This window comes from Perca fluviatilis, chromosome 2 (assembly GCF_010015445.1).
Source record: "Perca fluviatilis chromosome 2, GENO_Pfluv_1.0, whole genome shotgun sequence".
NCBI lineage: Eukaryota > Metazoa > Chordata > Actinopteri > Perciformes > Percidae > Perca > Perca fluviatilis.
In genome coordinates, this window is record NC_053113.1 from 22,569,746 (window position 1) to 22,858,103 (window position 288,358).

The 288,358-nt window shown below is 40.2% G+C and overlaps 2 protein-coding genes and 2 long non-coding RNA genes across 17 annotated transcripts; 1 reads left to right on the forward strand and 3 right to left on the reverse strand.

Moving 5' to 3' along the window:
• Positions 1-9,570: 9,570 nt before the first annotated feature.
• Positions 9,571-186,763, forward strand: kirrel3b (kirre like nephrin family adhesion molecule 3b). Of its 14 annotated transcripts, none has more exons than XM_039784975.1 (16): positions 9,571-10,078; positions 111,882-112,031; positions 117,681-117,830; positions 133,423-133,592; positions 142,162-142,312; positions 154,356-154,461; positions 161,027-161,175; positions 161,346-161,473; positions 161,978-162,104; positions 170,914-171,014; positions 175,306-175,516; positions 177,200-177,307; positions 177,775-177,858; positions 178,165-178,280; positions 179,037-179,123; positions 181,958-186,763. In XM_039784975.1, exons 1-16 carry the CDS (start codon positions 10,036-10,038, stop codon positions 182,417-182,419), a joined length of 2,343 nt encoding a protein of 780 aa, XP_039640909.1. In that variant the 5' UTR covers positions 9,571-10,035; the 3' UTR covers positions 182,420-186,763. The 14 variants fall into 14 exon arrangements, with proteins under 14 accessions (XP_039640909.1, XP_039640918.1, XP_039640930.1 ...); XM_039784984.1 differs by having other exon boundaries at positions 178,165-178,274; XM_039784996.1 differs by having other exon boundaries at positions 175,306-175,504.
• Positions 65,832-66,665, reverse strand: LOC120548681. The gene is made up of 3 exons (XR_005637251.1): positions 66,534-66,665; positions 66,031-66,127; positions 65,832-65,947 (listed from the first exon to the last, which is right to left on the reverse strand). It is a non-coding gene; the product is annotated as an uncharacterized LOC120548681 (long non-coding RNA).
• Positions 186,764-219,298: 32,535 nt separating the features above from the next.
• LOC120551448 lies at positions 219,299-229,267 on the reverse strand. Its single transcript, XM_039788880.1, has 9 exons — positions 228,769-229,267; positions 227,001-227,075; positions 224,351-224,440; positions 223,474-223,548; positions 223,176-223,256; positions 220,370-220,475; positions 219,975-220,121; positions 219,833-219,886; positions 219,299-219,399 (listed from the first exon to the last, which is right to left on the reverse strand). Exons 2-9 carry the CDS (start codon positions 227,058-227,060, stop codon positions 219,299-219,301), a joined length of 714 nt encoding a protein of 237 aa, XP_039644814.1. The 5' UTR covers positions 227,061-227,075; positions 228,769-229,267.
• LOC120572359 lies at positions 224,681-225,894 on the reverse strand. The gene is made up of 3 exons (XR_005641431.1): positions 225,833-225,894; positions 225,542-225,622; positions 224,681-224,730 (listed from the first exon to the last, which is right to left on the reverse strand). It is a non-coding gene; the product is annotated as an uncharacterized LOC120572359 (long non-coding RNA).
• Positions 229,268-288,358: the final 59,091 nt, after the last annotated feature.

Below are 288,358 nucleotides of genomic sequence, written 5' to 3' on the forward strand. Positions count from 1 at the left end.
AATGGTTCATATGTCAGATGTAAAACAACATGTACCCATTTCCCTCTCAAAAAAGGAATCCAGCTTGACTTATGCAAAGCCCTCTGACCCCTGTCAAGCTTTCTTAAGGTGCATACTGCTGACCAATGCTTTTTACCTATCTCCAGATGAGCATGGCAAACAAATATATGCTGCTATTTTACATACCATGTAAAAACCTCAATTCCGCAGTGCAATTAAGATGAAATTCAAATGGGGAAGAGTCAAATTACCAGGCCACCCTGTAGCAGTGTGAACTTGACCGAGTCAGAGAAGGCTTAAGAAGGCTGTATACTCGCACTGGAAAAAAAAATTTACACAATTTAAATGAACAAAAGGACTACTATGCTACATTGACTTGATGTGAACGGGCTTGCCATATGTGACCTAGGGGGATTTTTAGCACACTCCCAGTTTGTGATCAACATGAAGTCAACATGTAGTCTGGTGGGATAGCATCTACATTTCATTAGTTGGACATTATGTAGATTTTTAATCATGCCAATACTGTTATTATTTGCTGTAATAATCAACAAACAATACAAACCTGCAACAAGCTGAATATAACAGAACCTTATTGCCACACACATTACTCATGGAATAAAGGCATAAAAGGAAGAGTAAAAAATGTTTTAGTGCATGGCAGTATTTAGGAATTAGGAGGCTGATGAATAGATCTGAAATGGCAATTTGTATACACATTTTTTTTATTCAGCAGCCACATTAATTTGATGAACGGTTAGGGAAGTATGTAGCCGAAACTTCTTTAGTTGTGTTCACACTCTTCTTTTTTAACCCTGCACTATTCCTTGTGTAGGTCTTGCTGTGCCACTTGCAATGGTATAAATGAAAGTAGCGCATATATTGTGATAGAGCTTCTTTTTTTTTCAGTGGGAGCATTGGCAGCAGTCAAGCAGTCATTACTACAATACAAGTCAGGATCAGATCTGATGAAGGAAGAAGTGTTAAATGGAATATGTGAATATATTAAAAAGAATAATTATCTAATAAAGGTTACAAAATAACAACAAACACATTCACGTTGTTTTTCATTGAATACCTAATGAAATCTAAATGAACAGTATGCCACCAGAATACGGTTTCTCCCAACGAAGATCCTTGTCCCAAAATGTGTTCTGGATGAAAATGAGATGCCTCCTTCACACCTTGCCATACTGTTTAATTCCATTCATTTAGATCCTCTGCTCTGCCACTTCGCAGACTTGATTAGAATGAGAATCTGAGGCATCAGGGCTAGAGATGTAGCATCTCTGGGGAATCATCTGACTGACAAAGATTGAGTGGATGTCCTTCCTTGAAAGACAACTGGCTGATTTGCTAATTTCAAAATACAAATCGATGGCAACACACAGTTAACATACATTTGCACACTGGGACACACACACATCCACGGATAGCAGTGTTTCAGACCTTTCGTGTCTCTACAGCGAATATGCAGGCCCAGGAGAAATAAACAAATATGTCACTTTCTATTTACCTCAAAAACAGAGTGCCTGTCCATCATCTTAATGTGTCACTTTTTGAGTACGAGACTGCATTTCATCTAGGGAAGGAATGGGGAGGAGAGAAAAAAAAATGTCATGGAACAACAGATGCAAAGCAGTACAGGTTTGGCACTTCAACACTTTTTCTTTGGCAGCCATATTGTTACGAAAGTTACAATATAATTTAAGTAAATATTGTAGTTTATCTTTCTCCATACCAAGCATTATATGTTCCATAAACAATTTACCTTCCAGTGCTATCAAGCATTATTTATGTCCTCCACAGGCATGGTATGCCTCAGTGTGATCGCTAAATGTGCCCGGGTCTAGTTCTTACCTTACAGATGAACAGGAATTGTAGTCGGCGAGTCCCGCAATGTAACAACGTAAGCCTGCTCTGGCCCTGATTATTTTTATTGAAGAGTGAGTGCAGGCTGGGAGGGGGGGCACGTTTCATAGCAACTGGGCCAAGTGTGAGTACGCCCTTAGTTTTTTATTGATTCTCAATCTGTTCTTGGTCATTTTTAAGCCTTTAAGTTTCAAAGGTCATTTTGTAACCGAACCAAATTAATTAAATTAGTTAGGAGGCGCTGTTTTGCTGTGCGGTGCAAGATGTGCTTCTTGAGCTTTGGCATGTAGGCTTGAGGACATACTAAATGAAAAAGATTTACGGCCATTTCTCACTTGAAGAGAAACTGCTGGCTACCTTGCATTATCCTGTGTTTTGAAAGTTAGACTAACAAGAAAATTGGAGATTGCTCTTTTCCCCATGTTACAACATTCTGGCATACAGTATTGAAATAGACATGTATTTCTTTGTTGCACAGTTGCATAAAATGATAAGGCCTGGCTTGAGGGCATCCAATGCATGTTAATATAATTATGGTTTAGTGCCATGTTAAACCCTATAGAAAACTGAAGTTATACAAGATGGGTGTCTGCATAGGACTTTCTAGTATCTGTGCAAAGCAATCAACGGTGAGGCAGTCCCACACATTTTGATTCCCATTCAATGTATTGCTTTTCATTTGTTCCATTGGTTTTTAGTTGTAAGTTCAGAGGTTGTCAAAGGGGTGAAGGTCCAGTTGATGGAAGCTCCAAGTTAAGCAATATCCATTTCAGAAATACTGACATGGAATATATTAATCACACAGTTATTGATATGATAATAGCAGCTGAAACCTAAACATACCAAAGTCTGTTTACAGGTTTTGGGGATTACTGGCTAATGCATTTGTGCAAAAAGTTCTATAAAGCTTGTTGTGGCTCAAAAAGGAAGCTGCACATAATCTGAAAAATTGCCTCAAGTGACGTTTCTTGAGTCAGTGTCAGATGCGGTTGAAAAAAAAAAAAAATCTGGTGGTGTGGAGTTAGAAAGAAGTGAGCTTACCAGACCTCTGTAGCCCACTCATCTCTGCCGCAGGCTTGCGGCCTCCGGCTATTTTAGCCGCACTAGCATAACACACCTGAATCTCCCTTCAAACTGTCTGTGTTCAAGTTGCATTGTGGGTAATGTAAGCTCCAGATTTTGATAAGGAAGAATATGATATATCTGCTTCTGCTGCAATTTTGATACTTCAAAACACTGTCCATCCTAACTTAGACAATGTTATATGATTGCTATGAATGCTAATGCACTCTTTTTAATGGCAACTATTTTTTACATTGGGTCTAATGTCTTTTTGATTGTTTGATTTAAGGTTAAATGTGTCTGTTAGAGGAGCATTCCTCAAATCCATTCAAGATGCATTCAGGCAGTTTGCCATTAAATGTCAGCTGTGGAATACGTTTTGCCATTAAAGCCAAGGGGAAAGTGTATGTGGAAAGGAAGATATATTTTTTTTGTATCAAACCAACCTTGATGATCACAGTGGACTACCCAAGCCGACAACATTTGAATTTACTTCACTAGTTTTTAACACAAGTGGGGATTGAATTCCAGTTGATAGAAGCTCCAAGTTAAGCAATACCCATTACTAAAAGTCATGGAATATTTGTCATGGAATATATTAATGACACAGTTTCAATGTGATAATAGCAGCTTTTATCATGAATACATATTAAGCACACAAAGGTTGTGTTAAATTAATGATCAGTTCAGCACAGAATTACCTTGAACATCTTATAGAGATGACCTGTAGTTATGGGTGATTTACAGGCAGCACTGACCGAATAATGTTATATCTTCCTCTTGTTTGAGATCACTTTTACTTTCTTCTGAGCATGTCCTTTTGACTGTGGATTATGATCATAGCTGGTTTAAAGAGGCTCTTAAACTCTTAGAAGAATTCCCAAGTCTCCCGAGTCATTTAAGAGTATGCCGCCTGTGGGTGCACTGTGGGTCTAATAGTATATGAGCCCTTTTCTAGACTTCACATTGCCTAATTTTTCCCCTCTGTCTGTGTAAAGACATTGTCTCTTGTGTTAAGTTTCTCAGACTGGCAGAGGAATTTGGCACTTACACTTCAGGCTGTAACCATAGTACAAACTGTAAAACAATGGTGCTGCTATTTGTGAATGGCATTTGAATGAGCAGCAGGCTTTAGCTGACAAAAAGGGGACTGTTTGAGACCTTTTCTATATTACACCTCAAAATTAGTCCGTATCACATATAACCTAAGATTTAATATTGATGACGAGAGAAAACAAGATGACTTTTAATTAGTTCAGCTCATCTTCCTTGACTGTGTCCAGATATTAAAGAAATAATGTAATCCAGGCTAAGAGTTTATTGTACCAAGTTGAGGATTGTGGGTTGTGGACATACAATTTTGTTTGCCTGTTTACCTCGTTCACCCTCATTGCTCAGCCTTCAAGCACATAAGCTCCATTGTTATTCTTTGCCCCTGCTCATCATGTTCTTAGCAGAATGCAAATCTGTTATCCTCTGGTTCGGCCGCAGTGGGGTTGTTTTTTTTGTGTAGCTGTTAGTTGCACTGATGAAAAGACCACCTGTCATCCTCTGGCCCTTTGATTAGATTAGGAAGTCAAAGGGATGGATTAAATTGATATGACGTAGACTAGGCCCTCGTGCACAGCTTACTGTGTCATTATCAGAGCTCTGATCTAGAGGTTCTGGGCATTACTGTACATCTTATATTAATAGAGGGTGTAAATGTCAATCATTATTTATAAGAAAGAATTATATACATTTTCCTAGACTCTGGATATGTTAGTGAAGTCATCAAGCCCCAGGAAGTCTGGAAGGAGGGGAAAGTCAAAGGGGGAACTGCGCTGTTTTCTCTTTAGTTTCAAGGTTCTGTATCAGTCATGTGCACAATAGTAACAGAAGTAGTCACTGGAAATGAAAATCTTAGGCCTCAGGAACCTCTAACAAGGGTCATTAAATAACTAAAAAGAAAAGCACTTAAGTAAAACCAAAATCAGAATTTGAGACAAAAAAATAGTGCAAGTTGAGATACAGTGCTGAAATATAAACAAATAAAATATAAATGAAGTAATATAATTATATAGTATAATTTGTGCAACTGAATGTAAAAGGTAATGTTGTAATGTATATATGCATGAGAACTGATCAAAAGTTTTAAAACACCCCAATTCTTCCAGTTTTTTATTGAAATTTTAGCAGTTCAAGTCCAATGAATAGCTTGAAATGGTACAAAGGTAGTGCTGAACTGCCAGAGGTTTAAAAAAAGTAAGGTTACCCAAAACTGAAAAATAATGTATATTTCAGAATTTTACAAAAAGGCCTTTTTCAGGGAACAAGAAATGGTTTAACAACGTAAAGCTGTTCTGCAGCAATGGAGGTTGATCAAGCTTTGAAAGTTGGTGCTACCAATTCCCACAGGTGTTCCAACTTGTCTGGATTACTTACAACCCCCTCTGTTTGTATAAAAGTATTGTTGGAACACACTGTGGTACCATACCCTCCTGAGCATTATTTGAACACTATTGTACTGCAGAAAGTAGTGTGTTGCTATAAAAATGGCGGGAAAAAGGCAATTAACAATGGAAGAGAGACAGACCATCATAACACTTAAGAATGTTGGTCTTTCCTACAGAGAAATTGCCAAGAAAGTCAAGGTGTCAGTGAGTACAGTATTCTTCACCATCAAAAGGCACTTAGAAACTGGGGGAAACTCTGAAAGGAAGAGGTCTGGCAGACCCAAAGCCACAACAGAATAAGAAGACAAGTTTCTGAGAGTCAACAGTTTGCGTGATAGGCGGCTCACAGGACAACAGCTTCAAGCTCAGCTTAATAGTGGTCGTAATAAGCAAGTCTCAGTTTCAACTGTAAAGAAAAGACTTTGAGCTGCAGGTTTGATAGTTCGAGTTGCAGCAAGAAAGCCATTGCTGAGACGTCAGAATAAGAAAAAGAGGCTTGCCTGGGCCAAGAAACACTGCCAATGGACTACAGAAGACTGGAAGAAGGTGCTATGGACTGATGAATCAAAATTTGAAATCTTCGGTTCATCACGCAGGATTTTTGTACGCCGTCGAGTAGGCGAAAGGATGGTTCCTCAGTGTGTGACATCAACTGTCAAACATGGAGGAGGAAGCGTGATGGTCTGGGGCTGTTTTTCTGGATCCAGGGTCGGTGATTTGTACAGAGTGAAAGGGACCCTGAACCAAAACTAACCTAATTGGTCAGGGGTTCATCCTACAGCAAGAAAAGCATAAGTCCAAGCTATGCCAGAACTACCTTAAAGGGGTGATAGAATGATTATATAGGGTATTTCACACTGTTCCTTATGGTCTCCTAATGGGGTATGTAACATTGGTTGGGCTGAAAATGGCCTGGTTGATATTTTATGGGCCCTTATGCATCCCTGTGTTTTGGCCCTATTTGTAACAAGAGCTTTTCTTCCAAATATGGTATGGTCATGAATATTTAGATGAGCTGCGCGGTGATTGGTTGAGCGACTTGCCATACGCAGACATTAGAGACGCGCGTTGATTGGTTGAGCGAATCCCCAATACACATACATTAGAGAAGCGACAGAATCTCATATTCCAGACACTGCAATGTTTCATTACCAAATTCACTTCTGAGACTTTTTTAAGCGAGAAATCAACTATATAAAGCTCAAATATGGGCCGTTTTACAAAAATTGATGGCTAATTGCAAATTTGGTAAGACGTGTCGGACTTTAGGAGCTCCACACAGTCTGACGAGAAAGCGGCAGCCTGCTGGGCTCCATACCCAGGGCAAAGTCACCCTTTGTGGATACTGCACTACGGGGCTGCCGGCATAACTATATCTATAAATAATACATTTACGGTTTTGAATGTCCCAATGTCTTATAAAGCTAACCGTTGTGTCCGATTTGATTTTAAGGCATTTTTATGAACGCGAGGCGTCTTTGTAGGACAAGCAGCTGCTTGCTATATGTCCCATTCATTACAATGGGGAAATACCGCAGCTAGCTTGCTACACTTTCGCCATAACTAAATTATATTTATGTTTGAATTTCGTCACGCCACTTATACAACACATTCCCCAATGTCTTATAAAGCTAACCGTTGTGTCCGATTTGATTTTAAGGCATTTTTATGAACGCGGTGTGCGCTTTGTAGGACGAGCAGCTGCTTGCTATATGTCCCATTCATTACAATGGGGAAATACCGCAGCTAGCTAGCTACATTGTCGGCATAACTAAATTATATTTACAGTTTGAATTTCGTCACGCCACTTATACAACATCATTCCCCAATGTCTTATAAAGCTAACCGTTGTGTCCGGATTTGATTTTAAGGCATTTTTATGAACGCATAAGCTTCTTTGTAGGACGAACAGCTGCTTGCTATATGTCCCATTCATTACAATGGGGAAATACCGCAGCTAGCTAGCTACATTGTCGCCATAACAAAATTATATTTACAGTTTGAATTTCGTCACGCCACTTATACAACATCATTCCCCAATGTCTTATAAAGCTAACCGTTGTGTCCGATTTGATTTTAAGGCATTTTTATGAACGCAAGGCGTCTTTGTAGGACGAACAGCTGCTTGCTATATGTCCCATTCATTACAATGGGGAAATACCGCAGCTTGCTCACTTTCGCATAACTAAAGTATATTTACAGTTTGAATTTCGCACCGGGCATGAATATTACAGGTTCCTCAAGGTCTTACAAAGCTTAGCTAACACTTGTCCGATTTCGGATTTCAATTGAATGTATTTTTGTGAATGTCAGAGTTAGGAGGAGGCTAGCTAGCTCTCATTGATGGACTCCATCTCACCGCGGATCTATCAATGAGACTCGCGGACAAGAGGCGTTTATTTCCCCGATTGTTTGTTTAAATAACTCAACACACATACCCATTATAAGATTAACTGGAACCTGCGGGCTGCGGGTAAAAGACTCGTGGCGAATAAAGCCTCGCTGACACTGCGGTCGGGCGGGCCATGTAGCAACCCAGGCAGCACCAACACCGGCACTAAACTCCGACACACAGTCGGAGAAAATTTGCAATTAGCCATCCATTTTCGTAAAGCGGCCCATATTCGAGCTTTATATGGTTGATTTCTCGCATAAAAAAGTTTCAGAAGTGAATTTTGTAATGGAATAGCAGAGATCTGCGTGTACTAGCTAGATTCAGAAGACTACCTGATCTCAGGTCAGTTGTGTAACCTATGTAAATATTGGGGCGTGACTGTTCTCTTAAGGTTCCGGATTTTGAGACGCTTACGTAAGCAACTCAGCTTTGTTGGGATTCGCCCGTTTTCAGAGGCAGTTTCAAAATATGAGATTTTCATAGTAAAGGGGTGTCAGTGGGATTTTGAGCTTCTATGTATGTCCTATTTACCCACCAAACTGTCGTTATTCAACTATGACAGGGTAAAATCGGTTTTGCATTCTATCACCCCTTTAAGAAAAAAGAACAAGATGGTAAGCTTAAAACCATGGAGTAGCCAGCACAGTCACCAGACTTAAACCCCATTGAGCTGGTTTGGGATGAACTGGACAGAAAAGTGAAAGCAAAGCAACCTACAAGTGCCACACATTTATGGGAACTTCTGCAACAGAGTTGGGAAGAACTTTCTGAAGAATATTTGATTTCCATTGTAGAAAGAATGCCACGAGTGTGTTCAGCTGTTATATCTGCCAAAGGGGGCTACTTTGATGAGTCTAAAGTCTAAAGTATATTTTGGTTTATAAATTCCATGATTTAATTTTTAACTTGAATTATTTATTTGTTCTATTCTTAGATTTCAGAGTACAATAAAACATTGAACTGCATGAATTTCAATAAAAACCTGGAAAAATTGGGGTGTTCTAAAACTTGTGACCAGTAGTGTATACATGAATACACATTATATATATATATATATATCCAAAAAAAATTATATATATATATATATATATAAAAAAAAATTGTGCTTAGAGTATTGTACATTTAATAGTAACTGTATACCCTGGAAACCAGCTGGACTCTTTAGTTTCCTTAATATATTCATTAGAGCATGGCATTTTTATAGTGCAAGACATGTAGTGTGCTCTTTTATACATGGACTGACCTGAAACAAAGCAATACCACTTTTTAAATATTTAGCAGTCATAACCAGGATAACTTGCCAGTAAGCATGCAGTGCACTTGGGCATTTATGATGTCTTGCATCATGGCTCCTTGAGTGAGTGACTGAATTTAATTCCCCCTTGATAAAACAATTGGATACTAATGAATACTACAGGTTTGGGCTTGAATGCTAATGTGGTCTTCATCTATTCTCAGGGAAGGCGGCTCACATTCTCCAAAAATGCGATGCCATCCATAGAATCCAAAAAGGCAGGGGGTCTTAACTGGGGGAGAGTGGGGGGTGTCTGTGTTATTTGTAGCTATAGAGGCCAAGTCGCTCCTATTCTTATTCTAATTGGAACTGCACCCTCTCTGTTTCTCCCATGGCAGCTCTCGTTCCCAGAGTGAGGACCCTAGTCTCACAGCCTTAGAGAGAGAGAGAGAGAGAGAGAGAGAGAGAGAGAGAGAGAGAGAGAAATAGAGAGGGAGGGAGGGAGGAGTCTAGTTGTGGAGCTCTATCCCCTGACTGTGTCTGCTATGTGAGTGGTGAAGCAAGAGAGAGAGAGCATGAGAGAGAAAGAGAAGGAGGGGGGGCCAAGTGAGGGCTGAAGAGACTGAGAATGGATGGGCACAGAGAAACCGTGCGAGCGAGAGAGAGAGTGTGTGTGTGTATGCTCAGAGTCAGGAGCGAAGACACAGAAAGTCTACAAGCTCACATCAACAAGAGAGCGTGCGAGGCAGAGCTGACCACGGGCAACTCTGAAGAGTGACACAGACGGGAAAGAGACACACAGAGAGACAGAGAAGAGGAGAAAAGAATCGGCAGAAGAAGAGAAGGACTGAAGACAGACTACCAGCCTTCCGCTGGTTAAAGGAGACACCACAGAGGGACTCTAGCATCCGACCCCCCCCCAGCAACAGCAGCACAGAGGAGCACTGTCTCATCTCGTGCATCCGTGGTGCCTGCCAACTTCAATTCCACACTTGCCCACTGTTTTTCATAGGTTTTGCCCCCTCCACTCCTCAGTCATGATCCTTTGGGTCCTTCTGCTCCTGTGGATCTCAGGACATGGTAAGTTTTCCAGATTAAGTTGTTTATTCATCACATCTTGCGTGCTTGTGACTGCTGTGTGACTTGCTGGCTGGGAACGCTGTCTCTGAATACATCTTGCTGTGATGTCTGAGCTTGTCCTACTATTTGTGTGTTTAACTGCTGATAATATTTCTGTCAGTTGCAAAAAGAGAAAGGAGGAAAAAGTCTTTGTGGCTGTCCTGGGGTTAAGAAACTGCACTTTTCTCCATTTGTCGTAGCCTTCAGACCAGACAAGTTAAATACTTCCTATGTGGGCTTTATATTCCTGTCACACACATAGAAACACAAAAACAAAGCCCTCAAACCCCAGTTCAGTCAAGCGTTCACTCCTGAGTCACATTGTTTTGAACTGACAGCTTTTCCCATCGAGTCCTACGATCCTTCTGGTCAAAAGAAAAAAAAGAAGAAAAAAAGTTAACGATGAAGTGCTTTAGAAGGCAGACTCATGAGTATAGCTTGGCAGCTCCAGCCCTTTGGACAGTATCTGCTGTTATTTTTATTCCTAGACAGTCTGTTTGTGGACAGAATGGGGATGGATTAGTTGTTTCCCCAGCTTGCCACCAGGTGGTTGTCTTTGGAAAACAAAAGAGGTGAGTAAAGTACAGCAGAACTCTACCTTTGTGGTGTCTGTGTGATATACGGAGGCAAGCAGGGCTGAATCAGACAGTGGATGTTTGTCAGCTCCTATTGTCATGCCCGGCCCACAACAAGCGCCCTGGTTTACGCTCCGCAGGGTCAGGGTCAATGAGCCGCCCACAACAGCCACAACCTCTTTTCAAAGTATGACCCCCGTCACGTTGGACTACATTCTGAGGAGGGCATTTTGTGAATGTGTGTGTCTGTCTGTGTGTGTGTGTGTTAGTGTGTGTTAGTGTGCGTTTGTATAGTTGTTTCCCAGAGGGACTTGTAACCTTTTGCACAGAAAAGGAAAAATCTCCAATTGGCACGTTGTGTTAAAATTGACCGCTCAAAGTCGGTAACGCAACAGCACTGAATTCAGCTGTTCCACGTGCTAATTTAAAGCCTATAACACACACAAAAAGAAGCAAAAAAAAACACTGCTCATCCAATACAACAATTTGCTGTGATCAACTTTCTGCTGGCTCATTTTTCATATAGAATATATAGAAATGGGGAGAAAATAATAATATCAAGACAGACCAATTTGAAACTGACTGGAGTGATGAAGCTTCTAATTCCCTCTCTGCCTCTCCTACGCTTTAACGGGTGTAGATCCCTTCTAGAGAGGGTGTCAGCTCTGCTGTCTGTTTTCTTTATGACTGTGTGTGACCTGGTGCAGTGACATGAGCTGTGTTAGTCGACCCAAAGATTGGACAGAGTCAAGGCAATGGAAGCTTTCTTTCTAGGTTGTGGCCTTCGTTACGGGGCAGTTATAGTACATCAGACTTGGCACTGTAGCTGTAACTGTTCCCGGTGCTTGCTTTGCTGTATTCTCTCCCCGTGATTTCATTGTCAAGTCTGTCTGTACCATCTGTGCTAAACTGTGACGCATCAGTCATTAGTCTCTTCTCCTTGACTCCGTTAAGCATCTGCTAAGTTTTGTATCCACAACTGATTTTTCCTCTTTTTTAAGAAATTTTTTTGGGGGCTTTTATTGCCTTCATTTATAAAACAGATTAAGGGGGAAATGACATAAAGCAAAGGGCCGCAGGTCGGAACCCGCAGCAGCTTGCACGTTTGTAACATGAATAGCGTCCAAGTTATATTAGATGTTAAACTGTTGAGGGGATTTGATTTATTGTCATGCAGCTCGCTTTATTTTTGGACTTTTATTCACATACCATCACAGGCTTAGTCCCAATTCTAGGAACAACTAACACCATATCTGAGATTGTACCAGTTGGAATGGGATGGGGTTGCTGTGCATTTCAGCACAGTTGGTTATTACAATAATATAGACTACTTCTTTCCCCGCCAGGTAAACAAGGGATAACAACATACCTTCTCTATGCATGCCTCTGGGGAAAAAAAAAGTGCTTCCCTATATCTTACTGTTGTTGTACAAATTACAGCTCTGTTTATGTGCCGAGCCGGTGTCAGCAGAATGCTGCGGAAAACAATCTTGTTTTTATAAACCGAAGGACAGAGGGGAGCTGTGGCTATTACAGTAACAGTCATATACTTAGACGTAGCTATCATGCGAGAGAGCAAGAAAGAAAGAGAGCATTAAAAGAGAGAATGAGCAGGAGAAAAGAATCAGTCTGTATGCAGAGGCACTGAGCACCTTTTTTTCTCATCTCAACTTTGAGCAATAAACGGTCCGGAGCAAAACAGAAAGGGACGTTAAGGAGAAGGAAAGCTGCTACGAGATGCTCCTGACTGTGCTGTTACCGCATCTAGGGCTCCTTTTTTCGCTGTCACCTGTCTTGCCAGTGACAGATGACACAACACAAGTCAGGAGGATCTGAGAGACAGTCTCCAGGAACACATTCACCTCAGGCCGAACTTGTCCAGGACCTCGTTCATCTCCTCACACCGGCTCCTCCCCAGTCCTCCTCCCATCCAATCCATACAGTGTCAATCGTCTCTCACATTCTTCACTTGACTCTTGATTTCACTTTTCACCTCACAGCGGCACATTTTTCCACCCATCTCTCTCTCTCTCTCTCTCTCTCTCTCAGTAACCATCCCTCTCTCCGTCTGTTTTTTTATGAGATGCAGTGTGATTGAGAACCATAGCCTCTGTCGGGGAAAGGGTGAGATATGTAAGAGCTTGATGTCCCGGTAGAGGAGGGGCAGTTTAAGAATAGTCTTGTACTGGATGTGCCAGGCTCTGAAGAAAATGTGCTAGCGATAAATCACACATTGTTAATGTTAAATGTATGCTCAGTCCCTCTGCTTCTCTTCCTCTGTGTCTCTCTTTTCTCTGTTTTTCTTTCTCTGAATGACACCTTGTGAAATTTATATGCAAGCCACTTTTTTTTTTTTTTTTTTGGACCACTTTCTCAGGGAAATTAAATCTTGATGGGCTATTTTTGACTCAAGGTTTGCCCAATAGGGGCAGTGCTGCTGCACAGGAATGAAATCCCAATCTTCTTCAAAATCTCCTGCCCCGTCCCTCCCCCCAATCGCCTTCATTATTTCCCACCCCCTTAGATATTGTGTCAGAACCCCCCGATTTCACCACCCAGCCAGCCTAAGCAGTTTCTTCGTCCTGGAAAGCATGTCTTAGCACCCCCGGCAACCCCTATTTCATTTACTGCTGTCTATTAACTACTGACTGATGACTAAATCCGCTTTTCATGGGCGGCAGACTTTTACATATTTTTCAACCAAAGTATAATTAAATGTCTTTCCAATGTCATGTCTGGATGTGTGGATTTTTTTATAGACGGAGAAATCATTCTCGCTTCTCCAAAGGGAAAGAAAAAAGAGAAAGAAATATAGCCCATTACGTTGCACAACACCACTCAAACATAAATACCAATTTTCAGCCTCATTATTATGAATAGTCATTTGTAAGTGAGACAGACTGCTGTCTTATGCACAGATTATGACACAATGAGGTAATTATTTGATTTATCCCCATTCGGAATGCTAAAACAAATTTTTCTTGGATGTTGTCATAAGCCTAAACGTTCCAGCAGTCATTTTCAACAAAAATAACATGACTAACAGCCACAGAATACAAACTAAAATTGTCTGTATTCTAATGGGAATCTGGTACCGGACAATTAATATGCCTGCTGGTAAGAAACACACAAAGGTGTCCTTGTCCTCTTTGTATGACTTACCCTCACCATACATGACAGTTGGTTTGAGTAATGCTAACGTTGTCTGGATTATGCCATGCAAACGCAGTGAATGACAGATGACGGCATCAGTTCATGATGGGCCCCAGTGGCATGCAGTTTGTTTTCTTGTTTGTGCTGCATGTCCCATCAAGTCTAGCCAGCTAAGTCACCTCAGCCGCTGTGACCCCTGCTCATTTCTGTGCCACGATAGATTAAGCCCCCTGTAATCCCTCTGAGCCGAGTGCCCTGTTGGATATTTATGGTAATAAGTAAACATATGAATAAATAATCTAAGAGGCTGCCGTTGGACAGCTGGAACTTGTAAGTCCCAATGTTTGGCAGTGGTTGTGGCATTAACAAGATATGCTATTTCCAAGAAAAATGTGTTTTGGCTAAGACTTATTTGGTTGATAAAACAGAACAGATAAATTATCTAACAAAAATAGATAAATAGATATATCAATAAATCAGTAAACACAGAGATAAAGATGAACGTGTTCGTGTAAGAACACAACCTTCCAATGGTTTCAGTTGAAGGGAGTACTAAGATAAAAATGCAGAATTTAAGTAAGTATAGTATATCCAGTGACTGCCGTTTGGGTGAAAGCCTCATTTCAAGACTTTCAGGATTCAGGTCAACCAGGGAAGGGAATATGATTAGTTTGAAGTGTTCTTGGAAAACCAGGCAACGATTTGCTTCCTCTCATGCAGTCAGTCAGCCAGTCAACAAAATCAAGCTGTTTACTGTTGGGCTTCATTATCCATCTAGAAGACTCTCTTCCTAGCCCCAACAGTTTTCTTTAGTACCAACCAATCAACCCTCAAGCCCCTCATCTCCTCTCTCTCTGAGACTTTGCTGCTGGATCTCATTCCTCGGGGATGAATTTATCCAGATTGGAGCACTCAGCAAAAGGGCATTATCCCGGATTACATGTCTGTTGGGCCGCAGTGTTAAGTAATTCAACCAGATGCTGTTGTGAACACTGGGTCACCTGTGAAGGCAGGGTTAGCAGCTGCACATCTTCATTCGTTATTGTCGTATCTCCATACATCTGATACTTTATACTTGGACAACAGGAAGAGAGATAGTTGGAAAATGTTTTCAAATAACTGTATGTAATAATGTTGTTAATATAGGGATGTCTGCGGAAGCCTTCTCTAACCCTAGTCAGGATTTTATTTGGTCACAGATTATGGAATGGATTAATGGCTTCTAAATTGCAGTTCAATGCACATGAAACAACAAACTAAGCAACTGAAGGCAGCTCCGCAGGGCTGTGTGTGTGTTCAGTTGTGGGGGTGCTATGAGTAGAGCAGCAATGGATCATACTGTGTTATTTTTCCTTGGAGAGGACCAAGCATCGACACAGCGGGGCTAAAAGAAAAATGTTATTGTTTTTTAGCTTGACTGTGTGTTTGTTCTGCTAATCCTGTCGCTACCTCGCCAAAGTTTTGATAGATATACATTTTTAACTCGCTACTAGGATCTGTGATTGCTTGTAGAATGCAAGTGCTCTACAAGTTGGGTTCAAACAGTGCTACAATACAAGTTGGTTCCTTTCTTGTCAAAACCCTGCTTTACAAATCAGAGGTATTAATAGAACTTCAAGAAATTCACACTAAGAAAATGTTCAACTTAAAGGCTCATTTTGTTTTTTTACCCATTCCAGGGGTTATGCTGTATAGAAGCATTGAGCTTGGAAAAATATATTTGAAACACAAAAATAGCAACATAAGCACAGAGTTTTGCTATTGTTAGATGTGTTTTTAGAAATACAGTGCACATTGTTTACTGTGTATGGGTGATGCCGCTGTGCTTGAGTCAACATCTGTCATGGAAACAGGTGAGCAAAACAAGAACACAAGGTTATGCGGGTGGAAATGTAAAAATGTGTGAACAAAAGGGGAAAAAACTAAAAGGTAAAATAAAAGGATCTGTTGTGTTTTGCAAGTCACATGTTATCTTTTCGTTATGTTCTCTTCATTTTAAAAATATTTATGTTGATCATAAATAACAGTCAACTGAGTACAACTATGTTTAGTTTAGGCTAAAATCTAAGATAAAGCTAAGCGTTGTAATGTTTAAAGTGCATATATATATAATATATTTCAGCTTGTTAATTTCAACTGGGCAGGTTAGGGTTATATACATACATCGCCATTCACATCACTAGTTGGTCAATGGCCTTTTCACTACATAGCAACAACAATGAGGTGCAATTAAATACTCCGTCATCTCTGCTGCAATTTGTATGTGCAGATTGCAACTAAGATTAAGATTAAGTGGATGCAAAATAAGGTTTAGCTAATAATTACAATATTTGAATTATCCAGCATGTTAGTCACACAGAATTGATTGAAAATATGATTCATGCTTAAACTTGACACCAGGGTCAGTGCAGCTTTGAGTTTGAAGGTCAAGGTTTATTACCTGTGCATGATTAGCATTGTCGCTTGAGCTGAGTAGTATGCTGAATATATGTACACCCTACCTCATTTTGAGATACGGCCACTTAGGCATGTTACATCTCTTAAGAGGCTGATGCATGTTCAGTAATGTACATATAACATACCAGAGAGCTTTTGTGACCTACAGAAACCTGTGTGCCATGCCAGCACACTAATTTGTATGTGAAAAACGTTCATGTATAAACTGACCGTACTGGCCTGAAACTTCCTGTCACATTTTTATTTTTTGTATGGTGTTATCTGTGCAGTAAATCACATGCAAGCATCGTTGCAGCACAGTTCTGCAACCTGTGACATGGTATGTGTCCCACAATAGCTCAAAACATTTGTGAGTAAACCAGCTAGCCAATGCATCGACATGATTGTGAAATGCTGTTAGGAAGGCGCCCAGAAGATGTATGTGGTGCTTCAGCACCGGAGGCACTTGAGGAATTGGGTTGCTGATCTGATAACAACTTCCTAGTGTTTGGTGGGAAGTTTCTGGGACAGCTCAATATTACACCACGATGAACTCACCCATCTCTTCTCTATGCCGTTTTCTCCCCACCTCTTTCTCTGCTTCTCACTGTCCCAATGTCCCCATGTCAAAGATTCATAACAATGGACTCTTGGAAAAACGTTTTTCATTCTGCACATTTCATGTGCATTTTCTTTGTTTGTTCTGTGACGTGTGTGTGTGTGGTGTCTGTGCATTTGCTACTGTGCCACGGCAATTACAACTGCAAGCCTTGAATGGCAATATAAATGCAAATCAGCCTTTTAACTTGTACAAGCAGAATCTGGGGAGGGAGAAGCTTCTCACCTGTGGATGAATGAGGACCATAATGCCTACCATTACAACTGCTGTGCATGTTTTGAAAACGTCAATGGCATTAGATATCATACACAGTACTTCATTTTGTCTGTTAGCAAACCTTGAGGCTGTTGAATGTGTCTGGACTTCAATATAATAAAGTACACTTTTGGGAACAGTTGTTAAACAACATGGTGTTGGACAGACAAACGTACTGATGTGTCCCTGCCATTACCTCCCAACTTGTGTGCTTCCATTTCAGCGCATACTTTTAAATTGTGCTCAGCAGTGCTCAATGGAAGGGCTCAATGGCTTCTATTTAATAAACCGATAGGAAAACAGTTCTCTCTATGGTATCAGACACCAATGGTGAGAAGCATGGTTTTTTGAGAGGCTATTTGATCTGGTACTGATACCAAACAATGTTTTATTCAGGAAACATCAGACACAATAACAGCAGAAACTTGCTCTTGATCCAAGGCAAAACTTTAGAAATCTGCGAAAAGGGAATGTGTAGCTTTGAGAATGAAACATGTCTAATGCTGCCACCCTCCCCCAACACTCCCATATACTATGTAGATGGGCATGCTTTTTTTTTTTTTCTTTCATCAGATGCCAAATGAGGTTTTGAGCCACCTGCCTGTCCCACTAAGACAATTAAGCAATTGGGAAGAAAGGGCCATTCACTAGTGAGAATTGCAATGTTCGCATAGGAGCCAGAAACTGCCCTGCATACCACCCATCCCCCACAAAACACTTTTTCACTACAACTAATGTTGGCACTGTGCCAAATCCGTTACCATTTGTGTATTTGTTGAGGGAACGCAGGAGCATTTGACACCAGTCTTAGAAAATCTGTGACACAGGGTGCTTGGTTTGCATGTTGATAGAAAAGCCTTCTATTGGTCTCTAGACAAATTCAGCGTGAGGCCTGTGGCTCTGTGTCATTATAGTTGTTTACGAGGCAAAGCTTCATCTGGAACAGCCTTCACACAGAAAGTCATGCATTGAAAGAAACACACACACACACATGCACACACATACATTCCATACCCTCAGTCACTTGCATTACCAAAGGGCAATCTGCCAGAGCACAATAATGGATGAGAAACACAGGAGGATCTGAGCACTGAGGGCTGAACAGTAGAGGTAGGTTATATACATGCTATAAATTAAGGTTTTTATTGATCCTCAAACATTAATATATATTATATAACAAAATAGCTGTATTGATTGTAGGCTGGCATATGTTTCTTTAATATGGGACTGCTAGGATTCACTCTGCCTACTTTAATACGAAGCCTATTTTTATACGCAATAATAATGTGGTGTCACAAGCAGGATCAGCAAAAGGCAATCCCTAGATATATTTCACTACTCTGGGTCTTTGCCACACTGCACCTTTCAGTGCATTCTATCTTAAGCCCTTTCTTTATCAGCTGGGCTCCTCAAATGGATGCCACAAACCTGGTAAACAAAGTTAATTACGGTATAATTATTTTTTTAGAGGCCACTCCAATATTCACTTTGCTGATTTGGAGGTTGAAGAGCTCTTGTCGCACTCTCTGATTTTTATTTTATTTTATCAAGTGCAATTTAATATTGTGCAGGCTGGCCTAGGCTCTGAAAAAAATGCTAATACACATTGGGGAGTTTAAATGATTTGCTATCCTTTCAAATCTGTTGGCAGGGCTTTCAATCTGGCTGGCGTCCTGGGGGAATTCACAGGGGTCATTGCTCAATCCCTGGGGGACATTAGTGCAAATCACAAAGGAGCACAGAAGTCATTTTAGTTTTCCACTTTCCTTTGGCCACTGCCCAATGCTAAATGGCAAAGGACTGGCTCGCAATACTGGGCAGAGCAACCCCCTTGCCTTCTTCTGTCTCTAACCTTTTAAACCGGATTTAATCAAATCAAAATACCAAAGTCCAGAGCCATTTGAGACAACCTGAAGACAAACAGTTGAGGAACCAGAATGCCTTGGGGTGAACCAAGGGCGAGCCCATCCATTACTTCCTGTGCAACCAAGAGCAAAGGGACACGGGAAAATGCCTGCGGTACACGATGATGAACTGACTCCACATCAGAGATTGGATTAGAGTGGCAAGAGAGAGAGCCCTAAAAGCCATGCACAGTTTATTGAAGCCTTATCTAAAGCGATAATGTTACTAGAGAAAGGCCTGTGTAATGACGGATGAGTGGACAGCGCATCAGGCGAGATGGTGTATAGGCAGGTCCACCATGGTCAACTCATCTTCTTTTAAAAGCAGGAAGTAGGACCAGTGGATGGTTACGATAGAATGGACTATCAATTGCTAGCACCCTGGTTACCCGGCAGTGTCATCATCACAGGTGCATCAAGTTTAGAGTGGCTCAGTGCTCAGGTTCACTGCAATTTAGGTCCCATTTCATCACTGATACCCATAAGGCATTTTGGGAGAAATGGTAGCAGTGTTACTGCTGGGATTTGTAGTCTCCCTGAAAGCACTGATCTCTGCAGTGGTTGGGTTTGTGATATTTGAAATATATGTCTGACCATGCACTGTTTATATATATAACATAATTTTTCTTAGGGGAATGTGGAGTGTGATGGTCACTACTGATGCACAGAAAATAGAGTGAGAAATAAGATGAAAATAGAAATTACATCTAAAGTTTTTTTTTGGAGTGGTTAGAGGGAAAGCAAAGTAGCATTTAAGTAAAAGTCTTGTTCTCATTTTTTCAGGATGACTAGAGGATTTTTTTTCCCCGCTGAAAGGCAATGTTGTCTTATAGTAGACGGATGATGGTAATGACAACACAATCCCTTCCATGCTAAACAAATATTTCTAGCGCTTGGGAACGAAAGTGAGAGGAGAAGAAAGTACAACAAAGAAAGAAGAAAAATAAATTTTAAAAGGAAGAGCATTCTTGTCACAAATTAAAACATATCTGCCTTTTGCAGCCCTAATCCTTAATGCCAATGTATTTGTTGTCTGAGTAGAGTATTTGTGCAAACAAGCACAAATGTGATTATTCCTCGCTTCGTGTATGCTAATTTTATTACTTCACATTGTTTGCGTATCTTACTCTAAACAGCTTTGGTTCACTTCTCAATGCTTTTTCAAAGGACGCCATGCTATTTGTTGTCGGCAAAATAGTCAAGTAACAAGAGATTTATATTATTATTTATTTTTATACCCCCGTGTGATTTTTAGCTTATGTTTGCCAATGTCAATGCCAATGTTCCAATGCTGTGTGACACGGGCACAGCAGGACATTAAAAATGCAGAAGGGCATCTAAAGATGATCGTGGCAGCACACAGTGGGATGTTCAGGGGTTTTACCAATCCCCCCCCCACATCACCTCCAGCGCATGGCCCATAAATTTCCCCCAGGTTATTAGCGTGAATAATTAACAAGGCTTTCATTAAAAAATGTAATTTGCTCAGACCCAGAAACTCTAACACAGCCTCATTTAAAACATGGAGAAACTATCTCATACATTTATGTTGGATCTCCTGCAGCCCAAAGAGTCTCCTGCAGATGGATGCCCTCCGCATTGAGTGAAGAGTTAATGTATTGTAGTCTACTGTCAGTCTTCATCTACAGGCTCTCTGTAATGCTTTGATATTCCTCCTCGTTTTCTTTTGCCTTGAGATTTGTAGAATCAGTTTAATGGATTAATTAGACAATATATGATACATTACATTAGCAAAACTGCACAACCACACTAATTTCTAACATAGTAAACAAAGACAGTTATTAGTAATATGTGTTGAAACCCTTTAGATTCATCATATACAAAGACATTTTTCAAATACTAAATTTAGTCATATGTCTGCTCTCTGGCATTAGCTTAAAGGACTATCCTTAAAAGTGAGCCTTGTGTGGGTCTAGGGATTGGTATTGTTGCTGTTTACTCCAAAGCAGACCTCTTTTAGCTTCTTCTTCAGCTCTGATCCTTTTGATCATCACCTCCATATTGGATATAAAATGAGAATGAACAGCACTGCAATACAAGTGACTTTCAGAGTTCTGTGACTCTTTGAAGGCTGCCAAACAAGTGTCTTTCATCTTAAAAAACAGCAGTCGCTTTGTACAAAAGGAGAACAGGACAAAATGAGAGAGAAAGGCAGTATCCAGGGCTTGGAAATGAAATAGTGAAGATTGTGGGGTCTCTTTGTGATCGCATTTCCTCCAAGGCCTCCTGTGAGGGAAATGACATGTACTTCATTCACCATTGATAGGCGGGAATCTGTCAAACATCCTAAACCTGAAGAAGGTTGAGAACAAAATTCATTAATCATCATTAATGAGGTGACAAACCAAAAAATGTGTTGCATGCATGAATGGGCCTCAACAGGAATGACTCTCAGAGACATACTGATGGTATTGAAATCTGTCTGTAATTTTACTCATCCTCCTTGTTTTGCCATGAACCGAAATGGCCTTCTTCTGTGTCAATATACAAGTGGTTATTACACTAATCCATCACATGCATCAGGTTGGTTTGAACAACCAAGATACTGACCAGCAGAATAGGGAGTGAATTAAAAAGAAACAATTTGCGACAGTGAAAAAAGAGGCTTATACTCCCAGAATCTGTTATCCTTGAAATAATGATGGAACAGGAGCAGTAGTGTTCCCCCACTGAGACATGAACCAGATTTCAACCCACAGATCCCTGGAGGTGAGGGCCGGCATCTCTCTTACAGGACATCTGTTCCCTGAACATGGCCACCAGGGGGTCCATGTCGCCACCTTAATTGTCATGTCTCCCTCTTCCCCCCTGTAAAAAAAACTAGGCCAGTTTTCCATAAAAGGGGAAGGGGGAGAGCCACTATTTGCTGGGCTGTGTCGGCATGCCACATAATTTAAGCTGACAGCTCTAATAAATTACAGCAACAGATCGCTGTGAACAAACAAAGCTTAATGGAAATAAAGTGAGAATTATCAGCCAAGAAATAAAAGGAAAAAAAAAATTAGATTAGTGCAAAGAGGTTGGATGAAACAATGTCAGGCCTGCATAACACAAGCATTAAATGGCAAATTGCCACTTTGAGAGATAGGAAATGTTCCGTTCTCATCATTGCTTCTGATGAAAATGGAGAATAATGAAAGAATCATTGAGCAGACCTAACACATGTCCCTTATCTAAGTCCTCAAAATACCCTCCCTCCATTGCTTTTCCTCTCTCTCTCTCTCTCTCTCTCTCTCTCTCTCTCTCTCTCTCCTTGTTTTGCCTTCCAGAAAAAAAATGCTCTTTCTGCTCTGTAGGACCCTTGCTCCATCAATTCAGCCAGGCTAGAGAAAGCCTGGAAGCCTATGTATGTCCTTAACATGCTTAGGCATGGGGAAAAGGACAACAAGAGATGGGAGTAGGGTGAAATGGTATGTCAGGGGAAGCATTTGTCAGGTGCTATCACTATGAAAGCTGTCCATCTAGAGACCTCTGAAAGAAAGGCAGGTCAGAGACCACTCCAACTTTGTGACTTTGTGGTAGAAAACAAAACAAGCCAAATGCAGAAAAAAATACAACTAGCCAAAATATAAAATGCAAAAGCGCCCCAAAACGTGCAACAACCCCATCAGAACTGTCAGGTGCACACTAAGTGTTGTTGGACTTAATTTGAATGAATGAAAGCTCACAGCTTGGCAAAGTGAACGCATGGCCTCTGGAGACAGGAATCAGAGTCTGAGTCATATCCATTTGATAGAATTTAGGCAAAGCTTATTGAAGTGCTCTATGGCGAGTTTCATAACTTGGTACCATGAGTAGTAAAGATCAGTCACGGAGGTTTTACTTTTGCCTTTTAGACTTTCTTTTTCCATCTGCCACTTACTGTATGTCATTCATTCCCTGATGTTTAAATTAGTTAAAACATTTTATAAGCCCTCCTTCAATGATATCTGGCTTTTTTAGAAAAAAAACGTTCTGTCCATGTTTAATCAGATAGTGTGATTGCCTTTTGGGCTTTTCCAGAAAATTAAAAAAAAATGCTTTTAGTTCTCAGATTAAGTGGAGTGGTTGAAGATGCCACAGGGGTGCTGTTGTGTTGCTGAATCCAATAGTGAAGCATCTGAGCCCTGCGGGGAGGTCCTTTACCACAGGCTGAAGTTTTCTCAAGCCCACTTTGTTAGCCAGAATGTATTGGACCTGAGCCAAAGTTAGCCGGCACCACGGACACAGAATCCCATTGCTTTTATAATGAGCTCTGAAAAAGAACTCAAGAGGTCAGGCACCACGAGACTCCAATAAAAACTAATTGCGAATGTCACTCAATAACAATAAACCAATAAGCAGAACTGCTTCCCCTTTATACATGGGGGCTGTTTGTGTGAGCAGTTATAGTGGAACGAGAAGGGTATCTAAGGGAGAGGGGTGTAAGGCATAATACGAGTGCTTTGGGGATACTTTATGACCTGCTTTATAGCCACATTTTGTGTATTTATGTCTTCGCATATTTCGTGTTTGTGTGTGCCCCTGCCTGTACATGTGCGCGTCTATGCATGATTTGTGTATGACATGTACTCAATGGCGTTTGTGCACTTAGTCTGTGTGTGCATGCATGTTTGTGAGTGTAAAGAGGGCCGTCCAACAGAGAGCACTGCATTTCGAAAGGTGCCACAATGAGTTTGTCACAGAGAGCGTAAACTTGAGGAGAAAGGGACTGTGGAGAGAGAGAGACTTTCCCCAGGCACCCAGAGTCTGTCAGACTGATTAAGTCACACGGCTGGAGTGTGAGTTAGGAAACTGAACCAGAGCATGCTAGGGGAGCATGGTAGGACAGCAAAGAAATAAAGAAATAAATAGCAACATGTAAGTATTAACATGACTGCATGTCACATGTGCACTTTCTTATACCTGACCCTAGAGACTCATGCTGTGACACTGCACACCAGCCTTCATCCCATCATCCCACCCCACAGCTTCTTCACCCTCCGGCGACATAAAGCAGGTCAGGGGCATCTTGAAGTTCACGAAATGCAACATGACAGGACAACTCTAACATATGCCTGTGTGACTGTGAAGCAAATAGATGACTGATGGCAGAGCACTGTGTTTTAAAGGGAAGGGAGAACATGCAGTATAACTCAGACTGACTGAATCTCTCTCTCCCACACTTACTTACTTCTGCTTTTAGTTTCTTCTCAGACAAAAAAAAAATGGGTCAGACGATGCAAGTTTTGACTTAAGAACGTATGGATCCAGACTCTTTTCTGAACTATAAACACATACAAAACACCAGACCACTCACAGGCCTGTCTCTGCTCCTGTATGTCATAAATGCAATGGACCTTGGAGCCCTCTAGAAAGAATGGCAGACTATCATGCAATGTGGCCTTATCATCCAATAGACTTAAAGATGAACTCCTGTTCTTTGTTCAGGGGACCCTGGCTGCTCTGAGATGCCCTACTTGGTCTCTATCTCTCTATCCGTCTCTCTGCGCCACACTAAGGAGCACTGCAGACTTGCTGGTATATAGCAGAAGGACAGCATCATTAACAATACTGAAGGCTACCCACATAGAAATCTTTTGGCATAAAGTGCAAATGAGAGAAGAGATGGATAATCCCTTCCGGTAATGCCCTCAGTAAAGCCAGGTACATTGTTGATATTGCTCACTAGCTTGGAAATGTAAAAAAAGCCTGACATTTCTACTTTGTCCTCCTACTACTGGCCACCCCCATACTGAAATTAACATCACTCGTCCTCTCCTCCACAGTCTCTACAGTCCCACTACTGTGCCAAAGCACAGTCTATAGCACCTCTAGCATCAAATGCTAATTGCTCGGTATTCAAATAGAGAAAAGGACTCCCTGAATTAAGAGTCATTTAGCGAGACACACTGAGTTCAGTGCAGCACTACAATGCCTACGAGCTAATATCTCTGCTGTCTTGCATAGAGCTCTGAAAGTGTAGTGTTGAGTGAAAACATGCTCTCTCCAAATTAAAATGCAAATTCAAACCTGTGCTTTTCTTCCTGAGTAGTTGCTTGATTGCAGAACAAAACACACATTTAATAGGTTCAGAGTATTCTGGCAAACAAGATACAAGAAAACTACCTTTGTGAGAAAATTTTGTCTGTGTTCAGGTCCCAAAATCAATGTGTAGTAAACTGTGCTTTGGTCTTTGCAAAGATTTTAATTTGTCAGAAAAGAACTTGATTCAACTGTGTTCTCAGTATTGAGAAGAACTGCAGGAGGTGACCCCCCACCCCCGTACTGGTGCAAACAATGGGGGGCAGTGTGCGCCTTTGATCAAGGGCATGTCTATGTTGATGACAATGACACATCTTCAAACTGTCCCAAGAGTGTTGTAACCCTACCTTCAAAGTGCACTTGTTTTTCCTTCCCAACATCCTCTTTCTTTGCTGCTTCCTTTACTGTGTTGACTGAATCTTTTATTTGTCGAAATCAGTAAGCAACAACAACAAACCATTGCAGAGCTGAAACCGCTGATTATAAGTTTTGACAACATTTTGGCCCAACATGCAGTTCGAAATATGAACAAATGAAGGAATTATGTATTAAACATTAATACACGTTTCTTAAAAAGTTCATTGTTTATCCCTAAAGTAATACTATAACTCCATTACTGTGATATTGTCACTGAGTCTACATAGTGATATTTTGAATATTTCACAGTATATGTGTGGGTGTGTTTTTAAAAGAAATGTAGGATCAGTGTGAGAGGCCATTTCCTCTTTTTGCTCTATCCCCAATTTTTTTAAGGCCAGCTGCTGACACTTTGTTGTGACCTCTGTCTGCACTGTATAAGCAAGACGGGCATAAAGAGCAATCCTCTATGACTGGGACCGACCCCAGTGCTGAGGCTGGGTCATGGTCTGGGCCACCGACATCAGCTGGGTCCCTCTTCCACTTGCAGTACATACTTGGATAGCATTATACAACTGCAGGCAGCATGTAGGGGTCATAGTGACAGACACATGCAGACACGGGGACCAGACAGGGTGCCCAGTGGTCCGCTGACCATTTTTTAATTCACAATGAAAATGAATTGATTCACACAGGATTATTGTTTGTATGTTAAATGTAAATAAGGTGCCAGAGTGCATAAAAAAAACATCAAAACAGAGCTTGTTTATAAAACAAAAAAAGTGCCAGGGGAGAATCAGAGATCTGGACTATGCCCAGAATGTCCTCAAATCCTAGAAACGCTCCTGCGTACACCTGAACTCAGATAACTGGAAAATAAAGAATTTCAATGAAAAATTAGTTATGGGCCTTTTGATGTTTATTCATCTCATCTGATGCATTTTATTTATGTATGTATATTAACTGGCCCTTGGCCTCCTGTCATTTTGCAAAAGTGGCCCCCGGACAAAGCAAGTTGAGTATCCCTGCTGTAGAGCAGCAATAGTCACTACATCGCAAAATACGATGGCATTGGGTGAATCCAATGACAATCTGATGACTGATCAACTGATGGTGGTTTTCCCCTTCTTTTTTTAACATGAATGTGCTTAACATATAGGATTTGATGGAAATTTGCCTGTTGGATTTTGCAGTCCATTATCTTGCAGTGTTGCAATCTTGGCCTAAGGTTGAAGAAAAGTCTAGTGGGACACTGTATCATGCCAGTAGTTAAGGTACAGTGTGTTGCTTTGGAACAGACAGAACAACTGAACAAAAAAACAACAGAGGAAAAACGTTCCTATTCTTTGGCTGGCGCAGAAATGGTAGGTGTCAGCATCGGCATACCAAATATACAATGTCGTCTGATCCCTGTGCCAGGTTGTAGTAGACTTATTAGGATCAGAAGTTTGAATTCACCGATGACCATTACATACATGATGTATTTTTTAGATACAAATATATTACTCAACAATTAAATGTAGCATGTTAAAATATGTTTTTTGAAAACCTTTGACAGGCGCTGTACTGTATATTTACATGTTAAGTCCCACTGTCAGCTGGTCAAAACACAGCAGTATAATGAAAAGAATATGCCCACTGAGCCAGACACGGAGCCAGCTAGACTCCTTAATCCAGGCACCCCTTTTCTTTTGCTTCTTCTTGCAGAGTGCTCTGAACCTGCTGCAAAATTGAATTTTCCACCTCTGTGTGTTCGTGAACCAGCCAAGCACTGCATTGTCAGAGTACTCAATTAGCCCCCAAGGCGGAAGCCAAAATGTTTTCCAACAGCAAATGTATTCTTCACAGGGCAAGCTCTCATTAGCATAATGCTTCTATTCCTATAGCACAGAGTGCCTTCCCAAGGTTGAAAACAAAACCGGCAAAACAGCCTAAAGTTTTAATATCAGTGTCCCTCCATGCCATATCATATTATACTTAGGGGTAGTGTAGCCTCCAGTGAAGAGAAATGTTAACCTCTGCATAAAATATCTCATTAGCATTAGTAAATACCCTTCCTGGTGTGTGTAGCACCTTGCAGAGACATTCTGTAAGCGCCTGCATCCCTTCCTTTTCTTCACATCTTAATTCACATGATACAGAGAGCACTCCTCAGAGTCTTGTATAACTCATGAAAACAGATGTTGAAATGTACTTGTCCTATTTTCTCATTGGAAAAGCTAAGCATACAGAATAGAGGTCCTGTGATAAATCTAGAGAGCAAAAGTGATTCCAGCCTTTAAGACCTTATAATGCTTACTGAAAGTTGTTTGAACAAAATGAATCATGTTGTTTACTGAATGTGCTGACAATGAAACAGTTGGCTGAAGCATTAGAAACAATCAGCACTGACAAGTAGCTAAACATTTCTCTAGCAAAGTGACATTGAAGTCAAACAACTATATAAAAAAACAAAACAAAAAAAAACGAGACAATAGAAAAGAAAAATGTAAAGACAAAAGCAAGTCTTAACAACTGGAGACACTTTGTAGCAATGACAACTAGTCTTATTTGGAACCCAAGCTCTCACTTTTGTTTGACTAAGGTTGCACTGTGGCAGCAAAACAGTGGATGTAGCAAAGGTGGCCATATAGTCAGGGGATGAAATCTTGGCTGCCAGTGCTCTATAGTGCCTGCTCACTCTCATTATTAAGGTGCCAGTGACTCCAAATTTAGAGCTCCTGTGTTTGTCACCTGCCCTGGGCCTTGTATATTAGCCCCAACACACACACACACACACACACACACACACACACACACACACACACACACACACATGATAGCTCCCATCAAACTGGGCATGGATATAAAATGGGATGTGGGTTTTTTGTTAATGGTTTGTGGTGGTGGGAGTCTCACTCACACCACACACTGGTGTAAATTTTGCCGACAGCCTTTCCTGCAGAGGTTCCTGTCACAAAGATCGGGAAGAGATCAAAAGTAAGACAAAGTGTCACTCTGCAAAAGCAGCTTAATGTAAGTGCGACTTTGTGATCTTGTCCTCCTAATTTTCCTTTTTTAAATTGAACCTTATCTTTCACTGACAATTTCCCCATAATTATTATTTCTTTAATTTATTTCAAGAAAATCTAATAATGAACCTTGATAATGACCCTCCCGTGGTTATAAAATGAAGCATCTTTTTTTTTCATGCACATGTGATGGCTAATGGAATAATCTGATGTGTTTACCATGAAAAAAAACACTTAATTGTTTTTAATGAGTTAAATTGATTCACTTCATAGTCCTGCAGCTATTCAATTTGAAGCTGAAGTCATTAGAGGGAAGAAAGGGTAAAAAAGAATGGACCTGGCTGCCTTTTTCCTCAGTGGAAAGCAGAGTTGCAAGAACATACCTTAACTCTGAGATGTTAATCATCAAGAATGAAAATGGAAAAATATTCCCATTGTCCAATCCATGTATGTATCCCTGAAGGCTAAAGTGTTGATTGGCTATGTTGTGTGTGTGTGGTGTGTGTGTGTGTGTGTGTGTGTGTGTGTGTGTGTGTGTGTGTGTGTGCGGGCGTGCGTGTGTTTTTCATAGTGGGCATTTGTTTTCGCTGTAAAGCTTCTGAGTTAACCTTCCTCAGGATTTTAATGGAGCACTCAGATTACTGTGCCCTCTATAAGGGAAAGACAGCACCAGGATTAACCTTGTTTTAAATGTGCCGTTTGAGAAAGATTGGTTGACCTTACTGTGACCAAGGCTTTGGACAAACCATCGCACTTGATAGAAACTGGCTGTTAATGGACTTCACAGTGCCAAGAAACACCCTGATGACATATGCTCATGTTTGAGATTAATATCGTTTGCCTTCCAACATTCACTACTTGCTATAGCTTCAAATTAATTTCCTTCTTTGGCAAGTCGTTTTGGCCCCTGTCCCTTGGCAGACCTTCTTTGAAGCCGATTTTTTTTTTTCTCAGAATGACTATGATCTAATTTTGTGATTTGCTCTGATCTCACCTGCCTTAGCCAGGAACAGTCTAAATCTCTATAGCCGGGAGTCAACACGTTCTACACCACTTGTATCAAGGCTCTATTCTATTTTGAAATTTTATGGGTAGAGGTATACAGACCCAACAAGGCAAGTAAACTTAATCAAGAGGCTTGCTTGTCAAATGTTTCATTATTTTGGCAGAAAGTATTACGTTTAGACCAAAGACAGTCCTCCTCAGGTCAGGAGAGAAACAGAGGCACTGCAGAAATAGGGGAAGAGGTACCTTTAATCATCCCCATTAGCAGAGTCCATTGCCTGGGATTGGGGCAGTTGGATTCTGTCTGAGATGAGCTGCACTTCCTGAGAAAATGAAACAGGATGATGGAGATCAGTGACAATACCGGCTGGATAATCATACCCAAATCACAGCAATCTGCTCTCAATCTCCACCCCGATAAACACGCACTATCGTCAATCCCTCCCCACCAAATCCCTAAATCCTGACAATCTGTAGCACTCAGCTTAGGACCTCTGTTAATCCACCTAGCAAGCTCACATTACTGGACAGGAAGGTACAAGATCCCCTGGACCCTTCGTCCCTCTTGAAACCAAATTTGGCCTTTTATGTACTATTTTTATACTCTGCATAACCGATCCATTGCCATTTGATGGCCTCATCCTGAAAGCAAGCAGGTGTGAGGACATTTTTATGTGGTCATATCTACACTTTTACATGATGTGCAGGAAGAAAGAAAAAAAATGCAGAGTTAGTTTTAGTCTTGAGCATCTATTCATTGAACGACAACTGGAATATCAATTTAAATACCAGCATAGGGTGGAAATGCAAAACAAGAGGATTTACTGATTACGACGAGATGCATTGACAGCATGCCTAATGTGGGTGGAATATGTTAGGTTTATGAAAATATGTGTTTTTGGATGGCATGATTCAAATACATATTGCCCCCAGAGTGAAGAGAATGTGCTTTATTGCTAAAACATAATCTTGTTTTTTTTAACCAGTAACAGACAAAGTGCAACCAACAATGTAGCACCAAAGAGTGAATTTGTTGCTTGTGTGCTACTGGAATAAAGGGTCCCAGCCTTGTGGCTAAAGGGCAATTCCAGGGACCTGAAATACCAATTGGCTCACTGCTGAGTTTAATAGGATGAGAAATTTTGATAAACGAAATGTACCTTGACTCTTCCTGATGAATCCACTTGGCTGTGAACCTCAACTCTAGCACCAATTATTGCATAGAATCCCACTGTTTGTGATTGGTGTGACCGCCAGAGAGGTCAGAAACCAATAACTTTCTCTTGAGCATCGATACAGAAAGTGTTAAAAAGCAAACAATAACAGTCAGAAACGGGTGTATTGCCAACGTAAGTTTTCACTTGCAAGGAATTTGCCTTGGTTTATTTGGTGCATACAATAAACATATTAAAAGGGAATAAACAATAAAGCAAGAACTGCTAAAGTCAAGAACACAATTTACTCAAAACCCCTAAAACTATTGTAGAAGAATGAAGCAGTTTCTCCTTGACACCTGGTTCATATTCTCATGTATTAACAAGAAAAATGCTTTTCATTAATGCTTCTGCTGCTATCTCTTTTATTTGTACATTTGTACAGCATTTCTTCCCCTATCTCAATAGATCTTCCATCAAAGGAACATTGAGGAACATGGAGAAGGAGTTCTTAATACTGTACTTTAAGAATGGGAGGGATAATATTTTTGCTATGCCATAAACACCAAAAGTCAATCTTTTTGTGTACGGGTCCTAGACAATCTGTTTTGCTTCCTGATGTGTAGTGCTTGTTGTATTGTCCAGATTTGGAAAGTTGTTTTGAAAAGTTACAGGTTTTCTTATGACTATATGTGAATTTGTCAACAATTTTGACTCCAAATGAGGGTCTTTATCTTGCTACAGCTTTTAAATTTATCACAGTTAATTTAAATAGTATCTGATTTCAAATGCCTCCGTTTTCCCTTAAAAAAATAGTTCATTTCAATCCATTATACAGTCCTTCCAGAAAAAGTTTTTTTGTGATTGTTGCAGGCAAAAATTCTTGATTATGCGGCACGCTTTCTTAAAAAATGCAATGGAATATGCGGGATATTTATGCAATTTTATGGGATAAAATTGCGGGAATTTGCAAAAATTGCGGGAACTTGCAAAAACTGCGGTTTGATGAAAAAGAGAAAAAAAACTGATTCCACCAACACCCTGCTTTTCGATGATGTTCACGTCGCGTAATTATGTCACTTCATAACGTTCCCATGGCAACAGGGGAAAATGGCTGCTCTTGTGTGAAGTAAACGCAACATTTTTCAACTTTCTGCTAAGATATATGTGACGTTTTTGCAACAAAAATGCGGGGATTATGAACTCATGAAAGCCCCGCATATTTTGTGCGGAAATCGGCAATTTATGCGGCGAAAGTGCGGTGTATTTGAAAGAAATGTGGCCCCTGCATAAATATGCGGACTTTGGCTGATTATGCATTGAATTATGCGATCGCATAATCACATTTTTCTGGAGGGACTGATTATAGATTTAACATAGATACATTACACATGTTTTAGTTTTATCATAATGTAATGACCATCCACCATAAAATAATTGGTGACCTCTAAAAATCACTCCCAGTTTTAAACTGTGAAGTTAATTTACTGAGTGTTTGATCTGCATCCACAACTTCATTATCTCTCCTTGGGGTTCTATATTTCATTTACACAGATACACAGTTGTGCACAGCTTCATTTGATTTATTGCCTTGTTTCTTCATCTTAACTTCAAATACGCACTGCTAAGCTCAAGCGCTGACTGTAAACCTAACGGAGATAGACGGGTTAACGTCCTTGCTGAAAGAAGGGACTGACCGTCTTGTTGAGGGGAGCTTATATTCTTCACATCTTCTTTTGAGGCAGTGGAGTCTCAAAGAAACTGGCGAACACCTCTGGTTTCATTTCCAACAAAAGTACCCTAAGAGCATTGAACTTAAGTAGGATTAGACTGAAGAATACAGTCACATTTGTTTATGCAAGTCCTGGAGAAAGTGTGCCTGAGTAACTGACTAGAGCTGTCCTTGCTAAAGAAATTCTAAGTTGGCTAATCGTCACAGGAATGCTTCTTTTAACAGAGTATTTGATGTATTATAATGTGTACCTCTAGAATCAATCCCGCAACACAGGAACGTAGTCATCAAGAGTGCTAGAGAGAGAAATATAGAGTTTTTTTTAGAAAGGAGAAATACCTTATCTAGTATCACATTAAAACTTCGCAAAAAACAGTCTTGAGTTTTTGTCATTGACCAAGGGCCCTGATCAACAAAGACTGGGCAACCCTAGAAGTGACATTTCAAGATACTCTGTACTCAGCATCAGTAGTGGCAGGGATGAGTGAGTAATAACTCAGGCAGAATCCCCTTTAATGTGAGACTGCCCTAAGACAAGGCTTTTTCACAATATGTATAAACTTGTCTGTCTTGTCAAGTTGCAGTCTGTTACTTATTTGAAAATCTTTAACGCTGCCATTTAAGAAAAAACATCCCCATCATCCTTTTGGATTCCCCAACTCTATCTCGTTTCCTTCACAGCTATGAGTTTGGCAGTGCTAACCTGAGATAACAACCCAAGTTACTTGGTATCTTTTGTCAGTTTGTCCCAGCATGTTAGATTTGCTTTTGATCCTTCAATGTGCATTTTTCAGTAAAAAGTCTGTCTTAAAGTGTACCCCAAAACACTGCAGCATCTGCTTCATATTTAAACAAACATCAGTTGGCAACAGCTGTGGCGGATTAGCTCTTGAAACACCCTAAATGCTGCACGACATAGCGCAGATTTTTTAAATCTATAACTATTTGAGAAAATGACCGCACGTCATATTTCATCTAATTAATGAATAGAGAGGATATGAACAAGCAGATATTTCAACAGTAAGTTATAAGGGATTTACTAGTTATTGCAAGCTTTAGTTATATATGTTTATGCAGCTTGAGGATTGACTTGAGTATGCTTATAGAGAAGATATGGAACCAAAAAGCCTGGACTTAACTGTGTGGACACCAAATCTTCACTGTGAGCTAAGAGTACTTAGTATAAGTTGCTATGGCAATAGGCGAAGCAGGCATGTTCGGGGAATTCAATGCAGGGCGCAATATGGATGACTAATATGTGCTGTGCTCAACTACCTTTATAGATGCAGAGATCAAATCTTTAAGCAAGATTGAGCCGCCTTCCATTTAGCACAAGCTGTATTAGACGGGTGTATATACACAGCCCTTTGATGGTACTCGGGGAATGTTGCATGGAACACACTTGAAACACACTTTTGACAGCAGAACTATCTTATTCTGTTGTTTAAAGTTTGAGCTCATTGTTTTAATTCAATGCCATTGGAATTTTCTGTGAAAAGAATGTGTTTTTTTTAAAGGAGCAGATTATTTTAAACTAATTTTGTGCTGCAGGTTTAATATTTAAGTTAATTGATTTAATATTGTTCACTTAGATGTGGACTATTGTGGACCTTATACAAAATTAATACTGATTAATTCCACCATTTTTTTGTAAATAAAAACAAAAATGATCACCCTTTTTTTATAGTCAATAGACATACAGATAATTCTTGCTTAAAACTGGAGCGAAGGCTAAAGCTGCATTTGATCGCATTTTCATCTAAATGAAAAACAGAAACATTTAATTTTCTTGTCATGTTCTTCAGCAGACAAGCCAGCAAATTTATAATATATGTTCCAAGATGCAGAGTACAAAAAGCATGTGTTTAATAAATTGACTTTCATATTTACTGTGCTAAGCAACATGCATTACAGGATAGTTACTAAGACAAGGTGAACATTTGAAGAAGCGGAACACTAACGACTGTTCTTCTGTGGAGATTATCTACAGCCAGCCCAAGAGCCATTTATTGAAGTGACTTTATCATTACCAGGCACAGATTATGGATCTACAGAGCGAAATGGAATAGCTTGGAAACTAATGGCACTTGACAGATACTGGCGTGAGATAGCATGCTTATCTTTGTATTATGTGAAAAGAAGGCATTTTCCCTGATCACAGTGTGTGTGGTGGGTGAGGGAAGTTGAAGTGGGTGGTTGTGTGGGGGTGGTAAGGAGAAAGATATACCATAATGGAACAACCCACTTTGTCACTTTCCAACCAGTAATTTGTAATGGTTGGTTAAATGTTACCTGCTATCTGTTGCCATGCGAGGGCACATGAAACGTAACAAAAAAGTGCGTTTTTGCTTCAGAAAATTGCAACAAATCGACTATGTTACATTTCTCTTTCTTTTTTGCCACATCTTCACTTGAAAGCAATCATAGCACCACTATGGCACTCCCCAGAGCAATAGATGTGTCTTTGTAATACTGTGGTGTGAACATGCCACACTACCTTTAAAAAATGGAAAAAAAACATTTAAGAGTAGATTCCAGTTTCAGGGAACAGCAGCACTGTCTTACAAATCACATTTCTACTATCACACATTGCAGTGTATTTAATGTGGGATGAGTCTTTGTTCCTAAAGCAATAAGTTACGGTATGCCTTATTAATTCCACTACATGCGCGAGACGATTGATTCATACACGTCTGAGGCTGGTCCTCTCGATTGACAAGCAGTAAAAGTGACAGCAGGGTTGTGAGTCTCCCCGCCGGTAGACATACTGCTCTCTACAAGGTGGGTGGTTCCACCCTCTGATTGCTAATTAAAATTAGTTACAATTCAATTACACAAGGTCAGTGACTAAATCAATCTTTGACATGCACAGTTCTGTGTCAGGCAATTGAGTGAAGGGTACCACTCAACATGCACAGAGCTATAATTTTAATATTTCCTCAGCATGTGACTCACCATATGAAAAAAATGCATACGACTGTCATAAAAAGAAGTAGGAAGAAGTCTGTAATCCTTACAATGTCACCACGTGTGGTAGCTACTTTGTCATGGGTGACGGACTGGGGGAATGGGGGCGTGCCATTCTCTCTCTATCTTTTTTTCAATCTAAGACTTGAGTAAGCAGCACCGGAGATTGCGTTACCTCCCCATTGGCTGTTTACAAAGCCTAAGTGATAAGAGAAATGACTTGGTAAATAACTAAGACGTCCCTGTAAGCTCTCTTCCTCTGTGTGTGTGTGTGTGTGTGTGTGTGTGTGTGTGTGTGTGTGTGTGTGTGTGTGTGTGTGTGTGTGTGTGTGTGTGTGTGTGTGTGTGTGTGTGTGTGTTTGTTTGATACACTCATCTACTAAACTGCTCTCAATTAACTGGGTGATTGTTTTCACCAGATAGTGTGTTTGTGTGTGTGCGTTTTTAACAGTTTGAAGACTGCTCTGATCAAGGTTACGCTAGAGGAGAGTCTGATTAGACTTGTATAAGTTGATATGTAACATATTAGTATCTCTCCCACTGATGCTGTCAGTGTTGCCTACTGAACAATGTCATTAAGGGGAAATCTGCTTGTTTTGATTCAATAAACTGTTTACTGAGGCATGCTGATCTGCTGATATTGCTGATTATACACTGAAAAAGCTCATTAATCTTACATTGGTCTATGAGATGAGGTCATTTAAATGCATAGTGGGACCTACTGCCAACCATCCCTATAGAAAATGATTTTTTAGGCTCTCAATGTGTGCAATGCGTAATGCAATTTTCACAACTACTGCAACCACATCTTAATAGCTCTCTAATTTAAAGCCACCAAGACTGGCCATGGGTTTCCAGCACGCATTTTACAAAGTTAACCTGATAGAATGCTTTCCTTTCCTCTACAGTATTTGGCATCCATTATGGGTCTACTGCTATCATTGCAATGGTTTACAATATCATAACTTATATAGCCATATGGTTGGACTTTTGTTTATTCCTGAATGGGATAGAGAAGTCACACTCATCATTTTCCAGTTCCACAACCTCTGTGTCTTTTGTATTTAACAAGCAGTGCGGTAACACAGCCCAAAATCAAAGCTCACCCACTTCTTGCTGCGCAGAATAATCTGAGGCGCTCAGCATGAAATTAAGAATTGATTATTGTAAGACGATTCTGCCTGGTTAACTCGATTCAGTGGCATACGCTCATATTTACTGACACGCCATCCTGTCCCTCGGGCCTTGGCATTATTCTCTTAAATCTGTGCAGGTGACCTCACTGTTTAAAGATTTACACTAGTTAGTGTTTGCTCTTATTGACCTTGTCAGTGAGAGCCTCGGAACTCCCGTGTAGCACAGCTCGTTGTTGCCGTAACATATGAAGAATAGAGGAATCAGCCATGCATTATCTCATGTATGCTGTAATGCACTGCAGTGTTGTGGCAGTCAGTGACAGGTAGGACTGCAATATTCTCACAAGTAAAATTTTCAGGACAAAGCTGTTGTATCTTTGATGAGTTGCGGTTCCTCCCTCACTCTTGTGGCTTGTGCTAAGAATTTCTCAATAAAGCAGATGCCTCTGCAGTGATGAATGACTGCAATCAATGCAACATTTTCCCCCAGAAGTACAGCCAAACTTTGCCTAGCTAAAGTACATCCAGTGTGTGTCAGTGTGTGTCTGCATTGAAACATCTCTGACACTGCAGCCTAAACAAATCCTGACAGAAATGCATAAAAAATATCTATACATGGATAAGCCACTCAGCTATGACTGTGTATGTGTGAGACTGGGTGTCTGTCTGCCTGGCTGTCTTCCTCACCTCATATGTCTATTGGAAACAGATCATCCTCACACCTTGGTCGTAATCCGACACAACGTGTGGTCCAGACAGGGGCTACAATCTTGAGATAAGTCTTTGAGTTTTACAGACACACACAGAGATCCATCTGGGGAGCCTAACTAGTATTCCTCTCCTGCCTCTGTCCCTATTTCCTTATCCAACATAGCTTTACCTTAAATAGCTGTCTTTGAACTAATCTGAAGAAAATCTGTCCTGGAGATGATGATAATCATGTCTTACTCTTTAATACGGCAAAGCAGATAAACACTGTCATGTTGATAAGTATTATGAGAGCCAAGAGGGGAGAGGGTACACAGGAACAAAAATTTAGACTGACAGCTAACTGTGTTTGTTTTTTTCGTAATTGTGCTTCATTTCAGTTTCATCTTTCCTGGTTTATGTCTATGTTGTTATATAACATTCTGATTGAATTCCATGTGTGAAACAAAGACAATTATAGCAAGGAGTCTTATCTAATGAGGGATAAAGTATCACTCAAAGCATTTAAAGTTTGCTGCAGGTACCCTAACTTTGCACACATTCCACACCTATGCTGTCAAACAATATCCAGCAGAAATAAAAGAACTGAAGGCTTTCTTTTCTTACATAAGGGATTGGTTGCGCGGTCTAAGAAGAATTCAACCCACGTTTTGTCTTTTGTTCCTTGTTTTTTTGTCAGGTGAATAGTGGGTGTGGGTGGGGGGTGTCTCCCAGAGGATTCACAGATAATCAATAGCAGCTACAAGTGGTTAGCTCATTGATGCTTTGTCTGCTCTTTGCTGTCTCCTGCACCACATGATAGAAATCTCTACTAATACTCTTCTTTTATGTCAATGTTGTCTGATTTTTGCTCTGTCCATCCTTGTGTCTGTATCATCTGTAGCCCCCCTCACTCCCACCCTATCTCTCTCGATCTACTGTTCTCTACCTCCTCAGCTCAGTGCTGGCTCCCCTCACTCAGGTGTTGGTTCGCCTGTGGCCAAATGACCACCCGCTCACTATGCTCCCTGATGCAATAATTCCACCCCATGCGCTGGCCTGATATTTGTCAGCTTGAGGGTTATGAGAGGGCTCTGTCTGTCATTTAGCAAGGCAGCAGTGCATACTTATTTGCCATTCTATTCTGAGGCTTGATTGACGGGCCGGCAGCCTTGACATTTTTGCAGGCGATGTAGAGCCTGTTATTATGCATACATTAACATTCTGATAAACACACGGTCGGCCATTGAGGTAATAATTACATGCCATCACTCTGTCTGGAAAGAGTGTCCTTTGTTTTTGTGTGTGTGTGTGTGTGTGTGTGTGTGTGCGCCATACACACACATTTATGATCTGCATTTTTCATCCCATAAATATGATCCCTGTCCCTCTTGTTTCTCCCCGTCCATTAATGAGTTCAACAGCAGCGCCTCTCATCTGGAAAGCAGAACCCACGCAGAAACTCTAATACTTTTTTTGCATGTCAAACATACATCCCAGCCATGTTTGAGATTTTCACAACACAAATCACTCACTCCCTTCTTTATGATGCCCTTTGTATGTTGAACAGAGCTGTGGATGAACAGCATGCAAGCTTGTTTGAGACATTTTACGTCTCTAGCAGTTTACTTAAAAAGAAAAGAATGTGCATTGAAGAAAGATTTAATAATAGATTGCTTCTGGAGTAACTATGCCATAACAGTTTCTGAATTTAGTCCTTATGATAAGTTATGCCAATGATGGGTGTTTTAATGGCTTAGATAATACAGTGTTTTCAAAAGAAAACCATTGTAACAACCAAAATGACTTTAACAGTGCTGCCACCAGAGAAGCGCAGTATGTTATGTATTTTATCATGTCGTAAGGTAGAATATTTTCTTGTCTGTAACATATATAATACGCCATGACACCATTGTCAAACCATCACTTTTCAAAACTGACATTCATATTAAAGTTGACAATTGACTCACAATGTTACCTTGCCCCAGCACAAAGGACCCACTGGGCTAATTATAGTTTGGCAAGCAACATATTGACTAACTTCCCAGACGCTCTCAGTCACCGCCTAAATCGAATTCTGTTCACAGCACAATGACACATAGTATCAATCAAGCAGCCAGTATCTCCTGACACTTCAGATCTGATTGATCGGTCATGGCAGTGAATGATCATCAGAGTGTCAGTGGGTTTTCTTGCCTAATCTGCAGAACTCTGACATTAACTTCTGAATGGGAGTACATAAACATCTCATTTCATATAAACAAGAGAAGCTCTGCAGTGTTTTGCAGTGCATGAGTCTTAAAACTAATATTATGTATGTGTGTGTGTGTGTGTGTGTGTGTGTGTGTGTGTGTGTGTGTGTGTGTGTGTGTGTGTGTGTGTGTCCGACACTTTGTGAAATATACAGGTGTCAGCAAAAGCAGTATCTGCACCTCCCGGAGCACTCCTAAAATACCTTTATAAAACCATGAAGCAAACAATAAAAAAAAGGCTAAGAGTTGCAAGTCTGGCAGAAGGTGTCAGATTATGCTATAGTCAGCCAAGCTAATTTAGCCGTAACTCCTGATATTTTTTGCTATGCACTTGCACCTGGTTCCAAGCATATGTGTATTTGTGAGTGTTTACAACGATATGTCCGTGTGTGTAGTTAGTGGGTTTGAGAGCTTAGTATTTGGCTACAGCTTAGGGTCAGTTGACCCTTTGGTCCAGCATTTCTATTCCTGTGAAACCTGCAACACTCATGGATTCTTACTCCAGCATGCTTCTGTCTAATAGGAGGGCCCTCTGGAAGATCCAAAGGGAGGAAAACCCCTTGGTAAAAGTGCAAATGGCAACATGAAGTATGTCAAGCTGACAAGCAGGACCCGTAGGTCCTGAGGGAACCTTGTTGGGTTAACTGCTGTCTACTAAGCCCAGTATTTGGTGCAGTTTGACTCCTGAGTGCCTTTTATCATATGGGGCCCCCATCGCTAAATCAAAGACTGCAAACACTATCTCCCCTTTGTACCTTGAATGGAGCTCAGACACTCATGGGAGAAACATAGCTTACGTGAAAGAATACCTAATGCCTGTGTGCCAACTGGGGCTGCCCGGCACTAGAGCGGAAACCGACTGGAAAAGTGAAAGCAATGTGATGTGATCGTCAAGCTCTTCTAACACGTAGTCCTAGCGAGAATGGGGCTTTCAATTATTCAACCTTTTTTCTTTGCCCTTGAAGTGTACATTAGTCTTGTTTTATACTCTGTGTGTTAACAAGCAATGTCTGGCCTGCTCCGGCAAGGATGTGGCTGTCACTGCCATTTCACTTCATTGCTTTTTTTGGGAAGGGGTAGATAAAAGGCCAGAGTAGAGCGTTGTCGTCAGACATCAGCTAAAAGGAGCTTGGTGACAAATAAATGGAACTGCTGTTTTTTTTATAACATAGCCTTTCAAACCATAATAACAGACACCCGAGACAATGTGTCGTGATAATGGATTTACAGTACCAAAGTGTGTGTGCAGATAATCTCTGCTAATGCACACACGCACACACACACACACACACACACACACACACACACACACACACACACATGGCAACTGAGGTTTTGTAGACATTTGGATTTTTAATGTGAGTGAACAGTACTGCTTAATGTCTAAGAAAGCATTCCATATTCCACATAAGGTGATGCCATCACTAAGAAAAACAGATACAGCTGCAAAAGTTAATTGATTTAGCCATAAGATACTGTATTGTCAAATGAATTTCTAAAGTAAAATCAGTACTGTCATAATATCTATTATCACACTTCAATCAGTCAGTCATTACTATACAATACGACAGATCCAAAGGACTATAAAGGTACAATGCAAATTACAGGGAGTTAGTCTCATCATTTGACTCTGTGTAGAAACACATTTTTACTATATAATCCCACGCTTCAATGTAAATACAATTCACTTACAACTGAGGATATAGTGACCATCAAATTGAGGAATTAAAAAGGCTAGAGTAGATCTAGCTGGCAAGGGAGTACACGTAAAATTCTACATGTAGCCAAAAACACTGCAATTTCTTTTTCATGATTTAATTAAAAAGAGGGAAAAAAACCATCCTGGCCACCTTGAAAAGTACTTCTGTGCAACTTGCCAGGTAAGAATTTACATCCACGTTTATTTCGCATTTTTTTCTAAGGACATATCAAATACCTTACAGCAGTAGCATACAGTGTTAACTACTGTTTTGCAGTTTATAGCTTACAGCAAAGCTATCTCCCCCTGACCTGAATTTTAATTGTCTCAAGACTGGGTCTTCAACATGTGCCAGCCAGCACAGCTTGAGTGCTTATATTTAGACAAGACTGCGGTCTGCCCCAAAATTACTCATGCTGTGGCTCCCCCGGGTTTCCTGTTAGCTCATCCACTGCTCCTTTCTTCAAAAAGGCAAAGGGGCTTTGACCTTTCCTAGCTGCCTGTGGTGTTTGTCCTTTGCATGGTGCCATACCTTGACCTTTTCAGTCCTTTTAGATTCCAGCAGGTAATCAATTAGTTGCTTCTTAGATTATCACAGCCAAAGGTGAGTGAGACTGCGGTGGTATGAATTGTATGAAATATTGTTTTTAATGACTTCTCAGCTTCCCTAGTCCTTTGGGTATGTGAGGTGAATTGAGGTATGAAGTGTTAGTCTTTAACTTTTTTGGCTGTGTGCAGGGAGCAGGGATAGTGTTTTGATGGGATTTGTCCTTGAAGACAATGGACGGACACAGAAAAATGCCTAGGGTGATTCTTTTAAGACAAACTTGGTTCTGCTTATCTTTGCTAAGGGTTGAGTAAATGCAAGAAACAGGCAAAAGTCTCTAGGAATGGAAAATGATAAACATTTCTCAATCTGTGCTATGTTAATTAACTAACTATGCTATCAAAGTTTGATTACTCGGTGTGTCAAGCCTTATCTATTGAGCCCAATTTTGTGTAGAAAGACTCTAGATTTGAACTTTTTTTAAACACTTGATTGTTTTTTTTTTTTTTTTCCCCTCTGACAATCTCTCTCTTAATGAGTCTGTGGTGCGTCTCTAAAAAGATTTTAGGGTAAAGAACTTCAGCTTCTCTGCAGGATTAAAGTATGTCCTCTGACTGAGGAAGTGGGCCTCCCTGGTGACCACAAAGCCTGTTTGGTGGATCATCGACCTTCAACCTGTAAGGGAACCCAGTATTCTGTTGGGACGATGAAGCAGATGCTCATGGCTGCCTCCTCTTGAGTGGGTGGGCTGGGTTAAGGATTTGCCAGTGTTTATAGTCAAGTATGAAAGTTAGTTGGCATGAATAATAGCGCATGTACGCTCGATACGAAGCTTGAAGGAGGAGGAAGCTCTGCGTGAGTCATAAAGATTCAGGTTTGGCAGGAAGTAAAACAAAAGCGCTGCTAGAGTTGATCGGAGATGACAGGTAGGTGGAGACTTTAAGAGGGAACCAGCCTGTTGCTGTCTCAAATCATACAGATAAAATGGGGATCCTGTTCAGCTGGAGCCTGTTGAGAGGTGTAACAACAGCGGGGGTGACGGGTAATGGCCTGCACCATTCTGTCTGGTTTTCCACAAATTGACCTGGTGGCCAATGATAAGCTTTGGTTTAAACCTTGAAATGTGCAGCTTAACTATGGCCGTTAAGTCTAAATTTGGTAAATTTGTTTGTATTTTTTATGTTTTTAGCCATGCTACTAGCTGGGATGATAATGTCTGTGGATATCCATGACATTTTGTACAGACACCCATTCCCAGAGAATGAATGACTTTAATAATCCCCCTACTTTTGATCTAGCACTACCAGCAGGCTAAGGTTTCCACATATCCAGTGAAATATTTCAACAACTTCTACATGAACTGGCAAAGAATGTGAATTAATTTGTGATTTTGAATGAAATGCCCCGACGATTATTGTGTCCCCCTTGGGATGATTTTGATGATTCCCCTGACTCCCCTGGTTTATGACCAAATATCTGCAAAATGAATTACATTTCCTTCGAACTCAGATGTACCTTAGTGCTAATTAGCACGTTGTTAGCATGCTCACACCCTATACTGAGCAAATGAGCATAATACTGCTTGACATGAGTCTGTTAGCATTGTCTTTGTGAGCATGCTGATGTTAGCATTTAGCTGAAAGCACCACTGAGCCTATGTGCAGCCTCTCAGAGCCGCTAGCATGGCTGTACGCTCATTGGACATTATGTGGTAGCTGTTTGTTTTTCTCTCCAAAACATTACTGATAATTGAAGAGAAAAAAAGTATTTTTCAATAGCATTACTTATACAATCAATGTGCTGACAAGAAGCAAAGGCTGAGTTTACACTTAAAGTGATGGTTCGGAGTAATTTCACCCTAGGGTCCTTTGCACCATGACCTCGAGCCAAACACCCCCCCAGAAGCTTTTTTCACCTGGGTCTAACATTGGGAGAGTTAGCGGAGAGTAGCGTTAGCCGCTGAATAGATTTGCGCAGAGGCTAATGGATCCGAAGTGTCTCTTAACATTACCCCACTAATAATGCCCGAAATGATACCAAAGGTCTACACTAGTATATATAGGTTATGCACTCATAAAACGATGGATTGGAAAGTTTGTAAGTACACCAGAAGTTTATGTAAATAACACTTGCCTGCTGGCTTCTGCTCTCTGCTGTTGTTGTTGCTGCTGTAAGACGAAGTGCTTAGGGACGTCTACAAATTACAACACCGAAAGGAATGCAACAAAAATATTTTTAATTTAACTTATTTTTTAAAGTAAGTGCTGTAGTATAACTAGCAGGAGACAAGTAATAATTGGGGTAAGTTTGGAGACATTACCTTATTTAATCATTAAATTAATAAATATTTTTGTTTGCATCTCTTGTCGGTTGTTGTAATTTGTAGATGTCCCTAAGCACTCTTACTGCCCGGTAGTAACAGCAGCAGCAGCCGAGAGCAAAAGCCAGCAGGCAAGTGTTATTTACATAAACTTCTGGTGTACTTACAAATTTTACAATCCATCGTTTTATGAGTGCATAACCTATTTGTACTACGTAGACGTTTGGTATCATTTCGGGCATTATTAGTGGGGTAATGTTAAGAGACACTTTGGATCCATTAGCCTCTGCGCTAAGCTATTCAGCTGATAACGCACTACGCTAACGCTCCCAATGTTCGACCCAGGTGAAAAAAGCTTCTGGGGGGGTGTTTGGCTCGAGGTCATGGTGCAAAGGACCCTAGGGTGAAATTACTCCGAACCATCACTTTAAGTTCTCCCTATGAACACAAGCTTTGAGTTTCAAGGTACAACACAAACAATGTCACACATTGCCTTACATGCACACACAGACACAAACATTCACCACTTTTATGCGTGCTTCTCTCTTCGTCCCATTTAAAAAAAAATTGTCTCTCCCTATCCTTCTTTCTCTGCTTCTCTGACTCTCTTCTCTCACTCCCAAGGCTTCCTTTAAGGAGTACACACACCACTTTATCACACTGATGAATCTGGCGGGCTTCTCAAGGAGAGGCCGTCCGCCCGTAATGCAAAGACAAATGCCCCCTGTCCCCCGTCTGCCGCTTCTTATGTTTAAGGTGATGCAGAGGGACAGGTTGATTAAAAGAAGGTTAAGAGATTTGCTGGGGCCGTCACTCAGCCATGATGACGTATTGGTGACAAGCGGGTCAAGGGTGTTGCAGCGCAGGGGATGGTGGTAGAAGAATGAAAATGGCTCCCTGAGAACATCCCTTCAGCTACGTACACACAAACCTCCCTCTCCTTCTTTCCCCTCGCTCTTACTGTGCCACCGCAGTTCCACTGGATTTACGATCACACAGGTGTTCACAGGGAAACGTCTCAGCCATGTTTTAATTAAGCCAGACATTTACTCTGAAACAGTGGCAAAGTCACATAGAGGAGAGTGGGACCTGAAGTGATTAGGATGTTGACCTTTTCTCAGTTTGTCTTACTGAATGATTTAAATTCTCTGTGCTCTATAATTCATGCTAAATCATGTAGTATTTTGCACAGCCTTGTCCTGTGGGTCGAGGATTACTTTATGTGCATCAGAGACAAATATTTTAGCCTACCAAAGATGCTTTTGTTTATACAAGGATGGGGATTAAGTATACAGATAACAAGGTTACAATATTTTGCTAAATTACAGAATAAATATTAACGGTTAATAAGCATGGGCCAGATACCGGTTTCAAGGTATACCGCGGTTTGAAAATGTCAAGGTTTCAAAACCACTCAAATACGTCATACCGTTCTTAACGTATAAGCTGTTTGAGTGGTCAAGGACAGAAAGTGCAGTTTAGTAATGTCTCCCTGCCAGTGTGCAGTGTGTGTACAAATTAAATACATTGTGTTCAATGGAAAAACGTTTTTTTTATTTTTTTCAACTCAAATCAAATACCACAATACCGTAAAAACTTGATATTTTTGCTGAAGGTTATCATACCGTCAGAATCGAATACCGGTCCATGCCTACTGGTAAATAGATGCTTTGGTATTTTGCCGGAATCAATGACTGTTGTCTCAGGTAGTTAGTTTGACCTTGTATTATACCATAGATGTGAAAAAATAGCCTTGGTAGGAGAGAAAGGGAGAGTTCCCCCTGCAGCCATTCGACCATAGAGACCAGAGATCCACGCTGTCACTGCAGAATAAACTTTGGCATACTGTATACTGTCTGAGCATTCACATTCATACACATAACAGGTCAGCTGCAAAGACAAGTAAGAGCAGGATGATTGTCTGCTGAAGTGCCATATCTCAAATAGGCATATTTTGAAAGTTTGAGGAAATAAATTGGTTTGTGATTATTTTAGGGCAAGTGATTAAATATCAGGTTAATTTATGCTCAACTTGAGTAAAACCAGACAAAGTGAAGAAACAGCTTAAATTTTTTTTGTCAGACAACTTGATAAGCTCTTTGAATATTAAACCGTTTAAATTAATTAAAGAACATTTGATAACTGGAGTGCTGGACATTCTCAGCGGTCAATGTGTCATCCTGGCTTTACCTTACTATGGAATCAGACAGTGTGTATATTTTATTTAATTGATTTACTTTTTCAAGTTCATCTTGAAAGGGTAACTACACCCATTGATGGAAATCCTGTCCATGCCCCCTGCAGGTGGACGGCGATACTGCAGTCTGATGTCGGTTGAGTGAGCCGCACTGCGCTTTAATGTCTGTTTAGAGAGGCAGCAGAGTTTTTATTTAGGGTGAGGCTATTTGCACCCCTGGTACAATTAGCAGTGTATGCTATTTGCACCCCTGGTACAATTAGCAGTATGCTATTTGTACCCTGGTGCAATTAGAAGCGTATGCTATTTGCACCTCTGGTACAATTAGAAGTGTATGCTATTTGCACCCCTGGTACAATTAGCAGTGTATGCTATTTGCACCCCTGGTGCAAATATCAATGTATGCTATTTGCACCCTGTTAACAGTTTACGTCCTTGGCATATATTTACACACAGTTATCCATACTACTCATGTATTACACCTTTTTGGAATATTATCGCCCTGACATTCTTACCCTAACTATAACCATCCCACTCCTCTTGACTAAACCTAACCAACCCAACCAGAGCAGGCATATTCATGAGTCTTCCCCTACCACCCTGCAAAAAAAAAAAAAAAAAAATACGCGTTCGCGGGTCCTGACTTGCGCAATTGCATGCAAATTATCCAATCCAAATTTAAAAATATAAGATCACCACATAGAGGAATCGAACTCCAAACTCCCATACCAAAGGCAAGCGCACTAACCACTCACCTAGCAGTTCTTTCAGGAAGTTGAACAACTTTTTACCCCTTGGTTTCTTCAAGCCTCGGTTCTAGGTAACCATACTGTATACAAAAAAATAGGTACTAACTAACAAACTAACGGTTGTATGCTTTCACTGAAGACAGAAAGCGCAACTGTAGTATCCATTTTCCGCTAGAAATTTAATTGTTATAAACTTTAGAGACAAAACTTCCCTAATATGCCAGTTTCTGCGGTCATGGAAGATGAACGTCCGCCATGATTTCGGTGCACGCGAGCAACGTTTTTTTGTTGTTACGTCACAGGGTGTAAATAGCTCAGCTGTGTGGCCGAGGCTATTCGTACCGGGGGTGCAAATAGACACTCCGTTTTATTTATTCCTTTTCTTCATTCTGTCTGGTTTGTGCGTTTGTGAGGAAAACGCGTATTGTACATGTGGAGTTTGTTGTGTGACACCCTGCAGGACAAATATATCTGTATAGTTTAACTATTTAGATCGAAATTATGGCAGGAGTTGTCATGGGAGCAGGGCTGGACTGGGACAAAAAATCGGCCCTGGCATTTTTGGGCCAGGCGGCCCACACCCACCGTGTTTGGTCAGACAAATTCCCTGCAGACAGTCCTCTTAAAATATGCGTGCGTTCCATTAAATGAGTTGCCTAGTGTTCAGCGTTCATTTTGGATCCTTCAAGAGGGGACTCAAGACTTATCTGTTGATCTTACACTTAAATAATTCATTCATTCTTAGAGTTATGATTTTTATATTTATGGTATTTTTTATAATTTTTTATTATTGATATTTGATATTGTATTGTCATTATTTGTATTATTACTATTTTGCTTAATATTGGCTTAGCAACTTTAAAAACAGTTTACTGTTAATTTTAACTATTGTAAGATTCATATTTTGTCGCTTTGGACACAAGTGTCTGCTAAATACAATAACCATAACTATAACCCTTCCTAAAAGCTATAAATCTGAGAGTAGTATATGCCCTGGAAAAGAGCACCAATACAAGAGAAGCTAATTAAGATATTCAAGGAACACTGATGCTTATATCATCATTGATTTTATAGATCCACAGACTTTTCAGCTAGCCAAAAGGCTAACCGCTAGCATTTTCAATGTAAGCTTAAGCTGTTAGGTTACCTGACAGCCACTAACTTTAATGTTACAGCCAAACTGCTTGTTGTCGTTATGACGTGACACACTCGCGCGCGAGCGCGCACGAACACACACACACACACACACACACACACACACACACACACACACACACACAGCCTCCCTCCCTTCCTGAGAGTCTGTGTTAAACATCGTCATCTACTCTCTCTTTCATCTTTTCCTCACTCGCCTCCTCCTCGCCTTCTTCCCTGACATCGTTGTTTCTGCTTCTATAGCCAGCCACCTCTCCTCCTCTACTTCAGGTAGGCTAATGCTGATGTTGAAGCAGCTACTACAGACCCAAACATGTCCGAAATTTTTGAGGAATCCGCCTGTAGATTCTTAATCTTTTTCTCCTCTAATTTCCCTTGCACTTGGTGGTCGTTTGTCCATTATAACGTGCATGCTAAACTTCCAGCATAACTATTACAGCTCACGTCTCAGGGCCGGGAGGCGTGGCCATAGTGGGATTCGTAAATTTGCGGCCCGGAGTGGGGAAGGGGGTTCCTGGATTTCATTGGGTCAGGCCAGTGCCAATAAAGAAAATTAACCAATGGGCCGCTGTGAGTTCTTTATGGGCCGGCCCGGCCAAAAATTTTAAAAAGGCCTATTTATATCGGCGATTCGGCCCAAAAGTCCGTCGGCCCACCGGGAAAATGCCCGGTATGCCAGATGGCCAGTCCAGCCCTGCATGGGAGCCTTTTTTTCCTTACTCCACGGCACACTCGTTAGAGTCTACTTAGCTAATCATCGGCGTTAATATGCAGAGCTGTATAGTAACAAAGTAGAACTACTTCACTACTCTACTTAAGTACTAAAAGGCTGTATCTGTACTCTACTGAAGTATTATTTTTTTCTCCTACTTCCACTTTTACTTGAGTACATATTTTCAATGAATGAAATACTTTTACTCCGATAGATTTTTTATGTGCTGCATCGTTACTCGTTACTGTTGTGAATTCCTCACGCTACGGAGACTGTGTAGGTTAGTGTGCGTACGTTAGTTACGTACGCTAATTACGTAAGAAATCCCCGAGATCGCGTCGTATTTCTTTTCATTATGGTTGCCCATTCAGAAGTCAGAGATGATGTAAGTTTGTACTCTTTCTATTAAGCTATTGTTGCAGCAGAGTAATCTGTTCCTGAGTTCAGTGAGTACTGAATGTTAACCGTTTGACCCTGTGATGTGAAGCTGCTAGTTTATCTGGATGTTGCTAGCTTGCTAACTTTCCTGTAGCTACATCACACATGTTACTAGCTAGTGTGTGATACCTTTTGGGGGGCTTTAGTCATTACTGTGCTGGAGAGGATGTTTATTTTACTTGCACAGTATGATAATTGTACATTTTATTTCAGTATTGGTTAATATTTGTTATTTTTGGTTAATTCCTTTGGCTACAGCCTTGGCTAAACATTTGACATAATATAAACAATATGATATTCAAACATTTAACTGCTTTCTTGAATAACTAAATAACACAATACTTGTACTTTTACTTTCAGTACTTGAGTAGTACATTCTAGTAGTATATTTAACAAGTGTTAATATGTTAAATTTAACTTTTATAATATAGTGTAGGAGGTTATTGTGAAGTGAATCTCAGTTTCTGTGCTCTGCAGGCTATGTGCATTTAATCACCAGATTTATTCAACGCTCCATGTCTGTAGCCTATTGGTAACATTGGTAACAGCTAATATTATTGTGCACTGTAAGTTTATAGCTGTTGCTTTTGGTTCAGTTAGTAACTCTACCACTGTTGAGTCCTATAACATTCACAATTATTAGTATAGCTCCTTTATCATTGGCATTATTATACTGCAGCTTAAATTGATATTATTATTGTATTTATCTTTGTTTATTGTAGATCACAAACAACAACTGCAACTCAAAATAAAGCTCTGTTAACCAGACATACTTCCCATGGAGCCTGATTCTTTGACCAGAGTCAAGTCTATATCTGCCGCCTCAACCAGTTAAATTGTGGGAGGTCAAATCCCTCCGTTTCACCCATTTTCAAAATTCATACATGTTATTCCTATGGCCTAAGACAGTCCAAAAGTATTAGTGAACATGAACAACTATCCAAAATCCAAAAACTGAATGCTAAAATTCAAATTTGTGATGTCTTCAAGAATAAATCCTGGAACTGCTTCATAGACAATTCATTGGGAATGATGTTATGGATGACACTGAGAGCATGCATGTTCTGAGTATATGGGTAGCTTGACAAATACTAATTGAACTTTCATGGAAATAACATATTGGAAGTCTTTATTAAGGTGATGTTCCCTTCGAATTGTATAGGAATGTCCATTGCCTGCTAATTAATAAATATATGTTCACAATGTTCAATAAAGAGACAGTGTGTATGGCATACTACTGTCTCACACATCTGAGATGCAATAGGCTGATGCTGGTGGGCTGCGAGCTTAAAAAAATATATATTCTAAAAACACCTCCAGTATGCAAAGTCAAATTTTAAACCAAGGCTTCTGTCACTGTTGTTTTTCTTACCAAAGCTAATGTTGTTATTGTTGCTGATGTTCTGCAACCGTTTCCTTCCTGTCTTCATAATGCATGAGCCAGAGTGTGTGCCTGTTATTATTTTGGAAGTGTTGGCCTTGCAGCATCAAACAAAACAACTTAAGGGAGGAAGTAGGCAGCACACCCAACTAGTATAATCTCAGCAGCCTGTCTGTAACACGGCATTAGGAGGGAAGAATCAAACCAGACAAAGATGGGTTGTTACTTTTCTGGATTCCAGTTTCAGATCTGTGAGAGTACGCCCACTCACATCCTTGTTTAGCGCCTGAGAATTACACAGCAAAGTCACCTTGTTGACTGACGAGAGTTTATCTAAAATCGCTTTTTTTCCCACTCTAATTATATTTGCTCGTTAGATTTGCTTAGAGATAATGCCTGAAGTTTAATTCAGAGGGAAGAGTTGAGAGAGAAACCTTTTTTCCAGTAGAGAAAAGTTGTGTGTGGGATTAAGTAGGGACCAGTCTCGCTCTCTCCGCCCTGTCTCAAATGACCGCAACATCATGCGTTTCATGAGTCTGGCACTAACGCAGGTAACGTGGAACAGATTGTCAGTGGATTTCCATGTATTACTCTGGGAGAAATTTTCTCTTCATTTCATTCTGAAATAGAAAAAGATGAGGAGAAGATTCATCTTTCTATTTTTTTCCCCCACCTTTCCCAGTGGCATCTTGAGGTATGCTTATCGGAAGCAGCAGATGCACAGAGCTCATGGGACCTCATCAGAAAGGCTCTGTGATGGCATTCCTGCTGCTGTTGAACCGTTACCTCCATTCCTTCTCCATCCTTTTGAGCCCCCTAACCCCTAACGTCTGGGCTGAGGGGCAGGCACACCAATTACTTAAACCAGGGAAGAAGCTAATGCCATATGTAGTGGAGTGACATCTTACCTTGCATGGGAAAAGGTCCCATCTAGCCTCAATAACTTTGTCCTCAAGAGCAAATGCATAGCAAGTGGTGCCTCGAGAAAACAGCCACAGAATACTAGGTAGGGATGAGCAATGGAGACGGAATGGTTCTGTGGTGCACTGCTTCAGGAAGTGATTGCTCAGATACCACCCACTTCTATACAACCCAAAGCTACAAATTAGGAGGAGTCTATTTCGGGGGGTTCGAGCCTGGTAATTACTTTGTCCTTTGAGGGGAGTAATCGTATGTATTTTTGTCTCACAATACAAATCACTTGGATCAGAATCTGTGTGAGGGGGAGACACCTGTGTTCACATTTGGTCCTGAGCCAAAGTACTCATTTAACTTGTGCAGTGCTGTGTATTAAAAGTGTATCCTAATCAGACATTTAGAAGTAGAATTTGTAATGCATTAAGAAGCACCATTTTTTTTTTAAACACACACTTTTCCATCATGTCATATTAGGCTTAAACTAAACCCCAAAAATGGGTTAAATGGTCTGGTAGGCATGTTGCTACATGCTGTTAAATTCTACTGCCAGTAAGGTCATGGCTAAATTAGAGCACCAATCTGCTCAGAAACACAGCTATTACGGCATAATCAGACTTTGGAGGATTCACCAACTACAACATATACTGTAAACTATAGGGACAAGCTTAATTATTTGCACGTTATTTGCATGGCCTTGGAATGCCATTCACAGTGTGCCATGTTTATAATAGTGAATAACAGTATGATTAATGAATGCATTAGTTGGTAATGTGTGTGCATTAATTCTTTATGTTTGGGCACTGCTATAGAGAAGGGACAGATCACGTGTGTAAATTGTGTGTTGTATTACCACTGACCGTGGAGAGGACCGGGCGACTCTCAAGGTAAACTTTGGCCTACATGGGTCATGAACCATTCATTCAAAAAGCTACAAAAAGTTAAACACTGTCATTCATAAGCATTCCACGTTTTTTGTTGTTGTTGTATTTACTACATTGACGGCCGCTGTGCGGCTGGCCGCGTAGGGAGGAGGTCGGGTTGGATTGGTGGGCGTTAACATACAAGACTTTCAAGCCAGAGAGCGGAGTTCCCTTCCCGGGGAAAACTAAAGTCTTTCACCCAGGAAATGCGTGTTCCTCAGGAGTGTTTTAATCCAACCCATTTTAATCTGGCAGCTTGCAGTGTTTTGTACCCGGCTTAAAGTAACCAATTTTCGGGTAACTGAACCACCAGCTACCGCTGATACAACAGAGGTCTGTAGCCGGCGTCACAAATTTCTGTAGCGGCTTAACTATCAACTGCCGCTCGGCGTCATGGAGCTCGTAGCTAGCCGGCGTTACGTGACCAGCCAGCGGTCTCCTAATTTCGTAGGATATCTTACGTTTTGGTGTGCGTACATTTTCCTATGATATCATACAGAGCCATTCATGAGAATGCGTTGCATGGGTACAGGCATCACACACATCAGCCCTATAGGATTCTGCAGAGTGCACAAATAAACAATGTTGTTCAATATCTTTGTATTTTCATGTTTGTACTCTGCCATTTTGTGTGTGTGTGTGTGTGTGTGTGTGAGTGAGAGAGCTTGTTTTTGTGTGTGACAGTGTCCAGAGCATGTGTATGTTTCTGTTAGAATAACTCTCCAAAGGCTCTCCACAAAATTGTGTATATGTGAAGATTTCCTTTCAGTTCACCTGCCTCTGCCTTTCAACAGCCTCCTGTTCTTCTTTTTGGGGGATTTACATTTATTATTATCAAATCAAACACGATTTCAAGATTATGATGCTGCTGATATCATCCCACCAGCTTCTGTTGTGATGGGGAAACAGTAGCTTTTCCTCTTTACTACCATTATCACTCTGGGGCCGTTGTGTTTGGTAGATTTCTGAAATCTCTCTTCCCTTTATCAGGAAACTGCAGGTATACAGTTCATACTGTATGTCAGCACAGGCTAGACAGTCTCTGAATGCCCAGGGGTGTAAACAATGTGTTTTCTGCAATTATCCACTGTTCCTGCAGGACATGCCTGCTCTCAGCCCACAGCTACTGTCGGCACAGCGTGATAGTGATTGTTTAAAGGCAACTAACCTTCCCATTGCCTTGAACAAAAGTGTCTTATAAAAAAATCTGCCACATGTGAACATAGATAATGGATCTGAAAAGCAGACATTAAAGAATAAGCTGCAGGGAAATAACATTTTCATGATCATGTCACAGAAAATAACCTTTGTCAATTCATTTATCACTGGATATAAACGTTTTCCAATACTTAAATTACTGGAGCAAAAACCAGATTCCAAGTATTATTATTTTATTTTGGAGCCGAAGAAGCCTTTTTTACCTGCTGAGAAATCAGATTTGCCAGGTCTACTGTAGGTCAGCGAGTAGCTCTACTAGAGCAGTTCGGGGTTAAGTGTCTTGCTCCTACTTTTCACTGTAACTTAGAGTCGATGGAAAAAAAAAAAAAATCAGTTTTTAGTGTCACTGGTTTACTTTTCCTGCCCAGGTTTCCCTTTTTCATCCCGCTTATAAGATCTGAAGCTGTGACCTTTAAAATAAAAAGCCACTCCTCGAACCTCGCTGGACCAAAATGAAGGTTCTCATGCACATGCATTGTGTGTGTGTGTTTGCGTGTGTATGCAACAACACAGCAGTCTTATTGGGACCAGAAGATGAAGTGAAAACAAGGGAATGCCAAGGTTGATCTCCGATCTTTAGACACTTGATTAGAATTGATCCCAGCAAGGTCTACTGTTGAAACATCTGCACTAGTAATTGTTTCCCTCTTTTCTCTATGTGTTTGTGTTTGTATAACGGCTCCCTAAAGAGCCCTTTCCACTTAGTAACAGCAAGAGTCTTAATTGCTGAAAATGTTGTGCTGCACTGCACAGGACTTGTTTAGACATTCTGCTTCTCTGGCAGGTGCTAATTGATCACCCTTTGAAAGATTTTGACTTGATAAAAAACGTGTTACTGTTGGAAGTACGAACTTCTTTTAATTAAAATGTAACTTTTCCGGAGCTCGGCTTTCATTAAAAACAAATGGTACTAAATTACAATTGCTCAATAATGCCATCCAATGCATTTGTTCAGCTTTTTTTTTTCTAACTCTGAAACAGGCTATTTCACTTTCATAAATGGAACCCTTTGGGAGTTAAGGCAAATGGACATAGAGGGCTATAGAAATGCCCAGACTCACTTCTTATCACAATTTCACGCAACTTTCAACACCAAACTCTTTTGTTTCAAGTGTTGTAACTCAATCAGATTAATTGATTGTCATATACGTCACAGTCATTATTGGTTCCCTGCCACTTTTGGTAATTTACATGTATTGTTTTATGCAATGTAGCAAAATTCCATTTGTATTGTATTTTACCTTAATGTAATGAAAGAAAAGCTTACAGTACAAATACAATTTGTCTATTGGCTGCCCAGCCCAGCTTTTCTGTGATTTGCCAAACCTTACAGGTCAAAGGATTCAACAACCTTTTTTGGCCAAACTTGTAACTCTCTGACTGTCACTGCCACCGTGTAATCCAGCATGGACTACATCTTTTTGGGAAACAACCAGGGTTATAACAAATCCAGTGCTTGCAAAGCCCTTGGAAGGTGGACAGCGGTGGAGCTGGTATCTGCAGAAGGTGAAGCTTAATGCAAGCAGGGGAAGGGGAAGTGGGAAAGCTGTACTTGAGATAGGGCCAAGGAGGAGTTGTCAGCTTTGATTTATTAAGTGCAGCTCCTGCTCTGACTGCTGGTAACTTGTCAGTCCCCACATAATGGATGGGGCTCACAGCCCACTGCTCCGTGATTGGCTTTTTTTTTTTTTTTCTGGACCCTGTCTGTCGGGCCTCTCATCCATCGCTATCTTGCTCCCATTTCTAATTAATTTGTTATTCACAACCTCCACTACTTTTCCCTTTTGCCCAAGTACAGAGGACCCAGCAGGCCGCTCTTTTTCTCCATTCTCTCTCCCCTAAACATCCCTCATTCAGTATTCTCACTTGTGTTTGACAATGCTTCCCTGTGGTGTCAAAGTTGGCAAATGACTACTTCCCTCCCAATCCCATTCTTCTAACACGGTGTCGGTCCACAGCAATACAACCTCGCTCATCGTTCACTCACCGGAGATGCTTGGAAGCTTTTGTCTCTATCATTTACCAGGGAGTCAGTGATATCATAGGCTTAGAACCACAGAGAGCCCTCTGACCAAGTTTTTCCTGCGTAGCTTTGACAAAAAAAATGTGACAAGCTTCTTTAGCTTTTTTCTGTGCTAAATGTGCTTGAAGTGAATTGAATCCTTTGCCATTATCCCACGAGCTCTCTATTTTTGCAAACATGGACCTGAGTAATGAAAAAAACATAGTGACGCTGAGGTACAAGAGAAGCATGGTGGCGGAAAAAGGCAGAGGAAAAAGACATGATTGCACTAAAATAGTTTGGGTCTTTTTCCAATTTCAAAGCTCCTGCAATTCAGATGAGGCTCATTGGAGGCTTACATACAAAATACAGAATGGGATGAACTAGTCATTGGCATGCTTACACTCACAAGTCTTGTAAACATAACAGATGTTTGTAAACAAATATAAGTTGTATGAAAAGATGAGACGATGTTGGCCACTTTATTTGAAATAACTTTAAACTAAAGTGATAGCAGCAACTGTCGAGGATGACTAATGTTGTTTGTCTTATAAACTGTCAGCCACAGAAAATGGGCGAAAGTATCTTTTATGTTTGTCAAAGCAATTACATTTTAGGGTTGTCTTAGCTTTAAAGGCAAAGCTTGCAAACGCCATTGCATCCTTCCACGTACACAACAACAACAAAGCCACAAGCACAAGATGCAGAGTTTGAGGTAAGCCCCTTTGATGTTTGTGCTATGACCTCCGCACTGAGCTCACCATCGAAGCCGCACGCACACACATTTACACACACAAACATCACACCCAGCATGAGCCTAGCTGCCCTGCGGTGGACCCATCCACAGCAATCTCTTACATCGCCGTCCTCTGCGATTAGCTTTGTCTTTGGCCAGATGCAGTGCAGCAGGCCTGGAGGATCTAACACAGTGTGTAGAGCTATTACTCAAAAACAATCAGTCACAACCCACTCTGATTTCATGTTTCGTTTTCTCTAGTCTTTGTCCTTCACAAGATCTGAGCACAGCAGGATGGCTTCCTTTGGACTTATACGTGTTTTTTTCCCAACATAAAGACACAATTTGTTATTCTGAATGTCATGCTTTGGCCCATTTATCAACTCCTCTTGACATTGTGACACAATTCATTTAAGTAAATGAGGCTTTTGCAATGGTAAGCATCTTGGCCTCTGGTGCATTCAGCTGTTTCTTGGGTATTTTGCATTGAGATGACCTGATTAACAATGTCATGACTTGTCACAAATGACAAATTAAGCTTACAATTGAAGTGCTCATCCTAATGCAGTTTGTATTATCAGCTTTACCTTATGCTGCAGTATAACCTAAATTTGAAATATTTCAGTTAAAATAAATTAGGGCTAAAAACGAACAATTATTTTAAAAAATTGAAAAATGGGGTACCATCTGTCCAAAACTCAAAGATAATAATGTAAAAAGCAGAAAAAATGCTCATGTCTGAGACAGAGAATGTTTGGCATTTTTGCTAAGTAAATTATTTGAATGCTTGATTGAATGGTTTTAATTGTTGTTTCAACTAGAATAATTGCTTCAGCACAAATGTCAAATTTGCGAAAAAACAATGATTAACGTGAATAAGGATAGAATAAAAGAAATGGTTTCAGCATTTGGTGCTGCTTTTAAAGGCCAAACAGCAGCCTCAAGGATCACACACTTACAGTCACTTACTGTCTAGCACATCATACACAATGCAGGCAAGGGATCATAGCAGATATATGGAAGAGGGAGAAAAGTTTGATGAAACAAATAGAGGCGTCATTAGCTGACAGCTCTGGACCTCAAAGGAAGGAGGTAGATTATTTTTACGAGACAAAGTTATTGATTTGAATAACTCTACCCTACACCTAATGGGGTGCGTCATTTGCCGCTACCCCTGCGGCATCCACAATCCATTTCTTATCTGTCAGTTGTGGCATAGGGGTGCACACCATTATTTATGTGATTTATGAAGAATTTCATTGAATGAGCAGTTTGTCATTCACAGGCGTCCAGGATTTGGTACGTCAAAAGACCCGCTGTAGCTTAAGTGGGAGAGGATGGGAGACGACAGAGAGAATGGAAGTGATGGGATTTAGTAGAGAGAAAGTTCTGGATTGCCAACAAGGAAGCGGAAAATCAGTATTTTTTAATGCTGTCAGAGATGAAGGGCGAGTTAAAATGTAATGGTTTTAAGTTACTCCAGCAATGATCTAAGCCACATCACTATTTTATCACTCAGACCTCATATCCTCTTTTCCTCATTTAAATGGCAAAAACATTTTTATTTCTTTTGCTTGCTCTCTGATCACACTGTTTTTGTAAGTATATGTGCAATAGGTAATGACAGCTGCAACCTAAGAAAAATAAACAATAGCACACCATAAATTCTTTTTCTCTCACAAACACACACACACACACACACACACACACACACACACACACACACACACACACAGTATGAGTGGGGGAATGTTATTCTCTCTGATGTAGCCCTATTTGACATGTGAAGGTCAATCCACGAATTCCAAATCACATTCTGGTTAGCAGCTTTTGAGGGCTGACAGTAACTTTTTTTGTTTGGTTTCTTTTATCCTCTGCAAAAACTTCCTGTGAGCGCACACACAGAAAGATTGTTGTGTGTGTGTGTGTGTGTGTGTGTGTGTGTGTGTGTAGGCGTCAGAAGGATGCTGGTTAAACCAACATTTGATCCTCTCTCACACCATTTATACCATTCACCTTGACTGAATCACAGTCACTGGGGGTATGTTTGCTTTTGACTCCAATAAGCCTGCTGGCATATGTTCAATTAGCACGAAAACACCTGTCGGCGAACCTTCGGCAGACTTTTGTTGAATTTTATATTTCTGCTTCTTGCCTCATTAAATGCATAGCTGTAACGGATGGTTCATCCCTTTCCAATGAATTCCACAAGAGGAGGCATACAGTCAGTTTGCATTTGGCATTCCCTGCAGTCTAATACTAAACCCTCCAGTGGAGATAATGTACAGTATGCATGTTGCATATGCTGGATACGGCAATCGTTACACCCTTAACAATTAAGCATGTCAGATTGCATTCTACAGTATATTACAGCCATTACTATTTGCACATTATTTTACTTGACTACCTGTCAGAGAGAAAGGCAGCAGCCGTTGCACCCCATGTAGTCTGAACATCCAGTATTTTGGTGTGTATAATGGTAAATGGGAAATGTTGCAAGGACATTTTTAGCAAAGGAAGTCAAAGGTAAAACGGCTCTTTAATTCAATGGGAGTGTAAGTATGACACGTGGGATGACAGGCCATGTGTTTCCGAAAACCCTTGAGGTTGATCAGTCTCTGCTATGTTAGGATTTTTCTTCCAAAGCAAAAAAACTCAATATGGCATAAGTGTGGACATTCCTGACAAACATCACATACATATATGATTTACAAAATACATAAAATCTTGTCTGGGCTTTAGCAAAATAGGAATATAATAATAGTTTATCTTCCCTTTTGCTGTATACTTGCATTAGGCTGTGGAGAGCCATAATACAAATCAGATGTTTTATGTCACAGTTAATTTATCATCAACTAGATGTCTAGGTGAAATTGATGCGCCAGAGTTTTGCATTGCATGACTCATTGTACGTTTTATTAGGATACTGCCAGTGAGGGATATACAGTTGGCTAATTGATGATGCACCGTGCCTTAATGCATTTTTGAGGGAAAGTTCCAAAAACCTAAGTAACAATTTATTCAAAACATTCAGTGCTTGGCCATCGATCTTATTGAGTTATTTTGCAAGTGATGACTAGCCTGTATTATAGGATGAAAATGAAAAAAAAAAAGTAAAGTGTGATAAAAATAAAAAAAATAATCAGATCATCAGCAGTACCTGCTAATCACTGGGCAAAAACTCAGCATGTCAGACATGTAAGTAATTGCTTTTGGTCCTGTAGGCACACAGGTGTCAAGTTTCGCAATGCAACATGATGCCATTTAAATCTAAATGAATGCTTATTTTCCTGGTGTTATTAAGTTCTTCTGCCTTCAACTGCCTCCTCCTTTGCTCAAGGGCCCTGCAATTTGATTAACACGTGCCACCCAAATATTTCATAGCATATATCTATTCTTTAGTGGCTGCAAAGCAAGTCTTCTGAGGGACGATTATGACTGGCTAAGTATGTTCTCAGTTCTGTTACACTCCCTCTTGCATAGATTCCCAAATCTGGTTTTATTACTGTAAATGCACAATTCATGGATTCACATTAGTAATTCCATGAGGATGGGTCCTTTTTATATTGATTTTGACGTTATGAGGACCCTGATTTTTTTTTTTACCTCATGTCAGCCAGTCTGGTCATTATTGCTTCTCTTGCAATATGCCGTAGATGCAATGTTTGCAGCAGAATGAAAGATGAAAAACAGCAAACAATGTCTTTGATGGCCAAGAGGTTAATCTCTGAACACTCCAACGGCTCTCTACAGGCCAGATTCCTGCAACCCTGGTGAAAGTCCCATTAACATAGAGGTTGCTGATGACAGTGTATCCAGTGTGCAGCGCAGAGGACCTGGAATTAATCAGAGGGGATAAAAGATTGTCCCATGTGTTATCGCTCACTGCTTGTCCTTGACTAGACTTTCTGTTCTCTGTGATTGCCTAGTGTTTTCATCTGACCATCTTTTTTTTATCACAGTAATTCAGTCACATTTTTCCCTGTACGGTCAGCAACTATCAGCACCTTAGTGGTGCACAGCAAATTATGCCCAAGTCCTCTATAGTTTGGTTTTTGCTATGTTTTGCTTTTATCTCAATATTGTTAACTCAGTCATGGGAATTTGTGTGAAAATGCAAGGACAGGCACATTCAATTGTGTGCTTCTTAAACAATCTCAAATAGTACTGAATGTGTGGGAATATGTATAATTTTCTTGTATTTCTTTTACGAATCTTTACAATGTTAAGAGAAATCCTCAGCTTCATACCAAACAAAACTGAATGTTTTGAGTAGTTAAGGTCACACACCATTGATGCAGATGTGGGAGTAAATTGAATCCATTTGACCACAAGCAACACACAGTTGGCTATAGCAAGTAAAATAGCTACCATATAAGCTTTTGTAGTCATGACCAGGGACATAGCTTTTGGTTAACTGTGAGAATCTGCGACAGTAACACTTACATTTCTGAAGCATTTTCTTATATCTCTCTAAATGCTTCCTTATTCTCATCTCTCTTTTTTTTTTGCTCACTTATTTGCCAGCCCTCGTTTATCTCAACAATCCAATAATTTATACTTAGAAGCGACTGGGCCAAGAGAAGCAGCGGCGTGTGAGCCAAAAGAGCTAGCGATAGAGGCTAATTAGCTACAGCTGCTGATGGGACTGCTCCTCGCCGGCTGCCAGAGGAGCCTTGACAAAATTGTTATCAAATGAAATCAGAAACGACGAGCCATTTTTCACGGCATTAGGATCCCGGGTAAATTGGAGATAGTGGGTGGGAGAGGGATAGGATGACAAAAGAGTGTTCTGTGAGAACAAATGTGTACATGTGAGTGAGTGTGTGCTAAGGAAACAGGCTCATGAGATGAAGCATGGAGACAGAGGGAGACACATGGGACCTATCTGTGTGTAAGCATGTATATATGTTACTTGTTTCACTGAACAGGTGAGCCATTTCTCACTAAATGAGGCTACAGAGTAGGGCAGCAACAAACACCCAGGAGAACACTTTTCATCTTAGCATCCTCGCGCTATGGCTGCTTTTACATTCACCAGTGTTCCCATCCATGCTTGCATCATGTCTCAGTGATACTACAGCATATGGAGAATCAGTCTATCTACAACATATGTGTGGGTGCTATAAGTGCTGTGTACAGTATGTCTGTAATTTAAAGGTCCCATGACATGCTGCTTTTTGGATGCTTTTATATAGACCTTAGTGGTCCCCTAATACTGTAGCTGAAGTCTCTTTCCCGAAATTCAGCCTTTGTGCAGAATTACAGCCACTAGAGCCAGTCTCACAATGAGCTTTCCTTAGTATGTGCCATTTCTGTGTCTGTGTTGAGGAGGAGAGGGGGGGGGCAAGGTGGAGGGTGGGGGTGTGGCCTTGACCAACTGCCACTTTGCTCGTTTGAAAGTCATGATGTCTCTCTCTCTCTCATGGGTGGGACAAATCCTCTGGGCGGGCAAAGCAGAGAAAGGGGAGGTAACCTTGCTCCTTATGACCTTATGACCTATTTTCTCAAAGGCAGAGCAGGATGCCCAGGGCTGGGTTTACACCTATCACCATTTCTAGCCACTGGGGGACCATAGGCAGGCTGGGGACCTCATATTAATGTTAAAAAACCTCTTAAAGTGAAATTTTCATGCCATGGGACCTTTAATATTTTTACTAAGTATATGTATGTATATGATGCTGCAGTCTAGGTATCCAATATTTAAGGTAATCAAAAGTAAGGAACTTGTTGCTTAGCTAAGAGTACAGCCATCACTGTATCTAGTAATAAAAGGAAAATAATATGTATATAATGTCTGCATGAGGGAGACATCATGGGCTCATTCCATTTTGTTCTCCGAGTTGATGATAATGAGGCCTTGAGGAAGAGGACCACTTACCTGTCGGCTGCAATGACATCAAGGCGTCTTCCTCCTCTACCTGGCTATAAATACATTCTTAGCGTACAGAGACAGTCACACACACACATCGCATTATCATGGGTAGTGGCACAAACAGCATGTTGCTACAGGATGTTGTGCTCTGAGGTATAACGAGGTAACACCGCATGTGACAAAATGTATCGAGTAATTTACGCGATCACAGACAGAAGGCGTATCACCACTCATTTGTGGCTTTTGTGATTTCAATTTATGTTAACTGTGGTCAAATGGATTCAGTTCGCTTCTGCCTTCGCATCAAATGCCTACAACCTCAGTTATTCCAAAATAAAAAACTCAAGCTTTTTGGTATAGCAGAGAGCATACTCGTATATTTTCAGGAATATGTACTGTATATTTGCTTGTGTGGGTTTGTGGTGTGTATACACATGCATATGCATAAAAGACGTGTGAGTCTGTGGTGTCCTTCCCAGGTGTTAACCCTGGCGGTAGGTCTTGGTCTAGGGAGGCCTGCGAAGGCCAGCCTGCTGGCAGCAGCTGGAGAGTGTCAGCAGATGTGAATTGTCAAGAGTTCTGTTTGGTTCATTAGCTGCTCTTCCACTTGCACCAAACGCAGCTGTTGCCTGGCCCACAGAGCAAAGGGGAATATGTCTATGTGTTTGTGTCTGTGTGAGTGTAAGAGAGAGAGAGTGTGCATGACGGTTTGGTTCATATTCATGTGTGTTGTTGTACATGCACATGTGCATTCCGAGGCTGTCTAACAATGTAGATACATAGATGAACCAGTTCAGGGCAATGCCATGTCATTCATTTTTCTTTTTCTCCTCTCAATCACCTCTGTATGGTGTTGGATCCTGTATTTCCTTCTTTATATTGCTTTAACATTTCCCTGCCAACTTGGCGGTTCTGTCAGCTAACCAATCAAATTATAGATTATGATATAGAGTATTGTTTAATCATCTGTCAAAGAAAACTTCTCCAACAGTGTGTTTGCAGTGTGATTCCTTATCTTCGCTGTGTGATTTGCATGGGCAAAGAACATCGAGGACCAATGCAATACTTTGTATGTATTTTTTCACAACACGTTATTTGCAAATAATTATCCAAAGAAATAACAGCCATCAAATAGCCCTTTACATGGAGTATGTCTCCTCTCCATGTTTGTTGCATTTAATGTGAGAGTGAAACTAAGCTGGCCTGGATGAGTGTACGTCTTTCCTGCTTCCAGAGGTGTTTGTGCTGTGTTAAACTGACTCACCCAGCCGTTGATTCAATTCGCGCTCTGGAGCTGGGCCTGTTGGCGTCAGTCTCTCCTGCTGTCCGGAGGCTCTCCAGCGCCCTCTCCTTCATCGGCCTTGGGACTCCGTGAGCCCACTCTCCGTGTTGTAGTTCAGGTTTTAAAAGGTGTATTTACAAAAGTTGTGCTATGGGAAAACAAGAATAGTCATATAGTGTCTTTTAACGTCTTTGTCTTCAAGAGTGTTCACCTTGTGGAAGCGTGTGGTTTGCAGCCGCCTGTAGCGTCCTGCTTCCGTGATTGTCTTCCTCCGGAAACAATCTTAATCTGAATCTAATCCCACACACCTGCATCAACCAACACACCCCCTCATGTGTCATTTGTCAGTCTAACCCTCTCATCAGGCTAACTACACACACTATCAGCTGACACAGACTCAAACGTAACACTAATGGTGATAATTAAAAGCACTGCAATGCTCTACCCACACATCTCTGTATACAAAACTATTATTACTTTTGTTATTTTTTTTTCTGATGTTGTTTACTCACAGCATATCCAACCATTGTTCTGGCTGGCCAGGGCTTGCTTGTGTACAATATGCATGCAGATTGCTGTACCCTCTGAATAAATATTTATTCAGAGCCAAGGTCTGTTGTAATTAACAGGAAGGCGGCTGGAGAAATTCTATTATCCTTCTCCCTGGAGTCCCCAGCAGCTCTGCAAGTCTCAGGTCAGCTGGTCCAGTTATGGAGATGTCTCGTTCACACATGTCTACACAGCGTGTGTGATGCGTACTCATAAATATGTGTATCTGCATGTGTGTGTGTGTGTGTGTGTGTGTGTGTGTGTGTGTGTGTGTGTGTGTGTGTGTGTGTGTGTGTGTGTGTGTGTGTGTGTGTGTGTGTGTGTGTGGCGGTGTGTGTGTGTGTGTGTGTGGAAATTTTGGCAGAAACTAGATACAGAGCAAGTCAGTTAAGAAATGTTATAACTGCATCAGGCTAGTATTTTCTCTGCCAGGAGTCTAATTGGATGGTAAACTGTTGTTGCTTTAGTAGATAATGCTCAAGATGTAAAATAAATTATAAACATGAAGTCTGACAGTATTTGTATGTATAATGTAGATGAAAACAGTGTGCACAGCAAACATTGTAAATCTCAGTAAATGCCAGTGCTGTATCTGGTATCTATTGCACTGATGAAGAAAATAACATGTAGTTCACAAGACACTGAAAAAATAACAATTTTTTAGCACATTGGCCCTCTAACCACAAACAGTTAATGCAACATTGAAATGTTGCACATCTGACAAAAAAAAAAGAAAATTAAAAAAAGGGTGGGACACTATTAAGTTTTGGAACTAAGAAAGAGGAAAGAAGAAGGGAAGAGAGAGCACTGGGGTAGGGTCTGGATTGCAGTTTACATCAGTAGGTTCTTTAGTACTGCCGATGTGAATAAAAGCCCCGCTCTCCTAGGTTTTAGTAAAATCCCTCCAGCCTAATTAGTTGAAAAAGTACAAGATGTTTATGAAGCATTCTCAGCAGCCAATGACAGCCACTAAAGAGCCATTGACTGCAAAAGTGGTGACAGGGTGGATCGACATGCCCACAGAAGAATATGCCATGAGGGTATTTACACTGAACCTGCAGAGCTTGCACAGATGACATCTTAATAAGCTGAGCACTATGATACATTTTTAACAGAGTCGGTCGGTCTCTCCGGAGGACTGTGCACCATTGCCCACATCTAATTGGGTTTTCCCTTCCTCCAGCATCATTGTAGCGTTACATTATTGTTGTATAAAGTTATATCCCTTTCCCCAAGTACTTAACTGAGGATTGTCCAGCCATGACACCTTTCTTATATTTTTCTCTCTACTTCATGAATTTCTTTTGTATTACTTTTTTGTCAAGTTTGGAGGATATCACCTACCAAGAGAGAAACTAAAGTGTATGACTTTATACTACTTTCCATTGGTTGCACACAGCTTATGCTTCTTATTTTCTTGCCTGTCATTGGTTTCATCATTATGCAGTTTTTATAGTAAGGGACCGGGACTGTAATTTTACCTAAGCACAAATAGTATATCATTCTGTAAAATGATAATTCTCAGAGATAGCAGCAAATGTGCAGCAGTTCAGTACGTAGTAACAGAACAATAATTGTGTCTTGCTCCTTAAAACATGAGGGGGATTGAGCTTTTCAGAGAGTGGGTCTTGATTGGTACCACTAGGCAGCATTCAAGTGTTTCGGACATGTGCCAGAGTTTGCACTGCTGCCGGTGTCTCTCACCCAGTGAGACCCAAAGAGGAAAAACACAGTTTTGATGTTTTTATTCACACAGCTTCTGTTTACATGTTTACTGTTTCTGTCCGTGCACATCACGTTAAAAGACACTGCTGCGACAGTCTGCATCAAACACAGCCTAGGTCCAATGGGGACAGACAGCTAAGCTGGAAAAAAAAAAAGTTATTTTATTATCTGTCTTCTAAAGCAGCACAATGATACTCTCCCAGCCTCCCCAGAAATTGCCCACCTTTCGAGACAGTGGTGTGGGAGTTGGATCTCTGGAGGCCTGGTGGTTTTGGCAGAGAGGGGGAGCCATGTTCAGCCTGCATGAGCTGCCAGCGAATCTGTTAATTAAGCATGCTAATGGTTGTAATTGTAGCTGGTGGTGAACCCAGCTGCTGAGGTAAACGCTAGGTTCAGCCCACTGGTTGTCAGGGTTGAACTTTACGTGTGTGTGTGTGTGTGTGTGTGTGTGTGTGTGTGTGTGTGTGTGTGTGTGTGTGTGTGTGTGTGTGTGTGTGTGTGTGTGTGTGTGTGTGTGTGTGTGTGTGTGTGTGTGTGTGTGTGTGTGTGTGCGCATGTGTTAAGTGCAAGCACACAGTTATATGCATGAGCGAAGAAGTAAGCAGGCAGAGGTAGAAAAGCAGAGACAGAGTCTGGTTGCGGAGTGGGAAAGAGGTGAGAGGTGAGCAATAAGCAGGAAGGGTTATGAGAGATAGAAAGTCAAAGGAGAAAGATGGGTTTTTTAACCTTGTGGCTTTTCCTTGCCTCCCAGCATCAGGCATCATTTCTGCAGCTGCTCCCATCAAAATATCCAATAGGTGTTTGCCCTCTGCCCAGGGATTAGGGTGCAGAGGTTGGGCTAATGTCAGGCTAATGCTGATCTCACCCAAGTTTGCAGCAGGTGTGCAGAGGCAGCTTCACAGACATTTGTAAAGGTAATTGTGACCGTTGGTCAATTTGTCAGTGTCATGTTTATTTCAATTATACAGCTATCTTGGTGTTTTTATTTTCAATGATTTCATTTATTTCACTTTGTATGCTCAAGGGCAACAGCAGGATGTAGTTAGAGAAGACACATGTCTGAAGAAATTGTGGTGCGGATGCTGTATGTTGAAAAGCTGACGCTAAACTGGATTGCTGTCTTTAAAAGTTAATTAGTACCAATAATGTATAAAATATGTGGAATATTTTAGATTTTGTTGAAAAGCTGATGCTATGCTAGATGATCTCTTTAAAAGTTAGATAATGTTATGTATGAATACTTCAAGGTGTGAATGGAGATTCTAGCTGAAAGATTGTGTGTGTGTGTGTGTGTGTGTGTGTGTGTGTGTGTGTGTGTGTGTGTGTGTGTTTGTGCCAAATACACTAATTAACTCCTCTCAATCAGCTGTTTACCTCCAGCAGCAATCAAATGTTACTACGGTAATAGTAACTGCTAAGTGACTCCTGGGTCAGACAGTTAATTGCATATAAATTGAGCTGAGGCACAACTCTCAAACGCCTACCTCCCGGTCCAAACACGTGAGTCCAATTACCAAAATATCATGGAGAGTGAAATACTTTGCCAAATGCGTTGTTGTAGATGTAGATTTTATGTTTGTGGTGTCAAAAAAGTGAGAATGAGAGCAGGTTAAAAAAACTTGCAGTGTCTGCTTTACCCTAGAAATTGTGTCTCCATTTCTGAGAGTCAATTGAGACTGTACTTGGCACTGCTGTCACTTTCAGGCTCACAGGTCCAAATGTGTAAATCAGTTTGATTTCATAGCTACATTGTATAAAGGGCACAAAGTGTCTATTGAATGAGAGCGTGTTTGATTTTTTTTTTTTTTAAGATTTTAAAGCTCCTCTCCACTCTCATTCCAAATACCTCATCCCACACACACAATGCATTCTCATGAACGTGTTTGTGGGATATGGTACGAAAGGTTATGCACACTAAAACATATTATTATGCAAGTTTCTGTGTAGCAGGAGTGGATTTAGAAAGTTAAAAAGTGAAACAAAATAAAGACAAACAGTGCTCACATTATGTTCCAGACATTGTGATTCTCACTTAGTTAGAATCAGAATCTACATGTGGGAATGAGATAAACTCCCTTTCAGCATTGTGAGAGAAACTTAAACAAAAATAAGACAAAAATATAAAGAATCATGCTTAAATGTAAATTTGCAATTACACTATGATATCATATGAAAACTAGGAGACCGCCGGCTGGTCACATGACATCGGCTACAGAGCTCCATGCTACAGAGCGGCAGTTGTTAGCTGTTTAATCCGCTACAGAGCTTCGTGACGCGGCTACAGATCTCCGTCAAAGCTCGTTGTATCAGCAGCAGTTAGTTGTTGTGTTTAGCCGTTACCGAGCTCTGTGACACCGGCTATGGTGCTCCGCATAGTACTCCGTCAGGTCAGCGATAGTTGGTGGTTGAGTTACCCGAAAATAGGTGACTGTGAGCCGGGTACAGAGCACCGCAAGCTGCCAGTCATTTCGGCGAAGATTCCGGTTATGTTTAGAAAAAGTCAGCGTTATGCAGCGACGAAAGTTACGTTTTAGGCACTGAAACAACTAGTTAAGTTTAGGAAAAATATTGTGGTTTGTGTTAAAACATTCCCAAGGAATACGCATTTCCTGGGTGAAAGTCTTCTGTTTTCCCCAGGAAGCGAATTCCACTCCCTGGCTTGAAAGTCCTGCGTCTTAACGCCCAACCATCAAGCCATTGACCTTAGTACAGAAGGTAATATTATTCACATTTCTTCCAGTATTTTTCAGTGGCACGTTTCTCTAAATTATAACTTTCTGTAAGTTGTTGAAAGGTACCGACCTGAATGTTGTTATGTTTGAAAGAAATTTCTACATTCACAAATGTGAAACGAGTTAAGTGCCAAAAATATTGCAACGTGGGAATGATAATAAAGAGCGAGAAGAACACAGGTTGTGAGTGAAACCAGCATTCACACCCCACTAAATAAAGGGCACAAAGTAATTTGTCAATTTGTTGTTGTGTCTGTTGGGGTATATTTTCACTAAAAAGATAGATAATAGTAGCACGAAGTGCAGATGTCTCTTGACAGAAGAGTCCTCTTTCATAAAACATTCACAAAGGATACAAAAGGGCCATTTGACGGGGCAGAGAGTATGCTGAAAGTATGAATCAGACTGGGGAAACCGTTGCATTTCATCATTCTGTCGTATGTTAAGAGTGTATTGGATTTAAGCATTGGTACTTTTGCATTGTATTTGAGTGTGTCAGCAACAGTCGTTTTCATTTTTGCAAGATATTTAATGCTAAAATTTGTATTTAGTTAAAAACATGATTTTAGGTCATCCGGTCAGGTTTTGTTGTACGTTAATACCAGTATATTTATCACGGTAGTATTTGTTGCCTATCCAGTCTCATTGCTATTGCTACCCTACCTTCCTGGCTGCAGTTACATTACATTTTGGACCATGGCTTTATTGTAAAGTGTCTTTGACTACCTGAAAAGTGCTATATAAATTAAATGTATTAGTATTTTTATTATTTTTAAACCAGAGCTATCAGACATCAAGTGATGCAATGTCTGCTTTTTCGCAGTTTAACATTAAAATCAACAACAAATTTCCAGCTATTCAGTGATCAATAAACAGAAGTAGCAGTGATGTGTTTAAATCAGTGTCTGAGTCTGTAAAGATTTTATCAAATCTATTTACATATTGAGATATTTCAGTTTTAAATCTTTTGTGGGGGTAAAACAAATGTGTCTACCACCAAAGTAATGTGGTTACTTCTGTCAGACTGCATTTATTACTATCACAAGATAGTAGACACTTCTTGTTCTCCAAACTTGATCTTGCCCCATACAGCATAAAGAAACATGTTCTCGTTTATACCCAGAGATGAGAGTGGAAATCAGTGTGAGTCCTCCTGTCTTGTCTTTGTCGTTTACACTTTGATCGGTGATTTAGTAGGAGCATGATAGTTTATCATGACTGTATCAAGTGCACACAGCACAGTGGGGGGTCATCAGGACATGCCTATTGGACGTTTTGTTAACCTCCTGTGATCACCGCAAGGAGCCAGCTCTTATAGCCTCTGTCAGAAGCCTTTCTTGTCTGTTAGATGAAATTCGAAACATTTATAAGAGAAAGCATTCTACAATAAATGTCCAATGATGATATTGGGCATTCAGCTGTTTTATAACATGATGATACATGATGTACTGTAGCTGTTTTGCTTTGAGAAAACCATGTGACACAAACGCATCATAGCATCAAAACTGCCTGTGTGTTGCTGTGTTTTCACTCGCACCTGTCGAAACTCTCTGCTTGTACTTTTGGCAAGGTAGGCACTGTATAATCTAGGCTTATTTAAATTATTAGCTTATTGTAGTTGCGTTGGATCCATGTATCGCTTAAATGCCTACAATTGAAATGTAAATGCAGCCTGTTGCATTACTGTCATAAAAATGCATGCTCCTATTCTTATTGCCATGCCATTGTGTGCAGCACACTGTGCATATGCTAAATGGGAAATAATGAAATCAGCCATGGTGTAGTAAATGCTTTCTTTTGTTGCCAAAACCTGTATACCGGCTGAAGCTTAACCCTCACAAAGATTTTGCATGTGGAGGCCTGATGGGAATTAGACATTGATGTTATAAATAATCTCTGTTCAAGTCAATAAGCAATTTTACGTTACTCGTCTGTTAATCACAGAGGAGTGATCGAGGCAGGGGAGAAGGGAAAAGCTGTGTGTTTAGCAGGGAGAGATGGGACTGTGTCGTGCAGGTTTGTGTACGTAAGGTAAGAGAGACAGACATAATCTAGCATGCACAAATAGATAGATATAGAGAGATAGATAGAGCAGGAAAGTAGTTCACTAACACATACAGACACACACACACACACACACACACACACACACACACACACACACACACACACACACACACACACACACAGCATGTCCTTCCTCTGTCCTGTTGTCTGCTGGCCTGTTAGACCCTAATCCTTTTTATTTGTCTCCGCTGTGTTTGTGAGTCTTTCTGTTTGTTTGAGCATGTGTGTGTGTGTGTCTGTACGTGTGCGACTGAGCGGCCATGTGTGTTTGCGTGTGGCTGTTGGTGATAAAGATGTCAGAGGGAGCTGATTAGCTGCCTGTTACCTTCTCTCCCAGGAGATGGGGTCTTGCCACGGGCAGAGAGTGTCAGATGCGCACCCATATCATTACTGTAGGAGAAAACACTGGGTGGAATTTCTCTTTCCAAAACGATTTTTAAGGATACTTGCTTCAATTACTTCTTTTTTTATAACTTTTTTTTTTTGTGTATGTCTCTGCATGTTTATGTCTTTCTTAATGATTAGAGTATGTATGTATTGGTGTATGTATGTGATGTGTCAATGCATCTTGGGTTTCAAGATTCACAAATATTTAAAGATGCATGGGCAAGTGTGTAGAACGAGATGTGCAACATATCCATGCGAACTTGTGACCTTGACAGTGCTATAAACCGAAGGTGGTTTATGCACTGGAGAGTCTCAAAGGTACTTAGACCGCTGCAGAGAGCCGGAGGACACAGCAGCAGTATGAGATCAGAATCTGTTTTCTTGGCTTTGGGATAGCTTCTGGTATTGAGCTTGGAATTACTTTCATGTAATCCATTCATTCTCATAACTGATTCCTAGAGGAACCACATTCTGATGATTACTCTGGTAATCTCTTCCAAAGGCTTTGGTCTATAGATCAGTAAGCACTGTACAGTATTTTAGACATTTCTCAGTGGTGTCGAGGAAAAAGATGACAACACGTGTAAATGGGTTCATCTTTTTTCAAATAATTTAACCTGCTCTTGTGTATGCTGTTTTTTTAGCCAGCATAATTATAATTATATAATATCATAATTATAAGAATAATTATTTTTTTCAAGCTATTCCAGAATGATATTGACATTATAGGAAATCAACCAATTGCAAAAATTATTTTTTACCATAAAGGTGTATGGAAATATTTTGTTTTTCAAGTGCTTGAAGAAGGCCATGGCTACAAATCGTACGAAACCTAGCGAAGGCAAAACCTGCATGTTCTTGATGTATGTTCTGCCGGGAGGGCATGAGACAGGCACGGTAAGACAAGAAAAAAATAATCCCGATGACCCCTCAGCACACATCACCACCGCCAGCTCGCGAACCCAACGATTCCCCATCGGTGTGTTTTGATTCAGTGGTAAAGAGAAAAATGTGGGAGAAAGGAAGCTTCCCCCTTTGCTAGTGCATCCTCTGACATCGATCTGTGCTATTACTCCTTTTGACACCTGGTTCCATGTGACTAGATGGCCCACAGGCTGGACAACTAAGACAAGGAACAGGGGCAACAGATACAAATGACCCCCCTCTGGCCATTCCTTTCATCCTGTAGACAGATGGGGGTGGGGGTGGGGGTGGGGGGTACGCAGAGGGGCGCAGACAGAGAGAGAGGTTCAATAGCGTTACATTTTTGTACCTACACACCATGTGGAGGCACTCCATCAGGGGGGGTGAGCTCTATACCTGATAATGATGGACCTCAGGTAGAGAGAGAGAGAATGTTGGTTAAACTAAGGATTCTACCCACACAGGAATTCAATGATTATAGGGATACACCATGCAGTGGATTCTCTTGGGCGTTCTTTGGCAGCTCGTTCACTTCTCTTAGTCCAGCAACTCACTAATAGTGCTAGCACACAGCCCACTCACAGTGCATTTCCCATTTTATTGTGAAAAGACGAAATAGCTGCTCAAAAAGTCACCTTCATCCTTGTGACTCATGCTATCATGTGGAAGAAAACAGCAATGCAACAGGTTGTGTGAGGGCCCATTAGCGGAAGCCTTGCCTCGGAAATTAAGTTTTTTTTGTGTCTTTTTAAGGTTGTTTACAGGTGCATGCTATAGTAGGTAAGATACATTATTGATAAAGTTGAGATACCTAGGGTCTTTGATCGAGAGCTGGGTTTTTCTCCCTGCAAGCCTATATCGAACGTCATTAGCAAGCTGCAGAGGAAGAGTAACCAGCACTAAAAGCCCGAGTACAGACGATCCTGTGCAACAAACACAGGTGGTAGCATTAAGAGTAGAGGGCTTTCAAGTGCCAGCGATGGCTCGGCTATCATCATGTCACCTCTGTCCTTAAAAAAAAGAGGACTGAATGGCCAATCTGCTTCCCCACACACGAAAGGTCATTTGCAGAGAGGCAATGCTTTCAAACAAAATGTGGCAGACTTTTCTCTTTGGTGGCCTTGGTGGAAGTACAGATGCTTCTGCATAGGTACAATATTTATCCTGCAATTTAGATTCTCCAGTTGATTTTCATTTCCATAAAAAAAATGCTTGTCAGCTTGTAGAACTCTAATAGAAATAATAGAAATAACATAATTTAGAACATGTCTGTATCTCAGGTGTTCTTGTGCTAAAAACCCTCCATCCAGCTCAACAGTCCAGCGAGGGAGGATGAAGAGACGGTGAGTGGGAGTGAAGAGAATTTGTGTTTTGTTCTTTGCAATCCTGAATGGGATAATTGGGCAAGGGTACCCTGAAAATTAATAAACAAAAATGTTAACCTTATGCGGTGCAACAGGAGCTATAGGTGAATTCCACTCACTTTACAGTTTACTTTACAGTCACTTAAACTTATATATTTTTCTTATATTATTTGATGTTTACCAATGACATTCTAAGGAACACCAGCACTATTCATATCTGACCTCCAAATGATGATATGGAGAAAAAAAAATCAATTACCTTAGAGCTTGCTGACAGTGCGTTATTGCAGACTTAAAGTTGATTATGGTGAGACAAAAGCTTTCATTGTTCTGAGTCGTGAGCCCACTCAGGAGGCTTTATGATGACCATTAGTTGATATGTCGATTAAGCATTCATTAGAGCACTCTGATCCCTTTTGAGGCTGCCCTCTATCTATATGTGAGAAACCTGATTGTAATTTGCTCTTACTGTTAGCCTATTAGATGAAGTATGTGACAGGTATTCTAATTCTGATCACGGTCGGGCCATCCATTATAGAGGCACAAACAGATACACTGTGTTGGGATCACTACAATAATTGCCTTTATGTGAGCAACATTTAAGAACATTGTGCTAGTCCTAGGCTCATCTGGTGTTATTCCGCTGTGTGTGCACGAGCCAAGTAAGTGTATGCAAATGACTGAATAGCCTTAAACACGTCTTTAGTGGTGAACTGCAGCATAGCCCCCTATACATGTGTCCAAATGTCTTAAAAATATATGCGGATGAGGAGAGAAGAGGATTTTTGTGGATTGCAGGGATGAGTGATTCAGAGAAATACGGGGGCGGTTTTAATCCGGTATGTCGCCACTTAAATCCCAGTCACTTAATTTAACCTTCTATTGTTTAATTAACCTCAGATTTCAGAGCTAATTAGGTTCAGGTATTAAATACAGATTATTTTTTCTCACTCTAGCTGCTGGCAGAAGTGTGGATGTGGTCTCGCATTGCGTCAGATGAGATCTGATCTGGCGTCAGATTGAGCCTTTGGGGAAGATGGAATCGGCTGATGAAGTGTGTGTGTGTGTGTGTGGTTGTGTGTGTGTGTGTGTGTGTGTGTGTGTGTGTGTGTGTGTGTGTGTGTGTGTGTGTGTGTGTGTGTGTGTGTGAGCGCATCCGTATGTGAAAATGGGTTTGGGTGTGAGGGGGCTCAAGTGTTCGATCATGTTGAAATGCCACAGTTTTTGTGCGTGTATGCAGTAATATTTATTATATCTTGAGATCCGCTACACAATGGACACTATCACACTGCAGAACAATGGTGAGCTGAACAGAACAAAAGCTTATTTTTCATTTGCAGAAAAACTAATTAAGAACAGTAAAAAGGATCAAGGCTTTCTATTCTGTTTCTTTTTTGTTCTTTTCTTTCTGACGTTGTACTTGTAGATGCTTAAAAAGGCAGTTTCCAATTGAATTTGACAAAGTGTATTTCCTTTTATGTGATGACACAAACCCACACACACATACAAATTATTCTGCTTTTTCTCCTTTTTTTTCTTGGTCTCGAGGGCCTGATCTCATAATTGATGTCCACAGACAACATGCCCCGCTGTGAATGGAGACCTCTAAGCTCTTTATTGGAACACAAACATTGAAATGCGCATCAGAACAGTTTTGACCCCTGTTTTTAATAAGGCCCTATAGCCGGACAACAGCACTGCACTGAGGGAGGATTTGCAGCAGTATGTACTGCTTAGTGACAGAACAGCCACAAGCAGCGTCCCCTGTTCACCCAATCACCAAAGCTGTCACGTCATGCCTCATTAGCCTGATGGGAGATCCATGGCAAGCGGCCCCCACACTAACCTCCCGTAGCCCACAAATCAATGTGCTCACAGCAGGGTGTGGGAGGGAGGGGCAACAAGCGCATCCGTCCTATCTTATGGTCCACAATACTTGTGGTTAATTATTGAGGCGGTGATTGCAAATGGCCGGGCCACTTGTGCGATTGGAGCATAAACAAAAGCAAATTGGAAACAGGTATTACACAGCTTCCATATTAGGCCTCCTGGAGGGTTTCGTCTGATTACAACAATCACTGCATGTGTCTCTGAGCAAGATAAGTGAGGCACATGAAGTGGTTTTAAAGCACAGGCATGCACATCTATCCCTCCATCCATGTATCCATCCGTCGCTCCTGCTTGATCCTCTCCTGCCACTTATCCATATTTGAAATTACAAAAGCCTCTCTTTTGGGTGGCTTATCGCCCATGTAATGACAAAGTTCAAATGTGAATCCATTCGCACAGCTCAGAAAGCCATTGAAATCCTCTCTAAAATGCGCTGGTGGCCACAGCAAATACTGTCAATTTACAAGGTATCTGCCGTCTAAAAAAAAGTGGTTGAAATTTTGTGGCTGTAGATTGAAAATGAGTTTGACACTCTTGCGGACACGAGAGCTACATCCACTGTATAACATGCATTTTTGAGAGTACTGACTGATAATGTTACAGCACATTGAGGTCCAACATATTCAGTTAGCACAACAGTCTGTGAAGGTGTCCTTGTTAGGCACCTTCGTCCATGTGGCTACTCCATTTACCAAAAGTGGATGGTATTGATTTCCGCTTTTGTGCTAAGAGTTATGGGAACATAAGCATTGAAAACAAGTTCAATAATAGAAAATAGTTGCAAAAGAGTAGTTATGCAGAGGGAATTATGAGGTCAATGTGGGAAATGCTTTGCAACTATCCATATAAAGGTGCTGGAATAATGCAGAGTCTGAGTATAGATTAATGCAGCTTAAATGTGATACTGTCTTAAACATTCAAAAGAAAGCACTTTCACAGAATTGCCTAATCTCATTTTACGCCTATTTGGTTTTTGCCCGAAAAGGCCCAGCATCATAAGTTTGTGTATATCAATACTCCTGACCTGAGAGAAAAATGCCAAAGCCTGTGTAAATTATTTGTGTTTGTCCAGGTGACTTTTTCATGAAAGTGACTCTTTTGATTTCTCTGACTTTGCCTCCTCTCATCACAACAGTACCTACCATTTCCCACATGCAAAAATTCCCTTAAACCCGTGCAAAGAAAAGAGACTGGTACATTTTGATTGAAGGCATTTATGTTTTCATGTAGTTTACTTTCATGCCTTGCACCTCAAATAGAAAAGTGCATCCACATACACATGCACACCTTCATCTCCCTTATAGCCTGAACCCTTGAATGAATAAATCATTGGAATAGTCAAAGCTTTGCAGTTATCTTAGCAACTGAAAAATATTTAGCATTAGGTTATTCTCACTGTAGGATACCGCTGTAATATTGATGTTTCTAAGCCTGCTTTTCTGGGTTGAAAACACAGAGGCAAACAGACACACACACACACACACACACACACACACACACACACACACACACACACACACACACACACACACACACACACACACACACACACACACACAAAGTTAACACAGCACAACAACAACAACAACAGAAACACAATGAAGGGCCTCTCATCCAGGGCCTCAGTATAATTAACTGGAGAGGCAGAGTTTAGGGATTACTCCAGGAGGGGCGGTGAATTAAAGCTCAGCTAATGAGTTGAAGTTTCTTAATTTGTTCTCCCCCGTAATTCCAGAATGGATTAGCAGTAGCTTTAGTCGCCTCTTCCCACCGATTAGCATGGCTCGCTCGGTTTAGCATTTAACGGCAGGGAGGAGAGAGGAGAGGGGAGCAGTAGGGAAGGTTACACAGCTTATGAGTCAACTTGTTTAGTGGTGAATGCGTAGCAGTGTTAAGCAGATAAAGGCATTTACCTACTCGGGATTCAGAGACAATGAAATAGGGTCCATTGTACCTATTAAATCAGTGTTATGAGGAGAACATTTTGAATGTTTAACCTTGCTTGACTAAGGTATTGTATTCTCCACAGAATCTGGTTAGTTATACTGAAATTGAATTTAGAAATATTATTGTTTATGTTGGTTTATTGCAAAAAGACTGGAATTTCGTGGTTACACACAACATTTTCACTAGTTCAACTGTATCTATACAGTATCTCCATATTTGTCTCTCCCTCTCCCTCCCTTCCTCCCACCCTGTCTGTCTCCTCAACAGCACCAGGATAGTGGACTTAAGACTGTCAATTAGGGTTAAAAGGCTGTGAGGGTGGTGGAGAGCAGCCGAGCATGACTGCTGGACCTGGCACAGCACCTGATGCCTAATAATGAAAATTGACAGGGCTTGTTTTTCATTCTCCTGCTGCTTGGGGCCATATTGCTCGGGAGCACAATATAGCCGGCGGGTGGGAAGCCACACCTTAGGCAGGTTTCTCCATTAGCCTTATGCTCCTTCACATGCACGCTGAAGTGCAAGTGTGTCAATAATATACAAACCTAGAGTGCCAGTCAACGCCAGCTAATGGAAAATACTCCATTCCGTCTTGGATGTAAGCAGCACCAGCACGTTTTGTTATTGTTTTCCATTTTTTCCCAGTAAAATGTGATAAATGAGATGTGATCTGATATGAACTTCCTTTAAGAAATACATTTGTAAAAGTACAGTCACCCTGTGCTTCTTTTTATTTATTTCTTTAATTATACAGTATGACTTTACTGAGACATCTAATCAAAGCTTTAAAGGATCAATAATGTTATCCACAGACAGTGAAGGTGGCATGCACAGTGCATTTTACGGGTGCAATACACTTTCTATTGATTCTTGGATAGGAGACTGACAACAAACAGCTTGTAGCTTGCAGAGTGATACTGCTTGGTTTTTGCACATCTGCAAGAAGCATACAGTCTTCTTTACAGTCATCAGCCTCCCATGACTTATCCACTTAAATCTGTCTTTTGCCTCTCATAAACTCCACTAAGAGCACATGTATAATCCTATGTAATTTAAGCAATATGTTATGTTAAAAACATATTTTGAGATGCCATGTGATGGGTTAAGAGATACACTGAACAGTTTTCCTTGTTTTTCAAAAAGTGTATGTACCCAAGGAATCATAAAGTGCTTGCTGTGATCTCATAAAGAAAAGAAACTGATAACATTCTCACAATAGGCAGTCACAAAGTTACTTAACTAGAATAATAATAGGATCGAAACATAAAGATCTAGCCTGATATGCCTGATTATGTGATTACATTTCTTCAGCTTTTTGTTGCACCATTTGAGAACAAAATGTGACTCAACGTTAAAATGGAAAAACCTTGCGAGGCTGCTGGCAGTATTTTGGCTCCCACACTGTCAAAACATCCAATAAAGTAGGTGAGGAGGTCCTGTAGCCAATTAGGGAGCAGTAAGAGACTGAGGCTCAGGAGAGGTTTTATTGTGAAACAGTTTCACTGCAACATCCTCAGATTATTTTTAGCCTCTGTCCAAGAGCGGAGGCTTGTGAAAGGTGTGTGAATATGCCCTTGCCTTGGAAATGTCACACCCGCACGCAACAAAAAGTGTTGAATTTAGTCCTAGCTTAAGGTATAAAGTCAAAACCACTCTGTCTAGAGCTGAACATCTGCACGCTCATTAGGATCTCTTGTATGTGTAGTGGTGAGAAAAAGAGAAAAAAAAAAGTGTGCGGATTCTAAAGCCTACGGCTGACAAATTAGCGGGTATACGTGCCGCTCAAAGCATGAACTGGGCTGTCTGACCGATTGGAGTGATGTTGGCATCTCATTGGTGGACGGCTTTCATCAGGAAACTCAATTTCCATGGCGACAGCCGCATGACTCAGGATGGAAGCAGTGGGCGGGCTTTTGACATACCGTGTCATATTTGCAGGCACTTATAATGCTTATGCAGGCACTTATGGGGATTTGGTTTTGTTTATCATAGCTTGCTGTAGTTTCCTCATGGATGGATACTTTGTCTGAGTGAGTGGCACGGAGGTGGAGAGTGGTCATTCAGTAAAATGTGAGTGGCCTTTGGATGTCAGTGCTTCACTAATGATTCAGTAATGTTTGTTAATGTAGCGGTTTTATCACATGCAGGATACCAGAAATTGATGAGACTAAATTATCTACTTAACAATAACAACTGTGTGTGTGTGTGTGTGTGTATGTTGTGAGTTTGTTTTAAAGGTCCCATGGCAAGAAAATGTCACTTTATGAGGTTTTTTTAACATTAATATGAGTTCCCCCAGCCTGCCTATGGTTCCCCAGTGAATAGAAATCTGGAATCTTCCCCTTATGACGTCATACGGAGCAAGGTTACCTCTCCTTTCTCTGCTTTGCCCGCCCAGAGAATTTGGCCCGCCCATGAGAAAGAGGGAGACATCATGGCTTGCAAACAAGCAAAGCATGGCAGTTGGTCAAGGCCACACCCCCACTCTCCATCTTGCCCCCCCTCCTCTTCAATAGCGTTTAAAGCTACAGACACAGAAATGGCACATGCTAAGCTCATTGTGGGACTGGCTCTAGTGGCTGTAATTCTGCACCAAGGCTGAATTTAGGGAAAGAGACTTCAGATACAGTATTAGGGGATCACTAAGGCCTATATAAAAGCATCCAAAAAGCAGCATGTCATGGGACCTTTAAACAGTTGTGTAGGTCTAGGTTTGCATAGTGGGATTATAGCGAAGTGGGGTGAAAATGCACGTGTGTATATAAGTGATAGGCCTCTGTTCATGGTATTAAGTGAAGGGACCCGTTCTTTTGCCAGGGGGTCAGATTACCAATGACCTCTGCTGTGAGCACAGTCGTGTTGACAGCAGCTGCACTTCACACATACTCCCCTGGGCCTGATGTGTCCACTATCCTTCAGAGATGAGACCAGACTAAAGACTTACAGAGTTCAACCTGGGCACTAAAACAACTAGCAGAGCCTCCCTTTCACAGACACTGTTTCACCTCAGCTGGTTAACCCACCTCTGAAACCCGAGCAAATGCAGAAAGAAAAAGGAGAATATAGCATAAAAAGCCATCCATGTCGAAGTTAACTGAGGTGGAATTTGCTCTGTTTTCTTGTTTGTTTTGGACTTTGTGTCCTTTGTGTGATTTTTTGTTGTTTTTGATGGGTAGGGAAACAGCATGAGCTCATTTTAATGCATCATTGATTGATTTTATTATTATTTTCTCCCAAAGTGATAAAAATAAATCGCCAATGTGTTGCTATACGTCTGAGCCAACCAGTGAGCCTGGCTCAAACAATGTTTCTGTATTCTTTACTGTTTTTAGTGCTATTTCAATTGAACACATGAACACTAACAAAGATTATTACGGCTTCTTTAAGGTTATTGGTAAGTGTCATTTTTCTCACGTGTTGGCTGGACGTATAGGATTAATTCCTATATGGTAATTAAGCCTTGGCTAATCATATTGTATAAGTATTCCTCATGGAGCAAAGGCTCTCTTCTACTCATTTTATGTACATCTTATGTAATGAATATGGCAGTTAATTTTATGGTAATCAAAGCCCCATTTTCCCAAGGTTATTCACAAAGTCATATCTTTGTACTTTTTTTGGCACTAAAGTGAAGTTGCTATCAGGGGATCCTGGTAATTGCCATTGTACAGTAAAGCTGACCACAGGTGAGCCAAATAGAGGGACAGAAGGCTATATTCATTATGTTTCCCAGTCAGCTCTTTTATGGAGTGGGTGGACTCATTTGACCACGAGCCTCTATGAGAAGAAAGGTCCTCCACAACTTACATAAAACCATTTCATAATTCATGAAAAACACTGCATTTTTTTTAAGAGGGATCCATCATGAGCTTAGATTTGTATGGACAATAGGCTGCCTTGTAGTTCACAGATTGGTTTCCAGACAGGTTGAGCAGAAGATGTATATGAACATGAAAAGCTGTGTTAGGATACCTGTCAAATCTGTCAGTCTGCCAAACCTTGTGTGCATGGCCCTCCTTATGATGAATTAATGATTAATCAGGTTTTTGAAAAAAACGTCTCAGTGAATGACAGAAGAATAATGAGATTGTCTTTGATCATTATGTTAGCTCGTGTCAGTAAATCATCTGAATTCAGCGATTGAAATTCACTGTAAGCTGCAAGCTCATTAAGTTTTCCTCGAAATCTTCCACATCAAGGAACCCAGCAGTGAATCCCTGATATCTAGGAACATTTGGATTACAGCTCTCCTGGTCTGCAGCAGTCTCTCAGGCCCGCTCAGACATCCGATCCTCACTGTGGACAAACCATTATTATGTCTATGATTGGACTCCCTGTGTGGGTGGGAATATCCAGCGCTCTCCTCTCTGACTCTGTGAGCCTAATGCTGTGTGGCAGGTCCGGCACTCCACTGCCTAAACACATCTGTCATGTTTTGTCATAGTGACACACCAACCAGCTGACTCCCACCTCTGTGACAGGGTATACTATATCACACTGCAGATATGTCTGCATGAAAACACGCGCAAAAGAGAGAGACTGACATAAGTGTAGTTGTAGTGATAATATAACTTAATATTAATAATAATAATAATAAATTGAATTTATATAGCGCTTTTCATGGACTCAAAGTCGCTTTACAGGGCAGGGTAGATTATAAAAACATAACAAAACAAGTAGGACAAAACAAGATACAGATGAAAAAGGGAGGGGGGCAGGTGGACTATGGGTAGGCTGAGGTGAAGAGATGGATAATAATGGATAATATTGAGTATTATTAAGGCAATACATGCATTAAGTACAGGATGCAGAAGTGACAAAGAGCAAATTGGGAGAGAGGCTGAGAGAAGCAGAAATGACTGAGCATGTATACAAACTGAAGAATAAACAACACAACATATAACATTTACGTGTTGAAATATTGGCCATCCTGCTGGCCCAGTAGTCTGATTCACATCACCTAACTATACAGCTTCCTCAATCTGAATTTGAGATCTGAGAATCTATACGACATACGAAAGTATCAGAAAAAAAAAAATTGCAGGCACTTCAAAAGCCTTCTTACCCATCTGAAACTTCTCTTATTTACAGTAACACCCTGTGCAAGACTATTCTCTTTGATTTACTTTTCTCTCAAGTTGCTCAGCCAGTATTGATTAGATCTAACCCTGAAAAGTGAAACTAATCGGTAAGATGTCTGCTGGCTAACACAGCATGATATGTTCATGTTCATTGTTTACCCTTTAGCATCCAATGTCCAAAATTCACTTGAGGCATCAAATGATAAACCAGTGTCCAAGTACAAGTTTAGAGTTTGATGTGTGTGATGTTAAGTTATCTTCTGTTTGTTGCTGTTGCCTTGGAAGGACATACCTTACATAAGAATAAGAGTCATGTGAAAACAAAAATGCACAATCAATAACTTATATAAAGTTAATAATGTGGAAAACAAGGCCTTAGCTTTTATGGTCCTCTGTGCTTCAGTTAGAGTGTAAGTTAGAAAAGCTGTAAAAATGTATTGAATAAAACAAGTGGGAATGGGTACAATGTAAAGCTTATTTAAGAGGAACCATCCTGAAATGCAAGACATCTTCTTTGTGGTCAAGATTCCCTGCAGGGTGTTCAGCTGGATTTTGATGAGCAGTACCCCCATGGATTATTTTAGCATGGCTACAGCTGGTATTGGATCTTTCTGGAGGCGTAGAAATGGTTTTAGTTGCTCTTGACATGAGCAGCAAACATGCACATCTCTTAGGAATGTGTGTGCCCACGTAATCCTTACGATATACTAATTAAGCCATCACAGTGTGGAGAACAGAAATGTTAATAAATTAAGATGTGCAGGGGTCACGCTGGAAATCTCAGGGTTGAAATCTGAATAAGGTTATAAATTAACATTGGCACCAGCCTGAAATTATGTCTTTTTGTGCAACACACCACACAGCATTTTTAAAGTTGTGATATTTAGTTATATGTGCCAACAGTGTGCCTGAAGCCAAATAAAGCCTGCGGGCGAAGGCTCTTTTGATCATTGCATTGTGCAGGAGGTCATTTACTTATTGCACAGTAGCTTGTGGGCTGTCCTTTTTGATGCCAGCATCAACCACGGGGTTTCTGAGAAATGCGCATGGGTATAATTCTTCACTGTCAATGCTAAGCACTTACAGTGCAGAGACAACAAGCTAAGTTGAAACACTTCCCAGTGGCCAGGCAGCGTGACTGACAGGGATGAAGGAATGAAAGCCACTGTCACTCAAGATTGTCTTGCCTGTCATCAGAAATGTGGTGCTTGTCATCACATCAAGCAGACGATGGGTCACAGGTGGAGCAAAAAGTAGGAATAGTTATGGAGAGAGAGTTAACTGTGACTGACGGGAAGAACAGAGCTATTACAGTACCTGCCAAGGGTTTTGAGTTCACTAGAGGTGAGGATAATTGACGAGGCAAAATGTATCTGTTGCCATTTTTCTGTTTCGATCCCTGCATGTCTTTGCCAGATATTCACTAGACGTTAAAGCCAACAAAAGTAAAAGAGTTAAATTATGCTTAACAATTACAAACCAGTGACTCTTAGTATTCACTTGCCCATCTAAATTGCCCAAAATTGACTGACCTATTACCAGCCAAAAATCATATTCATTGTTAAAAATGCCATAGATATTACTCTAGCTTAGTTTGTCCTCTATAAAGTTTTCCCTCCAAAATAATAATAATAATTTATACTGTTTATTGATCCCCAGTGGGGAAATTACAATTTACACTCTGTTTTTTTATTGTTAGAAATCACTACACACAGGCCTGAAATACACGCACACATGCTCAGAACCTATTCATGCACAAATGGAGAGTTGTCAGGGTGAGTGGGCTGCCAGTGCCCTGAGCAGTTGGGGAGGGTACAGTGCCTTGCTCAAGAGCTCCTGGCAGTGCCCAAGAGGTTAACTGGTATCTCTGCAGCTACCAATCCACACTCTGTACTTTGGTCCGTACTGGGACTTGAACCAGCGGCCCTCTGGTTTCCAACCCAATTCCCTATGGACTGAGCTACTGCCACCCCCAAAAAAAGAAAATATAGTATCTGAAAATAAAAAGCCAAACAAAATATATAAACATATATTTATACTGTATATTGAATGATGAATTTTAGGTACTTCCCCCACTGCTCTCTGTTAAGCTAAAATAATCAAGGGGTCACATTCAGAGCAACGGCATCTCCAAGTGTGCTGGCTCCCTAAACAGTAGGAGACAAACATGGCCCATCTCCAGGAACACATGATGGCAGAGGCAGATGGCCAATTACATCCCATAATGCCTAATTGTAAATGATGATGCAGGTGTCAAATTACCTACAAATGAAGGGGAATTCATAACACAGCGCCCAAGCGGAATGTATTCTATAATCTGTAAAATAAGCTGTAGATAGAAGGGCTTACAATAATTTGTATTACATGTAGACAGCTTCATGAAATAACTTCTTAGTGAGAAACATGTAATATTCCAAATGCCCAGCGAATAGTATTGGCTCCTGGTGAATCCAATTGCAGACTGTTTAAAAGATGAGGGGTAGGGCACCATGCATGGTACTGAGTTCACCAAGGTTCATTTCACTTGGACAGAAGAGGTTGTGGCTAGATGGTGGAAGTTCAAATATCAGAGAAAGAGTTCTTTAGAGCAATCTTTTGTATTAAGTGTGAACCCCTGCACAGATGCAAAATAGGAAATGCTTCCATTGGATGGTGAATTTGCTGAATTTTTCAATAAATCTCTCATCAAATTAGCAACAAGTGTGTGTCAAAGTTTGCTTGGACTTTGTGAGAAACCAAAATACCTCAAAAATGTTTTGACTCACAGACTTGACTATATGTTTTTAAGCATTTGATGATTTATTTATTACCTTTGTTCAGCTGATGCAGTTGCTACATATGTGTCATTCATGCGTCTTTGTAGAAAGGAAATTATGATTTCCAGTTTATTTGTTTATACACTCCTGTGGTCCATATCTGTCGGCCGGTTCGATAGTGGAAGTACGCTAGAACACTTTTCATTCATTCATTCATTCGCAAGTTTCTACGTCCATCAATTGTACACATGAAGGTCAATTTACTGTCATGGAGAGAGCAGTGCTTAGCTTGTGAAAACAGTTGTAGAATGTCTTTTGTGGCTCTTGAGGGACCTTTCGGAAGTCAGAGGAAATAACTGATGATCTCATCAGGGTCATTCTCAGTTAGGCTTGAGACTTTACATTTTTGACATAGAGTCTGCGTTATAGGGGCATCTATGGGGTTTGAAAGATTAGAGCAGGAAAGGTCTATTGAAAGACGCTATTTAGTGGGAAATGTAGACTCCAGCATTTTGGAAGCTTGACTAATATTAGGGACTAAAAGTCAGGATATCTCGGTAAGATGCCCTTTAGACATGGTTCATACATGGAACGTACATTTGAGCATATCAAAAGGATAACAATATGGCTGTGCAGTCAACGTGTTTGGACATCAGTGAGTCACTCGAGGTTGTTTGCTACAAGGTCTTCAGAGGGCACTTTGATCGTCAGTCAGTTAACCAAGTCTGCATTGCTTTCTCCTCATCTCTCGATTTGCTCGTGGCTCTCCCCTCACAGGTCACTGTGTCCCCATTCTCCTCCTCGTCCTCCCAAACGAGATTATTGCCTCTCTATCCAGACACAGTCACTTCTGTTAATTAGAACAAACCTTTTAGCAATTGAACATACATCGTCTCTTCTCAGACCGGGCCAAGGCCGAAGCAGACTTGCCACAGACCATCATTAATTTAAAGTGTCTACCCTTTTTTTTTCACCCCTGTCACCTCTCGCACTTCATTGAGTGTGCGGAAATTGCTTACCAACAACCCAATCCATCCGCAGAAAAACCGCAGCAAATCAACAAGCCAGTACATGGCAAACACTATTATTTTCATATGGTGTTACTGTCACCCTTGGCCCTCCATTAACGCAGCGGTGTTATAAAGAAAGTGAATCCGCGCCATTGTTGCATCTGAACACCAACAACCTATTAGGGACTTTTGACCTGCTGGTTCAACATTTTGTCACGGCCATGTGACGACAACCATGTTGAGAGAGAGAGAGAAAGAGATTGGGTGAGTGGGAAAGAGAGGCTAAAAAACAGAACAAATCAACAAACTTCAGAAGGACACCCACAGCTGAGGGAGAAAAAACACAGGATTTCTGAGAGCTTTGGACAAAGAAAAGATGCTGATTGCTTGCACTCATAGCCAAAGGTTGTCCCTATAAAAGCTTGCCCTTTCCTGAGCAGGCCGGCCCCTTCGCTCGTATGAGCACACTCATATGCTTTTAACGATGCTCTCTACGATCTCTATGCTCAGCCTTCGCCCCAGGAAGACACCATCCATTACCCCCCCTTCCCCCTCCCTCAGAGGAAGACACAAACACATTTGATGAAGCTGTACAGCATGTAGACGATCTGCTGGGGGGGGGGTCCTTGTTCAGCCAGGCCTTTGGTGCTGGGTGGGGTCATACATGTGGAGCTCTGGGTTTAGGTTGTACAGTGCAAATGCACAGAGGGCGAACAAAGATTGGAAAACCGAAATAGAACCAAAACTCTGTCTGTTTGATGACCTCAATGTCAGAATGCACTGCTGGACTGTAGAAAGAGACAAATAAAGGGATGGAGAAAGAATGATAGAGATAGACGAAGGACATATTGACACACACATTATGCTGCTATTATGAGCTCTCCACTCTGAGATATCTGCTAAGACTTGGGGGAGTGTTGGAGGTGATGGTGGCGTTAGTGGGGAAATGGGGGTTCTGTGTTAGAGAGGCAAGTAGCTTCTCTCTGAAAGGTTGGGGGTGGGAAACAGGCTTGTTTATATTAATAAGATCATTTGATCAGTGAGTATAAAACTACTCCCTATTCATCTGCAAAAAGGGAGTCACTTATCATTTAAAAAAAAAACACATCTTTGAACATATTTTGCATGGCAAGGACATTTGCTCTGGGAACCACTTTGAATCACCATGACAGCTTTAAAAAAGCAAAACAAATGAAAACTAAATGAACAGGGCTTGTTCACAAAGAGTTTTGTTCAATAAGGTATTTCACTTTCACTGGATGTGTTCATATAAAGGTCTGACACAACTAATGCCACTGCTGCCGCCATCTGTGTTCCTCGTTAACCTCTAAGGTGGTGATGTTCTCTGCCTCTCCAGTATTTCTCTCCACTGCTTGTTTTGAATGGGCTTCAGTACGTTTTCAGCATACTCTCGATGACATGCGCAACAAAGAAACTGCAAATCCCTAGAGAGCTGGCCTTGGGCAAACTACTCTGTCCCCTGACCCACTCGATGCGGCCAGCTGAGCATCCCACATTGCCTGCCCACTCCACAGCATATGGAAGCAAAGTGCTGCCAACGGTGCAAATGGTGGTTTGGACCCATCTGCGCCCTACTGTCACAGGGTGGCACCTGGAGCATGAGTCTTCTTCCCAAACTCTGCTGCAATCAGGCCATGGCGGCGTTGAAGAGAAACTGCTGCAATATAAGCTTTCTCCTCCCTCCAGCCAACTTGATAAGTATTTCATCTCTCGCAATCTCCAAAACCATTTGCGCAGACATTTATAAAAATGGGAAATGATAACCGTGAATTGTGTGTAAAGTCTTATATTATTGTTGTTATATACTTCCAAGTCTTATAAGGGGACTACATCGGATTTTGAAATTATTACTGTAAATGTTTTTGACACAGCATTCTTTTTTTCTCTTTTGCAAATAAATGAACAGTGGCCGCTGTCTCTGATGCTCCTTCTCTCTCTGCCACATTGCAGACATTAGCGTCACACTTTCTTCAATAGAGGCATGTCAAGAAGACACATCAATAACCAGAGATGTCTCGATGTTCTCCATTATTATTATTATTCTTTAATGCTACCAGAGGCATGATTTAATGCCTCGCACATTTTTCTCCTGCCTGCAATTGCTTATCGGTGGAGTCTCATTAGCATACAACACCCGGTTTTAGTGGTGGGGGGTTTGTCGTAGATAGCAGCCAGCCTGTTAGCTCACATTACTAACACCCTTTGTGTGCCTTTCCTGCTGCCAGGGCTAAGGATGATGGTTTTGTGGCACGTTTGGGAGGCTCTGTCACATTAATCCTTACCACACACTGCTCTAAACCCAGCAGAGCACAATTCTACTGCAGAGTTGATCATTTGGCCCATGATACTATAGGCAAGAGGGAGACAAATAGCATCTGGCAAGAGAAAAAAGAAGTTGGGCAAAGGTAAAAAGTCATTCAGGCATCTGTGCTTACTCAGCCTAGTTTGTGTGTATGTGTGAGGGAGAGGGAAAGAGAGATGCAGCAAGAATATAAACTCTGCTTAGATGGGCGGTTTTATTTTTGGGAAATCATTCCACACCTTTCATAACAGAACTCATAAGACATCTCCTCCTATTCCATCTGGTAGATGGTGCTGGCTTTTTGTATGCTGCGCCTGTCATGCGTTTGGGGGCTGCAGAGTCAACTTGCTGCCAGGCTTAGCCTGAAAAAATGCATGCAGCGTTTGTTGTATGTCCTCTTCCTTCCAAGTATCTCCAGCATCTTCAAGCCCTTCTAGCTTTCCATTACCTAAATGGGAAGCATCTGCAATGTCAGGGGGAGACAGGAGCTGCAGACACCCAGTCAACAAGCTATTAATTTCCCTCAGCCTTGCCTCCCTAAACGTGATTCACACTAACCGAAACAAGACAGCACGCACACACACTTACACAAAATTATGGAGGGCCAAAAAAATATGGCAGAATATCTCAAATTGAGGCTGGAGGCTCTCCAAAGTGCAAAGGAAATTTAATGTCCGTCTTAATTTTATTTTCTTGTGTACTGCCAATTGGTCAACTCAGGCCAATATAGCACCTACCTTTCAAGGATACTGTTTAAAGTAACTGCAAGTAACACTTTTCCATGTCAGACAGCTGCACCTGTGACCTGCCATCACCATAGGAGTGAAGAAGTGTCACTTCAATTTACCCATATAGCAGCCTGGACCAGGTGCCATGATGGCAAAAGAAGACGCGTGGTATGTGTGTGAAGGTGGGTATTGTAGATGTTAAAGGGTGCAGTGGGAATTTAAAAAAAGCATTCATTATGATGTGTTACCTAGCTCAGAGGGAGAATCTATTTGAGGTGTAATAATGACATTTAGCGCTTGCCCAGAACCCCGGGAATATATCTAATTACCAGGCAAATCATCAAGGAGGCTTTAGGCTGCTTCAAAAAGCATCTGCAAATTCTGCAAAAGACAGCAGTCACAGAAAAGCCAGAATATTCAGTTGCGTGCAAAATCTGCCGACATCAACACTGATTGTTTGTGTCACTACTGAACATTTCTACACTACTCACACCCAAAGATGTGGAGCGCACACTCACACAAAAGGTTCCCCACGGCAAATGCAGCTGTTTGCTTTAATAACTTGCATCAGAGTAAGCACATCCCTGGAGGGCAGTGCTCCAAGATGAAGTCTAATGCTTCCACCTCCCTAGGTCACAGCACCCTATCCTTCACACTGGCAAGCCAACACTTGGACATGGAGTAAATCTAGGGCACTGTGTGCTCATGTTCGATCTTATCACACTTGTGTAAATTTCCTTCAACGCTGTAAAGTTATGTCTTAACTGGCTTAGGGCGTGAGGTGAGTGTGCAGAAGTTGCCGCGTGGCGTGTGTGTGTGCGCGTGTGTTCTTGATCTTCGCAGGAAATCTGACAGGCCAGTGTGCCTGCGGATTAGAGGGGCCTCTGTTTGGGTGGCTGCATAATTAGGACAACTCTGTTGACAGTGCTGTAAAGTGGCCTGCTTTTTCAACATTGCACATTTTCCCTGCTCTGTCCCTCTACTTTATAGGTCCCCCTATAAGCCCGACCTAAATGTGCTCAGAAAGGTGATGGTTGCTGGGACGTGGTAAAAAATCCGCTCTAAGTACGCTGAAGTGCAGAGAGGCAAGACTTTTGCAAATGAAAAAAGAATTTGCCCAACTGATACATTAGGTGGCATAGAGGCTAAAGAGTCCTTCAGTAAGTTCTGGCTTCATATTGTTTCCCTCATTGAATCCACACGCATGAGATCAGATCAACTGCAAACTTTACATTGTCTAGTTTTCACTGCATTTGTTTGTTTACGTTTTAACCCTGCTAAAGACTGCCAAGCTATCCAGAGTGTTTTAACACCTTTTATCTAATGCATGCTGGGATGGACTTCAGTGTGGGATGGACTTCTTCCTGTGATCTTTAGTGGGAATAAGCAGGTAGAAAACAGGTGTTTGGATAGATCCATAGATCCATTGTCTGTGGACTGGCGGAATGAGAAATGTAGGGAGTTGAATGAGGAGAAGGGGATATACATTTTTAATTTTTTTATTTTATTTTTTTAAGGGAAAAAACACCCCCCTTTTTACTTGATCTGTTTGGGCTTTTTGATGCCCTCAGAAGAGAGAAGATATTGTGACAACAGTTGTCATACTTACTGTAAACTACAACAACATGTCTAATTGAGCCACGCACCTCAGTGCCATCCTCTTGCCAAAACCTGTGTGTGTGTGTGTGTGTGTGTGTGTGTGTGTGTGTGTGTGTGTGTGTGTGTGTGTGTGTGTGTGTGTGTGTGTGTGTGTGTGTGTGTGTGTGTGTGTGTGTGCGCACGTATGCGTGCATGCAGACGTTCGTAAGACGAGGGATCCTGGCTGTGCTGGAATGCTCCGTGGCAAGGTCTGTCAGCCTGTTGTGCTCCAGGTAATAGCTGACATTTCTTCATTTGTGCACCTAATTGCTGATTTACACTGTATCTAATGGCATGTGAAGTCAGATCCAGACTCTGTAATGGGCAAGGGAATCTAGCCAGAATGTCCAAACTGCTCACTCTTCTTCTCCGTCTCTCCTCCCCTCTCTCTACCTCTCTGTCTCTTCCACTCTTCCGTAGCTGGCTGACATCTTCTCTGCATCCTTTATTTATTTTCTCTTTCATCAGTATGGCGTTCTTCTGGCAAAATTCCAAGTCAAATTGTCACTTAAGATCAGAGATGAATTTCTCTCTCTCTCTCTCTCTTTTTTTTTTTTTTTTTTTTTTTTTTTTTTTTTTTTTTTTTTCCCCCCCCTCCCCTTTATTTTTTTTTTGTTTTGCTGTCTTCACATCTTTCCAATCCCTTCAAGGGATGACTTGTGCAGTCTCTGCATGCAGAGGCTAACAAACGGTTTAGGGATCAGTTGCCTGGAAAGAATGAAAAGCAGGCTGGCGGAAAGCGAGTCAATGGCTCGGCTTAAACTGACACTAAGCAGAATCACATTGTACACCATTTCTCCCCTTGCATTTACTGAGGATTATGAATTTCAGAAATAGGACACAATATGTTTTGTTTATGATTAGGGAAGCAAAGCAATACAAAATGAATTTTCCGTATGAAATGCACCCCAATCAGTTACATCATAACCTTCCAACATTATCCCTGGTACCATCTCCCTATATTTTATGTAGTTATGAGGTGGAGACAAAGAGATGGAGGGAGAGATCAACCATTTATTACAGCATAAGGCCCATGTCATTTCCTGGAAATGAACACACACTGCGGTGTAATATATGGGATCCCCTCTTCCATGTAACGGCAATCTAAGTGTCTTTTATGATTTCATTCAAAATCCCTCGTCCTTGTGTGGTGCAACTAAACACATTAAGGCAAAATGACGGATAGTCCCTACGAGTGTAAGGAAAGTGGGTGGAGGATACAATATGTGTTCTCCACTCGCAGGGGTGGGGGATGGGACAGTTCCTATTAATTATAGTGAAAAGCATTCGCCCCACTGCATATTTTTCAGGTCCACTGGATGAGCCCTGCTATGGTCTCATGCATGCACATGTGTGTGTGATGGCTCAAGTGTCCCACTGTGGCATGCCAGTGTTATACTAAATGAAGCTGACTTTAATGGCTGCCTTAATGAAATGCCCAGACTTTAATTAAGCCCTCTCCACATTGGTGGGGACAAGCTAGATTCAGTCTCTCTCTTACTCTGAGTTCCCTATAGGCCTTTTCCCTCTCTTCTTCTAGAACGTGTTGCCTTGACATCTAAAAGCTTCCTCTAATGGCTAAATTGTGTCTGGCATGTATGTTTGTCTGTGCCAACATATGCTCGAGCAACAGAGCTTTGATAACACAAAATATACTGTCAGCTTCTTTCTTCTTTCAGTACATAGGGACTAAACCAGTACACGTGATTTAGTTTTACTCATCAGGGACATTGCTTAATGGAGAATATCATTGATTGGAGTATTATTAGGCTTGGCATTTTCTATTTGTCTTTGCTGCAGTTGCTGAGCGATAACTCCTTTGCAAAACAGCAGGCTGAGAATTTTGTTTGTGAGTTTATAATTCGCAACATGTCTGTCTATGACTCATGTTTTCAACCTTTTGACAAGGTAATGACTTTCCTAAACATAACATCATGAATACGAGAAGCTTGTCGAGTGAGCTGACCTTCTGAATGTTCTTTAGCAATGTGACACAGCAGTGTGATGACATCCAGACAAAGTGACTCGTTAAGATATTAAAGGTTTTGGACATGCACACACCTAGCAGTGATTGATTGTCCCACAGACATAGCTAAGTCATCTTTTCATCTTCTTCACAGACATACAGGAAAGCAATCATTTGCCATCCTCCACACACTACAACCTTAATGTTTTGCTGTTGTATGGGTAAATCTTCAGTAAATACAAAATAGTGTGATAAATAGCCTATGTTTTTATTCTGTTTAATTGGCAGCTATGACCTTCCGCTGTGTTGAAGTACAAAGCAAACATTTGATAAAACACGGTCCACGTATCTCGACGGCACAGTTTCTTCTCTTCTCCCCTCCATTTCAGTTGGCTTGCTTTAATCATGTTTCTCTGCTAGCTGTCACAAGTAAATAATGAGTAGACTCAATATGTCTTTGATTAGCAAGGCCTTAGCCGGGTCACAGCTCAATTGGCACAGACAAGAAAAAAATCAGCCTATTTGCTGAGGGCTCATTAGGAGCCTCGTGGCGTGAAGTCAGGGTCACTGGATGATATGGAGTCTTTTTTTATTGAAAACCCCTTGATCCTGGAGATCACGAAAAATATGTTCCACCATGATGGCAAGAGAGAGGGGAGCAATTTCTCCAGATGACAAATGATATGCTTTGGGAGGCAGAGTGTGAATACAGACAGACAGAAGAGAGAAGAGGGAAAGGACATCATCTATACCTATGTGACTCCAAAGCCCGCAGATGAAAAGTCACATCTTGTCAGACCCAGTTTTGATGCATGCTGCCCACAGATGAGGCAGCTGGCAGATATAGTGTGGGTAAGGAGGCTATTTGATCAACATTTCCAGAGGGATATCAACATCAATATTTGATAGTGTCCCATATAGATGAAAAATGCATATAAATCATTTCGATCTCTCAGAGCCAACTTTGAAAGTGAAAACAAACAGCACAGTATCTGTCCGTGGTGTGCAGGAATAACATTTGTAAACCTCACATCTGCCCTTTCTGTTCATATCCGTGCTCTCTCCTCCATTTATATTGTAGACATAATTGTATCCCTCATTTAGTTAGCATGGCTACTCTCAAAAACACTGGCATCAAGTCAGAGTGGCTGTGCCATGGTTTCCTGTCTGGACTCCACATGCTAATCTGATTCACTTGGGCACTCAACTCATATCACTTCTTTCCGTCTGCCCTGGTACAAAACAACAAACAACCACAGTGTGTGTGTGTGTGTGTGTGTGTGTGTGTGTGTGTGTGTGTGTGTGTGTGTGTGTGTGTGTGTGTTTTGTGCATACATACACTTACAAATTCCTTCTAGAATTAATACTGATCAATTAATAAATTTGCAACAGGCTTAATACTGGATGCATTTGGTGCATCATTAGGTACATAATTCCAACAGCTGTTGAAGACACCATGCTGTGTTGGTCCAAATGAAACACATTGTAACACAATGGATTGTTGTTTTTCACTTTTATTCTGGGCTGCTGATAGTCAAGAAGATGGATTCTCATGTGCACAAATGTTTTGTAGTTATTTTCAATTGAAGAAAGTGTCTTTTCTGCACTCTCTATGGAGCGCTTTTTCCAGTGGCCTCAGACCCCATTATTCTGGCACATCCTGTCCCTCTCATCCCTCTCCCTGCAAGTTCTCTGCATGACAACTTCATTACCTCAGAGATACAGGGATACCAGCAATAACTATTCATAAAAATATGCACCAGCAAATTAATGGACAGACATTATGCATACTGCTATATCCTGGCAATGTATTTGAATGTATTTTTAACACAGGGTAACACCGGCACACAGGTTAGGACCTGCAACCTATTATTCATATTCAGCACTATTTTTCAGCCAAGGTTAAATGCAAGTATGAAAATACAAAGTGGTCATAATGGTGTCACTACAAGGGATATATGTTAATGCACACTGCTCATTTCTGTCAGAATCACCACTTATATTAGAGCACTCAATAATCTTCCTATAAGGCTCAGCCTTTGGTTCATACAGGCTGGCAGAATTTTCTTGCAGCTGGCATCCTGCCCAGCAATGGGACAAAGGCTCTGACAACCAAGGCAATGGCAGCCAAAGGTAATTGTCAAGGGTAACTCCACGAGTGCTGGAGTCACGGAGGCAGTTCAGTGACCAGGCAAAAAGCAAGCGCTGATGAGCCTGTTAAGTGCCCAGTAAAACCTGCAGAAGACCATGACTGCTTCTTGTTGAGAGGGCCTTTAATTGGTTGAAAACCCATGTCATCACCACTTAGAGTGGTTTAAGATGCCTCCACAACCCGATAGCCACGCACACTAAGTGGAAAGGTGGTGAGGACCCACCCTGGATCATGAACAGCTTTAAATGGAAGATTATTTGATAGTTTTTATTTATTTCAGGTTTATTTATCAGGGACAATGCAAACCAATAATACATTAAAAAAATATATAAAACGTGCCAGAATTAGCCTGGAGGCTATTTTACATCTGCTGTCCCTGGACTGGTGGTAGAGGTCACTCTAAAAAGAGATAAAAGGATTAAGCTATAAATAATACATACAGATTTGGCCCTATAAAAGTTGATTATGCTAATGATAAAAAAACAAGAACAATTGTTTAAGATCAACACCAGCATACACTCTTAGCTGAACTGTCAGGCCATATAACAAACAGGGCACAATAGCATAGACATACATTTTTGGTAGAAATGCAAAAAAACGACATTGCTGGGACATTAACAAGACAAGATGGCAGCAAGATGTAATGCCTAAATTAATGTTGACAGTGCTGACTACTTGTTTGTGTACTTCTTAAGGTTAAGGTTAAGTTTAAAAGAGGCATAAGTGTTAAAATGTATTATGTGACTTGAGTCAAAAAGAGGTATAGCTGGTCTCTGGAGAGAACTCTACAGTGGATGGCATCGTTTTTATGACTGCTTTTCGTCCTTTGCATTCTGGTTCTAACAATCTGTATTCCCAGTAAGGCAAAGGCACTGCAGGAAGTTTCCCCAAACTAAAACCCACAGTGGTCATTTAGTCTTTTTTCTCTCTCTATCTCCTCTCTTTTGTATGGTGTGCCTTAGTATAGCTAAATTGTGAGTAATACCCTGTTTATATGGTTTTTTTGAAAAACAGAGACATTTCCCCCTCGTTTGTGCCCTTCGTTTACACGCAAACGGAGAATTTGCCTCTGAAAACGATTCTTTCTAAAAACTCCGGCCAGAGTGGAGATTTGGGAAAACTTCGTTTGCATGTAAACTGAGACAAATGGAGGTTTAGGCAGCCGAGGAAGTGAGGAAGAGAAGAGAGAGGAAGTGATTTGTTGCTGTTGTTGGTATTTTCGGGATTCTGATTGGTTAACGTGGGCTTGAGCTTCTCGTTACACTGCCAACTACAGGTCTGACATGCTCTTGACGGCATTGACGGCATATATACACGGGTACGTGTAAATTAACACTTTTCTGTAAACTGACAGCTGTGTACAATGTTATTTTTGAAAACGGAGAGGTTAAAATGTCCGTTTATGAAAATAGCCGGCCACGTGTAAACGTAGCATAAGAGGCATTTGCAGTAACTGACTTTTCCCTCAATTGTTAATGAGTTACAAAGTTTTGGACCCCCTCGAAAACGAGATGCTGCATCTCAAGGGCTTACTCCTAATAAAGACATTTTCAACAACAAAGTGTGAGGGGAACTCCGTCACACAAGTGACTTAATAATGTCTGACTTCCACTCCTAAACTGCTCAGCTTCCTCGCTTAACACTTCATGGTGGGAGAACCCATTGTGAAACCTTGTCAGAGTCAGACAAATCGACATCCAACTGAGTTAAAAGTGTAGAGAAGGCAAAGCTGAGAGGAGCGAGGGTGCCTTGTTGATTTTTTTCTTTTTTAAAACAAAGGTTCAACTGCATCTCTCAAAGTGTTTTACCTGCACAGAAAATGGAAACTGGCAAGAGCAAAGCTGATATCAAATTAGAAAAATGGGAACGGGTAAAAGGTAGAGACAATGTTCGGTAGGGGTTTAGAGGTAGCGATGGGAGGAGTGTGGGGGTTCAAAGCTCTTCCACTATCGGGAGCTGAATTATGGCCCCAGGCAATGCTGTCGGCAAAAGAAAGTTCAAGAGGTGTGGAAAAAAAGGAGAGGAGTAGTCTTGGAAAAAAAGGATTTCTTGAGGCTTCACAGTCTAGTAACCAGGATGCTGAGTTGGATGTGGCAAAGTGCCCCAGGGGAGACCAGGAGCACTGAGAGACAGCAACCTAAGATGAGAGGTACCTGAGCCTCAGCATCAAACCACTCCTGTGATCCACTGAAGACTACGGCTTGCTTCTGTGTTTGCTCACTGGTTCCCCAACAATGGCCCGCAGGAGCCATCCTCACAGTCCCCGGCCACCCCTAGTCTCGCTGGTCATTGTAGACACCAGTCAAGCGGAGTAAATTTAGGTCATTTTCGTTTTGTTTTTTTTGTCCTTTTTTGGTTTGTGGATTAAACATGTCCCTTTTTATTTGAATGACAGCTTCGTTACCGCAGAGATACAAGGATTCCAGCAATAATTATTCATGAAAATATGCACCAGCAAATTAATGGAGAGGCATTATGCATACTGCTGTATCCTGGCAATGTATTTGAATGTATTCTTTAACACAGGTTAACACCAGCACACAGGTTAGGACCTGCAACCTATTATTCATATTCAGCACTATTTCAGCCAAGGTTAAATGCAAGTATGAAGGAACAAAGTGGTCATAAGGGTGTCACTACAAGGGATATATGTTAATGCACACTGCTCATTTCTGTCAGAATCACCACTTATATTACAGCACTCAATAATCTTCCTATCAAGCTCAGCCTTTGGTTCACACATTATTTTTGTTATTTACCGGGGCTTTGGCAGAAGCAATTTGCAGTTCAGTTGCAAATTATCCAGTCCTTAAAACTAAACATAAATGGTTTTGGACAACTTTATCATATGCATGTGATGCATGTTAGCTCACTGGTTCCCCAACAGTGGCCCACAGGAGCGATCCTCACAGATGGGCCGGCTGGTCACGCTGGTCATGGTAGACACCAGTCAAGTGGAGTATTTTTATTTGCAAAGATGAAGATTTAAAGCATCTGTTGAAGACAGAACATTTCATGAAAATATGGTGGACCAAGGTGAAGGGCCCTTGACTTGGGTAAAAAAAACTAATTATTGAGTGAGGTGTATTTATTTCCATTCAAGAAAAGTAGTTTGATAAACAGTTTTTTAAATAAATGGATCGGCTTAGAATATTACGTGATTCCAAAGAGAAAATGCTCAAAGTAAAAGGAAGCATTTTCAATTAGTTTTTAGGCTTTTTGCCCACAGTGTTTCTGGCAAACCTTTTTTCTATCATTACCCCCCCCCATTTATATTACTGCCTTTAGTCCCCTAAATCTTACAACTACCGTATCTCGCACAGCTGTGCACTTTTATGGCATTTGCTAATGTACTGTAGATGACATAAAATACGACAAGCTTAGTTTTCTACCAGCTCTGCTTTATATCATTTTTTACACCATTTTGAATTCCCATTTATTTATTTGAAGGCAGGTGTGATTTTATGTCCTCTCCATGGCTGTAAAGTGCTACTTTGAAATGCAAATTAAGCTTTGATTGAGAGATTTTCACAAAAAGGGGTGTTGTGTACGAGGTGACAGTGTGAAAGCAAGTCCAAGGGGAGATGTTTTGTGGTCCCAGGTAGGGCTCGGGGATGTACTGCTGAAGAACCACACAGACTGGTAAAGGACGCTCTAGGACATGCTGTTGAGCTCCTAACTCGAGTGCCATCCATGACGTACGGACTTTGCAGACAATCATCTTTGTCTGGTGTTCTAACCGTAAACCGCACCTCTTATAAAATCTGAGTTCCCATTCCAAACAAACTACAGCTTTACACCGTTTTTCGCCACTTTAAAGACATTGCCTACAGCTTTCTGAAAATAATATTTTTGTCCATTTAAGGGCAGATTTTGAAAGAAAGGCTTTGATAATCCAAATGAAATTACAGGATAGAGTGTCTGCTTATTGCCTTATATGCACTTAAAGGTAGAGTGTATACTTGAAAGGTAATGGCTTTCTGCAGTCAAGTATTATAGTGGCTTTCGTACTGAAATGGATCTTTACTCCCGTCTTGACAGAGTCCTCTTAGTGAAGGTGTGGCATAATGTAGTTCCGACTCAGGCCTCTTATCTTATGTCAGTGGTATCCTGCACACCTTAATAAATCCTGCTTTTCCTCCCTTGTCTTGTAACAACATTCCACTCTGTCTGACAGGTACTGTATCTAGCAGGAGCCTGCCTCTCATCTCTCTCTCTCTTTCTCTCTCGCTCTCTCTCTCTACATACACACATTGCTTTCTCCACTTTTCCAAAAAGCTTTTTTCACTAATGTAGCAGAAAGCGCTAGCAGCGATGGACATGCATTTGGTTAAATCCAAAGTGTATTACACTCATCCTCATCACCTGCGTTTAGAGCTGCTTACACCTTACAACCTGATAACCAGACGGGGTAAGTTAAATACTCTCTAATGGAAAAATGGAGGCTGTCATTTAAGCCCTGCTATTATGAGCAGGTGGCCACAGTGATCTATCAGAAAATCAAACCTGAGATGATTTACTGTCTATGGATGGAGTTGTTTTGGAATTTGAACATGGCACAAGCATATGGATGTTGAGTGCAAACATCTGAGCCCTTCCTTTGAAACAGCGCCCTTTGAAAATCACACAAAAGATCAGTAGGCTTCTCCTGAGCTGTTAACTACCTCAATAGGCTGTCTTATGTGGTGTGCCTATTTTCTTCTCCTTTTAGCTAGTTAGTTAGTTTAATTAGGCAGCACATGTTGCGAATGCCTCAGAGCCTTGAGCCAAACAATATGTTAAGTGTCTGAAGTTTAGCAGTACAACTATGACTTAACACCACCTAAGAAGTGGTGTTAAGCCAGCTGTTTTCACTGTAGAAAAAGACAGACATCCTGGAACTTTATAAAGTTCCATAATTGACACATACATGAACGTTCACATGAACAAAAATGGTAATACAAGAAATATATACTGTAATTGTCATTCCTAATACAACATTACATTGTAATTACAGCTCACTTCACATAAGAGAAGGCAGAGATCCTTATTGCAACATTTATGAGCATTTATGGTAAAGGCAAAATGTCTGAGTTGCTTGAAATGGCCATGGCTGAGCCACTGACGTTGTGATTTAACCTGGCACTTTGGCAGTGGCGAGCCGCTCCTCCAAATCAAGGCTAAGTGGCGGATTCATCAGTGCCCTGTCGAGATAAAACACTTGCCCGGCGGTGACACGGAGATGAGGCCCTTATTGGGACAAATACATCTCCCTCTGGTGTCAGCTCTCATTCACCGGTCTGAGCGCAGGCAGAAAGAAAGACAAATGTTTTGATTAGGGGTCTCTTTCAATGTCACAGCAGCCAGTGAAGACGAATGAGATGAGGCTGTCTCCAAGGAAAGCAAATAGTTGAAGACGATGTGAGGAAAATGGATGTCTCCACTGTCTGGAGGGTGGCAAATGGGGATTTTATGAGTCAGAGAAAGCTCAGGGAGAACATCTCTTTTAATGAGGCTGCATTCCTTTTTTCCAGAAGACCATTCCAATTTCTGCTTGGTGTTTGTTAAAATTCATAATGTAATAAATAAAATCTTTCAAAAAAGTAACCATGACACTGCTTATGTTAGTTATTCTTAACATGGCGGAGTGTTATGGCTACATTACAGTTAGAGTGTTTCCAAGCCAAGGCAATGATTGTGAAAATATGTTGTTTAGTTAGGAATAAGCACTGTGACTTGCTATCAATGACACAGTGCTTATCTCCTCATCCTTACAGTGTTATTGTTATTATTATCACAGAATAAGATTGTGAGTGAAGCCACACAAGTCTGTGTTGATATATTTCATCACAGATAATTATAAGATCATTAATCACTGGAAGTGGATAATTATAAATCCATCTCAACTGAAGAAATATGAGCATTAACTGTGTCCCTTGAGAAATCGTAGGAGCAGGGGTCTCATCATTCTTTCTGTATCATTCTTTCTACTCTAATCCATTGAAGCCAACAGGAAATGGGACACGTGTTGAATTACTAAAGCCATGTATAAGAAGAATTTACATTGGGGAAAAAAGTGATATGACAATTTCTTCCACTTTATTTTTCTGTCTATCTATCCATCTATCTGCAAAGCACTTAAAACATGTGAATCAGTTGAAGGAAACTAACAGAGCCTATATTTCTTCCCAGATATCACACTCCTTGTACCTCTTGCAGACATAACGCACCATCTTTTGTCGCTGAATGTTTCCTCATAAAGAACAACATTCTGTGTGTTCCACAGTTTATGTTGTAGTTTATGTGTGAAGAGATAAGAGAGACCTTGACAGATATGACAAAAAAAAACTCAGTATGCTATCACTGTGTGCTGTGAGAACCTGGACAAAATCTAAGCAGGTGGCTTATTTATGGAGTCTCCTCCCCCCAGTTCACCTTTTTTTATGGGTTTGCCTTATGTATATTTTTTTCATTTTATGAAAGAAATGTAGCCTTAATGTATTCATCACACAATTTACTAGTGTTTTTTTATTTACAATAAAACCCAAATGGAATATGTTCTTTAACAAATAACTAAGAGATATTATTCAAACATGTGAAACGTGGGTTTTTATCCCAAATCGGAACACCTCGCCTTGTTAGCAATTTCTTTGACTTATTAAAACCTTTGTATGAATTGGACACATTTGCTAAACTTTTCCGACAGACAGATACATCCCTTTCGGCTTTTTTTTCCCCAAGAGCGTTGATCTATCTCTTGATTTGATCTTACTCAAAGAGAACCTGCTCCAAGTCTTGAAAGTCAAGGTACACTTTTATCTTGTCAGCCCTACAAAATATGAGTTATTGCTGGACAAAAGGCAGCTTAATGTGGCTTTCTGTGCCTATGACATATCATGTAATAGAAAAATAGGACTCTCCCTCAAAATATATGATATGCCCTTTTGGACTAAGGCCCTCTCCACACCACATCCATCAAATCAACCACCTGAGTCTGTTTCAAATGTTCATCATTCCTTAATGAACATGATCAATCCCAATGTAAGCTCACTTTGAACACCCTTTAAGATCCCTCTCCTGCACAAACATATTCCCTTTGCAAATCACTTGACTTCTTACACTCAGTAAACACTCAAGTGTTGATGTGTCAGCAGAGAGACAAAAGCAAGGCTGGCCTTGAGCTCTGGAAACAAACAAATACCCCAGTGGCAGAGTGCTCTGAGGAGGCAGGAGGCGATGAAGTGGTAAAAGTTGACAAAGAAAGGATGTGATGATGGAGTAGAGAAACAGAAGGGACCCTTCCTATTCAATCAAGGCCCATCTAAAGTCCCAAACTTCTTCTCTTTTCCATCTCATTTGCATCTCTTTTATGTCCCTGCTTCCCATTATGCAAAAGTGTACGCTAAAATAAAGTAGTCCGGTTTGCAAAGCGACTCGCTCCATTTCCCCACACTTTTTTTAATCAATACCAGCCAGGGGAGGAGGGTTATGTGGCGTTCAGTCACATTTATGCTAACTAGAATATTTGAACCGTTCTCTTTGAACTGTAGTTACCTTGGAAACCAGCCCACAGGAGTTGCTGCTTTATAACAGTAATTACAATCAGTGGTCAGACTAGGTCTTGTGTTTCCAGAACAAAGCTCACATACATCTAGTTAGTGGATTACTTTGTGTGTTTGATTTCACGCTACTCGGACTGTTTAGAGGCTGACAACCTCGAAGACCATTATATTTCAGCATTCTTTCGTTTTATCCATCGTAGGAGAAGTTAAAACAAATTTGCTTGAGGGTAAGAATCCGTTCTATGGCTCATAATGTCTTGATGACCTTTGGAACCCCTGGTATTTCAACTGCCAGAAAAGATGCAGCCTAGAGTGATTTAATAATCCGTTTGTGGCCCTTGATACCCCAGCTACTGATGTCCATGGAATCACACTTTTTTTGGCCGTGTAGCTGATAATAAAGCGAGCGCCTTCAAGGCCTTCCCGCTGTTGCCATTTGTAATTTTTAGAAGTCATCATCAGAGGCGATCCGTCTTGATTATGTCTTGGCAACTGTCATGCTCCACTAATGCACAGTGTGAGAGAGGGCATAAATACGTCTTCCAGCAGCACTGATGTTTATCATCCCTGCTTCATGAATTTTCATTTCCACAGACAAATCTTGAAAATAATGGCAGCCGTCGCAGCATAGATGGGCTTGGCGTATTATCAGTCTGCATACAACTGTGTTTGTTTCACAAGTGGACAGGCAGGAAAAGGGATTTGAACATTCTGATGAGGAAGACAGATTGATAGAAATGCATGCTTTATGAAATATTAATTATTGTAATGAAGTAGCCCATGTAACAAAAGCCTACAGTCGGTGCTCTGAGAAACAGAGGGCCAAAACCTTAGTGAAATAAGGTTTAAAAAAATGTCAAAATCCAGAATTTGACAGAAAAAAATCCCATTGTTAGTGTGAATACTCACGTACCACCTTGAGCAAAGCGTAAATGCTACGGGAAATATTTGAGGCATTATCATTGTTCCTTCTCTCTCTGAAGGTAGACCTTTTTTATAGTGGTCTTATGTAATTTCATCTTTTCAGAACACACTGAAGGCAATTTATGTAAGAATGCCTTGAGTTCATAAAAAGGTGTTGTACCTAAACCATTTCCCGTGTTACTTTTGGATGTAGACTGCCTCTCTTTGTAACTACATGCTGTACTGTTCATGGAGTTTTACAGATTACATTTTCAGTCAAATTAACCTGCAGAGTTGGTTCCTGCATGCCCTCAGACTTAACACATTAGTGTTACTGCACAATCCCACTGAGAAACACTGCATTCAGCCAGGCTGTCTTTTCCTTCAGGGCAGCACATCAGCTGAATAAAGTAGCACAATCAATAAGAAAGTCCTCATCATGTCACTCATTTAAGTCTAATGCAAAAAAATGGCTAGTCACAAGCATTTTCATTAATTTTGTATGTCTGGTTTATAGGCCATATACCATATATGTTATATATGTTGGTGTTTTTTGTTTGTCTGTTTTTTAATCTACAATGAAATGTGATTTTCGACAAGAATGATTTTATCTAGTGCACATGGATTTATATTTGTATTCAATATCATGCTCATGTTAGGATGCCTATCATTGTTTCTAAGCCTAGTGCAACATCTTGCCAGGGACTGCAGATGAAAACTAGCATTTTGGCTAATTCTGGCATATTTACAGAAATGTTTATTAATATGCACTATCTGTGACAAATAAATATTGAATTGAATTAAATTAAATTAAATTAGTGTGCTGTCTAGTACAATGTATGTATGTGTGTGTGCGCAGTGCTCCGGCTCTATGTGTTATGCATCTCTATGTATTGTTTACTAAACATGTGTTATTAGAAATATGCAAGGTTATGGTTTTAATAAGTACGAAGTGCCAAATATCAAGAAAATGACCCTCTAATTGCCTTATTAAACTCTAACAAGCAGTACATCAATCACAGCTAATCAGAACTATTGGGTGACCCATTGCTTCTCAATTAATATTGTGAATAAATTAGATTATAAAACATAGTTGATCAAAGCTTGACTTTCAGTGGACATGATTTGTAATTAGTTGACTGTTTTCCTGCCAAGTTTCTGTCACACATTTGCAGTAATGTAGCTTTAACATGAAATTATGGTCGCTTCCTTTCTAAAATTTGTCAAAATGCTTTTTCAGACATTCAGAATGCACTTATCACCAATCTGAAAGTGACTTTCAGCAACTAGGATGGGAGTCATATAACCACAGGCGAGATAGAAGTCATTCTTTTGTGGTTGCTATGGATTGATGAATGTCACAGCAGCATGCTTCAGTGACAGTGTCAAATTAATGATCATGCTGTAGATAATCTGTAAGTGCACAAATCATGGCCATTAGACCTATGGTGAGAAGGAGAGAATGCATGCTGGAGTTGTGGGTTTATCACTAATCAGTGTGTAGTGAGGAAGGACAAAAACGTCAGCCGCTGCTTCAGAGGAGTAGGAGGTCTGGTAGAGAGATGGATTGGGTGTGCATTGCAACAGGCAACTTTCAGTTGCAGTTTAGAGGAGTAATCCTAATTGCAGGGCATTTGTTCATATTTACCTACAGGCCAGAAAAGAAAACAGCTGGAGTCCTTATAGAAGTGTTAAGTAATAATTAGTAGATAAAAGAAAGTCTGTTCATGTGCTCGAAAAATGTACGTTTCTGGTTCCTGTGGGTTGCATCTCCTCTTTGTGATTTAAACAAATGGACCAATAGGGGCCCCTGAAGGGAAAGTGGATGATATTTTTTATTTGACGATCATTGCAATAGGATCTATAAGAATATTTTAATTTATTCTCTAAATGCATACCTTTATCAAAAGTAACACGCAACACGGCAACCCTACCAGTGGGTTAGAGGAAGATAAAAATAAACCTCTCCCCCTCAGTTCCCCCCACCTGTTTCTCTTTCTACTGCTTCCACTTACATACCACTGAAAACTTCCAGCAGCATTGTCATTAAAAAGAAACTGTGGTCTTTGGCAACCAAACTACAATACATATGACCAACTCACCTACTCCTCCGTATTCTGAAGCCCCCCTGTGCATCTAAATTGCTGGTATAAAATACCCAGGCCAGAGGGGTAATAGTTTTTGATAATGATCCTGAGCTAAGCTTTGGTGCTGTGTGGCCACATGCCACACAGACAGCATGCTGATTATTTCCCTGAAGTGGGCTGGATGTGTGTCCGTAACGGTAATTTCCAGGCCTGATTGGCAAAGAGCGATGGAATTGGGGGCAGTTAGCACTGAGGGGAAAATAGTGTTGTAGTGTGTGGAAATGCAGCAGCCGTCCAATGGTAAACAAATTATCTGAAGTGAAATGACAACATTAGGCGATGCAAAGTGCCGGTCCACATTATGAATATGGCTCTGTGCACAGTCTTTAACTACCTGCTTTTTTCCACCATTTGAAACAACTGGGCAGTCCTTATCAAAGATCTCTGGCCTTACCTTTCTAAATGTAGGGCATTCAATTACACCCAGCATGAATCATAGTCTAGGATTTGATGCACATAAATATATCAAGTAAGGGGTAATGCAAAAACATTTGCAAGGGGGTTCACCACCCTAATTTACTTTTATAGATACAGATATGTGGATATAGAAATGTAGAAAACATGTTTTTATATTTTTCGTGTGCATTTGGAAGCATTGAGCTCTGTTCCTTGTAATAACCTGAGCTTTGTTGATAGATTTAATTTATGGCGATTGTTATGTAATGTCTGCACAGCCAGAGGTTGTCTGTTAATTTTCCCAGACAATAGATGAAAACAAACTAAGTAGTTCACTTGTGTTATTATTTGAAGTTCTATTCATAGTACAGGTTTGGCTGTTGCTGAGCGAGAAAACCCACGGGGCAGTTGTCTCTAGCGACCGACAAGTAGTCTCTTTCTGTTCTGTGTGCCCACACATATACAGAACCTAACCCCTGAAGTCAAGGCCCATTTGTCTCACAGCAAATTGGCATGTTTTTCATTTTATTATTCATGTTGTTTTTAACTAAGCTCTTTAGTAAACCCTGTTAGGATGCTTAATAAAGCATTATTAATGTGGTTCTCCAACTCTGCGGGCACCTGAGCACAATCACCCTCCACCCCTCATATTGCTGTCAGTGATAAAGTCTAAAGTGAGGTGCTTAATTCTTAAAGTGGCTATATGTAACTTTAGTGTTGATTCTAGTGGCTGCTTTGGACAAAAAGGGGAAAGTGTTTTTACCACAACTACTGTTGTAAGGGTCTTTTCTTCGGTGCTGTATTGCCCACAGCATATTACTGAGTTAGCATTATCGGGAGGTCATATAGTCGCGATTAATGTTTTGCTTAAATTACAGATGCATCGTTGCATTTCAAATGTTGCATACGGTAACTCAGCCTACTTTGGATGTCTCGAGAGCTAAACCGGGTATCACTGTCACTGTGTTACAAGCCAAAGCATTAAGAGTTTGTTGTAGCAACCAACGTAATAATAATTTAGATTCATATAGTGCATTTCATGAAACCCATGGACGCTCTACACAAGTAACCTTACAATGGGACAAGGGAACAAAAAATAGTAAGCCAACACACACACGGAGTAAAAGGACCGCGCTAAATGGAAAGGGGACGTAATTTCATGTTGCCTACTGACATACAACCACATCGCACACTGTAAAGTTATTTTATGAATAAAATAGACATATTACATACATGAGGGCCAATTCGGGTTCGGTTCTGAATCATTTACAATCCCGTAATTGTCTCCATCTGTTGATAGCCCGACCGAGTGGGACTCAGGTTATCGTTGTCTTTCACTTTCCTTTTCCCTTTTATCTTTTAGTTGTTCTTTGTTTCATTTCCTTTTTTCCTGTGATGGTCCTGCCCCAGGATCAGCCATAACTACAGCAGATAACTTCTAAAATAACATTAAAATACAATTAGGCCAATCTCCTGCTTCCTTTTACCTGGCTCCACTGGCATACGCTAACACTGGCTTTTCCGGTGTTAAAGTGATGGTTCGGAGTAATTTCACCATAGGGTCCTTTGCACCATGACCTTGAGCCAAACATCCCCCCAGAAGCTTTTTTCACCTGGGTCTAACATTGGGAGAGTTAGCGTAGACTAGCGTTATCAGCTGAATAGCTTAGTGCAGGGGCTAATGGACCCACGTTTGTATCTCGTAAATGACCCCACTAATAATGCCCGGAATGATACCAAACTTCTACACTAGCACAAATAGGTTATGCACTCATAAAACAAAAAGAAAAAAGTTAAATTAAAAAATATTTTTGTTGCATCTCTTTTCAGTGTTGTAATTTGTAGACGGCCCTAAGCACTCGTCTTAGAGCAGCAACAACAACAGCAGAGAGCAGGAGCCAGCAGGCAAGTGTTATTTACATAAACTTCTGGTGTACTTAATAAACTTTCCAATCCATCGTTTTATGAGTGCATAACCTATATATACTAGTGTAGACGTTTGGTATCATTTCGGGCATTATTAGTGGGGTCATTTACGAGATACAAACGTGGGTCCATTAGCCCCGCGCTAAGCTATTCAGCTGATAACGCTACTCTACGCTAACTCTCCCAATGTTAGACCCAGGTGAAAAAAGCTTCTGGGGGGGGTGTTTGGCTCGAGGTGATGGTGCAAAGGACCCTAGGGTGAAATTACTCCGAACCATCACTTTAAAAAAAATCTGTGACCCCTCAGAATGTGTTACTGTAGCAACGTCTACCTGGAAAAATCGACCCAGGGCAGAGGCCTTACTAAAAACTATATAAAAATAGCTTTCTTTTCGCTGTTAGTCTCATTTGCTGTTACATGTCATTTAAGACCATTGTATGAAAAATGCTAGAGCTTTAGAAACATTAAAAAGTTACATATATTCACTTTAATTGTGGATTTTTGTTATGAAACTATTTTTCATGAATTTAGTGGGGAGACAGAGGTTGTCTTCACTCTGTTGCATGTCATGCCCAGCAGAGAATAAAGAAGGGCACATGCCTTGATTGGGGCACATCTTTTTGCCAACGCTGTGATGCCCAGTGAAGGATAAATGTGGCAAGTCACAGGTGTGACAGGGATTTATTCCGTACAGAAGGGATGGATGAATGAATGGAGCCACCTTGATGTAAGCCCCAGCCTCCTCAAACACATCATCTCATTTTACTGCTGTGTCCCTATGAAGACTCAGCCAGGCTTTAAATTGAATGAAGGAAGTCACTTTTTAACTGCTCAAGTGACAAGTACAAGCTGGTGTCAGTTAAGTTTTTGATTCTTCCTATCACTGGTGTATTTTAATAGCCCTTCTAGGACATCAGTCTTGAAATGGCAACAGTACAAACTTATAGGAAAATGTGCTTAAAGGATACTTAATATCATACAGAGGTGGGACCAAGTCCATCTGATTTTGATTGGCTGGTGTTGGTGGTTGTTGTTGTTGTTGTGGAATACTCACCATGCTTATTGTGTCATGCATGTTTTGTTTCTATGCTATGTTGCAACCTTGCTACTTGCTACGTTTTGTCTGCTTTGGTCTGACGGTCTTTTTGAAGAGTTTGAGTTATTCTAGCCATTTAGTATTGTACTTCCATAGTCCAAGTCAGGAGCTAACTTAATGCTGTGTTAACACACACGCAAAATGAATTTTTCACACGGCTCAATTAATGCAAGGCCAATGCAAAGATGCGAATAGAGTAATATAGTGTATAGTGTAATTTGCGTATTCACGTGTGGCTGTGTCGCGAAACCCTATCAACGTTGACATTCAACTGACGTGCTGACATTGTTCAATCAGAAATGGAGGAACAAATGATTGTAGCCATCTGTGGGCTGTGTGCACCTCTGGATGATGTTATGAACCACAGACAAGACAGCGTTTGGTTTTCCAACATATCTGGGACTTTCACAACAGGCACAAAGCAGAAATAGTGTTTTTTACGGCCATGGTTGATGACAGAAGAAGAAAGATGGCAAAAGAAACGTTGTTGATACATGGAGGCCCTCCTCCTCTCCAGAGCGTCTCGCTAGTAACGCAAATAAACACAAATGATCTTGCGATCAAACTCAATAAAAAATTTGCTTTGCGTTTGGGGTGAATACTGCATAAGTCTTCAATATGGGTCAAGATCACAAAACACTGGATTCTACAATTCCCATAATGCAACTTAATTGTGTCATGTAGTAGATCTTATGACATCATTAGGGTTATTTATTTAGACTTTGGAAAGCTCCCTTCAGAGCCACAGAAGACTTACAGACTGACTAAACTGATCTTGGTTTGCAAAATCAACAGTGCCCCGTTAAGTCGTGCAGCTCAAGTTCAAGTAAAGCTACAAGTTAATGGCTCATATGTGCGTATTTGTGTAAGAGACGTGTGAGCACAGTAATATTTTGGAGGAGGCTGTTTGAGAGGTCAGATATTTGTTTACAATAGTTTCAGGGCAAAGTATGACACGGAATTTGCATGAACTCCTACTGCAAGTAATAAAGTGCTAAAATCTGCCTCTGTGCAGACACATTATCAAATCTATGTATATGATCGTTCAAGCTGAAACAGCGCTGCTCTGTCTCGAGAGAACATGACGGGTAGCCTGAAAAATAATCTCCAATAAAAAGAATTCTTGATAAAATATGAGGCGAGTAGTCCAGAGAATCGGGACAGGAGTGAGGACATAGGCAGCTTGTTGGAAGCATGCAGGCATGTGTGCTGCCAACAGAGACATCCCTCCAATGTTAAATTGATTACAGTGCGGGCTGAACGGTTTGATAATATCTGTCATGACTGAGCAGATACAAGATTCCCTGGTGTTTACATTGTTTTTCCGGAACATGCCAAGAGATCTGTCGAGTAGCTGTCTATATATATGCGTGCTTCATCTGTGTGCTGAATGTGTAGCAGAGTACAGCCGAGATAATTTCCTCACGTGGGAACACAGTCAGGTCTGTCAAGGTTTGAAGGGCAATACATATGGTGAGATAAAGTCTAACTTAGCCAGCATGAACTAATATACATGCACACTTACGAAAGGCCTGGTTAGCCAAAGAGAATCTGTTAAGTCTGAAGATGATGAAAAGCCCATTATATGCTTTCAGTCACAGCACATCATATTTTTTTCTGATGTTGGTTTAGTAATAGATATATATTAAAATGAGGCAGGATGGTGTGTTTCTGTCTGTGTGTAGTGTGTAGGTGTGACAGTAGTGTGCACAGGAAAGAGAGCGCATGAATCAATATGAAAACTTCTGTTTACATCTCTAACAAGCTATCCATCACATGGAAATCAGTTCAAGGCTGAAAAATGACTTGTGGGGATTCTAATGGCATTTTCCAACTAAATTAAAATCAGTTTCTTGTATGACAACAATCTTTTCTCTGATGTGGTTTGAAATAGTAGAACAAAGCTATTAAATTCCCTTGTTTGCAATAGGATAAGAAATGTCCTTTGAATAAATATGACTGCAATGTGATACAAATATGTTGTAAGATGAAAACACGCTGTCTTTGCTCTGCTTATAATTGTAATTCACTACATGTTATTCTTCTATCAGCTTTTTATTTGCATATAACTAAGTTGAAAAATATGTGCGTGAGAGCCCATTTCAGTGTACTAGAAGTACATGATCTTGTTTGTATGTGTGCCTGTATTTGTGCAGCTGCATATATCAAGGAGAATGAATAAGTTGTTCAAGAAAAAGGCAGACATTCTGATCCAAGCAATAGAACTTAGAAGTTTAAAAATAAGAAAAAGCTGCTAACTAAAACTGTCTCAGTAAAGTGTGAGAGAGAAAGTGACACTTTTAAACCTTTGCTGCAGTTCGTGCTCCCAAATCAGACTGCATCTGTATGAATGCATGTCAGTGTGTATGTGTGTGAGGGCTTTAGTTGATAGGCAGCCTGCCAGTGTTTCTAACTACACATCAGTACCACTTTGTACCCTCCACTCTGATCCACAACACTACCCCCCACCCTCTCCACCGCCACCGTACCCCTCCCGATTAACACACCCTCTGCCTCTAATGGAGTTCACTGCACACCACTTTCTGCCTGAACACGCAGAAGAGGAGTGCAGCTAATAGCAGTTGCACAGTTGGAATACATGGGTGTGAGCTTGAGTTAACGTATGCCACTAGAGCAGTGTTGGCAGACGAGATCATGTAATCTGCTGTGGTGTGTAAGAGCCCAGCCCATCTGAACGGTGACATCCTTCATAAATGAACCAATCTGAATTGTGACGACTGTCTCTTAGCCTGTGCTTCAGTCCTGGTTGCTTCACTGACACCTCTGATGCATGTAAAGTATCTTGTCTCCATATCATGAATAGTAAAAGAATGTGCCACATTTGTAAATCACCCTTTAGGGTCCTTCAACATAACTTTGACAAGGGGTTTGAGTGAAATTGGTGGAAATGGGCATATGGTGCACTTCATTTTCCCTTCATTCAGCACTTGAAATGTTGAAAGCAGGTGTTTGTAAAGCCACACTTATTCCCCTCTTTTATCTTGAATTTTCTATGCCCTCTTCTCCTGATTATTTTAGAAGGATGTAATGATTTAAATGGGTCAGACCTAACCTTTCCCTTCTTCTTTTGCTCTAAAGGGGCGGATGCCATGTTTTCCCAGCAGCCACAGGATCTGGTTGTGGTGGCAGGCCAGCTTGTGACGTTACCATGCACTATCCCCGGTTACCATGGCGTTGTCCTATGGATCAAAGATGGCCTGGCCCTGGGAGTTGGCAGAGACCTCGCTGGTAAGTAACAGCATTTATCCCCTTGAGTGTGTCACCCTCCATTTTTCCACCACCCTCAGTTTCCTCTATTAATTACACCCTCTAATATAACTGTCATATTCAAATGGCCGCTTTTTGTCATCTAAAGTCCCCAAATGTCAACATCCTACCCTTTCCCAAATAGATCACTCCACAGACAGATAAAAGAGGTCTCATAATATTGTATTACAGCAGATGTTTTACATTACAAGTGTTATGTGAAACATGAATAAGTATATCACTCAATATTACCAAACAGAATAAAAAAATTATGTCTGTGTTAGATGCAGACCTACATCTCTTATACTTTTTGTTTGGCAGAGAAGCACAAAAATCTGAATGAAAATCAATGTGAAATCAATAGTAGCACTGGTCTTTCTCTGGTGCTTCAGGCTGCTAAATGGCTTTTTGAAGAGTATCTGGCATCCTCTAATTACACTGCACCTCATGTATAATTGCCTTAATTGTTTAATTTGGAGTATATGTGACTACTGCACTGTCATTTAGTAGCCTGTTGTTCCACCAATCGAGGTTTTATGTATATTCATGACCTAGATGAATTTCAAGGAAGCACATCACTCCTCTAAATAAACATTTACAACCTTTGAAGCACTGAGCTATGAATGAGAAAAACCATAAAAGCGCAGTATGCACGTATCTTTTACTGAAATGATCATTAAATTCTTCCGAAAACATAGATCCATTTGAATCTGTACTCAGAACTCTATACACAGTAGGATGCATTATTCTATAAGGGCACGGTCTTTCTTAACACCACACACCACCCCTGTGGGACCACTGATAAAGCTAGAGTAATTGCAATTCAAGGCATGGCGACAAAATATCCAACTGCCGCCATTTTTTTAAAGCACAAAAGTCTCTTCAGGAACGATTAAATCAGTATTTCACATGAGATTGAGGGTCTTCTACCCTCTGACCTTTTAACAAACAGAGGCTCTCTCTGTCGCCTGTGTGGTCTGTAATTAAACCTCAGTGGCTGACAGAGCCCCAGTAAAGCCATCCTATTCCCTCTTCGTGTTCTTATCAGGCCCAGGGGAGACTGAGAGGTTGCAGTAAACAATGGTCCTGCAGTCTTCAAGTCTCCTTTGAAGGAAGAGGAGGCAGACAGGGAGAGTACTTATGATTGCTAGAGATACAATGAGAGAGAGGAAGGAAGAGAGAGCGCAGTTTTATTTAGGGTCAAATTGAAGTAGAGATGTAGAGTTTGTTTTATCCTCTTCTATTTTTATTGATTTAACAAGACAAGTACAATATGGTAACTGAGTTACTAACTCAATTACTTTTTGGGAGAAGTAATTTGTAACTGTAACTAATTACTTTTTTAAAGTAAGATGACCAACACTGGACAGAACAGAGAAAAGGGAGAGAACGTTGGGTCACGACACCAAAAAGTGACTAAACTACAGTAAATCAACAAGAAACGTAATTCTGATCTTCTGCATAGCCATTCCCATCTTCTTCTTTGGCTAAATAATCAGGGCCAAAATGTAGAGTTGGAGTGATCATTCTCTCTTAAATCGTTGAAAAAAAGTGTTTCGTATGAGGAGGAATAGCTGCCTGCCTGGAAAAGATGGGTCGCTAGAATCAACAGTATGATACATACACAGTGCTGAGTGCCTTCTATTGAGACAGATGACACTTCTTCCAAATAAAGAGCTCGACAGCTGTCCTTTTTATCACTCCTGCCTACATAAACAAGCAATGCATGCAGCAGTAAAAGAGTGACGGTACATCCACTGCAAGATGTACACAATGAAAGGAAAGTGGCAGCTGTATACATAAAAAGTGTGACGAATCAAATGTTGCATGGAGCATTTCAATAATATAGGTCTGCTCTGCAATTTATGGAAAGAAGCTGCGTCGGCGCCTGGGACCTGTTTCCATTCACAGGAGCAGTGATTAAACCGAGAGAACTCTTTTACCATTCAGCACAAGAAATCACGGCACAAAAGCCAATGATTCCTATCTGTCCCTGAATTTCCTATTCATTCCCTTTTGTGTCACACGTTTCCACTCTAATTAAAGAAAAGCAAAGTAGCCCCACAACCGCTCAGAACATACCAATCAATGCCATGAATATGCACGACAAAGAATGTATCTGCTATATGCATGATGATGGTGACAACAGACTAAGCAGAAATAAGTGAATTCTCCTGCGCACACAGTAAAGACGTTGGAAGGAAGTGTTTGTATACATTATGCCATGCACTTGCAGAAGCTGACAGTTAGCAGACCTTTAGCAGCAAGCATGTGTCACTCTCACCTCTCATGAGAACGAATCGAACACCGGTCACCTGTTCACAGCTGCAGCTAACCTGTTTCTATCCCCTGGTGGTTACACTGTATGAAACATGTTCTAGTTGATGCTATAAATCACTAGGCCACGCCTCATGTGTCTGCATACTTACATGCACACACTCACACACACACACACACACACACATGCACGTGCACCATTGATCCAACCTCAAGAAAAATCCATTCCCCTCTGATGGATTCATTACTTCTTAATGGACCTATTTTACATTGTTTGCTTTGGGTAACACATTGTGTGTTAGAAATTCGCTGAGATCTAAGATCAATGGCCCTTTATCGGTACGCATTACGCGTGCAGAGGTGATCAGTCTTCATGTGTGCCAGTGTAATTTTAGTCATATTGACAAAATGCATGGTTGAGGTGCTTATAAGGTGACAAAAACACATTACAGTATGTTTCCATCGTTTTAAAATTAGATTATAACATTCTTATCATTACTATCCACCACAAATGCAAATTACCTTTCCTTTTGGATCCAGCTAATGTACAGAGATGAAACTGGGACAAAGCCATATCCTCACACAGCAAAATTATTCTTAATTTGTCAGAGGCACAGATGAGGTAATTGGCCAGATCATATGTTTGTGGAACATAAATGGACATGGCTTATGCCTTGAAAACAAGCAAAACAAAAGTGCATTTGAAGTATATTCTGTTTCTGGGGGTAGGTACAATCGCTCACTCACTAGGTAGGATGGAGTCAACTCAAGGTCACATCATTCAGAATGTGCAATAATCATTACCCTTGTGATCCGCAATGGCATTATTGCTTTGAATCTCATCAATGAACATAAAATTGAAGCAAAATGGTTCTCTGGGTGACCCTGTGCACATAATGGTGCGTCCTCTATTTTAGGCATTATTCTGAGCGTGAAAAAGCAGAACGCTCTTTTTCAGTTGGTTATTCGTGTTATTAATGGAAGCTTTTAGTTGTGATAAGGTCTCTATTAACCCTGTTACAACCTGTGTTACTAAAGCCCTGCTATCACGCAGTGTGGGACACATTGTAGCATTTACTATGAAATTCAAAGAAAGGAAGCGTTTTATCACCTGTATGACTAGTCAACCCGTCCTCATTCCTCAACTCGTCAAATAGATAGATAGATAGATAGATAGATAGATAGATAGATAGATAGATAGATAGATAGATAGATAGATAGATAGATAGATAGATAGATAGATAGATAGATACCTTTTCATCCCAAGAGAAATTTTAGGCATCCAGTAGCTTAGACAAACATAACACAACAAACACACATACACACATTCATCTCACATACGTAAAAATCACTCACAGAAATTTAAATAGATAACAATTTGTGAAGTGATTACAGAGGTCTGGTATGGACTGACCATGTGAAGCAATGACCATGATAAGGTGCTATGGTAGAGTTTGTGCAATGGTGGTAGTGCAAAAGTGAACAGTGCAAAAGTGAATACGGCAGCAGTGACTAGCATCCTGTACATAAATTACGTAATGTAACCAAAGTACTTATTTTAATCCAAACCACAATCTTTTCGGAAACCTAACCAACTAGGCTAGTTGTATTGCCTAAACCTAAACCTAACCCTTGACAATGAAAAATGAAGCCAAAGGGGTAAACAAAGCATTAAAAACAAATAAACCAGGGGTCCTGACCAAGTGTTCGCATGTGACGAGTTTGGAGTGAGAATGTGTTAGGCTAGTTTTGCAACAAATCATTCACTGGTGCAGCTTCCACCTTTGCTCATTTTTTTTTTTTTTTTGGCTTGCCAATCATTTTGCCTTCTTCTGTTTATCTTCTCCCCAGCTTTAATGTTGATGTTTAGGCGTTCTTTTGTCCTCCGTCATCCCACTGTATAGACCCTTAAGATTAAAGGCTACACGTAGGAGGATGAAATGCAGAGTGGCTTAATCGGCTGTAACGCACCCCACCAACATAACATGAGGCCCACTTCATGCTCTATTAAAGGCAACTGGATTCAATGAAGCAACAGTCTGTAATTAGACTTACATACGAGCATACAATGCGATTCTGCAGTAGACAAATTCAAGGGTTTACAGTAACAGCTGTTATAAGCCTGCCCAGTCTGTAATGTTCCTTTTGGGCGCTAAAACGCATAACCAGCCTGTAAAACCTTTACAGTTAAAGACTGGAGTGTTTGAAGATCTCTGAAGTGAACATGAGTCATTGGCTAGCTTTTACTGGAAAATCAATATTTTCTCCCCAACATTTGTTGGCAATGACCCAACCATTGGATGGGTACTGACAGACTTTCTGGAAAGGAAATGACAAGTGTGTAAGTCTGAAGTTTGAAGTTTTCTTATACAAAGCACACAGTTAAAGTGAGGCTTTGTTAAAAGTCCTGCCTTGTTCTGCTCTAAAATTCTCCAATCCTATCCACTAGTTTCATCATTGATCAATTAGTTAAGGACCACTGGAGGAAAAAACAATTCTTAGCTGGAAATTCATAAAAACAATTTGAAGTACATTTTTTTATGAACAGACATTTTCATTTCATTCCACATTCTGTATAACCAATAATTATAAAGATTGAGTGAGAGAAAAAGAAAAGGGATCTTTAGAGACGAGCAACTCTAAAAGCAAGAGAAATACCCAATAACGCTCCTCAGTCAAACACATTTCTGCTTATTTGCCCCGGTGGAGAGATGCACTCCACAACACACTCTCAATGCATATTTCGATAATAGTTAGGGGGATAACCATCTTGCTTGACTTGTGTAAAATACCCAGGTCTCTTGGATATTGCTCTGCTTTCTTGCATTATTAAACTATAAATCATTTTACAGAGTAATGCTGAAACAACTCAAACTTTAGCTGTTCCTGTTTACGGCTGCAGTAAAACATCATTCTGCAGAATGAAGCAACCTCCACAGCAGCTCATTAACATTGCCAGGAGTGCTATAAAAATATGTATTATACTATTCATGTTTTACTCTTGTATGAAAATGCATTGTGAGTAAATTAGCAATGAACAATCATAAACTATACTCACCTATAATGAAAATCAAACCTGCTGTTTGAAATATCTGGCTATGCAGCTAAATTACAGTTAACATGCCAATATTGTGTATTTTAACATGGGTTTGCCAATTAAAATGTGTTTGCCAAGTAAAGTTGAAAACTTGACAATAAGATACATGTTATCATACAGCCTACTGTATATACATTTAATTAACTTGTGCATCTTGTTGTTGTTGCTATAAGTGTGCAAAGCTTTGAAATTTGGCAAATGAGCAGTACTGTTGATTTTGAAGGTGATTAAAACGGACAAATGTGTTTGCGCTGCAGGCTATCCTCGTTACACAGTGATTGGCGACCACGGTTCAGGAGAGCATCATTTGCAAATCCAGCGTGTCGAGCTGATGGATGATGCTGTGTTTGAGTGCCAGGCTGTCCAGGCTGCCATGAGGTCCCGTCCTGCCCGTCTCACTGTTCTGGGTGAGTCCGGATTAAACACACACACACACACAGATTTCAAACAACACCACTGGGCTAGCGCCAACCACCCCTGATCGCTGAGGTGCAAAGCAACTCATGGAAAAGGCTTCACTGGCTTCACTTGCTTCTCACTCGTTAGTTTTTAAGTGCTTCTGAGGATTTAAGGGGCACTTTTATTGTTGTCTTAGCTATGTGTGTGCTATCTGATATATTTCATTAGAACAAATGCAGGTGTTCAGGGGTCCGTTCCAGGTAGGAGGTTTAACAAACTCTGAGTCTAACCCTGATGTCTGAGTTGATTTACCCTGAGATGGGAAACTCTGAGTTTTCGGTTCCAGAACAGCTGATATGAGTTGGTTCAATCAACTCGGAGTATGTTCACTCAGGGTTACGCGCGTGCACAAAAGGCAGTATGAATGGAGCCATGATTCTACGATTCACCATGGTAACAACCACAAACAAACGGGTCGGCGGAAATACTCATGCGCACAAACAGCGAGTTTGAACATGTATTTCGTTAAAAAAGCAAGACAGCGGCTGCTGCTGCAAAAGAGAGAGAATTGGTGTGGGAGAAAATTGCTAATAAATATACTAATCCCATGGCTGCTGCAGCACCATGATCATTAACAGAACTATAATGTATAATGATGTATTTCTTTTTAATGGCTACTGTCCAGGGAACACTACAAAAAAGTTTAAAAAACGTTTCAGAGCGAGTCACACTTTTCTGATTGCTCTGCATACAGTGGCTTAGCCTACTATTAGCCTACAGTATGATCCGCTACACTGTTGTTAAGAAAACTGCTGTTTGCAAAAAACTTAATGAGATAGAAGAATCTGCTGGGATGTTAAAGCCTGTCCACGATGGTTGATGTTAGTGATATGAGGACGGATAAGGTATCTACATATCTGATGGACTGTGATAAAAAATACCTCTCAAATTGGTTATGTGGAAATGAAAATACATCTATAGTCGGGATTCAATACCGACGTAAACTCTCTGTGAATTAATACAGCTTTTTCATCAATGGGATCGTCGACAAAAGGACGTGACATGTTTGAGAGAAAAAAACGGTTTTATAATCTGCCAAATATATACCAATACGTTTTTTTATTCATGCAGATAAAACTGCATTAAAATGCGCCTGATACAGACTGAATGAATGAATGAGGAAATGAGTTTCTCCTCCCTCTCAGTGGGAGGAGACTGAGAGAAACTCGAGGTTTCTGGAAGAAAACCTGCTCCCGACCAGGTTAGGTTCACAGACTCAGTTAACATAGTAACTGACTCCGAGGTTAAGTTACCTCTCTTTCTGGAACGGAAAACCCAGAGTTTCCCTCATCTCAGGGTTAACCAACTCAGAGTTTTCACTAAACCTGCTTTCTGGAATGGGCCTCAAGACAATTTGCTTATATGCGTCATCCCAAATATTCAACCCAAATATACACTCTCGAGCCTAAGCACTGGGTAGAAGTACTACCAGAGCTCCAGGGTCCCTAACACAAGTGGTGCTTCACAACAATAATACTGTACACTATGTGTCCTTGTTCAGTTTCAAATTACACAGAAAATATGAATATAGGTACATGCTCAAGCACAGGTGTTCACATGAAGTCTTAATCGAAACATAAATATAAAATATCCACAGTAAATCCTGAGAACAAGACATCTTTTCTATTAAAACCACCAGAAAGGAATTAAATCAATGCTAATGTTTCCCATTTGGCAGACGGTGTCAATATGACTAAACCTTTACAGACGCTTACATTTCCACTGTAATTTTCTTCCTCTGCATGCAGCCTCCATTTTCATTATAACTACAAGCTTGAGAGGTTACTGGTTCTTGATTAAACTTCATTGGGTTATCATTCAGCAATACCATTTCACCAGTGCAATCACTAGCTAAAGTCTCTTTCTTAGGGCCCTTTTGGTTACCTGCTGCTGCTGCTTCCTGTCTCCTGCTGCCACTCACAACCTCCTTCACCGGAGGATCGTTGGAAAGATAGCTAGAGTCAATGACAATGAGCAAACGAGAACAAGGGAGAAGGAATAAGGAGAAGAAAGAGTAGAGGGAAAGAGGGGCATTTGCCATGCAGTATACTTGCCACGAGCGAGTGATCTGCCTTATTGATCCAGCTTAATGAAAAGTGAAAGTAACGATTTGTAGGAGAGAAGGCAGCAAGAGTGAAAAGAGAGAGCGAAAGACAAATTGCGGCATAGCGTTTCTCTGGCTGCCAAGCCCTCTGCAAATGGATATGAGTGAATAATTATGGATACTTCAGAGAGCGGAAAACACAACTGCACTCTTCTACCTTCCACAGCTGTCCTTCTTTACTTTTTAAAATCTAAAATCTTAAAGTTTAGCTGCTCTGACATATTGCTTTTCACAGAAATGTTGCCATTTGACCACAGTGTCAAGGAGAGAAGAATTCAATATTTGTATTCCTACATGTTAGTAAGGTCATTGTCAATGTATTTGCCCAATTCAGATGGTAAACTAAATGAAATACCGGGTATCAACAATGTTAGATTTAATTAATGTTACTGCTAAACATCATATTTAATGTGTATTTATCTATCCTTCTTAGTATAGAGTTTTTGTATGCTTATGAAACTGCCATTTATTTCCATACATGTAGGAGTGAACAGCTGCCATACACAGCAGATACAAATAAGTCTTGTTGTTTTGCTTTAATCCCCTTGACACTGCTTTCCTAATTTGGCAAACCCTACACCGACTACTCAAAGTAATTAAAACAAAGAAACATATTATTTGTCGAAGCTTGACTTTAACTGCAAGCCACTTACAGCAGCAGGAAGTGCAGTAGTTGGCCCTACTGTATTTAAGTAACCAATCAGCAATGAGAAAGGGAAAGCCTTTATTACCTATTTGGATGATTGAGGGTGAGAGAGTTTATCGTTCCTCCCCATAAGCCAAAATAGAAGGTGTTTGTTTAATCCCCTGCAGAGCTAGCTGAGTCCTGAATGCACTGCCGGGAAAACTGCAGGCTGACACACACGCAAGGTAATGGAGGAAATATATGCAAGGCCTGTGTCACTGCAAACTCCAAGCTGTCAATTACTTGCCAGTGGTGACAGAGTGTGTCTATCGACTTGGAAGACAGCTACGGCCCTACACACCTACAGCATATGCACACACACACACACACACACACAAATACATAGGTATACACATAATATGCTTACAAACACACACACACACACACACACACACACACACACAGCCTTCCTTCTTCGAGCTGACAGCAGAATAAATCTAAAACTCTCCCCCCTATCTTCCATAACTCAATATCAACCTAAACTCCTCCATGTGCCATATCAAAGGAACTACTCTCCTTTTGACTTTGATAGGCTGGGACATAACATAAAATAAATATTTACTAACACATAGAGGAAGACCATAATCACTGCCAAAGAATAGATACTCAGCTTTTTTTTTTTTTTGTGATTTGCTGAGTTCGTCCTTGAAATCTAAACAGTTCAGTTGAGCCAAAGATGAAGCAGCAGTGACCTTGTCTCACCTGCCCATTTAGAAGAAAACGTGCAATAAGTAGCAAAAGCCTTTGGTTTACTTTTATTTATTTCAGCCAAAACTTTAAGTGCAAGAGTGATGCAATTCAAGAGGAAAACACTGAACACATCACAACATTTATAAACAACAATGAAGTTCCTTCGTTAAATAAGCTCTGAGGGCAAAATAGATGGAGAACTTAACCTTTCCGAGCATTTGCATGGCTTGCAGGCTTACCCTCAGATGCCAAAGGAGAATCAAGGTCTTGTGAATTAGTCATGAAGAAAGGCAATGGAGGGTTTCAGGTCCAAAAAAGACCCCTGAGGCTAATTATATCCCTTGCAGCAAGTTGGCACTGCTCCAGACCTTTGGTCTAATCTTTCTACCTTAGGTTGGGGACCACTAGAACAAAGGGAAAGGAGATTACCATTGTTTGATTAAGGTCTTCGTCTGAAAGACTACTTCTGTTTTTCAGACCGTTCTGTTTTGTTTTTTGTTTTTTTTACATCGGGAGCGTATTAATCTTTTCCACAAAGCAAAATGTGTCATAATGTCATAATGAAATGTGGTGCTATTTATTGACTCATTGCTGACATTTTAATACATCAGTTTCCATCTTAAATCTTTTTTTCTTTCTCTTTCTTTTTCACACTTTCTCTCACTTTGTCCTTTATTTTCTGTATGACTCACCAAATCATTCCTAGTTAATGCAGAGGCATGGATTCATTTGATTACTGAACTGACTGAATTCTCCTCATTTTAAATGCTGCGTTAAAGGATATGCAATTCATGCAGAGACGCTTAGTGCATCCATGTAATCTCTGTGAATTGAAGTTTACTCATCAGGAGATACATTCTGAAGATATCAAAGTGGTCTAGATGACTCCTCATCATCACACTCATTCTCAAGTCATTATTTTAGAGCAGAACTGCTGTCACTGTTGTTTTTCTCACTTTATTCTGATATGAAAAGCATACTGTAGATTTTTTTTTACTAATTACAAGACTGCAAATGATGTGATAAAGTGTTGCTAAGATGCATTTTTGATAAACACTTCATCGTATTTGCCTCTCTGTTCCAGCTTGCCGAGCGCAAGGTCATAAAGATGATATTGCAGACCACACTGCAGGCAGAAGCTGGGAAATGCTTTAAGAGCTAACCTTACTTGAAGCAAATATAGAAGGGTTACAATGCTTGACACTTCATTAGGGAAAATATTTCAGTAAGAAAAACACACGTCAGGATCTGTAATACCCTGCAATTGTAGTATGATATCCATACATATTTAATAATGTAAATGCATTTTTAAATTGCATAACTGGGGTAGCATTTAGCAAAACATAGTACAGTATACAAGGCACATGCTTTTAAGTTGTGTCTGAATACATTACAAATGTGTCAATATTTAATTATATGGTAAGAGTTAATTATTACCATGCTTAAAATGTTTAAAGTACATAGGCACACTCATAGAAAGTGTTCCAAAAATGGTATTTGTTCTGCGAACAGTTATTAATACATGCCATGTGAGTGTGTAGTAATATATTTTCTCCTTTTTGTTATTGCTGCTGTAAGATGACAGTCTTTCCAGCATGCTATTTAGTCAGCTTTACATTTGATCCCATATCTGGTTCTTTCCATTATTGCAATTAGATTTATGCAGTTGTTGCAGGGGGTGAAACTTAAAAGACCTTGCACAAGATCTTCCAAAATGACAGGCATTCATGAACACAATATGATGCTGTTCTTCTGACAAACATAATTGATAGCATGCCATTTGAATGAGCCATTGTGTGTAAGATATTTGTTTTCCCTTTCCTGCATTGTTAATGTCTTGGACCCGCTTCGGCAACAATTTCCATGTACACAAAAGCCCAAGGGTATCTTTTGTTATTGGTGTTTTCAATTGCCACAGCTGAATCAGCCATTTCTGTGGATAATTCAGAATTTATTATTTCTCAAGGCTCACACTGGCATCTTTTTAGTATTGGGGTGGACTTTGAGGACAGGGTAAAAAATAAAACAAAAAAGCTACTGAGGAATTAGAAGTTGTCATGCTGAAAACAAGACACAGATAATGTTTCTTTACGGTCCATAAGTGTGTATTTTGTGACAACCGCTGTCCGTGGTGCTAGCCCTGTTATTCACTAAGTGGTACACTTCACAGCGAACTGAGAACCGCAGACTAATGATGGGTCAGTATAAGAGACATTATTTGCATCTGTTGGCCTGACTCTATAACAATGAGTGCAATTCGGCAATTGTTGTAGTTTCTTGGGTGAAAACAAGCTTATGCAAAGAAGTAATTTTCTTGTGGCCGGGTTGGCTCAGTTGGTGGCGCAGGCTCACATATACATAGAGGTTAATGCCTCAGTGCAGAGGTCCAGGGTTCAAGTCTGACCTGTGACGATTTCCTGCATGTCTTCCCCCTTTCTCACCTAGCTGACCTGTCCACTGAAGGCAGAAATGCCCCCCAAAAAAACAAACAAAGTAATAGTGATCTCCTCTGTTGTATGTTTGTCGTTCACCTGTGCTATTAGAGTGGTGTGACAGCTCAGTAGGGCTAGATGTAAGTTTAGTTGGTCTGCTGTTTAAGGAGTGGTGTCTATTACTTTTTCATGACTTACAGTAACTGGAAACAAGCGTTTTGTGCCTTTGTGTATTTAAATGCATGTATTAATCTTTTCTTTATTTCATCATTATAGAATATTCATATCCATATGCCTCTTACTGAGTGGTGTTGACGAAATTGTGTGTGTGTGTGTGTGTGTGTGTGTGTGTGTGTGTGTGTGTGTGTGTGTGTGTGTGTGTGTGTGTGTGTGTGTGTGTGTGTGTGTGTGTGTGTGTGTGTGTGTGTGAGAGAGCCAAATTCTTTAGAGCCCCACGTGTAAGTAACCAATTTGTCTCTTACAAAAGTAAATTTAGGTCTAGCTTAGCATCTCTGTTGAAGTATAGGGAGAGATAACGTGTCCTAAACAGCAGTCATTCTGGGAGAAGATATAACTAAATATAGCTGCCTTTTCTGCCATTTGTCTGAAACACAAGATGGAATGATAACTACATCTATCATATCAAAGAGTCTGTGAACAGGTGTGTGATTATGGTAGACTGACTGCATGTAGGCTGTTTTTTTCTTCCCAGTATTTCAACAGAAGGAGGAGAAATGACACAAATACATCTGTGCTCTGCAAAACAACAGTACCAACTGTGTACAGGTGCTGAGCTGATTTGAATTCACGCTACATATTAAATAGGCTTGCTTCAGCTAACTGTAATTGTTGTTAGCGAAGTAATGATTGGCATTAAAAAAAATCTAGCACCATGGGGGCTAATTGTTGGCAGGACCTTGAAATAAGCATTTTTTCTTTTACTGTTCTTATGGAAACAGAATCCTAAATTCAATTCCTCCCACCCTCAAACTCTCTCTTTCTCACACACACACACACACACACACATATACACACACAGCTATATATTCCAACACAGCCGGGTGGTGAGCAGCGATGTCAGCACCCTCCCAATCTGTGGAGAGCAGCTTCTGGGGCTGCACATGGCTGGGCTGTGAAGGAGCAGGCTCTGCACGTTTTTGACAGCTCTGGCATCTCCCCACTCCTCATCTCATCTTCATCCTTCCATCTCTCCATTTTATTTGGCAGTGTTTATTCGGTAGATCATGACACCTACACTACCAAAAGATTAAGCGTTTATGTACTCCACTTGTTAAAATGTGTCCATGTATACTCCAGCCTTTGAATCCTATCTTGTGTTTTCCCTTCATTTTAATTCACTGTCTTGCTCTACCTCCCTTTTTCCCCACTAATTCCACTTTCTATCCCATATTTGCCCTCCCAGTTTATTATTTTTTTACCATATGGAAGCACACACTTTCCTGGAAATCGGTTCTGCAGGTTTTTTTTTTGTGTGTGTATACATTTTGTACAGTCTGCCATCCTGTTTGATTGCTGTCTGTGATCCTGTTTGTTAAATGGTTTTGTGGATTTCTCTCCCTTTCTTTTTCATTAATTCACTCATACTCATACATACGTGTGTGTGTGTGTGTGTGCGCGTGTCTGTGTGTCTGTGCTCACATGGCTCAGGATCATCTGGCTTTCAAACAGATGTACAATGACAGCACTTGAAGAGGGCCGGTGATTTGGGCCAGTGAGCCACGCATGTCTCTTGTATCCACCTGCTCTGGGTATTCCTCTTCTCTCCTTTTTGTCTTCTTTTTTCCTGATCTATCCATCACAAACTCTGCAAGCTGTCGCAACGGGGTGACAGGCAGCCCATGCACGCATCCTTCTGAAATAGATAGACAGGCAAGTCAGGAAGCTCATTGTTGTTCAGGACACATCTGCTGAAGCACAGCGCTACAGCAGCTACACATTGCTAGCCTCCTCTCTCCCCTGCACCCTTGTGAGGAGCCTTCTCCCATTCATTCGCCTCCAAATTGCTTTTTCTCCTGGAAAGCCGGGGCACTCGCAGAATTTCATCGTTTGCTTTTGCAAAATTCCCCCCAATATTGGTTTGGCCTGAATAACCCAGCAGGTTCACCATCAGCCTCACCATGTGCTACCAGACTAAAGAGAACTTTTCAGCCAATTCCAGCGCATGTTAACAGCTTCCCCTCACATAAATTAAAGTTTTATGTTTTGTGTTTGGAGAATTTTATGTTCGGTGTTCAGGGAATTCATTTTAAGAGACAAAAAGGCAGCTTTAAGACCCCCAGGGTTTATTCATGCCCCTCTTGGAGGTAACGGACTTACCACCTTGCACTGTTAAGTTAATTACGATTCAATATTCCTTGGTCTCTTTTATAGATATCTTTGATTATGCAGTAAAAGTAAATGATCTCACTGACGTCCAGGCTTTCTGACATCAATGTGCCCTTATTTTCTTTTTGACTCAAGTAACCAAGGTAGGGTTTATATTCAGACATGTCTAGCATTGGTAGATTTGCAGAAATACATAAATTAAGTCTTATCTTAGACTGGGTGAGGTGACGGACCTCTATAAAATGTTAGCAGCCTTAACACTAAACAGTGGAATTACCCATTTTAGGGACTGGGGTAGGTTAATGTACATTGTGACAGACAAATTGTGTTTCTCGCTCAAACAAAGAAAAATGACAGCTTGGAGCTTTAAACCCACCATTACATCTATGATCTGTGGGTCAAAGTAACTATAACAAGCTCTTTCAAATGATACAAGTAATGAACTGGCTGTATCTTATGCTATTTTAAAGTCTTAAGTTAAAGCCACACGCCTTACATTTTTAATTAATACAGACATGCAAAAAAAGCACAAACTCTTTCATGACTGATCTAGTGGTTATCTTTGATTTATATAAAATCTGTTATCACTGAAATACGTGTGAATGTCGGTGTCTGTGCGTATGCATGCCGGCAGTGTCCATGTCTGTGAATGCACAGGAGAATGCAAATTTGTTGAAAGAGATTACATTATTATCCCTAAGAAGAAAGTAGTAAATGGAGCAGGGTTTGCAGTGAGTCAGCCATGTAATTAAAGAGGAGCGATCAATCTGTACCACTGACCACACTACTTATGCCAAGTCCATCGAATGGCTGCAGTAAAGAGCTAATTTAGAACCATTAGGGACTGCCGAGTTTGCAAACAGCCCAGTAATGATGATGGCTGATTCAAGTTCAAGGCTTGGCCTCTGTATAACTGTCAGACCTGGCAGTCATAAGGCAGGATGAGTGGAAGATCCCAGATGAAGAGAAAGAGCTAAATATCTATTTTAATAATTATTTTCCTAGCCGGTCATTTGTATTCAATGGATGTTGGGTTATTGGTCAAATCCTCCTCTTTCTTCAGCAGACATAAAGGCTTTCACCTGCCAAGAACAAGAGAACAAACATTCTTTTACTGAACTATCATGCAATGAACTCTAACTGCCCTTTTCCCTTGGTAAGATGCTATTTTAGTGGTGGAGAATTCAAAAAGATGCAAAACTATAACGAGCTGAGAGTTTTGCTAGTTACACAGAAACAATTTCAGTCCAGGCTGTCACAAACTGTCTCCACATTGGCATATGGTAAGACCTCAAACACAATGGAGGAGAGAAACATACAAAGGTATGGATGCAGGATGGAGGCAGCCAGGCATGTCCCTCTTCTTACTTGTCTGTTCACCATTCACCCTCAGTGTCTTGCTGGCAGGCTGCCCTCCAGGGGGACATGACCTGCAAGTGTAGCAGTGCTCTGTTTGGTCTGCCTGTGACTTCCTCTCTGCCATGTAGTGCATCTATGCACAAAATCATAAACTCCTCTTGCACTGACATCCCTCAATGGAAACCATACAGGTGAATAATAGTAGATAACTGAGACTATAGGTCACATAGGGACTTACTGAAACAGTCTGCAAGGGTATACATTATATCTACGTTCATTAGTGGTGTCACCTTCTGATCCTGTAGCACCTATTTATAGACACTGATATGTGCTAATATGTGTAGAGGAGGAATATTTCCTTTGCGAGAGAGCAAAGAATCCTCTGATCTCTCTTTTTCTCAGAGTTTTGAGCACTTGTAAGCAATAAGAGGAAAATCTCCTCACTTTACGTCTGAGTCCTATCAGTCACATACTGTCAGATTATCCTTTCTTATCTCCTCCTCTCCATAAAAAAACCCTTTTATGGCTGCCTTATATGTTTGGCATTTAATTAATGTTTCAGTCATGTGTGCAAGAGAGCACTGACAGAAAGCCAATAACACTGGATCTTTGCAATCAACTGTCACAGTGCTATCGCTGAGCCTCACATTTTGTTCATTTTCTTTAATGACAAATGGGAGAGCTGTTTGAGATTCCCAGCTCATAATGCTTTTCACATGCTCCCAGTCTCATTTGCATACCATGCAGTAGCTCTATTCTTAGCATAAGAATAAACTAATGTGATCTCCTTGACCTTGTTTCCAATTGCTGATAAAGGACCAGAAGGTGACCACATTCTCACAAAGATTCTTTCTCACTTGCCTAGATCAGCACACCCTGTTGTCTAATCAGCGAGTGCTGACCTGAGATTCCTCTACCTCTCCAAACCCTCTGCATATCAATGAAGACTACTGTAGATGAAAGGGAGCCTGCCAAAATTAACACTGCATTTCAAACTCAAACACACAATATGAACTAGTGAGTGGGAACAGTCTTTGAAATTGCAGATTTACCGGTCTTGGTTGATCCGATCACAAGTGGACAACTCTAAGTCAGATTGAGGACGCATTGAGATCCGATTGCTCAGACCACATTCAGATGTGGTGCGGGCCGCATATGGCCACATTCTTTTAGCAGTGTGTACGCGGATGTGTCTTGGGCCACATTGAAGGATCACCTACTCAACTGACGTCCTCTGCGTAAGCTTAGCGTTCTCATTTTGCATACACTGGCTTTGTCCGTGATGTCTGATCATTTCAAAAAGCCCATAGACAAGTGTGTCAAACATCTTGGGCAATTTGGTTTGATTGGAACATTTCAAGGAATAGTCTGTATTGTTTTGATTTGTTCTTTTTCTTATTTTTTTTCAGACTAGGCACAGGAATTGCATTGTCTCCCGTCGGTTAAAACAACAATGCATTTGGTCTTTGCAAACAGAGATGATGTGTATTTATTTGAATATAGAACCGGAAAGTAAGATCCCAGCACAAGTGGTCACTCAAGATGCATGTGGAGACACATTCTATTATGTGGTGTCAATTGACATACTAAATACTTATATAGGCTAGGTAAGTTAACTTTCTTAAGTGACATTTCTTACGTAACATTTTTAACTAATGCCACAAATGTTAATATTTTAACCCAAGCCATGATCTTTAACTAAACCTAACTAAGTAGTTTTATTGCCTGAACCTAATCACGTAACGTTTGTCTTGGATGAATTGAAAAAGAGACTTCCGTGGTCCTTACCACGCTAACGGCGACTGTTACCATATGAATAGATGATAAGGGCCTTCTGAACCTACTAGTAGGTGTAGCAGGTCCCTTCTAGAAGAAGGCAAGAAGACATACTTTATTAATCCTGCAAGGGGAAGTTACATTTTTTCACTCTGTTGTTACAGCTACACACATTACACACAGGCCGGAAATACACACATGCCCAGGACCTATACATGCACTAATGGAGAGATGTCAAGAGTGAGGGGGCTGCCCATGGACAGGCTCCACGAGCAGTTGGGGGTTCGGTGTTTGGTTTTAGGGTCACGGTTTTCGGTTCTGTACGGTTCTTGTTATTTTTCTTTTAATATTTAACACTCCAGAAATATACTTCAGCATATGATATATAGCTAAAATTAGCATATTGAATGCATGTTGCACAATGCTTGCACACAGTGGCAGTTCTATTCATTGTTTTATTTCCGCTGTCATCATAGGTAACATGAAATCCAAAATGTTCCCACACACCAGACTTATACGACGGCAACCATAAATAGAAACGTGGTTTGATTTAATGAAAATCTTAAGTATTATGACTTTAAAGTAAATAGTTATCTTAGTCAGATATCAAACTAGAAGTTTTGATTGATAATTTTAAAAACACATTTACAGCAACTTAAAACTGAGTTCTGTAGAGTATATTATCTGTCAGTAATTTTAGTTAAGAGAGAGCAACATAGAACACTATATGCAAACTTTTCTGGCACTATGCTCATTTATGTCTGCCCTAAAAGACCCCTTTTATCCTTATCATCATTAAATGTACATAACAGTATCCTAATTACATTTTCTTTCTTTTCAGTCATCTCAGTGCTATTTGACAGTGTAGATCTAACCCATAATAACCTTCCTTCCAATCATGATGCTTTTGCAGGGGAATATGGCAGCTGCCTGCAGCCTTTGATTTCATCTTGCCCCAGATCTGCATTATAATGAGCACTCAGGTCAATCAATAATTCACTGCAGTTTCAGTTATAAAAAAAGAAAAACAAACATATCAGCTCTTGGGTAAAACAGGAAAAGGACTTTGATCAGTGCCATTGAGATGCACATATAGCACTGTTGTGATGTTTTCTTCTCTCTGTTGTTTGTCAAAGATTAGAGGGGAAGCACATGTACATCTGTGTGTCTGAGGGGGGTTATACGTAGACTGAATCACACGTAATGCTGACATTTCCATGTGTATTGTATGTATAGTAGGGGAATCTCATCTGCTTTGACTGAAAAAGAGTTGAGTGGCAGAGTTGATTGTTATTTAGAGAGGCATGCTGTGACTTGTGTAAAGCTTTTTGTGCCACAAACCGCACCATCTAATTTAAGATAGTTTTTGAAGTATAGGGTAAATTTGTTTCTTACTGTGAAGTCATTACCTTCCCTGAATGAGGAACCATAGATGTGACGTGTAGATTATTTCTATACAATAAACCAAAATGGTGTCTCTTGTTAAGCACTCTCATTATGCGGGGATTGACTGTATGATGAGGTTACAGTAGGTGTCATGCAGTCAAATCCTTGCAGGTGCCATTTGTAATTTGAAGGGCTGTTAGTCGATAAAAAAAATGTAATCACGATTAATCGCATGAGTGTCCTAGTTAACTCGCGATTGATCGCACATTTTTTTATCGGTCTAAATGTCCTTTAAAGGGATATTTTTTTCCTGTTTTTAATGCTCAAGTGGTATTTGAGACTCAACTACACTGTTGGTAACTCAGTTCACATTGACAGTAACATTAAAGGTACAATATGTAACATTTCTGCTTTAAAATGTCTAAAAATGACCATACCTATGTTATATATTTTTATGAGTTGTGTTCTTACACTATCCCAAATGTTTCCACCAAATGTCAAACCCAGAGAAATCTGTTATTTTATTTTCAGACACGGCACGTTTCCTTTAGTCGCCCGTCAGTGGCGTCATATAACTTCTTCACCCTCCAGTTACTCTAACTTCCGTCAGAACACTGGCACCAAGATGATACGTTCAGGAGTAATTGTAAATCATGCAATGTCACAGAAAAAAAATACTTGTAACCGTAATACTGCTTTTTTTTTGGCCATAAAGCATCATTTTGTGATTAATTACATCCCACTTTTTATCACAGTAATACAACAGATACCTTATTTATTTTGAAAGTTCAATATCGACAAGTAGCTAACATTGATGCTAATGCTTTGTGGGTAACATTATGAGGTTACAACATCATTCAACACGCTTTAGTATGACTGTTTCGACCACAGTTAACAGGACTGGGCCAACCCACCAATAACTTCACTAGCAACGTTAACTGTATAGATAGACGATTAATCGAATGCTAATTTAGCCAGCTAGAACACCCCGGGCTGTTTGCCTCACTCCCCCGGCGCAGAGAGACTCAGTCGGGGATGACAGCTGACAACAGCCCCGGGACATATAGCTAGCTAGCTATCGTTAGCCCCCAGTCAGCTATTAGCCAGCTACTTTTATTACAGCAACCCCCCGGCCAGAACTTATCTCCAGTGCCTGGTGCTTACGACGCTAACGGCAGTTTAATTAAACGTCGGGAAACGGACCATATCTGATCAGACCAGGCACCGAGTCACAACAGCGGCCATCCATAGAGTTAGCTACATCTCCGCAGCGCTACCGGTGTATGTGCTGAAAATCTTCTCCCTGCCGAATTTCTCCCCTCTTCGCGTTAAGCTGTCTTTACGGTTAGCTAAATTAACCTGACAAAAGGTGAGTTAAGCACCAAAACGAAAAGTTAAGATTACTGAAAAGTGAAGGGGAGATAATTCCGGCAGCTGGGAGATGTTCTGCTGCTGCACAACCGGCATCGAACGTCCTGGCTGCGCTCGAGATTCCCCGACAATCCCCACCCACACCGTCTCTCAGCCTCGGCGTATTAGCGCTAGCTAGCGCGTCAACAAACCCCGTCCGCCCCGGTGTTGAAACGATCCAAAAGGTGACACTGATATGTGAAATATTTTGTGTTTTAGCTGCTGGCTACTGTTAGCTTGCTGGCTCACGAGCTAACTGGTCAGCTACAAATAAAAATCTAATCAAGAAAAACGTAATTATGTTGGGGAAACTGCAGCTATTTTATTAGAATGAATAAACTTGAACGGGTAAACTCGTCCGTGAACTGATGCATTCTAACTGGCACTGAAGGTGTTTAACACTTAAAACTCCCATAATTCCACACAACTTCCCAACGTCATCAAAAGTCCAGTTTTACCGTCCATTGTTTTGGTTGAGAGACCCCTAGTGGCAGAAAGTTACATATTGTACGTTTAAATGCAAATAACTTTAGTCTTTTGGAGAGAACCATCTGGAAGGGCTTTGAAACTGAACTTGCTATTCAAAAGACCCTTTATTTACCCATTTCTGCTCAAGGAGCTTTGTTTCTGCTAGCCATCCACTCCTGTTCATGGATGTATTTTTAGACCCGTTAAGACCCGCTCCCATTCCACCGTCTCGCCTCTGCTGCTGGCAGCCACCCACCCCTACTGACTGCCTGCGCAGTGCTGCTGCGCAAGAAAAGAGAGGAGAAGAGAACAGCGCTGTTTAGTGTTTAACCAAGGATCTCTGGACTGCATGCATGGGAATGAATTATTGTAGAAATACAAACTATTTTTGGTTATATTTTTAAGTCGCTAAGAGGGTCTGAACTCGCTAAATCTAGCAAGAAAGTCGCCAAGTTGGCAACACTGTCCACAACGTTACTGCTGCAGCTTCCTGATTTCTCAAACTGTGGAGCGAAATCATCGAACGTGCGTGCATTAATCATCGTTAAAAACATTAGTGGAGTGGTGTTGAAAGGAATTTGCGTTAACTCGTTATTAACGTGTTAATTTTGGCAGCCCTAGTAATTTGTTTTGGCTTATGTGGCTCAGACTTTCATTATCCCAATGTTTTGGAAAAGCAATATATCAGACTGATAATTGCTTATAAAACCAACAATAGTGAATATATTCCAGTATGCCATCATTCTGCATTCAACAAAAATAAAGCATAAATGACAACTCCATTTCATATCTACATACGTTATCAATATTCCTTGGAACACATTAATTATCATATGGTTATCATGAGGCTAATGTCCTGTCTTACTCTGTGTCTGTATCAATAGTCCCCCCAGAGGACCCAGTCATCAGTGGAGGGCCGGTGGTGAGCCTAAGGGCTGGTGACCCACTCAATCTGACCTGCCATGCTGACAACGCCAAGCCAGCAGCCTCAATCATCTGGATCCGCAATAGAGAGGTCCTTAACGGGGCAATGTACTCCAAGGTAAGCATAGAGGTGTGTGTCATACCAGGTTTGAAGGCTGGGGACAGGGTGGGGGTGGAATGAAGTGAGTGGGTTGCATGGTGGCTGTACTTTCATTCAACCAGTTTTTTTTAGTTTTTTTTTAAATAAGTAATCTGAGATAGGGAATGAAAACACCTGTTAATTTACATGTTTGCCTGTCTTGCTTTGCTGTAACTCTGCAAAAGTGCTAAACACCCATGACATGTTTCAGAGTGACTGTCTGAGTCATTGATGGGCGTTTACCTCAGCATCCAGACTGCTTTTTGAAATGAAATCCTTTGGAAATCCAGGTTGTGTTTTGATTCCAAAAAAGATGGCTGGTCTTTTTTTCCCAGTATAACTCAGAAAAGCAGATGGCAAGATCAGGGAACTATCAGTGACTTTATGTTTCTCTCTGGTGTTTTGATTTCCTCCTTCAGTGGCATTTGTCTCTCTTTATCTTCCCCAACCTGTTATAAAATCTACTATGTCACTTTCTGTGCTGGAATCTGTCTGAAGCTTTTTTAATGGTGACGTATGATTCTCACTGACAGACCGTGTTACCACTTTTAATGTCATAGAACACAATAGCCACTGTTCACACCAGCTGGTGGCATGATTACCTGACCCCATAGACTCTTGACTGACATTCACCCTTAAGGCTAATCATGCAATCAACACTGTCTTGTTCTATTTCCATTTAAACAAAGGACATAAAGAGACCAAGCACTTTAGAGCACTAACACCTCCCCCGCCTTCCCTTGCTCCCTGCGCTGCCTCATCCCATTATCGGCTTTTTCAATGAGCAGATAAATGCTTTTGATTGGACTGGGGTACGGCACCAGGCCGATTTAAATAAAGTGATTGCTTGAGGTAACGCTTGCTAATGGTGGGCGGGGAGTGTGTTTCCTGCCTTCACTTCCTCTCAGAGCAAAGGCAAATATGAGGACATTCTGTGCTAGTATCTGATGGATGCTCACTTGTCTGCTTTGAGCCCAAGTATGTCCCTCGTCCCTCTTATCTCTATTGCCCACCATTAAAAAGCAATGTGTTCGATTAAAATAAGATGAGTTTTTTGGGGTCCGAAGAGCAGTACGGGGACATTTTGTAAGCATAATCATTTGCTCTGATGGTCTTCACATATCCCCCAGATCAAAAGGACTAATGTGAGCAGATGTGGTGGAGGATTCACAGAAATGGCTTTCCTGATGGTGTCGTATCTAATGATAGTTCCGACCTAAAGATAATTTCCCACTAAGGCCTCAAAAAGCTCATCTTTATGACCTCTTAGAAAACTATTTACTGGACCAGTGGTCAAAGAGAAAGTGTATGATTAAAGCTATCGCTTAGTAAAAATGTTTGTTGGTTTTACCATATAAGAAAGACACTGAATCAATGTATTGTGTATCATTAGCGGAGGTAGCTTTAAAAAGAACGAACTATATTATGGAGAGGGCTTTTCAAATAATTATGTGGCAGAAGTGTGTCACAGTAAGGTGAGTGGGTTAAAAACAAGACTAACTGTGAAAATGTGGGCAGAGGAAATTAATGAATAATGTTCTCTCTTCCCTCAAAAACTCATCTCCCGTCTGCTCCAGTGGAGCTGCTCAGTGGAAAACTGTTTGCAATATGCAGCCTCAAGGTCTGAGCTGTGGTTTGGAAGTGTGCACACGTGCTCTATGATACCTTTGCGCTGGAATGGTACAACAAATCGCTTAAAAAACATGATATATTCCCTTCCCCAATCTGCTACATATTTTTCTGAATGCTCTGGTGGCAAGCTGAGAGATGAGCAGGAGACTGAGGAGTTATCTCAGTGTTAGGAGGTTTACAAAAATAAAAGAATAATGACATTTAGTGCTTTTTATTGCATACCCTCTCAGCTTTGCAGTAAAATCATGTTGCTATTTAATGTCAGGTAAAATTTCTCAAGTTTACATGAAGTTGCTATTTTTTATTGATATAATTTTCATTTATTTCATTTTAGTTATCCCTTTTCCGTTCTTAGTTCTTTTTTATTTTCCCAAACCCATACTACAAGTGTTAAAAGCAGCTGCTTTTTCTGCCTCACAGTTTCATTATTTTTCTCCCGTCCTTCATGGGAGTCTTTTTGTGTAATTGGAATTGCATTTTAATCAGAGGTGTCAAAAGTATTCACATTCATTACTCAAGTAGAAGTATAGATAGGCCTACTTGGGTTTGAAAAGACTTCTGTAGAAGTTGAAGTATCAACTCAAGCTTTTTACTCAAGTAAAAGTGTAAAAGTACTGGTTTCAAAACTACTTAAAGTATTGTAATGAGCTGAGTGAATGTGTCCCTGTTATTATGAGTTCATCAGTTATGCAGATGTTTACATGTTTGTGTTATGCAATAATGTCACCAGCAGAGGTCAATGTGGTTATATCAGACCTATTTGGGTGGCGATTGTCTCGCGAGACAACCCGAGTTTTGCGGGATTTTGGGGGGTTGAGGAAGAGCCTGGGCGGGGGTTCGGTCTGTTGTTAGCGACTGAATGGACGGCGTGGTCACGGCCAACAGTGACCTGAGTTAAGCTGTGTTACCTAAATAAATGCACCGAAGTTGCAAGCCAGTCATCGCCTCCTTATTCAACACTGCAGCACTGGGGTGTTCGTTACAGTATAAAAGTAAAAGTAATGTAAGGGGAAAAAAAGGGCAAAAGCTTAGGCTGCCTCACAGGGGCCTATAGTGCACTACCCCACCTCCATAAAGAAACATTTTTCTAAAGGCCATAAGGACTATAATGTTATATTAAAAATAATACCTGCAAACTCAGAAGGGCTGAAAAAGGTGACACATCTCTGTTTACTCCAGCTGCTAGCTAACGGTAGGCTAACGTTACCTGCTGTCGAGTGTAGTGTTAACTAGCATCCCGTGTGGCGATGTTTCAGTTCCCTCTAACATCCGTTTTCGGAGCATCAGAGAGAAGCGCAGTCATTTAAGTGGCACCTAAATAAGGCACCGAAATCCATGTTGCTATTCGGTCCAGTAGATAATGGTCCTTAAGGCACCAGTGCCGTATTAGCACCGGGTCTGTGCAGGTGCGATGGATCGCGTACAAACCAATAGGGTGTCGGAATGGTATATGTTTATACTTCCATCCAACCACAATCAAATGCACTCTATACGGATGGCGCGATTTATCTGGATACGCACAACCGGCACATAGGGGTACTTCGCTAAAACTCAAGGCCGCGCCCCCTTTTGGGGGATAGAAAATAGACGGTCCCATAGAAGTCAATGCAATTTGACGTGTGTTTGGACCATAATTTTGACAAATGTGTGTGGATTTTTTTCTTGTTAAACAGATGGTTTGTTTTATACACATGTCTAATGTTTATTGTATAACCTTGCCTGAACCTGAGCATTCACAATACCTTGAAACTAAGGTTGATTGCCGTCATGTCCCCTGTCTTCCCCTGTATCAGTAGATTAGTGACCCAACACGGTGGCCGCATACTGCTAAATGTAGAAATACATATCTGATTAAATCACTATTGTTGTTGTGGCTGAGTGTAGTCTGTAATTAATCAACCTGTTATTAATAACCAACTGTTCGATCTATAATCTGAGATTTAGTTGGAGACGACAGTCTGATGCTGCTAAACTGTTAGCAGTTTCCCACTAAAGCTAACATTACGTAATAGTAACTGTCACCAGCATCATTTACCAGACTGACTGACAATATTCACGTTTCTTATGAGCCTCATATATCAGTGTGAAAGTCTCGATTAACCCACTACACAACAGCTGTTTTGTCTCCTGATGTGACAGCGTGATTCTTCCTTCTCATAGGGAGCCTCTGCGATGCTGGTCTGGTCTATAGCCTGGAGCCAAAGCCCATCTATCAGGATCTATTTTAGGATGTATTATTGGTGCAACAAACTACTCAGCAATCTTTCGGCATAGTTATTAATTCAAAACGGTTTATTTAAAGTAAAAGTTTGGAGCGATTTACATTTACTCTGGTATTACGCTGTTGTCGTCTATGGGGAAGGCGGGATTGTTTTCCCCTAAAAGTGGGCGTGAATCTGTTCAGAGACATTGTATGACGTTGCGCAGGTTGTGCGTTTAGGTTTTGTGTGTGTGTGTGTGTGTGTGTGTGTTTGAATGATGACAAGCCAGAATGAAAACAAGCCAAACTGAAATAGGAGTAACGAGGCAATTTTTTAAATGTAAGGAGTAGAAACTACAGATAACTGCATGAAAATGTAAGGAGTAGAAGTAAAAAGTCTGCTGTAAAATAAGTACTCCAGTAAAGTATAGATACCCAAAATTTCTACTTAAATAAGGTAACAAAGTATATGTACTTTGTTACTTGACACCTCTAATTTTAATCGCCACAACCATTGAGTAACAGGTTAGGAAAATACTTACAAAAAAAGTAACCTGTTAAAATCTGAATAGGCATTAAACATATTAACTTGTTTTCATTATGAGACAGGTGTGGTTTTCCCAGCAGGAGAATATTGTCAAATGGCTCTTTACATTAAAGTTTTAGTGCTTAAATTGCTAAAAAGCTAGTTAAGACTATCAGCTCCACAAAAGATTGTGTCTTCCGGCGACTTTCACATGTAGAAACTAGAGTGAAGATAATTACCTCCTCCGAAGAGGTTTATTTTTTATTTTTTAATCCTCCGTGTCCTCCTTGGCTACTAGCAACAGCGTGGAGGAGGGGTGGGGGCTGTCGGAAGGCTTGTATCATGTGGACGCGCCGACAGTGTTGTTGTCATTACTTAGAATTCCTCATGGGGGCGACATAAACTACGCAATAGCTTTAAACATAAAAATAAGTAATTGTACCAGTTTTAAACTATCTCAAAAGATTTTGGCAACCTAATTAACCTAATTCATTTAGGATTAAAATGCAAAGCATGATCTGAAATATAGATCACTTCAATTAATTGCTTTTAACAACTTTAAAATAATAAGGTGAGAATAAGTTAAGTTAAACAAAAGAAACCCATTTCACCTCAGTGACCATGGTAAAAAAAAGCAAATTTTCTCCTCTACATTGACATATAATGTTAAAACAATCAGCTGTTTGAGTAAAAGAACCCTTGTGTCGTCCAGAATTAAAAATGGCAGATTGAATAAAACCTAGAGATACATTTGATATCAAATCAAAGGAGTGCTGGATAGGTTACCATAATTTTAATAATTTATGAATTATTAGCTTTTGCTTACTTGGTGAATTCAGCACCATCCCTGGGGCAGTCTTCCTTCCTCTTCATCCTGTAAAAAAATAAGCTTTATCTCAAACACATCCGTCAAGACATGACCTTCCTTACAGGGATTTATTGGACTGAAGGCATTATAGCCACATCCAACAAATGCATTTTAAAGTAGTTATATGTAGCATTTTTTTTTTTTTTAAGTAGTATGATAGTATACTATAGAATCTACTTACTATCTTTAGGTATATACTATCTATTCTATTTAAATACACTATATACTTTTATTATATTCACAACAGGATATTACAGGATATGGGCATATGGTTCAAGGTTGTTAGCCATGTTATTTGCTAGTAACATAACTCACTCATAACTTACTATTTTTTTATTATTATTGTATTATTATTATGTGGATTTATTTTTGTAATTTAAACGTATGTGATTTTTGTATAGTAACTAGCAAATCCACAATTGCTGCCACCAAACATAATACGATTATCATTGGGTTATTTGTCAAGTATTTCCAACTGGGGGGACGGCCTGGTTCGACCCACAACTAGTGAACCACCATGAACCCCCTCCCCTAGCTATATAGTTTAGAGAATCTTATAGATCCAAGATGAGATTGATAAAAGGGGCGGAACTCAGAGAAAAAGTCACAATTGGATATCCATCTGTGTCTGTCATCAAAATACTTACAAAATAACATAAAAAACATAGAAAAACATAAACATAGAGAACTCAATATTTAGTGTAAATTTGGTACATTTGGAATGGGCAAAATACATTTTAAACTTTCATTCATGGATTAACCGCACCGTTAAAATAGGTCTCCAAGTAGAATAGAGGTTCAAAGTAAACACAGTGTCGGTTTAGGGCTAACTGTAAATAAGCTTGGCTGGCAGCACATCAAGTTTTATTTAGAAGATAATCCATTTGGTTCAGCCGATTTTTTTAATTAGTAGATAATCCAGATAGATAAGCTTTTTGAAGCCACTGTCTTGTCATCTACTGACAGGTCACCTTCTTGGTAAATTAACATTTGGCTTGGCAGTTGCAGCTTTTTTTTTTGCTTTTTGTAAGAAAGAATACAATCATTTCAAAATAAAAGCTACACTGACAAATAAGTAAACCCCCACAACATAATGCAAAATGTGGAAGATGGCAGAGAGATAATGTAACAAGCACAGTCGAAACCAAGACTAAAAGCAAGTAAACATTAGATCTGAATTTAACAGGATGTCAAAAAGAGAGTGCCAGTGGGATGCCCCTGTTGCTGCTAATATTGAATCAACTTGATAAGCAATCATTTGGCATATTGCTGTGTATTTATTTGTCTACTTTACCCTCTAGTGGTCAGAAATCACCAGATGCAGCTTTAAATATACCTGTAACCTTTTCCATCTCAATCTTGTTACTTTTGCAGTTCTCCCAGCATTGTTAAAGTATTCTTCATATAGGCTCCAGGCAGTGATATAAAAATTTATCAATTTGTAATGTGGCATGGTGTTGAATTCAATGCAGCAGCCAGCTAACCCCCTTCTTAAGATTAATGACTTCAGACAGGTCCAGAGCAACAAGGGAAACAATCTTGATTGTGTCAGAAAGGATATTACATTGACATATCCCACGTCTGACAGCTAATGTGCTCTGCAAGTGACTCACGCACAACTATGAATTTCACCTTCATGGTTCTTCACATACAAATGTGTTTCACAGAAAAATGGATGGCATCTGTAATATCCTTATACTTATGAAATGCTTATTAATACACAGAAAAATTATAGTTCATCCTTAATCCAATAGTACAGACATTCTACTGTGACTTAAGAACTTGAACTCTGAAGTGGTTAGATAAAAAGATTTCTTTGGAAATGTCATGACGTCTGGTTTTACATGTACATGACATTTTAATTATATTATTCAGAATGTTATATGCTTAAGAGATGGGCACGTAGTTATATTACAGTTTTAATTAAAAGAAAGCCTTGCATTAAAGTAGAGAAATGAGAAGATAATTACCACTGGTTTGTAAATTGACAATGAACCACAGTTTGACTAATGATTAATAGGTAGTGATTATGGTAGTTGAAATATATATGCTGCTTAGCTTTCTTTAATTTTGTGAGAACACTTGAATATACAGTAATGTACCTTGCTGTGTTTCAGTCATGACATCTCAACTTACCTGTTGTGCCTTTCCAGCACTTTAATTTTATATTTAAACATGTACATTTACATACATGTATACATGTAAATGTACATGTAAAGGACCATAACATTTGGAGAAGTATTGGTTATCCTTTAGCAGACTAAAAGAATTTGCATAGACATTGAGTTGTGACATGAATATTTTTCTTGCTGTATTGTGTGCTTTGAGAATCCAAGTAAAGTAAATGTCCAAGAAGCCATCCATACATTTGTGAAGCTAATCCAAAGGCAGCATTTCATTAAAGCAAGTCCACTGTGAGCTCCCTCTAGTCAATATAGCAGCTATGTTTCTATATCAAGAAAATGTTGTATGTACTTCACGATAGCAGGGCTTTGGTTTCTTCAAAAACACAAAGCAACAGTGAGCCTTCTTTAAAGAGATGGCAGGGAAATGCATCTTGACTTTGTGGTTGACCACAATGTGCCCCGTTGCCTACGCAATTTGTTCTAGTCAGTGACTTTGTTCTGCCCCGCACTGGTTAACATAGACTCCCGTAGCCCTCCCCAGACGTTTTGGGGAGAGTGAGAGCTACTGAGCGCTACCAAGCGATTCCAGATGGCTTCCACAATGTAGGGCTCAGAGGATGAATGCTGAAAAGAAGATTGATTTCCTTTGTGGGGTATGATAAGCCATGCACTAGAGCGCAGCTCTCCAGACACAAAAGAGGCTCAAAACACATATTTCTACTTTTTTTTTTATATCAATCAGCTTTGCAGTAAAACTACAGGCTAGAGTGTTCTGAGGGTTTGCCTGTGGTCCCCCAAGGGACAAGATGTGCGATTCATGAATTTGCTGCTGTTTTGTTGTTGTTTCTTCCTAGTTTTAGACATTCTCCATCAAAGCGTGTCTGGTGAACTGTTTGTTCCGTCTATCTTCTCTGTTTGTATATCATTTAAACAGTTTAGAATCCCAACTTTGAATTTGATCTATTAAAGATACAATCCAATATTTGACTCTAAATTGTGGGTAGAAAGTATTTTGAGTTTACTGCCCAAAATCAAAACAGTTGGAGACTCTGTTTATTTATTATGCCAATCAAAATCCAAGGTTCAAGCATGGTGATCCATCAGACCAACCAACCATATGGTATAGATTTAGAGACATTAAACATTTCATCCACACAACAGCCTACGTTGTTACTTTCAACTTTACTGAATTTCTTCACTCTTTGCAGACCTTGCTCCGGGATGGCAGGAGAGAAAGCACTGTGAGCACGCTCTACCTATCACCTTCCAACATCGAGACGGGTCAGCAGATCATCTGTAAGGCATCCAACAAGGCAGTCACCAATGGCAAGGAGACCAGTGTCACAATTGACATCCAGCGTAAGCATACCTCCTCTCCCTCTCCGTCTCTCTCTTTAATATTTTCAGTCTGTCTCCCCTCTGTCTTACTCTTTAGTTTTTTAAGTTGTATTTACCTTGTTTAGCGATCAGTGCAGGTGTGTGGGTGTGTGGGTGTGTGTGTGTGTGTGTGTGTGTGTGTGTGTGTATGTATGTATGTGTGTGTGTGTGTGTGTGGGGGGGGGTCTGCGTATGACATGCATTACTCAGTATTTGAGGTATTTCTCACATGTAGAAGCGTGAAACTGTTTGAGGCATACGTGACTAACACTCTAAACATCTAGGATTCATTTTAGGCTCTGATGGATATTTATAATTGGTTTCCATTTTGCTTTCATACCATGTAGGTGGGTGGATGGATTGATGATGCATCACTTTTTTTATTCATTTTTTAGTTCACTTTGATAAAATATCAAAGGAGCTGTCCATCTACAGTAAAATGAATGGGATTGTCTTTTTTGGTCCAACTACCTGCCTGCTGTGGCGCTATGCACACTGTCTCCACCTCTTTTATTTCCTTGCTCATGCCATCTATCTTTTTTACGAGAGCATGCACAATTCCCCTCTAAAATAGGCAAAGTAAGCCCAGCGTGTAAAACACATTCAGCCTCAATTGTCAGGGAATCTTTTTTCGATCAAGAACCGTTCACAGTAAGAGAGGGGCTTTGAACAAAGGGATTCTGCATCACTCACGGCCCCTTCAACACCATTAAGTATGACTAATAAAGCAGAAAATGCTATTTAGAGAGGCAATATGACTGACGGCTCCATTCTTTTCATTATGTGCACCATAAGAGGCATGGCACGATCAGGCCAACTCAGGCGCGGGAGTAAAAATGATTAACAGTTGTTAGTGTTTGCAACCCTTGCAGTTTGTCCTCATCATTTTTTTGTCATGCAGTCAAAGAGGGAAGTCTGCCCACATGTAAACTGATTTGTCACCACGTATAATGATGTGTCTGTGATAAATGCTTGCCATCATAGCATCATCCTCACTTCTGAATGTATGATTTAACCCTGAAAAATGAGTGCAGCGGATTTCTAATTAGCATTCCAAAATGTGCTCTTTACGCAATTAAAGCTCCCGACAACATTTTTCACAGTGTGAGATCAAACTGAGCGACAGCAGAGACTAATTGTCGAGATTCAAATTGTCTCCCACAAGGCTTAGCCTCTTGTTTCCCTCCCTCCTTCTCACTCCCCCACCCCCTTCCTCCGATTTGACAGGTAAAGTGTTCAGCACAGTTCAGCAGAGCCTCCGGAGTTTGTACTACCAATTTCAAATTAAGCTTCTCCTGAAATTAAACATGCTATAATTGTACTTTGATTCATTCGTGTTGGGCGTCAATTTGCTTAATTTCAATGCTACCTAATTTGTTTACAAAGTTCTTGATTCAACAACAGCATCTGAAACACGTCATGTTTTTTTAAACAAAGATACAGAAATATAAGCAGTGGTGCAGATTAGGGCTGAAACAATTCCTCCTACCGCTCACTGTGTTTATGCACGGATTATTATTACTTGGGCACAACGGGCCATGAAGACTGGCGGCGCGGTTTGCAAATGAAGGAAGAGAGCGTAAATAGTGAAGTGCTAAGAGAAGAGACAGGCAAGAGAAAACGACAGAAAGTTTGGGATCATTTCAAGCTGCAAAAAAAACGTTTCTATTGTAAAATAGATCTAGCTTGCTACAGCATCTCAGCACAAAACATTCAGTTTACTCATCCACAGTGCAGACCTGACACAAAGTAACATTAACATTGTATGCAGTCTCTCATCCAAATTTTTCTAAACAAGTGAAAACGAAAAGCTCTCTGTAAGCTTAAATGCTGGAGGAGACAAACCAGCCCCTCTCTCATGGCTAATTATTATGTACGTCAATGACTTCATCGCACCATGAAGATGATTTCTGCATTCTTCATTCTTTCAAAACTTAAAAAATTAAGTCCCCCTGAACATTATAGTTGAATAGCCAGATTTAGGCAAGACAAATGTAGCTTTTTCTGAAAAGGAAACCTCTCTTTTGTATATTTACTATTGCTTTTTACTATAAAGCAAAAGCCTTTCTTATCCGATTAATCAATGGAATAATCGTTAGAATACTTGATCACTAAAATAATCGCTGCAGCCTTAGTGCAGATCTGCGCTTTGGTTTACAGAGCTGAGTTCCCTGTGATTCCGCACATGTATGTCTATTGTTGAGTGAGTTTAATATGATAATATTGTGGGAATGGAATTTTGTGAGGTTGGAAATCTGGAAACTACTTAAATATGAATGCACTGCACATTGCAAAGAAGAGAAGTCTAGTGAGAAGCAGTCTTTATTTAACAATAAAAGTAGGTGCTGGATGAATAATTGATGGAGCGCTAGCAGGGGGAACTGTAGCAGATGAAACTTGACCTCCTTCTCTTTAAGGACCAAACACCACAAAGGTCTGGATAGGTCTGCTTTATGCGATTGCTCCTCTACAGAAGGTGGTGTGGTAGGACAACTGAGTGGTAAATATTGATGGGAAGCTGCTGTTGTCATACAGAGAAAGCAGCACATAAAATCTGTGTCTTAAATCAGGGGCTGAATTATCCAAAAGATGCAGCCAACAGTAAGTCTTTAAAGGATCTGAGGACAGGCTAAACCAAATCAGATGGTCATCATTACAATCAAAATCATTTCCACGTGTATCTCCAGGACCTCAAATGTCTTCCAAATTTAGACAACATAATATTTTTAAATGGACCAGGCTTTGTCTGCCTGTTATGACATATCTAGTCTAGAAATGCAGACTTTGGAGGATCCAGAGCCTGATTTGGGACAGCTATAGTGAGCAAGGATTAGTCTGGACACAGCATAGACCCGCAGACTCTCAAATGAGCGAACACCTGCACAAGACAACCAACAACACAGGGGAGGCAGATGAGAAAAACCTATGCACAAAGCAAACACACACCAAAACACACTTTCCTCTCATCTTCCCCCAACCAAATATTCCATTGCACTGATAACTCCACAGCCAAACAGATTGATATAAAGATCATTTTGTACTTGCAAACGCTCACAGTTTTCTTGGAAAACTTGATTTTCATGTGTTTATATAAACTTGAATATTCAAGTTAATAATCCAATTTTGAAAAACAGCTCAATTACATTATCCAAACAACACAAAAAACATAAATGTGCACTGTCGTAGCTGTCAACAGAATACATTTTACCAATTGTCAGAATTTGTGGAAAAATGACTGTTGCATACTACTCAAAATGCATCTATTTGTTGCTCATTCATTAATAATAATACAATAATAAACAAAGCTTGAGAGTCCTAACAGAGAGTCAGAGTGCAGAGTCAGAGACCACTGCCAGGCAATAGAAAAAGGACAGGAGAGCATGTATAACCTCTTTGGAGCAACAGAAAACAAACCTCTATTTCTTCTGCCCAGTATGGCGAGCCTTTCTCAGAGAAGGTGAAAGCCATCACGCTACCTATCAAGGCAATGGTTCCTTCAGGCCCTCCATGTCAGCTTGGAAAATAAGTGTAACACTTGACCATCTCTTTTTTACAATTGTGCTGGGTGTTCCCTCTATTCTGCAGCAAGAAGCAGTCACAAATCAGGATTTAACAATACGGATTCATAATTGTTTCCAGTGTTAAATGCTTCTAGAAAATAAAATATGTAAGCAGGCCAAAGCTCATATAAATATGTCCATCATTAATAGGTCCTTGTAGTGTTGGATACCATCAAACTAGAGATGCACCGATTGACCGGCCAGTGACCGGAATTGGCCGATTTTCACGTGCTCGGCCATGACCGGCGACCGGCAGGTCAGTCTGACATATGCCGATTTTATGCCGGTCAAATGCACTCGGGCGCCGCATGATTAACATCGCGCAAGATCAGCGCACCGCCGCTCAATCAGCTGTTTATGAAATGTTATAAAGTCATAATTATACACGGCTCTGCAGAGCCGTCTGCTCTACTGATCTCAGCCGCTCTCTCTCTCCCCTCTGAGGCTGAATAAGTGGAACATGAAAACCGCGGGTCCGTGGAAAATGACAGCTACAGTTTATTGGAAAATAGCGTTGGGTACACTGACTTTGATGAATTTACTGTTTATCAGACCCCAGATGAGACAAGAAGCTAACATTAGCGAACGCTGCGGTGACTGTCCCTCTGCCTCTGACGTCCGGCTACAAGAGACACTGTATAAAAAAAAAAAAAAGAGAGACGCTGTATTAACGTTACTGTTTAAAACGCTTTCCAGGTTAGTGGGGATGCATAGCGCTCAAAACCAACGTTAAAAAGTAGTAATCTTCCCTCAGTAATTTATATAGTTCTATTTTATAGCAATCAATTATTTATTCAAAAAATGTTCTATGTAAAATGTTCTATTAAAGAAAAGATAGAAAATAAATATTTGTGTGTGCTGTAAAGTGGTTAGAAAAAGTGAAATCGGAATCGGCTAAAATCGGTATCGGCTGGCCTAACTCAAAGAAAATCGGAATCGGCCTAGAAAGTTGTAATCGGTGCATCTCTACATCAAACTTTACCAAATTATCCCTGTGGCTTCTATCATGCTGAAGTCTGTTTGGGTACTACTTCGTTTTGGTTCACCTGGACTTCAATTCCATCAATGTTCACATATTCATCACTCAAAATGTAGATGTTCTCAGTTACTGTTCTGTAATAGGCAGCATTTCAACCTTTCATCTGTGAATGATACTGTAGTTTGGTCATAATTCATTCAAATAAGAAAAAAGCCCCAGTGTTACATAGTAGTGACATATGTTGTTGCCGTGCACATAACATATGATGTGTGATTGTCCAAGGCTGTGCACAACAAAATTCTGCCTTCATCTGTGCATCTACATTCTATATATATATATATATATATATATATATATATATATATATATATATATATAGAGAGAGAGAGAGAGAGAGAGAGAGAGAGAGAGAGAGAGAGAGAGAGAAATTTAGTTTAATGTAAATTTATGAATTGACTTATATACATTTCTATTTTTAAAGATATTTTAGTTTTTTTTTCCTTTATTAGAGCAGCTGAAGAGAGACAGGAAATGGAAGAGAAAGAGGGGAGATGACATGCAGCCAAGAGTCTCAGGTCGGATTTGAACCTAGGCCGCTGTAAAGGACTATGCCTACATGGGGCTCAGGCCCTACCGTGTAAGCTACAGGTCACCCCTACATTTTTGTTTTTGATAGCGAATTAAAAAAGGGCAGTTATAGTTTTGAGGGGAAAAAATGAAATAAATTAAAAAATAAAACCTTTCTCATTATCTTGGACAGAGATTGTTGCCATAACTGTATGATTACTTTTGAAAATAGTCATAATTGATTGCCATGTTTAGTGCAAATAATAAAGTCCATTTCATGTCCCTTTGCCGTGCACTTGTGTTTTACAAGTGGTGCTGCAATGTGCACCAGCCATGTAAGAAAGATGGAGGGATTAATGGCAGTCTCTGGTGAACAGCTGCTATTAGTCTGAGTGGGACCCTGGTGAGGGCCGAATACAGTAAGTCACTAAGCCTAGAGTGCACACTACAACCACTTCTGTCCTTCCAAGATCTTATTGAGTTACATTATAATTTGCTGGCCTTAAAGTCCCTTTGATCTATGGGTAGAGATTTTAGCCAATTTTTGGTCTGGGTTATGAAGTCAAAAGTGGAAAGTACACTTAAGTATTTATCTAAGTTTAATTTGCCTGCTAAAAAATATACTTAGAAATGATTTCAAAGCACACAGTCTTGTGAGAGCAACATTTGTGTTTATTGTGTGGACAGTCATATGAGCATCAGCTTCAAGCACTTTATTTCCCTTTTCCTAATTACGAGTAGGAAGCTGACAGCTACTGACTACAGGGTTAATGCCTTGCAAATATTCCTCTGACATTCTGTGTGCTAGATCTGTATTGAAGATTGAGATTAAATTGATATTGATGCTCTGATCTAATTCTCAGTAAGACAGCGAATGAGTAAATTTCCCCAATTGGTTGCGTATTCCTTGTAACTGTGGATACTAAGCATTTACACCTTCTGAATAAATGCTGGTATTTTCTATTGCATGTCTCTATGTGTGCAAGTCCCAATATTTAGAATTAATAGTCTCATCTATTTTCCTGTCCAGAGTTTTCTAATTGACCGTATTAGTGAGATAATAATAATGGCAACAAAAGTAATTAAAATCTTCTCAGTCTGTCTGCCCTTCTCAGCATTTTGTATTCTGTTCACCTCTAAGCCTAGGTGCCATTTTTCTCTCTATGCTCAATCCTTATAGCAATCCAAATGAGAGTAATCTAAAAGCAACCCGTACATTGCCTTACAGCTTAAACCAGCCAAAAATCCAATGCATTTCACAATGCTGTTTTCTTTAATCATCACTTTAATGCTCATGATGTACATCCACCTCAGCATTTTCCTTCCCACACAAGTTCATACTGAGTTATCTGACCAAGGGTTAGACAAATTAGCATCTAAATACAGTATGTCCAGGTGATGTTCCCAAAATGAGAAGGATTTTAGAGCATACTGAGGTGATTCAGAACCCTGGATAGACTGCTGACTTCAGTTGTCCATACCAGTCCATTAGCAGACTGTAATTATTTGATAGCAAAGAGGGGGCTACCCCCTGATGCTGTTTTCTCCAGCAACGTAGCTTAACTTGCATTATGCCCTTTGGACTTTAATCACTAAACTCTGCTAGCCCGCGGCATTAAATCCACTGCAGTGAAATATGATTCTGATGCCACAGTTTCATCCCACTCATCACACAACTTAAAATATTCCTCAAACATTTTCTAGTCCAGCTGCATATCTGCAGAGCATTGCCCCACATAGAAACACGCTTTCAAATACGTAGTGGGAAATGAATGCACTAGGGACGAGCGAAGCCAAGGTTCTCTGTGTGTTTGCATTGCAAACAAGCTGAGCCATGTGGGGGGAAAATGAATACCATTTGTTGAGACTAATTAATAAAGAACATGCAGATGTGCAATTGGGGAGGATTTGTTTTTAGTAGCAGCTTCATGCTCTCCATGCTTAATCAAGCAGATAGTGGCAAATTAATCTAAAGGCAGATGACTGAATTGGAAAGAAAGAGTAAAAGAGTGTAAGAGTAAGGGGGCAATATAAGGCTCCATGCATTAAAGCACATTACATTTTCTGTATATTCAATGAAGCTTTAATTATGTTGCAATGCTGATATCACACTTCCAATGCCCTGAAGATCTATCTGACGCCCTAAACAAAGCTTTGACTGCTATCTTTTGATTGGATCAGTAACAACACGTTGATGACAGATGTGCTACAAGGAATTCAGTGCTCCTCATTTAAGCTGCTGTATAACTGAAACTGAAACTAAATTATTTGCTGTTCCACGGTTGAATATCTCATAATCAATATGCTGGATCTCAGGTTCTCAGTCAGTCTTTTCTCCCCTCAAGTATTCTACTCAGCCAACCATATGACAGTGTGCCCATGTTGCTAGGCTATAAGCCACGAGCGGATGGCCCACAAACAGCCTCCCCATCCTTCAGCAGCCGACATTCCTGCAGTTTGAGGCTGGTCCTACTGGAGAACAGCTGCCTAGAGTGACCCGGAGAGATTGAAAATTGAGCTTTAAGAAAAGGGAAAAAACGATTTATGTTGGCACTGTTTCCAGGAAAACTAGTATCCCAGTTTTCGTCCTATTCATCCACCCGTCCTCTCTATCTCTCGCTACTACTCTCTTGACGAATCGGAGAATTTAACAATCTTGCATATTGATGTGCTGTTGCATGATGCCTCAAATGCATTCGCTCAGCAGCTCATGCATTTATACATCAAAGAGGCAAATAGACTTCTTAATTAAGTAGATGTCTGTCATATCTGAAGGGTCAAAGGTTAGAGAAGAGACAGTCCCTAATTCACACCCAAAGCCTTTGCTGTCAGACGTTTGACAGCTGTTGCTCCCATGGCTGTCTTTGCTTGTGGTTCTTCAGGGAGATACAACTATCCAACAAATTGCTCATCTGACTTAGAAATAGAAGTAAAGTCATCATGACATTACCCCTTGCTGAGCGGGACTGAGGTCTTTTTTAGGGAGGGTCCGTTTTTACACATAGATCAATTGAAAAGAACATTAATTAGCAGCTGGATTGACAGTAATGGGAATTTGTGTCCTTACAAGTGTCTTAGTAGAAAGACAAAAGAAAAAGGTTGCAATAATTAAAAAGTACAGTACAGGAACATCTTAAGTGAGAAAGGCTTGTGAATTAGCTGCTACACATATGCTGTGTCTATTAGCAAAGACAACACCTCCAGATCCTCCTCGATCTCTTCTTATGTCTGCTTCTCTCTGTACTCTCCAGCTTTTTGCTGGATTTTATTACCTGCTCCCCCACTTCCACATCTGTCATTTTGCCCCTGAGGTTCACTCTGCCCACATTTTTGTCCACACAATTACCCGCTTGCAATGCTGAAAACAGCTACTGGGCAGCTAACACTGCTGCTCAAGGCATGGATAGGTTTTCGGTTTTATTATGACACCCACATGCCCTTTAATATGCACACACACCCCTTCTTAAACATGTGCCTACACATGCAAATACACAGACACACACAGATGGCTGCTCAGTACATGGAGAGACTGTTCACTGTGGCCGTCAGTCTTCTGGGATTCACAATGTTGTTGTTTTCTTTACTGGCCTGGGGAGAACTGGCACAGGTGGAGCTCATGGATTTGAAAGTGGTAGGATGGTTAGTGGTGGTGGGGGGCAACTGTCTAGGAGGGAAATAAGTCTCCTGATGGGGAATTTTGTGTTCGTGAGTAGGGAGGAATACGGCACCTGGACCACCCCTCTCTCTGGGGCTTTGTGGCAGCTGAGCCAGCCCAGAGCATCTGCACAGCCACAGGGTAAAAAGCAGCTTTCCTACACTTCATACCAACACACACACACACACACACACACACACACACACACAGAATCACTCTCCATAACTTTACACAGTGTTGTTTAGCTTCATTACAGCAGTGTTTGTGTGCTTCTTTAATTCTGTGTGGATCTCTGTGCCCACCATTGCTTTTCATCTAAATCCAAACACAGTCCCTAGTTAGTACATTAGTATTACTGAAAACAGAGCCGATAGAATTAGTACACCTTTGAAACAGATGGCTGCACCAGCATCAAAACCAGAATCAGCTCATTCGCTATGTGACTCATCTACTGCCCGTTATGCCTTACCAGTATGCCACTGGTAATACAAATGGCACACATCTCAGAAAACAGTTGTTAGTTTTTTCAAGATTATTCTTGCTGATAGGGTAGTGTTAGCTATGTATGGAAATACCCTATTCAGACTCAGCCTTACAGATTAGATTGTACATACTTTTTTCCAAGTATGTGTTGACATGAGACATGCATATTAGTCAATTGTGCGAAATGTAATGTAATGACAACTCAACATTAACCAAAACAACATATGTGTTATGACAACTTGATATTAAAGCTGCTGTAGGTAAGATTGTGAAGATCCTGGACTTTGCCAACAAATTTGAACATTGACAACTTCTCAGTCCCTCCCCCCTTTCTGCTGAAGTCCAAACCGTCTCCTAAGCCCCTCCTGCATGTCAGACAACATTTTCAATAACTAAAACACTAACTAACTTTACTCACCAACATAACTCACCAACAGTAAAACGATGCTAACTAGCAGGCTAGCGTTAGCCATTTCAGCATCATATCAGACTGACCACTGTGCAAACGTTACTATTATCCTCACCAACGTAGCTTTGTGGACTTTTGACTACTAATAACCAAGTGAAAGATAAATCATTCATGGTAATTATGTTACCTGTCGAGAAGAAATGTGGCTACATCTGCATCGTTCTTCAGATCTTTAAAATCCCGGAGCTCACGCCACCTCTGAAAAGCCACTTCACCACCGGAGTTTTGGGAAACTTTTCTGCAGCTCGTGCGCGGGGGAAGGGGGAGGGGAGAACGCTCTTATATGCGTGTGCATGCCTGAGCAGTGATTGACAGGCAGATAGACACCCCCTGTGGCCCTGATTGGAGAAAATCAACTGGGAGCGGTGGAATTTTGCCAATCGCACTACAGGTTCAAGGTGGTGCCAGAGGGGCTGGATTTTTTTTATATTACATAATTCATGTAGTACTACTGGATCATAGGGTCAGTTTCAGCAAATATGACAGAAAGTTACTTTTATAAGACTTACCTACTGCATCTTTAAGCAATATAAACTTTCAATATCTTTGCTATGAAAACTTGACATTAACCTAGACAACATAACCTGTCCTAAATATGTCATACCAGGCCTAATTATCAAACTTCAAGAAAATATTTAGCTTTATGTGTTAACATTACTTTAAACTGTCATTAAGTGGATGGTTTTGAAATTGGCTTCATAATATTATAATTGTGTCATGAATCATTCCCTTGACCTCAAGTAAAGTGGAACCATTCGGACTTGTCATTAAGATGTCATAAATGTTATAAGACCATTTTGACGACAGTAAATACTGTACTGAGGTGATTTACGATTTATGAATTTTGGACGGATAAGGTTAGCTTAAGGCTACTTGTTGCTAAAGTAACCGCTAACTGTAGTTAGCTGTCGCTAGTTAGCTCGGTTAGCTGGACAGCTGTCCCATTAGCTGACTTAGCCCCAGGATGCCAGTAGCCAAACCCAGAAAGAAAACCACCTCGGTACTGTATTCCATGACGTCAAACTAGCCTCCTCCGTAAGTCTCAGAATCTGTGTTTGGTTCTGTCCGGCTGTATTCACTGGGAGCTCCGTTAAACATTACTGGCGAGCAAATTTGTGTTTCCTAGGATGGCGAAGGCATGGCCCGCCCAACTCTGCCTTGCCTCTGATTGGTTAACCCTGGTATTCTTACCCTAACCCTAACTAGAGTTGTTTCTAATCGGGAACACCTGATTCTCCATTAACATTAGAAATATACACTTAAACAACTAATGGTCATATATAGGTCAGTTTGATAAATTTTTTCCCTTGCCACATTTAAAGCTCTCAACTAAATGTATACCAGTCTCTTTTTAGAAACCCTGACAAAAAGCTTCACCTCCTTAGAATTCATTCAGTGAGTATGTGGGGTAAATAACTGTTTGTTTCACATGGGATGGGATTGATATGGAAATTAACACGTATCTTCAAAAAGAATCCCACCTTTGTCAATTAGGATGAATTAAGTTGTTTATGAAATTAGCATAATCTGTATGCTTATTGTTATAAGAACAGTTTTATTTGTATTGTATGACAGAGGTTCTTCATTATTTTAATTGCAGTGTATTGAACTATGGATTATTTACTGTTTTCAAATTGCCATTTACTGAAACTAATTATCAAGTGTAGTTTGCCTTTGATTCGCTCCTGTTACTAATGAATGTATGAGAATAAAAATAGTATGTTCTCTTCCACACCTGTGAAATACAGTATGTCTGGGCCTAGACCTCCTGGGTGGGTGGCAGGAAGATAACAAATAAGGCATCAAATTATTCAGGAGTAATTGCCTATTATTTGGGAGAAAATGCTGCCACAAACTGTGATAACTTGTCACAACTTTTCCAAATGCTGCCACAGCGTGTTGTAAAATAATACAAATGAAACAACTTTTTCCTTGTGGTTTTAAGTGGAGCATGTTTACCTACAGTACTGTATGTGTGATACAGCTACATGAGAGGCTGCCAAATCAGTTTTGGGTCATATAAAAACACATTTGGAAAATCTAGGCCCGTCGTAATAAAACTCAGAATTAAATTTGCATGTCGGTGTCTTTGGCTGTTTTCTTTTGTGGTTTCTAAACTATTTATAACGTGTCTATTTTGTCTTCTCTGGAAAAATTCTGCTATATTTTTTTCTTTCTGAGCCTTATTTAGCCACAGAAAATGTCAACAACGTGGTGTTTGTCTCTGGCATGCAGTTTAATACACCTGTTTGTTTGAGGAGGCTGCCAGTTCTGTAATTGGTTGTCTTTGTGTCTCTATGTTTTGTATTTAGATCTCCCACTAGTCAATCTCTCAGTGGAGCCTCAACCTGTTCTGGAGGGCAACCTTGTGAAATTCCACTGCTCTGCAAAGGCCAACCCTCCTGTCACACTCTACAGGTGAGATTATAAAAAGAAAAAGTGTTTCGAGAGTACATGTACAAGTTTTGATGGCACAAAAATGAACAATCCCGTAATGTAAACTAGGAAGAGAAGGTGGTATTATTAACTTTAAATGAGGTGTTCTCTAATCAGTGTTGCTGGTGGATAATACATTTTAACATAAAGTCAATTTCTACAATTTATTATAAAAAAATTTGCCAGGCACCTTTTTGTGATGCCTTGGCAGCGTTATATCTGCCAACAGTTGGACAGGAATGAAGAGTAGAAAAACAATGCTACACTCACTGTCAAACTGATAAAATATAATGAAAATATACCTCAGAAAAATCATTTTGGAAACCTTGTCATGTTCTACTGGGTTGCAGGAAAGCAGGGCTTTGTTGCATAGCTGCTTGCATTGTGGTCATATCATCTCCCTTGAACATTAAATGTCCATCAGTGCATTGGAGGAAAGCTGGAAACATAATGTGCATGACATCTGATGAAGCTGTCAACATTACAGCTTTTTCTGAGATTGGGTTGTGCTCCACAGTATACAGTCGGAAGACAGGTTTCCTCCCAGGGGTCTGCTAGTGTTTTTTTATGTGTGTGTTGTGGTTGAATATGGCCGACAGTGCATACACTACGTTTGAATCTAAGCCTTTTTTTGTATTTGATTTTTAATGACTCAAATGTCCCAAAATGACTAAAGACTACAGATTAGAGAAATTATATGTTTAGGAAATCGCTACCGAGATACGGTAGATTTAGAACAAGAATGTGAAGGTTATACAGTCATAGAAATTACCCAGAGCTTACTGGAATGACTTACAGATTACTCTTCAGGCAAGCATCCAGTCTTTATTTCATTTTCAGTATGTGTGCTAACTGGTTTGAGAACATGTTTTCAATTTGGCTGTTATGTGAAGGTTGTTGACGAAATAAACAACATTTAATTGTATTTTAACTTCAAATTGCAACCGCAAAGAAATATAGAAAATAAGGGATTTCAATTATCTCTGAAGCTACTGTACAAATAAAACCCTTTAGCACCTTTCATAGTATATCAACAGACGACTGTCCATTTCATGCTTAAGCTAACCCTACAGATCTGATACTGGATGGATGGTATGGAAAGGTATTCAACAACCCTATCACCAGACAGAATGTTAATATTGCATAAACGGTACTACTGAGCATTGGCTCAACATTGGCACTGTACATACATTGTGCACTGAATACAGAATCATCCAATATGTACACAAATCCTTGGAAATGGGCTTGTATTAAAATAATTGAAATATAAATTATTAAATAATGGTTAATTCAAAAACACAAAGCAGTCACATTTAGTAGTTTCCATTATGATCCAAAACATATATTGTTAGGCAAACAACCACACTGAAAATGCAGTTGTAGATAAAACAAACTGCCACGCATCAAATCAAGTTAGACCGGAAAAAAAGACTCTCAAAATAAATAAATAAATAAATAGTTGGACAAAACAGCCTTCCTTGTGAAATGCTTACCAAAATCTCATCGTGCAGCAGTTTTGCTAACCTTAATGTACTACTATTCTATTACTATTGAGATGAAAACAAAATGGACAGTAATTATTCTCATAAAGTGTTGCATAGCCCTCTGGAAGTGTAATACTCATGTGATTTGTCAAGAGATGTTTTTCTGTGTGGGAGGTTTTAAAAAACCTGGTGAAAAATAAATGGAATGAAATCGATACCAAAGGGAATTGGCCAGCTCTGAATCTTGTAATGGTACTGGGAAATGAAATGGATGTACAACACACTCACAGGTGGCAAAACAGATATGTTGCCTTTTTTGATGGATTCTGCCCTTTTGAAAAAGGAAAGGAGAAGGGAGGGCAGTGATATTGTGGAAAACAAGGTTTGTATTTGATTATGTAGGTGCACAGCATGGACAGGACGTCTATTGCGCCTGCAAAGGGATTTCACCTCCATTGTTATGAGACTAGATCAATGCTGGAATCAGACTTCTCCCCTGGGTCTCAAGAGCTAAAATGCAGTGGCGGTTGAGATTACTTTTTCTTTTAGTTTGACAATCTACAGAGTGAAAAAAAGGTTGGAGGTTGAAGCTAAAGAGAATAAAACTGCCACATTCCCACTCTCTAATTTATTTCTTCCTTTCTTTCTTTCTTTCTTTCTTTCTTTCTTTCTTTCTTTCTTTCTTTCTTTCTCTCTTTCTTTCTCTCTGTCTGGCTCTCTGTCATTGACCCAATCCACTGTAGGATTAAATAATATCACACCGTCTAATAACTTTTGATACTTCAAGGTTATACTCCCCATCAGTTCCACAGTCTCATAGTCTCCCATTTAGATTTATCTGCAATTTATACAAGAGCTTCAAGGCTCCTGTGCACCATTGGCATTTAGGGCATGGTAGACAGGGGATTTTTGGGCCTCATAATGCTTGCCTTAGAGCTTTGTCTAGGGAGAGCCCCCCACAAATTTCCCCTCTATAGAGCAATATCGCAGAGGAGAGCAGGAAGCTGGTCAAGCAGCGTGAGGCCATTTTTCAGTGCTAATACACTCTGTCTACCCCAGATCAGATACGGCACAAGGACAGAGTAGTTCTTAGACAGATGGCCTCTTTTCCTTCCCCAAGAGAGCCATCCATTCCCAATGTGCACTGCACCACTTTGCCATCCTCCAATTCAATGGACACTTGAGACACAGACCCGAGATAGTGGGGGCACTAGTCAAAGGCACGGTGCTTTCCGTTGCCTCCAACCCCTTGTGATTGCCACACTGGTTCAATAAATCTGACTTTAAACGTGAAAATGGAAATAAGATATATTTCTACAGATACCTGAACCTTTGCCAGAACACAGCTCAAGGGGAGAGTAAATAGGGAGGAATTCAAGGGATCGGAGAGGACATAGTGTGGAGGCGAGGGGTTGGAAGAGAAGATGAAAGTGGTGCTGAAAGTGTGAATGAAGTAAGAGTAATGGGTATGCGTTTTAGTCGGCACTCAGGGAATCAACATTCTCTGAGAGGGAAAGACGAGTGGGTCGGAACATCTTCATTACTGTTTGTAATGGTAGAAGGGCTAACTGGCATACATCACAATCACCCTCTGATGAAGACACAGAGGGTTTTCTCAGATCCAAACAAGAACCCACCAGAGAGAAGAGAAAGAATAACAAACAAAGCAAATCAGGTCCCTCGTCTGCACGTACACCATGCACAGAGCGGAAGCAGAACCTCATCCTTTGCATGGCACTGCAGCAAACAACATTCCAATCCTCCCCACACTTATATTCTCAGTGTTGTTATTTGTTTGCTTATGACTGACTACTACAATCACCATACCTTCCCTCTTTACAAACATGCCAATGTCTGTTTTTGGACAGACTACTATTCCCTTGTAATATTCTTATGCCTACATTAGCAGCAGTCAGGCATACTTAAAATGTGTGAAAGTGTCACTTTATAGTGTTCTTTTATTTTAAAGAACGTCATTGTGTGTAATTCACAGCACTATTGCATAATCATAAACTAAAGTGTGTTAATGCAGATCAATGCGATCCTGACAAGCTGGAATTTACCTTGAAAAGTTGGGACTAAACATTAAATGTCTGTAATAACCCTGAAAAGTAACGATAAATGCTAGGCATATCCAAGAAGTCAGGAAAAAAGTCCTCTGGTTATTCTTGATTGTTTTGGGTTATCCATACTTTTTTCCAGGTTTAATGGTATAGTCTACATGGCACTTGTATTTATTTTCAAATAGTAGTATGCATATCTGACCTCAGTTTCCTTGGCAGAACATGAAATAGCTCTGTAATTTATGTCCATGTCAACATGACAGCATGTTATAACTAAACCTGCTTATTTATTTTATATTCCTCCGAGAATTCAATAGTCATCACTTTCAATTTGCATGTAAGGGAGAATAGAACGGCGCTGTGCTGTGCTTAACCATGCTGATAATAACTGTGGGTCTGATTTACTGTGGGTCTTGATGCTGATGGCACAGATACCTGCCTAATTTAATTGTTCCTGTTTTATTGCCTTAATCACATTCAGCAAACACAAAACTCTCCCGCTCTTCTACGTCTCCTTCGTTCTCTGCTTCCATTAATGGCAGACCTGTTTATCTGTATAACAGTGTTGGCTTACAGACCCATGCACACGGGAAAATATACACCTTGTACATGTGCTTGCTCACATAGACACACACACACGCGCGCGCACACACACAGACATTTGAGCGTACAGGATTCACACCCTGCCTTGTCTGAATCAAATCCCTGAATAGGATACAGCACTGTAAAGTGAGTCAGCTATGGAGTAAGCTTGCACTGGCCCTTCTAACCTCCCAAAGGGAATGCAGGTGTTTGTATTAACCTGGGCCAGCTATGTTTCAACATGAGTCTTGGACAAGGCCCAGCACACCAACAGAGCTCCCATGATGCCTGTGGACGACGGCATTCTGTCTCTTCTCCCTCTAACACCGGCACAGGCTCCCAAAACTGGCAGCCGGTCATATGTCCTTACCCCATTACAACTCCTACAGTATGAGCTGGTGAAGTGTAGGCGGAAACAGTGTCATACTGATATAGATGCATCGTTGCTGTCATCATCATAATGGTCATAATTATCACAACCTACACCGTTGTATGACAGAGCACGTTCTCCTAAAGGTGCCTATAGATGTTCTGGAGCCTGTACATATCATATGATCTTTATCTGCAGATTGAGTTTTTCTGAGCACTTTTTACTATTTGTGATGTGTTCCAAAGCTCCAGAACAGCAAGGGACCTTGAGTTGAGATTGTTTTGTCAACTGCTGATTCCAAGAGCAAGAATTAACTTTGAAACTCAACATTTCAGCCAACGTGAACGAGAAGTCTTCAAAGTGCTCCGAAACAAAAATGGAAATTGCAACATCTACATTTCCTTAACAAGTGAGATAACTCCATCTGCTAATGAAGACCATCTTATATGACAGAAAGCTCAGAACAGCCACTAAATGGACCTTAAGGAGAGGTTGTTTTTGTCAGCTGCTGTTTCCTTAAGCAAGACGAAAACTTTGGAACTCATCACCCGTGTAATTCCTATCATGATCATCTTCATCTTCGTTGTTGTCCTCATTACCGTCATCAACATCATCATTCTCATTGTCGTCCTCATCATCAATATCATTGGTGTCATCATCATCATCGTTATTGTCTTCATCATGATTACCGCAACCGCCACGAGTGTAATTAATACCATCGTCATCATCTTTATCATCATCGTCATATAAACAGCAGCGGAAACATTCATGATGACATTCATATTTAAAGACAAACTGCTACGAACATCAACATTCATCATCATTAACATAATGCTTTTCACATTCTTTTAATCTTTCAATATGTAGCATATATTGGGGATATGATATGGATACTTTGCAGATATAAAGTGTGTATATACGACTCTGTCCCAAGGCTACAGTATCTAGGGTATGCATCTGTTCATTCTCAATGACACACACAGACACTATACGAGTAATACTAACAGTTATGTAAAAGGGCAGACAGGCCAAAAACACCCGAGTGCCCTATTTTCAACATTTTTGGAAACGCAGGTGTTGCGGAGCTCTCAGCTGTATCCTTGTCACACAAGAACACAACTCTGAAAGATCTACTACTGGAGAAAAAGCACAAAACAATCCCATGAAGCTCAATTAGAATTCTGCTTCACTCCACTTACTGATTGAATGAGGTAATCTGTTTTAATTTAAGTGATAGCATGTCAGTGAAGCATGGGGCCAGCTTAGTCATGGAAAACAAATGAGTTCCCCATCCCGTAAAAACTACTCTCAGTACTGGCAGGAGAAAATGGAGACAGGCACCGGTTCCGCTGTCATTGTTTTCATTTGCCACATCAGCATGCAGACACATCTCTATTGTAGAGGAAGACAGCATTTAGATGCGCATTGCACTGTATGTCCCACAGCACCGTCTAAATTTTCCAAAGAGACCCGAGACATCCACAGATGCCTTCGCTTCACTTTTATAAATGGGCCTTGTCTGTTGTAGCAGCAGAGAGCAATCCACACCACGCAGAGCGAGACACCGCTGCCCGTGACATCATATAAGTCTCACCTAAACACGTAGGGAGTGTTTGTGCCCCCGTCACAGAAGCTATCACTCACAAACATGAACAGATGTTCTTTATGTGATCCCATGTCAATTTATTAACATCAGCTGTTGTGTGTAATACAGTACTTGTCAACCAGCGTCTTCATAGGTTGGGGCGCTACCCATTTGTCATTCTGTGATTTGTTTTTCTTAGCTGGCACTCTGTGCTGCTCTTTCTGCCTGGCGTAATGAGGAACGTGCTGTCTGCTCCGAGTCACTGAGGAGCTTGTCACAGCATGGAGGGCTGCCACAAAAATGTGCTGAAGCCAGCACAGAAAACCGTCCCCAGAATGATGATTTATTCACACAAAAGAATGCTATTGACATAAGGCGGTGTGAAAACCTGTCTTAATGCCTTTTCCCCTTTTCCTTCATTCTTTGCATTTCTTACCATCGCTCCTTTTCTGCCTCTCACCAGGTGGGCCAAAGGAGGAAGCATTATCAAGGAGGTTTCCGGAGACACATATGAGGTTATTGTGGACCACTCCTTCTTTACAGAACCCGTTTCCTGCGAGGTTACCAACCCTCTTGGCAGCACAAACATCAGCCGCAACGTTGACGTCTACTGTGAGTGGCACCTTAAGCGATACTGCATTCAGAAATGCCAGCAACGTGATAATGCATGGTTATGGTTAAGGTCTTGTATATTTTGACACTGAGCTTTACATCCACCACATCTGCTTAATTATGGATGTATCGTACAGTACATTGACAGTTAATGATGTTTATTTTAACAGTTGGTCCTCGCATGGCTGCGGAGCCTCAGTCCTTGCAGGTGGACCTTGGATCTGACGCTGTTTTCAACTGTGCCTGGACAGGAAATCCCTCTCTTACCATAGTGTGGATGAAGAGGGGATCTGGAGTGGTGAGTATATTGATTTGCACTGCTACCTAATGTTCTGCATCCAGTCACATAATATGGCTTACAATAGATTCAAAGCTGCTTTTCTCTGATAAAGCATGTGTTTGAGACTTTCTGTGATCCCAGCATCTCTGTGGCTTATATAAAGTACTTAATTAGTTGATGTCATAGTGCATCTGTTTTGAAATGTCCATTAGACATAAGATCTTGAGGCCATTGTAGTCCCAGCTTCTTGGTGACCTGTTCTCACATTAGATCTGTTGATTTGATCCACAAATTCAGACTCATTCCACCTTCCCTTTAGTTAAAATCAAAGGCCAAAGCCAACCCATTTACTCCACTGAGCTCAGACCCTGAATTGGATTTTAATTATTGAGGAGAGGTGCACTTTAAGGCATAAAATGGTGCATATCTTTCTTTCCCATAACACCGCCTTGTTGCTATCTCAAATGTGAAGGTGCCTTTGCTGTCACTGCATTTGATCATCTTTAACTTTCTTTGCCGCAGGTTCTTAGCAATGAGAACCTCCTGACACTGAAATCTGTGAGACAGGAGGATGCTGGGAAATATGTTTGCCGTGCTGTGGTCCCGCGTGTAGGAGCAGGAGAGAAGGAGGTTTCTCTCACTGTCAATGGTAAGCTGTATTATTGATGTCTTTCGCACAGACAGGCTCAGATGCGCACCCACAAAGTTGTCAAATGCATACACATAGAAGTGTGAATCTTGAGGTCTGGGGTCAACGGCGGCAAAAAGAAAGCAATTTGTCACAGGAGTCAGTCTTCTGCTTCCTCTGTGGTTTACAAAAGTCTTCCATCTACGCAACTTCCAACAGAATATGCAGCTTTATTCCGCGTCTTTTTTTTTTTTTTGTGTAGCAGTTTCTTGGAGACACTATTCATTTTTACCAGGCAGACAGAGTAACAAAACACAAGCATCACACACAGCACAAGGATGCGGCACATAGCATGCCAATGCAAATTAATTTCCCTGACAAAGGTAATGTGATAAAACAGAGCTCTTTCATCAACTGTCATCATTGTGAAGCCTTTAAGTAGAAAAAGCAATGAATATAGACTTAGTCTTTTCAAGATATAGTCACACATTTCATGAACAGTTGAAATGTACTTAAATGCTAATTATAGTCTGCATGAGTCACAGGGAAGCAGCCTCTTCTGAGGCACTGACTGACTAATGAATACCAGCCTTAGTGGGAGACCTGGCAACTCTCAAACAAATGACTTCATTATCAGTGCTTGATATTCAGGGAGCATGCTTCAGTGTGGCAGAGGTCCTTAGTTGTGGGATTTACATGTCTCTTATTTTTTCCGTGTCCATCTGAAAGAAACCTGTGCCAAAAAGAAGAAAAAAAGAGAGGGTTTTAAGAAGCTGGCGAGATGATGTTGAGTTAATGCTGACAGTGTATCATTGTACATTTCGAAAGCTAACAAAAGAGTTTGCCTGTAAGCAACATTGGTGCTGATTTGGGGATGAGGATACATCAAGTAGCAAACAGTGTGTGTAAAGATTTTCTTTTCAAAAACCCAGACGTTAGCTTTGCATATCAGAGAGAATTGGATACCAGTATTCCCTCCAGCACAAGATCAGAACCATGACTTTCTATATATTGCAATGAGGCCGCTCCTTCTCAGCCCAGAATTCAGTTGAAATCAAGGCAGAAGAGGCGTAAGGAAAAATCATGACTAATTATATTGTCTCAACATTCTGTTGATAGCAACCTATACTGCCATCCTTTCTGCAGCCTTAATATCTAAACAGAATACATCCAACAAAACATCCAATGTGTCACTTTATTTTGATGCATCTCTATTCTGCTCATGGAGAATGTGTTGTTTACAAAAACGACACCATGAGAGAAAGAAGACGGATTGTTTTAATAAAGATTATAACACAACACAACTCTGAGCACACTGGGAAACATACAGCAGAAGCTGAAGTGGCATGTTTATAGTCTCTAGTCTCTAGACTTCATTTAAGCAAGTTTGGGATGTCTTCTGGTCTTTTATTTGCTTATGTTCCTCCTCTCTCCATCTTACACCTCCCTGGATGAATTGGTATTTGACATTCAAAAGGGTCCTTCCTTTTTACCCTGCTGAATAATTGAAATTCGTCTCTTTTTTTCCCCCAAACCACATGAGGAATCTCGAGTCATTTCGTACCCGGTCCTTAAGGTGAATCAGATTGTCAAACTTGTGAAAGTGCAAACACTGCGGTTGTTGGAAGTGTGTGTGTGTGTGTGTGTGTGTGTGTGTGTGTGTGTGTGTGTGTGTGTGTGTGTGTGTGTGTGTGTGTGTGTGTGTGTGTGTGTGTGCAGGGGGGGGGGGGAGACTCTCTCCCGAGTTCATTTATTGGTCTATGCCGCTGTCTAAACTGAGGATGAATGTGAGCGCTCCTTACATCTCATCAGCCTATAAGCCCTTCATCACTGACAGTCAGCAGGATTCAATTGTTTCTGACTGTTAATAACTAAAATAACAGATTAACAAGCTTTTGCTAAAGACAACCATGATACAGTAGATACCGGGCAATGCTGTGCCTATTCAGAGCATTCACGATGCGACAATGTCTGCTGCGCATTTAAATGTTTCTTTGCTGTTTGTTTTCCCTGCAGTTATCCCCCGATTCCTTAATGCCTTAATCATTTAAATTACATGTGTTTATAATTTGTCATTCTCTCTGTCTTTCTCTTCTCTGCCGTTGTGTGTGACTAGCTCCCACTGTGGCATACCACATAGACATGAGGATTCCTGCTTTCCCTGGGGAAGAATGTAATTTAATTATAATCAAACAGCTAGCAGGGGAGGCAGTTTGTGTTTAAGTCGCTAATGGATACATATTGCTTACTCCAGTGAAATATTTTCAGAATGGAAAAGCTCCACAGATTTTTTCATGCCGTCGTCAAGTGGCTACATGTATGAATGCGTCCATGCGTGTGATTATTTATATAGCGTACAACATATATGCATGGCTTCTACCACAGTCCTGGAGAAGTTAGAATTACAGAAGTAATTTAACATGGTTAAAAGGATTTAGCTTGTGTACACTAAAGGACCATATATTCATGCAATACATATTAATTAATATATCCACAAGTGTGAGTCTATCTGTCCAACAGTTTGTAATGGGCAAAGCAGTATGTATAATGACACACATACAGTACTTGGGCAGCCTAGGAAGAGAAAGCCCATTACCACAGTAAGGGAGAGGGAGGGCCGGAGAATTCCTCAATATCCCACAGAGAACCGAGTTGTTATAGATCTTTTTTCCCTGCTGTTTCTCTTTCTCAACAGCCTTTATGTGCCTGGTTAATTAGCATTCCAGCTTTTTTTTTAAACTGGCAATGACACTGTTTAAAAAAGAAAAGTGCAAATTAATGAAGGTGAAAACTGCATTTAAAATGCAGCACATTTTATCTGACCGGCTTCATTTAAGCATAGTAAGATATGATCTGCAAGACTTCCTGGAAGACTTTGAACTCACTTTTCCATTTGCATGTGCCTGTCACTTGCACTGTCTCTACTCAGCTCAAACACAATTTTTTAGTGTGAAAATATCTTTAATGTATCCCTGTACTATGTTTAAAAAAGCTAGATGTGTGGTTTTTCCTAACATGATGGCTCATACTGAAGTTTAAGCTTGTTCACAGTCACACAGGCTTATAAGGTTTCTGGAGCACAATAGCTTTGAGGTCAGTAGCTCCAAGGTGTCCTATGTCTGTCCAGGGAGGGCATAATGCTTGAGAAATCCTCCTTGGTACATCCAATGAAGTGGAAAGGAAGTATAGAAATAAACAGCCAGCACATTAGAGGTCAGTTCCCACTGATAATAATCAATGGGTTTCCACCTGGATCTCCATCTGGTCAAATAATTAGGAACTCACATCACAGATATAATAATAAATTGAATTTGTATAGTGCTTTTCAAGGACTCAAAGTTGCTTGATATAATTGCAATACAGACTAATAAAAAGGAGAATATGCCTGTCGACTGATATAAAGCCATAGGCCAAACATTTTCACACATTAATATTCTTAAGGATTTTTGTCAATATGTTTTCTTCAGCACTCATTTTCCTTTATGATATTGTTGTGTCTTTGCATGCTCTTGTATTGATGTTGCATTGGCTAATCCCTTAAAGACTATTGTTTCTATTTAGTTGTAAGCATAATGCAGGCATAATGGAATTATTTTTGAGGCAAATGCTTTCTGTTAATGTGACCATACCACAAATACTAATGGAAATACTAATTTAAATCATGCTTTCAGCACCCTTCAAAAGTTGTACATTTGGATAAAGCACTAATTTTGGCTAGATAATAAAATGATTAATGTGTCTGGCCTGTGTCATCTGTACTGAGTTATTACTGTAAATGTATTTTTACAGTGTGAATCCAAGACAGTATGGCTCACACTGCATGCAGAAAAAGAGATGGGGAGAAAATACAGCCTGGTCCCTGTTGTAAAGATGCATTCAGCCAAAGCAAGGCAAATGTGGTGAGGCTGTCAGAGCATTCAGGGTAGGAATGTGATGGCTGCCTCAGCTGACCAATTAGGGATGAAGATTAAATTATTTGTGATTGTGGCTCCACATCCACGCCAACTCGCTACTATCAATATATATAGCATAGTTGAACAGCAGGAAGATTACCCTAATATAAGCAGTAATGGTTCTCCCCCAGTCTAACATTTAGATATATAGACAAGCAATGTAGATAACAAGCCACTTAATAACAAACTCACTCCCACTAACCAATGTGTGGACACATTACAGTGGGTGGAGAGTGTGAAATAACTAAAAGACTTGAAGTATAGAGTTGAATATTCAAAATATCCATTGGTGCAATACTCTTATGAAAATCATGGTTCCACTATTTGTGGATAAATGTATTTACATCTCTAGTTGTACATCAAAAACCAAGTTGGTATATTAAGTATAATATTAATAATAATTATATAATATATAATATATAAATATTAAAAATAAGAGCTGACTGATTGGCAGCTTCAATATAAAGACAGGATGTCCTCGCCCTGGATTCCTCCCAGAGGAAAATGTGGCCACCAGTGACCATACAAGACATTTTTCTTCTGTTTCAGTTGCCCTGTAGCAGTGTTGTGCTCTCTTTTATCATAAAGGAAAACAGAGAAATCAAAAGAACGGTACTGAGGTAGCGAGGAAATGTCAAGCTTTTGTTCAAAGCGGATGCCTGAGTTTGGGAAGGAAATGTAAGTCCTGGCCTTTTGACACCCACACCGATATTGCGTAATCAGATTGCAATGTCCACTCCGGAGTTAACACCTCCTCAAATGACTCATGAGTAAGAGAGAGATTTTGTGCCCAACATTTTGATTACCTCCCCTGCCGCTAACATTGATGTTGTAGTGCCACCCACCTCCCCGCTACCAAACATGTACTCACTCACACACACACACACACACACACACACACACACACACACACACACACACACACACACACACACACACACACACACACACACACACACACACACACACACACACACACACACACATACTTTTAACCAAGGCTGAGCCAGTGAGATAAAGCTATCTAATTATATTCCTCATTTGCAGCTCTGATCCATAGAATAGATCCTCCCCAGCCACTTCCACCGACCTTTAACAGCCTGCAAGCAATTGATCTTGCTCTGTGTTGCCTTAGCTTATACCAAAGTCTTATGTTTCATCTCCCTAACACAGGTTAATACATGCACACTGTACATACAAATGTCCTTGTATGAACTATAGCACATGTTGTACTAATACTGTCACTCCATGTTAGTCTATATCTTTGATGTTACACTTCCGGGATTGCTCCGGTGCCACAGGATATTCTGCCGGATGCGTGTATTTTCCGTTTCCTTCCACTTTCTTTATGTTGGAATTTTTAATTCGGTGGATTAATGAGGACTATTTGTGACTGCTCCTCAGATCTCTGCCGGGTAAATTGAGACAGCTAGCTAGACTATCTGTCCAATCTGAGTTTTCTCTCGCACGACTATTTTGCAGCGGCTCCGTGCGGAGTTTAGCACCGCCCATGACGATTCTGATTGGTTTAAAGAAATGCCATTAAACCAGAGCATGTTTTCCTCCCTTCCCCGAATGCTATGTGGAGTAGCCAGACCCTCCTTCAGTGCGCTTTGGAGGAGGGTCTGGCAAAGTAAGACTACTCCATGTTCACAAACCAGTAAAAGAAGGGGAGCAGCTTTCAATAATTGTTTTTGTCTTAAATTTGTCTGCAGCATAGATTCTGCAGCAGCCTCCAGTATCATACAAAGACGCCATCTGGCAAAGTCTCATTAAAATGCTAATTCATTTTAATAAGAGACAGGTAATAAACTGCAATTATGTATCGTCCGAGAGATGGCAGGGAGCAGGAGTTTGAGGGAAGTTGGCGGAGAAGCGAGTTGTCTCAATAATCAAGAAGCTGCCTCACTTGCCACCCCCTCAAACCCACATTCTTAACCTTAACCATCACACGAGACATGCTTAATGTTTGATTTTAACAGCTTCTTTTTTAAGGCCTTTTCATCATAAAAAAAGGATAAGATGAAAACATTTCCTTGTGTAATTTTTGTGAGAACATCTCCTTGGAAACATAGCTTTTACATCTAAAGAAATAGAGGTGGATGAGAGCGATTATGTCAGTTTGTTTGTGTATCATTTTTAATTGAATTATTTCCGTGATACGTCTTAAGGGCTCAGAAGAAACACCTAAATCATTCAGGATGAGGAGATCTTGTAATGTGAACAAACCCAAGGCTACTGATTGAAGCCCATATGATTATTTCAGAAACTTTGTTTTTGTCGGGCTGGGTCTTGTTGGGTGTCTGTTTTGTGGAGATGTTTGAAATTTCTGAGTGACGGTGGGAACAGCCAATCAAAAATGTTACATGCAAACAGCATGAGACAAATAAACACAATTATTTACTTTATTAGATTCTCATGAAGTTTAAATCGGCATGATTACCATCTTCATAACACTCTTGGCAAATTGCTGTACAATTTAATTTTACTGAATATGAACTATGCTTGGATCACATACACAATTCATCTAGTTTTATTCTTCTACTGTAATTGCATCTATTTCAATATATAGTTAAGATAAATATTAACCGTTTCCTCTGTACTTTGCTTTTCTGGAATTTTACTGAGCTCTTCAGGACCAAAGAGAAATACGCTTGAAAGACAGAATTGGGTCATGAGTGACTTCTTGTCTTCATATTAGTGATGTCACCTGGTGTGAACAGCCTTCAGACCAGATGGCAAGCAGACCAGTCGTTTAGGCTGAGCTGCCCTTGTCAGGCAAGATCTTGTAGCCTGACCAAGGTTTAACACATGCTGGCTCGAAGTCAATCCCTGCAGCTCACGTTGCCTGAACTAAGCCTGTTTACATTCCAATAAAGCCTTTCCATTTAATCAAACTTATTGTGGGAGAAACCTGAATTTTACAGAACAACTTTTAGAGTTTGTAAGAGGTGTATTTACAGTTACAATATGAACAATGAATAAGACAAAACTGCATGAAAATACAATATGGTTGTACCGAATGTCATTTTTTATGTTTAAGCTTCTGTTGATGTTAGCTTCAAATGTCTGTTGTTGTATTTTAAGACGTCATCACTCTAAAAGGAAAATGGAACTCAATTAGAATAAAGTGTTTCAATGAGTTAGTCTGCTTTTTATTAAATCAACTTTCTTTAATTAATATAATTTGTAAATTACATCAACATAAATACATGCAGGCAGCAGGTTAATCCAATAAAGGTGTAAAACAATGATTAAATAATAATTGCGCCTTTAGGTTTATAGCCACATCATGGTAGGACAGTAACAACGCTATATTGGTTTGTTTGGATCACACGAGTTGGAAACAATCATACGCAGCCACCACTGGAATCTAAATTTACAAATAGTATAATACTAATAATATTAGTGTAGCCTTATCGTTTATCTGCAACTGTTCAGTAATACTGGGCTGAAACAGAATGAATAGCTGCACACAAAAAAAGTTGATTTAAATTTGAATGTCAACATTATGCAGGGCCGGAGTGGGACTCATTTTCAGCCCTGGAGTTTTATGCCTTAGACCGGCCCACTTTACTTCACAACTGGCTATATTAAAATAATGTAATTAAAACCACAGTAGCGCACTGTTCTCTACAGCCTTATAGATTTATTATAATAGTTAACATCTTCACAACAATACAGTGATTTTCAACAATATCTGAATCTATCTATGAGATATCCAAACCTTGAAATGAATAAAAGAACTCTAGCTGGTTTTAATGAAAAAGTTGCTAAGTCTTCAGTGGCCATGTCACTTTCTTTCTTCTCGCCTTTTCAGCGCCGCCTTTGCACTTTCTATTATCCATTTTTATAGCTTATTTTTTGCTTGCTTGGCGTGATTGCATCCTAACAAGCTCCACTGACTGTACAAAGTGACGGTTTGGTTGTTTTTTGAGCAGGGTGTCGTTGGAGGAGTCAAAACATGGCACGTCATAATAACCAGACTGCACTCTGCAAGTGGGCTGCAAGAAAAAATAAATAAAAAGAGTGGGCTACAAGTAAAGGGAGCCTAAGGACAGCATCAATGATATATTTCAACTCTATGTTTTTAACCCAGTACCATAACTGAACGCCAGCCCTCGCGTACAAAAAATTGGACCCCCAGAAATTTCCCCGGTGCTTCTGATTAGCCAATCCGGGCATGACATTATGAATAAAGCTTTGAAGAATTCAGTACAGCCATACATTACAATATGAAATTAAACATACTGTATTTTGTCATACAGTTGCTTGATGGATGTTCTCTTTTAAAATGTTTCGATTGTGTATTTATAGAGAGCTAAGGCTTAATGTTTAGATGTGTTTTTGCCAACCTTTTGGTTCATGGTCAAATCTGCTGCAAGCAACTTGATTGAGGTGATGCACTGCGACAAGTGTGTTATCTCCCCACAATGGCATTTTTCTCTTTCCATCTGTGTAGCGCTGATTACGCTCCAAAGAACTGCTGTAGCACTCTCCAGTGACATTTATCTCCATGGGAGAAATCTAGCCAGCAATGAATCAACAATTTCTTGATCCAGAATGAGGTCTGAGCCCCCACTCATGCCCTTCGTTCAGTCCTGCCGTGTCCTTGGGTAGATTGTACAGAGGGATGAGGCATGTTTATATCGAGCTGCAATACAATCTTTCCCAGGAGTCCCAAATTACTGAACACTTCAGGTGTTACTCCTTGGAACAGGAGAGCAATTAGGATATAATGTTCCACAAAACCTTGATTGAACAGAATTGTCATATGACCTCATAATATGTCATATGAAACTGAAAATGTAGTTAATTATTCATGTTTTAATTTCTGCAACTCATCTTCAAACTTTTTTATGGTCGTTCTTTTTCAGGGCCACCTACTATCTCCAGTACACAGACTCAGCAAGCCTTACATGGAGAAAAAGGACAAATCAAATGCTTCATTCGAAGTACACCTCCTCCAGACCGCATTGTAAGTACATTGGACTATTATGTTTTTTCTTATCTCATCCTTGAATCAACAGCCTAGTTTTATTGCAAAGACATGTAAGAACCAGGGGTTAAAGTGGCCAGAACGATCTGGAGCAGCGTTCCGGCACCTTGCATTAATAAGTAAATCAATCTGATTTGTAGTTTCATACATCAGTGTTTCCTGTTTGTTTAAAAATAACACCAAATATCCATTTCAGTGTTTCCCTTATTCATTCTCAGCAGTGCACCGCAGTCCATGAACAAGGCAAGTGTCTGTGGTTAGTTAGAATCAGATAGTTTATTGTCATTCAAGCATGTTAAAAACATGAAGAAACAAAATGTGTTACCTAGACTCAGCAGTGTACACAATAAATAAATAAGTATTTTAGCTATAATAAAATAATAAATACAATCTAAAAACCCATAATAAATAATTCATCATAAATAGTGCATCAGTTCACGTCTGTTATGATAGCAGGACAGTCCCATACTATCTGGTAAAGTCAATTGAACAGGTGAAGAGTACGTTGTCCGTTGTCGATTACCTACCTGCCAGATCCCACTTTAACCCCTGATAATAACTATAATCATGAATAGATATTTTATGAATCTAATGGTACCTGAACGATGCAAATTAGATAGAATTTATCATTTGATGCACACATATGCTCTGTTAGCACTGATCCTATTAAGATTTATGGACCTTATATAAACAGCCTACTCTCTGAGCTCACGTTGTGCTTATTATTGATTTGTGTGTGGGGGTGTTTGCAAATGCATGTGGTTAATTGCCACACTTTGTCATCTAATGTGTGTTTTTATTATATTGATGTCTGGCATTAACAAGCAACATAATTTATATCAGGTTTATTTGAGGGGTGCCTGCTGAGGCCGGGTTGCTGGGTCTTCAATGTTTATCATTGTTTCAAAACTATTTATTTAAGTAACAGTCCAGCCTACCTTTGTTTTGCTCCACTATTGCAGTGCCTGTTGAAAATGTGCCTGTTGGGAACGGGTCAATTGCTTGGCCTACGGTATTGCTGCTTGCAGCTTTTTCAAGATCCGCTCATCCAAACAACTTCACACACAACACTGTGCTTCCTTAGGTAGTGAGCAATACACTTGCCATGACATAGGTGTGTCCCCTAGCAATGCTAGAGTATACGCATCATTTGCTAACAGCTATAGCTATTTGGCACCGGGCTATTTCCAGGAACAAAAGCATTAATTCCAAAAGTTATATTGCGGATGCTTAAAATGTCTCCGGTCTCTCCTTATCCATCTGATCTTGAATTTACTGTAGCGAGTAACGGAAAGCGAGCGATACCCAACATGCCGTTTGACAGTGTAACAGTTAACTGGTGTCCCCTCTCAATACACTACACAGTGTGTACATAACCCACTACTATTACATTTGTCTCGTATATCTCAAGAGCTCACACTGAACACTTCACTTCCTTGGGTCCTCAGCACTACACCCGCCAAGTGTGAAGTCGATTGGATGAACGGTTGTCAGACAGACGTCCACAGAAATTACCAATGTGAAACCTGAGATGTTATGTCATGTGAAGTAAATTCCATGTATATGGCCAAATATCAAAACACTTTTCAAGGCTTTTCAGTCTTTGTAACATACAACATCCTCTACCGTGATAATGAGGCCCGGCCACACAAGATTATAAGAATAAGGGCAAGGAAAGCTCTCTACGTTAGACATTTTGTATTGCAAAATTGTAACACTGCATTTCACAACTCTGTTTAGCCACCTGTCCATTATTGCAAGTTTTAAGTTGAATGTGTTGTTTTCCTCTGAGTACCAATTTATCTTTCTTGCTCTTTATCCAGTACATACTATATAATGAATTTCCTCGTATGTTAGTTAAAAAATCTGCAAAAGCAAACCATGTAATTCTCACCAAAGTCACCCAAAACAAATGCAGTCTGAACAAAGGCAGCCACTAAATAGCATGTGTTACATTATCATAGCACTGCATAAATAAATCCAGTATATGCAAATATCTTTTTTTTTCTACATCACGCCACTTCACATTTTTCCATCATGTGTCAGACCCATCACTTTCTCATACCTATTATGCCCTGCAAAAATTGCAAGCCCCCTCGATTTTTTGACATTTTGTTTTGGTATTATTTCAAAACACATTTCTTCAAGATATTCTGTGTGAGTTGCTGTCTGTCAGAGAGACATCAAATGTTAATTGATTTGAAATAAATTTGAATGTATGAATTACATAATAGAGTAATTTATGATAATAAAAATGCTTAACATTTCTCACAGACTTAGTATGTTGTGTTACTCTAACGAATAAGACAGGCACTTATTTGGCAGACAAATCCCAAATACCACCACATGCATATGCCATGTGCCATCCCAGTTTACAGTGAGAGACATTTCTTAGGAATTAATTTTAATTAAAAATGAATTAAAATAAATTAAAAGTTGTGTTATTGTTATTAAGGTGTAATCTTTATTTTTATTAAGGAACAATTTTGAGCTAGTTTCTTTTGCCATCATGATTATTTACTGTATTAAAAATAAAAAACAGTATTCCTTGCCCTACCTTATTATATTCCTCTATTTTAAAGCAATTAGTGCTCCACAAATGGTTGCTTGCAGTCTCCCAACAGCCAAATCCAAAAGGCACAGTAATTTAAACACTGCGGTGAGAAGAGATCTGCCTACAGTACAAACAATTTGCAATTATCCATTAAACATAAGCTAAACATGAGCTAGCAACTTGTAAAACAGAGATGAACAGCAGCAAATGGCTAGTAGACAAAACATTTTTAACCACATTTTTGTTTAAGATTATTTTTGGGGGGCTTTTTCCCTTTATTATATAGTGACAGAGGATAGACATGAAAGGGGGAGAGAGATGGGGGATGACACGCAGCAAGTCAGATTCAAACCCTGTGCCGCTGAAGGACTCAGCCAACATGGGGTCAACGCTCTTACTGGGTGAGCTAGAGGCCGCCCCGACCACAACATTTTTAACCAAAAACAAAGTGTTTTACCATTCACAGTTTAGAATATAACATATTTAGTGCATATCCACTGATTAATTTATCTTTGATACTTTCCTCTGAACCACTGAAATATAATCATCAAACAAAATGATGTCTGTGCATTGACTCATACCACCTTCTACCAGAATAAAACATAACTATCTCTTTATTATTGTAGAGCATTACGTTCATCTATTCATGGTCATTGTGTGTTTCCATGGAGATGTGTACTGTAGCAACAATAAAGCTGCCTGCCATAGTTCAAGAATCATCAAAGAACATAGCTATATGCATAGATATTGTTCTTTATCTATGGCTATATGACCTATACTGTTCTTTGATGATTATGTGATTTCACCTATAAATCAAATAATGATTGCAGGTTTGCACCATCCCATTAAACACCTTCCAAGGAACCCATCTACCCACTGATAGGAGGATTCACTGATAAACGGTGGTTGTATAAAGCACATATGTGTCGGCCTGGTCAGCTTTAACATTACTTCAAGTCCCTTGTTCCGTCCTTGCCATAGCATATGGTAGTTGTTATCAGGGTCAAAGTTAAACAGATTTCTGTTCTTCTGGTCACTTATTAGATTCAGATATCTTGTTAGCCTTTTACAAATGAGCAAGCTTCCTGGCTGTAGCTTTTCTAAATCATCTAGAGAACTTTACCAAAGAAGGTTTTATTGAAGACATACAGTATAGGTTGTTTTTTTTCTATTCAATAATTATCACCAAAAGCCATTGTGTGTATCCTTAATGCCTATGTACATTGAATGCATGTCATACTTCATAACAAGAGTCTACAGCCATGCTATCATCTCTGTGAGGCTGTAGGCTATGCTTTCAGCTAAATGCTAATATCAGCATGCTAACATGCTCACCATAAAAATTCTAAAATTCCGACATTTAGCACTTATTAAGTTTACCATGGTTGCCATCTTAGTTTAGCTTAAATTCGCTTATTAGCACATCATTTGTTTGGTCATAAACTAAATTGGAGTGCTAGATGAAAAGTTAAGGAATCAACAAAGTATTAAATTAATAAATTAATGAATGTCAAATTGTTGAAATATTTCACTCAAAACCAGAAATATCAACCTCATGATGGCGCTGGATGAAATGTTTGCGGGTCACCAATGCTTATTGACCCACAAACCTACGCATCAAAACAATGCTCTACAGTGCCACTAATGGACATAAACGTCACACAACACATATCACCTAATACATCCATGCTCTCTATACCCTCTGTCTTTTCTCAGGCCTGGTCATGGAAGGAAACGGTGCTGGAATCTGGAACGTCCGGCCGCTACACCGTGGAGACCGTCACCACAGAAGAAGGAGTAATCTCCACACTGACCATGAGTAACATTGTCCCAGCTGACTTCCAGACCATCTACAACTGCACCGCATGGAACAGCTTTGGCTCGGACACCGAGATCATACGCCTTAAGGAACAAGGTGGGAGCAAAGGTTCGACAGGTTCCACCTTCCTCTTCTTCAAATCACGTGACTGTGGTTTTCTAGATAGTGATTGATTGTAGATGGGGACAAAAGTCTGTGAGCTTGTGACTGTACATTTTAACATGTGCGATCGGGTTAGTGTGTTTCTGTATGAATGGGCTTTTGTGTGTGCGTGTAAGTATGCATGAGGCGGGATTTTGCGACAAACTGGTCATCTAAGAATAATGTTGATGCACAGTAACAAATACAAACAACACATTTTAGTTGTGTCTAATCTATAAACACAGCTTTTAGTAAATGATATGGTACATTTTTACTTTGATACAGCAGCTATATGTAGGCTACATAAACACCATTTGAGATATTTTTAAATTCTTTCAGAATAAAGTTCTTCAAAATTACTTCAACTTTTACCAACTTGGAACTGCCAGCTGGTAATACAAAGTTACACTGCATGGCCTACATTCTGAAACGTTTGATGTACAGTAAATGTGATGATAAACTGACAAATTAGTTTTCTGGGTTAACATAAAGTCCACTCCCTGGTCTTTTTAACTGGTGACCCTCAGCATACACTACACACTGAATACAAAATGCACTGCACTCCCTGCTTTCTTCATGTAAAAGAGAGACTTAAAACATTCTCTATTTCTATTGCTTAACAAATTAATACTTTCTATCTGTTGACCTTTTCCCCCTCGACTGTAGGGGAAGCGCTGTTTTCTATCCACTTATCGCAAATGATAAATTATAAACTGCTTATGTGAAAGTGACATTGATGAATGAAGGCAATAAATAGGCTTTAATGGTATAGGAAGAGCACTTGGTTGTTTTGCATTTGTTTAAAATGCAAGAAGGTCATAAATGTAAGCTGGTAACTCAGGTCATTAAATTGTGCTTTAATGAGAACCTTTAATGTTAGAGCAGCACAGAGATGGAGGTTTAATCTTTTCCTTGTCACAAATGCACCATAACATCCTCGCAGAAACACACAAACATGATTATACTTAAACTAATGCACACAGTCTTGCACTCTATTCAATGAAAATAAAAGCCCTCGGTGAAAGGCTTCTATTAGCTTAAATTAGTGTAAATAAAAAGTTATTTGACAGTAGGATAATGAGACCATATTAGTAGGAAAATGTTTACCCATACTGATAACAAAAGGTTTAGTAATTAGTCTTCTTTTAAATTTCAGGACAGAATTGAATTATTTTACTGTGGCACTGTGCCTATAAAAAATAATAATAATACAATTTTATTTTGTATCCTTGTGCCTTAGGGATAATGTCAAAGTCACTTAGAGGGATGAAATATAGCATTTCTTCCCTTAGTTACTGCTTGTTGCAGAGACAGAAAAGAGGCAGAGAAGACGATTAGATTAGATTAGACTTTATTATCCACCGAAGTGGAAATTTATCTTTGGCTTTTCCAAAACATTAAAATACAACCATGACACCACAAGTTATCAAACATTAAAAATACAACACACTTACACTACGCGCCATTAGAACATACAACAACAATTGTGCAATGAGGATAACTGGTGCATGTGTGAAAAGTGGCCTCTACATTATGACTGTGTCCTGTTCTGTACTCGCTGTCATGTACCTTATATTGGATGTAATGTACATTTAAGATGCTTGTCGTATGTTATCGTAGAAGGACATTTCTCTTTGTTGCTCTCTGCAGAATCTCTCCCAGTGGCGGTGATCATTGGCATTGCTGTGGGAGCTTTTGTGGCCCTCATTGTCCTCATGGGCACCATTGGAGCATTCTGTTGCACCCGCTCCCAGAGAAGTACGTCTCTTCTTCCCCTGTTACATCCACTGAAGCATGCATGCCAAAGTACTGTATCGCCCCCCAAGCACACTAGAAAAAAAATGTCCATCTATTCAAAGTAGCTATTGTTTTCAAAAATCTGCTTGCAAGATGTTGGTTGTCTGCAATATTTGATTTGAGGTACATAAAAAATGGGGCATACATAAAAAAAGTAAAAAAAGATTACTGAATACAAGATTAAATTACTTTTAGAGATGGACATCTTTTTGTGGTGCAGAGATGGCCAGATTGTAATAAGGGCTCATTTCATGCAATCTCAGTGTGGCTACCTTCACTTTTGTGGCTATTTACATCCTGCGCTATGTTCACTGCCACCCACCCATGTACCAAGTGACTCAGGTTAGAGACAGTCAGCCACTGTTTCTATCCAAGAACCAATTTGTGCTACTGGTCCCTTCAGCATGTCTATTGTCTGTATACTACAGAGGAAGCGCACCTGGTTATGCCCTCACTGCCCGTCTCCATCTGTGCTCACCAGAGAGAACTTGCAAGCAAAATTAAGACAGAAAGTAAGACTTTGTTATATGACAGTATCATCAGCAATGTCCCAAACAGAATGAGCCACCGTGGAAGGCTGTGTGAGACTGCATATGTATGCAGAAAAAGATAATTTTGTGTTGGCAGGAAACAAATGATTAATAATGCTTTGTATTGTTTTTCGGGAAATGGGGTAGCTCTCAAAAACAAAAATCCCAGGGATCTTTGCTAAATTCAGTAAAAATCCAAACTGCTCGGAGGGGAAATTGTAATAGCAACAAATACAGAATGCTGTTTATCCAACTTATTGAGATATACGTGCCATCTGTTTCTGGCAGATCTGAACGGAGTCGTGTCGGCAAAAAATGACATCCGGGTGGAGATTGTACACAAAGACCACAATGCAGCACGAGAAAACGAAGAACACACCTCCATGAAGCAACTGATGGTGAGTGTGAGTGTCGCAACATTCTATTTTCTACTTCTTGTTCCTGTTTTCAGAAATAAAATCTCAAAATGTTTTATATATTTGTATATATTTCCTTCTTAAGCTACCATTAACATAATTAATGGACTTTTCATTTCCCATTGCTATTTCCTGTCGAATACATTATTTTATGAGTAATGGAAGAATAGACAAGCATTTAGAGTGTATTTGTGTTGAAGTCTAGGCTTAGGGGCTATATTTATATGATACAATATGATGCCACAAGCCCTATGAGCAGATCAGACCCCAATACATTTTAACTATGCAGATGCTGATGCATACTGGGTAATCCTACAGTGGGTGTAATTCTGTATCTACATGCCTTCTAGACATACAAAGAACTGTTTCCTCTTTGGAGCTGTACCAGTGTTTTGGTTACCATGCAGTTGCTCCAGGGCTATGCTATTTGCAGTGTGAGGTTTAACATTTTCTTTCAGAAATACTTAATACAGTCAATACTTGATGTTAGTGCAGCTTAGCTACCATACAAATATGCATTCTGTTAAGATAAATTAAAGATATATTATTATTATTATATTATTATTAATGCTCCCTGCCAGCCCTGAGTGAAGGTGAAACATGTCTGACTGATATTAAAGAACAAGTGATGGAAGTGAAATCCTTCCATCTAAATGTTGTTTCACTCTGAGTTGGAAGAGTTTTGGAAACTACACAGACTCTTTTTATATTCATATTTATACTATTTTCTTGATTATTCTGCAGGTCGAACGAGGAGAATTCCAGCAGGAGTCTGTTCTGAAGCAGCTGGAGGTCTTACAAGAGGAAGAGAAGGAGTATCAGCACATTAAGGTACGACTCGTGGGCAACGACAGCATTAGGCTGAGTAAAAGGTGGTGAGAGCCTTTGGGGGTAGAGGGTGGTCTTTAATTCTGCGACCAAAATAGCAAAAAAGCATTAATCCCTCTCTTGCTACACATGATTTTCCAAAGATAAAACCAGAGGCAAAATTACTTTTAGAGGTCGGATTTCTATTAATTAGTCTCATCAAAGGTGGTTCAAGAAATCAGAGGCTGGTTGGCCCTCAAGCTGTTATTTAGGTAACTTAAAGTGTTACATATACCATATAGATGAGATTGGACTGTTTTAAAGTGCATATAGTAGGAGCATTGGATATTTATAAGGTACACTCATTTTGCTCTCTGCAGCTTTTCTAACCCATTTTAGTAGTGTACTATTTTTCAATACTCATTTTGGAATATACAAACAAACTCTTTCTCAAAATGTTCCTTAAAGCAACATTCTATTCCTATTTATTGTGCTAACTGTCAAATCAAAACCACTGGGATGTGCAGATTCACTTCTTGAACTTTTCCAGTCTATTAAGCACAGTAAATCTCTCTCAGGAAAATTCACAGTTTGTTTCAACTTTAATAATGATGCATATGACTCTTTTTGGTCCCAGTGTTGTAATGTCAGTGCTGATACTGGGTAATCCTACGGTGGGTTTAATTCTGTATCCACATGCCTGTTTTTAGAACTGTGTACATGTACCCTTTTTTATTTCAGAAACAGTCTACAATTCTAAAAAGTCACAAAACATGATAACAAAAACCCACCATTGTAGTTAATATGAGGGTAAATTCTCTGATTGGAAACATATTGCGCTCCATCCACTGTTTGAACAATGACATGTGTACATCCTTTGACGTCACTAGTCCCGCTCCATGAACCTTTTGGAGCATATAATGCAGACTGGTTCAGTAAAATGTCACTGTGGTCAGACCCAATCAAATGCGTCTTACTCAGTGAAGTCAGGATTCAATGAATGTAATAAAACTGACTTTAGTGCTATTTGCAGCTGTCGGCCCATTTACATGGCAATGAATGGATCGGTCTGTACGTACAGATGAGATGCTTTGCTCTCACTTCTCCCATAACACATGAAAGCACTTTTCTACATGTAACTTTTGCAGTAAATTGCCCATTGTACAGATTCATGTTTAAAGCCCTTTTTACTTCCTGTGAAGGACACATTCTCTTCTATGTGTGCATTATTTTACTGGTGTAAAGCTAAAGGAAGTAAAAGGACTATACTTTACAAGGTTTCATTCAAATTAGTCAGTTATTCTCTGCTTTCAGCTAGTTATTACACTACTACAATACACTATTTAGTGCATTATTTTCATTTAGGATATAAATTATTAGTAAAAAACAGAATATACATCAATAGATACAGTATATATATATATATATATATATATCTTATTTTATCAAATATCTGAAAAAAAAACACTTTCACATTTACTATAAAGTTTCGATTAATAGTAATATTCATAGTGGCATATTATATCGTACATTAACCAAAAGTTAAATTAAATTTAAGCAGAAATACGCTGTGGTTTGTCCTTACATTTTCTAAAAAACATTGAAACAACCTTCCTCCAATTTGTTTCCACAAACTGTTCTCAAGAAAGTGAAAGTCACAATATTTACTGCATGTTACTGTGAAAGTTGTTTAAATATGTAGTGAAAGTGTTTACTATTCCTGAAGAAGAACCCTCTTGATGCTTTTAATGTAAATGCACTGGTAAATCAAGCACAGCAGATGATCTCAGCAGGTGTTTATTCCACCTAAGACCTGCATCCTTGTCGGCAAGACTGTAGACGAGTTCTCACACTGCAGTTTATATTTAACAAAGATGATGTGACCATTCTGACCTGATACGAGGTGACTTAGGTCCGTTTAGACTCTACAGCATACCAGAGCTTATCAGTGCCACAAAAACAAATTCTGACCTGTTCATTGTCCTAACGAATGTTGGCATTGGTTCCCCGGAGTGTGCTTCTGTTGTGATTGCCTGCTTACCTGCTTTCTCTGGGGCCGGATGTTTTTGATCCTAGTTAATGACAGTGTGCATGAGGCGAGAGCACAGGGCGAGAACAGAGGGGGGACTGAACAAGGGACAAGGGAAAGCCAGAGGCAAACAATCTCTCTGTCTGCTGTCTGATAAATACAGGCATAACGAGAATCCTCTCAGGTTGTCTCTCTCGTTTCCACATTATGAGCATACTTCCTTTTTGATTTTTCACCATGCTCACTACGCTTGACATAGAAGAGGATATGAAAACACGCACATACTCATGCCCTAACTGGACCCTTAGCAACAGCACGACGCCTGCAGCCTAGCAGACAAACAAGTGACACAGCTGTAGCCTCAGAAGCCATTTCAGTGCAAACATGAAATCACAGACAGTACAATCCGTTTAGGTCCAATTAAAGCTGGTATGTGAGTGAACTTTGCAGTGGCACGTTGGATGCCAAACGATGAATCATCAAGGCCTGCTTAATTAGCGAGAAACATGATTTTAAGGTTAGCGTGGGGGCTGACTAAATCCTAGCACTAAGCTTCGCCACTGTTTTTTGGTTTTTCTTTTTTCTCATGATGTACACGGCAGCTTGTTTTTTCTTATTTATTCAGAAATTTGAAAGGTAATTACTGCCAGTTTGACCTCGGCTCCTGTTGAGCTTTGAGACGATTACACGTAAATGCACAACAACAAGGGGATGCTTTTATTTTCCCCCTCTTTTTCCTATACTAATTTGCTATTACGTACAGCTAGAAAAAAAAAGTATATAACAATAATTATGATAATAATAATAATCTTTCCTGTGTTTTAAATAGGACCCTACAAATGGATACTACAGTGTCAATACATTTAAGGAGCACCACACGCCTACCATGGCTGGAAATCAGTCTACTGAGGTGAGGAACCCCACCAACACAGGTACCCTGGGCAAGCAGCGGGTACCAACGGGCATGTCCTTCACCAACATCTACTCCACTCTGGGAGCAGGTCCCAACCGTCTCTATGACTACAGCCAACGCTTCGCGCTGGGCATGGGCAGCAGCTCCATCGAGCTGTGCGAGCGGGAGTTCCAGCGCGGCTCGCTCAGCGACTCCAGCTCTTTTATCGACACGCAGTGTGACAGCAGCGTCAGCAGCTACAGTAAGCCGGACGGCTATGTGCAGTTCGACAAAGACAGCAAAGCATCAGCCTCCTCCTCCTCCCACTATTCCCAGTCCTCCTCACAAAACTCAGACCTCACTCGGCCGCTCCAGAAGCGCATGCAGACCCATGTCTGACCACAAGTGTGAGAGAGCATTTGAAGGGGTGTAACAAGCAGCCAGGATTGTAAAACTGAGAAAGAATCAGCTCCCAGGAGCCCCTAAAGTAACAATGTTACTGTTTCCTCTGGACGCCTGGAGACGCAGGGGCTGGTTGGTTTTAATACACCGTGGGACTTGTTCAGTCTTCTCAATGTCCCGAAAAGTGGATCAAGAAGCCTTATATTTCCCTCATGCTTAACTTATCAACCACCTCCTTTTTTTTAAGCCCCATAATCAGAATTGTGCCACAGAGATGTTATTTGCCAACACAGAGACAACCCACGTTTTGAATTTAAAAATGCAGTACTCGGTTTCTGCAGTGGAATTGTTAGCAGAGGGCAGGAATACTACAAAACCTTTGTGTGACAATCAGCTCCCCAGGCAAAGAGCAGTTTTGCTTTTTGAAGATTGTCATTCAGAAAAACTGAGATTGTTGTTAAGCACGAGCATAACGATAATGAGTGTGAGCCAATGTCCTCCTGCTCTCTTGTAGTTTGAAGCACAAAAAATGAATGTGCATGTGGTTTTCAGTTGTTAAAGCAATAACTCTTTCCTCTCCCCCCCTTCCATTTAAACACTGTATGTTAAGCTTGTTGAAACTTGTCTCATGTGTAGGTGGAGGAAAACTTTCTCCATGTGCCCACAGACGTCTCGAACGTTTAAAAGAACAACTTTTTCTTTCTTTCTCCGCAGCAGTATCTGGGCCACAGAGCTGGGCAGATAAAGAGGGGCTGAGATCTCATTTTAAATCCCTGAGTCATTATTTTACTGTGACACACAAAGAATATCAGTGTACATACTGACTGTAATTTCTTTTCTAGAATCTGATTTCTGACTCTGATTTCCCTCATGGAGGACTCTAAATGAGACATGAGCGCCTCTTCTTGTCCATATCTACTTTGCCTTGAGGGTCTGTGTGATCTGTGTCAATACAAACTTTGACTAAGCAAGATAGACATACACTATCAGCTCTTGTGTTGATGGGGAGCTGCATCCTCCATGGTGTTACCGTACCAAATCCAGCTCCAAGGCATGCGGCAGGAAAGCTCACAAACTGCAACATACTGTATGTTGTACTTGTGAGTTTCTCCTGCTAACATCAGCCATATACTTAAGGGGAACCTGTTGAATGAAATGTAAACATTAAATTTTAGCTGAGCTTCTTTTTGTGTGGTTATCCCATTGCTATTGTCAATATCACTGTTGACACTGGAGCTTAGTGCACCCTGACTGTATACCTACCTGTGATCGTGCCGGTCATCAAGGGACATGAAGAGCCAATTTTAGGAAATGTGTTTTATTTTGCTATCTGCTTCATTTTTGGCTACTGTGGAGCTGATAGCGTCACACTGACTCTTTATTTTGTTCTGTTCTGCACTGTATGTGACATATATGAAATTGGATTTATTATTTAATCACTGACCTTGTATTTGTTTTAGTTGAGAGTAGAGACAGTAGTGATTTAGCTTGCAGTTACACAAATGCTTATACTTTAAGTAACATTGAAAAAATGAGCCTCTGTCAAGACTGTCGTAGTAATGCATCATGCATGTTTTGTGGCAAAACAAAGTAATGAATGGAGAGTGCTGTTTTTTTGCAGTACTGAACACTAGGAATCCTAATACAGATGTGCAGATACCGTAAAGCAACTGGGCAAAAATATTGTATCTGTATTCTAACCTGGATGCGACCACACACCACACTATGTCTAGTTAAATTTGGATCTCTAAATAAGATGTAAACCCAACAAAGGTTGTGATGGTCAAAACTCCTTAAGATGTGTTCAAGCAGACCCTTTGGTAAGAGCAACCATTTACATTAAGCATCAGCCTCAGTTTATTCATACATTATATCACATTCTATTTTAGCCATCAAAAGCCTCATATGTTTTTCAAGGTCTGTTCCAGCCATACTTTATACAATCAGCTTGATTATTATTTGATCAGTTATTTGAAGGGTAAAGAGGAGCAACACCAATGTCACTTCTGTTTTGTCAAAGGTTACAAGGTTGTATCTTATCTAATTGGGTAGTTTTTCTGTATCATCCATAGCAATTGGGATGAAGTGTGTCTGAAACAGCCCATAAAATAACAAGCAAGGCATTTCCAACAAAAGCAATTTGTTGTTGTAAGCACTTTACGTTTGATTATATTCAGGGCATTTGAATTGGGTTTTCCACTTGAGTGGCAGTGGTTTGGACTAACATTTTACAAATGGATTGGCGCCCATTGTACAGTTTAAGACAAAAAGCTCTGTTTCAACGCTGATAATCCAGTTTGGCACTTAGCAGACTGTATATAAATCTCTAATGCTGTCTTTCTCTGTATATAATTTTTCCTGGCTTTTCTTTTCTGTCTCAGTCAGATTTCACTATATTAGAGCTTCATAAATCCACATGGCATCAAAACTGTGTAACAGACAATAATTTTCTCTTTGTTTCCCTTCCAGAAATTTCATCAATCTTACTTGTTTCTTACAAATTCCATGATCTGCTTGTGTGAGCAGTTTCTCCTTCCCCAGATCTCACGGGGGAAAACTCACACTCTGTACAACGAGCACACGGGAGGCTATAGGGTGAGAAGCTGAGCTTAGCTGGGACAGCTTTGAAGTGAGATGCAGTAAGAGGTTATTATACCTTCATTCCTTCTGAGAGATGCCCAGGAATATATTGCATTTGACACCATGATGACTGTCAAGTATGCCTGTGCTGTTTTTTTTATGTATTTTTCTCAGTATGTATGAGTGTTGGATCAAATTCTTACCTTGATATTGGCAGGACTCAATTACAGTGTGGGGACAGTTTTCATTGTTATTATCATTTGCATATGTTATGCATCATTGTACATCCACAGTTTCAGAATCCAAACATGTTCTCCATTCAAAACCTATTAGAATGCAGACATTGAGCATGTCTCTCCCTAGGAACAAAACAAATTTGCTCTCCTCTCCAAAGGGTCCAGTTTTACTTATCTGATGCAGCTCCCGCACTGATCCAAACATAATGCATTTTCCCAGTCTAGAGAATCTGCACACTGCACAGCAAACAGATAAATATTTGATAGGCCAGCCTTCTGTCCCCCCCCCCCCCCACATGGCAGCAGCTACAGTGGGCATGAGAGTACACAGGAAGCGAGTGCCATGTCAGTCTTTGGGGATCAAAGCCCATGTGGGGACAAAGTCTGCCCTGCTTACCTGTGGACACCTCTCCGGCTGGTGCTGGCGGCGCCTGTTTGCCTGGCTACAAGCACCCCACAGATGCCAGGGCATAACAGATGAATAAACACAAAAACCCGGAACAATAACAAGGGGTTGCTGCCCTTTCCTGATAAAACAAAGCAACCCTTACAGGGCGGAGGATGCAGGGTAGTCTATTATTCAGAGATGCTAAATACTAGCCTGTAGTGCATTGGATAAGGACATTTCAAAGGTGAGAGACAGAGGTTATGAGCAGTGTGATGTAAAGACTTGTTCCTTGGCCGTCTCCGCCCACTGCCAATATTATATTTGTTTACTGCACAAAATGATGGCTTTGTCTGAATAAACTAGGGGGTAAAAAGGATAAAGAAATTAGTGCATTAGTACTGCCCATATCTCGCCTATGCCTGCAAAGGGTGGTTTACATGAGGCTATTTGAAGTCTCCCTCACTGTATGATAAGTGGTACTGTCCATGATGGAACACATAAGAGAATATGCAGTTTTAAACATTGAATTGATCATAATAACCCTTTCTTTACTGTGTAAATGCTTTCTATCACTCTTTTTCTGTCTTTCTCTCACTTATTTTCTTTTCTACCAATCATTACCTTGTTGGTACTTTAATAACATACACCTGTAAGGAAAAGGACCTGAACTAAATAGTATTTGCAAATAATCCTCAGAGTTTGCTTTAGCCTGGGCACACCAAGAGTCATTGGGGTTTGGTTTGCATCGTACAGTGTACGATAAGTCACAGAAGATTGAAAGAATCCCAGAAAAACATTTCAAAGTCAAATGGGTACACTTCTCTGTGATGGGTTGAATTGTTCTGCACTCTAAATAATGCTAACTAGTTTGCGAATACTACATGACCCAGGTCTGAAAAAGTACTTAACTTAGATGGTCATTTTGAGGGTTTGTACAAATAGTGAACCGTAAGCGTAATTGTAATGAAAAGGCAACTTGTAAATTCTACTGGGTAAACCACTATTTTCAGGCAGTGGCACTCTGTATCTAAGAAAAAAAAAAGAAAAGAAAATTGTTGTATTTTAACTGTACTGGTCTGTGAATCTATGATGCTTTTGCTCTGTATATTTGGAGAATAAAAATGATGTTTGAGTTTGTGTGTCTTTTGCACTATTGTCTGTCACTGAGAATGAAAAAGCAGTTTGAGAGTGAGATTCACACAGGAAGCTTTTACTATGAATGTATTATTTGCTCAGAAGTTCAATAGGCTACTTGTTAGTCTATGTCCACGACGTTCCATTTCTGGGATTGCTCCGTTGCCACTGGAAATTCCGCCGGATTTCACTCTTTTCGGCCAGATGTCCATTACCTTACGCTTTCTTTGTGTTGGAATTTTAAACTCTGGTCGATTTATGGTTAACTGCTCCTCAGATCTCTGCAGGGTAAATCGCGACAGCTAGCTAGACTATATATGTCCAATCTGAATGTTCTGTTGCACAACTAAAACAACCTTTGAACATACACGTTCCACCAAAAGAAGTTCCTTCACAAGGCTATTTTGCAGCGGCACCATGGCTCTGCCCGGTGCTTAGCGCTGCCCATGTTGATTGAGATTGGTTTAAAGAAATGCCAATAAACCAGAGCACGTTTTTTCCCATCCCTGAACTAGCCAGACCCTCCTTTGTTGCGCTGTGGAGGAAGGTCTGGCAAAGCGAGACTAGATATTTATGGAGACTAAAGAGGCTGCATTCACGAACTCTAAACCTACACAATCAGTTCTGATCAGTGGTCTCACTGAGATGGAGATACTCAGAGCTGTATAGTAACAAAGTAGAACTACTTCACTACTGTACTTAAGTACTAAAAAGCTGTATCTGTACTACTCTACTGGAGTATTATTTTTTTCTCCTACCACTTTTACTTGAGTACATATTTTCGATGAGTTTAAAGGAATATGGCACCGTTTGTTGTAATGGGGCTTATCATGGTCTACCCTGGCTGTAGATAGGTGGGCCAACGCATTTTTTGTCTCAGTGCAAGTAATTAGGTTGTTTTATTGTCTTTTGTTGGCTCACTTTTACTCACAACATGCTAACCAGCAACATAGGATTCCCTTCACTACACTAAGCTAACTAGCGGCGTCGCTGCCGGTGTTGCACCGGACTAAAACAATGCATGCACAAAAAAAGCGTTGGCCCACCTATCTACAGCTAGGGGAGACCGTGATAAGCCCTATTTCAACAAATGGTGGCGTATCCCTTTAATACTTTTACTCCGATACATTTTTGATGTGCTACATAGTTACTCGTTACTGTTGTGAATTCCTCACGCTGTCACTACCCAAAGTGAGAAGAGTGCAGATTTGAGTAGCGCATGCTCAGATTTAAAAGGTTTACGGCATAACGTGTCATACCCGATGTTAGCCGAGTCAGACCGGCTCTGGTCGAGTGCAAATGTGAGTTGCGCATGCTCAGATTTAAACGGTTTACGGCATAACGTGTCTTACTGAAATTTGTGAAATCTGTAAAATAATAAACTTTTCTCTTTACATACAATAACAGAAGATGGAAATCATTTCGAAAACGTTTTAGCTATCTATGATTATTTGGTTGCTAACGTTAGCTCAAAACGCATCTCAAGTGACAGCCTTTGTTGTGTCTGATTGCTAACTTGTAGCCTAGCAGTCATTTCAAAAACGTTTTAGCTCTCTATGATTGTTAGATTGCTAACGCTTGCGCAAAACGCCATTCAAGTGACAGCCAATGTTGTGTTTGATTGCTAACTTGTAGCTAGCAGTCATTTCAAAAAGCGTTTTAGCTCTCTATGATTGTTTGATTGCTAACGTTAGCTAAAAACGCCTTTAGCATCTAGTAGGCTACTTGATTGCTAACGTTAGCTCAAACCGCCGTTAGCATCTAGTAGGCTACTTGATTGCTAACGTTAGCTCAAACCGCCGTTAGCATCTTGTAGGTTACTTGTCGCAAAGTGACGCATGCGCAACTCACATCTGCACTCGTCGCAAAGTGACGCATGCGCAACTCAAATCTGCACTCTACTCACTTTGGGTAGTGACAACGCTACGGAGACTGTGTAGGTTACATGCGTAGTTACGGCTACGTTAGTTACAGCTACGTTAGTTACGGCTACGTTAGTTACGGCTACGTTAGTTACGTACGATAATTACATAAGTTACGTAAGAAATCCCAGAGATCGCGTCATGTTTCTTGTTACAGTTGCCCATTCAGAAGTCAGAGATGATGTAAGTTTCTACTCTTTATATTTAGTTATTGTTGCAGCATATTAAATTATTCCTGAGTTGTTTCAGTCTGCAATGAGTACTGAATGTTAACCGTTTGACCCTTTGATGTGAAGCTGCTAGCTTATCTGTATTTTGCCATATCACACATTTTATTTCAGTATTTGTTAATAAGTGATTAATAACCCACTGTTATTTCAGATAATAGTAGTTATAACAGCTATGACATTAATGTACCTTTTTAGGTTTTTTCAGATATTTCCTTCATATCCAGCAATATACAGCTTGTGACTGCCTGTAATGCACCGTCTTAATATAAAATATAAAAAATATGATATTCAAAATTTGATTGCTTTCTTTAATAACTACATAACACAATACTTGTACTTTTACTTTTAGTACTTGAGTAGTTCATTTTAAAATAAACTACTTGCAATACTTAAGTACAAAAAATGTTGAATACTTTAGTACTTGCACTTAAGTGGGGTGCTTAAAGAGCACTTCTACTTCTACTCAAGTCACTTTTTTGATAGAGCACTTGTACTTTTACTCAAGTATGGGTCTCTAGTACGTTATACACCTCTGGAGATACTACTTTTGTAGATTGGAAATGTTGTATAGACGGCCCTTCTCTGTAATAACTAGCCTTTGTCAAAAACCCGTTGCTAAACAATTCAACTTTAAAATTCTTTAAAATGATCATTAATATTGCAATAAAATATACAATTCAGTGGAAAAATATTAGTCATTAATAGCCCAGGTGAGACTACTACTTCTATAGACATATGCAGAAATTATGTGACTTCAAACACTGTGTCAGGTACATGACAACAATAATAAAGCAAAAACAAATAAAGAGCCAGATTTGTAAATATAACCATAATGAGCATACTATGGTCTGAGTTCAATACTTGCTTTCTCTATGATTTTTTTAACACACTAGATATTCATATAAGCATTTCCTTTCCTACCTTTAATTTTTGCTGTTTTTTGCATGTGTTGTGTCTGTCCTCACAGTTAGCGCCATTCAGCCTTGTGACACTTACTGTATATTGGCAACGCTGACCAATTCCAATTAAAGGAAAAGTTGTGTGTCGGTCCATAAAGCTTATTATGATTTGCACTAATTACATCACATAAAGAGAGAAAGAATCAGGAAGAAACTAAAAGGATGCTATATAAGGGGTGTAGAGTTAACAACAACGACAAAAACGGAATTTAAAGAAACAGCTTAACAGCCTACACAACCTAATGAAATAAAAATGAACATGGACCCTTAACTCAAAATCTGTGGCAGTTTCACAGAATCGCAAAACATTCCGTGATGGGCCCATGGAAGAATTCCGTGAAATGAACACGGATCACTGAAAATTTCGGGATGGGCCCATGGAACAATTCCGTTAAATAAACACGGCCCCTTCAGTTAAGGAAAAGGTCATGGGTGGGCTTACGGTTCCGTGACACGCGGGAACAACGGGATGCAAAAGAAAAAAGCGACTTTAGGATACTTGACATGCGGGACACAAACCCTGGTCTCCTGGGTTTGTGTGTTTGACCCATCCACCACCCAACCAACCTCCTTACGCGGAATTTCGGCCTTACATAGTACTCGCTACCGTAGTCGCTCATCTTCTCATTGACTTTACATTGGTATTGTTTTCCGTGGTGGCCACACAGATTTGTTTTACACATTCTGTGCCACCACCACGTAATGTGCTGTTAACAATTTGTGATCATTTCACGGAATTCTGTGCGACCAGGCTGGCCTACAGTTAGAGAATAGAGACAATCACACAGTCACATGCCTGACTGACTTATCACTACCTCACTGGTATACAGCAGGCCACTGATCAGCTACTAGTATGTTGTGCCTGTCTCAAGCATACTTGTACAGTATTTGTTAAAAGTGGGCTGTTTATTCACTTCCCCCTCTGATCTTTTCGTGGGCAGTCAGCAGATTCACACAATTACATTTACACGCAGTCCTTTAATCCATTAATAGGACCACTGCAGTCTTACTCCAAATTAAATGAACTCACATAAACACCTTAGCTTGTCTCAAGCACTTGCTCCAGTCCTACACAACTGAAACCTTTAAGTCATTTGAATTCCCTCATGCATGGAGTCAATAGAATGCAAGGGCAATTACTCTTTAGCTGGATTAATCCACTTGCAGCCTGCATGGAAACGTAGCATTCTTGAAGTCTCGCATCAGAAACAATTCTCTGATTTGAATGCTGTGTGGCTTAGAAGAAAAAAAAGTGAGCATTTCACAGCTACAGTACACATCAAACTAGCACCCAGGTAGACAAAGGACTCACAGTGCCTACATTAGGTTACCTCAAAGCAAGTGCTATAACCAGTCTGGTCTTGATATTGAGACTCCATCTGCCAGTAACATTACTTCCCTGGAAAGCTTCCCATGCTGAATAAAAATGCTTGTGTTGTGCAAACATTATACAAATAGCAGCATTTGTGATGGATTTGACTAATCATGGAGATCCAGCTCATTACTAAACAGATCTAGGCCAGACATTTGCTTACAGTATTGCTTTAACACTCTCCTTGGAACTAATTATTGGAAGGCACTAATCATTCATTCCTGCCTCTCCTGACAAAGTAGAGGGCTTGCCGAGCTCCCCATGGGCCTCACCTCTTCCAAGAGATACAGTATTGTTCCAAAATGACACATAAATAACTCTGCATCCTTTCAAATGAGCAGTTACGGGAGGCTACTCTGTCATGAATTACATTGGCACATAATTGCATTTGGAATCCAATTTACTAAAGGCACAAATTTAGAGTGAATGGCAGACTAAACGTTTGGTGTGCCGAAACCCTCTATAAAAAAATGATCTACAGGCAGGTATTTACATGGTGAGGGAGAGAAAGTGGTAGCAGGTACAGAGTGAGCAGGCTGAACAACACATGCAAAGTGATTAAAATCCCTCCAACAAAACTAACCAAACCAAGTTTGATGAGATACCAGTATTGTATTTTATGTGTCTCGGCCTGGCCTACATTGAAGAATAAAATGCTTGTGTCTTGCTCTCTCTCTGCTTTGACAGTCTGACTGGATTGTCAGTCAAACTTGTTCATAGTCTCAAAACTGTAAACCATATGGTCTAATAGCAAGCTGGAAAGTGAGTTGAGTGACATGTTGAAGCAAAACTCCACACTGCTGCTGCTTTCTTGATGCAATTGATGAAGTGCCTCCTTTATAGTCATTTGTTTATTAGGGACAGCTGTTTCAAACTCATTCAACCAGCATCTGTCATTTAGAGGAACGTGGAACCTTGAGAGGATCCTTAAAGTAGGAATACAACATTACATTCAGTAATTGCACATCAGGTAGGAGGAGTAGAATCTGTGAAGAAAACACTCAAAATGTGTTGTAAGAATTTTTATTTAAAGGTATTGCATTTTGGTAGATCTTGTTTAACACCTGGACATGGCTTTGATTGGCGACTTGGTAAATCTTTCAGACCAGGCAGGTTTGTAGCGTTTGAGCCGACATATAGCCTCTGGATGCCTGCACTCAACAGGGTTGCATTATTTAAATCGGAGGAGGTGGTTCTGTCTGTAAATCAGACATCCAGTCAGTGTGAGCAGTGCACATGTGAACTGCCCTGCTAACGATAGATATTTGAAAACATTGCAAAGCGTGTTCTTTTTCATTTAGACATTTAATCATAATAATTACATAAATCAAAATGAAGACGTTATTTAATAATATAGTTTCTTCACCCGACTTGCTGTAGATTTACCATGCTTTCTTATCTTGCTGTGTGACTTTCTACACTTCTATCCTTGGATTTGTCCTTTCCTTCCACAAAGTTCCCCCTAATAGATGCTTAGTCCACCGTTGAAGTATTATTAAAGAGCCGCTCCTTGCCAGCTCCTGGGGGGTAAATAAAACAGAAATTCTCGCGGCCTTGTGAGGGCACTGAAAATCGACCGAGGTGGCGCAATGTTTTTTCTACCGTAGGAATGTGGATTTAAAGTTGGTTAAGATAAATAAATCTCCCCCACTGATTACAAGGCGACTGCAGAGTCAATCCCAGGGAGCATCTCAAATGAATTATTGATCCCATGACCTTTCCCTGTGTTAAGGTTTGCTCCTGTTTGTTCCAGCGCTGTTGACTGGACTCACACTATGGGCAATTTGGGTTGATCAAATATTAGCTTTCCTCATTAAACTGTTTATAATTGTGGCTGTATTTGCACAGTATTATAACAGGTGAGACATTGGGCTCAGGGCATGTTTCACTAAACATGCCTCAGTACACGCAGACATGTGAGTGTGTCTCTGTGTGTTCCTTGATTTATGGTCAAATTGACTGAAAGGACAGTTGTTTTCAGCAACATAATTGCACAGCGTCCTTGACATTTGTGCACTAACAAAAGTCCAACAAAGTCAACATGCAATCTTTTACAGTTCTTTGGAGAAACGAAATCTGATGCGTGACAGATAGTTGACTTAATTATATTCTCCATCATGCACTGTGTGCTTGACAGGGCTTGTTGACAGAGAATCGTCTGAATCAGGTCCTATTGTGCCGATTTAGTGGAGAGAAATGTCAACCAGTTAATCTTCTGCCAGGAATGATGTGATAGATGTCTCTTTTTTTCTTTTTTTTTACAGAGACCTGCTTTAATTTAATCTCTGGCACGTTGACATTTTGCAAATGTAGACAGGCTGAAGTATATAAATTGTCAGAGGGTGGTATAAAAAAAGAAGCTTGGCCAATTGTAAAGCAAATTGGACGTGTGCACAGAACAATCATCATTTTTCTAATTAAGGTTTGGTTTGCACTTCAGTGGTGAGTGCTCTTTTTTAATGGTTGGAGCTCTTAAATTGCTTTTCATTTGGAGTGCATTCAAAACAAATGGAACAGCCCGCAGACGTGACATTTGGAGTGGAAGCCTCTCTTCTATTGCAAGTCAATTTGGTAGACTCGTCTTTTGGAGTTGGAAGCATGGAAGAAAATGTTAGCGTGTATGAACAGTGGACACACTGAGACATTTTCTCAGAGAATAACATGAGCAGTTGTTTCGGCAGCTTGAGACTTGAGACAGGCTTATTTAGTTAATTCCTGTAAATCATGATGCAATTGTGCTTATTGCAGTTTAATGAGAGACAGTGATGCCCTTTATTTCAATAAATCCACTGAAATAAAAAAAACTATCTTTCCCAAAGCTAGAATACAGAAAAACTAGACCTTGGTCTCTGACTTCATTAAGAGAATCAGGCTGGAGTAGAGAATAGATAGAGAATAAAAGGATGCATTTTTGTTTTGCTGTTGATCAGCTTGGGAGGGAATTGTTAGCACAAATATTGACTCAATGCCCATGATTTATTACATGGATAAACTATTTTTTGAGTAGGTTACTTTTTTTAGCTAAAACATTCGCATTCTCTCACAAATTTCTGAGCTTACGCACACTTACACGCAACACATTGGAATATGTTCTGGCAAATGAAGTCCAATAAAACGCTGTTACAATTTTATTTTTCTTAAGAGGCTGACACAAACACTGCCAACATTCTCTTTTGTGTGTGAAATGAAAAACATTTGATGTGACAATGCCAGAGCACAAACAGCCAAACAACAACACGATACAACAGCATGTCTAAGGTGAAGAGAATAAGGCCAATAGCTGCAAAGCTAACAATTGAGAGAAATAAGAACTTAGAGGCAGAAAAGTGAAAAAGCCAAAGATGGTCAGCAGTAGATCTCAGCATGGAAACATCCTGTGTGTAAGGGAAGAGGTGGGTGGGTGAAGCTCACACAAGTGTCACAGACGCACAGCCTTAGATGACTGGCAGTAGGCAGATGGCTTCCTTCATGCAGAGACACGAGAGGAGAAGGGTAAAAGAAAGAGACAGAGTAGAGGTGCCCACACACACACACACACACACACACACACACACACACACACACACACACACATCCTTCAAACCCTGACGATGCTCACCCCGCCCCCACCCACTGCTTGGCCGAATGAGCGCCCCACATGGCGCCCGTTGCACAGCTGCTGGCACTGACGTGACTCGCGATGCCATGTTTTTGCCTGCTGGATGGAGACAACGGGGGGGGGGGACGTGTTTGTGTGTGTGTCGTGACCGTGTCAGAGAGACTGTTTGTGTGTCTGTGTAGAAGCGTGGCACATGGGGAGTGTAAATGGGTCAGGGATAAGAGTAGCCAAGGCTTCACAGTGGCCCGGGATGGAAATGGGGGGTCGGGCCAGGCCCTTCTGCCCTCACGATTCACCCCGGAGCGTGAGGTCCAGCGGAGGGTGTAATAATGCCTTAATTGTGCCATAGATGGGAGTTATTGAGTTATTCACACAAGCGCGGAAGGAGGGGATTAGGCCGAGGGGTTGTGACCAAGCCTGTAGTCAACGAAGGACAGAAAACAATGAGTCATTTCTCTAATGAGCTGAACATTCCCTCTAAGTGTCTCTTGGTCAGTCAGATGTAAACCATTCACATTACAAAGCAACCTATTTCATGACATTATGTGATCTCAATGTTACTAATTAGGCACACAAAGCAACAACAAAAAAAAGAATTCGTAATGCAAGATGCCAGTGAGTGTTAATAGTGTTTGGATTTTTTTTATTTCATTTTATTTCATTATTTATGTTTTCTTCCCTTTGTTCTTTCTTTGTTTTTTTTGAGGATGACATTAATGTTTGTATAAAAAAAGCTCATAAATATATCGAGTAAGTGAAAATGGCATGAATGAATATGGCAGACATCAAACATTTATGATCAGATATCAAAGACTTTCAGAAAGCCTGAACTCTGCTTATTTACGTGAGGATGTCACTCTATGATTCCATACTGCCCCCCTGTGTTCGCAACCTATGACAACATTTTTCTGTCAGCAGACTGTTGGTGTGTGGTTTATTTTCTGTACATTGGTTTGAGCAGCAAGTAATAGTCTCTCTACAAAAATCGCAACAATAGCATAAACGCTGTCACTTTAACTGACATGTCAATCCTCTTTCTACAAACTTATTGTGCAATCTTGTTACAACACAATCACAATCAGTATGCATGTGTTATTACATAGAATGAGTCATGTTTTGTGAATGTTTTTTCCTAGAGTCTCCTAGAGAAATGTGAGTAAGCTTATTTGCATGATGACAACATTTTGAACTCATTTGCACATATGAAGAAAATCTTTGACACTCAGGAGTAAAATGTCAAGCTTAATCAGGGTGCAGAATTAGGTGATTGAAGAACACCTCCATCTGTGATAATAATTAGAAGTCTATGGCTGGAAGAGAACTGATGTGGGAGTCATTCAAATACCTTTCAGGTGTCTTAACTACTCCATCCAAAAGGAGCAATTTTCACCCGAGAAGCCAATTATTTAATTATCTCTCATTTAATTAACCTTTGATGCTGTGAGTTGTGTCATTTATCCCACGGATCAATCTTGTTCATCAAGTCAAAGAAATGTCTAGTTCAGGATGGTGTATCGCTGTGTCCCACACTTACTTTTGTGCTGTGTTTTATAAAGGGCTCTTAACAACACTTAATGTTAATTTACCCTTAATGTTAAAAATCCTAATTATCTGAAAATCCCATGTGGAGAACAGTTGGGGTGAAATGAAATGGCAAACCATTTTGAAAGCTAAGTGGAAGTGAGAGAGAGTAAAAAGAGAGAATATCTTGACTGTAAAGAGATGGGAAAAGATGAATAGTGTGAACATGTGTTAATATTTGAATGTCATTGATAGGTCATCAGGAGACGTGAAGTAAACAGCACAGAACAGGTCCTCTCTGTTTTTTCTTATGTTGTAATTTATATATAAATATATATATATATATATATATATATATATATATATATATATATATATATATATATATATGAGCCCTATTCATTCCTCTGAGAGTTGCTTAGTGGCGCATTAAGCCATCATGGAGCCAAAAATTACCCGGATGATCGGCACTGCTTCCGCACCGTATGGCCCATAGAGCAGGCGCACTAGAATAACATTATTTTATCTTGCGGATGTAGACTTTCCAAATGTTATCGGACTGAATGGATCAAATTCTCATAGTGAAACAAGTCATTGTTTGTTATGTAACTTACGTATGTGGCGTTAGTAGTTAGAAGTACTAGTTAATTGTGTGAGTTACATAACAAAAGTAAGTTAAAATAAGTCAACATTGACTTTTGTTTCACACAAGACACAAACAGCAGTCTTCTGAGTGAGCTATCTATCCACCCTGACCTCCTTCCTATGCTGACTTTGTCGCTTTTTATACTCAGTCACCTGATTTCCTCCTTTGAGGCAGCCCTGCACATTTGGGCTCACCATTACGTGGGTTATATACAAATTGAACATACAATATGTAATTTTATGCTGCTAGGGGTTTTCCAATCAAAATAATCACATACCTTTAAGGATGTACAGAAGTTGGTAGTAATATATATATATATATATATATATATATATATATATATATATATATATATATATATATATATATATATATATATATATATATATATAACATGGGTATAGTTGTTTTTAGACATTTTAATGCAGAAATATAACATATTATATCTTTAAATAGTGCATTACTTTTTGTAGGTAAGCACGGACAGTGAATGACAACAGTCTGACATGCTCCAGTCACTAGTGCACCAAAGAAGTTGACAGAGCATCTCCTAGCAACACCAGCTCTCAGACATCTGTCAAATACTGCCATGGGAACGACCCCCCAGCGGCGTGATTTAATTGAAATATATGCACAATACCTGCAGTATTATAGTTTTATTTCCTTACATAATAAGTGAAAATAATTAAAATTTCAGTTTGACACTAAAGCTTTTACATGTCAACTATTTAACAAATATCTATAGGCCTGTATATCTATCCGATTTTCTCTGTTCTAGTCTAACATTGCTAGCTTAGGGAGGCTCAAGAGAGTATTCACCGATATACTGGCAGTGAAAAGTACAACTTGCATCCTTAGAGAACATCATTGCATTTTCATTATCCTGTTTGTATTGTGACAGTTACATCACTGTGATTAAAGTGTCATAGTGTTTGTCTGTGCAAAGAGGAATGATTAATGTGAAGGGATGATTTTTGCAATTATGCTGCATGAGCTGCTGAAGCAATCTGCATTTTTACTCTTTTTAGAACTTTAAATGATCAGATCCCAATCATTTTATTAGTTTTGTAGAAAGTGTGCATCCTGTAGAGTTGCACAAACTCATTGCATGCACTGTACATTGTTGTATCAGTGAAACAGCAGGCATGAAACTGAGTAGAAGCAGCCTGTTGATAACAGCATTAAGACACTGTGTGGGAACACAACAGGTCAACATGTCCTCCCATACACAATATGGGAGAAACTGTTGGGGGGGAATTAAGTGGTAACCCCTTTTTAAAGCTGAGTGGAAGAGAGAGGGAAAAAAGCACAGAACATCTTGTCTAAAAAGAGATGGAAAAATATTACTAGTGTGAGCACATATTCAAAATAATATTGATTTAAATGTCATTGATAGGTCATCAGGAGAATTGAGGTAAACAGCACAGAAAAGGTCTTTAGTTATTTAAGAGAAAGCAGCCTGTGGATTACAGCATTAAGGCACATATCCTTCCATACACAATATGAGAGAAACAAGAAAATGTGAGGAAAAAGATTCTTTTTTAATTACTATATGCAAACATCCATTAAGAAAAAAGCCCGATAATGCCAAATACATGGTGCCGTAATGATGCGCATTTCTCCTCACTTGGGTCACAGAGGTCAGTAAGAAAATATTGAAAAATTCTTTCATAAAACTTTGAAGTTAGTAAAGTTTTCTGAGGTGCTTGGATGGAGTATTAAGTCATTTTGCCTTTGCCTCGCTACGTCTCTGACCTTTCAGAAATGATTTTGTTTTGTGGCCTCGTTGACAAGCAGTTCTGTAGGCCTGCAAGAAAGAATTGAAGAGTTATGTCACTTGAAGCAAAGGCAGCATTCTTTATTTTACCCACACACAAAAAAACAAGTAAAGCAAGAGCCAGTAAACTCAAAAGCTGTTGTATTTACTGTTAGGTAAGTGCAGCAGGCAAATTGGATCGTGATCAAGTACAGCATTATTGATTGGATTTCTGCGTGGGCCAAGATCCTGACTTTATTTGCACATTGACATGGTGAGCAATATCATGGCGAGCATTCCATTACGCAAACAAAAACATGTACACTCAAATGCTGCCCCGAGGCAATTCACTGTTATATTTCAGATGTAAGATGTGGAATTTGAGGGGGATTCAATACCTACAGTAAGAGGGGACAGTATGAGACCTGAAGAACATCCACTAATTGAAACCATAGTGCAGTGGGTGCGAGGCAAAGACAAGCCATCTGAGAGTGATACCCGTCAAGCCCAAAGGCCTACAACTCAATAATGCCAGAGGAGTACTGAAAAGAATTAGAAGCTGTTGGAGAGCTAGAAAAGGAGGCAGAAATTAAACATGGTTGTATCAGACCAAAAAGTCTGCAGCACAGTACTTCACAGTAAAAAGAGATTGGAGAAAGAAGTCAGTAGAGACGGACAGAAAGAGACTGAGGGAGATTCAAGTGGTTTGTTTTTCAACTAGCATTTTTATTCTGCCCAAGTATATGAAAAGTAGCTGTTCTTACAGAGAAAAGGGGATTCTACATTCTGGACAAATAATACAACCTTGGTTTTTAGGTGTGTCTGTGTGCTTATTTAAATGTTAGGCATATCTCTAAAGCTGTCCCATTTTCCCTTGACTTGGTGAGCAGTAATTTGCGTTGACCTTTTTGCTTTGTATTAGCACCTACTGTGCAGTACTAAAGGCACTCTATTTGCTCTTTTCATCCTCTTGCACCCACTGTTTCACTTGTGAAATGAAGAAAAATAATACTTCTTTCTCAGTCTTAACCATCTTAACACAAAGTTTAAATCTAATCAGTACATTTAGCTGGCTCTCTGGCTATGTTTGCAAGTTTGTTTGTGTTGTGTTCTTGGTTATTGTCTTTTACTGCAATCTTTCTTGGGATAGACATATAATAAGATAAAACAATGAATGATATTTAGTATATTTTTTTAACCTTTTATGAAATGAAAGCCCATTAGAATTGGAGTTACAGTCTGCAGGTGGATGATAGAACCTCATCAATTGAATCTCCTGGTACAATGAAGTTCATGGTAGAGATGTTGGAGATGGGAGGACTGCCCATTATTCAGATTGGAAGACAGAAGGATGCAATGACATTAGGTTGTTTCCTAAAGGCACACTATGTGATCAAAATGTTAACAAAAGGGAAGTCTAACCAACACAATTTCTAATTCAGGTTTATATTTATTGTATATATCCATGTCCATTGAGATTTATGAATGAAGACTGACGATAGGGAGAGTAAGAAAACAAAGCTAAAAGACAGAAAAAAGATTTTCCTTATATACCATTTGACTCACACTCCACATAGAAGTGTATTTGATTAAAAATCAGATGGTGACTTGAATTCAAAACACCAGAGTATTCGCCATCACATTTGATTCAGTTGAAATAAATCCTGACATGTCTAATGATCCAACTCATCCACACTTCTCCTCTTGAAATGGGGATGAGCAGTATAATTCATTATGTCCTGTAAAATAAAATAAAGACATTTCCTTTTTGCATCTTTGGCAACTGTATAGTGTTCTTGTGGGATGCTATATTGGTCATAACACTGTTTGCTTGCAGTGTGGAAGCTTGTTCAATTAGTTGGAGCTGCTGTCACTGATGAAAAGTTTTCTCTTGTGTCTAGACAGCCAGAAAATAAAACTAAAAACAGATTAAAAATCAACCTGTAATTGCTCAGAAATGTGCACCAGTTCAATATGAACTGCTACTGATTCCATCTTCAGTGGATTCTACAGGGTGTCTGTACTGTATTGTGATTCAAAGGGTCATGTCCAGAAAAAAAGAAAATCCTCTCTAAAAGTGAAAATGTCCATGACATCTTCCATACTAATTTCTTATAAACATTGTCTATTCTTAGCTACATTTACAACTGCATTAGCACTCTCAAAGGGAAGGTAACTCACAGAATGCACTGGGGGAAAAATCCCTTTAAGATTTTACTGTAGATAATCACTGAATCTACACTGATAGTGTATTACACATTAGAAAATAAATAAATAAACATCATGCATCAGCATGATATCTTAACTCTTTTCATTACAAATGTAGTAGCTGAATCATTTTCTGATATAGTGCTTGGGGGTAAAATTAAAGTTAAAGGCAATCTGGCCAGTTAATTCAGATTTAAACTGCACGAAATGGGATGCATACCTACAATTTCACAGGTTCTTTAAAAGGCTCCTGCCAGATTTTATTGTGTATTTTATGTTATCACTGGATAACTTATAAAGCATTAGAGATTTTCTTCAGTAGAAATAACAGCATCACACATCACAAGCAATGTCATGAAATGAGGCTAGATCAGAGGTAAAGCTTTGATTCCCGCAGCCTGTTCTATCTGGTCAAAAGAAGCTGGAAGCATGTGAGTGCAACATCTGTAGTTTGCGAGATAATTATCAGTATAATTGGATAAAAATGTCAATCAAATCTGTAGTGTAAAAAGTAAACCATGCTGTGTAAAAGTCAAAAGTGAGGAAAATCTACATGGGCTTTTATAATATTGCCTATATGAACATACTGAAATATGCATTACTGCTTTGGTCTATCATTCCAGTATGAAGTATGAACAGCAAACTGATCCATTTGCTTCCCTCTCTGTACGAGACGGCTCATTTTAGGCTGCCAGACATCTTTATAAAGATAACAGAAAATACTTTCTGAGGGTGGACTGACCTCATTTCAAGTAAAAATGACATAAGAGGAGCAATCTGCCTCTCTCATCTATGGCATGATGACGGCGGTGTTAGCCAAGTGGACAGAAACATGTGAAGACTGAGAAGGGAGGCAAATGTGAGAGAAACAATGTATGTGAGGGTGAAGAAAAGTAAGCACAATCTATTGGTGCTTGTAATTAAAAGCCAGGGAGTCCTGTAGACTGGCAGATATTGTCCACCTATATTTGCAGGTGCCCAGCGTGCCACTTTCAACAGCAGAGCTCGAAGGTTGATTAAAAGAGCCACCGCCTCCACGCTGACTCTGTCCGGCTCCAATGAGAGGACACATCATTTAAGTGACACCTGTTCATTCCCATTTGTGAGCCCTTCACAGGGCGCCTGGACCACAGTACTGAGGTTCAGCAGTGGCAGTGAACATACAGCTGTAGAGCATGAGCTGGATCATTTTTAATGTTCAGTGGCCTCTTCAGGATGCAGCCATGCAAAATGATTGGCAGAGGTGCTGCGGGCAGTCGAATGTACTGGTTGGACAGCATGACTCACCTGTGCTCACATAGACACAGTTTGAGCTCTTTTATGTGATTTATGGAAACCAGAAAATTGCTACATGCACCTGATTTCATTACAAAACACACGTTTCATGTTTCACAAATTAACTCACATTATTGCTGAAATATTGCCACCAATGATGTTTATATTTTATCATCTTAGGGCTTTAGAACATTGTGAGTGCAAAGTCTCTGAAAGAAACACAATGAATGAAGCATCTATGTCTGAGGGTGATCATACTGACACCTGACATCACAGACTGTCAGCTATAATCTCCATGGTGTCATTGAATAGTCTTGACTTCAGTATCTCATTTCAATATCTTGACCTTTTCTTTAACTCTGTAACCTTTTTTTGACACAAAAGATTGTGCTCTGGAAGACATCTTACTATGGTGCACAAATTGTCAAGTTGCTTCTATAAATAACCCAGATGTAAAGACACATCACCGTGCCATGTCCTACTTGATAGCACTCGCACGCTACCAGGGAATGTCTGGTGCTGGTAAAGAAAAGCTGGGACTCGTGCTGTACTGTCATGTCTCACCAGTCCCCAGTGTAAGATACTCCACTATAATACTGTGTACAGATTCAGTGACCCAGGCATGACAAAGAGAGGCCCAGTGGGAGCCTGTGCCCTACTCACTGCACAACAGGTAATTATCACCACCATCACCCAATAAGTGGTGTATTCAAATGAGGAAAATGGATATGTAGATTAGGTGCTGTGCCTGCCACTACCCCATGCATGCACACATTTGCCATGTGCATAAACAGGAATGGGCACGTATGAATGTCCGTGCACACAACACACACATACACACACACACACACACAACTCAGCGCTGATACAATTGTCAAGTAGATGGGGAATCACACTCACTCACACTCACACACACATCAATACACACACACACACACACACACACACACACTCAAAATTAATTTTGACACCAGCAGATTAGGATGCAGAGGACGTCCTGCAGTGCTTTTTATTAACATATGCCATCACACCGGGGGGGTCAGCATTGCTTTGCAGAGCATCACCAGCACTGCAAAAAGTATTTATCAAATCAACACTGCCATTACTTCCTGTTCTGCCAGTCTGCCTGTTCCTACTCAACACAACAGGGATGCCAATTTAACAGGGGATGTCTTAGTCAAGAGAAGCATCTAAATATTCTGTCAGACCTTCAACTTCAATGCTGCGACGGCATAGCTTATTTATACTGTTCAGATATGATAGCTCTTGTTCTCTGCTAAAGCTGTATAGCCTGAAATCTGTAATTTTTTCATTATAAATGCTTAGCATAATGATGCTAAATCAAAGCTTGACCTCACCAGAGATTGTAGGCTATGCAATGTTTTCTATGAATCAGCGGTGCTCTGATCAAAGCGGCTATAATCAAGGTTTTCATAATATCAATGCATCAGATGAAAGAGGTCACACGTAGTGATAAACCAACAGAATATTATCACCAACATAACAATCTCTGTAAACAGAAATCTGCATATGAATGCATAAGTTGTAGGCAACGGGACAATATTTGGGTATCCGAGGCTTTCTGGTTTTCGTTTGTAGTCCGTTTGTAATCCGAGTAGTATTGACCAATCACGTTTGAGCGGGTTTTGGTTGCATGCAGGTAAACAGTCCGTATGGAAAGTAAAAGAGCATTGGCCGAAATGTAATCTAGGAACCCATGGGCTATCGTCTGATGATGATTTAGCTTTTTATTTTATTTATCTGCATTCATATGGGCTATAAGAAGATATCTGTATATACTGTAGAGATGACGTCTCTCAACTCCAACGCCATTCTCACGTCTCAAGTTGCCAATTAGACCCGCCGCATGGAAGAGAAAGTCTTGGCCCAGTTATCCACTGGCTACACCGGAACCCCCAAGATATTGGCTGTTGCCACTAGAGGCTAAATCGTCGTCAGACCGATAGCCAATGGGTTCTGAGATTGCCAACAATGACAGCATTGGTCGACAGCATTGCTCAAAAATGTAAGTAATCTTTTATGATTGAGTGTGTGTGGCTGTTGTCTCTATGTAGCAAACACAGGAGTAGTGTGATGTATTACTGATGGTTGGGTGTATAAAGTATAAAGTATGTGACTCCTATTACAAGTAAGTGTAAGTTGCTTCTAACCATGATGACTCCTGTCACTGTCTGTCTCTATGTCTCTACTTATTTGCCTTGTGTCCTCTCTGCACCTTATCTATTTATCACATTGTAAAGCTCTTTACTGTGCAATGTAATCCCACTGTATTTTTATCCCTCCTCTAAAAGTACATTTGTGTTGTATTGTATTGTATTTTACTGTAAAAATAGTATTGTATTGTGACTGTTTTTAAGGTACCTGGCTGTGAAAACACCTTGTCTATCCATGCATCCATCCACATCCCCTATTCCCCAGGCCCCTTCTTTGCCCTTTTCCAACCATCCACCAGATGCCCCCGGACAGTCCCTCCTTTTCCCAATCACATGACTGCCTCACCCATCTACACACCTGTTCCCACTTCCCTCATTACCTTTTCAGTTGCCTGGCATTCCCCACCCACCCGCTCACCTGCATCTCATCACCTCATCAGCCTCTCAGTTCATATACCAGACCAGTTCCATTCATTTCCTTTCAGACCATTGAAGTAGCTATGCTCCTTTCTTGCTATGTGCTTTTTGCTTTGGAGCTATTGTTACTCTGCCCCTTTGTCTGGACCTGTCTGCCTACGTATACCTTCACCTGTCAGTAAGTCTATATACCTTCAAAAAGTCACTGAACTGATCCTGTCTACCTGCTGCATCTGTATTTGATAGCTATCCCTTGCTAATTTTGTCATGGTATTTTATATTTTGTCCTGGGTAAGAGGATGTGTTTTATAAGGCACAGTCAAGTACACATGCTGCAGTGATTTTTGGTAATTCTGTGGCCTAAGGCACAGCACCGCAGAAATATAGACATTGCAGACTGCATCTGATCCAAGGCTTTCATTGCACACCTGGCTGTGAAGGAGAGATCTCTTTAAGAATATCCTCTCCTGAGATGGCTTACCCTTTTCCGCATGCAATACAAATTTATTTATATCTGAAAAGTGTTTTTGTTAAGATGTTTGTCAGGAACTGTTGCTTTTATGGTTCTGTGAAGCCCTTAAGACATTTTATGTGATGTTATCCAAAGCTTGACTAACTTTTATCTGTCTCTGTATGTCACACAGCAGTGTGAGGTCCTGTTTTAGAAGCAAGTGTTCATTTAGTGGTGTGTGTGTGTGGTCCAGTCAATCGCAGCTGCTTCTCGTCCCCTTTATTCCCAGTCCAATGAACCGAAAACTCAGCAAATCCACAAAACCATGCAAATAATGTTATTGTTAAAACATGTGACACATCTACCAATGAAACCAAATGCAAAATACACCTACTGCTTGAACTCAAACTGGACAATTAACCAGAACATGTAATGTTGGGATCAAAATAAATGCTGCCTAAAGTCACATTCAGCCATGCATTTGCAAATATGGCTATTGTGGATCATCACTTACATCTACTTACATTGATGTATGCAGTGATAATCCTCTCGGAGTAGCTAGTGGGTGGAGTTGGGTCGTCTGGGAGATTCAGCTCACCTGATTGCAAAACTAATAAGCTTGTGGCAGTCAGGAAGCATTCTCTCTCCCCTGGTTTCCACTGTTTGGTTGGTTGTTACATTTAGCTAATCATTACACTAACTTACCTTTAAGTCATAGTGGTCTCCCCTGCATTGTCCAGCTTTAAGCCGGGTTGTGACAGCACTGCCGTGATATTGCTTAAGACCTGTCATAGTTGCAGTACTGGAGTAGTCTGTTCTGTATAAAAGGGCCGAGGAAAGACATGGCTGTGTCTGCCAGTCAGGGAGAAGGCATAGTATTTTTATAGATTTTAATTATGTGATCCATAGCATGAGTTCATGTTTTCTCAGATGTCTGCAATAATGTGGCACATTGATACAAGTGATAGTTTTGTGAAAATAAAAAAAAAGCAATGGGGAAAATCTAGGCACAAATTAAAGTTGAATGAATTAAGTTTTTATTTAGCATTTTATTTATGAGTAGGTGAAGTTCACGAAGTTTAAATGGCATATAATCAAAATGTAATTTTCTACAGTAATGAAATACTGATGTGAAAAATCATTCAAACTTTTAAGATAGTAAATTCATGTAATGCTTAATTTTGTAGTCAGTGTGTTATGTGTCATGTTTGCTCTCGAAATGAGTTGCTAGTGTTTTGGGCTTAGCTTATTTTGAGACATGCATGAAAAGGTTTGAGTGAGTTTTGGAGGTGAGATTAACTGTTGGCTGAAATTCATGCTGATAATGCAGACTGTAAAGAGTTTCAAAAGTGGCTTTAGTATTGACAATACTGTATTGGCCAATGGCCAGATGTTTCACAAGGACTTGCAAGACGAGTACAATGTTCAACTCTTTCTAAATAAATTTTTATTAAATTTTCATATTCTACAGTGCTTCTCAGGTGCTGCGAGCAAATCACTTCGCCCAAGTACCAGAAGTAGCAGTGCTTCGCCTTCTGAGAATAATTCCCAGTAGGGCTGGGCGATATGGAGAAAATCAGATATCACGATATTCTTGACCAAATACCTCTATCGATATTGTGGCAATATTCTAGGGTTGACAATTGGTGCTTTAACAAAATATCTTCACACTTAGATTTTAGATAAATAATCAGTAATGTGGACATAATGTCTAAGTGGGGAAAAGGCAAATAATAGAAGAGCTTGTACAGTCTGCTAGGTTCAGAAAAGTACATAACTTTACTGTAATGCAGCCTTTAAAACCAGTGAAAGACAACACTTATGTCATATCACGATATGACAATATCCAAAGTCGATATCTAGTCTCATATCACAATATCAATATATTGCCCAGCCCTAGTTCCCAGTATGTATATGGTTAGAAGATGGCTGTGTCTCATGTGACCTTATTTGTGCACGCTGTGTCTATACAAATCACAACATGTAAATAGGAAAATGTTGGCGTTATTTTGTCAATTATTGGGAGCAGTAGGCTAGATGGAGCCAGTTACCTCCAGGATCTGTACTAAGCAAGGCTAGCGGTGGGCAGTTACGACACTCACGTTGATGAGAAGGGTATGTATGGACTTATCTAACTCTGGGGGATACGGTGAATAAGCTAAAGTCCCAATAAGTCGGCGTGTTCCTTTTTTAATCGTAATGTACATTTCTACCAATTTTATTAATTTAACAGATTCAACAATATATTCATGCTTTTTTCCATACTTAGTTTTTCCGGTACCGGTATTTCAATCAATGCGGCTGTATGCGTTACTCAGCCAAGTGTGGTTTGTAGTAATGTACAGGTGCCAATAGATGGCAGTAGCTACATTGGATGTAACACGGGTCTCGTTTAGTGTTAATGACGGAAATTTCACCAACTAATTAAACAAATTTGAGGAACAGGGCACCCAGATGAAACTTTGATTTTAAATTTAAACAAAGTTAAAGTATGCGGAGGAAAACTCGGGTGAAAAAGCTGTGAGCCATTTCGACATTGACCCCAGGAGAATCAGATACTGGAAGAAACCGAAGGATGAGCGGACATTGGCTGACAAGAGCAGAGCACGGCTATCTGGAGGTGGGAGGAAAAAAAGTTAGCCTGGAGCTAGAAACAAAGCTCCCAGAGAGGATCTACTCCATGCGGGACAGTCCGTGTACTTTTTCGTTCATTCGATTTTCATTTCATAAACAGGTATTAAAAAACAAAAAACGAATGGTTATTTGATTTTCGTTTTAAAATACAACATTTGAAATTGAAATACAAGGCGTTTTTTCTTTTTCATGGTCGATATAAGATAGGAGAAAGTTTAAATATGCTTTGATTTTCATTTTCTATTTTATATAACAAAAATAAAATCACTCAAACAGAAACGAAAAAAGTCTTGTTTTTTCATATTCAGAGACCGGATGTTGTCATTTCCAAGGCAACAGCGCCAGCCTAGCCTACCAGTGTTCAGCCCAGGCCAAAATTTCTTTGGAAACCTATACTCTTGATAATGCTTGGGGGGAATTTTATTTCATAATGCCACATGTATTTATTCCCCTCTCTCCCTGCCTCCCTCTGACTCTCTGTCTCTACCCGCCGCAGATAACTTCTCCCCAATCGAACCAGCTGAGGAAACAGAATTTCAGTTCACGGCTGTAACGTTACCGTTACGCCACCGTTAACAATCCCAGCAAACTTTCTGTTGCTGCCGTTAAGCTTGCTGATCTGGCAGAGAGTCACCGGGGGTTCGGGATCAGATCATGGGGATCAGACCTCCGGTGCTGGGTCTAATATTGTAATATTAGCTGCTGCTGCTGCAGCTAGCTAGCAGCTAGCCACCAGCCCTGTGACCTCGGTCCTGGCGGTTCGCTCCCCGGGACTGACTCTGCAGAGCTGGCGTTACCCGCTCTATGATCAATGAGCAATGATCAAGGATTACCAAATTTCTCTTTCATAACCACTGAAAACAGTCAAAAATCTAACCCAATGGACGTAGCTGACATTAAGGGTTTCTGCTTCATTAAGGGATATTGTAAGGAAAAAGCTTAATGTACCTAAACAGTGATCAAAAAATCTAACCCAAGTCATGGACGTTATCTGACTGATAACTGACTGATATCTGATTGATCATTGTTTAGGTACATTCAAGTTAAGCTTTTTCACATTAAGCGTTTTAGAATGTCCCTGCTGCAGCTGAGGGAATCTGTAGCTTTTTGCCCCCCTTTACATAAATATACATATGGCTATGAAATAGATCATGAAATACATAAATGAGGAAATACACATGAACATAGGCATTAGTCATAATAGTTAAATAGCCTAAATACATGTATGTTTTACTTATATTTATTTCGAGGGACTTTTATTTATTCCATCTATGCACGTTATATTTAAAGGAAGTTTGGTTATCTCACAGACTCAGACTAAAAGCAGCTAGTGCATAAGCGCATCATAGCATATCACTATCTGCAAATAAAATAAAATATGAATAAATCACGAGCGCGGCAGATTCCCAGCTCAGCTAGAGCGGGTAACGCAGCTCTGCAGACGGACCAGATCGAGTCAGTCGTCCCGGGAAGCAAACCGCGGGGACCGAGGTCACAGGGCTGGTGGCTAGCTGCTAGCTAGCTGCAGCAGCTAATATTAGAATAGACCCAGCACCGGAGGTCTGATTCCCATGATCTGATCCCGAACCGCCGGTGACTCTGCCAGATCAGCAACAGAAAGTTTGCTGGGATTGTTAACGGTGGCGTAACGGTAACGTTACAGCCGTGAACTGAAATTCTGTTTCCTCAGCTGGTTCGATTGGGGCGAAGTTGTCTGCGGCGGGTAGAGACAGAGAGTCAGAGGGAGGCAGGGAGAGAGGGGAATAAATACATGTGACATTATGAAATAAAATTCCCCCCAAGCATTATCAAGAGTATAGGTTTCCAAAGTAATTTTAGCCTGGGCTGAAAGCAACACTGGTAGGCTAGGCTGGCGCTGTTGCCTTGGAAATGACAACATCCGGTCTCTGAATATGAAAAAACAAGACTTTTTTTCGTTTCTGTTTTCGAGTGATTTTATTTTTGTTATATAAAATAGAAAATGAAAATCAAAGCATATTTTAAATTTCTCCCATCCCCTGTTGACCATGAAAAGGAAAACATGCCTTGTATTTCAATTTCAAATGTTGTATTTTAAAACGAAAATCAAATAACCATCGTTTTTTGTTTTTCAATACCGGTTTATGAAATGAAAATCGAATGAACGAAAAAGTACACGGACCCGGGACAAACCCAACAGAGTATCAAGAAAAATGATACAAAATAAAGTGTTGGAGATCTACAATTCTGTGAGTGATGGAGATTTGTTTGTGGCTAGCAGGGGTTTGCTACAAAGATTTCTACAGCGCAATGGTTTCTCACTTCGACGTCGCACCACCATGGCCTAGAAAGACCCAGATCTAATAACTGAGAAACTTGTTTCTCGTTACACCGGGGGTCAGGAAAGCCGTCCAACTGAAGGAGGAGTCTTTCCGGAGGCAGTTGCAGGGTACTGAAGGGCTGCAGCCTCTGCCGTGAAAGAGGCAAAGCAGCGGGTGTGGGAGAAGTTTGGAGAAGACCTGGAGAAGGACTTTCGGTCAGCACCAAAGTGCTTCTGGAAAACTGTTCGCCACCTCAGGAGGGGGAAGCGGGGAACCATCCAAGCTGTGTACAGTAAGGAGGGGACACTGTTGACCTCAACTGAGGAGGTAATAGGGCGGTGGAAGGAGCACTTTGAGGAACTCCTGAATCCGACTAATACGCCCTATGTCATAGGCAGAGCTGGTAGGATGATGGGGGATTGTCGTCAATTTCCCAGGCGGAAGTCACTGATGTAGTCAAACAACTCCACAGTGGCAAAGCCCCGGGGATTGATGAGATCCGTCCAGAAATGCTCAAGGCTCTGGGTGTGGAGGGGCTATCCTGGTTGACACGTCTCTTCAACATTGCGTGGAAGTCTGGGACAGTGCCAAAGGAGTGGCAGACTGGGGTGGTGGTTCCCCTTTTTAAAAAGGGGGACCAGAGGGTGTGTGCCAATTACAGGGGTATCACACTTCTCAGCCTCCCTGGTAAAGTCTACTCCAAGGTGCTGGAAAGGAGGGTTCGGCCGATAGTCGAACCTCGGGTTGAAGAGGAACAATGTGGATTCCGTCCTGGTCGTGGAACAACGGACCAGCTCTTTACTCTCGCAAGGATACTGGAGGGAGCCTGGGAGTATGCCCAACCAGTCTACATGTGTTTTGTGGCTCTGGAGAAGGCGTATGACCAGGTCCCCCGGAAGATACTGTGACCGGCAATTTCCACTGGATGCGGAACGTCTCCGGAATGTCGACTGTGTCATTAGGTTTCCATTAAAGTCAATCTGTGTATTTCCACTGACTGCGGAACGTCTGCGTCCCTACTCCGTCCCAGTTCCGTCAGTCCGCAGCCCTCCGCAGCAGATACGCAGAGCTTCTATTTTTGACGGACGACGGAGAGCTCCGCAGCAATTCAGCACACGGCAGATAGTGCGGGACAGGAAGTCGAGCACAGAAACAAAATAAATATCCGGTTAATTTTCAAAATAAAATACACCGTGCGCACGGCGGATCATATTTCCCTGCACTTAGAGCTTAGATCGGGCCCCAAAAAAATCAAGCCCGACCCAGCCCGAGCCCGTGCACGTTGTGTCCGAGCCCGGCCCGACACATTAACTGGAATTATGAGCCCGAGCCCGATTTCAACCCGACACTTTTTTAATCCGTGGGCCGTCATAACTGACGTTCTCAACTACAATTCAGAGTTGTTTGAACTGCAGAAATCTGTTTAAAATGATCTTAATGAATAATGCAACAAGAGCGAAGCATGTAAACTGTTCTGTTTGTTTATTCAGAATGGAACGGATCGCAAATGGATCTGAATGAAGAAACGTAAACAACTCAACGTATTTCTCTGGGAGGGCTTGCCCGCTTGCCTAGCCCTATGCTTGGAGAACTAACAAAAGAGGACGTTGAAGGCTGACTATCATCTTTTCTGCCTTGGCGAGCCTGCTTCATGTGTCTCTTCATCATCCACGTCCCCGTTTTATTTGCTGTCATAGGCGAACAGCGGCTGCACTTAATGCACTCAACAAAGCCGACACATATGTTGTCACTTCCCACGACTTGTTTGAAATGGCTCCATACCTCCGACTTTCCTCCAAACTTGCTCAAAGGTAATTCTCCCCTTTTTTCTTTTTTTCTTTACATCCTCAAGCTCCATGTTGCACTTAAGCTCCACAATACAGCCCGCAGCCCCGGTGTGATGAGTGCGAGAGGAGGAGACTCCGCGCATGACACATGTTGCATTTTGTAACTGTAGTCCAACTTGTGTAACTTTTTGGACACATTTGTTACTTTGGCCTAAATAGATAATAGTTTTGATTATGGCATAGCTTTCTCCCCACCCAATTAGGCTAAATTAATGATAAAAAAAAAACACAAATGCTTGATCAAGGGTCCGGCCCGGCCCGAGGATAGTGGCGGAAAATAACGGCCCGGGCCGGGCTCGGGCAGAGAATCTAAACTCTACCTGCACTACACCTTGAAAACACAGCACAGAGTCGTTTCCCCTCTACTCCTCTGGATGGAAACAAACTGTTGTTGGTTTTGTGGTTCTATTCTACGTGAATTTGCGAGAACTTGTGGGTCCTCGTGACTACAGCTGTCAGTCACGGCCGCAGCCGTTCCGCAACAAATCCGGACCCGGTGGGTATTGACGGACGGCGGAGCACGCAGCAGACACGCAGCGGAGCCGGTCCGCAGCCGTTACGCATCCAGTGGAAATCCCCGGTGAGAGGTGCTGCGGGAGTATGGGGTGAAGGGGGTCTCTTCTGAGGGCCATCCAATCTCTGTACGACCAAAGTGAGAGCTGTGTCCGGGTTCTCGGCAGTAAGTCTGACTCGTTTCAGGTGAGGGTTGGCCTCCGCCAGGGCTGCGCTTTGTCACCAATCCTGTTTGTAATATTTATGGACAGGATATCAAGGCGTAGTCGGGGTGGGGAGGGGTTGCAGTTCGGTGGGCTGGGGATCTCATTGCTGCTCTTTGCAGATGACGTGGTCCTGATGGCATCATCGGCCTGTGACCTTTAGCACTCACTGGATTGGTTCGCAGCCGAGTGTGAAGCGGCTGGGATGAGGATCAGCACCTCTAAATTTGAGGCCATGGTTCTCAGCAGGAAACTGATGGAATGCCTTCTCCAGGTAGGGAATGAGTCCTTACCCCAAGTGAAGGAGTTCAAGTACCTTGGGGTTTTGTTCGGGAGTGAGGGGACAATGGAGCGGGAGATTGGTCGGAGAATCGGCGCAGCGGGTGCGGTATTACATTAAATCTTTCGCACCGTTGTGACGAAAAGGGAGCTGAGCCAGAAGGCAAAGCTCTCGATCTACCGGTCAGTTTTCATTCCTACCCTCACCTATGGTCATGAAGGCTGGGTCATGACCGAAAGAATGTGATCCAGGGTACAAGCGGCCAAAATGGGTTTCCTCAGGAGGGTGGCTGGCGTCTCCCTTAGAGATGGGGTGAGAAGCTCAGTCATCCGTGAGGAGCTGGGAGTAGAGTCGCTGCTCCTTCGCGTCGAAAGGAGCCAGTTGAGGTGGTTCGGGCATCTGGTAAGGATGCCCCCTGGGTGCCTCCCTAGGGAGGTGTTCCAGGCACGTCCAGCTGGGAGGAGGCCTTGGGGAAGACCCAGGACTAGGTGGAGGGATTTTATCTCCAACCTGGTCTGGGAACACCTTGGAATCCCCCAGTCAGAGCTGGTTAATGTGGCTGGGGAAAGGGAAGTTTGGGGTCCCCTGCTGGAGCTGCTCCCCCCGCAACCCGACACCGGATAAGCGGAAGAAGATGGATGGATGGATTGTTTCTCGTTGACCATGTTTGCAAGGCTGTTGACTCTAAAAAGATTTTAGAGAAGGACCTCATTGCAATGGATGAGACTGCAGTTTGGTTTGATATGGTGTCTCCCACTACTGTTAACACACGAGGAGCAAAGAGTGTTGCTCTAAAAACCACAGGACGCAAGAAAAGCCATCTTACCATTGTCCTCGCTGGCAAGGCTGACGGCACCAAACTGAAGCCTTTATTGTTCAAAGGGGCTATTCGTGAAGTGAAGGCAATGCAGCAGCAGATCTCCAGCGCAGCAATCGCCACTTCTGTGAATGGCTAGATGAATGGCACACGGTGGACTGGCTGAAGTCTGTGGTGGGAAAAGTCAACTTCACCCCGCGCCTGCTCGCGTGGGATTCATACCACTGCCACATCAGTGCCACCACCAAAAATGGAACTGAAATGTGACTACAAAATCACAACAGCGGTGATCCCGGGAGGCTGCACTACATATATCCCAAGCCCCCGATGTGATGTGGAACCAGCCCTTCGAGGCAAGCCTGCACAATGCCTACGATCAGTGGATGGCTGGGGATGCAGATAAGGAGTACACAGCCGGAGGTAATTTAAAAGCCCCCGCCAGACGCCTGCTTGTGGACTGGGTGGTCGCCGCCTGGGACAAACTGGATGTGGATATGATCAAAAAGTTTGGACTGTCTGTGAAAACTGACGGGAGTGAAGACGACCTCATCCTCTTTAGGGAGGGACAGCCTTGTGCCGCTGGATGGGAGGCGCTCGATCAGGTCCGACAGCAGGGCCGGGAGAACCGGCGGGAAGCACCTCAGGAGGAGGAAGATGAAGAGGAGCGGTTTTAATTTTCAGTTTCATTTATTAAGGTAAGCTGCGACAATGTTAATTAAGCAATATCCTTTTTATTTTGTTCAGAAGAAGTGATGGTTCGGAGTAATTTCACCCTAGGGTCCTTTGCACCATGACCTCGAGCCAAACACCCCCCCAGAAGCTTTTTTCACCTGGGTCGAACACTGGGAGAGATAGCGTAGAGTAGCGTTATCAGCTGAATAGCTTAGCGCAGGGGCTAATGGATCCGAAGTGTCTCTTAACATTACCCCACTAATAATGCCCGAAATGATACCAAACGTCTACAGTAGTACAAATAGGTTATGCACTCATAAAACGATGGATTGTAAAATTTGTAAGTACACCAGAAGTGTATGTAAATTACACTTGCCTGCTGGCTTCTGCTCTCTGCTGCTGCTGCTGTTACTACCGGGCAGTAAGAGTGCTTAGGGCTGTCTACAAATTACAACACCGAAAAGAGATGCAACAAAAATATTTATTAATTTAATGATTAAATAAGGTAATGTCTCCAAACTTACCTCAATTATAACTTGTCTCCTGCTAGTTATTCTACAGCACTTACTTTAAAAAATAAGTTAAATTAATAAATATTTTTGTTGCATCTCTTTTCGGTGTTTTTGTAGACGGCCCTAAGCACTCGTCTTACAGCAGCAACAACAACAGCAGAGAGCAGAAACCAGCAGGCAAGTGTTATTTACATAAACTTCTGGTGTACTTACAAACTTTACAATCCATCGTTTTATGAGTGCATAACCTATTTGTACTACTGTAGACGTTTGGTATCAATTCGGGCATTATTAGTGGGGTAATGTTAAGAGACACTTCGGATCCATTAGCCCCTGCGCTAAGCTATTCAGCTCACTCGCTAACTCTCCCAATGTTGGACCCAAGTGAAAAAAGCTTCTGGGGGAGTGTTTGGCTCGAGGTCAGGGCTGGACTGGGACAAAAAATTGGCCCTGGCATTTTTGGCCCAGGCGGCCCACACCCACCATGATTGGTCAGACACATTCCCTGCAGACAGTCCTCTTAACATATGCGTGCATTCTATGATATGAGTTGCCTAGTGTTCAGCGTTCATGTGATAGTTTTGGATCCTTCAAGACTTATCTGTTGATCTTACACTTAAATAATTCATTAATTCTTAGAGTTATGATTTGTATATTTATGGTATTTTTATTATTGATATTGTATTGTCATTATTACTATTTTGCTTAATATTGGCTTAGGAACTTTAAAAACAGTTTACTGTTAATTCTAACTATTGTAAGATTCATATTTTGTCACTTTGGACAAAAGTGGAGAGGGGGTTGTAGCCGATTCTGTGGTCTGTCCCGGGACCATGGTCTCTGGCACGGACCAGTGGTTAACACACACACACACACACACACACACACACACACACACACACACACACACACACACACACACACACACACACACACACACACACACACACACACACACACACACACACACACACACACACACACACACACACACACATACGGGTTTATGTGGTTTAGCTGGACTTTTTCTCCAAACAGGCCCGGTGGTGGTTTAGATGGACTACCCTTTCCTGAGGTCCTAGAGCTATGGGAGTTAGATTAAAACACTCAAAAAAAATCTGAAAAAATTCAGGTCACTTTAGACTTCAGATACACCGCTTCGAGCTTGATACACACCACCCTAAAACTATTGTGGTTTATAGAGACAGTCCTCCTTATGTGACTTATAAGGTCCAAACAAACATTATTGGGACTTTAAAGGGACAATGACGTCACTTAAATAACTTGGGCTCATTAACATAAATACACATTAACCTGACACCACCAAGCGTTAATGGGACTTAATTATTATTTCATTGTACAACTCAAATATCACCATTGTTAGTTGGTGACACTGACTAACAGCCAGATAGGAGCCTGTAACAGCTTAACAATAGATTGTCACACAACACAAGTGTCATGACAATAACTGATTTTAGCTTTTTTGCTCAAATCTCATTCTTACTCAACTTCAAAAGACCCATGTTTGCTCATAACAAAAATAAATTAATAACATGTAAAAAAAAATAAGTGCTGGTTTACAGTTTGTTGTTATGATGGCCTCTTTGTATAATTCAACCTTATATTTTTGTACTTAACCTTTAAAATGGCATTATTACAACCTATAACAGGCAGATAACTTGTAACACAAGAGCCACACTTTTTAAAACTAACAGAAACACCACTACAACTGTCAGTGTATTTAAATCTTTTATTTTTGTGACTGCCTCTTTGCAATTATTCCTCTATTTCTAACAAAGTCCCTTATATTTTGCATGTTCTTTGTGCCAACACTGGATCTTCCACCAGTTAGCGGTGACTTCATTCAGTTTTTGTGGCCAGTTTCCCGCTTATATGATCTTTGAAGTGTCGCATTACAGCAGCAACCTCAGCCTTAGACCACATTTTCTTGCCACTCTTCTGGATCCATGTTCTTTATCAGTATAATTCCCTGGAAGATAGGCAAACAAGAAAAAGATATATCACAAACAAAATGTGACAGTTGAAGCCATCAAAACATGAGTTCAGTTAGTGCCACAGTTGACAAGAAATTGCAGTTTACTTTTCTAAATAATTCACTTTGGGTATCAGTTGATTGGTCACATTATAGTGTGGACAATATGGAGTGTATTAAAGTCATCAGCATTAAAACATTTTTAGAATGTCTTTGCTGTTCATCTGTTTAAGTGGCTAAACCTTTGATATATGAATTAATTTAAGTACAGTTAATAATACTACAATTAGTAAAATTTCTTAAGTTATTTTGGCATTGTACTTCAACACACCTTATTTTAAATGAAACAAAGACTATGGGGTTTAAGGTCTGATTAAATCTGATTTCATAGAGTTAGCTAAATAGTGTAGGAACTTGGTCTGAAAGTTTAGGCTTGATATGGAAACATAACACATAAAGTACGTAATAATCAGCCTAATACTACTTTTAACACATTCTGAATTGGTCATTCAGACCAATTCATTTTTTGTCTTTAACCAACTGGCCAAAAAGAGAGTTAATAGAACATACTCATGGGCAATCAAGAGAACATTTGAAGAGAAGGAGGTAACTTTACTTTTATCTCAAATTCAATATACATTTCCTGATCATTACTTAAGTGTATATGCTCCCTTGCAGACAAGATGTTTTTTACAAATGCAGTACAGTAACATTTAGGGCTATTTATTTATATCCCTTTCTTTAAGATTACTCTTGCATTTTGATAGTTGAAAACTTCAGAGAAAGGAAACATCACAGAGACATGCATAAATATCCTTGGATGGAATCCAACTGTGGATGTTGCAGTTTTTTGGCATGTGTAGAATACACTGCAGTCATTTTTGGTCTTCGGTTTTATTCCTATACTTCATTTTATTCTTTTTAAAATGTGTTGAAAAATGAGTTTTTATTTATCTTTTTCTTCCTTTCATACCTGGCCTAAAAAGGATGTGTCTTATTCAACGCACATTAAGGTGCTTCACAATTCAACATGGTGCCCACAGTCGAACTTGGTGTTTGCCCTCTCCTGACACTGACTTTGTTTATTTTGTTATTTTGCATCTTACACACAGCTTGTGTGTGCAACAGAAGATACAGCAGGGAAGAACTTTGTTTGCAATGTTCAACACAAGCTTACAACACTGCCTCTTGAACTTTGACTTTCTGCTGCCTGGACCAAGCCAACTCCTGCCAGTAGGACACAGCAACACCGGAGCGCGCCCACAATGGGGACGAGGCAAGAGAGGTGGGCTACATGCTAGGCTGAGCTACAGGACAATGCTGGCTAATGTCCGTTCTCTTGACAAATAAGATGGACAAGCTAAGAACTAGGACTACAACTCAGCGTGAGATAAGAGAATGTTGTGCTCTTATTATCACTGAGATCTGGTTCTCTGACAGCACCCCAAACTCCGGTTCTCCTGCTCCACACACACTCCATCCACCACGAAGACCGTACAGAGGCCTCGAGAACACCAGGGGAGGCGGTGTGTGTACATTAACAACAGATGGTGTGGGAATGTGCAGGTTGTTGAAAAGCACGGTTCATCGGACATTGAACTTGTAATGCTAAAGTATAGATCCTTTTATCTACCAAGCAAGTTCAGCGTTGTGCCTCTGCTTGCTGTTTACGGGCTGATCACGTACCGCTGATGGGGATGCTACAGGACCTCATCAGCAAGCTGGAGACTGCACACCCAGATGCTGTCCTTCATCGTGGCTGGTGACTTTAACTACTGCAACCTCAGGGAGCGTCCTACCAAAGTACCATCAACACGAGCTTTCCTTCGAGGGAGAAGAATACCAAGTGTTCAGCAATGTGAAGAACACCTACAAGGCTGTGCCTCGGCCATACTTTGGACTATCAGACCACATCTCAGTGTTCCTCTACCCAGCCTACAGGCAACTCCTCAAACAAGCTCCCCCAGTAAGTAAAACTATTAAAGTATGGAATGAAGGATCTGAACTAGTGCTTCAGGTCTGCTTTACCAGTAGAGGCATGGTAGGTGTGTTTAAAACTCCTGCTCTGAGAGGAGACTGTACTGTGGACCTAAAGGAATATGCTGCAGCTGTAACTGGCTACATTTGTAAATACACTAAGAAAATTATCCCCACTAAACGCTGCAAGACCTACACCAACGACAAACCCTGAAAAACCTAACTGAAGTGTGGAAAAAGGCCAGATATGACCTGCGTAGATCAATCAGACAGGCCAAGAGACAATACAGACTGAAGCTGGAGGGATATTACACCACTCCTGATCCCGGGAGCATGTGGCAAGGTCTGCAACACATCACAGACTGCAAAGAGAAAACAAACGGCTCACTTTGAAGCCCTCAACGCCAGCTGAAAGGGAAGGACTATGGCCAACAAGGGCATACTGGACGCACCACTCTGTGTCATCACTCTGTCCCCATCTAATACAAGTCCACCACCATTGTGCCCCTCCCAAAGGACACTGTGACTTGTCTGAATGACTATCGCCACCTTAACTGTAACTGAGGTACAGAGCAACTTATTCAACTCAGGTTTCTTTTCTTTTAATTCCAACTTAAGTTTGCCTAACCCTAACCCTTTTACTTTATTTAATTTTTCTATTTGTGTTGTGTATTTGTCTTATTATTGAACTGTTCTGTTAAGGGAGTTGGGCAAAGTAAGAATTCCATTGTATGGTATAAACCACTGTGTTTTTTCTGTGCATAAAACAATAAACCTCTTGAATCTGAATCTTACCTTCAGAGGGATGTACACTCTCATTTACTGTGGACGACACAAATGACACTGATCCTGTTGAACACACAATTTAACAAAAGTTACTTTTGTCACAGGAAAAAAATAATTTTATGAGCAGTGACTATGAAGTGAGTCAACATACCAAAGACTCCAATGTCATGGTCTTGCTCTGTGGTTGTAGAGTCAAAATCCACAGGCTCCACAGTTCCAAACTCTGATGCTGTAACTTCTGTGTTGCCGTTATCAGATTCGCTCCCACTGTCTTCAGCTTTACTTAACGCAATCTCATCTGGAAAATGGCATTACTAAAACTCACTAGCTGGACAGAAAAATCTGTGGTTGAAATAGCCACATCAAATAAAAAGACCTTGGGAATAGATTGGCCTGTGGTTTTGTACTTGCCACTTTTCGCAAAGTAACTATTTTTACTTGAGTAGTTTTGAGCTATTATACCTATATAATGTTAACACTGCAGGTCTATTTAAGTGGTTAGAACACAACACATTACACTCTATACTAATTCACTAAATATCTAACCTGTGCATCGATAGCCAAGCCACTTGAAGGAAGTTACAGGTCTCACACAATGAACACACTTATCCAAGGAGGATACTGTTGTGGACAGCAGGCAGGGTTTTTGACACTGTTGGCGAAAATTTTTATTTTAGTATTTATTTATGCCACATAGTTTGGACATAAAGATATTACATATTTACATATCAATATTTAATCCCTTTAAATCCAATACCAATGTGACATTTAATTTACCTCATACATATTACCCTTTTATTGCATTGTATTTTATGGTTATTCATAGCGTATCTTATTTATACGCAGCTTATTTATAGCATATCCTAAATGAAGATATACCTTCTTCATATTTTTTAATTGTAGATGGGGAATTTGTAGTTAGCCTCAGTGCTAGGAGCTGACTTGTTGTAGCCCAGTATAACTAATAGGGTGCCTATCCATTACCTGTAACCAAACAACTTACCATTCACATTAAACCAACATACAGATCAAATTCAGGCAGTCCAAGTGCTCTTAAGGTGGTGATAGAATGATGATATAGGGTATTTTACACTGTTCCTTAAGGTCTCCTAATGGGGTATGTAACATTGGTTGGGCTGAAAATTGCCTGAATGCTATTTTATTAGGCCCTTAACTACCCTGTGAATATGGCTCTATTTGGAACAAGAGCTTTTCTTCCAAATATGGTATGCTAATGAATATTCAGAATGAGCTACGGCTGATTGGTTTGAGCAAACTACATAGAAACACAGGGGGGGAGAGAAAAAAGAAGAGATGGTATAGTATAATTTTATAATATTTTTATGATTTTTTTTTTTTTTTATTTTTTTTTTTTTTGCGAGAAATTAACTATATAAAGCTCAAATATGGGCCGTTTTGATGGCTAATTGCAAATTTGGTAAGACTGTGTGTCGGAGTGCGGCGGCCGCCGCTCGCCGCCCCCGCGTGCTGCCTCGCCGCCCAGCCTGCCTTCCTTCACAGACCCCGCCTGCCTTCCTTCACAGACCCGCCGCCTTCCTTCCCAGACCCCGGCCTGCCTTCCTTCACAGACCCCGGCCTGCCTTCCTTCACAGACCCCGGCCTGCCTTCCTTCACAGACCCCGGCCTGCTATGAGTGCTTGAGCTCGGTCACGGCTGGCAGCCCACAGCAGGGACTACCAACAACACGCTGCCCTGACAGAGCTCCAGGGCCTGCAGCTCCTCTCTTCCTGCTAGCTAAATGGCCCGTTGTGTGAGAGTGAGAGCACGGTCAGCGAGCTTGTTACACCAGCAATCTCTTACCACATGTTACACACATGTCACGCCACTTATACAACATCTAACTAAATGTCTTATAAACCTAACAACGGTGTCCGATTTCAAGTTAATATTTGTGAAGACTAACTAGGTGTTTCGTTAGCTGTGACTGTCCTTTCAATCCTAGCTACAAATCACGGATAGTTAGTTTCCTTTTCGCCTTAAATTCAAGTATATTTACAGTTTGAATTTCGTACCGCCACTTACACAACATCTAACTAAATGTCTTATAAAGCTAACAACTGTGTCAGATTTCAAGTAATTGATTTTTGTGAATTCCAGAGGAATTCTAAGAGGAGGCTAGCTAGCTCTCATTGATAGAGCTCCATCCAGCCGCAGGCTCTATCAATGAGACTCACGGACAAGCGGCGTTTATTTCCCCAATCGTTTGTTTAAATAACTCAACACATTATAATTACACACATTAAAATATTAACTGAAACCTGTGGTAAAAGATTGCTGGCGTAACAAGCTCGCTGACCGCGCTTTCACTCACATACACCGGGCATTTAGCTAGCCGGAAGAGGGGAGTTGGAGGCCCTGGAGCTCTGTCAGAGCAGCACTGTTTCGTAGTCCATTAGCCCAAAAGGGTGACTTTGCACGGGTATGGAGTGCTGCGGGCTGCCAGACGTGACTGAGCTCCAAGTATCTCACAGCAGGTGTGTGAAGGAAGGCAGGCCAGGCGGCGAGGCAGCTACACAGGCAGCACCAGCCTCTGAACTCCGACATAGTCGGACAAAATTTGCAATTAGACATAAATTCTCGTAAAACGGCCCATATGTGACCTCTACACATGATTTCTCGCATAAAAAAGTCTCAGAAGTGAATTTAATGGTAAAATAGCATATAAACAATGTATACAATTTCTGAGATCTGCACGTAACCTAGATTCAGAAGACTAACTGATCTCAGGTGCATTTGTGTAGCCTATGTAAATGTTGGGGCATGACAAAGAGAGAGACTAGAGCCAAATGAGGAGGAGCCGCAATAGTTGACTATGTCAACTATGGGGCTCGTTGAGATTCGCCCGTTTTCAGAGGCAGTTTCAAATAGTGAGATTTGCAGAGAAAAGAGGTGTCAATGGGATTTAGATGTTCTATGTATGTTCTAGTTACCCACTAAACTGTCATTATTCAACTATGACAAGGTAAAATCAGTTTTGCATTCTATCACCCCTTTAAAAACCAAAGCGACACCTCTGGTGACATGACCCTCTAAATAGTTTGGTCCTCCCAAGTCATATTTGAACGCGGTTCACCGTTTGATACACATACACTCAGATATTATACTGACTGAAGCTTGAAAAAGCATGTTCAGACAATGTCCTTCCATTTCATTGTCCACATAAAGCATGTTCTACTCAACATTGTCCACATAAGGCATGTTCTACTCAGGCGACTGCACACAAACACATACACACACACATTGAAATAGGTTGAAATAGGTTGGTAGAGTTAACATTTTACCACAAATAACTTCACTAAGTTGGACATCAGATTTAATTTAACTGTCCAACCTTGGTGAGAGGGCCGAGCTCTGGACTGGTCTGATTTGGGTGGCTGACGGCTGTATGGATGCACTTGCTCTCAGTGGTCAGCTGTAGAAGATGAAACAGAGACAAAGGACAATAAAGAGAAAGTCCTGGGAATGTACACTAGAGAGGATATTTGGCATCTGAATAAAAAAAAGAAACCATTCTACTGTTGACAGAAAGACAGAGGAAAACATTGCTTTGAAACTCACTGACAACTTTTCTAAGATATTAACAATAAGAGCAAGATATTTATAAAAATCTATCTTTTGTGAAGACATACCTCTTCAGTATCATCAATTGTGGATGGGGGATTTGTGGCACCACAAATGTTTGGAGCCAATTTGTCATCAAGGGCCTGTAAAATGGAAAAAATAATATATATATTATCATAAATATCTTGAAGACAAGATGTTCCCTGTGTAGCATTCTGTGAAAAGATATAATGGCTGTATTTCTGTGAGTGTTTTGTCGAAAACATGTAGTCTCCCAAAACGGTTCTCTAGTCACTGAACAGGCCACATGACTACAGTCTGTAGACTATGAAAACTATACTCTGATGAATACAGCATTTGTTTACTTCGTTGTTTATCTATTGCCAGCCCACTTGCTAGAATGATCGCACTTCTAGAAAAAGGGGCTGTAAGCTTTTACACTGAGTGAATTTTTAGTCCTTTTATAGTTCTTAGATTTGCTAGGATTCTTTTTAAATGACATCTTGTCATGAATTTCCATCAGTGCTGTTGAGTGGGTGCTCATCCACTAGATGTACCTAAACAACGTATCATTCAAATTAAACCAACATATAAATCAAATGCAGGCAGTCCAATTGTTCTTAAAAACCAAAGTCTGATGACATGACCCTCTAAACAGTATGGTCCTCCCAAGTCATATTTGGGTGGGGTTCACCGTTTGATACACATACACTCAGATAATATACTGACTGAAGCTTGAAAAAGCATGTTCAGACAATGTCCTTCCATTTCATTGTCCACATAAAGCATGTTCTACTCAACACTGTCCACATAAGGCATGTTCTACTCAGGCGACTGCACACGAAACACATACACGCACACATATGAAATAGGTTGAAATAGGTTGGTAGAGTTAACATTTTACCACAAATAACTTCACTAAGTTGATCATCAGATTTAATTTAACTGTCCAACCTTGGTGAGAGGGCCGAGCTCTGGACTGGTCTGATTTGGGTGGCTGACGGCTGTATGGATGCACTTGCTCTCAGTGGTCAGCTGTAGAAGATGAAACAGAGACAAAGGACAATAAAGAGAAAGTCCTGGGAATGTACACTAGAGAGGATATTTGGCATCTGAATAAAAAAGAAACCATTCTACTGTTGACAGAAAGACAGAGGAAAACATTGCTTTGAAACTCACTGACAACTTTTCTAAGATATTAACAATAAGAGCAAGATATTTATAAAAATTTTATCTTTTGTGAAGACATACCTCTTCAGTATCATCAATTGTGGATGGGGATTTGTGGCACCACAAATGTTTGGAGCCAATTTGTCATCAAGGGCCTGTAAAATGGAAAAAATAATATATATATTATCATAAATATCTTGAAGACAAGATGTTCCCGTGTGTAGCATTCTGTGAAAAGATATAATGGCTGTATTTCTGTGAGTGTTTTGTGGAAAACATGTATTCTCCCAAAATGGTTCTCTAGTTACTGAATAGGCCACATGACTACAGTCTGTAGACTATGAAAACTATACTCTGATGAATACAGCATTTGTTTACTTCGTTGTTTATCTATTGCCAGCCCACTTGCTAGAATGATCGCACTTCTAGAATAAGGGGCTGTAAGCTTTTACACTGAGTGACTTTGTAGTCCTTTTATAGTTCTTAGATTTGCTAGGATTCTTTTTAAATGACATCTTGTCATGAATTTTCATCAGTGCTGTTGAGTGGGTGCTCATCCACTAGATGTACCTAAACAACGTATCATTCACATTAAACCAACATATAAATCAAATGCAGGCAGTCCAATTGTTCTTAAAAACCAAAGTCTGATGACATGACCCTCTAAACAGTATGGTCCTCCCAAGTCATATTTGGGTGGGGTTCACTGTTTGATACACATACACTCAGATAATATACTGACTAAAGCTTGAAAAAGCATGTTCAGACAATGTCCTTCCATTTCATTGTCCACATAAAGCATGTTCTACTCAACATTGTCCACATAAGGCATGTTCTACTCAGGCGACTGCACACAAACACACTACACACACACATTGAAATATGTTGAAATAGGTTGGTATAGTTAACATTTTACCACAAATAACTTCACTAAGTTGATCATCAGATTTAATTTAACTGTCCAACCTTGGTGAGAGGGCCGAGCTCTGGACTGGTCTGATTTGGGTGGCTGACAGCTGTATGGATGCACTTGCTCTCAGTGGTCAGCTGTAGAAGATGAAACAGAGACAAAGGACAATAAAGAGAAAGTCCTGGGAATGTACACTAGAGAGGATATTTGGCATCTGAATGAACCATTCTACTGTTGACAGACAGAGGAGAAGCTGAAGCTTGCTTTGTAACTCACTGTCAACTTTTCTAAGATATTAACAATAAGAGCAAGATATTTATAAAAATCTATCTTTTGTGAAGACATACCTCTTCAGTATCATCAATTGTGGATGGGGGATTTGTGGCACCACAAATGTTTGGAGCCAATTGTCATCAAAGGGCCTGTAAAATGGAAAAAAATAATATATATATTATCATAAATATCTTGAAGACAAGATGTTCCCTGTGTAGCATTCTGTGAAAAGATATAATGGCTGTATTTCTGTGAGTGTTTTGTGGAAAACATGTATTCTCCCAAAATGGTTCTCTAGTTACTGAATAGGCCACATGACTACAGTCTGTAGACTATGAAAACTATACTCTGATGAATACAGCATTTGTTTACTTCGTTGTTTATCTATTGCCAGCCCACTTGCTAGAATGATCGCACTTCTAGAATAAGGGGCTGTAAGCTTTTACACTGAGTGACTTTGTAGTCCTTTTATAGTTCTTAGATTTGCTAGGATTCTTTTTAAATTACATCTTGTCATGAATTTTCATCAGTGCTGTTGAGTGGGTGCTCATCCACTAGATGTACCTAAACAACGTATCATTCAAATTAAACCAACATATAAATCAAATGCAGGCAGTCCAATTGTTCTTAAAAACCAAAGTCTGATGACATGACCCTCTAAACAGTATGGTCCTCCCAAGTCATATTTGGGTGGGGTTCACCGTTTGATACACATACACTCAGATAATATACTGACTGAAGCTTGAAAAAGCATGTTCAGACAATGTCCTTCCATTTCATTGTCCACATAAAGCATGTTCTACTCAACACTGTCCACATAAGGCATGTTCTACTCAGGCGACTCGCACAAAACACATACACACACACATTGAAATAGGTTGAAATAGGTTGGTAGAGTTAACATTTTACCACAAATAACTTCACTAAGTTGGACATCAGATTTAATTTACCTGTCCAACCTTGATGAGAGGGCGAGCTCTGGACTGGTCTGATTTGGATGGCTGGCGCGGTATGGATGCACTTGCTCTCAGTGGTCAGCTGTAGAAGATGAAACAGAGACAAAGGACAATAAAGAGAAAGTCCTGGGAATGTACACTAGAGAGGATATTTGGCATCTGAATGAACCATTCTACTGTTGACAGACAGAGGAGAAGCTTGCTTTGTAACTCACTGACAACTTTTCTAAGATATTAACAATAAGAGCAAGATATTTATAAAAATCTATCTTTTGTGAAGACATACCTCTTCAGTATCATCAATTGTGGATGGGGGATTTGTGGCACCACAAATCTTTGGAGCCATTTCGTCATCAAGTGCCTGTAAAATGGAAAAAAAAACAAAAACTATATTGTAGACCGGGGACTATGAAAACTATACTCCAATGAACACAGCATTTAATGACTTTATTGTTTTTGTTCAACCAGTATGTAATGGTCAGTATCATCTTTGCTATGGTGTGCTGGGAAGGTGGTATCATATTGTATTGATTCTTTTAACAATACATTAAAAAGTGTAACATCTTTCTCATAAAGTAACAGGCTGGTGGGAGTCTGTACTACATAACAGGGGAGGATGACAGTTGCTTTAATCTCCAGACCACATTCAGATTAAACTTCATCCTACCTCCAACTGATTTTGTTTTCTGATGGTGTAGAAAGTCACTGACCACATAATCTCTCTAGTCAAAACCAAATTGAGCCGAATCTCTAGTAGGCTTCATAGATCTTGTTGCTCAGTGTTATCATCCAAAAATAACAGACAGGTAGCAAGGAAAAAATGTTTAACTAACAGGAGCTGTGTTTAGTTTTCCCAAGATAAAATCTTAAATTATATCATACTCTCTACATTTTTTCTTTCTTCATGTGACAGTAATGGAATTAATAGTGTGTTTCGGGGTTCAAAGTACTTTTAAATTTGGTTTCTTTGGTCAATATGAATTACAGATTATAATGACATTAAAAAGAACCAGGGCATGAAATGTTATCACTGTGATGCTTCTGGCATTAGATCTGTTTTAGAATTATTCAAATAATTAACATGCACCTGACTGGTCAAATAATGGTCAAAAGTATGTAAAACTACAAGAGAAAAGGCAGTCCCCCTCCCCCACGTAATTATGGCCTCTGTCCTCAGCTAACACTGTTTTTAACATTTTTCTTTGAAATAACACTCTACACACTGCACCAGATACCTGTCAGGTCTGTTTCCCCTCATATTTTGTATATTGATCATTGTGGTGGGTTACTATGGGTACCAATTTTTTTATCTTATAGATTTAGTACACTAACAGAACATCATAAACACATTACATTTATTAAATGGCCTGAAAGTACTCCTATTAATGATATATCTTCCAGCCTTCCTGTGTCACTGCAACTTCATATTTATGCAAAATAATGTTGGGCTACTAAGAAAATATTAAATTCTCTAAAATAAACACAATGTCTGTGTCTAAAAGTTAAGGCTTCCAGGTCCAGACCTCAGCTATTACAAAAGCTACAGGTGGATACAGACAGACAGTTACATAAACTTGTTAATCAACTTAGTACTTACAGAACAGGAAAACCAAAGATGATATCAATATATCCTCTTAGTTCTTTTTTGTTCCAATTCCAAAAAAAACGAGCTGACAACTGGCTGCTTTCTAGTCCTCCTCTCCTGTCCTCTCTGCAGGCATCCACTTCACGTAAATGCTAAACGAGGCTTAACGAGCAGGGCATGTGGCTACGTCCTGCTTGTTAAGCCATGCCGTAGCCACAGCTCAACTTAACCTAGCTAGCTTTCATTTTAAAAACAAAACTACCAAATCTGACCTGCTGGCAATGTTGCTTCTGTCCTCATCTCTACCTGCTGTCCTCCACAGCTTTAGCCTGAGGCTTAATGAGCAGCACATGTTGATAGCCAATCAAGCTAGCTCAGCTAACATGGCACATGCTTGTAAATATAGGCTATAGCATTTCACAGTCATTTCTTGCAAAAAGGAAATTATATTTACAAATATAAATCTTACCTGTATGTATTTAATCCTCTACTAAGTCCATGACGTCTAGATGCTGCTTCCCAGGTGTGGTCCATTTAAGTTTTAAACAAGCGAGGTCTCTGGGCCGTGCTCCGGGCATGTCTGGGCATGTCTGGGCGGAGCTTCCAGACGACTTCCGTTTGGCCCCGCCCACGCGCGAAAACCAGCCAATCACAAGACAGCCCGCCAAAATGCACCGTGTGTATCAGAAATGTGTATGAAACTGCAATATAAAACCCAGCAGTGGCGTCGCTGTTCTGATACACTGGGATACACTCAAAATCAGGTCAAGTGGTAAATGAGGACTTTCAAAGAAAAAGAGAATTTATGTAGTTTAGACACTACAGAATGCAAATCCGCTCTTTGATTTATGAGGACTTTGGCATAGTCCCCGTATTACCCTTAGGTCCCTGGAGCCCAGGTGAAATGTCTGGCGTGTTGTCCGTGTAAACCACATACACCAACACACACACACACACACACACACACACACACACACACACACACACACACACACACACACACACACACACACACACACACACACACACGACCGGCTGGGCTCTGGCCACTATGGCTCGTGTCTCAGGGCCGGGGGGCGTGGCCATAGTGGATTTGATTGGGTCAGGCCAGTGCCAATAAAGAAAATTAACCAATGGGCCGCTGTGAGTTCTTTATGGGCTGGCGCGGCCAAAAAGTGCGTCGGCCCACCTGGAAAATGCCTGGTATGCCAGATGGCCAGTCCAGCCCTGCTCGAGGTCATGGTGCTAAGCACCCTAGGGTGAAATTACTCCGAACCATCACTTTAATCTTGTTAGATACCGGTAGTTGACTGTGCTGTCAGGAATGTCTTTTGATGTTAATGTTACATTATCCTGAGTAGCGTTACCTCAGATTTGTTGTTTTTATGTTTTACATTTTTTATTTTTTTTTCCATGTTCATGCTGGTTATAGCTAAGTTAACGTCTAACTTTAATCAGGTACTGTTGTGCTGCATACCAGCAATGGGTTTTACAAAACTACTGTATGCTCTCATTATAATCTACCAGCAATACCGTAGTACCTGTATTTCAAATAAATACCCAACACATTTACAGGGTTCAAACTGACACAGTGGTGGTGTTTGATTCATTCTGACCCAAATTGTTTTGTCTTCCTTCTGGCTGTTGTATATGGTGCTCTTTTTGCAAATATTTCTTAAAAAAATGAATGGTCTGTCCACTGGAACGCTATGGCTTTTAATTTAAAACAGTTTATTTAAAACAATTATACTTATCAAACAGATGAATTGGAAAAAAAGGCCTGCCTCTAACAAAAGCCTGCTTCAAATAAAAGCTGTTACCTTCTGCAGTTCAGGTAAATAAAGGCCCCCCTTTTTATTTGAGGAATTACGGTAACAAAACCATTATAGTCAGCAGGTACTAACTGCCTGATAGGAAAAGATCTCAAGTTTATAAAACATAGAACTTATTATCCTCACTCTTCCACATATGCCATAACATTTTGCTGTAGGTTTTCAGATTTCAAGCCTAATTTGTCTTGCCTTGCTCCTTTACACCGACCTCAAGTTTACTTCCAAGGATGCATTGACTTTGATTAATGAGCCAAACTGTATCTTGCTGCCTCGAGGATATACAGTGTAATGAACTGAAGATGAACATGCCTGTTCTCTCATTGTATATTAGAACATTTTGAACATTACAGTTTTACCTGTAGACTTTTGTTTCCTTGTCTGTTGTTTATTTCCTCCAAGATTAATTCTTAATTTGCAGTATGTGTGTATATTTCATCATATGGCGTATATAAGGTTAACCTACATTGCGCTTCACAACCTCCACCATCAAAAAGTAGTCTATATTCTGCTTATTTAGTGCTCCACTACCCTTCCAGAATAATCCCACCTGGCTGTCATGGTTATGTACAGCATGTCTGGTGGCAAACCACAAATCCCGGGACCGCTATCTGTCCACAACACAATGATGAACAGAGGAGAAAGCCTCTTTGGCCATTTGTTTCATCTCCCATATTTCCTCCCAGCACACATATTGTATACATCCGTTTGGAAAGGGAATTCTTGGCGCAGTCCATGATTGTTTGTGTTGGTAATGGAAGTGTCTTAAACGGTTTGTCACTCTAAACAGCAGTCACTAAGGATGGTAGAGGGCAGTGGATGGCACCATGTGTCCGGCTAATATGAGCCTAATAAGGGCTACAGAGACTTGTTAGTCAGGCACAAGGTTTTAGGGGTGGTTCAGCTGAGGGTCCAATGCTCATGGTCCATGCCAAAGCTTCCCAGTTAGAGGCTCAATATAATCTGACGGATGTTACTAGAATGAATTGGTTGTCAGACCTAATGCCACTCTGGATTTCTGAAAATGTAACATTACATTATCACTTTGTTTACAGTAAGTATACAACTAACAGTAACAAATGTTTCTCTTTTCTGACACTGGAAACCATTACAGTAAATATACTGACGTAAACTAGCCACCTCCAACTGGATTGAAGATGTCTCCATGGAGACCAAATTGACCATGGTCCCTCTCCTCTCCTTGTCACTGGCAGGCACACAATTAATTAAAGCAGGGTTTCTCTGTGGAGCATATTCTCTAATAAGTAGCTCATTGCCCCTCTGACATTGAGAATGTGGGTGTGTGTCGCTCAGCTTTCCATAAATAGCCGGAGCGGAGTTGGTTTTAATTTTTCTTGCTGATCAAAGGAGCAGAAACAAGGTTCATTACAAACTTTAAGGGTAATGCAGTCAAATTGCCATCCATTATCATTACAGTGCAAATGGACCTCACCAGAGCATAATAAACAGTCTAGAGATGTGGAGTTACACAATTAATAGCAATATTGTTTAAACGTAGTATTAGGTATTTCTACATTGTTCATTAAAATGTATTGAATTGCTTGATTATTTGAGGAGAGGGGAAGTTAGTTTCAAAGAAGTTCTTTTAGATGGGAGTGCATTGGAAGAAAATACATTTTTCATACACTTAATGTGTAATGTATAAAATGATGCATGCCAACCTGTGTCTCAACTGCACAATAAAGCACAGACATGCATGAATGGATTCAGCAAGGCCCTTGTTCCTATACAGTAGTCACACATGCATCATTACCAGCAAGCCAGATACTGGTGGGTGGTAGCTGACAGTGGAGCGTGGCCTATTGTCTTCACTTAGCTCCATCAGCAGAAAGCGAGCAACAAATCCAGACTGTCTGGAGGGTCCAGTTCTCGGATCACTAGGATACCTCCCCTAGAGAAAAAGACAGCCAATGTCAGATAGGACTAAATTGTTTTTTGCCTTGACAAGAGTTTTCAAGGTTTCAACTCAGTTTTTTTTTTTTTTTCATAAACAAAAGTATAGTTTTTGTTTTTACAGTTTTTCCAAAGATAAGCTCCTAATGACTTGAACAGATGCATATACAGATTGAAAGTAAAAGTATAGAGTATCAAGAATAAACATCTGATGACATCATTATTTTTTTTATTTTTTTAAACGAAGGGCAGCAAACCTACCATAAAACAAATCAAAGAAAGATAAATGAAGGTTAGAACATAGCTGCAATGAGTCTGCAAAATCACATTAATAAACACATTAATCCTAAAGGGATAGTTCAGATATTTTGAAGTGGATGAGGTACTTACCCATTGTGTATTAATGCGTTGGCACACCCCCAGTTTGAGAAACTGACTGGAGTACCAATGAGGAAGCTATATTTTCACAGCTTTACCTTGTCCACAGACAACCATTTCCTTTCCATGGACATTTCCCCTCTCCTTCTTCCGGCCTGATTGCTCTCCCTCTCCAACAGTTCTTCTCTATACTCTTGTTCATAAAGGTATCCTCTTGTCTTCGCAGCATTTCGTCGTTGCTATCATAATCGCTCATTTGCTTGTATTGTCTCTTCCATAAACTGCTGAAAGTCTGACTCAAAACAGCTGATCTGCAGTGGAATAAGGAAGTTCTACAGTTGAGAGAATGTAGTGGCAAAGGAAAAGGCTGTCTGATGGCATGGTAAGCAGTGAAAATATTCTAAATATGGTTACTGTTAAACTAAGCTTTCAAAACATGAGCTATTCTGTAAACATCGTATTTTCTTGCAGTGTTATTCACAATTATGTATGTAATATTTCAATGTTTGAATCAGGATTTGTTTAGATATATCAAACATTTTCAACATGTATGACCTAATTTACTTTATTGAAATAAGGGATCGATTATTGAAAATCCAATCATAGTTACTCTTCGAATGCTCTTGTCAAACACCTCTCCTATCGGTGTCTCTGTTACACAAAGGTGATGCCAATCACCTTAAGCTGTCAAAATATCATGTATAGCCAGCTGATCTGGTTGATGGTTTATCCCTTTGCTCTTGATCATGACCCTCCAGCGCTGTCCCCACAGGAGTTCCCACAGACTTTACAGTTCAGTGGTCAGGCCTTGTTCATTGACTCGTGTCCTCTGCCATGCTGACACAAACTAGAGGCACAGGAGATGTCATAAGATGTCACATGGTTCTGCATTTCAGAAATGGTGAGTCAAGGGGAGCAGGGATGATCTGTAGCCTACTGCACCTGACCTGGGACCTGGTACATGGGAAAATGGTAGTCTGAGGAAGTGAAGGGGAGGAGAAATGGCACAGACGGGTGGATAAAAAAAACATACCTGCACAGATTATGTATGTATGGATAGACAGATGGATGAATCACCCCTCTCCCAAATGTGGTTTTCCTGACCTACTGTGGGCAAATCATGAAAAATGAATCCCTGACCACTGCCGTAACCCTTGGCAACTGCCATGAAGTGAGACAGACCAAGAGAAGAAAGGGTGCAGGTCATAGAAATAAAATGAATAGAAAGGTTATTTCCATTCAAATCAACGTAGCAGAATGGTCAAAGCAGCAGCCATTTTTATGTGCACCATTGCCATGGTAACGTATAAACTTCCGATAATAAGCAGACTTCAGGAGCTGAGGTTTTGCAGAAACGGACAAACGAGCAGTGGAGTAGTAGCGTTACGAGGCAGAGAGCCAGCCGCTAAATGAGTCCAATTAACGTCATGCTTCATCCACACAAAACACACTGCTATCACCACGAGTGACGGCTTTACTCGGCTTGTTTTCTGTGAACGATGTGGTGAGAGGGGAACGTTAAGGTGGAGTTGGCAAGCTAACGTTGGCTAACTAACACCTGCTGGCTGGCTTGCTGGTTCCACCGTGCTTTGCTGCATTGGTTACAGAGAATGAGCCGAACAGCGGGCAGGGTCTAACGTCAGCGGTCTGCTGACCCACTGCTGGGTTTAACTGTCCCTCCTGACTCCCTGAAACTCTGGAGAACGTGTCCCGAGCTGTGTCGGGAAGCTCTCCTCCCAGTGAGCTGCGACACGGTTTACGGCACCACTGACGCGCGTAGTCTCTATGACAACTAACAACAATCGCCATTTTGTTGTGTAACAATCAAATGACCACAGGAAACAGTTCAATGGCCTTTCTATCCATTTTATTTCTATGGTGCAGGAAAGTAAAAGTATTTCTAATAAGGGAAGAAGTTTCACTCTCTCGTCACTTCTGGCTTCTGAACTGGTTGCAGTTCCACCAGAGTTCCATATAGGGGGCGCTCCCAGGCCAGTGCAGAATGAATGGGACTCTATGGAGCTATACTTGCTGGGTGTTAGATTTTTTTAAAGTGGCTTTTTTGTTCTAAAAAGCCTTTTTAAAATGTCAATGACATCATACACATATACAGCCAAAGATGCTGCTTTACGGCAAGCTCTGAGTCGCTTCCTTTGTTCTCTCGAGGCATCGACAACACAGCTAACAGGTAAGGCTCTCCCTGTCAACACACGTGCTAGAAAGAGGTTTGCTAATGTTTTAAAGACCACGCCGAAATATTCACTCTGATATTCTGGTTCTGCTTCGGATGCCGTCAAGCGGGACCTCCGATCCTAATCAGTCCTTCACTGACCAATCAGCATTCATTAGCAAAATGCTAGCGTGTTATGGGCAACAACGACTCAACCTTTAAGAAATCGAAAGGACATGAGTTCTCGTTCATTCAACTTTCGACCTATAATCCATGTTGAACTTGCAAAAACTACAATCAAATCTGAGATTGTTCGACAATCAGGTGAAAGAGACAGATTTAGCCGTCTAGCGCCATAGAGTCCCAATCATTATGCATTGGACCGCGATCAACCCAGTGGAACTCTGGTGGAACTGCAACCAAATTCGGTACAATGGGGCGGAATAGGGAGTGGAAAGGCTTTCCGTAGACCGGCTTTGGTGCAGGTAATCCAAGAGATTCAGTGTTGCCAGGAGTAACCACACAAAACACTTTCAACCAAACCACCACTGGATGGATGACTAGTGCAGGAGAATGCAATATAATATCTCTTTCTAAAGGAAAGTATTGATCTCATGGAGTTTCTTTTTGTGACATTTACCAAATCCTTTGAGAATTGTTGAGCCCTTAAGACAGTACTCTAAAGTAGGGCAGTGTCCTGGTAATTTTACACTGGGGCTAGATGACAAGTTCTTAATAATGTGCCTATAACAATATATGTACAAGTTGCATTTGGTGTGGAGATTTGTGAAGGGTATTTTTATGTTTTCTATCTGTGGTTTTTAATTATTTATTTTTATTTATTTATTCAGGAAAGACAGAAATTGTATAAACAATTCAGGAAACACAATCGAGAAGTAGGAGAGTAGCAAGTAATAATTAATTAGTTATTAGTATTAATTAATAAGTCGTTAATTCGAATATGGTACGCAGTGAGACAATCTTTTTTTTTTTTTTCTTCAAAACCAAATCCTGCCTGACGGATAAATGTATTATATATTAATGAGAAAATAATATCACTGGGGGAGTTTATGTAGAGGCTTTGAAAAAAGACTCATGAATAAAAGGCGTGGATAAACGGTACCACACTCAAGAAAAGTCAGCAAATGGAAAAACGCCAGAAAGAAATCCCACATGGCCCAAAAGAACTCATTAGGAAAACAGAAAAGGGATTGTTAGATGGAAACAAGACTGCGCAATGGACAAGGTCAGTCCACTGGCTTACTTTGGATCACCACTTTGAGCCAGTTTTGACTTCCGGCACCTTTCACCACATTCACACAGTCCATTCCCTGCCTTCCTCAACCTCTGCCCATCCATCCGCATGACTAACCAGCTCTGTGGTTTAGACCCCCATTTCTTGTTACAGTATCTAAGCACAGGATGAAAAAGCATCCATGTGCAGAGGACGTTTTTATCCACATTCACCCCTGCCAATTCCCGCTGCCTTGAGACTTCAAAATGAAAACCCAAAATACAAGGTTGTTCTTGGGAGAGGTTGTCTATATTTTAAAAGCTTGCCTTAAAAAAGCAAATTCAGGTTTAGTAGAAAGCAGTGAGAAATGAAGGACCCATGTAGCTAAATGTGTTACAGACAAATGAAAACAGAGGTAAACACAGCTTTTCTTTATACATGCCATTTCAACTTAGACCGCTCATCAGGATGAGTGTCAAGTGTTGGGAGGTGAACTTTATAACTGAAGGGGAGTAGAGCAGGATTATGCTTCCTGCCTCAAAGTGAAAAGTTGTGTACTTTTAATGGCTCTTTCAATACATTTATTAAAACCAAAATTGAAAGCCCGAGCAAGTCACTAAATGTTCTTTCACCCCCTCATACCAATGCAACGGGCTTGTTTTAAACCAAATGACAAAACGTGTCCGTTAACATTTATCAGATGGAAGACTGCTTTCACATTTTCACCTGGTAGGTGTCAGATTGCTTCAAGTTTCATCATGTCTTGGTGTTCACCTTGACTGAGTCCCTTATGGGACCTGGAAGAAAAAAAAATGCTGTATTCTGCAGTTAATCAAGTGCAGGACCTGTCCATCATTCATGTGCCGGTTTCATGGGATGACTTTCTGTCTCTTTATCTGCCGTATCTGCTGTGTTTACTGCTCTGTTACCTGCTCAGAAAGTACCTACTGTCCTCTTGACAAAAATAGGCTGTATCTGTTTGGCATGAAGGAGAGCAGGTAAGATAAGGGAGAAGAGATGAAAGAATATACAAAAGAGAACCGGAGATGAGAGGGCAATATGAGTGAAAAGAAGATGAAGACGGTACGTGTACATTGAGGCTTCTGTGGCTGCTAATTACCTTTCGTGCCTCATTAAGCATAGCTGAGAGGGTGTTGGTGTTGGGGCTTCAGCATATGGGAATCAGGAGTGGAAACCACTCTAGCTCTCAGTTGAGTCATGAGCAAGACATAGCAGCCTCCTTGACACTGTTATTCCTCGGGTCATGGCCAATCAGCCAGGGCCCAGCCTCGCTCCTCCGTCTGCACACTTTGCTTAAGAAGGAACTCCAGTCCATTAAGCTCATCCTGTCCATCATGTCCAGCGCTAAAAGCTTACCTTGGTGACCCATGTCGACCATTAAGCTGTAGACTATACTAACTCCCATGGATATTTACTGCCAAGGCACAGCATTAAACCTATATAGTGTCATATACATATGCTATACTATCACCGTCTGCCTAGATGGATAAGATAAGATATACTTTATTGTCCCCGAAGGGAAATTTGTTTTGTACTCTGTCTATTCACAAGGACAACACACAATACTAAAAATAAAAAATGCAGAAAAGACAGCAAATACAAATATCTCTCAACACCTACTCTCTTGCAATACAAACATGCTTCCATATACATATAATAAGCATATTAACTACTCCTTTCATTGGCACTTCCCATTAAACAACCCATCGGCTGTATTCTCCGCAATAAGTGGGACACAGCCCTTGTACAGTAAAATATTACAATACAATATTGCACAGCTGACCTATTGCCTCACCCCAAAGAGCCTACGTATTGCACAACTAACATATTGCACAACCTCAATAGCCTATGTATTGCACAACTAACATATTGCACAGCCCCAATAACCCATATAAAGGCAGCGGAGTAACATCCACAGAATATGATGCTTGACTTATCAGTAGATGATGTATGTTATTAATAATTTTTATTTGCTACAAACAACCACCAAACCTGATTTTTGTTTTGTCTCTCTGGAGGTGGACTTATAAATATGAATTGTAAATGAACCATTTCACCCAACTACGTAATATAAATAAAATGTATATATATATATTTTATTAATATGGTTTTTGAGTTTTAAGCAGATCTTGATAACTTATACCTTACCACTACTGCTGCTAACTGTGAGTTCAGAGTAGGCAAAGACCAAATCCTGTGGTTGCTTCCAGACTAGTCTGGCATTGCCAGACCTTGCGTTGCTGGATAGGAGAAATAAACTCTCTGGGTTGTTTGCATTTCTTAAAACCAATCAGAATCTTCTTAGGTGGCGCTAAACTGCACAATTCATTCAGTTGCGTTTTAATAGTGGTTCAACATGCCCTTGTTCACTTGCCCTAAGGGGAATCCCCACCGCCATCGTAAGTATTGTTCCAATCGTCTGAAAAACTGAAGTGAATTTGGTGAGATCGACCCTCGGAGGGCTCCCATTGCTGACCACCAAAGGAGAAGATGAACAAATACGTTTCAACTGTTTACTTTCCTCAGTTATCTTGATATTTTACTGAAACATACAGTATAATATAACTAATGTCAATTAATATTTACTTTTACATGTTTTATTTACTAGATAGTTGTATGTGTGATTTCTTTATTTCCAAAATTTTTTGCAAGCATTAGTTTTTTTTTTTCCAATTGCTAACCCACTAAAATGACATGCATAGCACAATTATTTTAACTGACACACAGAGAGCAAAACCTCTTCTCAAGTCACCAAAAGTCTAAACCCATTTTCTGCTTTCCACACATTTTGCAATTCAAAATGGCACTTTTTAAATGCACTGAACACAGTTCTCTGCATAAGACACAACAATCTGACATAACGTTTGCCATTTCAAAATGCTGCCATTCAAAATGACACTACATGAGCTAATTGGCCAACATGCCACCTGGCCAAACACCTCAATGGTTAATTGTTACCACTTCAATCAGGAAGTAAGCACTATGAAAAGACCACAGGTGAGCACCTTTTTTATTTATTTTTTTTCTGCAATTTTTTTTTTTTTTTCTGCAATTTTCTTTTTCGGTTTACGTTTTTTTGTGAGCACATTTTTGTTCAGTCCAATGTAAATATATCTGCTGTGCATATGTTGCACTGACTTGTTTGGTAAAAAATAAAAATGTTTCAACAGCATGTGTGTGTATCTGCAAATATTTCTGTGCATGTGAACAATCTGAAGAATCTTTGACAATTTGAACTATTTTAGTATTATGGCAAAGCATACTAAAGATGAGAGTGCTTTTCATTATGGCCAGCAGTGTGTAGGTGGTTAGACAAAAATCTGGTAACATGAATGAATTGTGTGCCATTTGGTGCAAAAGTTTGATTTTGATAATGCTATATGTAGTTTTGGTTGTAGTGCTTCATTTTGCAGGATATGAGGTATTTTGCAGTTTGGGTGTGTGGTTTTGTGAACTGTGTTAAGTATTTTGATAAAACCAGCCTAGTTTGCTAAATTGTGTTTTAGCAATTGGGAAAAAAACTGCAATATGATCTGAAACTCATGCAGCTGATTACCAAGCCTCATTGAAATGATTCTGCAGGTATTTATGTGTAAAAAGCAGTAATACTTTTTATAAATAATTTGGATTGCACCTTTCATACAAGAAATAGGCCTACTGTGCAATAAGGAAATTACAGGACATAAGCAGACATAGAATGAACACAAAAAATGTGGATAGAATGCTAGAATTATTTGAAAAAAATAAGGTGGATAATGAAACGCACTTGAAGCGATAAAGCTTGATATATAGTTGTGTGGAGGCTCCACGCAGAGATTTCGTCCTAGTGGGAGAAACGGTGTCTCCCCTGTGCTTTCTGACCACAGTGGGAAATCTGTAGCTGGAAATGTTAACCCTCTCCTTGATTTCATGTTCATGGAGAAGGAGAACCACAGACTGAGTAGGGGGAAATGCAACGCTACCAAGGGCAGGTGTGTTCCATGTCCCTCCCCCGCCCCTGCCCCACCCACTTTCCCTCTGGTCTCTAAGTGGTGAGACGTATGCCACGACTTCATACCAAGGGCTGAGGAGAAGTGAAGGAGGGCATGTTGAAAAACTAATGAAACGCAGCCCCAGTCTCTGTTGTGACTGAAAACCGCCATTAGCTAACCTAACCTTTTTCTTTTATTTTTTTAAACCATCCTCCAAGCATTTGGCTTACTCTAAGGTCAGACAACTCCACTGTAAACCAAGCATTATTGTACTGTGCTGTAGTGTTACTTAAGCCCAAACTCAGTGAACATTCACATATACAGTACACATCATGAAGTCCTGCCTAACAAACTAATGCCATGCAGCCTGCAAGAAAAGTGTAAAAGGATAATTCTAGTAGAATTAGAAACGCCAGTGTGTTGAGTTTTTAACAAAGGTCATCATGCCAGCAGCATTTCCTTTGACCTATGGTAGCAGAGTGCACAAGCTGCCAATGTGTCTAGGTCTGAGTGTAAATGAGCAAAATTGCTTGCCATGGGATTTCAGCCAGTTTGAAACTGTCAGGTTGAAATCCTTCTAATGCTATAGTGTGTTTCTCTACATAAAGAGTTTTTAAATAAAATTATTTTAATTCTTAGTTGTCTCTGGGAACCCACACTGGACCATTTTTTTTTTTTTTTTTTTTTTTTCATGCAATCAATTCATACATAAATCTATTTCTTGGTTTGTCATGAGTACTTTCACACAACTTTTTGTAACTGTCGTTACAGTATAGAATGTTCTCTACATTTTCATGCAGTCATAATCACATTCATGCATAACATATATCAATTACCATTGTTTTAGGGTTACATTAGTTTGGTGTATTGGGCACTTTGGATTACTTCACCACATGCTGTGACCAATGACATTTGATTATGTGTAAACACCTACTGCGGTGGAAATGCCCACATGCTGTGCTTTTAGTTTAGTCTTAATCCAGCTTTTACATTTGAATACTTGGAGTTACAATCCCAAAGATCTCGTTTTCCTTCTTTATGGCAGCTACCAATAATACAATAAGCGATAATTGCAGGTGTGTTTTTTGGATCTCGTTTCCCAGAGATCTAAACAGCGTCGTGTGTGTGTGTGTGTGTGTGTGTGTGTGTGTGTGTGTGTGTGTGTGTGTGTGTGTGTGTGTGTGTGTGTGTGTGTGTGTGTGATGCCCATAACACTGTAATAGGCAGCATATTTAAGGTAACACAATTAGCATTCACTTTAAACATCTGTTTACCTTAACCGTACCACATACACTTTCCAAACAAACCATATCGAGGAAATTTGCTGCTGGAAGCTGATCAATAACCAGATAGATACGGTTAACAAGTTACAAGCGTAACAGTGGGATATATTTGTGATTTTAAACAGCTTCACTAAACGTGACAAACTATAGACTTTAAACGTAGCACTCGCGTGTTAAAAGACGCTGGGCTTTGTAGCCTAAATGGCAGAGTACGTACATGTGAAAATAAGAGATATTGAACAACATTGCTTATTTGTGACAATCGCATAGTGACAGTAATCCTAATTAGCCAGGAACCATGTTTTCCTTTTTCCGTTTGTAAACAACACGCTCACTTCCGTTGTCGCTTATGTGTTTGTGTTGTCACTTTTGCGTTTGTGTTGTAGCTGTAGATAATCTATCAATAAATCCTTGACAGCAGTTTGTAAACTCTTGACTTTCAGCTTTGACATTTTTGACTCGTATAGTGTGGCATTTTATTTGATTGAATTATATTGTAAGGACAAAATGCCACATTTCAACATTATACAATTTAGTTTAACAACTTCCAACCCTCCAAAATGACACCTTTCTGACAAGATAAACAACAACAGAAAGTGTCAAAGGTAACTTATTTGTTAAAGGCCTGAGGCATGGGATGATATTACACTGAAAACAGATTTTTTTTTCTTTTCAAAGTGTTTCAGTCTTGGTATTTTCATGGCCCAGAGCTTTCACCTCTTTCCACACAAACCTCCTTGAGAACATAAAAATTAATCATCAGGGCACACAAATCTTAAGCCACTCATAAAACTCCCAAATTCTGCCACACTAATTTCAAAGTGCCTGTAATTAAGTTTCCATTATCTGTCCACCATTATAGTGTAAAATTAAGTCAGTCGATCAAACTTGGTATCTACTCTTAAAAAGAGAATTCTATGACTTCTTCTTTTTGTAGGTGAAGCACAGATGGAGTGTTAGTGAAGTTTAAGGGGATAAAAATAGGTTGGTTTTACATTCAGCTGAAACATTGCAATATTTATATACTGCTTGCTATGACTTCTCATTAAAATATTTTCCAGCTCTGACACCTGGCCTTTAGAAATGTTATTCACGGGTGCTGTGGTTACTCTGTCAGGGAGGAGTTGCCCTGTGAGGAAGAAAAGTAGGCACAATACCCATGTGTTGTCCTGTATTCAGTTAATGCTATATTACTTCAGCTAAACTGCAACTAAAGTGCAGCTTTACAAAGCTTGGACTGCTACAATCTGTGTGATGTGAAAATTCCGCTAACAATAAGATAATTTTGAACATTAGCTTGACTGACTATCTTAAATTAGCTTTCTAATCTATATTTTGCACACATTAGTATTTACCTGGGACAAACCTTTAGTACAGGCATGATTACATCGCTGCCTTTTTAATTCCAACAGTCTGCTTGCACTCACTACAGTCCTTTTGTAGGTCTTGTCTACAAACAACAGCACTGACATTTTTGCGTAACAGCTCTGTGGGATGGTTCCAGAGATTAAGAGCAAAGTAAGTGCCAAACAATTGTCATGAACCTCTGCTGTTTCTTACCCTGATTCAACCTTTTTTTTGTTTACAGTTATCAGTTGTCACAGCATCCTTAAGGACCGACATAATTCTGTATGACTAGACAAATATGCTATCAAGTTTGACATACAGACTTGCAGACCCATCCCACAGAAGATAGAATAGAATAGTTTATTTGTCATTGCTTTACAGACAATGAAAAGCAGTTTAGCATCTCCGCATTGACGGCATAACACAACATGCTGTCACTGCGGAGATGCTACCATGATACCAAGATGAAAACTAAACGCATAAAGACAGTCCTTTGTTTTTGTTTAAATTGTCATACGAAAAAAATTGTTTTAAAGAAGCAATTGAAATACTCAACATCTTATGCAAACCTTAATCTAAAATATATTTCTCCTTAGGCTGAGAAAAACCCTCAGAAATTACATTTCACCAGTTAAATGCTCCATCTGAATGCTTGTCAGGGCAAGTGTAAGCCTATGATTCTCCCTTATACCTCTCACTCGCGAACACTGAGAGTGTCGTCAGATGATGCAAAGAGAACCCTCCTAAAGGGTAAGCATTAGTGGCAGGGGAATAGAGCGCAAGCGAGAGAAAAGAGAGCAAGAGGAAGAGAACGAACTCGTCATTGAGGTTATTAAGAGAAAAGAGCAATTCAGTCTGACAGGGCAGCATGGTGCTGGCAAGAAAGAAGCCAAGGCTGAGAAGCACTTCAAAGCATGATCGGTAACCGATTCCCTTGACTTCTCCCCTGCAAATAAAGTATAATGTAACCATTTCTGCAAGCCCCACTGAAAAAGAATCTGCGTTGCATACTCGGTGGAGCCCAGCCTGAAAGGACGAACGGTTTCCTGCAAACTAAACCAATCCGTGCATTATTTCCACTGTGACATTTTAAGATAATCGTACCAGAGCACAGCTTAGTCTGACAAATGACAGGAGCATCAGTGTGTTTAATCATCTTTTTTTCTCTTAAGTGTTCATTGATAGTGGACTGTATCCACTGTTGCTGCTTTAGAGCCCTTTAGGCTGAAGATAATTTGAATCCGCTGTCTGATTAGTAGGACCTTGGGAACTGTCTCCATTCCATAGGCTAACAGACTGCAGCTGAAGATTGGTGTTAAGTTTCGTCAACACGGAGCGAGTCTAGAATATGTTAATTAACTCATTGATTGAGGTAGGCGGTTCATTTTAAAAGCAGAAGTTGATGTCTCTGGTGTGGGAAGACAAAATGCAAAAGAAAAAGAAAAAAAACACTGCTGTGCATATAAATGGCTACATCAGTAGCTTCTGCAATCCATATTCCTTCACAGCAAGGACATATTTAATATCTGTTCCTCATTGTGGCCGTACATGCAAAATAGACCAACCAAGTTTTTGCCTTTGCATTAATTACTGAATATATGGTGCATGCAGTTTTGCTTTTGAACTCATTTAAGAAACTGGGTTAAACTTTTAGCATTAATTCCATTGCTTGCTCATGCAAACATAAGGACAACAGCCACTGACACCGAAAGTCAGTCATATGTGTGTGTGTATATATATATATATATATATATATATATATATATATATATATATATATATATATATATATATATATATATATATATGGACTTTTAGCCTTGGCATTCACTTTGTCTCAGGAATGTCATGAATGTGTGAAGCATGCCATCTCTTATTTTCTGTCAAAAGGATGCACTTTTTTTTATCCATCTGCTTCTCTTTTCTCTCTATCCTTGGATTGGCACACTGTGTGGGAAATAGGCTTCTACGTCGAGCAAGAGATAATTGAAAAGTGCAGAAAACAAATCTTTTCAATCAGATTCTGAAGGCTTTGTCCTCTCTCGCTGTGCAGGCAAATGTACCAATTGCAAAACAAAGCACGTCACATTTTGCATCAGATAACAGCGCTAATGTTTAGGAGAAATCACCAAAGCCAGCCTTTGTGGGATAGTCACAAGGCTTCTTCGGCTTGTTTGTTTCCTCGTATAAAAAAAATAATATGCATAGCACGAGCAAATCAAATCCAGCCTTCATACTGTAGACTACACTCACACTCAGTTATTTTTGCGGAGGAGGTCATTTATCATCACAAAATAAAACCCTAAACAGCACTCCCTGTGTGCACAGCCTAGCCATAATGAAGGCTTCTCAGATGTGTCAAATTGCTCAAGGTCACCATAACACTTTATGCATACACAAAAACAGTTGCATATCATTTTTTTAGCTGTGATTTCACCAGCTTTTTGTTACATTTAATGAATTAGATATTGTACAGCTGAGACACGATTGGTCTGGGAGTTTCTTTTTCTCTAAAAAATTAAACTAGACAGAAAATGTAAAGTAGTTGCTTAATGCTTAGGTGTCTTTTTGTGACTACTGCTATATTATTCTGGCCTGGTCAATACCTAGCTGTCAGCACTGCTTGAATGTGAGACACAATCAGAATTAGAATCAGATTTATCCAAGTGCATATGTGTATGTACTGTACATGACTTTGGCACAAGTGCAGAAAACTGTAGGTCATATAGAGGCAAGTCAGATGACAAAACATACCCCAAAATGTATATCAAAATACAGCGAGAAAGTGATTAAGGGTCTTTTTTGTGTGTGTGTGTGTGTGTGTGTGTGTGTGTGTGTGTGTGTGTGTGTGTGTGTGTGTGTGTGTGTGTGTGTGTGTGTGTGTGTGTGTGTGTGTGTGTGTGTGTGTGTGTGTGTGTGTGTGTGTGTGTGTGTGTGTTCTATTCTGACTGACAGAGGTTATGAGTCAGTGCAAGATGTAAATAATAAAATAACTAATGTCATCAAAACAAAATTGACCAAGGGAGCTGAATGCGGACAAAGTTGCTAATTTCATTTCCTTTAGCACAAACTCTACTCTCATGCAGCATATCTTTTACACGTTTAACATCAGTATGCTCCGTTATAAATTTTGTAGTTTTACACCATTTAAAACATACAGCAATTAGTTTTTCAGCTTCAAACTAATTGTTTACACATTTCTACATCTCTTTTCACACTAATGAGCTTAAAGCTGGTGACATGGCAGCGCTCTGCTTTGATGCACTAGTTTAACAGGATGTTAATGTAGATTAAAAGGAATGGGAAGGTATTGCATGGCAAAAACACACCAGGGCTGCGGTAGAATAATCAAATTTGCTTAGGAAGGTTCCTAAAGGCGCTGACACACTTAGCCAATTATCGGCCGTTAGACAGTCTGGCGAGGTCAGTGACGCGAATCTGTTCGGTGGGTCCCGTGCCATCGTCAGTCTGGGGGGTTGTCGGCGTTCATTTTGGCCGACCTGACATGTTCAGTCGCCGGCAGGGCAGTCGGGACTCACCAGGAAATGGGGAGCGAAATGAGGTGACTAGAGTCTCTCAAAATCTGACGAAAATCTTTTAAACTGACCTTTGTTGAGCTGAAATGAAGACAAATTCAGCAACTGCATGGCCTATTTCTCGCTTAAAATGTTTTCAGAAACATGTTTCAGTGAACTATTTTAGTACAATATGAGATCGTATTCTGAACAGCCGCCATGACAGTCTGGCTTTGAATTTCCGGAGAAAACAAACCCATGTGACGCGTTCGTCCAATCAGCTGCCGGTTTTCATTTCCTGGGCAAAAATGCAGATTAGCGCCGCCTGCTGTTATAGAGATGTATTACGTCTCGTCTTTATGATGTGTTCTGTGGCACTTTTTGGACCAACAAGGGGAGACTGATCATTTCGACTGGCTTTTCTGTCAACGGTCGGCCATCAGCTATGTGTGTAAGCAGCTTAACGGAGGGAAATGACCCGGAAGTAGTTAAGTGGCTGCCATGATAAGAGCCGTTATAATTGTCTAAGTGATAAGGAAAGGTGCTTCATTGCTTTCTTTGTTACCTCACTAGAATAGGGTACACTGGACCATCCTTTACGAAAGGAAATGAGACAAGGCCGCCCCACAACTCCTTGCGGCAGCAAAATTTTAAGCGACGCATCACCATTTCGTTGTTCATAATCAATATAAGGTGCGCAGTAGCGCCGTAATCATGTACCCACCGTGCGTGCATTTTATTTTCAGTGAGACATTGCAACACATCTCACTGATTCTTGGGAATTTGGATAAAACAATTTTAATTTTGAAAATAAAAAGTTAGTTAAATTACAAAATCTGAAGGTATATCATTATAGACCAATGTCTTGGCTGTTCAGCAACCTCCTCATTTTGTAATTTTTTCATAAAATCAAAATTTTTCCAGTTATTGATTTGTTTTTGTCAACACCGTCAGACACAATAAAAAGCAAATTATTTTTTATTTATTTGGTCTAATATGTATTTAGTTTTTAAATCATTGTCTGGTATTCTTAGTACACATATATGCTGTTAAATGTTGAATATTTACTTTTGATCATTTTTTATACTGTTTCCCGTGTACTCCCTTTTAAAAGATCTAACATGTTACGTTTACTTTAAGCCTAAATAGAAAAAGTAATGTTTTTTTATTTAACAAACATTTTTGTATTAAAAGAGACTATTACTTTAATAATTCAACAGCACTGAAGAAACATATTGTAAGCATATTCATTTAAAACAAATAAAACTCCCTCTGATGGTGATGACACTAATCTGGTGACAGTGGCCTCATTACAATATACAATTCCAAAATGCATACCACTCAAGTCAGTGGCTTTATGCTGAACAACTTTATTTAACTATTGGGTCCAAAAAATAACAATCCTGAGCATGCATATCATGTTTTTGACAAAAACCTCCAACTGGTCCTCAACAGAGGCTAGAATATAATTGTTGATCACAATAAATACGGGTTCACGGCTGTGGTTCGGCCACAGCCTCGAGGCCGAACCACAGCTATAAGGATATCCACGAAAACATGACGGTGGTGATGTCTGACGGTGGTGACAAAAACCTAGTCTTTCACATGATATGCATGAGTTGTTCACATTAGCCATCTTGTTTCCCCTCTGTTGCTAGCTACTTCAGACCTCTTCTTAAAAAGTAGACATTTATGTTATAATCTAATCTAATATTTGTTATACAAAAGAGACGGTGTTGAGATGTTATGGGTGTGACAGTAGCAGTGTCCAAAAACATGAACAAGTTTAAGAGAAAATGACTAACTTAAGGGAGCTTGAGTGATCTTGAAGCATGCAGTAGGCTGAAGGTTTGGAAATGGGGTCCTCAGGAAAGTAGTTAACCTTGTAGTTGCCTGATTTTATTGCTTTTTATAAATATCTGATGGTGGTGACGAATATGTTGGACACATTTTGAGCAACCACAAAAATAATAGTAAATATTGTTAAAAACTCACAGTTTGTGTACTCTTTCATGTGGTAAAGATATTATTCAATTCAATTATTACTTTATGTTTTTTTAATCAAGTTGAAATGATTATCTCCTATCCGAGGACAACTGATTATGTAGGCAATGGGCCAGCATATAATCATTACATTAATACAAATAAAAGAATCTTACATATGTGCAAAGGACCCCCTGATTATAACCGTGATTCTTTTTACTCATGAAAATGTTATTAATTTCCAACAGAATTAGCACTTTTCTTAATGGGAATCAGTGATCTAATAGGCCTAATGATGAAAATGTACTTTATGGCACTGTTTGAGTGGTTTAATAAACCGGTTAATGTGAGAACTTTACTCTCCTCTCCAACGCGTAACATGACAGTGAGCATGCATACAGAACTGTGAATGAATGGCTCGCTGAATCCAAATTTACACAGCGCACCCGATAGCGGTTTATTTATAGCCCAGAGCAGCTTCTGAAACAAGTTACCTGTTCGCCCCCTGGCTTATTTCAATTTATGTTTTGTTAAAAACTCAGTACAGATACATTATTATGACCATGTGTAAAAGTATGTGAGAATGCGCGGATCGGCTCTGACGGCATTCAAATCAAATCTGAAATACCCCACGGTCACCAAACTAAATAAGTTATTTGCACCCTTTCAGTCTCTGTAGGTGATTGCTTTTAAATGATGCATAGTGATCGGTGTTTCTTCAAAAATGTACTGTAATGATGAGTAATTAGGCTGTTTTTAGTAACTGTAAATCTTTCCATGCGCGCAGTGTTGCCAGTAGTAGCTGGTATCATGATATATTTAAACAGCAAAACTAAAAATTGTAGTTATAAACTTGACAGGGAAAACATAACTCGACATTTACCTTATGAAATAATCGATGGAGTTACGCTGTTGACTGCTGTCCTCGTGCGTAAATGCGCACAGCAGCAGCAGACAGATCTGCTCTGTTTACAGTTTAAAGAATATTGTCCTCATTAATAATGTATTTCTGTCACCCACCCGCAACCATCTAACCCTATAACATAGAATATGTAGTCTACAGTAGATTCGTAGGTCTAACGCGTCCTGCATACATGTAGCCTAACAATTATTTTCATACAATCATCCTAATCGGGAGATGACAGGAGGGTGAGCTGAGCAACCAATAATGAAAATAAACTGTATTTGCTGAATATCTTTCATACAAGAAACAGCCTAAAGCCCAGTGTTTTATAATAACGAAATTACATGCAGTGGGTGCTTCACATGAAACGACATAATTATTGCAGAATAAGAAGAAAATGGTGATGAAGTAATATTTTCCACCGGGTTGTCCACGTTTGTTAAGCCTGCATGAAACCTCACGTAGAACGCACAGGGCTAAGTATCCGGATGCGCTGGCCGACCCACGTCAATAACATCCGCCGTTGCATGATTACAGCCGAGTGTAAAGGCAGTCGGATTTCCCTCGCACCGCGGTTGTCTTATCCTAATTCCTTTTGAATTTTCCTTCGCACCTTTCCTTGACCTCATGACGTTTACCATCGGGGTTAAGGAAAACTGTTTCGGAAAAGGACTTAGGAGGTCATTTTTTTGACTTTGCCACCGCAGCCAAGCTTTGGTGTTCTCTTTGACCATCTGGGAAGAAGCTGCCTGACGGCAAAGCTCTGCAATGCAGCACTAGCTCCATCTGTTGGCGCAGCAGAGGAAAGCCTCACTGTCTCAATCCAGAGCTAATATTGTGATGAATGATAGAGGAAAGGAAGTGTAGTCTATTATGGTCTAGAGTAAGGGGCTGCCAAAAAACACTACAGGGGCTACAGCTTCTATAGCTAATGGTACCTGTATCTTGCCATCATCCCTTTTTAATTCTGACTGATGGCCACAGGTCCTGTGCAGTGGTTAGCACTGTCACACAGCAAGAGGGTTCTGGGTTCAAACCTGCTGGCCAGCCTTGGCCCTTCTGTGTGGAGTTTGCTATTCTTCCTCCAGGTTCTCCTCCCACATTCCAAAGACATGCAGGTTGGATTCATTGTTGACTCTAAATTGCCCGTAGTGTGAATATGAGTGTGAATGATCATCTGTGTCTGTGTCAGCCCTGTCCGGGGCTTTGTTCAGAGTTCTTTATTGTCCCTCGAGGGGAAATTTGATCTGCAGTTGGTGGTACACAAAACAACAACACAATAAACAAGGCATAAAACATCTTAGCAGCACACAACCAACAGATTGATTAAGAACAATTCCATCACCTAAAAAGTGGACCGTGTCAAATAAAATCCCTTGAGATTGTCTAGAAAAGTGATTTCTAAAAGTGTCACTGAGAAGGCTGAGTGACACTCATAAAAACCGTGCATTTAAGAGTTGTGCAAGTTAACAGCTTTAATTGCACAAGGAACAAAAGAAAATTTGTACTTGTTTGTTTTTGCTCTAGGGAGCCTATATCACCGTCCGGAGGGAAGAAGAATGAATTCCTCCAAGAGTGGGTGGTCAGAGCTTGACACGATTGAGTGTGCCTTCTGCAAAACTTGTCCGTCAAAGATGTTTGTTAGAGAGGCTGCTGTAGGCCAATTATCTTGCTGGCCTCTGTAACAATTTTGGATATAACTTTTGTTTTGTGTTGTAAGGTTCCCATTAAATGAAATCAAACTAAAAGTTCTGTACAATAAAGCCATCAAAGTCTTATCTACATAGAGTAAATAAAGTGTTTAGTCTGTGCAGGAAATACAATCTCTGCAGGCCATTTTGCAAATTTTGGATACATTGAGGTCAGGGGTCAAATTTGTATCAATCACTGTTCCCAAGTACCTAGAGGACACAACCATTTCCACCACTGTGCCCTTGATTGTGGTAGGGAGAGGTGGATGTGTTTATTTTTTTTCTAAAATCAAAATCAATAACCATGTCCTTAATCGTTTGAACATTTAACTTGAGGAAATTGCTGTCACACCACTCTCAAGAAATCTGTCGCGACTGGCCCATGATCGACCTCTCCATGCTGGAGCAGACCGACTATTACTGTGTCGTCGAAAAAATTTCAAGAGATGCCTCTTTGTGTGACAACTCCTGCAGTCGTTTGTATACAAAATATACAATAACGGGTTTATCCTGCCTCTTGCCCAGATAATTAAATCTTCCAAACTATGCTGGCACATGCTTCTGGAATCCAACTATCCCTTTGTCACTAAAAAGTTAAATGATACTTATTTTAAGATTATTATTATTAAATGTCGTTAATATACAAATTGGTATCATTGTCTATCATTCCTATATTTTTGTCACATATGGCCTTTCTAAAGCAAGTTCTCTCATGAATATGGCAGTGACAACACTCATTTCCAACTGCTGGAGGTGAATCAAAAGGCTTTAAATTGAGCTCATTTAATATTTCCTATGTGCTTTACAATATCATAATTCCGTACTTGTCAGCTCCAGTGGAAGGAGTCAAGGAGGGTAAATCCTCGCTCCTTGCATTTGATCTTCTCATTATCTGAGCTTCTGGGTAGATGATCAAGGTCAGGCTTTTTATTACGCTAAAGCTGCAGAGACAGGTTCTCAACTGTGCAGAGATGTAATAGATGGGGCAAGTGTTCCTATGTGCTTTATATAACTGATTTCATATTGAGGTTCCCATAACCCCAATGTGCACTGGAGCTCATTTGAGCATGCATTGCATGAAAAGGCAAATTATCACAACAAGATACCGCATAATAAATTTGGGGATCAGAAGTCAAGCTGCTCACTGTCACTTTTATGTGTAGGCAATTGCATATGCATCAATATTTGATGTTAGAATGTTGAATGTTTAAGCATTTGTGCATAAATTACAAATATTCAGTAAATCTTAACGTCCAGTGTCTTGATAATAAAAATGGCTTCCATTTTTGCCACACATGTAGCTCTGAGAGTTTAAATGACCACCTGGCTGCTAAGTGAGTGAAAAGATTACCAATAGTTTCCACCTCTGCTGCTGGCCTAATAAATAGAAATTACTTAATTTGCACAACTTACTCATATCCAGTGATGCCCCACTGCTTAGCTTCACCCCTATGGAGCTGATGTTGTTCAGCAGAAAACAGCTGATACCAGATGTACTGTACGATCTGTTGCCAGATAGATTGTATAATTCCTTGGAGGAGGGCTGCTTTTGGACAGCTTTTTTAAGGAGCACAGAACCGCTCACAGAGGATACACTTTTATGTATGTAGGAATCTGAAACCTGTTTTGCTCGTTCCTATTCACTCAACTCAAATTGTGGTTAAAAGACAGAAGTATAACCCTGTTCTTATTCAGCCCGTTATGATTTTTCATTGATCGTATGTATTGTACCTGTGCAGGGACTACAACATGAGCCACATTGGCTAGACTGGAATACTCTATTAAAGTACATTGAATACTGTAGGTAAAGATTATTGGGGGAGCCATCTTCAGATAATTAACATGTTAGTAACAGTAATTTCTCTCCCTATAAACTGACTGAAATAAATGAGAAATGTATTGCCTCAAGAGCTGTAATACTGCATTACTGTGGCCGGGGTGATGCCTAGTTAATGAGGATTACAGCCTAGTTTCAGGGGATTACAAACAAACTAGTTTATTTTACATGCACACAATGTGCAAATAAATATTCCACCTCAAATAGATAAAGAACAGAATTAGCCTGCTGGGAGGTGTGCATTTCTAATTAAACAGTGCAAGTATAAAAACAAGGCTGCTCACCTGTTTACACAAATTACAAATGTTCACTCAATGGAAACCAGATAATGTGTTTGTCTTTTTCACTAATGATTATTCCAGAGTGAGAGTTAAATTTATGTGCAGCACTGCATCTGCTAATTCACAGCGATATACACAGATGTGTAAACACAGATTTAAATTTTCTCCAGTGTATTTTTTTTATTTTAAACCACCTCCAGGCAGGGATATATGCAGCCATTGTTTGAATATTTGATGGTAGAATATGAAAGAGAAATGTGTGTTTGATAGGTGCTTAATTGGAGGTATTAACAAAGAGAAAGTAGAAATGAAGTGCACTCAACTTGGGTTTTCAATTGAGGTGCATATTATGTTAAAAAGCAGATTTTTAGAGCAGAGTAACTATAGTCAATTTTCTACAAAGCAAAACTTGTGGCATGACTCCTCATCTTGCTATGGCTGTTTCATCATTAATTACAAAACAATTTAAAATAAGGATCTGTGCAAACATTTCTTTTTTTCATGAATAAATTCAGCCAGTGAACACATTTAAATGTCTGCCAATGAAGTGCTTTAAAGCGGATGAGGACTTTAAAGCGCAATAGGACATAACATTGCAGCTACTTTAAGTATTAGTGAGTATGTGCTGCTTTAAGTTGGGTTAAAATGTGTTGAAAAGAGGTCTTTGTGCTTTGAGTTAGAATAAATTGGTTTTATTAACAGGTCATTAACAGGCTATTTGGTTGCATATAAAAGTGGACCGTACATGATAATAGGCTCTGGTTACATTATCTTCAGACTTGAGGCAGACGGATATGCTGCTATACTGCAAGGCTTGTGGTTTTAGAGGATTGCGCACTGAAAACCACAAGACAGCTGGTGTTTCAAAATGTTTTTCTAATATCTCTGAACAGCTGAGTAGCAAGGGACTGTTTGTTCTCTTCAATGGCCACTAGATGACAGAGCCACTTTGTGGGCCGTACGCAGCCTAATTAGTCCTTGTTGTCCTCTCCAGAAGAGACTGAGCTCCATTAAAGTGAAGATAAATGACTGAAAGAGGGACACTAAAAGTCTCTAATGTGTAAGCTGATGCCTGTTCTGTGGACAGGTGAATCTTAATCAGGCACAGAAATAAACATAAAGACCCCATTGGTCCACTGTATATGCTCAGTCCGTCAACAGGAGCAAAACAATATGCAGCCAGTAGATGGCATTACTGAATTATTCCTCACTGACCGAGTCACAGAAACGTGTACAAATATTTGTTTCAGTCATGTTGACATCTCTGTTCAAGATGTCTCAGGTTCGATCTTGTAATTGGCTGTAAAAGCAAACTAAAATTGTGTTTTGTTTTATGGAAATAGATTGTGAATCCGTAATTCCTCAAACACAAATGCACATTTTTTATGTTAAAAAAAAATGGTGTAAAATGAGGCTGTACAAAACAAAAGCAACGATTATTTTGCAACAAACTTCCAGATACATGTTGTTATTCTATGATAGGTGCTGGTTCTCACTATACTATTAAATTAGATTAAATTCATCTTTGTCATTGTGCAGAGTTCAAGTACAAAGACAACGAAATGCAGTTTGCATCCAACCAGAAGTGCAAAAAGAGCAATGTGATACATAATGTGAGACAAACAAGAAATATAGTGCAGTGTAGACAGTAGTGTACAGTTGGTTAACAGAAGGTGGTTTAGAGTAATATAAATTAAATATAAATATGTGCAGTGTATTAGCAATTACTATAAGAGCAGAATAAATATGGCTATGTAATATGAACAATGTATTACAACATGTACAGATATGTGCAATGTAGTAGCAGTAACATTATAATAGTAGTAAGAATAATATAGATATATGCAGTGTATTAACAGAATATATTATAAGAAAAAGAATAACTGAATGAATATGGATGCTGTGAAACCTTAAATAGCCAAACATCCTTTGTCCTCATATTCAGTAAGTCAATGAGTAAAACATTTTAAGAAGTTGCTTTATTTTTTATTTTTTTATAAAAAAGACACTTGATTAAAATTATCTCTACATCCTCTTCACGCATTGTATTGCTGCACTTGTCATCCTTGAAAATATTAATTAAGTGACCACAAGACAGTATTTCAATAGGGTGAACTAAGGGTGAGCAATTTATGAAGGGTTTTTGCTTTAAAGATTTTATTCCCCACAGAATAAATCGTACATAGCACACAAACAAACATGGTCTGGGGTGTTTAAAAATAGAATAACTTCCCAATGTTCACAACAATGCCTATCACATCTTTTAACTTTAACCAAGGTCTTTTTTTGCTTTTACCAAAGTTTTACAAACAAATGATAACTATAGGATCATGTCTGTTGATGATTTTAATTATTTTTGTTTGGCAATTTGAAGAAAAACTTTCTAAGGTTTAGCTCATTCCAGACGAGAAAACAGAGTGGCCTGACAGAGTTGGCACAGCGGGCCTTTGCCACAGTCTCCTCAGCATTTGGCAACGCTATCACGCCCAGCCCTCCCCTTGTTGATCAGAGGCAAAGTTGCCGACGCCACTGTGTCGCATTCTGGAGATAGCTGCGCATAGGGACGCTGTGATGTGCCACCTGGCCCTTGGCCCCGTTGGTCAGGAACTCTCCCTGACCTCTCCATTAAAACTCGTTTGCCATTGAGATCCACGTCAGGGAGAGTCTCCAAGGACCACTTGCGTGCATTCTCGCCATGATGAAGACAGACTAGAGGGAGATTGCCGACACCTATTGGTGAAGCTTGGCCTGCCTCTTCCTCTCAATAGGCCCATGAAGCCGCCTGGCCCCAAGAACTGCACAGTTGCAGATCAAAGATTGTCCATTTGGTCCGCAGCCAACAGACCACTCTGTGCCTCCTCGCCCCATTAATAATAACCATAAGCTATAAAACAGCATGGTGTCTGATAGATGCAAAGCCAGAAAGATTTTGAAACAAATAATTGTTAAACCTGAGCAAAGAATTACTCGATTGTACATAAAAAAATGCTGCTCCTCATTTTCCACGCTCTTTCAAAAATGTTTTTGCATTAGAGTGTAACAGCTAAAGTTTGTTTGAATTTCAAACGACCCAATACATGTAATAAAATTATTTAGATGTGCATTTCAGTCATCCATATAATAGTATCACACTATTGGTGTGCCCACCCTGTGACTACACCAGACTAAAATGATTCACATTACACCATATCTACATGCTTCAGATGACACACTATTCTTGGGAGACCGTCCCTGAGTAGTAGTAATAAAGTCTACTTTATCTCTTCACCCTCACTTCTCATCGGAATCCCAGTATTGTATGGAGTTGTGTAAAACAGGTGTTTGGTTTGTTTTCCACAATCGGTCACCTAGCCTGGACCTCTTCTAGTCCCAGACACAGCATTTACACCCACAATAACATGTGCTATTAGACCTCACATGTAGTCTACACCGTGTTTGTCTGAGTGGTCCTCAGAAAAATGATAATATTTGTCCAAAGAGCTGAGAGTAGATGCTCGAAAGCCCCTGACACTTGGTCCAACTGGCTGGAAAGACACTGTCTCCACCTGTTGCAGGTCAGGGGCTAATGCTTTAAGGTCAAAGGTTGTTTCCACAAGGCTGGTTTGGAACTTGTGCTTTCTCTGGTTGTAACAGTTCCCACCCCAATGTGCTGAATGTTTGAATCAACAGTTAAGACCAATCAGTGAGATGTACTGAGCTGGTTAGTTAATGGGCAGCTGTATACTGTCTTAAGAAGGATAATGCATGTAGCACCCTGCATTACGGCATTAACTCGTATTTTTGAAAGACAATATTACTATATTGTCGGAGTAATTATTGCTTTTTTATTTTAAAATACTACATGATAAAATAGTTTTCCAAGATATAATGTTGGGAAAGGTTTAATGTCATCAGAGGCAACATCACCCGGTTTGCCATATAATCTCTTAGGCTTAGATGCAGTGTCATTTGTGGGAAAGACAATGTGAGTTGGCAGCACAACACATATATGGACCACATTAGAGCAAAAACAACTGTTGGGTACTGGGCTCCCAAAGTACTGGGCAATGTTCAACAGAGCAATGTAATGAGCAGATAACTAGGCCATCATATAACACATCCCCAAATACCATTGACTTGTAAGGCTCGTTTTAATGGTACCAGGGATGTATGCCACTTTTAGCCACATTTAACTCCGGGATTGTACGCCCAAGAGGATTCAGAGGTATGGCCAGAGGCTAATTAGCTTGAAAAACAATAGCTCCCTGATCACCATTCCATTGTGCTCCCCTGCATTGTGAGGCAGATCTGATTACAAACTTGTGATAAACAAGGACCTAAATTAGATGTGCAGTTGTTGCCATTGTCCCCGATTTCTGATACCCCTGCGTCCTTTGTACACGGTATGTACGAGCCAAAGCGGACAAGCCTGAAAGGGACACTAGTCCCTGATGGAGTATAAATGTATGGTAACTGACAGAGGGAGAGCCGATACAGTTGCTTTGGTCTTTGCGGTCACCTTCTTCTGGCAGAGCCTAAGGTAATTAAGAACATGAATGCAGTCCAAGTAGTGGGCTGCTTACGACAGAATATTAATGTAGCTTTGATGGATGGAGTCAAAAGTGATTTCTTGCAGCAGAGCGTGGGTTGAAAGCCAGCTGGTCTTGGGTCAGAGAGCTTGATGGTGGGCAGATGCTTACAGGCCCTGTTAGCCCCTGCTGATGGAGCACAATTGATTAATGCCCCCCAATTATGGAAACATTAAAAGCCACGTTTTCCAAAGCAGAATTCAGTGTCACATAATGCATGTGGGGCATTTTGTGTATTCCCAGGCCAATAGAGGACGGGGCAGCTCAGTTTGCATGGAATCCACACTTGGCAAATTTCCACCACATTAACTGCCCGGTATGTGGAGTGTTAATTCTTAATGGTTCAGCATTTAGAAACAGCAATGCAGTGGGAATTCAAATATAAAGACATCCATGTCAACAACATAGATTAATGATATTCTTTTCATGATGGCTTTGGAAAATGTTGATTTAAAAAGTTGTAACATGATTCAATTTATAGGTGGGTCAGGTGGATCAGGACCCACCCCATCTGGGTTGTCTCCCCCTAAAAATATCATTAAAAACCACACTGTGGATTGTAAATAATCTAATAATATATCCTTTAAATAATTGTGTAAGTAGTAAAACAATACTAACGCAAACGGGGCAAAAAAAATGCGGTGCGTTTTATGTTTAGAGATAACCCCCTCCATTACCTCACAGTGGTTTGGTCCACTGCCTGCCATGTGTCATATACACACACAACAAATCTGTTCGGTGGAAGAGAACTATTAGTGTGTTCCATTTACCTCGGAAGCTGAAGCTGGGAATGATGTCACACCCGAGTTAAATGCGTTCCATTTACAAGTCAGATTTTTCATTGTGGGGTTAACTCTAGCCAGGTTAGCCATTGTTAGCAATACCAGTAGATAACAACACATTACTCTGTTTTTTGTGCATACAAACACCATAACATGTCTACAGATAGAAGTTGGACAGGACTGTGTGTATGACTGATTTAGTGAGACACAAGACAGAAGTGCTAATACCTGTACATTACTACAGTTTTCACTACTGTTGATGCACGGGACAGCCATGTTGGATTTTTAGCTCTGGCTACTAACCGGTTTTCCAAGTTCCGAACTCCGACTTTGACCTCAGGAAAATCCGACTTCAGAGTACAAATGGAAGTGCGTAACTTTTTGATATTAATGAATCAGCTCCACACAACTCTCTCTGTATTTCTCAGTATGGCTATGTTCAGAAGATTGTCGTCTGGCGACTTTCCCGTGCAGAAACTCAAGCAAAGATAATTACTTCTTCTGAAGAGTCCATGTTTTTTTAATCCTCTGTGTCCTCCTTGAGCTACTAGCAACTGCGTGGAGGAGGGGTGGGGGCAGTGCACGGTCACAGAAGGCTTGTATCATTACTTAGAATTCCTCATGGGGGCGAAAGAAACTATGAACCATAGCTTTAACGTTAGTTGTGTTGGAACTCCAGTAGGCTGGCAAAGCTACATTATTCACTTTAAACATTGAATGAAGTGATTATTTTCTTTAATAGAGATGATAACAAAAAATTATCATAACTGATGTAACATTTATAATGTTACCTAGTTTGTTTGGTAGCTTGTTTTAATAGCTTGTTGGATAGTTAACAGTTACCATTTGTTAGCTAACTTGTTTATTCCACCCAACATGTTTTCACTCGTTGCAGAAAATGAGCCGAACAAAGTTGGCACTCATCTGTCAAGAGCGCTGTCTTTTTTTTTTTTTTTAAGCTGTGACAAGAGTGTGTAAATGAAACATTAAGTTCTTAAAATTCAAAACTCTAACAATTGTACAATTTTGGATCATCTAATTTCACCTACAACATACGTCTTAGCTTGAAAAAATAACGCCATATGATGATTTTGGCAGCTCGTTAAACTAAGGTAATAAAAATATTAGCATAGCACATCACTTCCTCTGTTCACTATAAATGTGGAAATATTTATAAGACCGTAGGCCTGTCAGGCCTGGGCTTGAGTCGGCTTTAACTTTTATAGCTTCTAAAACATTTTAAAATAAAAACAGCCGGATTAGTCATGCCTCTTTAACGTTGCATTCCTTCTGACTGTATCATTGTTATGAAATGTGCACAGTGCTGGTGAATGGCTATCTTCGTTTCGTTTCAAATAAAGCTTAAAGGATCCCTTGCCGTTAACCGGGTGCAATTTTGCACCAGTCTTTTGTTTTTTAAGACAAGGATTTCACAAGCACCCATTTTCTTGCTTCTGACTTTCTACCCAGCCTGCAGCCTACATTACTGATTCCCGTGATCCACAGCCTCCCACTGGACATGCCAGGAGCCAGGGAATGTGTCCTTGTTACTCACCAAGCAAAGTATGTTATGGTCTTGTAACAGGAAGCCCTGAACTGAGACATCTACTGGCCTGACTTTCCCAGACTTTCTCAAGGGAAAAGGCAGCAAGAGAAAACTTGCAGAATCAACAGGGACAGTGTTAATATGTGTTAACAGTGGTATCCACATCTCCTGAGGTCACGGTGCATTCACCATTTACTGACCAGACACTGACCAGATTTAAAAAAGAAATTGTTATATATAATGTATTGCTTCTAACCTGTTCAGTACATCATAATTCCCTTTAAAAACAATTAAAGCCAAAGTGACTAGCCGATTCAGTCCACAACAGAATTAATTGATGTCAAATGTGTGACATTATAAATGGCATCTTTCACTATGCGTCAAAACTTCTTCCACACTCTGTAATGGAAAAGCTGTTATAAAATAATCTTATTGGAGATATTCTTATATTATGACGGAGTGTAATTGATCATGTCCCTGAGGCTCTCTCCTGTCAAAGCTCCATATGTGTCTTAAGACGAGACGGGGTCAAGGCCTGGGACAACTGCAAGGCGCTTGTTAAGTGTCAGAGGCTCGTGCCGCTGGGACCCCTGAGCCATTCCTGGCATCCAGCTCGAGCAGGCCCCCTGCAGCACGCCTGGGGGGTCCTGTCCCATGCTGTCCCTCTCATCCGTTGCCACCGTCATATTATGTCTGGGCCTCTCTGCACTCCCAGCTCAAGAGGCTCTTGATTGTATAGAAACCAAAAATAAACAAATCAACAAAACAAAAGGGGAAAGATAGACAAAGAGAGGCGGCTACATGGGACTGCCAGGCCTTTTCCATCTGTTTGGAGCTGTCAGCCTTTGAGGTTTGGAATGATTCCACTCACCAACGCTTAGCCACACACCTTGTCCATAGCTACAGCGCTATAATCTAAACTCTGACTGAGCATGTAGTGTTTTTACAAAATAACTGAGATAGCGGAGGGTGCATTAGGTCTGCCTGTTTTGATTATTGAAATACTGTGCAATTGTGATGCGTAGTGTCTGTTTTTAGCATGCCAACTGTTAAAATACAAAACAAACACTAAATGTCTGACATGTAACATAATAGGGGGTTTCTGTAAACTGTTTTCATGAGATGTCATGTATTATGATGATCCATTGTTTTAGTGTTTGTTACTGGGCTTCAATAGGCTTTTTGTAAGCCCCGTTTGTGCAGACATGATGCAACAGGACATAAATCATCAGTCATGGAAATCTAGAACGGGTTTATTCACACACATGAAAATAAATACTGAACCTCCTAGCAGATAGTGATCTATCTGATTATCGATACGACAGGATTTCTTGTAAATGTGTCATCTCTACTTGCACTTTTCATTGTAGTTTCCTTCCTTGATTTCTGGTAACAAAATAATTCCATCCCACAAGATGATTCCAAATGTTTTGATGCCATCATGGAACTTGTAACCGAGACATTGCAGTGTTGTGGCTGTAGCTATGGAAATTGAGCCACATTTTTTACAGTAATCTTGATGAAGTGATTCCAGAGAAAATGTTTCACTGGAATCTGAAATCCTTGGATGCAGTTTTAAGCCTCTCATTATGCAGATTATTTAAACGCAATATTTTGTTATTGCTGGAGAAAGATACAGATTTGCATTGAAGTTTTTCAAGAGTCAAAGTTGGTTAAGTTATAAGAGCCATCCTTTATCGTGGTTTAAGCACAAGCATTCACAGCATACAATTTGCCACTTTAATCTCCTAATGATGGATGATTTGACATTTAATATTCCATTAAAAAAGCTTTGTTGAACACAAGTCAGCTCCTATGGCCCACGGAGGATAAAGTATACCTGCCAATCGTGCATTAGCAATGGCATGATTAAGTTTGTGAATGAAGTGATGGTAAAAGATATTTTTATACTGTCATCAAACTTCACTCTGTACACAACTGTGTAATTAACAATGTGTTTTTACAGCCTGTTTATTTGATGCAAAGCTGTCATGGAAGATGTACTGCCTGAATAACGGACCAATAAACTTAATGTTAGCTTCAGAGAATGTCAGTTTTCAAAACACCCAACATCTGTAGGGCGATATAAAGCCCCTATAAAACCAATGAGTTATTGTTAGGATTGATTACTATGTAGAGATAGTTTCAGGTCAAACTCCTGCTTCAGCTAGATGCTGTACGGAGTGTGGAATCTTTAATGAAGGGTTATCGTGCTCCACGGTTGTTACAGACGAAGCACACCTGGTAAAGACCCTGCCTACTTATTTTGCAGGCCTGCCATCATTGGACACCTGCTGTTGTTCTTGGTTTGGAGTGACTCAAGAGCATTACATCAATACAGGGCATGAGGAATTAATGAGAAAAGGAAAGGAAGGCATCGTGGCTGTTGGCACATTGACATCTGGCCTTAGATTTTTAGAATTACCGAAGCATGAAAGCATTGTGCACTGTGCTTCTGATGATTGTTATCAGTGCGGATAACTCGTGTAATAGCGGATATTCACAAGTGTTTTTTTACAATCTTGTTTACACTGTATATATACACAATAGATCCAGCTGTTGAACGTGGAGATGTTGAGCGATGAGGATATGGGCCATATAATGTTGCCCTTTAGGTGTCTTGGTGACCGACCTGACTACTAATCAACAAGCTTTTCAGATGAGATAAATGGCAATAAAGCTGCTAAGGGCAGGCATCAACCAAAACATTTTGTCTCATTGAATTAGGGAGCATGTCTGTTGTTTCGAGCACTGATGTAGGCTGCAAATGCATCTATAAATTCCTCCTTTATCACACCAGGACATATAAATCACATGCAGTGGAATAAGCTGTGACTAATTTCCCTTTGAACCATATTTCACTGTTTTATTAACAGTAAGCCTGTTAAGACTCCAGCATTGTCACCAGCCCCCGAAGCATCACTTGCAGCGATACAGGTACCTAACAGTATAAAGGTTCCTTGGTAAACCACTAATGCCTCAGCTCGACCGTCGCAACAGCATAAAACAATGCCTCTGCCACATCTCTTTCCGTCCACTCAACTGATGGGTAACTGGAGTCGCCTTGAGAGCAGCCCCGTGCAGCGTTATCAGGGGTGGGAAGGGGGTGTGAACAGCGGCAGAGATGCCTCCGAGGTCAAGCCTTTAATAATGATTACAAACTGGAGCTGGCTGCTGGAGCGAAAGGCTGCAGCTGTGGGCCGGCCGGCCTTTGAAGTGCCCCCCGCCTGTTGTAGGGTCCCAGGCCCCCTCGCATGAGGAGACGCTGGAACTATGTGGCTGCCTGTGGGAAAGAATGTCATGCGACGCCAGGGTGACGGAGCGCAGGATGGCTGAAGGGTGGACGACTCGGCTGGTGCTGCTGGTGGGCTTGTGGGTCGAACATCGGGGACCATTGGGGATGGCACAGGGGGATGACGGAGAACAAGGCTGTGTGCATGTGCTGCTGTGGCCAAAGTCTGTATTCTTTGGTTACACACACGCACACACACACACACACACATGGTGGGGGGGGGGGGTTCCATAAAGTTAGCGCCAAAAAAGCACACAGACGTTGACTGTGACGGACACTGTGGCTGCATTATAGTTATAAAAGTAGTGTTTTTTTTCTCTGAATTTTTAAATATTAAATATTGAAAATATATAAATACTTGCAGGCACATTCTCTGTTATTTCTCATGCAATTTAAAACCTTCACTTATCTCAAATTTGCCATGGTAAATAGTTTGAATTAATCCAAGTCACACTGTTTAAAAATGGAGCAATAGTCTATTATATTAAGCAAAGCTAAACTACATCTCTAATAAAAGGAGAAAAATTATAGTGTGCTACAAACATCCTGTCAAAAATTGTACAAACTAATTGCTTACAAGAACTACAAACTTCACACTGGCTTATTTCTAAAACTCCTTAGTTTAGAAGTGCATAATAAATGCCGCTATACTGCATCTAAACACAACGCATCACAAGCTTCTCGGATTTATAGCATTCAACAGGAAAAAAAGCGGAAACCTTTTCTTCTTGCTTCTAACATGAAGTTCATAGAAAAGATTTATGGCTGATCTACTTAATTATTACCTGCTCAATGATGCTACGGGTGAATTATTATGCACACATAGTTTCTAGCTATCAAGGCAACATATCAAATTATTACTTAGCTTGCAAAATGAGCAACTGACAAGAAGTCTACCATGATTTGCTGTAGTGATGATGCTGGTAGGGAAGTATGCAATTATCTAATTGTTCTTATTCATCGGTAAAGGTCTCTTTAAATGCAGGATGGCAGTATGGTGCCAGCTTCAGGCTGGGTTCACATTGTAACACCTTAAAGTCTTAGGTATTTTGGCATAACAGGACCAACATACAGTAAGTAGACATGATCTTACACTGGGCTTTAAAATTAATTGACAGTGAGACAGTGGATTGTTCTACTTCTTAGCTTTCTCTGAAGCTTTCATGAAAGCATGTTGTACTTTCAAGAAAGATCAGTGAATGTGATGTCATACTGTTAATTTGGTTTTCACTTTAAAGGAATTGGCATATTAACGTGTTATGAATGGAAAATTAACAATGTGTGCGTTTCTCAACAGACATATTTAAAATACAGCATTAGCATGTTTTACTAACAATACAAAACATTCGTAAAGTTAAATTAGTTCTTGTAAAATGTTGGCTGTGTATTAAAAGACCCATCAATCAATTTGGGAGTGATGGCAGGTTCCAATGTTTTACTAAAAGGTTATTTGTTTGCATTTTAAATAAACATTACAATATGTTTTTTACCACACATATGTCTGGCAATAACAAATCAGGGTGAAATTTGTGATCTCAGTGCACCCCTGAAAGGTAATTTGTGAAAATTTCTTTACATATCAAACTAAGTAGTAACTTTAAACCTATGTATTTCTAATCATAGCTTTTATCCGTCATACATTTATGTAAAGCTTTAATGACTAAGAGATATGATGACATGCCATGACATCATGAAAGATACACAGATATAATAATAATTGTTCTCTTTATAAATATAAAATGGAGAAACTGAAGAGGAGCAGCACTGAGCGCAGCACAGCCATGACATCATCCATTCCATAACAATGATCCATTGTGTTGTATAGGCTGCTGCTCTCTGGCAATGGCTGTCCATAAGTTTTATTCGGCATTTTATAGCTGTTAGATCACAGCAGCTCAGTGCCATGCTCAAAGGTGGCCACTTGCTGATTGTCCACTGAGAGGGCTGCAAGAGAGAGCCAGGAGATGGAGGGTCTGGGGGGGGGGGGGGGGGGATCCACTTCTGGCAAACATTGTTGAGGGAAAGTGAGAGTGTGAGAGGGAGGGATGAGTGAGAAGAAAAGAGACCACCACGGCTAAAGAAAGTCCTGGGTTTCAGCTCAGTCCCTCTGAAGCAGAGTCGGCCTTTCATCTCCCTCACAAGGATTTCCATCCTATTTCCCTTCAACAGATGCTAAATGACAGTGAAGCAAAATGGCTTAATACGCTCCAAACCCTCTTCTTTGTAAAGGAAAAAGGACTTTAATATGAAAGCAGAGGTCTATTACTGCCTCTTGTGTTCTGCTCAATTGAAATAAAACTTTCAGAAGGGGTGTCCATGATGTTTTGAGGTCATTGAGGATTTGAAAAATAATGCCTGTAATGTGTGATGTCACAGTTTTGTCCATGAATATCCACTTGTGACAGCCGGTAAAAAGGTTCCTGGTAGTACTTCAAATGTTTAGTGTTAGGTGCCCGATAAGCTGAAATTCAATAACTGCTCTATTGAGGAGGGAATCCCTAACTACTAAACATATTTGAACTCAAACTGAAAATTGCATCTTAAATAAGTCCTCCATTTAATTCACCATAATGTCCTAGTTTAGCTTTTTTGATCATAAATACTTGTACTTGTAGTATAGTTCTGTCCAACTGAAATATGAGTGCAAGCAGGGGACATTTTGAATGTCTCTGTTGTTGTTGGAAAGAACAAAAGTCTGTCTGAGATTTGCATATAAAAATGACCAATTGTGCTTATTGGAGGGAAGTTGTTAAGCCTCACCATCACCAGGAAAAATGGATAGAAATATGTTCTCTGAATACTGGGGCCAAGCAAACTGTTCAAATGTCAGAAAAGAAATATGATAAACTGTCATTTGACTCATTAGTTTTTTTTTAAAATGGTCTTTCTTTCTCACTTTTTTATTTCTTTCCACAGTTCCACATTCAAACTGTCAGAGGTCTGTTCAATATAATACTCTGAAATAATCCAAGACTCAATACTGTATATTTTAAATATCCAACTGTGATCTATTGAAGGCATTACTCCAACATAATTGGAAAGTAAACATACTTCAATGCAGATTAAAGGGCTAACTTAATGCTATTATAGCAATGACATGTCCCCCTGTTCAGATATTTTTAAGTACCCTGCCGCACCACCCCCAAGCCCAACTTTTTACGACCTGCTTCATAAATGAAACCATTCTCCACAAATGTGCCTCTGTCCTCTCCTGTGACCAATAATAGCCCTGGGTCTGATTGAGTGTGCCCTAATGTAATTTGGATATTAGACTGGGTTAGCTTCATATGTATTGGCAGACCTCTAGTCTCTGTGCTCAATTCAACCACAGGACTTAGGGATAATGTTTCCCTGTACCACCATTAATATTGGTGGCTTTAAATACTGCAGAGACTCCGACCAACAAGTAATATTGGGCTACCTGGCACCTCCGTCTGTTGACATTAAATCCCCATTTCTTATTCAATCTTGTATGTCGTCATTTTAGATGTTTCCCTGGTAACATTGACTGTTTGGTAACACACTGACTGTCTTTAGTCAGAAGGGGGACATGACAGAAAGGAGAGTGACATTACAGAGTTGGTATTTGACAGAGCAGTCACCCACTCCGGGGCTGTTGGGGAGGTATGGGATTCAAAACAATCACTTATTGTCAGTTGCATCGATATTCTCTGCATTGTATCCAAATTCTTTGATTGAATTCAAAATCTAGAAAACTGAATCTGCTGACAAGAAGTCAAATACTTAAACATTTTAAAGCAGGATGAGCAGGAGGAAAATCAAATACAATTAATTGTCATATTCCAGTATTATTTAAATGTATTGTCTTTTTACATGTATAAATTGTAGAAGACTTAACGTCAGCTGATGAAGGTTAAATTAAATTCTGCAGCGCAAACTGTAAATCATGATTGGACAACTTGAAAAGATCCCCGGTATGTGATTGTCATGATTGGATGACTGGCTGTCAGTCAAACTCCTTGCTATGGCAACACATGATTGATTTGATGACTTGCCCCCCAAAAAATGACTTGAGACTTGGACCAAATGACTTGAGACTTACTTGGGTCTTGAGCAAAGATGACTTGGTCACACTGCCTTCTATTCACACATGTATCAGTAATTATTATTTTATTTTCTGAGTTGTAATCTGACTTATATTGTTGATTATGACACATGCATCACACAGGCATGTAATGTACCTTCCCAGTTTTGTGCTGATGTATCTTCACAATTACAAATATATAACACAATAGGCTCATGATCGAACCCTGCAATCAGACGATGCATTCTCGGTTGCTGTATAAACGGTTCCTTTTCAGCAGTGTGACTCATTTAATGTGTACTGTGTAATTCAGCTTTGGTGCAAGTACACCCTGTTCAAACCGATGCTGACTGGCTTTAATGACAGAGCCGGATGCATTATCTAATCATTGTCAACTCCAAAAACAAATTACAAAGACGAAAACATGCGTTGGATGTGTTTTCTCTATTGTAATTCCCACATTAATTTTTTAAAAGCTACCCCTTCATTTCCTCAGTAGGTTATCTCTGCATACACCTGCAAGAGGTGTTGTCATCTGAAGGTCATACATATTAACGCTTGTCACACATGTATTATTTGTAACCTGTGTGGTTGATTGATTTATTGATTAGATAATGGACTGATTGACTGATTTAATTGTTAGAGGATGGATTGATGGACTCAATTAATTGGCCAGTTGACTGATTTAATGGCAAAACAAGTAATCATGTTTTTGAAATGTTTTAGTTTAGCTTTGTTTTAAAAATGGTTCACTAACACATGCAGTACATTGCCCCTTTGTGGTTATGTAGGGTATGGCAATGTTAGTTCTTTATGCATATGAGTTGCTAAATGCAAGACAACACAGCAAAATGCTGACAACTTCAGATTGATTTAGTACTTTCTCCACTTTTGTGATGATTTTGGACACTGTGTTCAATGCAATGAATTGTTGTTCATCAGGCTCAAGTGTGGGTGAGTGACAAGGCCAATGGGTCTTGAATATACCAACTGACTGCAGGAGTTTGTCTCTTCGACTGTGTGGACACTGAACAACAGTCAAAAATAGAAAGAGCTTTCCAATGACCCACCACCTCCTCAGAGTTGTCTAGAGGCTCCCCCCCACCTCCCCCATGTTTCACCTGCTGCAAAGTCACCCCAAAAAATACAAAGCTTCTTTCCAAGTCCTGTAGCTCGCTGAACTACTTAACCCACTATTACATCATTCCAACTGGATGTGCGCCAGACGGCACTTGGCTGCCTGCCAACTTTCTTTCTCTTCGTCTTTCTTTCTTTTCTATTTTTTAGCACTGCAAGTAGATGCAAACATTTCTTACAACCTTTATGCATTTCATTGCCTGATGGCCACGCGTTTGACCCCCTGTTGCTGACAGTTTGTCAGTCCTCCTTGCAAGGTTGACAGGTTATCTTTTATTCATGCCACTGTTCACCTCATGTGTGCCACTTGAGAGACAGATGGATGTGTGTAACACCAGATTCTCTACTGAATGGTGAATTGTATGTCTCTCTAAGTAAGCCCTGCAGGAGAATGCACACTGAAAGACGTCTCCTCCTTATCAGTCAATGGGCATAAGTCTATCAGCGGCTATGGCCTGGAGGAAGGACTCTGTTTTTTAACTGTTATGAATAGGTGCTTTTCTTGGTTATTTTTCCTCAATTTTTTTGTCCGGAGGCAGATACTGTAGATGTCTTTGCTTGAACTTAACAGAACTCTTAGAGGGTATGACTGAGGGAAATAAACCTGTGGCGCTTGGTGAGAGATTTGGGGTTTCCTAAGCTTTTGTATATTCCAAACTAAAGTTTTATTGTTAATCCAACATGCTACCTTGTAAGTTCTTACTTAACTGACAGCAACTTGCAATCAAATCATTTTGTGTTGTCAAGGTTGACACTGACTTTGATTTAGCATGTTTCAACTACTTAAGTGATTGTTTTCAAATCCTGTTTTCAATCCCTTGTTACTCTCTGCCAAAAACATGACAAAATATTAAATAATGAAAAGTTTACTTGGTGCATTCATTTGCACAATTCTCTTCCAAAACTAAAATGACTGAGGGGCTAGAGCAGGTCTGTGATGGAGATCATGAAACTTTATTTCTATACATTACATTTTGATCTACGAGTAAAGGAATGTCTTAAACTTTACTTACTTTTTTACTTTAAACACTTTACAATAAAGGGACATCATAAGCACTGAACTCTCACCATTGTAAATTCCATCAGTCTCCAATAACATTTGATATTACTGTACCATCATCCCATTATAAATCTACATGATTATTAATGTACATGTTGACTGAGGTTAAGTCTTTACTTTACTGTACTCTGTTTGCAGTGAGATGTCCAAGCTTCAATCTGTCCACAATGGGTTTATCAAACTTACTGTACTAAGCATTATCCTTCAATACTGTATACACTGCTGTCAGAAGTCTAATCTCAACTATGCACATTTGCACAAGGCAAATATTATTTACTGTGTGGACAGGACTGATTCTTTTTTTTGTCCGACCCAGCATATTCATGTTCATATTTGCGAGTCCTCTTAACTTGTCAAGAGAGACTCCTGATGCCTCCAGGTGAAAACGGGTTGAATTTAACTCCAGGGTCTTTTGTGTTATGATTCTCCTGCATTGCTCCATAGCAACAACTCCTAAATTCCCCTCCATCTTTTTGCCTATTTGTCAGTTTTAAGGGGATATAAAAAAACATTAGAGACATGTATTGATAGGTAAGAATCTGATCCTGTGAATCCACTGGGATATTTGGCATCCCAGTGACAGGGGAAAATAACTTTGAGTGGTGGAAAGAAAAAAAATAAGCATACCCGTCTTGTAAAATAAAGACAACATTTAATTTACCTGGCGAGAAAGGAGACAAGCGTGTCCAGTCCTGAGGATCAATGCCAATGCAGTGATCTCACCTGTTTGATCGAGAACTTGGAAAACAGTTTATTCTTCATGATAAATTGCCTTAAGGCGTTGGATCCAAAATTAAGACAGCATCCTTGTAACTCTTTGATAATCTTTATAGACATCTGATGAACTAATAACAGCAGGTGACTACTGTTAAATTTGGACATGCAATGAAGAAAAAAAGTTTTTTTAAGCTAAGCTTTGTGTGTATTGTGAAGCAAAGTTATACATATTACAATCAATGCCCTCTTTCTCCAGAGAGGATGATTTACAAACCCCTGCTCACACCCAGCCATGGCCGTGCCTTATATGTTGACAGCCATGCCAACGTGTCAAGCACAAACTCAACCACTTGTGTAATTGTTATCTAATTTATAGACACAGAATGCCTCACAGGCAAAACCCAAGCAGCAAAAGTAGGCTGCAAAGAGTTTGCAGGGTGTAGTGATGAGGGATTGCATAGGCCATGACATTTCACATAGAGCACGTATCTTCCCAACAGGGGATGATTGATGCTCCTGTTCTTGTCGAAAAAATAGATATTGCATTACACCCAGACAGGTGTCTCCATCCCCATGAATCCTTACATTAATTCTGCCGTTTCTCTATGGTTTATGGTGCTTAAAGAATTTGTCCCAGGTCCTCAAACACATGTCTCCTTGTGTAGAACTGGTGGGGGACACCTGGAGGCAAACACAGGAGTAACACTAAGCAATTTTACTGCACTATAACACACTTTTTTTTCCTGAGCTCTCAGCTTTTAGATTAGCATTGTACCAAATTCTCCAACACCTATATTTTGCTGTTTTATTTGTTAGCAAAACAACCTCATGCATTTAGATGATTAAAGCCATTACAGCATGGAGTGTTTGTGTCTTCATTCATTCAATCCGAGGAAACGCAATGCAACTTTTGATGATTTGAAAAAAAAAATTTTTTTAAACATAACTCAGCAGATAATTCAACAAAGTGGAAGCAACACAAATCTACACTTGAAGTCACTGTGCTCAGTTGAGCTATTGCATCTGCAAAAGTCCCATTAAAGGACTTATCTAAACGAGCAGTGGAGGAGTGAAAGTTCCATTTTGAAGGATACACCTGGGCCTTTAGGAAAGACTTGTCAACGATTCACAAGTAGAGCCATGAAATCTCCAGGGACACTCTCTCTTCTGAATGGCTTTATTAGTGCCTCTGCAGTCATTCCGGCTTCTCTTAAATGGAGCAACACTTAGAAGTGCGATGAAGTAACGCGGGGCCCATTAGCTCACTTCGCAGCATGGCAATATGCTGCTGGTGCCGAGTGATATTGCCAGCAGCTGGGTTGACAACATCCAGCCCGCATGAGGTTAGGAGCTATAGAGTGACCAAGAAAAGCAACCACCAAAACTCACTTTCTGTGCATGTGCTTTAACCAAAACAGTAAAATGAAACATCTGGTCTTTACTACGTTAAGAATAAATGAATATAAACGTTTGAGAGATGTATCAATATCTGGACTGAGCATTTGCTCTAAAGCTTCCTGCAAGCCAGCATTGACAAAATCTATTCCTATCTTGCCTATAAATAGGTTGTGCTATTTGTGTGGATATTTTGCAATCACGCTTTCCTTTGTAATCTGAGACTTTTATCTGGTACCAGACTTGACTTAAGAATGTGTGTCATACACCGCAAAGATATCAGGTCATCAGACATCAGTGTTCAATTATTTTTTTTCCCCATTCAAATGCACTTTGTGAAATTGATCCATTAAAGTAATTAAATAAATCCTTTTATGTAAACTGTTCTTTTAGAGTATGCTGGGGAATGGTAAAATGTTCCGCACAAAGAGGTGTGTGTATGGTCATTAATGTATGCCTGTCACAGTGAGATGATCCAGAGGTGCTGAAAAACAGGCCACTAAGCCTCGCCGAGGCCTTCACCGTCTTTTCACGCACATTCTTCAGCTTAACATGTCAAGAAGAGAAACACATTATGAGATGCTGCTGTCCCTGTGGGTATGAATTAAGCATGTGACAGGGGTGTGTTTAAGTGTGTTTAAGTGTGCCCTGTTCGTTTAAAGGAATGTCCCCAGTCTGCCCGGTCAGGCGGAACCGTATCGAAACCGGAGAGCAAGTATCACCTCAGCCCGAGCACGGTGATACTGAGAGGCCACGTTTAACAGCAGATACCTACATCTCACATTCACTTCATTTTACCCTTTTACCTCATCTGTCATCTGCCGGAGCAACTTAAGCGGAAAGGAAATTGCTTGCTGAGAGCTGACGCATCACACAAAGTTCATATGTGCTGCTGCATGGCTGTCATTTGAAAAGCATATCTTTGGCTTCAAGAGGTCAAATGAAACGGTTAACCTTCCACGTGTCAAAGTGTAATGCTTTTTCTTTTAAACAACTTTGAACAGGATAATGGAGCAGTAATTAAAATGTATGGTTTACAATATGATATGACAATTTGAAGCTGCCACATTTCGTAGAAAAAAAGATTATTAGTAGAGAGCTGCAGAAGAAACTGATTATAGGTGACTATATTTAACAGGAGAACTGTAATCACTCATTCATTAGTTTACATCCTGAAAATATTTTTGAAGAAGCTGCATGGCAGGGGGAAAAAAGTATTGCAAGTAATTAATAGTCAGTTTCTTTATACAACACATTTATAAGCAGCACATGTACACACACAAATAAGTGTTGAAAAAAAAAATCCACGGCTGTTGCTCTTTATCATAGGAAAGAAGAAATGCAGATATGGATGGATAACAAGAAAGAAATAAGGAAAAAGGGTAAACGATTAGTTGCTGGTATTTCACGCTGGATGATACTTGGCTTGGCCTCCCTTGTGAAACTGGCTCTCTGTGCTTCAGTGACTGGGCCCTTGTCCCTTCAGGCTGATTTACACCCAACCACGTCTTTTCTCCACCCTGTTTGTTTGCCAGTTCCTTAGCAACTGCAGGTTGTTTTCCTAATCTACTGTTACCTGTCATGTTTGTCTCCTGAAAGAATAGTAAATTGTCTTATCTTATTTATTGCACAATAGCAATTTTTTATTTTTATTTGGCAACAACTCGATCTTCGTTCCTACAGTATATTATGTGCAGACAGTTAAAACACAAATCCTAAGTACTGCACACATATTACAAATGCACTTGTGTTACAGCAGTAGTTTGGTTTGAGGTAATTGCAGTATTTCAGTTAACATATGCCTTCTAATTTGGTATTTTTATAAGAGCTTTTAAACTGAAATAACTGTCTCTTGTCCTTTTTATTCCCTCTTATCAAAACAGAGTAAAAAGCACGGTACGGCTCTGACTGACAAGTTCTGGGGCTCGCTGATTCAACCGCAATGCATTAATGCTAAACCATTACATGCTTGCTCAATCAATCTTGGCATGACTAAAGGGCTGTCATTGTCCGTGTGAATACTTCTATGGAGTTTTTGCAGTATTAGGTGCGGCTATTCTAAGGTTGAGTAACCTGCATTGTGGACCTGGGAGTGCAGTCAGTGTGATCTGCGTTTGTCCCTTTTTGGTCTTTTAACACTGTTATCGTTTTATGAATCAATCTATCATTCCCATAATTTTCTGTCTCAGCAAGTTTTCACTCAGTGGAACGATAATGTGAGTCCTCTGGGCTGTATTTTGTTTTACACAGCATTATGTCAACTGCATAAAAATGCTCCAATTGTGACATAACATGTTATAAGATCAAGTAATTCAAGCAAGTGGCGACTTCTCATATTTTATTTCTACAAGATGCACACATTAATAGGGCTTTGCATGTTCCACCTGCGAGTCGGCAGCACTTTTAAGAGAGGTAGTTAATTGTGAGCAGTCACTCCCGCCTCCCTTCCATTACCACAGCATTAGCAGTCATTTGCACGGTTATCCATGTAAATAACTCCCATATTTATTAACTTTTCTTGACACCGTTTACTTTAAATTGCATTATTTTATGGTCCACTTTTTCAAGATAATTGCATTTAAGTGAATTACTGCACACACGGCTGGTTGTAAGTGCTTACAGGGACAATAAAGAACCTCCTGGGCCGTACACACATTCATGTACTCTTGGAGACATCTTTTGCCAGGGTATGAAGTAATGTAATAAAATTCAAAACACATTTCACATATGGTGCTTTAAAGGGAAATTGCGCCTTATATAATAAATAAGAGAGGTTCAAACAACAGAATTTTATTTTATAAATTCTACTTAATTTTTTTTGTTTTGTTCTTTAAAAATATCCTGAATTGGGCCTGAACTGTCCCCTTCGAGGCGGCTGTGTGGCAACAGGTGCGGCCCACTGTCTACTCTGATGGATATAATAGCTGCTCTCTGGCTGGGATTCTCAGAGGCAGCGTAATCCAGCCCTAATCTCCCTGTAATTCAGGGAGGATTGGGTTCTTCAGATGAGCAAGTGGAAACCTTTGCTGGTGTGTGAGAGCTGAGTACGTCTATATTGGCCCTACATGAAAACCAGGCACGGGTTTGTTTTTTCATCCATGTCGGTCTTTTTCTTTTAAAATCTGTTTAAGTCTACATCCAAAATCCATATTCAGAGCTTTGGTTATAATAACAACTGCTGTTTGTAGCGTGCTACTGTCGGAGCGGACCTTTTTTCACTATGTAACAAGCTTTTATATTTAAATCTTAGTAAATACGAATATATTCTATGTATCACGTTTGGATGCAGAGTATCGCAGATTGACTTCACATTGTTCACTTATACTAATAAAACGTGCAAAATAAAGGTAGTTTGAGCTCTTGCAACTTTAAAAAAAATAAGTGTATTAACACCACATTAAGCCATTTTGCAATATTTTAAGATATGGTCGTAACAGTATAATCTACAAAGCATAAAACACGTGTGAATTGGGAGTTGGTTTGGTATTCTTAATATATTGTTTAAAAAAAAAAAATACTGTACCTTGATTTTGTTTGCTTAAATGATCTACTCTTTAGCATGTAAATGATTTAACAATAGAATATTGTCGGGCACTAGTTTTATTTATCTTTCCTGCACTGTAAGATTAAGGTCCTCTACTGTATGTAAATGCACCTTAATAGAATGTGGGTCCGAGTTCTAGCAATAGGTGAGGTTATACTGACAGCGTATGTCATGTCATTAATGTCATTAACATACAAAAGGCAGTAGCTCTAGCACGGAAAGTGTTTCTAGTGTTTCTGTAAAGTCTGCCTTTTACACAACACTGATCATCTTATTTTCACATACGGTTGTAAAGAAGTGAGCTTCAGCCTAGAAGACCCAAATTGTTTCAATCCCCCTCTTATCATGCAGTGTTATGAATTCACTTTCTAGGTATTCATGATTTTCCTTTCCCACAGATTAATATCAATCACTACTGCAATAAATTGATTCTGAATGTTTTTTTTTTGTTATCTTATCTTATCTTCTCAACCACATGGCACACAGAAGTCTTTCCTCTGATTTTGGCATAAACTGTCTTCAGTGAAAAGGAAATCCAGCTATGATTCACAGCTGGGTTTCCTACCATGGAATAAAATGCTTTATTGGATGACTATATTCACTCAGAACTGTCGCAGTTGCAATAACTGTGCTGTTCATTTCATTGATCTCTAGAGCGGCTGACTAACCAATAAAACAGAATACATCATAGAAAAGTAACACTAGCAGGGATAAACGTTTGAGTCAGTCAGAGTCAAAGGTCGGATGCTGCTGTGTTTTTATCTATTTTAACTGCCACTGTTGTTTTTGCACATAAAATGTATCACATCCTGTGCAACAGCAGACTTGTCTGGAAAACATGTTGCAATATGTAGTTGTGTATGAAAGGAATGGTTTAAAAATGAATCTTAATAAAAAATGTAAAATTATTGTGTGGTTAGGCTTACTCATTTTTCAAAGTTCTTTTAGGTCCTTTTTTCAGTAAGCTAAAAGCCAAAAGTTTTCCTCTTTTTCTTTTTTTTTGCATTAACCTACTTTGATGAGGTTGTCATTCCGAACACGTTCGTCCTTCTTGTCAAAAGAGAAACGGATAAATGCTCAACTGTATGTTTGACTTCCTGAGTGTGTTTCAATAAATAGTTACAAATGACTGCTGCTGACTGAACAGGATGCTTTCTGCTGACATGTGTCACAGTGTCATCAGTTCAACTCACTCTGAGCACTATAAGCTCACCCAGCAGGTTGCTGTCAACACACAAGTGCCCTAACCCAACCAGCATAAACACACACATACAGCAAATGTACACACACACACACACACACACACACACACACACACACACACACACACACACACACACACACACACACACACACACACACACACACACACACACACATATACACATCAGCCAGGATTACTGTCAGAGAGGTTAGTACTTCATGACTGACTGAGCAATCCACATACATGTGCCAACAATTTCGTTTTACCTGAGGACAAAGGAGAGAGCAGAAAGTGCGTAGATGCTGTTGGAGATATCATTTGTTTATTTATACGAAACATCTTTTCCAAAAGAAAGAAAGCAAAAGGGGAAAAAAGGTTTTATTTCCTTCTGTATTGTAGAGATGATAGATTTATTGTCTCAATAAAAAAAGAATTTGTTGCAAGGATTCTTGTCTAATGGCTATTGAGAAACGAAAGAACGAATGAGATGGAAATCTACAATGATCCAGCTTGTTTTTCCATTGTCTAGATGTGGGAGGTCTCCAAACTTGCTTTGAGGTTTTAATCCAATTAAGAAAACAATAATTTACGTGTGCACTGTGCCAGAGGAGTCTGTGAGACCTTCTTTCTCAATAACTCAGACCTAATGCTCCTTTTATAAATGAGTAGTGTAATAGCCTTGAGATCTTTGCTGATTGAACTGCTGGAAGAGAAAAAAAACACTTAAGACACCCAACATAGTACTTTTATTTAATCTTTAAATCATCAGGCATTTCAGAGTAAAATAGATAAATATATAATATTTAAAGAAAACTCAAACCTGTGTGCAGTAGGACTATAAAAGCAAAACAAAGCCAGAAACAAAAAGGACGTCATGCCACTCATGTGTATTTAGATCGGGACAGAAACTTACTGTGAAGACATTTTCCTCAACGTGCGGAAAGAGTTGAGTGTCATGGATGACAGTTCATGGAAAACACACAAGTATCAGGTGCTATTGGCTGTATCTCTTGGCTGCTGCTCTCTTTGGGTAACCCTGCACACTGACAACAACATACAATGAAGTGTGCACATGCTGCACACAGTCATAATACCATGTATGAGTAATGCATGAGTTTTACATCATCAAGGTGAATGTGCATGTTTGTGTGTGCATAACCTTATATGTGCATGTGCTGTATGCAATGTAAAGGCGTACAGATGAACATGCAGTGCACACATGCATATTGAATGCATGCATGTATAAGTGATTATACAGGTATATTATTTAGCTGGAGTGTCCTCCAGCCTAATGCTGTACATGCACAGTGTCCTGCCCTGCTATTAAAGGCTGAGTAAATCATTCATGTCTCACAGATTGTGTCAGTCAATGTGGAACACTGGGTTTCTTTGTGCATGGCCAGTTAAGCGAACACAAATTTACCAGATGTGTTTTGAGCCTGTGTTTATAAAGATAGCAACCATTAGTTTTTATCCAAGGCCTTCCCTGAACAATAGTGCCCATTGTGTCTTGTCTTCTACTGACTCACCCTGAATGCCAGCTAAAATGATGCATCCCTATTGACAGCATTTCATGCAAAATTAGCTTGAACATATTGCAACATTGCAACTGCGAAACACATTACCTCATGGTTTCCAAAGTGAAATTCTGATTTTGAGACTGTAGTTGCATTTGTTGCCATGACCTGTGTGACTCCGTGATTGCACAATGAAATACATTTATATGCAGACATGTATAAGATGTATAACATCTACAACAGCCACTTCTTTTTAAAACCTCTAAACTTACATGTTGCACAGAAAGGAAGGAGCCACAGAAATCTAGAAAAAAATTAAATCAAATTCTAAAACTTATCACAGCAACAAAATTAGCTTAAATTAAAAGTTATTTATCGTTATCTTAATACTTTAAAGTCATCATTAGTGGATTCCCCTGATGTATTTAAGTGTCGCTGCAGTCATAACAGAAATTTGCAACAGTGCTTCATCTCATAACTTTACACTTTGCTGATGAGGATGAGTGGATGTGAGCCCCAGAATCTGTGGTGCTGACAGCACCGGAGTGATTTAACAGCAGGGAGTGGAAAGAGAAGCGATTCAAATACCAGAGTCGATCTGAAGGAAAGTACAGCGGAAATGTAAGAAAAGAGTAGATGTGAGGTTAAAAAGCTCAGTAAGACAAAGGTCCATTTGTGGTATCTCCAATAATATATCAAAGAAGAATGAGGCTATATGTGTGATGGAGTATTTGCATCTCAGATATGATGGTTTAAAAAAAAAAATCCCAACCACAATAATATGCTCTTTCTGAGAATATTTTGATTATGTGTCAATTTAGCTCCTATCTGACAAAACCAAGGGAACGTTTACTTTGAATTAAACTAAAAGCAGTGATCCCATCCTTCAACAGATGAAAAAGCATTTTCTTTCATACTGAAATTCGACCTTGTCAAAGTTGAGGAAGGGTCAAAGCCACGTTTAGATAACTTCGTCGGACAAGCTGACCTTTGACACAAGTGGCCTGCTGCTCTGACTGCGGGATGAGAGCTAAAACTAAGAAAACACTCTCCTCTACACCTTTCTGTTGTTTTTTTATCTCATTCTCCTGTCCACTATGAAATCAGTTTGCCACACAGCCAAGAGTCACAATGTGTGTGTGTGTGTGTGTGTGTGTGTGTGTGTGTGTGTGTGTGTGTGTGTGCACCCCCCGCCCCCCCTCCCCCCCCCCGAAGGGTCATCGGTCTTTTCCATCCTCTTTCTTCCCTCTCCGACATCCCAGAATGCCACAGCACATGAGAGGACTGCGGATTAGAAAAAGTGTCCTCTCAGATGACTCGTCCATCTGTCCCCAGGATCGAGTTATAAGGAGTTTCAATATTGGGCCGATTCATTTCAATCAACAGCAGATCCAATTCAAATAAGCCCCTCGACTGTGAGGAAAATCCCCCCTGAGGCTCTGTTACTTTGGTGGAAGAAAAATAGCACAGTGACATTTTTTTCTGTCTCTTGTTCATTCAGTGATCAACCAGCTTGGCTGTTCCTTTGCTTTATCATTCCCAAACCTAATAGTAAGGCCATTGTCATAATTTCTTCATCTCTTTTTCCTTTTTTTTCGCCTCCAGTTTGGTCGCTAATCAGGAAGCACCTAGTCCCTATTTATCATGGAAATTGAATCATTACCACCCACACCACAGGAAAGAAAAACATCATCATTGCCTAATGCATTTTGTGACTGCATTTATAGTGATTGCCATTATGCATTTTAACAGATGTGAGGGGTTAATGATAATGCTTTGATCTTCTTTAAACGACTTGGCTTTAAATGTGACCTTTAAAGATTTCCGTGTTTTAGCTCCGTTATAACTGTCCCACAGGGAATATATATCGCTCACCAATATATCTCTTATAACTGATTATTGTCTCCCAAAATTACACTATTAGAATGTGTATATATACCCACTTCAACAGTAATGATTACCTTTAGCTATTTATTTATTTTTCACAAACTATGATTCAAAATGATCTTAACTTGTGGTTCTTCAAGCCTTAGAAATGTGAATGTAGCTCAAAATATTCTGTCATTCGTGTAAACGTGAAATAAAGGTTTACGGTAATATCAATTGTGAATATAAACATAAATATATATATATATATATATATAAATAAAAATAAATGAACACAGTCATTTTTTTGACCCAACATTACCAGTAACTTATGACACACACACTACTATTAACTGTTCGCTAAGCCCCGCTCCCCTTAGTTACTGTTTCTACACCTGTCGAGCTGTGTGTTCTCATACAGCACATAATCCAGTTTACAAGGATAATGCTTGATTTCAGACAGAGGCAGACAAAAGCAGCTTCTTATTCCTAGTGGCGGTCGTTGAACTAGCTGTACCTAGCTAGTTGGTTAAAGACAGTCTTCAGCTGACATTTTAGTGTTTCAAACTGACTAATTTTAAAAGGGGTCGTGTTCAATGTAAAAAGTGTCCCTTGAAGGCTACATACATGATATTATGCTAAGAAGTCTGAGGCTATAGCTGCATGTCCCAGGCAAACGTTAGCACCTTTATTAGTTGGTGATCCATGTAGACCACTGCGGTAAGGACTGAGCCTTGCTCCATGGGGCACACGCTCAACCAGGTGAGCTACCAGGGCGCCCCAGGACATAAAAAAAAGACAGTAGTATGATTCTGTCCATCATATGACAAAAGGGTTGAACTATAGTGACAAAACACAGTGGGGATCGTCATGTGACAATAAATTTCCTCCCAACATCCTCAAAACTGATTACAGGTTGAAAATATGCCAGGTTGGCAAGCTCATCATCTTGTCAATTAAGTGACAGTTTAAGACCAATTATAAAAGTATTCTTAATTATGATTCACTCAATCTCAGGAGTAGTGCAGTGCAGTGATTGTGACTGGTGCAAAGAAAGAATTCCCTAGATCATCTCGAATAAACAGATGAGCCAATATTTACTTAGGGCATGATTAGAAATCATCATCTAATCTGGGAGCCCACTGCAGACTCTAAACTGCCAGTATAAGACCAGTTTGGACCTGCGACGTACAGTTTTCATTTCCAAGATTTTTCCTTTCCTTCCAGGCCTCAGTCTTAAATTGATGGATTTAGTGGGCTGACAGAGAAAACTAATAATAAAAGCAATCAAAAAAGCTGAATGAACAGTGGATCAGATCACTAGTCTGTAAACTGAGTCTGTAAACAACAAGGTGTGAGCTGAGTTGCTACAGTAAACGCCGTTAACGCAGAGGGATTCAACCAAGATTAGCAAAACCATAATAATACCAGTATTGTCTCAGGATGTGTTGTGCATTATCAAAAGATGTTTTTCTTTCACTTGCCTTTCCTTTTGACACCTGCTCACACTTTGATAAAATGCGTCTGTCTTTTTGTCAGTTAACACACACACACATTCTAGGACATAACGTATCTCTCTTCCAACTGCCATACCCTTGTATTTCATCACCTTTAAGTGCTTATGAAATTATCTATATTCACTGATGGCTCAGAGCCTTTTCCTTTTGCCTCATCAGCCAGCAATGTTGTTTGTGCAGTCAATCCTCGGGGCAAAGAGAGCTCACCTTGTCACGACCAAGGACAGAGAGATACCACCTCCTCATCCTCGCTGCGCTCCCCTCATTTTCCTCCTTTCTTTTTATTTTTTCTCCACCATCTCTTATAATTTTACAACTCGTGAATGTGTGTTTGTGCGTGGGTGAGTAAATGTATGTGTTTCGGCCTGCGCATACACCCTGATGGCATGGCATGGCGCCAGAGGCAGGCTGATAACATCTTGAAGGAAACATTACTGCATTCTCAATTCAATTTACTCAAATGTTTATAGCAACCAGCACCACAACAGGTGGAGAGGGACGCACCTTTGGCAGGCTGGCAGGTCTTGCTCTTCATGGAGCTGTGGTTTCTGATGCCTTATGACAGCAAGTCAAGAGGAACTGAATCACTTGAGCATGTCCTATATAAAGAAGGTTTTGTCTGCAGCAGAAACGTGCCATAATGCATACTCTCATATTACTGAAGTGTAATTTGCAAACAACAGCCGTTTGATCTATTATGTTTATGTTTGAAACTACACTTTGTAAAACAAATTGCACGTTAGCGTTATTATGCCATTTCCGTCTTACTTGCTTTTTTGTCAGGCAATGTGCGTACACTGTATAGCCCTTTCAATTACTATGGGAGCTATTATTATGGGACTTCTTAAAACATCTATGTGTGAGTAATTTCACTGAAGTTGCCCACAAAAACTAATCATGTCAACCTCTATGATTTGTAATTCACTCCTGTTATTTATGCTGATCATGAGTAATATGTGATAGATTTTCCTTTGAGTTACCCACAGATGAGTCACGCATGCATCTGCCTCACGTGTAGCGGCTTGTATGTGCCTTGGCCATAAGCACAGCTGTTTCAGCACATCTCATTCTAATGATAGCGGCATAATTATCTGGATTGAAAATAATAAGACTATAGATGTTATGATAATTAAAATAACACCAAGTTTATTTCATTCATAAAACCACATATGGGATTCTGTAAGAGCTAAGTGCAGCATGCAGGTCTGCCAGCTCCACCCCCCCACCCTGTTAAATCCACCCCTCGAGCTGACGGCTGACCTCTGGCTGCTCTCTGACATCAGCCGAGGCAGAAAAGCGCAGAGCCCCTTCACAGGATCACTGACATGCTGTGCTGTCAAAGCAGTTGACAGAGGGAAGGCTAAACATGTTGAGAAAATAGAAGCTCCTCACAGCTTGCCAATCATCAATACCCAGCCTCTTTTTTTCTTCCTTTTTTTTTCCTAGTGGAAATATTTGTAGAGAGGACAGATCGCTCACCTGAGCTCATTACCTGCCTGCTGGCCCAACACAATACCATTTAAGTGACATTAAGTCCTTCTATACACACACACACTTTTCTCACTGCAGGAAGAGAGTGTAAGTGTCCACCCATAGAGAAAAGGAAAGTCGACTGTCAGCACAGGAATATGTCCTGGCAGGGATTTGTGTCAAAAAGAAGTCTTATTTAAGGAAATGGTGACAAGGAGGAAGTTTTCTTTGCTCTCTCAGAAAAGAGGAAACATCAGTTGATAAAAGGTGAATGGATGTGAATACAGAACCAAGATAGTCTCTGTGAGAAGGCAAGAAACATAAAAACACAGACAAGCACACACCTAGAAACATAAACAAAGTTTTGTCAACAAAGAGTGACCAAACAATAAGCTCAGAGACAGGCAAAATGGACAATTTAAGTCATTTACTGTCACCTACAAAATGAGCACTGCCAGGGTTTTGTGATTTCTGCAGTTGTGTTGGGTTGTCTTAGATATGATAAGTTCAATTCAATTCAATTACATTTTATTTATAGTATCAAATCATAACAGTTATCTCGAGACACTTTACAGATAGAGTAGGTCTAGACCACACTCTATTCCAAAACCCCAACAATTACAGTAATTCCCTCAAGAGCAAGCATTAGCAGTGGCTATTGCGACAGTGGCAAGTAAAAACTCCCTTTTAGGAAGAAACCTCGGCAGACCCAAACTCTTGGTAGGCGGTGTCTGACGGGGCCGGTTGGGGGTGTGATGAACAGTGGCAAATAATAGTCACATTAAAGATAATGGAACAGTGACTTCGAAGGTCATCGTGGAAGTTCATGTCATAGGAGGGCACATTGTGTGCAGTCTCCTATACCGGATCCTGACTACTCTGTGCGTATGAACATCACAGCAGGGCGTTGCCGGATGTAACGTGCCGCTGCAGAGCATGGGTGGATGCGGCGGACGCAGCAGGACGCAACAGGACGCGGCCGGGAATTACAGAGAATTGCAGAGCGTAGCTCTGCGAAGAAGAAACATAAGGACTTCGGGGAGTAAACTCCCCAGAGCTAGGTTAGTAACAAGTAAAACACAATTAATGAACAAGATAAGACCAAAAGTTAATACTAACTGGGATAAGTTCCTTCATAAGCCATTCTTCAACAGTTTGCCAGCCCTGCAGCCCATGATTTAAGTTAAATAAATTACAGGTGGAGGTTGGTTTAGGAAAGTGGTATAATTATTTTCATACTGCAACAGCCATATGTTATGTCCTTACATTCATGCATGGTGGATGTTTCAACCAGGAATTTCAATACAATTGTTATATTTACTAGTTCCTCATTAGAAATCATAAGGAATAGCAAAAATCTATTTTAAACCTTAGTACATAAAAGTTCACTATAGAATAAAAAAAAAGACATTTAATTAAAACAATACTAAATTACTTGCCTATAGTTTTCCAAAATAATGTTCCAAACTACTAGCTGATTTACTGTTTATGATTTCTAATAAATGTTTACGTTTTACGTTCCTTGGGCACTTTTATGTTAACATTTTAACAGTGCTCTTTTTGTCTTTTTTTCTGATTTGATCACTGTAACAGACTGTGCACAATACAATTAATTAGTTTAATAAATGTATGTTCTTCACCATATGGTTGCCTTGTGCATCATATCATCTTGGTTGTGTCATATCCTTTATTACATCTGGACATCTTAGATACGAAGACAGGCGAGATACAGCTCTTACCAATAAGAACATAATAAAATATGCATCCAACTTTAACCAGTTAAAGCGAAAGTCCCTGAGAAGGACCATTCATAGGGTTAGGGGATAATAGACCCATACTGTATTATCTGTGGTCTAAGTGTTGCCGCTAATAGGTCCCACTTTAGTCTACATGCTTATTTGTACATACATAACTTAAATTTATATTTACAATACACAAGTTGTTCAAGTGCTATGTGAAGTGGCAACACGTTACAATGAGAGGGGCCCCCAAACCAAATCCTTCTTAGGGCTCCCAAAAAAATCTAGGAATGGCCCTGCATACACATGTTTCCTTGGTTTACTTTGTTTTATTTCAGTTGGGCACAGACCTATGAATTTGAGCTTTCAACAAATACGTAATTGCTCAGTCATTCTGCCATCCCATCCCACATTACACTGCCGGCACTATTGCACTTTTTACTGACTGCCTTTGACATTTCCTTGGCTTTTAGAGCAGCTTCCGTTATAAACTCAAGACTCAGTGTAAAATTGGGATTACAAGCCTATTGAGCTCAGTTTTTCATGTAGCCCCAATTAAGTGCATTAGGAGTTACTCTTTACCATTAGGGAAAACCCTGAAAGCCTAGAGGAGGAGAGAGGGAGGGCTGTGTAAAAAAGGAGTAATGTAATGAGAAAGAGAAGTTAAGAAATTATATTTGTAAAAGGAAGAATCCCTCTGTGAAATGTACGGAACTGGTAGAGTCTATGAAGTCAAGTGCTGTTTTTTGGCCATGTAAAATATTAAAGAAGTCAAATTTCCTATTTTTACTCATGAAATATTAATTATTACACAGCATGTTTTCAGCCATTGATTTGCTGCCAGATGTAAACGTTCTTCCCTGTACGCCATTCCTTCTGTCTGAATAGTTTGATTTGTCACTGTAAAGCAAAGTAAGGAAGAGCACCAGAAAATTCCTTGCCAAAAATGGCAAATGAGATTACATCGCTCAAAGGCCAGACCAGGTCACGGCACCCCAAAAAAAAATCAGAACAGCAGGCTTTGCTGGATTTTGTATGGATGACTCCCTTGTACTCAGCTGTCCCTGAGAATGAGTTACGATCAGTGAGAAGCCCTGACAGTACCCACCACCCACATGGCCCTTGTCTCACTTTGAGTGTTTCTATCCAGTTGTGCTGTGCACTCCATTGTGAAACAAGTTGACAATTATGCAAGTGATTGTGTATTTTGCATGCTGTGTTTTTGAAATGCAAATGCATATTTTATTCCTTTCCAGGCAGCCACTAGCTGCCATTCATTTTAATAGGATGTGAATAACTCTTAAAACTTTCTCGAGTTGGGTTAACCCATCCCAGTAAACACCAAATCTATTTTAAATTTTGTCAAAGTGTCCAATCCATCTGCACTCAAGCTGCCACTCAAAGATGATAACTTTGACAAACATTGTCAAAGTTGGCGTGATGTTCACTGTAATGGATTATAAGTATCAAGAGTCATACCAAAATGAATGGAACTCAATGGCTGCCTAGAACGTGACTGAAAGTTCACATTAAGGTCATGTGATGACACCTGAGCAAGCTCCATTTGCTTGCTGATTTTGCTAAATCTCTGTGTCCAGATGCCCTCCGACTTTTTGTACTCAATGATTGGGAGGATTTTGTTGTCTGGGTTTTTGGTTTAAGTTATGTCTTCAACTTCCTATTCCCTGCAGTCTCCTGTGTTTGGGTCCACCTGCTTCACTCTCCATGATAGAAAACGTTCAATAACAAAGTTTTTTAATTATAAATGCATTTTTGTATTCTTTCCTTCTACAATTACATGGCAACTTCGAAATTATTAAGATGTTAAGGGTAAGGCTAAAACAATCATTGTTATTTTGCTACAGGCCCATCCATGCTACACCCTTACTTTCCACCTACTTACATGAAGGGTACACCACTTCCTGCTTTGGGAGGTAGTAAGTTCGCACTAGACGTAAATCAAGAGGTGTGGAATAGTTCAGCGCCACTCCTAGGGATATTGGGCTGGCTTAAAGTGATGGTTCGGAGTAATTCACCCTAGGGTCCTTTGCACCATGACCTCGAGCCAAACACCCCCCCAGAAGCTTTTTTCACCTGGGTCTAACATTGGCAGAGTTAGCGTAGAGTAGCGTTATCAGCTGAATAGCTTAGCGCAGGGGCTAACGGACCAACGTTGGTATCTCGTAAGTTACCCCACTAATAATGCCCGAAATGATACCAAACGTCTACAAGTAGTACAAATAGGTTATGCTCTCATAAAACGATGGGTTGGAAAGTTTGTAAGTACACCAGAAGTTTATGTAAATAACACTTGCCTGCTGGCTTCTGCTCTCTGCTGTTGTTGTTGCTGCTGTAAGATGAGTGCTTAGGGTCGTCTACAAATTACAACACCGAAAAGAGATGCAACAAAAATATTTATTAATTTAATTTTTTTTTTTAAGTAAGTGCTGTAGTATAACTAGCAGGAGACAAGTAATAATTGAGGTAAGTTTGGAGACATTACGTTATTTAATCATTGAATTAATAAATATTTTTGTTGTAACTCTTTCGGTGTAGTAATTTGTAGACGGCCCTAAGCACTCTCGTCTAACTGCAGGTAGCAGCGCAACAGAGAACGAAAGAGAGAGCGCAAAGTGTTCATAAACTTCTGGTGTACTTACAAACTTTCCAATCCATCGTTTTATGAGAGCATAACCTATTTGTACTACTTGTAGACGTTTGGTATCATTTCGGGCATCATATTAGTGGGGTAACTTACAAGATACAAACGTGGGTCCGTTAGCCCCTGCGCTAAGCTATTCAGCTGATAACGCTACTCTAGCTAACTCTCCCAATGTTAGACCCAGGTGAAAAAAGCTTCTGGGGGGGTGTTTGGCTCGAGGTCATGGTGCAAAGGACCCTAGGGTGAATTACTCCGAACCATCACTTTAAAAGCTCTGAATCACTGGACAGTCAGTGGGCATTTAAGTTTACATTCTCTACATAAAACAAAATAACCTGTTGACCTGCATTAAAAATGGTCAGCAAATATGTGAAGTTTACTAAATTTGCAATGAAGTAGCTAAAACCCTCAAACCCACTGGTATATTTTACATTCACACAGTTACCAGTGTAAGGGTTAAGTCATTACTAACCTAGATCTTCGTGGAGGTTTGTGGGGTTTGGAGAAGTCGGCAGTGATTTGGACATAGCAGCAAACGGTAGCTCCTGGGTAAAACTCAACTGACAGGTCTATTACCGCCCATCTCCTCAGCGGACGGATATACACCCCTGAGCCAGTGATCATGACTTCCATAGCAAGCCCTTCAATATCCCTGCAGCAAAACATACACAAACCCACACACACACACACACGCACGCACGCACGCACGCACGCACGCACGCACGCACGCACGCACACACACAAACACGTACACACATGCTTGCTGGTTGATTTATGAGTTTGAGAGCCTGGAGGTGGGAGGCAGTGTCGTCGTCTCCCAGACATGTTGACCAGAGTATGAGCTATCGAAAGACGACAGGGAGGCAGGCAGCACTGTAATTAACGCACTAAATACATTAGGCTGAAAGATCTCACAGTACATCAACAGGGGATGCACTGAGAAATGATTTGGGCACTTAGTCCCAAAGCATCTGTGTTAAGGATGACTGCGTAAATGACGGAAGTGATTCACAGAAAACCCGACTCATAAGGTCCTGGCAGCACATGTATGCTTCTTTGGGTTTTTTCCCAGTTGGGGATTGATATTTTAAAATGCTTCTAGTCAAAAAAAGAAAGCTGACTATCTTAACTGTTGCAGGTTGTTGTAGGTACTTTTTTATTGTTACACTACATTGTCTTACTAAATTTCTCCTCTTCAATATTGATTTTGAAAAGAAAGTAAACAGGTTAATTGGCTTCCATACATCATTTACTTTCATTTACTTATATCTGTGGTAGTGATCTCTAGTGGGCCATAGATGGTGGTTGATCCCTATGTGTAGGTAGTTTTACTCGGTAAATCTTAGGCCAACTGCCATTGTTGGCAAACATGGAAAGAACTAGTTTATCTTATTGTATCAGATGAATTGTATCTTATGGTATTTTTTTTTACTTGTACTAACTCAATCAAAGTTGAATGTGTAGAAAAGCTAAAGCAGACTCTTCAAATACAATTCAATACATTCAAGAACATGTCTGAGTCACAGCAGTTTGCTCTCCACTGATTAAATGATGTACACAATCAATTGACATGTGTTACAGAAATGTCAAGGATATCCCTAAACGTGTAATTAGAATATATTGAGATCTAAAATGAATAA

Excerpts from the sequence above, each read along its gene's own strand:
- kirrel3b (XM_039784975.1), top strand. The coding sequence starts at position 10,036 with ATGATCCTTTGGGTCCTTCTGCTCCTGTGGATCTCAGGACATG. Across the intron at positions 154,462-161,026 it reads CCTCCTGTCACACTCTACAG|GTGGGCCAAAGGAGGAAGCA; the intron begins GTGAGATTATAA and ends GCCTCTCACCAG. Across the intron at positions 178,281-179,036 it reads TGAAGCAACTGATGGTGAGT|GTCGAACGAGGAGAATTCCA; the intron begins GTGAGTGTCGCA and ends ATTATTCTGCAG.
- LOC120551448 (XM_039788880.1), bottom strand. The coding sequence starts at position 227,060 with ATGGCTCCAAAGATTTGTGGTGCCACAAATCCCCCATCCACAATTGAT. Across the intron at positions 223,549-224,350 it reads CTCTCACCAAGGTTGGACAG|GCCCTTGATGACAAATTGGC; the intron begins TTAAATTAAATC and ends TCCATTTTACAG. Across the intron at positions 219,400-219,832 it reads GAGTGTACATCCCTCTGAAG|TCTGTGATGTGTTGCAGACC; the intron begins GTAAGATTCAGA and ends TTCTCTTTGCAG.